The sequence below is a fragment of the Schistocerca serialis genome, unplaced genomic scaffold (assembly GCF_023864345.2).
Source record: "Schistocerca serialis cubense isolate TAMUIC-IGC-003099 unplaced genomic scaffold, iqSchSeri2.2 HiC_scaffold_1251, whole genome shotgun sequence".
Lineage (NCBI taxonomy): Eukaryota > Metazoa > Arthropoda > Insecta > Orthoptera > Acrididae > Schistocerca > Schistocerca serialis.
Window position 1 is genome coordinate 255,093 of NW_026047460.1, and position 288,358 is coordinate 543,450.

The 288,358-nt window shown below is 40.8% G+C and overlaps 2 protein-coding genes and 1 long non-coding RNA gene across 7 annotated transcripts; 2 read left to right on the forward strand and 1 right to left on the reverse strand.

The window, feature by feature from the left end:
• The first annotated feature begins 23,878 nt into the window (after nt 1–23,878).
• LOC126436882 (vacuolar protein sorting-associated protein 26B-like) lies at nt 23,879–156,805 on the forward strand. Its single transcript, XM_050090474.1, is given in 8 exon segments — nt 23,879–24,093; nt 30,201–30,309; nt 99,944–100,087; nt 119,692–119,924; nt 120,179–120,343; nt 132,909–133,015; nt 133,670–133,881; nt 155,427–156,805. Coding segments are annotated over 8 exon segments (1,323 nt in total). The 3' UTR covers nt 155,565–156,805.
• Nucleotides 156,806–176,532: 19,727 nt separating this feature from the next.
• On the forward strand, nt 176,533–204,386 carry LOC126436884 (uncharacterized). 4 transcript variants are annotated; one of them, XR_007580991.1, is made up of 4 exons: nt 176,533–176,666; nt 176,767–176,833; nt 176,919–177,135; nt 203,645–204,386. XR_007580991.1 is itself a non-coding variant. In XM_050090475.1 (2 exons), the coding sequence occupies exon 1, from the start codon at nt 200,780–200,782 to the stop codon at nt 201,506–201,508; it is 729 nt and encodes a 242-aa protein (XP_049946432.1). In that variant the 5' UTR covers nt 200,767–200,779; the 3' UTR covers nt 201,509–201,522; nt 203,645–204,386. The 4 variants fall into 4 exon arrangements, 1 of the variants encoding a protein (XP_049946432.1); XR_007580992.1 differs by lacking the exon at nt 176,919–177,135; XR_007580993.1 differs by lacking the exons at nt 176,767–176,833; nt 176,919–177,135 and having other exon boundaries at nt 176,553–176,666.
• A 6,022-nt stretch (nt 204,387–210,408) lies between these two features.
• Nucleotides 210,409–216,280, reverse strand: LOC126436885 (uncharacterized). 2 transcript variants are annotated; one of them, XR_007580995.1, is made up of 3 exons: nt 214,652–215,910; nt 212,691–212,827; nt 210,409–212,229 (listed from the first exon to the last, which is right to left on the reverse strand). It is a non-coding gene; the product is annotated as an uncharacterized LOC126436885 (long non-coding RNA). The 2 variants fall into 2 exon arrangements; XR_007580994.1 differs by lacking the exon at nt 214,652–215,910 and adding an exon at nt 215,978–216,280 and having other exon boundaries at nt 210,410–212,229.
• Nucleotides 216,281–288,358: the final 72,078 nt, after the last annotated feature.

Consider the following 288,358-nt stretch of genomic DNA (forward strand, 5'->3'; position numbering starts at 1 on the left):
TATGTATGGCTACTCTGTGACCGACGAGTTAATTCCTTGATGGTACAGATCTATCCTGCTAAATTCACTTGATATTATCATGTCATTTCAGTTGAATAATGTGAGTGATTTTCTCTTGAGATATGATAAAAGGACATCAGTTAATGCTTTTGAGTCCACGAACGTTGTTCCATGCGGGAAATACTACTCTCGTGTCTTGTGTTGCGATTTATCTGTCATAGAGACTACTGGGTCAATAAGTAAGACACATATGCCGTACCTTCCTGCTAGGTCCGAGGTAAAGTGCTTGCCTACGAGGTGCAAGTGGCTTTCTTTCGGCTTTCGAGACTCGCTGAAAGCCAGGTTTTTAATTATTTTTGTAGCAGAGCTACAAGCAGGCAGGTAGAAACTCAATAAGGCAATCGTAAGACAACGCTGGAGCAAGGGTCGTCTTCCTACTTTCAGTACCCGTTAGTGTCAGAGCGCAAACCTTATGGTACTGCAAATATTTGTAATGCCACTTTTGTTTTCTACCGACATTTTTGTTGTTGTTGTTGTGAATACGTAATTTTATCTATGAACTGCCACATTTTCATAATACTTGAGTATGATATAGGACATGAAGCAAATACATACCTTATCAGACTCAAAAGTTGGTAATATCCTACCAATGCATATTAAAATAGGCACAGTCGTGTTACAGGCACTTAATGCTTTACTGAGGTAGACTGCCGTCGTGATGTTTCTGTAGTATGTCGAATTTAATTTGTATTAGTATAGTGAAAATTTTAATTGCGAATCCAACAGTTTAGTGAACATAACAGTAATCATCAAAGAGAAATTAATCAGCAACAGTATATTCTTCCACAATATGTAAAACAAGCTCACAATGCTAAAGTAGTTTACCAATTCTATGCCTGTAGAAACCTATTGGATCTAACGATGTCATTAAACCAGTGTAGTTTGAAGAGCATTTTCGTCTAGAAACGAATCGCCTTGACGGTTGATCGATCAAGAGCTGGAAAGGTAAAAGGTTACGAGTAAACGATAAGAGGGACAAGTGCCCGAGAGATGACTTCCCTATCAATACAAGTGCCTGAAAGATGACTTCCCTATCAAGCTCCTGGATAGCTTTGTTTCTCAAATCAACAGACTGCGTTATCATGCAGTAGCACACATGATGTAGTTTTGTTGGTCGATTTTCTTAAATTGCGACCCAAAGGCATCTCAATTGTTGGCAACAATTTCCAGCTGTGATGGACAAACCCTTGGGGAAGAATTCGTAGTGGAAAACACACATATGGAGCTATCAGATGGAAAATTTTGTGTTCACAATACTCTTTGTTCGAGTTTACGTCTTTTGGTAGGGCTCAGCCTTTCATTTCTACTAAGGCATAAAACTCGTCACCAGTTACAGTATTGCGTAAGAATGCTCAACGAGCGACCTGTTTGATGTTCAAGCAAAACTGCAATAATAGTCACGCCGATGTTTTTTGTTGTTTCGAATTAGTGCATGCGGCACACCTACACCAGACTTATGGACCATGTTTGTTGAATGTAAGTGTCGCATGACGGTTAAATGGTAATGCATCACTTATATCAGTAGTCGAGACTTCTTTGATGCGGAAAATCATTCATGCCAGAACGATCTTTGTTGAAACAAGAATATCTTTTTCTGGCCTATTTTTCCGAAAAGCACTCACTCCACACTCAGTTCCAATCTTTCGTGCTGCCTCCTCTGCATTCACCCCTCTATGATACCAAAAGTGAACATTGTGTTGCAGATGTTACACGTTTTTCCACTTGCGACCCAATTTTAAACGCTTAACCGTAGTTCATGGTTTTCAAGTATGCGAAATCCAATGCTTAAATGCAAGATGACACCTAGAACTGTAAATTCGAAAATGGCAGTTGATACACTGGTAGCGTCGCGCCACGTTCACCTGCGCTGCACCCGATTTCAGGCGGCGGGTGGCGTCTGGCCGGTGGCCGGTAGCCGCTGCAGCGCGAGGAAATACATAATTGAGCGTAAGCTGTTGTGATCGCGACGCACCCACGAGCTGTCGTGTGGAATTGTTTCTGGAAGTATTAGTTATTACTGGTGGGTAGGATGTGAAGCCAGTTATCTTCGATTTCAATCAGACTCATAACTTTAGACGAGGGCTGAAAAGTGACCAAAAAAATACAATAAAATACAGTTAGACGCGAACACGCCACTGTAAGTTCGGAATTCGCGACCATTAACACCAGACCATGGGCTCACGGAACGAAACGAGGTCTCGGAAGTAGATCGCACTTCCTCCTGACACTTCCGCATCTAACAGTGTTGCCAGAGTGTGCAGATGGCCGGACTTTGCGTTGTCAGTGGCGGTCGGTTTTATTGGCCACCTTAAGTGAACGACTGACCGGCCGGCGGTCAGTTTTTATGTCTAAGACTGTACATTAATTACCTTGCGTACCAGCTTACTTCAGTTTCTCCCTAGTCAGGTACGCAGCCAATGGTACAAGGCACACAAAGCACTAGCCTTCCAGTGTCCATAAGGAGCGTAATCTACTCCGAAAGCAATATTTATTTTATTTAGTCATGGTAGATCGTAAATACACTTCTATAATCAAGTAAGATGCAAGCGGTGGTGAAAGGTCACGCTCTGCTGCCTGTGTTATTCTTCGCTCGAATAATTATATCTCCTACGGAGATGTCGTTTCCCTGACCTATCAAACAGCAACTACTTTTATCATTCCACACCTATAGATCTCTTGTAGGCCCTACTCACTATTGAGAGCACCTAAAAGAAATGTGACCTACACATACTAGGAAAATATCCCCTCAAAACTTCAAGAATTTACGCAAAGAGCAAGCATGAAAGCACAAAGTAATAAATGAGGGCAGTTGTATTCGTTTTGCGATTACTCCGCCTTTCCTGAGGCGAACTCTCATCTCGTCCAACACTTGAAGGAGTTTTTCCGGCTTGATTCTGTAGCACTTTCACTAGATGGTGTATGTGCCTATGCGTAATGGGACGCCTAGTTCCTCTGAGACTTTCAGTTAGCTGTATATCACGGTGGGACCTCGAGTTCTACTTTCGATAGTTTAATTTAGATCTTGAGAAACCGAATAACGTGCGAGCGTTCACAATAACAACACAACTTAAGTAACAGTCATTGCTTGTGTATCTTTCTAATTTTACTCTCAGCACATTAAGAGATGGGAGTGACTTGACGCTAGTAATAGGCATTTCGTTCACGATAATTCGACGTAATGAAACGCCACATATCCTGTAGGGTTTACTGCAGTAATTCTTCTTGCTGTTCTCTAACTGCTTCCCAAACCTACGCGTGGTACACTACCAATTACATGCCCTGGGTTTCCTCTACGCTTCGATACCGAAGCCATATTTCAACCTCAATGCGTTCCTTAACAAACCAGAAGAGTATGGAGCTCCTGTCTCCTTGGACCTAACCTACCAACAGGATAGCACTTCTTTTGTTCATGGGTAGCGATCCCCTCGTTAATTCATTACTTTACGGGGCGTAAAAACCAGAGCGAAATCATGGGCAGCGACCGAGTAGCCACACGCCGTGTTCCTTATCTACGTACGGAATGCATAATGCGCCAGGCGGTGTTCAGCCGCATACCGGCGCCCTGAATTCATGCACAACACGCGACATATTTACACAAGCTGGAAGTCCTGTCCTCGGGCTTGTCAATTGTTTCTCCGCTACATATGTTTTCCTTTTTACGTTTTTTGCATGTTCTGACACCTATACGAATACGTGATGTGACATACTTTTCACCTTTGGATGATTTTGATACTGCGAATTTTAAAAGGCATACTGCTGTCATACTACCAAGTACACATATGCGAGTTCCTCTGCAAAGCCAATGGCAGTCTGAAGCAGGAATGCCATCTGGATTTGCTCTGATGTGCCCTGTACTGCTGTTCGGTCGCACTTGACAATTATTTGCTGCTCATTTTACTGCACTAACAGGTACACTTTGTAAACACTGCAACACCTTAGAGCACCACCACTGATGGATTCCCATGCTACATCTGATTTCTATTTTGCTGAACTACGTGTATCAGCCTCATGTCTTTCTCCTAGCCACTGACAGGAAATATACACTGTTGCGTAACTGTACACTCAAGTTTGCAGCTGAGTGTGCTCGGATTTTTCTGTTACTTGCCACTTCAGTCAACACTTCTCGACGTGTGACCGATTTTGCTTACCGAATCCATCGGTCATAAGACAAACAACTTCAGGCTTCAGACTACGCCCACTTTCACACGAACCGCAATTCATGTGATTTTTAAGCATTTGGAAGCCCACAACGCCTCATAATTTCCCTCTCTTTTTCACATCTTCATCTAAGTCTACATCCATACCCCGCAAGCCACCTGACGGTATGTGGCGGAGGGTACCTTGAGTACCTCTATCGGTTCTCCCTTCTATTCCAGTCTCGTATTGTTCGTGGAAAGAAAGATTGTCGGTATGCCTCTGTGTGGGCTCTAATCTCTCTGATTTTATCCTCATGGTCTCTTCGCGAGATATACGTAGGAGGGAGCAATATACTGCTTGACTCCTCGGTGAAGGTATGTTCTCGAAACTTCAACAAAAGCCCGTACCGAGCTACTGAGCGTCTCTCCTGCAGAGTCTTCCACTGGAGTTTATCTGTCATCTCCGCAACGCTTTCACGATTACTAAATGATCCTGTAACGAAGCACGCTGCTCTTCATTGGATCTTCTCTATCTCTTCTATCAACCCTATCTGGTACGGATCCCACACTGCTGAGCAGTATTCAAGCAGTGGGCGAACAAGCGTACTGTAACCTACTTCCTTTGTTTTCGGATTGTATTTCCTTAGGATTCTTCCAATGAATCTCAGTCTGGCATCTACTTTACCGACGATCAACTTTATATGATCATTCCATTTTAAATCACTCCTAATGCGTACTCCCAGATAATTTATGGAATTAACTGCTTACAGTTGCTGACCTGCTATATTGTAGCTAAATGATAAAGGATCTTTCTTTCTATGTATTCGCAGCACATTACACTTGTCTACATTGAGATTCAATTGCCATTCCCTGCACCATGAGTCAATTCGCTGCAGATCCTCCTGCATTTTAGTACAATTTTCCTTTGTTACAACCTCTCGATATACCACAGCATCATCCGCAAAAACCCTCAGTGAACTTCCGATGTCATCCACAAGGTCATTTATGTATATTGTGAATAGCAACGGTCCTACGACACTCCCCTGCGGCACACATGAAATCACTCTTACTTCAGAAGACTTCTCTCCATTGAGAATGGCACGCTGCGTTCTGTTATCTAGGAACTCTTCAATCCAATCACACAATTGGACTGATAGTCCATATGCTCTTACTTTGTTCATTAAACGACTGTGGGGAACTGTATCGAACGCTTAGCGGATGTCAAGAAACACGGCATCTACCTGGGAACCCGTGTCTATGGCCCTCTGAGTCTCGTGGACGAATAGCGCGAGCTGGGTTTCACACGATCGTCTTTTTCGAAACCCATGCTGATTCCTACAGAGTAGATTTCTAGTTTCCAGAAAAGTCATTATACTCGAGCATAGTACGTGTTCCAAAATTCTACAACTGATCGACGTTAGGGATATAGGTCTATAGTTCTACACATCTGTTCGACGTCCCTTCTTGAAAACGGGGATGACCTGTGCCCTTTTCCAATCCTTTGGAACTCTACGGTCTTCCAGAAACCTACAGTACACCGCTGCAATAAGGGGGGCAAGTTCCTTCGCGTGTTCTGTGTAAAATCGAACTGGTATCCCATCAGGTCCAGCGGCCTTTTCTCTATTGAGCGATTTTAATTGTTTCTCTATCCCTCTGTCGTCTATTTCGATATCTACCATTTTGCCATCTGTGCGACAATCTAGAGAAGGAACTACAGTGCAGTCTTCCTCTGTGAAACAGCTTTGGAAAAAGACATTTAGTATTTCGGCCTTTAGTCTGTCATCCTCTGTTACAGTACCATGTTGGTCACAGTGTGTCTGGACATTTTGTTTTGATCCACCTACCGCTTTGATATAAGACCAAAATTTCTTAGGATTTTCTGCCAATTCAGTGCATAGAACTTTACTTTCGAATTCATTGAACGCCTCTCGCATGGCACTCCTCACATTACATTTCGCTTCGCGTAATTTTTGTTTGTCTGCAAGGTGTTGGCTATGCTTATGTTTGCTGTGAAGTTCCCTTTGCTTCTGCAGCAGTTTTCTAATTCGGTTGTTGTACCACGGTGGCTCTTTTCCATCTCTTTCGATCTTGCTTGAAACATACTCATCTAACGCATATTGGACGATGGTTTTGAACTTTGTCCACTGATCCTCAACACTATCTGTACTTAAGACAAAACTTTTGTGTTGAGCCGTCGGGTACTCTGAAATCTGCTTTTTGTCACTTTTGCTAAACAGAAAAATCTTCCTACCTTTTTTAATATTTCTATTTACGGCTGAAATCATCGATGTAGTAACCGCTTTATGATCGCTGATTCCCTGTTCTGCGTACTGTTTCAAATAGTTCGATTCTGTTTGTCACCAGAAGGTCTAATATGTTATCGCCACGAGTCGGTTCTCTGTTTAACTGCTCAAGGTAGTTTTCAGATAAAGCACTTAAAAAAATTTCACTGGATTCTTTGTCCCTGCCACCCGTGATGAACGTTTGAGTCTCCTAGTCTATATCAGGCAAATTAAAATCTCCACCCAGAACTATAACATGGTGGGGAAATCCACTCGAAATTATCATTACACACATGAACGCGGCTAGCTCCATCGGCTGTTGTTCAAGTTCGGTGTTTCATGTTGCCACATTCCACACAGCATACTCCACCCGTTCGTCCAACGACAATTTTTTTTAAATAAGTTGGAGCCCCTCCACGCCCACACCGGCGTGACGCCAACACAAAAGGTCTACTACCATCTCTGCAAAGGGGTTAGTGTCCACTAAGCGAGGTCTTCGCAGGACGTGGGCACTCCGATGTTTGCTTACGTCTGCTTATGATTAACCAATAATACGCACTCATCTGGAGACAGGTTGGGTCGAAAATTGAACGACTGACGTACAGGTCCTACGTCTTCCTGCTGCCAGTCATCTTATGTGAAATGTATCTTTTGCATTCGAAGCTGATAAACTAACATAGTGCTAGGACTTATGCGCCCTATTGTAACATGGTGTGTTAAGACATTTTAGCCATCCAGGCTAGTATTAGACAGTGCTGCTACTATCGTTTCATAAACCCATGACAACCTCATTCACCGTAGGATCCTAGTACAATTACACTTTGATCAGCTGCTGCCGATCCTTACAGTGAAGTGTTGAATAAAGTTTCCTCTACTTACTGGTGTTGCGAGTGCTCCACCTTTCCAAGACCATCCATAGTCATCGGGTTTAATGTTCGAGCGGTTGGACAATGCGCTGTAGCCTCCCCCCCCCCCCCCCCCCCCGTAAGTCAATATAGTGGCTGTGTAGAAATTGGCAATTTTAAAAGAAGAAAAAGTAGTAGCTTTACAACAGATTGCCAATTGATTAATTGCTGCGAAGGTCGGGCCAATGCAGAATACATCGTACCTTACGGGACGTTCAAGAGGTGCTTATCACCATCCAGGAACAACTGAAGTATTTCGGACGCCGTGCCGCTGCAACGAACCAAGCGAACTGGGTTCACGCAGGCGGCGCTGTGCTGAAAATAATATTAGGCACCCCCGATCAAACGGATGCTGATTGTTGGGATAAAACCCTTCGACAAGTTAGTTTTTTTACTTCCCAAAACCTTGAAATCCTCGTACGCCGGCATGTGCGACTGGCACATAGCGAACCCTATCTCCTGTCTATCACCAAACAAATGATTAGTGTAGCTACTGAACTAATACAACAATATGACGAACTGAGGAATTCAGTCAACATGAATTAGTTACTATGCATAAGGACTGTCAAACCTAACCGCTACCCTGGAAGTAATTAAGGCACTACAAACTCTATTCTATAACACCTCCAATCCAATTACATGTTACTACGCAGCCTGCTATTATTCAGCTAGGTATACAACAAAACTTCCGCCCTAATCTATTACCCGCTGAACTGTTCTTCCAAACACTTAGTAATATCTCTTTTCATTTACTGTCGTCAATGCAGATTGTTTATCCCACATGGGAATCTGCAGTATTACTATTCCGTTACCGAGGTGTACTTATCGCGATTGGTAGACGTTTTACGGGCACTAATATTGCTGTCTGTCAATTGCGACAGTTGTGAGTTCGAGTATTACCGTCTACACTTTTTTCTAGTTGCCTAGCCAGTCACCCTGAAATTCTTCCTCTGACAAAGTCAGCATGTCCTGATCCTTGGTAAAGATCGTCAAACACATGCGGTGATATCTCTTAATGTTTTTCATTTATGTACATAATTATTACATTTGTTCTAGGCCATCATTTAATACTGGGTTACGGAACTATGAAATCGCATTGTTCTTAGAAGAGATTGAAACCTCTCCCTGCCCTCGTATCATCCTTAAGATACATGAACCTTGGTTCGTCCCTGTCGGAAACAGTTTGCTATACTCTGTGTCACAACCTATCTAAATAATTTTGATCTGCTATCAGTCTACGCCCTTGTCTCAGACTAGTCAGGTCTCGTATGTGGGCTCCTGTTTAACATTTTTTCTTGCGACATAGTTACACCCACTGTTAAGCTCCATTTTCATTCAACCTACTCCCACTATGCTAGTCTTAAGCCCTTTATGCTATACGTTCCTGAAGTACCTATTGCGTTACGACACCCAGACAGTTTTCTGGTGTTAACCAATAATTCTGATTCTACTTTTAGACTTTATTAACAAATTATTAACTAAAGAACATGGACAAATCACTCCTGATCGTGCAGATGTGCGTATCATTGAATGGAACGACAAAGTGATTATTCCCAGTGCTACGTCTATGCCTGTAACTCTAGTCGTCATTTGCTTTATTGTATAGATCTTGCTTGCCCATGGCTTTCGTAAATATTTTAAGCCACGACGCCAAGCAGTACACGAGCAACAGCCTCGGTCGAGTATCGTGTTTAATACCGAGTCATACTTCTGGCATGGCCCTCCTTTATGTTAAGATGTAGAGATTAGTGGTCTGTATTTCGCCTATGATCTGCGAAGCCTGCTCACCGAGCCTGCCCATCACCCGACGACAACACCAGCCCTGTCGGTTTCGACCGCAGGCCTACATCGCGGAGCCCAAGCCCTGCCGCGCACCGATCAGGCGCTGTCTGGCCGACCGCTCCGGCCTTCGTCGTTCTCCTGCCGACGCCCTCACTCCGACGGCTTCGCAGCAGCAAGCCCACATCAACACCCAACTTACGAGGACACTTCCCTGTAATTTTGTTTAATTTTTAAACAAGTTCTATGTGGTCATTCTACACTTGAATTTCACGAATGTCAAAAGTAAATTAATTAATTTAAAAAATTAGTAGGAATGATTTGTAAACCATGCTCCTTTTTAAACGATTTTGTATATTTCAACCCCCTCACCAATATTTCTAAGGTCCCATCCTATCATAAATGTCGGCAGAACTTCCTGCGGGAACCATTTAAATTTGCATTCAGTTTTATAACTTGTAACTCATTTTTCGGATCCGTAAAACGGCTGCCATAGAAGAGGGAGGAAATGTACATGGTGAGCAGTTTTATTGAGAGGAAAACAGTTTTTCCAATTTTTCATTTCGATTGTCTTTCATATGGCATACAGTACTGCGTCTTTGACCAGACAGTGGCTGAGTCTGGACGCTCAGTCCACGTCAACATTGTTCCACGGCAGTACCGCTGGAAAGGGTCGCTATGCTTGAGTACCGCTGATGGAACGACGCTCACTGAAGCACCCTCTGACCATTAATAGTAGGACAGAGGGGCAGTCACATGAGTTCGCGTCGGACGTGTTGATAAGAATGTGCCGGTATTCGGGACGCTCTGCTGCCTGCCAGCACGGTCCGCGACCGTACGTGTCCACTAGTTCCTCTCTTTAGGGTCACAATTCCTCTCAGTTTAACTGTGACAGCCTCCTGTTGCTGTAGGGAGTTTGAGTTAGAGGTACTTCTTAGGTGTAGGCTTTTGTCAAAATAAAACGTTCACTAGTGACTAGTATAACTCTCTTCTTTCAAAGATTTTCTCCCAACATCACTGGACGCCCCGCTTTCCTCTCATTTCCCATCCTGACCAAGTCCAGTACATGCATCAATGACTTAATTTCGTAGAGTTCTATATAGACATTTCTAGCGCAGGCTGTTCAGCTCAGTGTATTCGTTTAGCAGCACGCAGCCGATCGACGTCTTGAAACTGTATCTCGCAGCCCGCATCTCGTGGTCGTGCGGTAGCGTTCTCGCTTCCCACGCCCGGGTTCCCGGGTTCGATTCCCGGCGGGGTCAGGGATTTTCTCTGCCTCGTGATGGCTGGGTGTTGTGTGCTGTCCTTAGGTTAGTTAGGTTTAATTAGTTCTAAGTTCTAGGCGACTGATGACCTCAGCAGTTGAGTCGCATAGTGCTCAGAGTCATTTGAACCATTTGTATCTCGCACTAACTTGTGTGGATGGTTCGGCAGAATTCATATGAAAGTCACGAAGGGTAGACTGTATATTACACTGAGACTGTCTGGGCAAGGGATGAGTCATGTCTTTGTTCAAGAAACCATGCCCGTATTTTTCTGAAATTATTTAGGGTAGACATGGGGACTTGTATCACTGCAGCTTTACAGGAAATTCAAACTTGTTCGTTTCACATGTGGCCAAAAGAGGTGGCACAATAGTTACAAGATAGGTGGGGCGAGGCTCAGGCCCCGTCTGGCGAATCAGACTGAGGTATTCTGAGGTTTCACTAAATCACTTAAGACGAATGCGTAAAGGATTTCTTTGAAAAGGCTGCAGCCGATTTTCTGGTCCAGCCCTGTTTAATTCGAATTTGTCATTCCATCTTCAATATCTTCGTCATTGAGTGGATGCCAAATCATAATTTTTTTAAAATTTTTGAATAAGTGAGAAATGTAGTGAGGACAGAACGAGCACAAAATGTGTCTTTGATTAATCGATGACAGCACCGATCACGTCATCGATGAGTCATGGGTTTTCCCACCCACACGCCTTCTCCTGACTGACAAAGACCAACTGCCCCTTGTATAAAATGGCAGAAATTCAAATTTGAAATTTAAGATTGCGCTAGTGTGTTTTCTATAGAAGCAGGGCTGTTGTCGTGTGTATGAACTGGTGGGAAATTCAGAATTGTCATGCAGGCTGGCCTGGAATATTGGGACAGGTTCTATGACATCACAATCCAGTTCAGACCTGTGGGGCTGTTTCTAACAGTGCAGAACTCAGGTATACTGCCTCACAGCTGGAATACTGGCACTGGCTCTACAACGTCACAACCCATTTCATACCTGTGGGGCTATTTATAACATGAAGAATTCAGCTCTGGGCTTACTGGCACTGATTCTACGACCCGAGTTCTGCAATACTTGCTCTATGACCAGGCCTGCCTGATGACCTACTTGACATGTTTTTCCCTCCAAGCTACTAGTCAGTCAGAAGCGTATGGTCACTGCTAACTATGAGTTTGGATGTCTCCACTTGCCTATTTATTAAAAACATAAAAACAAACACTATGGGAGGGTCAACGCCGTCCCCACCATCCGCGCCGCTCTGTAACGTGCTGGGAGCACCAGGCCACCCCGCCCGGGCTGCCGCCGGACACTGGACTGTTAGTACCACAATGAACCGGGGCACCCGACATATCACCTGTTGCGACGGATTTTTTACGTGCGTTCGTGCGATGCACCAATTGCGACCGATTATACGTTGCTGCTGCAATGCAATTTCTTTTATAATTTTTGTTCACCTACCTCTTTACAGCGGTAGATCTTCGCACGTAAACTCCTGACTGCAGCTACTTACGATATCACAGAAAAGCAGTGTTGAGGAAACTGTAACCTCATAGCTACACACCGGAGGCCGCTACAAGTAAAATGTGCTGAAAATTGTCTATGTACTTTAAAGAAATGATTCGGAAAAGGGATGTCACTCGTACTTTAAACATGAGGTTCAAATTTAAACCTTCAATAGATCTTTATTGCCGTTAAGCAAGATCATCAGCCCACATTTACTAAAGTTTCTGCTCACAGTTATCACCATACCTAAAACAGCCAGAACTTTTACCTTCCCAAATTCCGAAACCAATTACTTGTAACACAGTCAATGATCGGCCAATTACTTCTGCACACGATATTCAGTGGTTGTCTTTAGTTAAAGTTTATGCTCGCCATAAAATACTCAGTAAGAATATATTCAGTACCGCCACGCTATATAATTCAAAGTTCACTCGCGATTTTCGTCGTAACGAATTATCACAACACTCTAAAGTTTTCATAAACAGTTTCTGGTCACTACCAGATACCATTAACACTGGACCATAACGCGGAAGTCATCCCAAGACTTCATCTTACACATAATGCGAAAAGTCACACCCGCATAACCGCCTCCAATCAAAACTAGCTTGCGACCCCCTTCTCACTCTCCCACACTCAAAACTATATCTCCTCGCTAGGCGGCCAACCGTCTCGCTTCTCATTGGCTGTCAGCACTTACGACCAATGACAACTCACTTCTAGGGCGTGGCTCGCGCCAAAATCTAGCAAGCACCAACCACTTCTCTAGGCTCATTGACGTCATCAAATTAAGTAACACAAAACTCTCTAATTAAATAAACAAAACAAAATGAACTATAAGCTTTACTCTATATCTGGAAATTTATTATGTAGTCGCGAATGTTCTGGCTGTCTTATACATATGCATACATACTTGGACATCCGACATTCACCAGTAGGGGAGCCACTAGTGAATTCGTTCCCACGTTACAGAGTTGGAACACTTGCCAGTTCCTGTAGAGAATTACATGAATGATTTTTTATAAAGCCGAACGTCCCACATACTCTCACGCACGCATTCTCATTCACACGCACCCTAACACATAATACACATATTTACTTAGAATTCTTGAAATTATTATTATAGAAAAGTTACAAAGGTTTTCAGAAACTAAAAACTTTCCAAATTTATAACTATTACATCACAGTATTTATTTAATTTCTTGACTGTCGGAAAATTACGTTTTTTTTTTTTTTAATTTACCTAACTTCCAAAATACAACTATTTTTGATCTCAGACTTTGACATATTGTTTGTTTTCACAACATAAGGTTGTACATCAAATATGACGTTCCTCAGGTTATTCCTTTATTAGTTATTAATATTTTTAGTTTCGTATAATGTAAGTGGCCTGCCAGCGCTACTCCACTGCTTTCACACGCGCAGCTGCAACAGATGGTCGTGACGTCAGTCTGCAGGACACAACTCGTCCGTTACTGACCTTATAATACTCTACCGGCTTACATTGCAGCCCACATACATTCTGAAGTAAAGCTTTTAATAGACAAATGGGCGATCGCGCACTAGTTGCGACGCCACGCTGTGACTCGCTCTGCAGAGCTATTGCTAAGTCCACTCCTCTGTCTGACTGACGTTTAGATATAGGTGTTCATATTTTAACAGTTTTGCCGTGCGGGATTAGCCGAGCGGTCTCAGGCGCTGCAGTCATGGACTGTATGGCTGGTCCCGGCGGAGGTATGAGTCCTCCCTCGGGCATGGGAGTGTGTGTTTGTCCTTAGGATAATTTAGGTTAAGTAGTGTGTAAGCTTAGGGACTGATGACCTTAGCAGTTAAGTCCCATAAGATGTAACACACGTTTGAACATTTTTTTAACAGTTTTAATGCATCCCTCCTTATAGAAAGGACACGTGCAATACAGATGTCTCCACCCATTGTAAGAAAATTTGAACACTTGATGCAGTTGCCCTGCTTAAATTGAAGTGTAAATATGCCACTTCTTATAGAAAGAACACGTGCAATGCCGATGCAAAATGGTTCAAATGGCTCTTAGCACTATGGGACTTAACTGCTGTGGTCATCAGTCCCCTAGAACTTAGAACTACTTAAACCTAACTAACCTCAGGACATCACACACATCCATGCCCCAGGCAGGATTCAAACCTGCAACCGTAGCGGTCGCGCGGCTCCAGACTGTAGCGCCTAGAACACCCCGGCCGGCCATAATTGGAATACTCGTGGCTCAGTTCATAGACATCTACATTTTAGCAACACTTTGGTGTGGAATATTTATTTACAGCTCTTCTGGAAGGAAGGAAGACTGAGTGTAACATCCCATTGACATCGAGGTCAGCAGAGACGGAGCACATACTCAGATGGTGTCAAGGATGGGGAAGTAAATCAGCCGCACTGTTTCAAAGCAACCATCCTGGCGTTTGTCTGGAGCGATTTAGGGAAATCACAGAAAACCTACATCTGGATGGTCGGACGTGGGTTTGAACCGTCGTCCTCCCGAATGCGAGTCCAGGGTACTAACCACTGCGCCACTCTGCTCAGTCGGCTCTCTCCTCTGAGGCATGACACTACACTAAATGTGCTCTCTTTTGGTGTAGGCAGCAGTAGTGAAACTTGACCTAATGTATAGTTAATATACACATGGTGTGCAGATTAAATAACTGGGACACAAGGTTTGCAGAAAACAATATACCTCGCACCAGTGGCATACACAGAAAAACCTCAAGGAGGGGGCGCTAAAGATATCTTGAGCTACCTCTACTTTTACCGTAATAAAAAATAACCAAGTTACATGCAAAGTTTGAGAATGTTTTATATAAACTGATTATACACATATACAAGACAATACCGTCTTATGATATAAAAAAGTTACAATTGTGGTTCTCTTCCTTAAATGATGAATTCTATGCGCCTATTCTTCCTGGCAAATCGGTTAATTACATCGTCAATAGAACGCCCCGCGCGCCCCCCATATGTATCCGCCACTGCCTCGCACACACACATACACAGACACTCACAGATCTATACAGGGTGTTCGGAAACTCCAGTTAAGAACTTATAGAACTTGTACAGAGGAGTGAATACATAATGTTCTGAATAGGAACCCATGTCCGTAAACGTCATCCTACGACGCGACACATTATCGAAGTTTAGCCGTCGGTTGCTGTGAATGATTCCGTGATGATATTACAAAATTTCGCGATGATGGAGGAAGATGTATTAACTTGAAGTAAGGGTCCCTGTACCGAAAACAAACGAATCTAAAGCTGTAATCGAAAACCGTTCTGATACCTCTGACGGTGGAATACACATACCGGTACTGTTGTTGCTAAGATTATATTGTAGGCAACTTTCAGAGATGGTAGTAAGGACCAAAACAAGAAAAAATGTCCTGTAAAGCCGGTCGGTGTGGCCGAGCGCTTCTAGGCGCCTCAGTCTGGAACCGCGCGACCGCTACGGTCGCAATTTCGAATCCTGCCTCGGGCATGGATGTGTGTGATGTACTTAGGTTGGTTAGGTTTAAATAGTTCTAAATTCTAGGAGACTGATGACCTCAGATGTTAAGTCCCATAGTGCTCAGAGCCATTTGGACCATTTTTTTGTCCAGTAAACATGGGCTCTAAAATGCAGATCTTAAGAGCTATGAGCTATTGTTCGATACAGGAGACGTGTTTCATTCTAGCGAAGATGAGCAAGTGCTCACACCTCCTCAGATATGCATATTAGAGCCCATGTTTACAAGACATTTTTTCTTGTTTTGGTTCATTCTACCACCTCTGAAAGTTGTATACCTTACATCCTTAGCAAAAACAGTACCAGTACATGTATTCCACTGCCAGAGGTATAAGAACGATTATCGCTTGTAAATTTTCGACTCGTTTCTTCCCGAACCAATGAGTCTTACCTCAAATTGATACATTTATCCGTCTCTTTCATCCTTGAAATTCTGAATCATCATCACGGAATCACCCTATACATATATACATTAACTGGTGCCGGCGCCTATAACTTTGACGCTTTGTAGAGTCATTGGATGACGTTTCTTGACATAGATTCCCATTCAAAATATTTTGTACACACACGCCTCTACATGTCGTACAAGTCTGTAACGGCAATTTCCAAATAGGCTGTATACAGGGTGCTCTAAATTCCCCTTACAAACTTCCAGGACTTGTAGAGGGGACTGAGTAGACAATATTTTGAATTGTGACCCATGTACGGAAACGTACCGTTTCCGTGCTACAGCCCTTTGAAAACAGGTTTGCTAGGTAAGGAGGGAACAGGGTAGTCATGGTGAGGTGAGGGGTGCTTACGTCGGATCGGTTGATATCATTTGACGTCTGATCTGGTTCGAGCCTCATTCACGTGTCTGTGAGTGTTAAAGCAATATGGCTGAGTACACGTTTGCAGAATACACCGCCACGATCCTTCTGTGTGGCGAAGCTCACGGCAATGGAACAACTGCTTGTCGCCTTTATCAAGATCGTTATCCACAATGTCCCACACAATCGGCTTCGAGAAAGGGATACCTTCACCGTCATCAGGAGTGCTTGTGGTACTCCTGGGAAATGCTGCACACCCTTATTGGAAGAGGCCGTACTGCATCACGTTGAAGAGAACATCATTCGTAGGTACAATGTGTGCACAGAATTTGATGATCTCCACATCGAACCTTATTTGGAAGCTGTCTCTTGATTTAATCATAAATAAATGTCTGAGTGACGATAAATGTTATTTTTTTATCTTTACATAAAGAAAAATATTATCTTGTCAATAACCTTCGAATTATATGCTACGCACATGAGTCTTCTACATGAATTAGTGCATTTACTCATGGCACTTTTGTTGCACTATGCATGTAATCACTTTCAGAAGTAAAATTAATAATCACATTAACTAATTTCATAATATTGAACCTTAAATTGTTGATGTATCACCACAAAGGGGCTCAAAGGGCCCCAAGCGCTATGGGACTTAACATCTGAGGTCATCAGTCCCCTAGACTTAGAACTACTTAAAGCTAACTAACCTAAGGACATGACACACATCCATGCCCGAGGCAGAATTCGAACTTGCGATCGTAGCAGCAGCGTGGTTCCAGACTGAAAGGCCTAGAACCGCTCGGCCACAGCGACCGGCATATCACCACAATAAGATGAAAAGAGTGAATAGTAGAGGGAGTATGAACGAGAACAGTGACATATTTAATTTACAACATAATGGAAAGTTTTATTAAACGTTTAGCAACTAAAACTTTGTGGAGAACCTGTTGATAGATCTTGTACAAAAAGACAAACACAAATCAGTTATGGCATGGTGTTTGATGGCAAAGCATACCTTTGTTTACCTGAATCCTCTGTGAGGCTCAACTCTATTCAAATGGAATCAGCTATGATCAAGTATGACACAAACTATTGTTCACTTGAGAACAGGGAGCTGTGAATATCGTTTAACAAACCTGTACCAGTGCAGCAGTACTTTACCCTTTCACCTTGATTCAAGTGGCAGCAGAAAACGGTGCGGTGTGGGCGAGGAGCGGTCGCTGCGGCAGCTGTAATGTTCTGACGTATCCACGAAAATACGAGGGGCGTTCAGAAAGTAAGCTCCGATCGGTCGCGAAATGGAAACGACTATGAAAATCCGATAAAGCTTTGCACAGATGTGTTGGGTAGTGTCTCTAGTATAACCCCAGTTAGCATCACGTCCCTCTTCTCATTTCTGAGCTCGCAGTGAGTGCGTAAAGATGTCTAGAAAATAGTGTCTGCCGCCAAGTACGAGGGCCTGGTGAGAAATTTCGCCTGAAGCTATGCAGCTAACATTACATAACTGTCGTGCTGTTTCGTCTTCACGACAATTCTCAGCCGCATTCTGCAGGGGCAATGAAGATGCTCCTGTATCGTTTCCAAATGGAAATGTTAGATTACCCACAATACAGTCCGCAATTGTCTCCCCCTGAGTTTCATCTCTGGTCACATGAACCGCTGTCTTTGAAGACAACATTTTGACACAGACAACGAGGTGTAGGCCAGCGTGGAGAATTGGCGGAAAGCACTGGCGGCTGCCTTCTATGATGAGGCTATTGAAAAGTTGGTACAACGCTATGACAAAAGTCTAAGTCAGAACGGCGACTACGTAGAGAAGTAGCTGAAAGGTGTAGCTAATTGTTACAAGTAAAACATTTCTGATGTTCACTGTGGTTTCAATTTGGCAATCAATCGGAGCTTACTTTCTGAACAGGCCTCGTATGTAAACTACGCGGTCCGGTGTTCTGATTATCAGAACGCGGGAAACTTCCATCAAAGTCCTGAAATCCCAGTAGATTTCAGTTTGAGCTGCACCCGTTCGCTGGTCTTGCCAAACCAATTTGACTCACAGCACGGCAGTGCATACTGGAATTGTCAAACGTTAGACGGCCGACTAGGACGAATAAGTTCACATTCGTGACACACGATATGTCCGAGATGATATGCTGTTCAACTGAGGGTACAGCTGGAAGCTGCCACAGACTCCTAGTCCACCACAAGAAAAAGACCACAAGTCTCACCCACTAGGGAAAGACGTGAAGTTCTGCGCCAGGGGAGGACCAGAAGACGAAGCCCTCAGAGAATCACAACCACTTTCCATCAAGTCTCAGTATGGGAGCCGAATTATCAAAATGAAACCTTCCCCACATTGCACAAACCAATCAAACTGTATTCTACTCATTAAATTTCCCCTCTTGACTGTTCTCTTGGCCTCGTAGCCAATCCAGACACAGCACCAGGGTTCCCACCTTGGGAGGCAAGGCTCTCCTTTGTATATACTGAGAGGAGCAAATCAGCGCCTCCAAATTTCTCTTGTATGAAAAAAGAAGACTTTAGACCGCGGAAGCGTCGTTCTCAATGTAAGCATAACCATGTATCGGCAAAAAACATCGACCTAGACGGACCACAGTCCCTCGTTTACAGAGTGGTCTAATCAATTTTCAGTTTAATGAAAAAGGGCTGTTAACCTTCCCAAACAGAGGTGCCCTTCAAATATATGTTTTCGAAGCTCACTAAAAGAACCTGGCGTCAAGAGCGGTTGCGGGAGGGGGGGGGGGGGGACTTACAGTCCTACTTCCATGAGACACATATGTCAGCCACTCTGTCTGTATCATCCCAACTTCTCTGCATGGAGTTTTCCTTCCCACTGTTTGCACAAAAGCTCAGTTTACAGTAGTCTCTCTTAAATGGCTTCTCCACCCACTTCCAGCCATCTGCTGGCCATCTTCCGTGATGGACTGGCGCCTGGCCCAGATAAAATGTTTTGTGAAATGACGCCCTTCTGTCCGACCCTAAGTGAAAGGAGGAGAGAGCTTTGGCCAAAAGTCCCTCTGCAGGTAAGAACCGCTGACCACTGATCATTCGCGATGCCAGGCCGCTGCACTTGGCATTTACGGCCCCCAATTCATCTCGCTCCCTGTTCTTGGTCGCCTCCATTATATCCCCCCCTCCGTCCACAGATAAAATCTCTCTACAGATTACACATGTAGTTACAAGAGCATTCTGCCCACAATTTCCTCATGTAGAAAAAGTCATTAACCATACGTAGCAAATGTTGCACTGGGGAACACCGAGATCATGCCCCAAAATATGAGTGTTAATCTGACTGACAACGCTGTGCCGGCCGACGTGGCCGAACGGTTCTAGGCGCTTCAGTCTGGAACCGCGCGACCACTACGGTCGCAGGTTCGAATCCTGCCTCGGGCATGGATGTGTGTGATGTCCTAAGGTTAGTTAGGTTTAAGTAGTTCTAAGTTCTAGGGGACTGATGACCTCAGATATTAAGTCCCATAGTGCTCAGAACCATTTGACCCATTTGACAACGCTGTTAAACTGTGAGGGGTGGCATGCCACCTGCCAACTTGCAGTGGATCAGAATGCTAATCCTCGTTTGAAAAGGACATAAACGGATTAAATTTAACTGTAAACAACAGTGTTTGTGAAAACTGATTAAGTTTCCTTTTTGTTCCTTTGGTTACTAACGAGTGGAATTTTAAAACAAGTGACGTATTGGTTCAAATGGCTCTAAGCACTATGGGACTTAACATCTGAGGTCATCAGTCCCATAGAACGTAGAACTACTTACACTAACAAACTTAAGGACATCACACGCATACATGCCCTAGGCAGGATTCGAACCTGCGACCGTAGCGGTCGCGCGGTTACAGACTGAAGCGCCTGAAGCCACTGCGGCCGGTAAGTGACGTACTGGGCCACTTCTAATAAGTTATCTGTAAAAGTGGTCTCGTTACCAACATGTTTTCAAATGGGTGTAACATGGAGATGGTGCGCCTCGGGCATGGGTGTTTGTGATGTCCTTAGGTTAGTTAGGTTTAAGTAGTTCTGAGTTCTAGGGGACTGATGACCACAGCAGTTAAGTCCCATAGTGCTGGGAGCCATTTGAACCATGGAGATGGTGCGTTTACAGACGTGGGTTCAAATTCAAAATATTATCTACTCGGTTCCTTGTACAAGTCCAAGACGTTTGTAAGGGGAATTTTAGAGCGTCTGCATGCACCTATAAACACTATGACAATTAAATCATACTATTTCACATCCACACAAACATTCCCCCCTTCCCCCATAAGCACACATACTCTATCGTCCAAGTGAATAGTGTGCGCACAGTAAGGTTCCAAGCCCGTCAGCACAAATGACTCGCTGCATACCCTTATTCCATCTTAGGGTTACACCTATGTCTGTATGGTACATGTACTTTTTTGAACGGAGACCTATGAACTCCACAGTTGATGACCCATTCACCTCGTCTTTCATGAGACTGATAATTTTATAGTTGCCAGGTTTTATGCCATAAGGATTCTTGGCCGCATAACCACGTGTCGCTTGCGTCATGGGGGGGGGGGGGGCTTATTACTTCATATGGATCACAACTCTTCATCCAATAGATGAAGCTGTCGGTATTAACATAAACTAACTATGAATTTACGAAGTGGAGTTTGGATAGATACAATATACACATACCCACAAAATCAGGTTTAGAGAAGTCTAACGAAACCTTAGCCACCTCCAGAGCAACGAAATCTTTGGTGAAGATTGTGGCCCATTTAAAATTTGGCATGGCTATATAGTCTGCTGTGCCAAAACGCCCCTTCCAGCAGGTAGCTAAGTTAATTTCTCGATGTTCGCTGATATTTTCCATTGTTCTGCCGAAAACGGCATTGCTCATAAGTTTGTAAAAATCTTTCCACAATGTACACATCACGAGAGTCCTCTTTTCAGTGCTTAAATGCATGTATTCCTTCAACCAGGGACGCTGCCTGACGATAGTAACACGAATGACTCTATTCTGTTTCAAACCCAACTTGAGACGTTGCTGGAGATTACGGTAATGTAGTATGTACCCTGTTCTTCCCATCAGCGTTGTCATCAGCTTGTGGTGGGGATCGATTTTTGGAACTCAGTGCTCTGGACGCAGTGGGAAATCACCATACTCATCATTCAGACTAATGCGGTATGTTAAAGCTACCTCTAAAACCTTTCAGAATCTGAACGTACATATTTGATGTTTTTACCCAATCTGGTGCATTGCTTATAAGACAGTCATCGAAACGTTTCATTAGGTAGAGGTTGTTACATGGCTTGCCAACGTAAGTTGTGGTTGTTTGCCGTTACATGCGTATGGACATACTGACAAAGACCAAAGCAAATCCCTCGTTCGAAAAACAACAGCATGTCCAAATCAGTCAAGAGTTCGATGCTTACACATGTTCTTTTCAACATAGAATCCCACGAAAGCCCCAGTACAGTGTAGTAGTAAGCAGGACCCAGTTTGTATGTTTCTATCAATGCGCTGCAGAATCGTTCGAAAATATCTACATCCATGTCGATATTAAGTTTCACATATTCCTTTAAATTAGGGATGTCGAACTCCGGCCATGCACTTGATGCATGTCTACACTCCGCATCTGGTATGGCAGTGCCTGAAAGCTTGCTGGAGAGTGTGGTTATGTCAGGTAGTGTGGTATTGTTGAGTTTCTCATACGAATCCAGATATTTGTATGGGTAAAACCCCTTCTTCGTTACAAGCTGTAACTTTCAATCATCAGGAACTGCAGCTCGAGTTAGGTGTAAGTCGTCATGATGCATCGTTTCAGCAAGTTTCTGTAGTGGTGCCTGCCTGAATCTAAGTGAGTCGAGAAACTACAGTGCAGCTTTCTTGGAGATTTTCTTCGAAAATGAAATGTATTTCTCAGTGCTGCAGGTAGGACAGTAACCTGGTCTTTGCTCATTCCGTAATCAGCCAAGGGCTCGACTAGGAAGTGAGCATCATACCTGCTTAAATTGTGGATGAAAGTAGGAGTTGGTAATTCAAGTTGCATGCGCTGTGCACAGCACTGTGGAATTTGCTGCCTAGAAGACAATGATCCCTACATCAGTTTCCGCTTGTCTGTGTAAAGCTGCCCCCAAATATAACAGTCAGCTGCGTTCTTGTACAGTAATTTATCCTCCTGCATTTTGGTCATACGAATGATGTTGCCATAAATACCTTCAACTTTCCTTGCAAAGTTTCCAAGCTCAGAGAGCAGCCAATACCACACGTTTATCCCCAATGTACGAATCAAAATGATTAAGTCTTCAATCATACGAGCATACAACTTGACGAACAGCTGCAAAAGATACGTGCCAGACTGTGTGAGTGCTTTGACAGGCAATAGGATTATCCTTACAGCCTGCAACGGGAGCGAGGAGACATTCAGAGTCGGCGTATATGGCATAGTGACTCGCTCATTGTGGAGAAAATTATTAACCTCTAAGGTTTTATCCACCTCAGTAGGCTTTACAATACTACCTTGGTAGAGCATTCTACCCAAAGCTTTGTTAAACTCTCACTCATTTGAAACGAGTTCAGTCACCTAGGGCAGAATTGCTGTTTACCATTATGCTTCGACATTTCAGTGGAGGGAAGATTGGACGTGCTTCTGATCCAATAGTAATGTTGTCTGTCACTCTCAGAGATTAACAATAAATCTACATGTTTCAGTCACTGACCAGCAACTTTCGAAAAGTAAATGGGTCCAACGACCATGTGTAACAACTCCATCATCTGACTTGCATTTCCTCAGAGCATAACATGAATAGATATATGGGGGTTCTGCCACTCAAATTTACCAATGCCCTGAGGACTCATGTGGAATTTAATGCCATTGTCTTTATAACATCCACTAATATCCAAGTGGTATTTTACACATAGCTGGACATATTTCTTATAATTGCTTTTTGAAGCCAAAAGTGACCACAGAAAGAAGTACTGGTCGTTGTTTTGGACGGTAATAATGCCCTGTTTTCTAGCTATATCCTCTGAGAGGTAGATGTGTGGGGATCAAACAAATGTGAGTGACCACCCAAATACAGAACTCTACAGAGAGGTTTAACCGAATCTCTTTGTTGGAAATCAGAGAACTGGTCCTGTATAGGCTTCAGGGTACAATCAACAAACAATTTAGCAATTGACGTGCCCTGCATTATCTCGATACTATTACCTTCGTTAGTTATGACTACATTCCTCTGTAAACGCTCCTTAAGTGGGAGAGTGAACTCGCAGCATATCGTAATCAAGAACTTAATGGCGGGACACAGCGGACACTTTAAGACCTTAGAAACTTTCCTTTTCAGAACAGGCACGCACCCATTCATGAAAAGAATCTGGTCTTGATACCTGACCCTGTTACTGATGCGCAAGGAAGATTCTGTCTCCGAATGAATGTTGAATAACTGAAAATGGTAATTCTGTGTGACACACCAGAACGTCCTCATAATCACTGTCAGAATGGATGGAGGGGTTGCTGCTGGACGATAGCTGATCGCTACTATCACAACCGAGAACCCATCTTGACGGCCCAGGTGTTAGTAATGGTGATGTCGCTCACGACTATGTGACTCTCGGCACAGGTATGGCACCTCACGAAGACCTGGCCACCACTGGCAGAGGTGCTTCTGCCACTACCAGTCGAGGCCACGACGCTGAAGCAGATGGGACTACTTGTCACACTTCAGCTGCTAGTGCTCCTGTTCGTGGCGGTGATGATGCAGGTGTTAATGTTGCCCGTGACAGTGATGGCAGCTCCAATACATTGAGCAGCTCTGAAACACCACAGATCAACAGTCTGTCAGTGTCAGAGATAATTTACACATTTAGACTGTCAAGCAGTTCCATCAATATCCGAAAAATTACACATACGCACACACACACACACACACACACACACACACACACACGCACGCACACACACACACACACGCACACACACAGAGATACTAACTTAGGAATTCTGCCTTGCCCGACTGACTCATGGCTGCATATCGCTCTATCGAGCCTGTCCTCCAGCTCCCTCAACCGCTCATTGTCACTCGGAACTGGAGGTTGCCTCGTTAAGCGGGCACCTCAAGTGCATTGAGCATTTCTATGAAACAACAATAAAAGAACCCATGAGAATCAGAAGGCAATTCTACACACACACACACACACACACACACACACACACACACACACACACAAAACAGATACATACATAAAAATTTATCATCTTCGCCGGCCGGGATGGCCGAGCGGTTCTAGGCGCTACAGTCTGGAACCGCGCGGCCGCTACGGTCGCAGGTTCGAATCCTGCCTCGGCCATGGATGTGTGTGATGTCCTTAGGTTAGTTAGGTTTAAGTAGTTCTAAGTTCTAGGGGACTGATGACCTTAGAAGTTAAGTCCCATAGTGCTCAGAGCCATTTGAACCATTTTTTATCATCTTCCTCATCAACATCATCATCATCATCATCTCGCCTCGCACTTGCTGCACTAGCTCACTAGGACAACAATTTTTTTGTTAATTATAAATTAAAAATGATATCTGACATGTATATGATATATGAATAAAAAGTCAAGAACGATTCATTGATTAAGCAAAAACAGACAAATAAATGATATTTACATGGGGAATCGGTACTGGCATCTTCAAGCTATCACTGTACGGCACTAGCCTTAAGAAGATCTCATTAGAGGCCTGGGATGGCGTGGCCAGCATCTAAACACAAGGGATTATGTTCACACACCACCCTTCAGATGCCGATGATGCTGGAAACCGGCTCGGGCTCCGACCATTAACACAATAATTCTGAAACAGCAAGAACAGACACTGGCTAAGTAAAAAGATATATAGTCACTAAAACACACTCTCTCTCTCTCTCTCTCTCTCTCTCTCTCTCTCTCTCTCTCTCTCTCATACACTCTGACGTGCACACATACTTAAGTAGAAGATATACACTATGTGATCAAAAGTATCCAGACACCCGCAAAACATACGTTTTTCATATCAGGTGCATTGTGCTGCCACCTACTGCCAGGCACGCCATATCAGCGACCTCAGTAGCCAGTAGACATCGTGAGAGAGCAGAATGGGGCGCTCCATGGAACTCACGGACTTCGAACGTGGTCAGATGACAGGGTGTCATTTGTGTCATACGTCTCTACGCGAGATTTACACACTCCTAAAAATCCCTAGGTCCACTGTTTCCGATGTGATAGTGAAGTGGAAACGTGAAGGGACACGTACAGCACAAAAGCGTACAGGCCGACCTCGTCTGTTGACTGACAGAGACCGCCGACAGTTGAAGAGGATCGTAATGTGTAATAGGCAGACATCTATCCAGACCATCACACAGGAATTCCAGATTGCATCAGGATCCACTGTAAGTACTATGACAGTTAGGCGGGAGGTGGGAAAACTTGGATTTCATGATCGAGCGGCTGCTCATAAGCCACACATCACGACAGTAAATGCCAAACGACGCCTCGCTTGGTGTAAGGAGCGTAAACATTGGACGATTGAACAGTGGAAAATGTTGTGTGGAGTTACGAATCACTGTACACAATATGGCGATCCGATGGTAGGGTGTGGGTAGGGCGAATGGCCGGTGAGCGTCATCTGCCAGCGCGTGCAGTGCCAACAGTAAAATTCGGAGGCGGTAGTGTTATGTTGGTAGTGTTTTTGATGGAGGGGGCTTGCACCCCTTGTTGTTTTGCGTGGCACTATCAGAGCATAGGCCTACATTGATGTTTTAAGCACCTTCTTGCTTCCCACTGTTGAACGGCAATTCGGGGATGGCGATTGCATCTTTCAACATGATCGAGTGCATCTCTTCATAATGCACGGCCTGTGGCGGAGTGGTTATACGACAATAACATCCCTGTAATGGACCTTTGGGATGTTTTGGAACGCCGACTTCGTGCCAGGCCTCACCGACCGACATCGATACCTCTCCTCAGTGCAGCACTCCGTGAAGAATGGGCTACCACTCCCCAAGAAACCTTCCAGCACCTTATTGAACGTATGTCTGCGAGAGTGGAACCTGTCGTCAATGGCAAGGCTGGGCCAACACCTTATTGAATTCCAACATTAGCGATGGAGGGCGCCACGAACTTGTACGTATTTTCAGCTAGGTGTCCGGATGCTTTTAATCACATAACGTACTTACGTAATAGTTGAACATCATGTCAAAATCACCCAGTGACAGAGTAATGTTAGCATATCAACAATGAGATGCCGTAAACGGCCTAGGGTTTGGAACATTAATTTGAGTCGCCCTTAAACTAGCGTCACTCATCAGCCTTAGAAGAACAACATAAAAATCCGTAAGTATTGAAAATACAGTCAGACAGACACAAACAAGCACATATACAGAAATGGAACTTACGTTCAAGATTTTCATCTTCCCCAACACAGAAACTAAAGCAGCAAACACCTCATCATTGAAAAGATTCGTTGGGACACTGTCCTTACCGAAAACCTCCATGAAATGAGGACGCTTGCTGCTGGACAGATCAGTTGCACATGTTGATGTTTTGTGGGAGGATATCAGTCCATTTGAAAGAACTGCGAATGTTACTTGCATCAGTATTTGCCCTTTTATTCTTTGGTTCAAACACTCCACAATACATGCTTTGATCTGAGAGACCATCGAGTAGCGATTTATTCCATACCGTTCAATTACCACTTTTAAATATATATTAGAGAAATCACTGCTATGATCTGTTTGTAGACTGTGTTAAGTGCGGTTAGTTCCTGTTTGTAATAGTTGTTCAAACACGCATGCAGCAGCTATCTCCATCTTTGTTTTCACAGGTAGAACCCAAACTAATGTGGAGCATGTATCAGTGGCCAACAATATGCGTTTGAAACCATTATTCGTTGATGAATATTCTGTCAAATGTACAAGATCTACCAGCTCCTTGATGGTGGACGGCAGCTTCAAGTTGTAACATCACGGAACAACAGTCTGTAAGTATCAGAAAAAAATTTAGGCAAATTTAGACACTCACACAGTCAAGCAGTTCTACAAATATCCGAAAATTTGCACACACACACACACACACACACACACACACACACACACACACACACACGCATACATATATATATATATTGAGAGGCACCCACAAGCCTTGCTCATACTGTGGCATCAAGCAGTCAAGCCTGCAAGATGAGTGGTCTGCCAAACGAGTGGATTCATTCTTATTTATCGAGTAATATGAACTCTCGTACTCTCAGTTAAGTTACAAATTATCCTCCTGTATGAATAATACGCAACGGAAACGCACATCTATCAGTAATTTACAGAACTCTGACTGTTCACTACGCACTGGCAATACCACATTTTCTTTTTGTCTTTTATTTAATGGCTTTTATCAACACGTGGCCACCGCACTGAATATGAATGGCGCACTTATTATAAATTCGGGACATCATGACAACATACAATTCGAAGGAAAAGTCCACCAATCTTTTTCTTTTCACTATCTTACTTATTCCGATAAATTCTATAACCTAAACACACAAATTCTATAACCTACAACAATAACACATGAGAAATTCCGCCCAGTGGGCATGGCTTTACATTGGTGATTCTCTACCTTATGGTCTCGTAATTATTTAACGCTACAGTGCACTTTCTGGATAGGATGGTGGATCTTTTATTATATCTCACACTTCGACTCTCACAATCATCATCACGAAACTTTCCTCCAGATCGAGCGGTACAGAAGGAACAAGCATAACCCACTAATCTTTTGAAACTACCTTGCTACTCTCCGATGCAAACCACACATACCCAAATTACATGACATACACCACACTACAACATGGAATACAATACAATAAATAGTCACAACACTATCACTTTCAGCTTTCCCACTTCAAATAGTATTTATCCCAGTTTCACACGACACTGCTCAAAATGGTTCAAATGGCTCTGAGCACTATGGGACTCAACTGCTGAGGTCATTAGTCCCCTAGAACTTAGAACTAGTTAAACCTAACTAACCTAAGGACATCACAAACATCCATGCCCGAGGCAGGATTCGAACCTGCGACCGTAGCGGTCTTGCGGTTCCAGACTGCAGCGCCTTTAACCGCACGGCCACTTCGGCCGGCTCACACGACACTGCCCCACTTTGTAATTCTACTTTCCTACTATGAACTCTGGAGATATATGCACGTCTTCCTGTGCAATGCAAGCCAAGTGGCGTTGCTGGATAGACGGCCGACTCACCTTGCTTCTCTCTCAGAGTTTGAATCTAGCGTCACACGGAATCATATCACGCAAAGTAATATTAAGAACATATTCATCACACACGCGAGTCCTCAACTGATACCATGGACGAGTACTTCTCTTTATCCTTTGTCTCATACACAGATTGAGACTCACACAGTACTCACCACGTGGAAGTACTCGTCTCTAATTTCAAGTCCTGCACACGCCATTTCTTAAATATTTCAACTTATGGTACACACGCTATTTCTTAAATATTTCAACTTATTGTACACACGCTAGTAATTCAGCTTAACTTAAGCACACAGAAGTATTTCAACTTGTTGCTACACGTGGTTTCATTGTGACCGTTGGTCACTTCCGAAGATTACTACGATCCCATTAATATTACCTGCCTGACATTTAATTCTCCCATCAAAAGTTCCTGAAATAGAGAAATTATTATTTCAAACTACTCTTAAATATTCCACATGCATACCATGTCTCCACTCTTTTGCCTTTACGGAGCACACCTAAGACAGGTCTTAACAACACAAGATCCAGCGGCAGAGTGCTGAAACATGGTCGTTCTTCAGGTCATCTCGCACCTCTGTCGAGGTGGGGGAAGATCATGCTACCGTATTGGTCAGCCACATTTCAGGCGCTCAAAGCTCCGGTAAGTTTCATCTCTTTGGTTCCACCGAAGGTGACCAAAGGATCGTCTCAAAGATGATCATATATTCACATTCACTATCTGCGGTTAGCAGACGACCATACATTCATTCATTTCACAGATATCACCAAACTGGAAGTAGAGATTTATTTTGTGGGAGTGCACATGTGATCAATTAAATAAATAAATTGTCTTTCTTTCCCACACTGGTATCCGCCTTCGCTGTATTAATTGAAATTGAGTTATTATTAGAAAAAATATGTTGTTCAGACAAGAATAATGAAGTATGTTGTACCTATTTTCAATGTCGGGCAGTACTGTACCCTTTCAAATATATATATATATATATATATATATATATATATATATATATATATATATATAATGCACACCTAAAACAAATACATAAAAAATTATCATTTTCATCATCCTCATTTTTATCATCATAATCATCAACACCACCACTATCTGACACCTGTCTTGTGGGAATTGTCCTGCCTCACATGTAGCGCATGCCTTGCTGTGTCTGGCACACTAGAACAACAACGATTTTGTTAAGTATGCATAAAAAGTTGTGGTATCCGACATGTATGCACACATATATGGAGAAAGCGACAAGGACAATACACTGGTTAAGTAAAAAATAGACAAATAAGAGATATTGCATCTAGAATCTTTCTGTATGGCAGAGGGCTTGGATGGCGTGAGCAGCATGTGAATACAAGGGATAATGTTCACCTGCCACCCTTGAGATGGCGGTGACGCTGGAAACGGGATGTCAACATCACCCTGTGACGGAGTAATGTTTGCATGCCAACACTCACATGCTGAAAACAGGCTACGGCTTGGAATATTAACTGGCGTCATTCATCAACTATAGAACAACAACATAACAATCTGTAAGTATTGAAAATACAGACAGATAGACATAAACACGCAAATATATATAAGAATGTTACGTAGGTTCAAGATTTTCATCCTCCTCGACAAAGTGCACTAAAGCAGCAAACGTCTCATCATTGAAAAGGTTCATTGGGACACTGTCTTTGCCGAAAATCTCCTCAAAACGAGGATGCCTGCTGCTGCTGCTGCTGCAGGCGATGCTGCTGCTGCTGCTGGATGAGCTCTTCGTGATGGTGAATTCTACTATTAGAGACAAAGAGACACACATGACGCTAGAAGCAGCCTGAGGAGAAACAATGCCTGCTGAGTCATATTCTATGGTATCAGTCGGTGAAGAGGTGGTGTGGAGATGTGGGAGAGATGGTGGGGGTAAAATGAGGACAGTATGCTTTCATCAGGAGTGGTTGCATGTCATCATAGCTCCATAGAGAGAGGGTGTTTGCGAAATAAGAAGACGCAAGAGCTAGTTTCAAAATAATTTACCTATAATTCAATTAAATAGTTCTTCTACAGTATCCATTGTACATCGAGGGTGTCAATTATTGAACGATGTGAAATAAAACCGTCATAACTTCTGAACAGTTTGCATTAGGACGTTCAAACTGCGCGATTGGCCGTGGGGCATGATGCGAATTAATACGCGCATGCGCACGCGCGTTTTTGTTGTCGGCCATTTGCACGTGAAATTGTCACGGTACAGCGTGCCTGAGCATATAGCGTTTGTGAAGGCCTACTACGCGACCAATAACAGCCCAACTGCGGCTCAAAGGAAGTTTGCGAGCTAGCTCAAGCTGAAGACAACTGGTCCAAGTGTGCTAACAATCAAGAATTTGATTCGCAAGTTTGAGAGAACGGATAATGTTCGTGATTACATTGTTGGCCACGTCAGTCGTCCAAAAAGGGTGAAAGCGCCTGTAAACATCTAGAAGATACGCACTGTGTTACAGCCCAGCCCCAGGAAATCGATCAGATGAGCTTCACAACAGGTGGAAATCAACCATGAGGCACTGCGACACATTGTTGTTGAAGACCAGTAGCTCTTTTCATACAAAACTGAAACCCATTCGCCATTAAGCCTCAGGGCCATGGAACACTGGTTGTGTTTCGCCAACACTATTGTCCACAGAGTTGACGAACAGGACTTTGATGAGAATATGGTTTGGTTTAACGACGAAGCCCACTTTCATTGGGATGGCTTCGTCAATAAACAAAATTGGTGCATTTGAGAGACTGAGAATCCGCGTTTGTCGATCAAGAAGTTTCTTTACCCTCAATGGGTGACTGTGTGATGCGCAATGTCCAGTCTCGGAATAATTGGTGCGATATTCCTAGACGGCACGGTGACTACCGAACGGTGACCTAGTGGTTCTACGCGCTACAGTCTGGAACCACGCGATCGCTACGGTCACAGGTTCGAATCCTGCCTCGGGCATGGATGTGTGTGAAGTCCTTAGGTTAGTTAGGTTTAATTAGTTCTAAGTTCTAGGGGACTGATGACCTCAGAAGTTGAGTCCCATAGTGCTCAGAGCCATTTGAACCATTTTTGGTACCCAGAGGCGTCCGGCATCGGCCTCGATTGAGCACCATTTTTCCCGGATCTGAAGACATGCGACTCCTTTCTGTGGGGCTATAATAAAGACAAGGCCTACAGCAATAACTCCAAAACCATTGCTGAATTGAAAACAGCCGTCAGGGGGCAATCGACGCACTGATGTTCCGATACTTCAGCGAGTCATGCAGAATTTCGCTATTTGGCTGCACCACATCACGCCAACGATAGCGGGCATATCGAACATGTCACAACCTAAATCCGAGTATCTGTAGTGACGTTTGCGTGTTGAATAAAGTGTGTGTAGATCGTAGTTTGCAACTAATTTACGTTTTTTTTCATTTAGTTCAATAACTGGCACCCTGTACGTAATAATTCTGCCTCATCTCCAGTCTACGACGATGCAGTGGAGTATATTCATATCTTTGTAGGTCTATAAAAAAGGTGTTTTTGAAAATATCACGTATCCATAGAAACTTCTCACTAACTTTCACGTAAACAATTGAATCTGTATAATCGAAATTTCGAGTAATTTCACTAGATCATCTTCTCAGTATATGCCATGATAACATCGGCTCACCCATGACACACTTTTATGCATTTTGAGGCTCTTGACGTCTTTGAAAGGTTTACGCCGAGCCACAATCGTCGAATATGTTGTTGTAACTCGCTCGTATTTGGTAAATGCGAAAAATGCAACATCTTTATCGTAGAAACACCTATATTCACTGACAAAGCTTTGGACTTCGATTAGAATGTTAGCAGTTTGAGATGGCGATGTGAAATAGTTTAGTTGTTGTGCTACACCTATTATTTATAAAGTCTCTGCACAATTCCGGTAAGTGGGTTGTAATTGATGATCTGATCAGTTAGCATTAATGTGCTTGCTGCTGTGTTTTCTAGGAAATTTTTAGAGGCCTCAAATTCGATAGAACGTCAGTAGGACCGTCCTTCGCTGATTCATTCTGTTTGGAGCAGTCTGTAACGACGACTGGAGCTATTTCCTCGAACTCCTTTGTACCGAGCAGGCAACCTGCATTCTCTTCACTCTCACAGTATGCAGAACGAAACCTAGCAAACGTATCAAAAAATAGGTTGTATGCACTGTTAGATCAATCTTTCTGTGAGTTGTCATACGAGTAAAATTCAGCGTTTAAGTATACTCTAACGTTTGTTAAACCACAATTGTCAAATTCACTTGAATCACATTTGAAGTTCGCTTTCTTGTCGTCTTGAAATGCGAGCATGATAAATCGAGGCCTCTTCGTTTGGGTTGAGGTCTTAACGGTCCATGGCTGACGGCATGAGCTTGTGAGTAGAAGATATTCAAACAGCTTCCATGATCTGTAATTTAAAGGCAGGTGACTCCCAGATCAAAGTAATTTTAAACTGTAATTTAAAGGCAGGTGACTCCCAGATCAAAGTAATTTTAAAAATTTCAATGATACTTCATAGCTTACAGAGGCATGAGGCACCTTCCAAATTAATGTCTCAAGCACAATCTCGTTCTCCTCTCCGTTGGCACCCTCATTATATGCATTACCGTCTGTTTCAATTGTTACTAACATAAGCTGCTGCTTCATATTTACTAGAATCCTCGCCATTTTCTCAAAGTGCCCGATAAGCATTTTGAGTTGTAAGTATGCATTAAATCGCTTTTACACGCTTGCTGATGGGGTTTATCTATAAACCATCCTGCATTTTCTTAACCTTTCATTTCTGATTTTGACGCTGAAATGTATGTTTTTTGCGTTGATGTGACACCTACATTCCTACTGCGATACATTTTACACCAACCAGCTCGTATCTCATCTCCTGAAACAAGAATGCAAATGCGTTAAGCGTTAAGATGCAATGTTGTAGTGGGAGTACCATCCTTCTTCGTGAATTTACCTTCCAAGTATAGGAAACTCCTGCTTGGACTTTTCAAAGCATCCTGGTGTTGGTTCACAATGAGGATTTCGTCATTGTTCTCAGATGTTGCTCATGCAAAAGTTTTGTGGGAGAAGTATTATTAACGAATGATTCGTTAATCATACTGGACTTCAGCGGTTATGTTGAGTGATGACATCATTATTACGTGGTTTTAAGCCTAGTGATTTAAGAAACTGACGATTCTTTGGCGTTAATACATAGTGTTTCTGTTGTAAAGTGATGTGCTGTTGACTGTGTATACCGGTTTTATAACGTATGCCCCTCCAGTTCAAATGAAGACATAAGCGATCTCTTCACCGTGAAAATCGACGAGACGATTGTACTGGTCCACAGTCCCCAACTCAAGATGGTCTAATGTTTGAATAGTCACTCGGAGGTAACTTGCGTTGTTTTTTAATTTTGTACCCAGACCTGCTATAGGGAGAAACCTATAGATGCAATGAATCAGTTTGTCGTTGAGAGATGAATTAGTTGCAATATTTCACTCTACTCGAATTGTGATAACTGGTAGTATATCCACTGAATGAGTTAACTTGTAAATTTTTTTCAGATCTTTTTGCAGGATTTGATACGTTGAGGAACCCAGTAACGATCCTAATGAATTTTCCTCTGTAAAGTCTATTATGTGCATGGTTTTTCTGATTTCGGTTTTAAATGTGTTGACAATCACGCATAACTCGAAACCTAGTACTGCCTCTTTCAAATTTTCGTTTAAATCGCCAGTGCCCTATGCACGATGGGGTACTTGCACAACTTCAGCATTTCCCAAATGTAGATTGCAGTTTGATGCAGTGATGTTTGGAACCTTGTTGTACGTTTATAAGCTTATCAGTGCAATACTCCAAGACCCTTTGCATATTTCGATTGGTGGGAAATAATTTTCACTTAAGACCGACGGTCGACAATTTAAAGTCAAAGTGTACTACATTCCTTCTCAAGCTCTCCTGATGAAATGGTGTGTGTGATTACCGTGTTTATATCTTTCCTGTAGCTGCCAGGGTGAACATGAGACATAGATGTCCGCAGAGGTATGTATTGAACTTTTGGTAGCGTTGAAAATGGTAAAATATATGGTTACCGGCAAAGTAGCGGCGTAATTCCTCTGAAGGACGCAAATCGTCTAATCAGTTGAAATAATAAATACCATTTTGCGTTCCTCTTCTAACATATTCCACCTAGTGAGTTCTACATCCTTCTGCAACGTCTAAGTTTAGAATTCCACATTCATTAGGTTTTCACATATTCTCGAGTAATGTATTCAGTATGAATGGCCGACAAAATCTTGGGATAGAGAACTTTTTGACAAATTTAATCAGACTGATTTTTGTAAGTGGTATGCCAGTAGTATAACTAATATTTTTTTTACTGAACAATCCAGCCCCTTTCCTGTGAGCTTCTAAATAAAATCCTTTCCCAGTAGAAACAGGGTCCATGAATCTGTTATACATTTTGACTTCGTCAAGTTGTTGCTGTGCGTTTTCCGCATTGTTGACTGATCATACGATAACTGCGACACCACCATTCACGGAACCAACCGCTGAAAGGCCCGTCAAGCCTGGAATTAAGAACCGAAGGAATCCACCCAAAGTGTTTGGTGGTGGTAGCACTCTGGGCAAGGCCTGTCAAGCCTGGAATTAAGAACCGAAGGAATCCACCCAATGTGTTTGATGGTGGCAGGACTTTGGGCGTTTTAATGTTTTCCTTTCAAGGCTCGTTTATCTGCAGCCAATAATAACTGAATATTCTTTTTGAACACTCAGACTTGCCGTTTTGCTTCTGCTTTTTCTTCTTATTCTTTGGCTGGTAATGATCTTTGTTCATAACTCGACTGCCTCGCGGAATGGCCGCGCGGTTAGAGGCGCCATGTCACTGATTGCGGGGCCCCTCCCGTCGGAGGTTCGAGTCCTCCCTCGGGCATGGGTGTGTGTGTTGTTCTTAGCATAAATAAGTTTAAGTAGTGTGTAAGTCTAGGGGCCGATGACCTCAGCAGTTTGGTTCCATAGGAAAATGGTTCAAATGGCTCTGAGCACTATGGGACTTAACTTCTGAGGTCATCAGTCCCCTAGAACTTAGAACTCAAAGGCTCTGAGCACTATGGGACTCAACTGCTGAGGTCATTAGTCCCCTAGAACTTAGAACTAGTTAAACCTAACTAACCTAAGGACATGACAAACATCCATGCCCGAGGCAGGATTCGAACCTGCGACCGTAGTGGTCTTGCGGTTCCAGACTGCAGCGCCTTTAACCGCACGGCCACTTGGTCGGCTAATATTCTATCTGCATCGTGACGGTTCTAGGCGCTACAGTCTGGAACCGCGCGACCGCTACGGTCGCAGGTTCGAATCCTGCCTCGGGCATGGATGTGTGTGATGTCCTTAGGTTAGTTAGGTTTAAGTAGTTCTAAGTTCTAGGGGACTGATGTCCTCAGAAGTTAAGTCCCATAGTGCTCATAGCCATTTTTGAACTCTCATCTCAATGTACAGACGAATGTTCTGCATACTCCTCTCAGACTGATTATGGGTGGATGGTTTCATGAACATATCCATGCTATGAAATATAATTACGCAACTACCATATTGTTTCACTATATATACATATACACCTTCATGTTTTAAAATTCTGAAAGTTACGGCAGTATCGCCATACGTCAACTGTTCTGTTTTATCGATTACTACAAAGCTATGCTGTGAATGAACCCAGCAATTACATACATTTATAAATTAATCGAAAGAAATAATTGATTGATAATTAATTGAAAGAAATAATAAGGTTCGCATGATCTTTTATCAGCTGCTTTGGGATCCCTGAACATGTCTGGCTTGGATTAAACATATCAAGACCTCTATGGTGAGAAACAGAAGTATTTGTGTATTTGACCCTGATTTTACACTATGAAATCGTCGAATATGAGTACAGTAATCGATTTTACTTTTTTAGATGATGAGACCCCTTCACTTTGGGTGGAAGTCTTATATGTAATACTACCAGCATCTGAAAGTATTTCCTGAAGTAGCTAGTATTTGGGCTGAAACACTGTATTATATATATATATATATATATATATATATATATATATATATATATATATATATATATATATATAGGGTGTTATATAGGGTGTTATATATATATAGAGGGTGTTACAAAAAGGTACGGCCAAACTTTTAGGAAACATTCCTCACACACAAAGAAAGAAAATATGTTATGTGGACATGTGTCCGGAAACGCTTACTTTCCATGTTAGAGCTCATCTTATTACTTCTCTTCAAATCACATTAGCCATGGAATGGAAACACACAGCAACAGAATGTACCAGCGTGACTTCAAACACTTTCTTACAGGAAATGTTCAAAATGTCCTCCGTTAGCGAGGATACATGCATCCACCCTCCGTCGCATGGAATCCCAGATGCGCTGATGCAGCCCTGGAGAATGGCGTATTGTATCACAGCCGTCCACAATACGAGCACGAAGAGTCTCTACATTCGGTACCGGGGTTGCGTAGACAAGAGCTTTCAAATGCCCCCATAAATGAAAGTCAAGAGGGTTGAGGTAAGGGGAGCGTGGTGGCCATGGAATTGGTCCGCCTCTACCAATCCATCGGTCACCGAATCTGTTGTTGAGAAGCGTACGAACACTTCGACAGAAATGTGCAGGAGCTCCATCGCGCATGAACCACATGTTGTGTCGTACTTGTAAAGGCACATGTTCTAGCAGCACAGGTATAGTATCCCGTATGAAATCATGATAACGTGCTCCATTGAGCGTAGGTGGACGAAACTAAAATGAGCTCTAACATGGAAATTAAGCGTTTCCGGACACATGTCCACATAACATCTTTTCTTTATTTGTGTGTGAGGAATGTTTCCTGAAAGTCTGGCCGTACCTTTTTGTCCTATATATATATATATATATACGTATTGTCGAAGCGAGCACCATCTGGATGCGTTAGCAGGGACGTTAAGACGTTCGGTTTCCCACGAGACGATGGACTGCAATAACCGATCTAATGTTACTGGGCAGTGATGTTTCATTATTCTTATTCTGTTTTTCCGAAGCATTTCCACACCAATTAGTTACAATGAAATCCTTGTGGAGAGGATGCTTTGCCCATGTGTTCATGTTGAATACTATATACCTGCACCATACAAGGGATTTCACAGGATAAAATAAGAAGATAGATATCATACATATGCTTCCTCTATGTCTACAGATAGCTGAGTATATACATATACTCAAATAAGATCGCAATTGTATGCGTACATTAAGTGCTGTGAACTCATACATAGTGACGTACATCGTCCATCGAAATACTGAGCTACATCTTCTTCCGTAAGATTTGGAGTTTGCCACATAAGTTCCTGTTAACTGGCCCATAATGTTTCGTAGAAGCGGTAAACGTAAGGCTGCCACCTCAATCTCTGGCCGAGTGCGTGCTGCATGACAAAACTTCTGTACATTTATTTCTTAAAAGTTTGTTCCTGCATGTAAGTCGATCCCGTTTCATTAAAAAAATTTATTGATCGTGGGAAGTCCCCGGCATTGATCTTGCAGTCACCCAGTGTGACTGTAGATGTTGTTGAGTATTCCAAGTGAACGTGCCTGCAATGGCTATTGAGTTGTCATGCGGCCTGTACCACTCTGTAGGAGTTAATATTACTTTAGTACCATAATATCGATGATTTTCAAAGATCACTGCTAAGTTGATTTCACGATCAGAGAGCATTCCAACACTAACGCGTTTACATCTGCTTGAATTTAGGGTGAAATACGTATTGAAAGTGGATATGTACTCCTGCTGAGACTTTTCGTAAGAGGGTACTCCACAACATTGCCCGGAAATAGCAAAATAAAACGAATTAAACCACAGTGCGCTACATCAATATGTGTATGCAAGAACATTGACGGTGTGTATTGTGTATTGAATCGGGAAACTAGAAACCTAGAAACGACGGAGAGGCTTCGCCCCGCCTTAGCCCTCAGTGGTTCACAGGCCCACAACAGGCCACAGCAGTCCATCCACCACACAGCCGCCCCACACTGAACCCAGGGTTATTGTGCGGTTCGGTCCCCAGTGGACCCCCTTCCCGGGAACCTCTCATACCAGACGAGTGTAACCCATAATGTTTGCGTGGTAGAGTAATTATGGTGTAGGCGTACGTGGAGACAGTGTTTGCACAGCAATCGCCGACATAGCGTAACTGAGGCGGAATAAGGGGAACCAGACCGCAATCGCCGAGGCAGATGGAAAACCGCCTTAAAAAACATCCACAGGCTGGCCAGCACACCGGACCTCGACACTAATCAGCTGGGCGGATTCTTGCCGGAGACCGGCACGCCTTCCCACATTGAAGGTACTTACATGATGTAAGTTTAAGGTGGAGCCTGACGTTTCATGATGGTAATCTTACCTCACCGATTGCACATGGCAAACTGAACTCATTACTTATCGATGGTATATATATTTATTTCTAAACACAGTGTTCGTAGCTTCACGAAAAATGAGAGTGATCGATGTATTGTAGCTGTATGTAAGGCGCAGGGACATAAAGTTAAAATCTTTGCGAGGATAGAACATTGCGCGCGTGTCTTGAATGAACATGTTACCACGATTCTGTGTGGAATCTACGACTAGCCGCGAGGTATTAGCCGAGCGGTCTCAGGCGCTGCAATCATGGACTGTGCGGCTGGTCCCGACGGAGGTTCGAGTTCTCCCTCGGGCATGGGTGTGTGTGTTTGTCCTCAGGATAATTTAGGTTAAGTAGTGTGTAAGCTTAGGGACTGATGACTTTATGAGTTAAGTCCCATAAGATTTCACACATATTTGAAGATTTTTTTTTTTTTAATCTACGACTAAACCAGTTGCGCTACACCGATCACTCGGCTTAAATCGTGCTAATGTGGTGTTCTTCCCATAATTACACGAGAGTCAGAAATTTAAATTGTTTTATCCACCTTCCCATCACTTATTGGTGTGGCGTGATCCCAGTCATTTCAATCATAGACAACCGCTTTTTGTGCACTATTGGTTTAATATTGACAATGAACGATGGAAAATTGGTTCTTAGCATTTGCTTTGCCGCACCATGACTATTTAAAAAAGTAAAGAAACCTGTGAGTACTCAGCTCTCATTGATATATGGTGCTCTGAGGTAGGACACAGCGATTTTTAAAGCCATTGTAATTCTTTAATGCTTCAACTTCTTTTACAGATCACCTGAAGATGCATCTCCACTGATGCGAAGCTGGTTGTGAAGTTAATAAAAGTGTCTTTACACCCAGGGCGGAAGATTTTATTCGTCACGTGCATTATTGGCTGCGGTTGCCCGACCTCTAAAATAATACGGTAAATCGGCCCATTCACAAGCCGGCCAACAACCCTCCCCCCAACCCCTACTGAGCGGGTCACCGATCCGTCTGACCAGCCGGCACGGTAACTCAGCGTGCTCGGTCAGAGGATAACGTGCCCTCTGTAATAAAAAAAAACTGAGTTAACAGATCAACAACAAACTTAAATGGATGTCTTACGACGTCCGCCCAGAGCAGATGCAACGAACTAAAGCGAACAAAATGAAAATTAAAAAACAAAAAATAGAAAGACTTCAAGCGCACACTGCGACTTCGTAGCGGACTCTGCCTTGTCGCCTGACAGTTTTCGCCATGCCAAACCAGAAGGAAAAAGGACTGAATGTGGATCTTCAGGTAGATGTGGTGGCTAGCAGGTAGTAGTGCGCCGGTAGAGGTGATGCACCCAGACCCTAGACTCAAAACGCTATAAAATCGTATACCACAAATGAGACGTGTCGTGGCAGACGAGTTCGGCAGAGGCGGTTGGCCGAGTGGTCGGCCCGTGAATAGACAGCTTAGCGCCACGTGCCACGTCAGTCACGTCGGGCGGCAAGCCCTCAGTGAATGAATGAATGTCGTGTGGCTAGGGCCTCCCGTCGGGTAGACCGTTCGCCTGCAGGCCCTCAGTGAGTGCAGGTTGCGGCTAGCGGCACTGGCTGAGCGACGCTAGTTGTGGCGCTAGCCAGTGTACAAATTCTGCTTCCTGCCTGCCTGCCCCTGTCTCTTCCGCAACCATTTAAGCAGCTCAACCTGCCGCAACGGAGACACATGAATACATGTGTACTGCAGCATAGTGATTAAAGCAGGCCAGCTTGGGTTTCTGTTACCCTGGCAAGCTTCATGGGACCCGTTCAGCCTGCTGCACCTGACAACAGGTTGTGCTGTACGCCCACCGTGACTACAGGGTATCAAGGTATATTTCTGCCTGTTTCACTGCTGCTCATTTACACTGAAGAGCCAAAGAAACTGGTACATCTTCCTAATATCGTGTGGGGCCACCGCGGGCACGCAGAAGTGCTGCAACACGACTTGGCATGTAATCGACTAATGTCTGAAATAGCGCTGGCGGGAACTGACACCGTGAATCCTGCAGGGCTGTTCATAAATCCGTAAGACTACGACGGGATGGAGATCTCTTCTGAACAGCACGTTGCAAAGCATCCCAGATATGCTCAATAATGTTCATGAGTTGGGAGTTTGGTGACCAGTGGAAGTGTTAAACTCAGAAGAGTGTTTCTGGAGCCACTCTGTAGGAATTCTGGACGTGTGGGGTGTCGTATTGTCCTGCTGGAATTGCCAAATCCGTCGGAATGCACAATGGACATGAATGGATGCAGGTGATCAGAGAGGAAACTTACGTATGTGTCACCTGTCAGAGTCGTATCTAAAGGTACCAGGGCTCCCATATCACTCCACTTACTCACGCCTCATACCATTACAGAGCGTCCGCTAGCTAGAACAGTCCCCTGCTGACATGAAGTGTCCACGAATTTATGAGGTTGTGTCCATACCCGTACACGTCCATCCGCTCGATACAATCTGAAACGAGACTCATCCGATCATCGAACATGTTTCCAGTCATTAACAGTCCAATTTCGGTGCTGACAGGCCCAGGAGAGGCGTAAAGCTTTGTGTTGTGCAGCCCGCAAGTGTACACGAGTGGGCCTTCTGGTCCGAAAGCCCATATCGATGATGTTCGTTGAATGGTTCGCTCACTGAGACTTGTTGATGGCCAAGCATTGAAATCTGCAGCAATTTGCGGAAGAGTTGCACTTTTGTCGCGTTGAACGATTCTCCTCAATCGTCGTTGGTTACGTTCTTGCAGAATCTTTTTCCGGCCGCAGTGATGTCGGAGATTTGATGTGTTACCGGATTCCTGATATTCATGGTGCACTTTTTAAATGGTCGAACGGGAAAATCCCCACTTCGTCGCTACCTCGGAGATGCTGTCCCACATGGCTCGTGCGCCGACTATAGCCCAACGTTCAGACTCACTTAAATCTTGATAGCCGCCAGCGTAGCGGCAGTAACCGATCTACCAACTGCGCCAGACAATTGCTGTATTATATAGGTGTTACCGACGGCAGTGCCGTCTTCTGCATGTATTTGAATACGTATGCCTATACTAGTTTCTTTGGCGCTTCCGTGATAATAACGGTGGGAGTAGCAGAATGAACAAACCAAACTTAAAGGAGAACGAGGAGAAGTTACCAGTTCGGGAATATATACCAGTCACGAAACAGCCCAAGTCCAGCATGGTAAATATTTTCGAGTGTTTATGGGGCAGCTTCAAATAAATCAGTAAGCATCTCACAATGAAATTTCTTTAAGAAATTACCAAACACTAATTCGGGAACTTCAAGAATGTTACAACATGTTTTTAAATTTGAGCAGCAGTTTCCTCCCTCCATAAACGTTTTGACCAGGGAAAAAGTGGTTGACAATTGAGTAAAAATGCTTGCTTGCTAAGGCGTTGAAGCCATTTAGTAGTACGTGTATAGGACCTTTAAATTAAAGGTAATCATTGATTGAAATGGGGGAAAAATATGGCTCAATGTATATTAAAAACCACATTCTCGTAGTTTGTAACGTACTGCAGAAAAAGCTTTGTATGAAAGAAAATCTTCTTCTTTCAGACATGTACGTTGTAGATTAATATAGTATGAAAAATAAAATTCGTCTTTGCTACGATGTATTTGGTTAATTTAGAGTCAACTATTCTGGTTAGAATGAATTCAGTGGACCTGCAATAAACATCCTGGAAAAAGTAATTAAAATTGGTATAACTGGAGTCATATTTGGCTGAAACACATTAATGCTACAGAAACTAGACTTCCATGATCTTACTTTAGTCGGTTTTGCAGTATAATAGACATCTTCAGGTTCATAGGTCAAAGGATCTTGACTTTCAGAGATGGTTTTGCTGACTGCAGAAAACGTGTATTAGAAGCGACTTCATGTCGGTTCCAATTGAGAAGAGCCAGATATAATCGAACGAGGGTGAAGTTGGACAGAAAACCGTTCATATCGAAATAAAGAAATAAGTCCGAAATATACCGAAAAATGAAAAAAAGGACAAATAAAATCCACCATTTTCTCGCCTACGATGACTAAAATGAATATGTAGTTCATTGAGTCTCGTCTTGTGATATTCGGGTAAAAATAAGACTTTTCATCAACACCTGAACCGTACTCATAACACTGCAATGTAAGCTTACAAAGTAAATCACTACGTAGCGTAGCGCAGCAGGAAGACGAGGAGACAAGCAAGGCTCCTGTAGCCTGCTTGGGTTGGGCACAGCTTGGCTTGGATAGGAATAGAGCAGCCTGCCCATTCTGCTGATAATGTGTGGCAGCTTGCCTGCCTGGCTAACAGGCAAGCATGGGCAGCTTTGAAGTGGAATGTGTAAACCTCCGGCCGGCCGGGGTGGCCGAGCGGTTCTAGGCGCTACAGTCTGGAACCGCGCGACCGCTACGGTCGCAGGTTCGAATCCTGCCTCGGGCATGGATGTGTGTGATGTCCTTAGGTTAGTTAGGTTTAACGAGTTCTAAGTTCTAGGGGACTAATGACCTCAGCAGTTAAGTCCCATAGTGCTCAGAGCCATTTTTTTTGTAAACCTCCGGCGCTAGCAGCCAAGTATCCGGTCAGAGCGGCCTCGTGGTCCCCGCACGTTACAGAGCGGCGCGGGTAATGGGAGGCGACCTGTACCCTCCCATTTAAATAAAGAAGCAAGTGGAAACATCCAAACATTGAGTTAGCTGTGACCATACACTTCTGACTGACAAGGGGAGGCCACGACGTTTGGAACGCAGATTTACTGCAAACTTCGTACACTCATAGTACTCAATGAGGACAACAAAATGTGTAAGCAGTACCGCATACTTCTCAAGCGTTATTGAGAAAATCGCAAGATAATTTCGGTCGTCAAAATATATATCTAAGCGTGGCCATTTTTACCATGAAGCTGCGGCAGCCGAGTGGTTAGCGTTCAAGTACCGAAATCGCTGTATCGAGTCCCGATCGTCAGTTTTTTTTATTTTCAACAGTCATTTTCTTTACTATTTATATTACAATTGATATAATGGGGAAAATACGTGTAATCGGATGAATTTTTATTAAATTTACAATGTTATTTGGCAGTTTACAAATTTTTATTATCACAAATAATATTATATTCATAACTTTATGTTTTCCATGTTTTGACGAAAAATACCATCCTGTAACTTGTACTCGTAATGTCGAAAGCGACGATTAATTGTACATCTTCCGAAAGCCGTGTGTGCCGCTCAAAACTTTCAGGTAACCGGTAGCTTCGGGCTCCTTCCAGGTATAAGGGATTTCTCAAATCACGGACAAGCATACATTTTCAGTATGACTTTATGCGTTTGGTCGTTTACTAGTCGATAGTTATTAATCTTATTTTATTTGTGATAATAAAACTTTGTAGACAGCCAAATAACATCGTAAATTTAATATAAGTTCATCCGATTACACGTATTTTTCCCATTACATCAATTGCAATATAAAAAGTAAAGAAAATGACTGTGTTGAAAATAAAAAAAAACTGACCAACGGAACTCGATCCATCGATCCAGCGGTTACGGAACTTGAACGCTAACCACACGGATGCCGCCGCTTCCTGGTAAGAATGGCCATGCGCAGGTATATATTTGAAGACCGAAATTATCTTGCGATTTTCTCAATAACGCTTGAGAAGTACGCGCTACTGCTTACACATTTTGTTGTCCTCATGGAGTACTACGAGTGTACGAAGTTTGCAGTAAATCGGCGTTCCAAACGTCGTGGCCTCCCCTTGTGAGTAGTAGCTTGGAAGGAAAAACACCTCAGGTAGGTCAGCAGGCAGGCCTGGACCTACACAAAACATCCTTTACCTCAGGCGTCATAGAGCCAGTGTTGCAGACCTCGGGTCGTAGAACCAGTCCCAGTAAGCCCAGAGCTGAATTCTTCATGTTATAAATAGCCCCACAGGTCTGAGCTGGAGTGTGCCAGTACTCCAGCTGTGAGGCAGTATACCTGGATCCTACACTCTTAAAAATAGCCCAACAGATCTGAACTGAATTGTGGTACCATAGAGCCTGTCCCAGTATTCCAGTTCAGCCAGCATGGCAATGCACCATTTTGAATTTCCCACCAATATACACTTACGACAACCGCTCTGCTTCCAAAGGAGACACACTAGTGCAACTGGGCTATTTTTCTAATTTCCAGCCAATTTTAAATTTTGCTCCAAAATTTGAATCCCCACCCTTTTATACGTAGGGCAATTGGCCTTTGTCAGAGGGGGAGGCGGTGAGAGAAACTCATGACTCATCGGTAACGCCATTGGTGACACATTTTCCGCTCGTTCTCTCCTCTACGCGTCTCTCCTTTTAACGAATCCCCTCGTCAGACTCATATATAGGTTCATCAGTCCTATATTTCGTAAGACACTCCATAATTCCGTCACAAGCGATTCATTTGTGTCGAATTCAATGACTGAGTTCTTTTTCTCCTAGTCAAAAAAAATGTTCAAATGTGTGTGGAATCTTATGGGACTTAACTGCTAAGGTCATCAGCCCCTAAGCTTACACACTACTTAACCTAAATTATCCTAAGGACAAACACACACACCCATACCCAAGGGAGGACTCGAACCTCCGCCGGGATCAGCCGCACAGTCCATGACTGCAACGCCTCACACCGCTCGGCTAATGGAAAAAGTTCAAAGCAATCGTAAAATGCGTTTTAAACAGCCACGTGCCGAGTAAAACTGTGAGGGACGGGAAAAACCCACCGTGGTTCAACAACAAAGTTAGGAAACTACTGCGAAAGCAAAGAGAGCTTCACTGCAGGTTTAAACGCAGCCAAAACCTCTCAGACAAACAGAAGCTAAACAACGTCAAAGTTAGCGTAAGGAGGGCTATGCGTGAAGCGTTCAGTGAATTCGAAAGTAAAATTCTATGTACCGACTTGACAGAAAATCCTAGGAACTTCTGGACTTACGTTAAATGAGTAAGCGGATCGAAACAACATATCCAGACGCTCTAGGATGATGATGGCATTGAAACAGAGGATGACACGCGTAAAGCTGAAATACTAAACACCTTTTTCCAAAGCTGTTTCACAGAGGAAGACCGCACTGCAGTTCCTTCTCTAAATTCTCGCACGAACGAAAAAATGGCTGACATCGAAATAAGTGTCCAAGGAATAGAAAAGCAACTGAAATCACTCAACAGAGGAAAGTCCACTGGACCTGACGGGATACCAATTCGATTCTACACAGAGTACGCGAATGAACTTGCCCCTTCAAGTCTCTAGAGGAACAGAAGGTTCCAAATGATTGGAAAAGAGCACAGGTAGTCCCTGTTTTCATGAAGGGTCGTCGAGCAGATGCGCAAAACTATAGGCCTATATCTCTGACATCTACATCTACATCTACATTTATACTCCGCAAGCCACCCAACGGTGTGTGGCGGAGGGCACTTTGCGTGCCACTGTCATTACCTCCCTTTCCTGTTCCAGTCGCGTATGGTTCGCGGGAAGAACGACTGTCTGAAAGCCTCCGTGCGCGCTCTAATCTCTCTAATTTTACATTCGTGATCTCCTCGGGAGGTGTAAGTAGGGGGAAGCAATATATTCGATACCTCATCCAGAAACGCACCCTCTCGAAACCTGGCGAGCAATCTACACCGCGATGCAAAGCGCCTCTCTTGCAGAGTCTACCACTTGAGTTTATTAAACATCTCCGTAACGCTATCACGGTTACCAAATAACCCTGTGACGAAACGCGCCGCTCTTCTTTGGATCTTCTCTATCTCCTCCGTCAAACCGATCTGGTACGGATCCCACACTGATGAGCAATACGCAAGTATAGGTCGAACGAGTGTTTTGTAAGCCACCTCCTTTGTTGATGGACTACATTTTCTAAGCACTCTCCCAATGAATCTCAACCTGGTACCCGCCTTACCAACAATTAATTTTATATGATCATTCCACTTCAAATCGTTCCGCACGCATACTCCCAGATATTTTACAGAAGTAATTGCTACCAGTGTTTGTTCCGCTATCATATAATCATACAATAAAGGATCCTTGTTTCTATGTGTTCGCAATACATTACATTTGTCTATGTTAAGGGACAGTTGCCACTCCCTGCACCAAGTGCCTATCCGCTGCAGATCTTCCTGCATTTCGCTACAATTTTCTAATGCTGCAACTTCTCTGTATACTACAGCATCATCCGCGAAAAGCCGCATGGAACTTCCGACACTATCTACTAGGTCAGTTATATATATTGTGAAAAGCAATGGTCCCATAACACTCCCCTGCGGCACGCCAGAGGTTACTTTAACGTCTGTAGACGTCTCTCCATTGATAACAATATGCTGTGTTCTGTTTGCTAAAAACTCTTCAATCCAGCCACACAGCTGGTCTGATATTCCGTAGGCTCTTACTTTGTTTATCAGGCGACAGTGCGGAACTGTATCGAACGCCTTTCGGAAGTCAAGAAAAATAGCATCTACCTGCGAGCCTGTATCTAATATTTTCTGGGTCTCATGAACAAATAAAGCGAGTTGGGTCTCACACGATTGCTGTTTCCGGAATCCATGTTGATTCCTACATAGTAGATTCTGGGTTTCCAAAAACGACATGATACTCGAGCAAAAAACATGTTCTAAAATTCTACAACAGATCGACGTCAGAGATATAGGTCTATAGTTTTGCGCATCTGCTCGACGAACCTTCTTGAAGACTGGGACTACCTGTGCACTTTTCCAATCATTTGGAACCCTCCGTTCCTCTAGAGACTTGCGGTACACGGCTGTTAGAAGGGGGGGGGGGGGGGGGGGCAAGTTCTTTCGCGTACTCTGTGTAGAATTGAATTGGTATCCTGTCAGGTCCAGTGGACTTTCCTCCATTGAGTGATTCCAGTTGCTTTTCTATTCCTTGGACACTTATTTCGATGTCAGCCATTTTTTCGTTTGTACGAGGATTTAGAGAAGGAACTGCAGTGCGGTCTTCCTCTGTGAAACAGCTTTGGAAAAAGGTGTTTAGTATTTCAGCTTTACGCGTGTCATCCTCTGTTTCAATGCCATCATCATCCCAGAGTGTCTGGATATGCTGTTTCGAGCCACTTACTGATTTAACGTAAGACGAGAACTTCCTAGGATTTTCTGTCAAGTCGGTACATAGAATTTTACTTTCGAATTCATTGAACGCATCTCGCATAGCCCTCCTTACGCTAACTTTGACATAGTTTAGCTTCTGTTTGTCTGAGAGGTTTTGGCTGCGTTTAAACTTGGAGTGAAGCTCTCTTTGCTTTCGCAGTAGTTTCCTAACTTTGTTGTTGTACCACGGTGGGTTTTTCCCGTCCCTCACAGTTTTACTCGGCACGTACCTGTCTAAAACGCATTTTACGATTGCCTTGAACTTTTTCCATAAACACTCAACATTGTCAGTGTCGGAACAGAAATTTTCGTTTTGATCTGTTAGGTAGTCTGAAATCTGCCTTCTATTACGCTTGCTAAACAGATAAACCTTCCTCCCTTTTTTTATATTCCTATTAACTTCCATATTCAGGGATGCTGCAACGGCCTTATGATCACTGATTCCCTGTTCTACACTTAAAGAGTCGAAAAGTTCGGGTCTGTTTGTTATCAGTAGGTCCAAGATGTTTTCTCCACGAGTCGGTTCTCTGTTCAATTGCTCGAGGTAATTTTCGGATAGTGCACTCAGTATATTGTCACTCGATGCTCTGTCCCTACCACCCGTCCTAAACATCTGAGTGTCCCAGTCTATATCTGGTAAATTGAAATCTCCACCTAAGACTATAACATGCTGAGAAAATTTATGTGAAATGTATTCCAAATTTTCTCTCAGTTGTTCTGCCACTAATGCTGCTGAGTCGGGAGGTCGGTAAAAGGAGCCAATTATTAACCTAGCTCGGTTGTTGAGTGTAACCTCCACCCATAATAATTCACAGGAACTATCCACTTCTACTTCACTACAGGATAAACTACTACTAACAGCGACGAACACTCCACTACCGGTTGCATGCAATCTATCCTTTCTAAACACCGTCTGTACCTTTGTAAAAATTTCGGCAGAATTTATCTCTGGCTTAAGCCAGCTTTCTGTACCTATAACTATTTCAGCTTCGGTGCTTTCTATCAGCGCTTGAAGTTCTGGTACTTTACCAACGCAGCTTCGACAGTTGACAATTACAATACCGATTGCTGCTTGGTCCCCGCATGTCCTGACTTTGCCCTGCACCCGTTGAGGCTGTTGCCCTTCCTGTACTTGCCCAAGGCCATCTAACCTAAAAAACCGCCCAGCCCTCGCCACACAACCCCTGCTACCCGTGTAGCCGCTTGTTGCGTGTAGTGGACTCCTGACCTATCCAGCGGAACCCGAAACCCCACCACCCTATGGCGCAAGTCGAGGAATCTGCAGCCCACACGGTCGCAGAACCATCTCAGCCTCTGATTCAGACCCTCCACTCGGCTCTGTACCAAAGGTCTGCAGTCAGTCCTGTCGACGATGCTGCAGATGGTGAGCTCTGCTTTGATCCCGCTAGCGAGACTGGCAGTCTTCACCAAATCAGATAGCCGCCGGAAGCCAGAGAGGATTTCCTCCGATCCATAGCGACACACATCATTGGTACCGACATGAGCGACCACCTGCAGATGGGTGCACCCTGTACCCTTCATGGCATCCGGAAGGACCCTTTCCACATCTGGAATGACTCCCCCCGGTATGCACACGGAGTGCACATTGGTTTTCTTCCCCTCTCTTGCTGCCATTTCCCTAAGAGGCCCCATTACGCGCCTGACGTTGGAGCTCCCAACTACCAGTAAGCCCACCCTCTGCGACCGCCCAGATCTTGCAGACTGAGGGGCAACCTCTGGAACAGGACAAGCAGCCATGTCAGGCCGAAGATCAGTATCAGCCTGAGACAGAGCCTGAAACCGGTTCGTCAGACAAACTGGAGAGGCCTTCCGTTCAGCCCTCCGGAATGTCTTTCGCCCCCTGCCACACCTTGAGACGACCTCCCACTCTACCACAGGTGACGGATCAGCCTCAATGTGGGCAGTATCCCGGCAAACCACAGTCGTAGTCCGATCAGGGGATACGTGGGACGAGCTGGCCGCCCCCGACAAACCCCCATCCGGACCCCCACAGTGATGCCCATTGGCAACAGACTCAAGCTGTGTGACCGAAGCCAACACTGCCTGAAGCTGGGAGCGATGGGATGCCAACTCAGCCTGCATCCGAACACAGCAGTTGCAGTCCCTATCCATGCTAAAAACTGTTTTGCAAAGAACGTCTGAACTAATCTACAGAGAGCGCAAACAAATCGACAAAAATTAAACGGTTATTAAAATACAAGATTGCCTAGTAAATGCAGTAATGCTGCTACTTGCGCACTGCTGACACTGCTCGGCGGCGGAAGGAGACTACGCGAATTTACGCTATTCAGATACTAAAACGCGATGCTACAACTCTCAAATACTATAATACGCCCGAAATTTATGAATTAAACAATGCAAGTACCAAAAACACGCAAAGAAATTAAGAATTAAACTATGTAACAATTGAGTGAGTTAGGAGTATACATGACATATGGTTCAAATGGCTCTGAGCACTATGGGACTTAACATCTGTGGTCATCAGTCCCCTAGAACTTAGAACTACTTAAACCTAACTAACCTAAGGACATCACACACATCCATGCCCGAGGCAGGATTCGAACCTGCGACCGTAGCAGTCGCGCGGTTCCGGACTGCGCGCCTAGAACCGCTAGACCACCGCGGCCGGCATACATGACATATAACCAGTCCCAGTTTGGCGTGAAATCTGTTGTAGAATTTTAGAACACGTTTTTTGCTCGCGTATCATTTCATTTCTGGAAACCCAGAATCTACTCTGTAGGAATCAACATGGATTCCGGAAACAGCAATCGTGTGAGACCCAACTCGCTTTATTTGCTCATGAGACCCAGAAAATATTAGATACAGGCTCGCAGGTAGATGCTATTTTTCTTGACTTCCGGAAGGCGTTCGGTACAGTTCCGCACTGTCGCCTGATAAACAAAGTAAGAGCCTACGGAATATCAGACCAGCTGTGTGGCTGGATTGAAGAGTTTTTAGCAAACAGAACACAGCATGTTGTTCTCAATGGAGAGACGCCTATAGACATTAAAGTAACCTCTGGCGTACCACAGGGGAGTGTTATGGGACCATTGATTTTCACAATATATATAAATGACCTAGTAGATAGTGTTGGAAGTCCCATGTGGCTTTTCACGGATGATGCTGTAGTATACAGAGAAGTTGCAGCATTAGAAAATTGTAGCGAAATGCAGGAAGATCTGCAGCGGATAGGCACTTGGTGCAGGGAGTGGCAACTGACCCTTAACATAGACAAATGTAATGTATTGCGAATACATAGAAAGAATGATCCTTTATTGTATGATTACATGATAGCGGAACAAACACTGGTAGCAATTACTTCTGTAAAATATCTGGGAGTATGCGTACGGAACGATTTGAAGTGGAATGATCATATAAAATTAATTGTTGGTAAGGCGGGTGCCAGGTTGAGATTCATTGTGAGAGTCCTTACAAAACACTCGTTCGGCCTATACTTGAGTATTGCTCATCAGTGTGGGACCCGTACCAGGTCGGGTTGACAGAGGAGATAGAGAAGATCCAAAGAAGAGCGGCGCGTTTCGTCACAGGGTTATTTGGTAACAGTGATAGCGTTACGGAGATGTTTAGCAAACTCAAGTGGTAGACTCTTCAAGGGAGGCGCTCTGCATCGCGGTGTAGCTTGCTGTCCAGGTTTCGAGAGGGTGCGTTTCTGGATGAGATATCGAATATATTGCTTCCCCCTACTTATACCTCCCGAGGAGATCACGAATGTAAAATTAGAGAGATTCGAGCGCGCACGGAGGCTTTCCGGCAGTCATTGTTCCATACGCGAGTGGAACAGGAAAGGGAGATAATGACAGTGGCACGTAAAGTACCCTCCGCCACACACCATTGGGTGGCTTGCGGAGTATAAATGTAGATGCAGATGTAATCCCGTGCGGCTTTCTCCTAGTCGCCCCAACATATTCGTAATTGTTGCGTCCTGACTATTGAGCTAATATTGTTGCACATTAAAACTGCAACACCATAAACATGACATATAACCAGTCCCAGTTTGGCGTGAAATATACTATCATTAGCATTTCAAAACAACTGGAGAAAGTAGGTAGGAGTGGTGCCATCTACGTTGTGACTATAGGGCAAGAGTACATGGTAGGTTTCTTGCTTAGAAATCACATTTGAATGTTGGTTGTTTTTGAGAAGATAATGTTACACCATGTGGCAGAAGTAGAAACGCCTACCAGCAAATGTCGAAATTCGTCAATTGGACAGGACTGTGATCCATGGAGACTGGGGTTTACTGTTGCGCGATACTACTGATCCCACTTATCGGAATGCCACGACTGTCATGCGAATATGAATCAAGGGGTTTAGGAGGACCATACTCAATACCATGCAGTATAACAGCGGCCCCGTGCAAGGGCTCTCATACAATAGTCTGTAGTGTGACACCTAGTGGGGGAGGGGGGGGAGGAGGGAATGAAGTATTTTTAATATTTTGGATGACGAATGGCAGCTTGTAAGTAGCAGTAAAAAAGTTCCAGTTATGACCCAGCTAAAAATCTGTGAAATACCGTACACTACATCATTTTCTTGAAAGAAAATCACCTGACCACACCGCATTTTTCCTTTCCCTGAGGGCTAGGGGAGGACCAGGGCGACCTTGATCCCACGCAAGCAGTGCCAGAGAGGACAGACATATTGTTTCCTCACCTGTGTGAGGTCGTACAGCCATGTCACTTACTTTAAGTCAGCAAACTGATTTGTCGGTAGCAAACAAGTGTCCTTTCAAACAGTGAGACAACGTATGGAGCACCACGGACTGTCAGAATGGTGACCATAGTTGCGGTTTCCTTTGATGCGGTAACTGAGAGAGGTGGGCCATTAGAGATGTACCTAATGGCAATGGTGGACACAAGAGTATAATGAGAGACAGTTGTTCAGCAAAGGCAAACAAAGTTGTTGCATGCATAAAGAAGGCAAATGTTGACTGGAAAAAGGCAACTTTTAAAGAGATAGCAAGATATTCAATAATGGGAGTAGAAATATGATATAATATTTTGAGTTCTCCCCCCCCCACCTCCCCCCGCCCATGAACCATGGACCTTGCCATTGGTGGGGAGGTTTGCGTGCCTCGGCGATACAGATAGCCATACTGCAGGTGCAACCACAATCGAGAGATATCTGTTGAGAGGTCACCCAAACCTGTGGTTCCTGAATACAGGCAGCAGCCTTTTCAGTAGTTGCAGGGGCAACAGTCTGGATGATTGACTGATCTAGCCTTGTAACATTAACCAAAATGGCCTTGCTGTGATGGTACTGTGAATGGCTGAAAGCAAGTGGAAACTACAGCCGTAACTTTTTCTCGAGGGCATGCAGCATTACTGTATGGTTAAATGATGATGGTGTCCTCTTGGGTAAAATATTCTGGAGGTAAAATAGTCCCCCATTTGTATCTCTGGGCAGGGACTACTCAGGACGACGTCATTATCAGGTGAAAGAAAACTGGCATTCTACGGATCAGAGTGTGGAACGTCAGATCCCTTCATCGGGCAGGTAGCTTAGAAACTTTAAAAAGGAAAATGGAAAGGTTAAAGTTAGATATAGTGGGAATTAAAGACGTTCGGTGGCAGGAGGAACAATACTTCTAGTCAGCTGCATACAGAGTTATAAATACAAAATCAAATAGGGGTAATGCAGGAGTAGGTTTAATAATGAATAAAAAAATATGAATGCAGGTAAGCTACTATGAACAGCATAGTGAATGCATTATTGTAGCCAAGATAGACATGAAGCCCAAGCCTACCACAGCAGTACAAGTTTATAGGCCAACTAGCTCCGCAGATGATGAAGAGATTGAAGAAATGTACTATGAGATAACAGAAATTATTCAGATACTGAAGGGAGACGAAAATTTAATAGTCATGGGGGACTGGAATTGGAGAGTAGGAAAAGGGAGAGAAGGAAAAGTAGTGGGTGAATATGGAATGGGGGTAAGGAATGAAAGAGGAAGCTGCCTGATGGAATTTTGCACAGAGCATAACTTAATGACCGCTAACACTTGCTTTAAGAATCATGAAAGAATGTTATATATGTGGAAGAGGTCTGGAGACACTAGAAGGTTTCAGATAGATTACATAATGGTAAGACAGAGATTTAGGAACCAGGTTTTAAATTGTAAGACATTTCCAGGGGCAGATGTGGACTCTGATCACAATCTGTTGGTTATGAGCTGTAGATTAAAACTGAAGAAACTGCAAAAAGGTAGGAATTTAATGAGATGGGACCTGGATAAACTGAAATAACCAGAGGATGTAGAGAGTTTCAGAGAGAGCATTAGTGAACAACTGACAAATATGGGGGAAAGAAATACAGAAGCAGAAGAATGGGTAGCTTTGAGACATGAAATAGTGAAGGCAGCAGAGAATCAAGTAGGTAAAAAGATGATGGTTAGTAGAAATCCTTGGGTAACAGAGGAGATATTGAATTTAATTGATGAGATGAGAAAATATAAAAATGCGGTACATGAAACAGGCGAAAAGGAGTACAAAGATCCCAAAAATGAGATTGACAAGAAGTGCAAAATGGCTAAGCAGGGATGGCTAGAGGACAAATGTAAGGATGTAGAGGCATATATCACTAGTGGTAAGATAGATACTGCCTACAGGAAAATTAAAGAGAACTTTGGAGAAAAGAGAACCACCTGTATGAATATCAAGAGCTCAGGTGGAAAACCAGTTCTATGCAAAGAAGGGAAAGCAGAAAGGTGGAAGTTGTATATGGAGGGTCTATACAAGGGCAATGTACTTGAGGGCAATATTATGGAAATGGAAGAGGATGTAGATGAAGATGAAATGGGAGATATAATATTGTGTGAAGAGTTTGAGAGAGCACTGAAAGACCTAAGTCAAAACAAGTCCCCAGGAGTAGACATTTCCTTAGAGCTACTGATATCATTGGGAGAGCCAGCCATGACAAAACTCTTCCATCTGGTGAGCAAGATGTATGAGACAGGTGAAACACCTTCAGATTTTAGGAAGAATATAATAATTTCAATCCCAAAGAAAGCAGGTGTTTACAGGTGTCAAAATTACCAAACTATCAGATTAATAAATTATGGCTGCAAAATACTAACGTGAATTCTTTACAGATGAATGGAAAAACTGGTAGAAGCCTACCTCAGGGAAGATCAGTTTGGATTCTGTAGAAATGTAGGAACGTGTGAGGCAATACTGACCCTGTGACTTATCTTAGCAGATAGACTAAGGAAAGGCAAACCTATGTCTCTAGCAATTGTAGACTTACAGAAAGATTTTGAAAATGTTGACTGGAATACTCTCTTTCAAATTCTGAAGGTGGCAGGGGTGAAACACAGTGAGTGAAAGGCTATTTACAATGTGTACAGAAACCCGATGGCAGTTATACGAGTTGAGTGGCATGAAAGGGAAGCAGTGGTTGGGAAGGAAGTGAGACAGGGTTATAGCCTATCCCTAATGTTATTCAATCTGTATATTGAGCAAGCAGTAAAGGAAACAAAAGAAAAATTTGAGGGAGGAATTAAAATCCATGGAGAAGAAATAAAAATTTTGAGGTTTGCCAATGATGTTGTAATTCTGTTAGAGACAGCAAAGGGCCTGCAAGAGCAGTTCAACAGAATGGACAGTGTCTTGAAAGGTGAATATAAGATGAACATCAACAAAACCAAAATGAGGATAATGGAAAGTAATCTAATTAAATCAGGTGATGCTGAGGGAATGAGATTAGGAAATGAGACACTTAAAGTGGTAGATGACTTTTGCTATTTGGGAGTAAAGTAACTGATGATGGTCAAAGTAGAGAGGATATAAAATGTAGACTGGCAATGGCAAGGAAATTGTTTCTGAAGAAGAGAAATTTGTTAACATTGAATGTAGATTTAAATGTCAGGAAGTCTTTTCTGAGAGTATATGTATGGAGTAAGCCTGAATGGAAGTGAAACATGGACGATAAATAGTTTAGACTAGAAGAGAATAAAAACTTTCAAAATGTGGTGCTGCAGAAAAATGCTGAAGATTAGATAGGTAGATCACGTAACTAATGAGGAGGTACTGAATAGAATTGGGGAGAGGAGAAACTTGTGGCACATCTTGACTAGAAGATGAGATTGGTGGATAGGACATGTTCTGAGGCATCAAGGGATCACCAATTTAGTGTTGGAGGGCAGTTTGGAGGGTAAAAATCATAGAGGGAGACCAAGAGATGAATACACTATGCAGATTCAGAAGGATGTAGGTTGCAGTAAGTACTGGGAGATGAAGAAGCTTGCACAGGGTAGAGTAGCATGCAGAGCTGCATAAAACCAGTCTCTGACTGAAGACCACAACAACAACAACATGTTGGATTAAATAAAATTGTTTGTGAAAATCTTTGAGAGAATGTGAGAAATCATAAGGGAACCCTCATTATAAGGAAGATAGAAAACATCTGAAGAATACAGAAGAGAAAGCTGTTTTAGGTGCACATCACATTTTGTCATTTAAGGTGTTAAATGTCACAGGAAGTACAAATAGAGAGAAACCTGCACAAGCATTCAAATATTTCTTTAAAAATTGTGTAGTTCAAGAGAGATTTACTCAGGCACAAAGATAGTTAACAAAGAAAATAATGACATCCAGAAACTAATTCTATATGAGATCTGCAAAGCCATTCTAGGTATGGAGAAAGGAGCTGTGTGAAGAGATGATGGTGTTTCACTAGAAATGGTTATAGCCAGATGAAAAAGAATACAAAATGAACTTGCAAAAGAAGGCAGTTTCAAAACATCAGGACAATGAATTAATTGTTCAACTTCATAAGAAAGGAGACAGTCAAGACATAACAAATTACAGACCCATCAGCCTCATGTCTGTAATGTACTAGATATTCACTAAAAATCTTGCAGAAAAAAATTGAATCAAGCAATGGAAGGAATTGACCTTATAAGTGGATGTGGCACAATGAACAATTTGCAACTCATGGACAAAGTTACCAAGCAGAACAATCATAATGTCTGTAACTCATAATTCTGAAAAAGCTTTAGACTCAGTTTCAACCAAATCTGTAAGACAGAGTAGTGTTGAGTTATGTTAATTTGCTGAAGAATATAGGCATCAGTGCTGCACTTTCCATTACAATCAATTATAACAGTAGAAAATTCAGAACTGAAAGATGACTTGGGAAAGAAGATTCAATAGCACCAAAACTACAAAAACTATTCTCACCATTCTAACTGAAAAAAAAGAAGAATATTTTTTTAACAGAACATGTTTCAACCATTTTGAAAATGAGATTGTACTTTTTGCTTCTAATACAAAGTAGCTTCAGCAATTAATGGAAGAACTAAGTAGAACAAGTTTGAAAGCATGCCTGAAAATAATTTACCATGACACATAAAAAATGTATAATCAGCCAGAAAAAACTCCAAGAGATGAATGAAGATCAAGAAGATGACCTAATGAAAAGTGGATGTAGGACAAGCCTTCATTGTAAAGAGAAGTGTGGACGTGACCTTTAACCATCAAAGAATTTAGAATGACTGCTGCTGATGGTGATCATAATGGCAGTGTACTATTCAATTTTTAATTAAAATATATTGTTTATGTTTTCAAATTCCCCCCTTTTTATTGTCATATGTGGCAATGTTTCTTTTTGTATTAGCTAACATATACTTTTTGAGGGCCACACAGTAAACAGAATCTATTTTAAGTAGTTGGTTTTGTTTTTCAAATAATAATTGTGATTGAAACTTTGCACTGGATGAGAGCACTAGTTGTGGTATTTTTATATTTTTTTAAGAATCATATTCTAACACTGTGCCATTCAAGCACACATTCTCATATAGTGCATGAGCAGAGAGGATTCTAGCTTATCTGTTGCCAGGGTTGGAACACTATCTTCGTGCCTCCAGCTGATAAAGTTATTTTAGCTTGCTGCCATAGTATTAAAAAATTTATTTCAAATTTAAATTACAATTTACACAAAAACACATTTTGTAGAATATTTTTTTATTATCACACATATAATACTGAAACACAGAGTCACAAGTATTTGAAAGCCTCTCACTTACATAAAATGGATCCCCTGCTGTGTTTGTATGTAAAATAAAATTAGTAATATAGTAGCTTTGGCCCTGTGTGATATGCAAAACAAAACAGAAAATTTAAGGAAACTGAAAAACATAAAAATAAGATTTAAACCAGTATTAGATCAATGACAGATGAGGAATGACAAAAAAGACCAGAGCAAAAGAAAAGGTACTGGGCAATTCAGAAAGAGAACTTATTCAATAAGGTGACCAGAAAATGATTGACTGAAGAAGTACAATGAGGCTGTAAAAGCAGCAGAAGAATTAGCTTTGAGAAAAAGTTAATAATTAGCTTAGTAATCATTCATGTACTCAGTCTTTGGCAATGCCTATGGAGCTGGCATCCTCAATGCAGTGAATCTCTTTCAATCCTGGGTAGGGTCACCTAGGTTCATGGCCCTATTTTGGCTTCCCTGTGATGCTGTTGGACTAGCTCCCCTAATTGTAAGCATAAATTGCAAGTAGTGTATACCAAGCAAAAGGATTTTTTCTGAAATAGCCCTTTATCTCTTTGGTAGACTGTTCCCTCATGTTGACCTGCCTTACATAAGACTAATTTCAGTTATGTACTGGACTGAGACTCAAACCAGGATTGTTGAATCTACTCTTCCAATGTTAAGTCTAACTACTTTGTTGTGATATTTCCATTCTGCAACGTTTTGTGAAGTAGTCAGTAATTTTACTTGTGTGTGAGGAGTTACTTAGGTTCTTGTATCTTTTGTTACACAGAACTGTTTGTCTGCTTGTACTGCAAACACTGGATCATGCCTTTGGAACATGTCTGATCTCTTTTAAAAACTTTTACACTCATTATTAGAACAGATAATGTAACTTACATTCATTCATTAACCCATTCATTCATTAACCCATTTATTCATTCATTCATTTATTCATTCATGCACTAATCATGCACAGTGCATAGTGCAGGAGAAACTTTAAAAATGTGGCACAAATAAAGGTATAAACCAATAAAACTGTTAGAAAATGCAGTATTATTAAATATCAGTGAAATACTATGTTATTTGTGGTCACACAGACTAAATTTAGCACATGAAATTGGAGAACAGCTACTACCTTGAGAAAAGCAGGTTCTTTCTCAGATACATTAATATTCATCATAAAAATGTGATTACCTATCAGCCATAAGAACAGAGGCCAGCTTCTAAGAATGTTACTTCTTCTGGTATGCATAAAAAGTCTTACGCATCACAAGAGACCCTCTCATTCTCAGATATCTTACAAGAATGGTTGCTGCTGCTATTTATGGTGCATTAGATCATGAGTTTCTTTGTGATCAAAACACTATTTGTGTCCACTCATTTTCAGTTAAGGAAGATATGCTGGTATGAGTTGCAGCTACTATGGGTATTACTGCAATGGGAAAGGGCACTTTTTGAAGGTTACATGATCCATTGCATGACACTGTGATAACATGTATGCAGTCTGAAGTAAAGTATTACTGCTAAAGTTATTAATATGGAATAATATCTACTTAATGGTTCTTGGTCATTTCACTTATATCTAGTGGGTCAAGGGTGCAGTGACCACTACGAAGGGGTACAAGAGCCATTCTTTTAGTGTTCAGGATTGCAATGGCCCTCCTGCCTGAGCATTGTGGGTTTCATGAGTTGGCAAGGGACACAAGTGTCTGTTAGAGGTGAAGATGGCTTCAACAATATAGATGGTGTACATTTAAACTCTTTATTGCTCCAAGAAGCTACAACAGGTACAGATGCATGCCCTCATCTAGTAGCTCAGGATCAACCCACAACGTCCACACTCCGCGGCCAAGGTCAGTCGTCAATTGTGCTGTCCACAGTGGCAAGATGTGGTCTCATGAGGATGGTGGTAGCTGCAGCCCTAGCAGTAGCAAGTCCTTGTGTGGCTGGCATATTTTAACAATGCTGTGTCAGATCTGATGACCATTACATTGTTGGTACGCTACTGGTGGAGCAGCTGTGCCGTGTCCGGTTGAGCAAGTGTTGGGCACCGACAAATGACTAGAAAGGTATCAGTTTGACACTTGCCACATATGGCAGTGGTTCACAGCAGGAAGAGCATTGACTGCTGCACAGCAGAAGCCAAAACACAGTTGCATCAATATCCCAGCCTGGCGAGATGGCCACTTTTCATATAAGACAAGGCTGTTCTTATTGTAGTTGTGGTTATGCACATGGCATGCCAAGGGCCATTGAAATGTGTCAAACACTGGTTATTACCCCTGGGATGCTGTGCTTGTCACTACCGGCAAGCATTCTGATTTCAGCATTGGGTCCATATTCTGCCTGTGGCACTACACATATGTCTTTTTGCTTCTTTAATATAATACATTCAAGATTCATTTAAAATTCTTTGTTTATTGAGTATGTTAGAAGTATATATGGGAAAGACAAGATGAATCTGCTGTAGGATTTGTTTGGTTTTCAGTCTACACACACTGATAAACATATGAAGTAATGTTAGTAAGAAGGGTCCAAAAGTTTGTTTTGGTTATGTGGACTGTAAAATATCTTTCATAAATATTGTGCAGCTACTTCACATTTGGCAATTTTGCAGTATTGAAGAGAAATTGCAACAAAAATTCCAAAGACAAAATGATCAGCAAATACAATAATGTTACACAATCTGGAACATGAGCTGAGGAAAGCAGCACAAAACATAAAAGTAAAAAGTCTGCAGGCGTATATGAGCTGCCAGATACTGTAGTGGAGGACTGCATGGGTGGCACACAGGCTGTACTAACCACTAACAATTTCACCTCAGGCAACTTTTCAGAGTTTGTAAAATAGATCAGTAAGACCTATACTATAGGAGAATACTCCATAATATCCAGAAAACTACAAGCCTTTTCCCTGCTAGTATGGTTAAAAATTATAACATCAATTGTGAAAAACAGGGTAATGAATTATCTATATAAACATAGCATTCTGACGGAAGCTTAGTTTGGTATTCAAGGTAGTAAAAGTACAAAACTGCCAAATAGCACAGGTTATAAAAGTTGTACTGTATGCACTGGACAGTAACTGTTGTTGGTATCATCTAAGAAGACGCTGCAGATTATGTGATACACTAAAAGATTTTGTGGGGTGAATGCTGACTGTCAGTTGAACAGGGAAGAGCACATAAACTTACTAGCAAAGAAAATATCAACATGTTATGCCATTGTTGTCCTGTCACATGTCTATTACAGCAGGTATCTTGTGATTATATACTATTTCTATGTGTATTCCAACTTACCCCCCTCACACATTGAACCATGAACCTTGCCGCTGATGGGGTGGCTTGTGTGCCTTAATCAGCAATAGCCATGCCTGTAGGTGCTAACACAACAGAAGGGTTTCCATTGAGAGGCCATACAAACTTGTGCTTCCTGATGAGTGGCAGCAGCCTTTTCAAAAGTTGCAGGGGCAACAGTTTGGATAATTTATTGATCTGGCCTTGCAACAATGACCAAGATGGTCTTGCTGTGCTGTTGCTGTGAATGGCTAAAAGTAAGGGGAACCTAAATGATGATGGCATTCTCTTGGGTAAGATATTTCAGGGGTAAAATAGTCCCCCATTCAGATCTCCAGACAGGATCAATTGAGGAGGATGTCACACCATGAGAAAAAAACTGGCATTTTATTGGATTGAAGCATGGAATGATAGATCCTCTAATCGCACAGGCAGGTTAGAAAATTTGGAAAGGAAAATGGCTAGGTTGAATGTAGATATAGTAGGAATTAATTAAGTTCAGTGGCAGGAGGAACAGGATTTCTGGTCAGGTTAATACAGGGTTATAAATACAAAATGAAATAAGAGTAATGAAGGAATAGGATTAATAATGAATAAAAAAATAAGAATGCGGGTAAGCTACTATGAACAGCATAGTGAACACATTAATGCAGCCAAGATATACACAAAGCCTGCGACACTAGTACAAGGTTTTATGCCAACTAACTCTGCAGATGATGAAGAGATTGTAGAAATGTATAAGGAGACAAAAGAAATTATTTAGATAGTTAAGGGAGATGAAAATATAATTGTGATGGGGGCTGAAATTCAACAGTAGGAAAAGGACAAAAAATAGAAGGTGAATATGTACTGGGGGAAAGGAATGGAAAAGGAAGCAGCCTGTGGAATTTTGCACAGAGCATAATTTAACCATTGCAAACACCTTGTTTAAGAATCATGAAAGAAAGTTATATATGTAGAAGAGATCTGGAGACATTGGAAGGTTTCAGGGTAAGACAGACATATTTTGGAACCAGACTTTAAATTGTAAGACATTACCAGTGGCAGATGTGGACTCTGACCACGATGTATTGGTTATGAACTGTAGATTAAAGCTGGAAAATTGCAAGAAGCTTTGAAATTAAAGATACGGGATCAGGCTAAATTGAACGAACAAGAGGTTTTTGAGAATTTCAGAGGGAATATTTGGCAATGGATGACTAGAACTGAAGAAAGGAACATTGTAGAAGATGAATGGGTAGCTTTAAGAGATGAAATAGTGAAGACAGCAGAAGATAAAAAGACATGGGCCAGTAGAAATCATTAGATAATACAGGAGATATTGAATTTGAGTGATGAAAGAAGGATGTATAAAAATGCAGTAAGTCAAGCAGGCAAGCAGGCAAAAGGGAAAACAAGCATCTAAGAAATGAGACTGACAAGAAGAGCAAAATATCAAAGCAGGAATGGCTAGAGGAAAAATGTAAGGATTCAGAAGCATATTTTACTAGGTAAAAGATACCACCTACAGGAAAATTAAAGAGGCCTTTTGAGGAAAGAATAGCAGCTGTACAAATATGATGAGCTTAGATGGAAAACCAGTCATAGCCAAAGAAGGGAAAGCTGAAAGATGGAAGGAGTATATAGAGGGTCTATACAAGAGAGATGAACTTGAAAGTGATATTACAGAAAGGGAAGAGGACATAGATGAGAATGAGATGGGAGATGTGATACTGCGAGGGGAATTTGATAGAGCACTGAGAGACCTTAGTCAAAACAATATCCTGGGAGTAAATGGCATTCTGTCAGAACTACTGATAGGAAGAACTGTCTGAGGGAAGATGAGTTTGGATTCTGGAGAAATGTAGGAAAACATGAGACAATACTGACCCTATGAATTATCTTAGAAGATAGGTTAAGGAAAGGTAAACCCATGTTTATGGCATTTGTAGACTTAGAGAAAGTTTTTAACAGTTTTGACTGGAATACTCTCTTTGAAATTCTGAAAGTAAAGGGATAAAACATTGGGAGTGAAAGCCTATTTACAACTTTTACAGAAACCGGATGGCAGTTATAAGAGTCAAGGGGCATGAAAGGGAAGCAGTGGTTGAGAAGGGAGTGAGACAGGGTTGTAGCGTATCCCTGATGTTATTCAATCTGTGCATTCAGAATGTGATAAAGGAAATCAAAGAAAAATGTGGAATATGAATTATAGCTCTGAGACAAGAAATAAAAACGTTGAGATTTGCCAATGACATTGTAATTCTGTTACAGACAGCTAAGGACTTGGAATAGCAGCTGAACGGAATGGACAGTGTCTTAAAAGGAACATATAACATCAAAAAAAGAATAATAAAGGTAGGGAACGTAGTCGAATTAAACCTTGTGGTGCTGAGGAAATTAGATTAGGAAACAAGACACTTAAAGTAGTAGATGAGTTTTGCTATTTGGTCAGCAAAATAACTGATGTTACCTGAAGTAGAAGAGATATAAAATGTAGACTGGTAATGGCAACAAAAGCATTTCTGAAGACAAGAAATTTGGTAACATCAAATATGGATTTGTTAGGAACTGTTTTTCTATAAGTATTTGTATGTAGTATAGCCATGTGTGGAAGAGTAACATAGCTGATAAACAGTTTAGAGAAGAAGGGAATAGAAGCTTTTCAAATTTGATATACAGAAGAATGCTGAAAATTAGATGGGTAGACCACATAACTAATGAGGAGGTACTCAACAGAACTTGCAAGAATATAAATTTGTTGCACAACCTGCCTAGAAGAAGGGATCGGTTGATAGGACACATTCTGAGACATCAAGGGATCACCAATTTAGTATTGGAGGGGAGTGCAGGTGTAAAAACAGTATATGGGGAGCAAGAGAGAACTACAGTAATCAGATTCAGAAGGATGTAGGTTGCAGCACTTATTCTGAGGTGAAGAGGCTTAATCAGGATAGAGTAGAGGGGAGAGCTGCATCAAATCGGCCTTCAGACTTAAGACCAAAATAACATTCCAACTTTAACTATATAAGAGCTTTTTTAGGACCATATGCACAATATATGAACATAATTTTCAAACTGCAGTGAAGGTCCATAATAAGAATAACAATTAAACGCAGCAGTCAGTTCATCATAATTACCCATTTAAAGAGATGGATATTCTAGCATAACTGTATGAGTACATCTACTAATCAATTGTAAGTATTAGTAAAAATATTACAAACAGTTCCTTAATTAAATAAGAAAAGATAGGCAAGAAATGCAGGTTTATGGTCTACCTGGCAATAAAAGTGTACGATAAAGTGCTCAAGGAAAACACAGTTGTACAACAAACTGTTCAAGAAAATGAAACTGATGACTAAAACATATTTAAAAAGAAAATTAAAGAATAGCTCATAGACAATATATATATGCCTAGCATTGAACACAGATATTATGTCTAGCATCTGTTATGACTTCATTTGTATTCAATAAATTGATATTTCCATAATTTTGCAGGGATGCTGTTTTAGTTTAGTAACTGAAATACAGCGAGAGGTAACGTTGCTCAAGTCCATAGGTTTAACCTTAAAATACCATACACGTGCCTACTGGGTGGTGCTAATTGAGCAACAGTGATTACAGGCAGCCAGACTATCCATAGGATCTCCTGGCAATGACATATCAACTAAATAGCAGAAACAGTTCTTTTCAGAGCCCTTTAACAAGAAACATTCGACCAACTATCAGACTCCTCCAACTGAGTATTGAAAGCATTAGCAGGGCAAAGTGTGATTACCTGTCAAAAGTTTTGCTGGACAACAATATCAATGTCATCACCATTCAGGAAATTTGTGTTTCCAGCGAAGAAATATTCTGAAGCCGAGGTCCATTTCCTGGATATTACGCACTTGGTGTAACTTACCACAATGTGTATGGAATTGCTACGTATGTCCATAACAACATAAACGAAGCTTCACTGATTTCTGTAAGTGTGGAGGCAGATATCCATACAGTTGTCATACAATCACATGGTATTACTATTACCACCCAAAGCAACATGGCCTGATTTTGTCCTACACACAGCAGAACATCCTGCAATTTACATAGGAGACTTCAATAGTCACCACGAACTTTGGGAGTACTCTCAAAATGATGAAAATGGGAGCATGCTTGCAGAATGGGTCGAAGAGAATAATCTTCATCTAGTGTTTGTTGCCAAAGATCAAGGCACTTTCAGGTCAGCTGCTTAGGGCAAGGATTCAAATCCTGACTTATGCTTTGTTAGCTGCAACAAAAGTGGCTTTCCCATCAATGCTACAAGGAAAGTGATAGACACCTTTCCTCATAGCCAACACAGACCTGTAATAATACAAATTGGCTGTGTGGTTCCTGTGATATGATCAACTAGGAATGCTTGATGGAATTACCTGAAAGCTGACTGGATGAAGTTTTCAACGGAACTGGATAAGACCATTCGCTGGATACCTCCATCACATAATAACTATCACCGCTTCATTGGTGCAGTAACAGCAACAGCTAAAAAGTGTATGCCAAGAGGATACTGAAAAGAATATGTTCCAGGATGGAATGATGAAAGTGAAACACTGTACCAACACTTCCAGCAAAGTGGTGACCCAGAGATAGCTACGGAATTATTGTCCACCTTGGACATGTCTGGGAGGCAGAAATGGGCAGAAACAGTCAAAAATATGGACTTTACCCACTCAAGCAGGAAAGCATGGAGTCTTCTGAGAAAACTGGGAGGAAGTGCACCAGCATGCAGAAAAAATTCCGAAGTAACACAAGACCATATTACTTCCCACATCATTACTACCTCAAGAGTGCCTCCTGACAAGAAAAATACAAGACACATCAGACAACAGCTTTGTGACCTGAAAAAGAAGGCATCTCCCTCATCTGAGTATACCCACCCCTTCACAATTTCAGACATTGACTCTGGACTGAAGGACCTCAGACCTCTCAAGGTGCCTGGATTTGATAGTATCCATCCAGAATTCCTGATCCATATGGGAGGAAAAGCTAAGAAACGGCTGGCAGAATTCTTCACTGACATCCTGCTGACTTGTCAACTTCCATTGCAGTTTAAAAAGGCGAAGATAATATCTGTTCTGAAACCTGGCAAACCCAGCAAAATGGTAGAAAGCTATCGCCACATTGCCCTACTTAGCTGCTGCTACAAGCTTTTTGAAAGGCTAGTATATAACAGAATAAGTAGTGCTATCCTAGAGAACATTCCAGTTGATCAGGCAGGCTTCAGACCAGGGCGTAGCTGCTGCAACCAAGTATTGTCTCTCACATCCTTCATAGAGTCAGGATACAAAATGAAGCAGAAAACATCTGTGGTGTTTGTTGATCTAACTGCTGCCTTCGACACTGTGTGGAGGGAAGGCCTTATCTAAAAATTTCTCCACATCATACCCTGCAGAACAATAGCTCAACTGATTAACAGCATGCTAAGCTATTGAAAGTTCCTGGTAATCACTGGAAGCAACATAAGTAAGGAGAGGAAGCTGAACAATGGATTGCCTCAAGGATCAGTTCTCTCACCATTACTGTTCAACCTATATCTATCTGATCTACCTGACACTTCGTCCAGAAAACACTGCTATGCCAATGACCTGGCTCTAGCCATAAAACACCAGGAAATGAAGACAACAGAAGAGATTCTAACCAATGACCTGTCTGCATTAGATAATTACTTCAAAATCTGGAGACTCCAACCCAATGTGTGTAAAACAGAAGTATGTTGCTTCCATCTGAATAATCATTTGGCGAACGTAAAACTGGAAGTAAGTTTCAGAGGCAGAATTCTTCATCATAATTGGAACCCAAAATATCTTGTTGTCATCCTGGATCATACACTATGCTTCAAACAACACCTTCTTAACTTAGCTCAAAAGTTGAGGAATCGAAACAACATTCTCCATAAGCTATGCAGAACTACCTGGGGATCTTCAGCAACCACCCTGTGATCTTCAGCTCTGGGCTTGATGTACTCAAGTGCTGAGTGTTGTGCACCTGTTTGGATGAACAGTCATCATACAAGGCTTGTTGATACCCAGCACATAATATCTGGCACAATCTGATCTGCTCCAGTTTATTGGCTTCCACTGTTAACCGGTATAATGCCTCCTGATCTACGCAGATGTACTGCCGTTATGAGAGAATTCCACAAGATCTCCAGGAATTCTAACCTACCCGTGCATAGCGACCTGCCACTTTTAAATTGTAAGAGACTGAAATCACGCCATCCAACTCTGTGCGATGCTGCTGACATGGTTGCTAAGGATTTCAAACCTCTTAAAGAATGGAAAGGTCGGTGGGAAGCAGTGACAGATGTGCACCTGCATAACATCTTCTCAGGTTATAAACTTCCAAGTGGATTCGACCTACCACGCAAGACCTGGACTACTCTCAACAGAATCCGTACCGGCCATGGCCGATGCAGAGATGCTCTCTTTAGGTGGAAGAAGCTGCCTGATCCAGCCTGTGACTGTGGCACTCCATATCAGACTGTTCACCACATTTCCAGTGAATGCAGGATTCGAGCCTATCACAGCGCCAAAGAAGACTTCCTGCTACCAACTCCAGATGCAGTGTGCTGGATTGAAGGACTGGATATTCAGTTGTAAAGACAAACTTAAGTTTCTTGTGTGTCAATATGTACATATGTATATGTAATTTAATTTCATGATATGTCTGCATTAGCCATGTGCTAAATAAATAATTTGTAATAAGCTCAAATATCTAATACCATTGTAAAAATAATTTATGTACAAATAAACAAAAACTGATTATATTGGCAAATGGCATGAGTAAATAATCAAATAACTGAGTTGATAGATGTTACATGCCCTAGGTATCAGTTATATATACACATTTCTGTTTGAACAATTCATTATACTTTCCACATGGCTACAGAGCCATGAAACTCAATAAAATGAGATGTTGTTTATGGTATAAGCTTTCAATATCTTCTCTACCACTGTTTTCTAATGTTATATTGTCACAAATCTAGTTTGTTCATGATATTCAGACTGAGTTTTCAGATAGGTGCAGGGAGTAGAGGAAATGAGCTCCACCTACCAATGCTCAACACTTGGACTGACAGGGTATGTATGACTGGTGGGATGGGGGAACAAGCTGCACTTTCCTCAAGCAGTGCTACCATTATACTTGTGTGTACTGATTCAGTGTGGTACAGTACAATGATCACTTCATAATGACTATGGTGCACACAGGTTCTAGTAAGTCTGTCAGTGAACCAAAACGTCAATAGTATATTAAATGTATCCACAGTAAAATTCTTAATCTGTTAAAATTTTTTGTAATGTTGCATATTATTATTGTAACATATCAGTTTTGTAATTTTTGAGATGGCATACCCAGCCATGGCTGATGAGAACACAGACTTGATAATGAATGTTGGTAGTAAATGGTAATGATAATTCATTATTACATAAAATTCCCTCAGTGTCCATAATTTTTGAGAAAATTTCTTGTGGAGAACAGCGGTCTGGCCAAAAGTTCTTTAAAATTGGACACAGTGTCAACCACAAAAACATTTATGGTAACCAATTTTGGTCAGTTTTTGACCATCCTCAGGTCCTTATAGCGTGATGGTAGGCAGTGGTGGTGAATGGAGCAGGTGCTGTAATTCTAACACCACTGCCAACTGTTATGATATGGAGATCTGAGGATGGTCAAACTAGTTACCACAAAATAAAGGTTTTTGCATTTGATACTATGTTCATTTTTAAAATTCCTCAATATCTGCTTAACTTCATAATATTCCTTTTGTATATCACTTAATTCATTTATATTGTTTCTCCTTGCATGACTTCTTACTCTATTCATATATCACCATTTCTGGTACTCCATCAGGATACACAGGGTGAAGCAAAATTCATGCACTCAGGCTTTGCAGCGCGATTCCTCACAAGCCAGCGATAAAAAAAATGTCTCTCACAAAATTTCGTCTGGCGAGTACATGCGGCAGAAAAACGATGTTAGTGTGTGGCAATCTGGCAACAATGTATGGTAACTATCTCTATCAGCAGAAATTATTAGTGCTGTACAGTTGGTACAGTAGATAGAGTTTTGCATTAGCATGCAGGAGGTCGATGGTTCGATCCGGGGTTGAGGCGTATGTTTTTTATTTGGTAAATGTAGTAAAGGTGATACGGTATCTGGCATCTTAATCATCAACAGCGATTGCAGCAGGTCCTCTAGAAAACATTTGCACTTACATACTACAATTACAGAAATGGAAGATTGGTCAGCCCTTTTATGTCGTAGGCATGAATTTATTCACACCATTTCATCTACTAGGTTTGAAACCTGTTTTCTTTGTACCCTCCTCCAATGGCCCCATAGGTTAGTACCAACTATTATTCTTGCTTTGTTCAGGTTCATTACATTTCCTTAGGGCCTACATTACCAGTAGAACTAGCAATGTACTGTGCAAATAATGTCCAAACTCGATTACCATTTGTATGTGTTATCACCATGGTCCCAATAATTATGCCTTTAAACACTGAGTTTGGTAACCACATGCTGTTTAATACGTATCTCAATGCATTAATATTATTATTGTTATTATTATTCTATCGATGTGGAAACCTCATGTCTGTTACCGTTAGGGAAACAGTGTAATTCGAAACCCAACATTTCACAATTAGCAGTATTGGGATGAATCATGCAGAACAATATCTGTCAGAGGGGTAGGGCACGTTAGGTGGAACAGCTCGCAGGACTGATGGCATGTTCATGCTGTTTGCACTGTCCAGCAGACAGGGACTGGTTGCCAGCGGAGTAACGCACCTGTGACAGACTCCAATGTACATGCATACACGTACTGAATTTTCTCATTGTAAACCTCTAAACCAGTGTGGCAGACGTATGGAATACACAAATGATGAGTATGTGGATATACTTCTGGTCTTTAGTGCATCTGACACCTGGGCTGGTGTTGCCATTCATGAATTTGCTGGTAGAAATCCTCATCGACACCATCCAGATCAAAATGTGTTTCTTCGTCTGGAGCTACGCCTTCAGGAGTCAAGTTCTCTCCTTCCACCACTATGTGACAGAGGTTGTCCATGGACTCATCATACTCCAAAACTATTCTGGAGGTCATACACCAAGAACTTCAGTGAAGCACGGCAGCTGCGTGTCTTGAGTGCTGCACGAGCATGGACGGCACCCTATCATTATGCTTTCACGGAACACCTGCATCCCACAGATTGCCAACAGCGGATGCAATTCTGTGAGTAGTTCCAACAACAACAGGAAGACTATGAATTTGTGAACACCGTAATATGAAGCAGCATTCACTCATGAGGGTGTCTTCAATTTGCATTGGTGTGAGGTTAACCCACACATCACCCGCAACCTTGGATATCAAGTTTGCTTTGGTATCAACGTCTGGGACGGAATACTGGGCAACAGAGCTTTGGGCTCCTACATGTTGCCTGATCTGTTGGCTGCACGAAGGTATTATGCACTCTTCTTAAACTATCTGCCTGATACGCTGGAAGATGTTCCACTATATGTCTGGCAGAGGATATGGTTCCAACATGATGGTGCACCTCCACACTCTGGAATTAATGTGCAACAGTATTTGGAGAGAACATTTCCAGGGAAATAGCTCAGATGTGGAGGTCCAGTTGTATGGCTACAGCGTTCACCTGACCTAAATCCCCTGGATTAATTCCTTTGGGGACATCTGAAGAGGCACGTGCACTCTACTCCGCCGATGAATGTGGAAGAATTGGTAGCACGTGTTCATGCTGCTCTTGTTAGTGTGGATGCAGCTGTGCTGTGAATGAACCGGAGCTGTATGATACGGCAGGTTGCAAAATATTTGGACTTGCAGGGAGGTCACTTTGAGCATCTGTTATTCTGAGGACAACGTATTCTGTTGTGAAGGTCATGCAGTCATTAATACAGACGTTATTATTGTCACTGGTTGATAATGTGTGACTCTGAGAGCTCATATTATGTGTAGTATAAATTAAATGTAGATGTTGTATTATTGGACAGTGCTACCATCTTTAGAATCTTGAAACTGATATTGCTTTTGTAGTTATTTGTCCAATGACACGTCATTTGTTTCAACTGTCTATTTCTTATTTGTCTAACCATGTACTTGTTATGTTCAGGTTTACAAAATGTTGTAAACTGAGGATACATGTGACCTAATAAATGGTGTATATTGCAGCATGAAATGTCAGAATGAAATTAGCAAATAAAACAAATACGTCCCAACCCAGGATCAAACCATTGACCTCTTGCATGCTAACCCAAAACTCTATCCACTGAACCAACCGTACAGCACTACTAATTCTCCTGACACAGGTATTTACCATACATGTGGTTACAGTGTTGCCAGATTGCCACTCTTAGATGTCCTGTTTCTGCTGGATGTACTTGCCGGAAGAAATTTTGTGACAGAACTTTTTTTATCACTGGGATGTGAGGAGTCACACTGCAAAGGCCGAGTGCATGAATTACACTTTACCCTGTATATTACTGAACCAAGCATTCTCTGCATCCCAGTGTTCCATTTCATTGTCTATATATTCATCAACAATTTCACATCCTGGTATTCCTTAGAAGTGTTGCACTTTTTATAGGCCTTACATATTGCAATTATTGTACCACCTGTTAGCAGCTTTCTTAACTATTTCAAAAGTTCTGTATAACTTCTGTATAAAATTCTTATGACTTTTACAATAAACATACCATATGTTGCTCTCATGTATTACTCTGTTTCTGAGCTATTTAATTTTGAAATCTGGCACTCCTTCACTGAACACCCTGTATTATACAAATTTATAATGGGAAAAATCTCCATAACAAATTCCTACACTCATTTCTTGGGTGGTGGTTCTCTCTTAGGTTCTGTAGCAACAGTGTCTACATACCTACTGCAGCATCATTTATTCACAATATCTTGAATGAAGGCTTCCAACCCTGTATTGGAAGAAGCCAGCAGAAACCAGTTGAGTTCAGGTCATGAGTGTTTTGTGTTCAGGCATTAAGGATGTGATGTAAATTTCTGAAATTACTTAATGTTTTGAAAATTGGCTAGATTAAATTTTGCTATTTTTATGGCCTACGTGACTTTACTATTATCTGGTTTGTGAAAATGTTTATGGTTAATAGATCGTAAAAGTATATGGAATATTATTATGCTCCTGTAATCTTAAATCCCCTACTTATAAGTATGGCATCCATCTTGAACTCAATCTTCTATGATTATAAATTATTCAAAATCATAATTAGTAACTTAATAAATTAATAATTAGCGTTATATGATGTGGAGAAAATACGATAACAAAAACACAGTGCCTAAATCTAGCAGAATTGGTACTAAAGTAATGGGTTCAAATGACTCTGAGAACTATGGGACTTAACATCTATGGTCATCAGTCCCCTAGAATTTAGAACTACTTAAACCTAACTAACCTAAGGACATCACACAACACCCAGTCATCACGAGGCAGAGAAAATCCCTGACCCAGCTGCGAATCAAACCCGGGAACCTGGGCGCGAAAAGCAACAATGCTACCGCACGAGCACGAGCTGCAAACGAAAATAATGGGTGTCCGCACTTTAAGTTCTAATTATCTCAAAGGTTAATTAGTTTCAAGTAATTTTAACTATGTTCTTGTATTTGTATAGATAAAAAGTCTACTCATCAAGTGGCCACAGGAGAAAACACACACACACACACACACACACACACACACACACACACACACACAAGTTTTTACTTATGCAGGCTTTCGGAGATAGTGGCTCCTTCTTCCAGGGTCAAAGGGGAAGAAACAGGGCTCAAAGGAAAGGAACTGGAGAGGTTTAGGAAAAGGAGTAGAGTTTGGGAAAGTCACCCAGAACCTCAGGTCAGGTGAGACTTACCAGACAGAATGGAAAGGAAACACTTCAGAAAAGACTTCCTAACACTTAAATCTATATTTTATGTTAACAAATTTCTCATCTTTGGAAACGCTTTTCTTGGCCTTGCCAGTCTACACTTTTATATCCTCTCTGCTTTGACATCATCATTTATTTTGCTGCCCAAATAGAAAAACTCATATACTGCATTAAGTTTTTTTTCCTAATTTCCATTTCCATTTCCTAATATAATACCTTCAGCATCACCTGATTTAATTTGACTACATTCCATTATCATTGTCTTGCTTTTATTGGTGTTCATCTTATGTCCTCCTTCCAAGACACTATACATTCCATTTAACTGCTGTTATAAATCCACTGCTGTCTCTGACAGGATTACAATGTCATTGGCAAATCTTAAAGTTTTTATTTCTTCTCCCTGTACTTTAATATCTACACCAAATTTCTCTTTACTGCTTGCTCAATGTACACATTGAATAGCACTGGGGATAAGTTATAACCTTGTGTCACTCCGTTCTCAACCATTGCTCACCTTCCACATCTGTTGACTCTTACAGCTGCCATCTGGTTTCTGCACAAGTTGTAAATAGCCAGTGGTGGCTGCTGTGTGAACACCCTAACTTTTGATACCTTATGAATTTATTGGTTATTTTTCTTTGAATGCTGTTAATTGTAACATAGATGCTGCAACCTGAAAGAAACGGCACTTAAATCTACTGCGCTACTGCTCCTATACACTCCATGAAATTTGACACCAGGGTCATGAGCGCACCTTTAGTTGCGCATGTTTTAATGAGCTTTTGTGTGAGTGCACCTCACTTGACATAATTGCCTTACAGGCCAAATGCATACGGATTTGATAAACAATGTGCATGGATCATTGCCACTCAACTAGAAGTTTACTTCAGCACCACCAGGTGGGAGTACACTGCAGCATACTTTTACATAAATCCTGCTACATGATAGCACACTCCTCAGATATGCTAATTCACTACATACTGTAGTAAAATTAGATCGGATGTTGGTATATGTTAAAGTTGTACTGACAGTAACCTATTTTGTGGGTTTCTGAATGAGTTATAGTATATTAAGATATGAATTTTGTCACACAGTAATCCATTTGAGACACTGAGAATCATACAGGCCTAAAGCACATAACCATTGATTGTGAGATTTTAACATTTATTTATTCTGAAATCTGTGTCATTGGTTCCTCTGATATTCACTGAAATGTTGGACTGTTGATGGTGTGCTTGTAGGTCCTCATTGATTACAGTACCTCATTTGCATTCTAGTCAAGTAACCATGTTGACAGACATTACTATTTGAGTTTAATCATTTCCACAAACAGCACTTTGTGTTTGGAGTTGGTTGATTACTGTTAGGGAATCAGCTTTTATGTGCAGTGTACACATGAACTATGTTGAATCTATATTAAAATATAACAGAAAAGTAAAGCTATGAGAATGGGTTGTGATTCATGCTTGGGTAGCTCAGTTGCCCATGAACGGCAAAGGTGCCAAGTTTGAGTCTCAGTCTGGCACATAGCTTTAATCTGCCAGGAAGATTCATATCAGTGCACACTCCATTGCAGAGTGAAAATCTCATTCTGGAACCCAAAAGTAAATTACTAGGAGAAGTTAGTCGCAAAGGAACTAGGGCCACCAAGAACATATCCTTTGATTGACACAGTGATGAAATCAAATAAACATGACTACAATGAACATTTAACAAGGAAGTGTACAACTACCACAAGTTATTGTGTGGGTGAATCATAAGAAAGCTGATTTTCAGCTGAAAATGAATTTGTGAACTAATACATCTGTTAGGCATCTTGTAAATATGTCCAAAAAATGGAGAAGCATGAAAACTCCCACTTGCTCAATAATGCAAAATGGAGAGTTGCAAAAACTTACATATTATTTTGTTATTGCCCTAAACTGTACTTAACTATGTACAAAATAGCAAAATTCCAGAAAAACAATTCTTTCTGTTGTCAGGTAAGTCATGCATCTTATTATTATTATTATCGTTATTATTACTGTGGTTATTGTTATAGGCAGTGGCTGTAGTTGTATAAACTTGTTTATAAGTGTAACTTTATACAGCAGATGCTATGAAGTTCACATTCTCAAATTTATCTGAATCTAAAAATTTTTGAACTCTCAGAATGTATATTCATGAGCTGCCACTGTAAATAGCCTTCCACTCCTGGTATTTTACCACTGCTACCTTCAGAATTTCAAAGAGGGTTTTCCAGTCAGCATTGTCAAAACCTTTCTCTAAGTCTACAAATGCTGTAAACATAGGATTGCCTTTCCTTAACCTTTCCTCCGAAGTGAGTCGTAGGGTCAGTATTGTTTTGAGTGTCGCTGCATTTCTCCAAAACCCAAACTGATTTTCTCTGAGGTTGGCTTCTACCAGTTTTTTTCACTTTTCTGTAAGGAATTCATGCAAGTATTTTCCAATCATCACTTATTAAACTTATAGTTGGTCAATTTTCACATATATCAGCACCTGCTTTCTTTGGAACTGCAATTATTACATTCATCTCAAAGCGTGAGGGTGTGGGTATTCTGGCTATAGCAACTAATCGCACACAGAAAACTCCAACATATTACAATCAGACACTTTTATTAAGGTTCATATAGTTACAAAAAACACAAAGCAAACAAGCCAGAGAGTCCCAACATGAACATCATAAACCAACTCTCCTAGAACAAGCCAAAGAACCACAAGTCTCAGAAACTGCTTTATCTGCACTTTGCAGATGGCAGATACTGATGGTTGATGGTGACCACAGAGTGGCACACCCCCCCACGGGAGTTTGGAGCACTGGGGTAAGGATGTGGGTGTCTTCCTGTGTAGTGGTGTTGTGGGATGCTCGCTGGTTGATAGAGGCATGTGCGAAGAGACCATGCTGTCTGTGTAGGGTGGACTAGTGCTGGTATAGTCTGCCATCCAGTGGGGGGGGGGGGGGGGGGGGTGGACGGACGGACTGGTCTGGTCGACCTGCACGCATGAACTGGATTGGCACGGGAGATGTTGGCATTGCAGTACAAGCAGAGAGGGAGATGCAAATCTTGAGCAAGCCGTCAGTGCTGAATGTTGTAGCCACCCCGTTTGGCATAGGGACTGTGCGCAGGATGGTGATATGTGATGTGAGTGTGGACTCATCCGAAGTGTCTCCTATTTGCAGGATGAAGATGGATCCCTCATGGAGCTGCAAGGAAAGCTCGTTACGTGAACCCTCAGAGGCATTGATTGAGATGCAAATTTCAGGGACAGTGGACATAGAGGGCACTAGGGGGGTGGAGGGAAAAAATAATGTAGTTCAGAAGAAACACTAAAACACTCTGTGGGGGCATTGGGTGCCAACACTTGCGACAGGGTAATGTCACACACAACATTTGGTTGGGCCTGAGGTTGTGGACTGTTACACGCAGTGCCTGAGTGAAATGAGGGTAGTGTATCACCACACGCAACAGCTGAGCTGCCCACAGGTGTAGGCTCGGTGCACATATGATCATGGTGGGGCACAGGGGAGTGGGTGGTCTATTGGAGATCGGGGTCATCTACATCTACATCTACATCTACATCTACATGGATACTCTGCAAATCACATTTAAGTGCCTGGCAGAGGGTTCATCGAACCACCTTCACAGTTCTCCATTATTCCAATCTCGTATAGTGTGCGGAAAGAATGAACACCTATATCTTTCTGTACGAGCTCTGATTTCCCTTATTTTATTTTGGTGATTGTTCCTTCCTATGTAGGTCACTGTCAACAAAATATTTTCACATTCGAAGGAGAAAGTTGGTGATTGGAATTTCGTGAGAAGATTCCGCCGCAACGAAAAACGCCTTTCTTTTAATGATGTCCAGCCCAAATCCTGTATTATTTCTGTGACACTCTCTCCCATATTTCGCGATAATACACAACGTGCTACCTTTCTTTGAACTTTTTCGATGTACTCCATCAGTCCAATCTGGTAAGGATCCCACACCGTGCAGCTGTATTCTAAAAGAGGATGGACAAGCATAGTGTAGATAGTCTCCTTAGTAGGTCTGTTACATTTTCGAAGTGTACTGCCAATAAAACACAGTCTTTGGTTAGCCTTCACCACAACATTTTCTATGTGTTCCTTACAATTGATGTTGTTCGTAATTGTAATACCTAGGTATTTAGTTGAATTTACGGCTTTATAATTAGTCTGATTTATCATGTAACCGAAGTTTAACGAGTTCCTTTTAGCACTCATGTGGATGACCTCACACTTTTCGTAATTTAGGGTCAACTGCCACTTTTCGCACCATTCAGATATCTTTTCTAAATCGTTTTGGAGTTTTTTTTGCTCTTCTGATGACTTTATTAGTTGATAAACGACAGTGTCATCTGCAAACAACCAAAGACGGCTGCTTAGATTGTCTCCAGAATCGTTTATATACACTCCTGGAAATGGAAAAAAGAACACATTGACACTGGTGTGTCAGACCCACCATACTTGCTCCGGACACTGCGAGAGGGCTGTACAAGCAATGATCACACGCACGGCACAGCGGACACACCAGGAACTGCGGTGTTGGCCGTCGAATGGCGCTAGCTGCGCAGCATTTGTGCACCGCCGCCGTCAGTGTCAGCCAGTTTGCCGTGGCATACGGAGCTCCATCGCAGTCTTTAACACTGGTAGCATGCCGCGACAGCGTGGACGTGAACCGTATGTGCAGTTGACGGACTTTGAGCGAGGGCATATAGTGGGCATGCGGGAGGCCGGGTGGACGTACCGCCGAATTGCTCAACACGTGGGGCATGAGGTCTCCACAGTACATCGATGTTGTCGCCAGTGGTCGGCGGAAGGTGCACGTGCCCGTCGACCTGGGACCGGACCGCAGCGACGCACGGAGGCACACCAAGACCGTAGGATCCTACGCAGTGCCGTAGGGGACCGCACCGCCACTTCCCAGCAAATTAGGGACACTGTTGCTCCTGGGGTATCGGCGAGGACCATTCGCAACCGTCTCCATGAAGCTGGGCTACGGTCCCGCACACCATTAGGCCGTCTTCCGCTCACGCCCCAACATCGTGCAGCCCGCCTCCAGTGGTGTCGCGACAGGCGTGAATGGAGGGACGAATGGAGACGTGTCGTCTTCAGCGATGAGAGTCGCTTCTGCCTTGGTGCCAATGATGTTCGTATGCGTGTTTGGCACCGTGCAGGTGAGCGCCACAATCAGGACTGCATACGACCGAGGCACACAGGGCCAACACCCGGCATCATGGTGTGGGGAGCGATCTCCTACACTGGCCGTACACCACTGGTGATCGTCGAGGGGACACTGAATAGTGCACGGTACATCCAAACCGTCATCGAACCCATCGTTCTACCATTCCTAGACCGGCAAGGGAACTTGCTGTTCCAACAGGACAATGCACGTCCGCATGTATCCCGTGCCACCCAACGTGCTCTAGAAGGTGTACGTCAACTACCGTGGCCAGCAAGATCTCCGGATCTGTCCCCCATTGAGCATGTTTGGGACTGGATGAAGCGTCGTCTCACGCGGTCTGCACGTCCAGCACGAACGCTGGTCCAACTGAGGCGCCAGGTGGAAATGGCATGGCAAGCCGTTCCACAGGACTACATCCAGCATCTCTACGATCGTCTCCATGGGAGAATAGCAGCCTGCATTGCTGCGAAAGGTGGATATACACTGTACTAGTGCCGACATTGTGCATGCTCTGTTGCCTGTGTCTATGTGCCTGTGGTTCTGTCAGTGTGATCATGTGATGTATCTGACCCCAGGAATGTGTCAATAAAGTTTCCCCTTCCTGGGACAATGAATTCACGGTGTTCTTATTTCAATTTCCAGGAGTGTAGATAAGGAACAGCAAAGGGCCCATAACACTACATTGGGGAACGCCTGAAATCACTTCTGTTTTACTTGATGACTACGAACTATGACCTCTCTGACTGGAAATCGCAAATCCAGTCACATAACTGAGACGATATTCCATAAGCACGCATATTTTACGATGAGCCACTTGTGTGGTACAGTGTCAAAAGCCTTCCGGAAATCCAGGAATACGGAATCTAACTGAAATCCCTTGTCAATAGCACACAACACTTCATGTGAATAAAGAGCTAGTTGTGTTTCACAGGAACGATGTTTTCTAAACATATGTTGACTGTGTGTCAATAGACCGTTTTCTTCGAGGTAATTCATAATGTTCGAACACAATGTATGTTCTAAAATCAAGCTGCATATCGACGTTAACGATATGGGCGTGTAATTTAGTGGATTACTCCCACTACCTTTCTTGAATATTGGTGTGACCTGTGCAACATTCTAGTATTCGGGTACAGATCTTTAATCGAGTGAACGGTTGTATATGATTAAGTACCGTATGGAGCTAACGCATCAGCATACTCCGAAAGGAACCTAATTGTTATACAGTCTGGACCAGAAGACTTGCTTTTATTAAGTGATTTAAGTTGTTTCACTACTCCGAGGATATTTACTTCTACGTTACTCATGTTGGCAGCTGTTTTCGATTCGAATTATGGAAATAATTACTTTATCTTTTGTGAAGGCATTTCGGAAGGCTGTGTTTAGTAACTCTGCTTTGGCAGCACTGTCTTAGATAGTATCTCCATTGCTATCGTGCAGAGAAGGCATTGATTGTTTCTTGCCGCTAACATACCGGGTGATCAAAAAGTCAGTATAAATTTGAAAACTGAATAGATCACGGAATAATGTAGATAGAGATGTACAAATTGACACACATGCTTGGAATGACATGGGGTTTTATTAGAACCAAAAAAATACAAAAGTTCAAAAAATGTCCGACAGATGGCGCTTCATCTGATCAGAGTGACAATAATTAGCATAACAAAGTAAGACAAAGCAAAGATGATGTTCTTTACAGGAAATGCTCAAAATGTCCACCATCATTCTTCAACAATAGCTGTAGTCGAGGAATAATGTTATGAACAGCATTGTAAAGCATGTCCAGAGTTACGGTGAGGCATTGGCGTCAGATGTTGTCTTTCAGCATCCCTAAAGATGTCGGTCAACCACGATACACTTGCGATTTCAGGTAAACGCAAAGCCAATAATCACATGGACTGAGATCTGGGGACCTGGAAGGCCAAGCATGACAAAAGTGGCGCCTGAGCACACGATCATCACCAAACGACATGCGCAAGAGATCTTTCACGTGTCTAGCAATATGGGGTGGAGCGCTATCCTGCATAAACATCGTACGTTCCAGTAGGTGTTTATCAGCCAGGCTGGGGATGATGCAATGCTGTAAGATATCGGTGTACCTCTCACCCGTCACGGTAGCAGTTACAAAACCAGAATCACGCATTTCCTCGAAGAAAAAAGGCCCGATAACAGTAGATGTGGTAAATCCAACCCATACCATGACTTTATCGTCATGCAATGGAGTTTCTACTACAGTTCTAGGATTTTTGGTAACCCAAATTCTGCAGTTGTGGGCGTTGACAGACCCTCGGAGTGTGAAATAAGCTTCGTCGGTCCACGTCACGTTACTCAACCAATCATCATCTTCTGCCATCTTTTGAAACGCCAACACCGCAAATGCCCTCCGCTTCACTAAATTGCCAGGTAACAGTTCATGATGCCGAAGGATTTTGTACGGATAGCATTGGAGGGTACACCTCTGTGCCAACCAAACAGTAGTGTATGGAATGCCGGTGCGACGTGCGACTGCACGAGTGCTGACTTCCCCATGCATAGACGAACCTGCTACAGTCTCCATTTCTTCCTGAACTGTCTCAGCAGCATTACGCCTTGTGCTCGGTCGGCCACTACAGGGTCTATCGTCTAAACAACCCGTGGCTTCGAACTTCGAAATCATTCTCGCCACAGCTGCATATGTCAACAGACCTTTACCCGTTCTAATCCCCTTCCTATGGTGATAGGATCATAACGCTGAACTAGCACATTTCTCATTCTGATAATACAGCTTCACTAAAAGCGCCTTTTCAGGTAACGTCAACATGCTGTGACTGCTGGTGCATCTGATTTTATCTCTCATTACAGCTCCTTTTATACACGATTGTCATGCGCAGTCACTGACGTTTTGCTGTCCAGCGCCATCTGTCGGAGGTTCTAATAAAACCCCATGTCATTCCAAGCGTGTGTGTCAAATTTTACCTCTCTATCTACATTATTCCATGGTTTATTAAGTTTTCAAATTTATACTGACTTTTTGATTACCCGGTACTTCACATACGACCAGAATTTCTTTGAATTTTCTGCCAGGTTTCGAGACAGTTTCGTTGTGGAAACTGTTATAGGCATTTCACATTGAAGTCCGCTCTAAATTTCGAGCTTCTGTAAAAGATTTCGCGTCTCTTTAAATTTGGCATGTTTGTTTCATTGTTTCTGCAACAGTGTTCTTTCCGTTTTGTGTACCAAGGAGGATCAGCTCCGTCGTTTGTTAATTTATTTGGTAGCCTATAAATCTCTCAATTGCTGCCGATACTATTTCTTTGAATTTAAGCCCTATCTGGTCTACACTTATATTATTAATTTGGAATGAGTGGAGATTCTCTCATGAAGGCGTCAAGTGAATTTTTATCTGCTTTTTTGAATAGGTATATTTGTCGCTTATTTTTCGAGGATTTGGGGATTACAGTGTTCAATCTCGCTACGACAACCCTGTGTTCACTAATCCCTGAATCGGTTTTGATGCTCCTTATTAACTCAGGATTATTTGTTGCTAAGAGGTGAAGTGTGTATTCACAACCGTTTACTATGCGTGTGGGCTCATGAACTATCTGCTAGAAATAATTTTCATAGAATGCGTTTAGCACAATTTCGGATGATATTTTGTGTGTACCTCCGGAATTAAACATGTATTTTCGCCAACATATCGAGGGTAAATTAAAGTCACCACCAACTATTATCGTATGAGTTGGGTACGTGTTTGAAATCAGACTCAAGTTTTCTTTGAACCCTTCAGCAACTGTATCATTTGAATTGGGAGGTCGGTAAAAGGATCCATTATTTTATTCTGGTTGACAACAGTGACCTCTGCCCATACTAACTCACAGGAAGTATCTACTTCAATTTCGCGACAAGTTAAACTACTTCTGACAGTAACAAACACGCCACCGCCAACCATGTTTAGCCTATGCTTTCGGAACACTATTAGGTTCTTTGCAAATATTTCGGCTGAGCTTATACCTGGCTTTAGCCAGCTTTCAGTGCCTATAACGATTTGAGCATCAGTGCTTTCTATTAGCGCTACGACAATTTACAACTTTTATACCAATGGTTCCTGTATCTACGTTCTTCCTGTGTTCAGCCTGCACCCTTTGTGACTGAAGCCATTCTTGTGTTTTCCCAAGACCCTCTAACCTTAAAAAAACTGACCAGTCGATGCTACACAGCCCCTGCTACCCCTGTAGTCGCCTACTGCTTATAGAGGACACCTGACCTATTCTGCGGAACCCGAAACCCAACCACCCTTTGGCGCAAGTCAAGAAATCTACAGCCTACATGGTCGCAGAACTGTCTGAGCCTCTGATTCAGACCCTCCACTTGGCTCTGTACCAGAGGTCCGCAATCAGTCCTGTTGACTATGCTGCAAATAGTCAGCTCTGCTTTCATCTTGGAAGCAAGACTGGCAGCCTTTGCCACTTCTGTTAGCTGCTCGAAACCAGAGAGAATCTCTTCTGATCCAAAGTGACACACATCATTGGTACCGGCGTGAGCAACCACCTGCAGTTGGCTGCACCCTGTGCTCTTCATGGTATCCGGGAGGACCCTTTCCACACCTGGAATGACTCCACCAGGTATACACACGGAGTGAACATTGGTTTTCTTACCATTCTTGTCAGCCAAGTACCTAATGGGCCCCACAACGTGCCCAATGTTGGAACTCCCAACTACCAATAATTCCACCTTCTGCGAGTGCCAGGCACTTGCAGGCTGAGTGGTTTCGTCTGAAACAGGACAGGCGACGGCATCTTGCTCAGTGACAGTGTCAGCCACAGACAGCACCTGGAACCTGTTTGTCAGACAAACCAGAGAGGCCTTACGTGCACCCACCTGGAAGTCTTTCGCCATCTGCTTCGCCCCAGGGTGACCTCCCATTCGACCACAGGTGAGGGGTCAGCCTCAATGTGAGCAGTAACTGGGTTGGCAACCGGTGAGAACCGACCAGAGTACTCGGACGTGGTGGACGTCTGTTGGGTCCCCACGGGCAGCCCACAACAGTGGTGCCCATACACTACAGCCTCAAGCTGTGTAACTGAGGCCATCACAGCCTGAAGCTGAGAGCGAAGTGTCACCAACTCGGCTCGCATCTGCACACAACAATCGCAGTCCCTGTCCATACTAAAGGCCGTGGAAAACTAAACTATGCAGATAAACGGACTATCGGCATGTGCTGCAGAACTCTACTGTAGAGCCTGACGAAAACACATGAACTGTGTCTAGTAATACGCAGATATTCATAAACCTAACTACTAAAGCACTCAGGTGAAACTAAATAATTTGCACCTGATTAGGAACTTGTAATATGTCAGAAAATCGGTTTACTTTCCGACGCAAACGAAAACGCGACAACTGTGGCTATTAGATATTAAATTTACATTCAGAAACACAAGAAACTGAACTATTAAAGCACACAGATGATATAATAAAATTCGCTCCTGGTTAGGAACTCGTAAATGACAAATGTGGTTACTTTCCAGTGCTGAATGCAGAAAGACCTGAGGGTGGGTGTGTGGTCAAGGAGGGGGCATGCGGATTGCAGCTATGTGCATCTGGTCATGCTCAATTAGAGTGGAGAGGTCAGACAGGTTGACATTTGCTTCGTCGTTGATGAACTCTGCGAGGAGAAGTAGGGTCTTGCCATACAGGAGCTCCGCAAGTGAAGCCTGGAGGTCTGTCTTGTAAGCTGTGTGTATTCCTAACATAACCGAGGGAAGGGCATCAGACCACTCACCACTGTGGCACATAAGGGCCGCTTTCAGAGTCCTTTGCTATTGCTTGCCCAGTCCATTGCTCTGTGGGTGGTAAGCCGTTGTGTGTAATCTATCTACCCCACAGAGTACACAGAGTTTGTTAAACAGCAGGGATTCAAACTGCCTTCCCTGGTCAGTCGTGAAGGATGTAGGGCAGCCAAATCAAGTTATTCAGAAGGGTACAAATGCTCATGTTACGGAATCTGCTGTGATGTCCTGCAGCGGTATTGCATCCACCCAATGTGTAACGAGGTCAATGACAGACAGGATCTACGTGAAACCATCAGACATGGGTAATGGTCCTACGAGATCCAGATGCACATGTCAGAAGCAGCCTTTCGCGATGCTGAATTTGCCTAGACGGAGTTATGTGGACCTGCCAACTTTGCTGCGCTGGCACTGCAAACAAACATGAGTCCAGGTATGACAATTCCTCTTCACTCCCGACCACACAAAGCATTCTGTAACAAGGCACGTAGTAGCCTTAGCACCAAGATGTGAAACATGGATACTTGGTGATGCAGCACATGGGAAACAATATGCCGGGTAGTGCCCATGGACGTATCGCACCACAGTGGCCTGACCAAGCCTGGTAGTTTGCAGGAGATGACCTGGAGGGAAGTGTCTGGGTCCTGTCAGAGGTTGTGCAATTTGGTATCATTGTCCTGTAAGCCTGCCAATTTATCAAAATTAATGGGGGATGAAATTGCATTGATGCATGATAGGTAGTCAGCCACCACATTTTCTGAACATCGGATGTAATGGATGTCTGTTGTATATTGGCAAATTAAGTCCATCTGCCAAAACCTACATGGGTTGAGGTCAACAGTGGGGTTACAGATAGCCCCCATGAGGGGGCGATGATCTGTGAAAATTGTTGTTTCTTCCTTTGATGTCTGTGCAGAAATATTTTACAGCTTCATAAACCACAAAATGCTGGCCATTTACGTTGAGCCGCAGATAGTTTTTTGGTTTGGCTGGCGTAATGTCCTAACATCTGCTCCGGTGTTGACAGGAAAATACTGACACAAACCTAAATCCAAGGCATACAGACGTCCTCGTGAGGTGGGGGATCTGACAGAATGCAACGTCTGTGGGCACCCTTCCATTTCAGTGAGCCGTGGTGCCTACTGCGGTCCACGCACGGCGTTTCCGAATGCGCAGGGCAGGCGGCAGTTGCAAGCGGTGTCCATGTAAGTGGAGTGTAACCGGCATATGCGTGAGTTAGCTCTACTCATCCTGCCAGCTGAAGTGACAGGTGAGAGGAAGACAGGGTGGGCAGGTGCTGGCCTGGTTGGGGTGGGGAGAGGCTGGCACTGACCCCCTGGCGATTCCCCGTCTTGGCCACTAGATGGCTGCTGTTCCATGTGCTGCCCACGATATGCATACGCAAAGCATCTACTGCCTGATGTTGGAAGTATAGTCACAGGATTACCAATCTCAGCAGTATTAGGCAGTGTGTTGTGTGAAGGGAAGTGGCGGTGCTGAATAATTGTGTATGTCTGGTCTGCCAGCTGTAGTTTATCCTTTAGTGACGCTGCAATATGTGGAAGCAAATGTAATTGCAGTTCTTGTGGCAGCTTCACCAATCACAATGCCCAGAGCACTAAGTTTGGCAAGATCTCAGTACTGACCTGTGCACCCAAGTGTCGTTACAGCTGTGAGATGGTTCTGTCACCTAAGTCTCGTCATAAATGATATTGTGAGTAATATTGGCTGGCAGAAAAGAAAGGCATTCTATGAGTAGTGCATGTGCAGAGGCATATTTGTTGCTCTTGGGTGGGTTCAGCAACAAGTAACTGATGAGATCAGGGCGGTCATGCAGATGGTTCACTAAACATATAAAACAAGTGCTGTCATCCATAATGTCGTGTATGTCCAACATGTTGTCCACCAAGGTAAACCACGTCACTGGGTTGTCTGGTTGTAACAGAGGCAGCTTTGGAAAACTACCAGGGACCAGCGCTTGCAGGGGTGTAGGAAAGGCACAAATTGTATGGGGATTCTACACAGTGTTTACTGATGCGAACTGTGCCTCCTCTGTGATGGGTGATTTGATGTGTTGAACGTCTGGTAGCTGTGCAGGCAAGACGTGATATCCAGTCCTTGTAGGCAGGAAATCTGTACAGCCACACAAGCATGGTGCAGCAGGCATGGAAGGATCAATAGACGATGCAGGCCAAATTCTGAGCAGAGGTGCGAATACGCAATTGCGTGCCAAGTCACAGGGCGGGACCACAGCTGGTGCATCACCCAAGGTGTGCTTGTGGCGGCAGGACAGATGGGTGTATACATGGCCCAGTGCGGTTGCCATGAGTATCCTTTTTACAGCCGTGGATAGGGACATGTTAAACGATGGACCGATCTGAGGAGGGGGCGGCCATGCATGTGGACCCTGAAACTGGACAGCTGTATGGTCCATGTTAGGGTGCGGTAGAAACTCAGGCAAAGGGTTTCCAGAATCTTGTGCTTGAGGAGCATTCTGTCAACTGTACAATGCCATAGAAGGTGTCCGCACCAATGTGTACAATGCCCAGTGTGGTGTGCTGGCAGAGGTTAGGGTCGCCTGGTTGGTCAAAGCAAACACCGGAGACACAAATATTCCCAGTGTATTAATAGCACACGGGGTAAAGCGTTGCGCTTCACAGTCGAAGGTCCATTTTGTGGTAGTGATCTCCTGTACTGCAGGAAGAACTGGTGGTTGTGACATTGTCTATTGGCGCGAAACCGGTGATGCATAGCGAGCAAATGCAACGTATTTTCGCGTCTCAGGGTCACCAATGTGGGTATTCTGGCTATAGCAACTAACTGTGCACAGAAAACTCCAAACTTATTATGATCAGGCACTTTTATTAAGGTTCGTATAATTACACATAACACAATGAAAACAATACAGAGAATCCCAACATGAACATCATAAACCAACTCACCTAGAACAAGCCAAAGAGCCACGAGTCCCAAATACACTTTACTCTGCACTTTGCAGGTGGCAGTTACTGGTGGTCGATGGTCGCCACAAGGGTATTTCACACATCTCACACATCTTGTGTACAAGATGGAATATGTTTGTCATGGCTGGCTCTCTCAAGGACATCGGTAGTTCTGAAGGAATGTCGTTTACTTCTGGAGCCTTGTTTTGACTTAGGTCTTTCAGTGCTTTTCTTGCAGTATCATACCAGTATCTCCCATCTCATCCTCATCTATGTCCTCTTCCCTCATGTCCCTTGTATAGACCTTCTATATGTATCTTCCACCTTTCAGCTTTCCCTTCTTTGGTTATGACTGGTTTTCATCTGAGCTCTTGACATTAATACAGATGCTTCCCTTTTCTCAAAGCCCTCTTTAATTATCCTGTGGATGGTATCTACCTTTCCTCTAGTGAAATATGCTTCTGAATCCTTACATTCTTTCTCTAGCCATTCCTGCTTAGCCATTTGGAACTTCGTGTCAATTTCATTTCTTAGACATTTGTATTCTTTTTCACCTGCTTCATTTGCTGCATTTTTTAAATTTCCTCCATTCATTAATTAAGGAGACTTGCACATGAATGCCAAAAAATCGATCTTTTAATTTTTGTCCTAAGAAATTCTCTGGAGTTTTCTGAGGAAGAAAAAGTTTACTTTCAGGAAAATGGACCACAGAAAGTACCAAAATTAGAGGAATTTAAAAGTGGCTGTATGCACCACGACGTCCCTATGGCACACAGTCCGGTATGATAAAAATAAAGTTTTGCTCTCATTTGTTTCGTTTTTATGACTTTTTGGTCCCTTAAGTTGGCTAACCTGCGAAAGGTTCACAGTTCCTTATCTTTCGTTTATACAGAGACTTTAGTCAGTAGTCACTGTTTGGTGTTGTTTTGGCGCAAATATTTTGTCTACAGTGAAGTAGGGTGAAATGGGGTAAGTGTAACCACGTTTTGGCATAGTTCAACTTTGACACCAAATTGCCAACTTGTTATTGAAGATATGATTTTGAAATTTCTCATGCTTAAAGTTTGACTTATTGGCTTTTAAACAATCTTCATTTCGTTTTTGAAAAAAGAAATTATATGGTCAATTAATTGTTTTCAAAATTTTGTGTTGTGAGGTTACACTTGCCTCATGGTTCGGGGCAAGTGTAACCCCGCATTGTTGTACCCATACAGAGCACTGTAAAAGAGACTTGGGGTAAGTGACCTGATTACCCAATTTTTACTGAATTTGAGGATTTCTGAATTATTAAAATATCTTAAATTTTACTCAAGATATGAACTTTTTTGCACACGCCTCTTTGTATATTATGAAATACACAGAAAATGTTAGCTAAACTAAAAAATAAGTGTTAGCCTAAACCATAAAACACTGAAACAGAATGCTTCATAGATGATTGATTTTTGTTTTAGGCCAGTAATTTATTAGTTTAAATTCTATCAAAGTAATATTTTTTCTTTGGTAGGCAATTTAACAAAAATACTAAAATATCTAGTATCAAGAGAAAAGAAAAATTCACTTTATAAGTTCACTTTCTATTATTTTTCATGGTAATTGAACTTAAGTTGTTGGCACTTTGTGTTTAACGCTAAACTGCCCTAATTCAACTTATTGTATTCACACTTAGGCCCTAACTATTATTTAGTCACTGAATGTTGTATGAATCAAATGTAACACCAAATGTCAGGTCTCCTCTGCGACTCAAAGTAGGCTCAGGCAGCACTGAAATGACATCAGAGGATGGAACTTCCTTCTCATCTTTTCTATCAGGCCAGTAGAATGTGGTGCCATGCTTTGTCTTATTTTTGCATCTGAGGAAAATCACTTCTGGATCTCCTAAATCACTAATTTTGGTAACTTGGCCAATAAAATGAACTTTCTTACATTTTGTTGCAAAAGCTACCAGAACATAGTTTCCAACTGTAATTTTATCTTTGGCTTCAAACAAGTTTGCCCCTCTTTCTTCTTCACAGTTTATCATTTCTTTCCTGAGATCGTCCAGTGTTATTATGGTCCCATTTCCTTCATCACCACTTATTAAAGATAGGCCTCCTTCAGTTTCACTTTCTTCACTTGTTGATTCAACTTCCAGTCTTTTTTTCTTGTTACCCACATGAGTAATCAGGGATTTTTCTCCACAACATTCCGAAATGCCATTCCGGATAAAGTAAGAGCACTTTGTTTGGAAGATTTACTTTTCATTACCAAGCCCTCTTTTATGTCGATAATGCTTTTTCATTTTGCTTTTGCCTTATTATTCTTGTTTCCTTTGAAATCTTTTTTATTATAGATGGCATCTTGAAAAGTGATAACTTCAGCTCCTGGTGCAATCCTTTTCTTCTTTGTTTTACCAGTGGGACTACACTGTCGGACTGTGTCATATTTTATAAACGGAAACATGGTTTAAAAATATAGTAGACTTAAATAAAAAATAAAATATATCTCACACAAACTCAGTAGGCCTACAAATCCAGCACATCATGTATTCTGGTATCCATATGTACAGGAAGGCCAGTTTAGTTGATCTAGTGTGATAGCAAAAACAAGGTTATGGCTTAAATAAATAAATAAATCTGTTCTGCTAAGTTTGTTTGGGGCAAGTGTAACCCCCTCCCCCCCCCCCCCCCCCCCCCAGGTTACGCTTGCCCCAGCCTGTTGGTTACACTTGCCCCACATGGGAAAAAGTTGGGGTAAGTGTAACCATGCCTGGCATATCAAGAGCTTTATCAGTAGAGTAAAATGAATCTCATATTTGAAATTGTCATGCAAAAGTTAGTTTGTAACCAAAAAATTGTGCAGTTATCTTTAAAACTGCAAAAATGACAGACCACCAAATTCTGAGCATGTCACTCACTCGCAGTTTGAAAATGTAGACGTCAATTCAAGTCCAAAAATGAATTACCAATTTATGTCAGATTTGACAACTTATGATTAAATATAACAAAGAAAAGAGTAAATTAATGTGTGATAGGTCAGAGGTAAAAATACAGCTTCTTTAAGGCACCATAAGCCGTGGTTACACTAACCCCATGGTTACACTTACCCCACTTCACCATAATTAAAAATTTATTTCCTGTATATGTATTTGAAATATAATATGTGATATATCTGTTACAGCTGTGCTAGTGATTTATTTTTCACCAAAATATTAAAGTATTTAATATGAAAAATCTATAGTTTTCATACACACCTTTTTGGAAAATAAGAGTTGGACTAAAATATAAAGTTATGTGACAAATTTTGGATTAACACGCAAGATGATTTGGTTATAATCAGAATTCTCAATACATTAATGGGCAACTATAAAGATGATTTGTTGGCAGCACCAGAAGATATGTATTGTTATGCTGTTGCACTGTGGTGTCAATAGATCTTCAGAACAAAAGTAGATTGTTAATGGTGTACACAACTTGTCTTGCTATTGTTGTCTGAAGATGCAACACAAAACTTGTTGCAAGCTGTCATTATTTTGCTTTCTGGAATGTAATTTTCAATTAAAATGACTAATATAGTTTCAGTTAAAACTTCTATATTAAAACTGTTTCAAAAATTGTCATAAATATATTCACACTTAATTGTAGGGGATAAAATACTACTTTCTTTCTGTATTGAGCAATAAAACTATGTATGACTGCATACAATTTTATGGAGCAGTAAGTATTGTTAATGTAGTTGTGGGATGAGTTAAAATTTCTTATCAAAATTTTACTACAAAAGTAATGTGGTGCATAACAGTATAAATGGTGTAGTAAAATTTTTGTGTGGAAACTGATCGTGGTCCATTAATATTTTAGATGCAATATTGACATGAGGTACCACAGTTATTATAGGTGGTATTTACATTTTTTTACATAATGCATTACCTTTAGTAACTTGCACTAAGTTATTTAAATTTTATGTTTCAGTGACACCTGTCCCCTTAAGTTTTTAATTGAATATAAAGTGCTGAGAGTTTGTCAATTTGCAGTGGGCTAAACATTGACTGTGATGAGATTTTGGTTGGTCATGTGCAAATGGGTACAGCCCAGTAACAGTACAGACATGCACAAGATGAATAGTGTCATGTAAGCTTATGTTCACCCGAACAAAAAAATTCAAATTTATCAGTTGTAAACGCATTAAAAAATAAAACATTAGTGCCCAAATAGGTGTGTTCTTGCTATGATATAATTTCTTTTCCATTCAAGATAGTAAACAGGACTTGTTGAGTTGTTTCTAAAAATAAATAAGATGTAACCATAATTTTGAAACTGCTTCACTGACAAAATTCACCGATAAGTGGTCCAATTATGTTGGATAAAGAGGTTGATTTCCTTTATTTGCTGCTTCAGAGCTGTTGCCCCTTATGTGCTTTTTCTCAGTTAGTGAGAATAAATATTGGGCATGTCTGAGAGCACATTGGGGTAGCAGCAGATACGTATTTTAATGAACTGAGCTTAAAATTGTAAACTGGACATTTATTCCTGTTACATCTGGAATCACCACAAACAATAAAATTCCATGGAGCTTCTGACAATTGAACCAACTGAAAATTTAATATCGCTGATTGTGAATATTGGTTCCTGATAATTTTGCAGATCATCTCACTAAGAAATGTGTAATTTTTAGTTCAAAATTTTTGCTCTATTTTTAGATAATAATAATAACCTAATGTTGTATTCACCAAAGTGGACACAGAAAACTATTGACTTGTGAAGCTTGTTGCTAATGACTGCTTTCAGTTTGTAAACAGTAGCATTAACGTACAGGTAATTTTAGTAATAAAAGAAGTTATTCAGTGAATGTTGTTGTGACCCAGAAAGAGTAAAGTATTCAGCAGAGAAAAAAATTGACCACCATTCATGTCAACTGTAGATGATGATAGTAATAATGTAATTTGTGATCATATATAAGTTGAAAAGATTGACTTTCTAAACTGTTGGTCTATTAGATATATTAATTGGTACACCTAATTTATTTCTTGAGTAAACTTGTACTTTGAGATTTGTTTTTGTTTCAGTCAGCTGGAGCATAATTGTGGTAGTTCCGATGCAAGTCACATTGTTGTGATAATATGTAAAATATTTGGATTAAGATTCATAATGCAAATGATTCATGGGATATGAAACTAACTATGAGACGGGTGCATAGTTCATTGTGTTCCTGGAGAGTAACAGCTGTGTCAGATCATGACATTTTATTGAATATTGTATTTACCTTATGGGAAGATTGTGGTTGTCGCACATCTTGGAATACCAATGCAGCCTCTCATTTGGTATCCAGGGAGCTGTTGTTTGAAATAACTAAAACGTGCTGCAAATATTTCTGTTAGTAGGAAATATAACTGGGGACCAGTGTGAGAAGAACCAGTCCTTGTTTGAAATCTGAGCCACTATAGATATGTATACTGACTGGTTTTTGTTATAAAATTGATGAAACTGTAGGAGAAAAAAGTATTTAAATTCTCCACTTGAATGTGATTATAACATTCCAGTTGTCATCTGAAACCGAATCCATTAAAATAATTGGCATCTGGGTGAATTTTTAAATAGACAGAACTTTAGAGTAGAAATGTTAAACCTGGGTCTGAGGCAAGTGGATTTTAGCTATTTCCCCCAGGACTTATTTATTTAGTGTCCATATTATCGCATTCACAATACTGGACATGTAAAAGTACAAAACAGCATCAAATATTATATATTTACACCATATACAAAATTTTATCATTCTTACCTACACATTTTATAACAAAAACCTTATTCTACTTAATTAGATTATAAAATTATATACGTACTTACAGATAAAATAATGCCTTGGTTGATTTTACTAAAATTTTTAAATACCAGTACTGTAGTTAAACAGGTATAGGAACATATGGTATGAAGGTTGGGTGCATAATTATATATATGTACATTGATGACAGTAGTTTAGTTTTATGTAGGAATACTTAGATAATTATGAGTTTTTGTTTAGAGAGGTTATGAGGCAGACCTACAGATTTGAGCAAAATTCCAGATATTAGTTGATGCTGTAGAAGCTGTTGTTAATTAGTAGATTTTTTAGTTCTTTTTTAAATATTGTAATGTTAGGTATTTTTATGTTATACGGCACTGGACTATAAACAACACTGTCCTGATATATTGATTTTCTGTGCACATCCCTATGATAATCATTCCTGTTCGTTGTTTGATAAATGTGGATCTCACTACTCCAAGCTGAAACTTGGTGGTTTTTAATGGAACAGGTACTTTCAGATCTAAATATTGATGGTAAGGTCATGATTTTTATTTCCTGAAAGATACCTCTACATGATTCTCTGTAAGCAACATCACTTATTAATCTTACAACTTTTTTTTGACATTTAAAAGACTGCTTTGCAAAAGAGGTATTTCCCCAGAGTGTTATACTATACCTCAGTATACTATGCATGGATGCCTTTTTTTTTTTATTTCATCAGTCTACTGACTGGTTTGATGCGGCCCGCCATGAATTCCTTTCCTGTGCTAACCTCTTCATCTCAGAGTAGCACTTGCAACCTACGTCCTCAATTATTTGCTTGACGTATTCCAATCTCTGTCTTCCTCTACAGTTTTTGCCCTCTACAGCTCCCTCTAGTACCATGGAAGTCATTCCCTCATGTCTTAGCAGATGTCCTATCATCCTGTCCCTTCTCCTTATCAGTGTTTTCCACATATTCCTTTCCTCTCCGATTCTGTGTAGAACCTCCTCATTCCTTACCTTATCAGTCCACCTAATTTTCAACATTCGTCTATAGCACCACATCTCAAATGCTTCAATTCTCTTCTGTTCCGGTTTTCCCACAGTCCATGTTTCACTACCATAGAATGCTGTACTCCAGACGTACATCCTCAGAAATTTCTTCCTCAAATTAAGGCCGGTATTTAATATTAGTAGACTTCTCTTGGCCAGAAATGCCTTTTTTGCCATAGCGAGTTGCTTTTGATGTCCTCCTTGCTCCGTCCATCATTGGTTATTTTACTGCCTAGGTAGCAGAATTCCTTAACTTCATTGACTTCGTGACCATCAATCCTGATGTTAAGTTTCTCACTCTTCTCATTACTACTACTTCTCATTACCTTCATCTTTCTCCGATTTACTCTCAAACCATACTGTGTACTCATTAGACTGTTCATTCTTTTCAGCAGATCATTTAATTCTTCTTCACTTTCACTCAGGATAGTAATGTTATCAGCAAATCGTATCATTGATATCCTTTCACCTTGTATTTTAATTCCACTCCTGAACCTTTCTTTTATTTCCATTATTGCTTCCTCGATGTACAGATTGAAGAGTAGGGGTGAAAGGCTACAGCCTTGTCTTAAACCCTTCTTAATACGAGCACTTCATTCTTGATCATCCACTCGTATTATTCTCTCTTGGTTGTTGTACGTATTGTATATCACCCGTCTCTCCCTATAGCTTACCCCTACTTTTTTCAGAATCTCGAACAGCTTGCACCTTTTTATATTGTCGAATGCTTTTTCCAGGTCGACAAATCCTATGAAAGTGTCTTGATTTTTCTTTAGCCTTGCTTCCATTACTAGCCGTAACGTCAGAATTGCCTCTCTCGTCCCTTTACTTTTCCTAAAGCTAAACTGATCGTCACCTAGCGCATTCTCAATTTTCTTTTCCATTCTTCTGTATATTATTCTTGTAAGCAGCTTCGATGCATGAGCTGTTAAGCTGATTGTGCGATAATTCTCGCACTTGTCAGCTCTTGCCGTCTTCGGAATTATGTGGATGATGCTTTTCCGAAAGTCAGATGGTATATCGCCAGACTCATATATTCTACACACCAACGTGAATAGTCTTAATATCTGACAGTACTTGCTTCGTTTTTTGTTAAGCGTTTCTGCATGTTTTTCCCACCTTAGAAGCTCATCCACCCATAATCAAAAAAGTTTTATGTGTTTCCTTTACTGAATTTGACTGTTTGGTAACATGAATTTCATGGTGATCCTGTTTTTGTTCCTTATATGGTTGAAGTTCGTTCATGCAGTTGTCTTGTCATTGACATCTAGACAGTTATCATTTAACAATTTCCAGCCAGTTCTGCTGTTTTGTCAATTTTTTGCTGCATCTCAAAATCATTATTACCTTTTATAAAGCAGCTGGTATCATCAGTAAATTGTACAGTATCGGTGGTTGAAAATTGTTGTGGCAGTTCATTAATAAAACCAAGAATGACAATGGTCCCAATACTGAGCCCTGGGGCACCCCATAATTAATTTTTTTTAATTTTAATTTTTTTTTATTTTATTTATTTATTTTTTTTTTTAATAATTAGAATGACACACATTACCATCCTGAGAAATTTGCTGTCTGTTTCATATCAGTTACATATGGCTTGAACCACTCGTAAGAAACACCATGGACACTGTAATTATGTATTCTGACAGTAGTACATTATGATTTATAAGATCAAACTCTTTGGAATGGTCCGAAAACTACCCACAGGTCAGTTCCTTGTCCTCAGTAGCTTCGTAAAAGTGTTTTAGGAAATTGAAGAGAACCATTTGCATAGATTTGCCTTTTCTGAAACCATTCGGTGCATTTACAAGAATTTTGTTTTTGTTTAGGAAATCGAGCAATCTGCTATACATCATTCTTTCACTTATTTTTGAAAATGCAGATAGTAGTGATGGTGGTCTGAATTTTTTAATGTAAAAACTTGTCACCACTTTTATAAACTGGTATTACTGTTGACGTCTTAAGTTTGCTTGGAAACACACCATTTTCAAACGAGTCATTGATTATGTCCACATGTTGAGAGAGAACATTATTGGTACTATATTTAATAATTTTGTCAAGGGTATCAACAAGTCCACAGGTCATTTTACTCTTTAGTTTGCTGACAGCTCTTTGTACTTCTTCGGGTCTCACAGGATATAGGTACATTGTCCTTTCATTTATTGGAGTTATTTCCTTTGTCTTTGGATTATATTTACTTGTGACAAGGTTTTGTGCTACATTAATACAGTGATCATTAAATATATTAGCTGTTAGAAGTGGATCATCAGCAATTTCCTTTCTGTGTTTTATGGTGATTTTATTACTTGCATTTTCATGCTTGCGTCTATAATTATTAGTAACTTTCCACATTGATTTCATTTTGTTGTCCCTCTTTCTGATATGTGAATCATTGTGCATCTTTTTTGTAGCAACTATAGCTCCCCTGTGCTTTTTTCCTGTAACACTTTAAAATATGAATTTAGTTCTGCAAGTGACTGAGACACTAATTCCATACTTTATGGCATTGAATTGTTCAGTGATTTGCTCCACTCTGGTCCATCACTCTCGATCGTTGATTGCAACATCAGTTTCCCAGTCCGTTTACTCTGTGGTGCCATTAACGTATGTATTTCTTAGGAACTGTCTGATGGACAACTTTCTTCGTGTTTTACTTGGGTGATGGGAACTAGTGTGTTTTTGTCTATGGGTCATTTCTCACTTTAATCGTAGTGATAGGGCAATTTGGAGTATATCTCAGTGAAGCTACTCCCGAGTAACTATAGAACTAATAGTCTAATAATATGGTATTCCTATGATTAGCTGGAGAGGCAAGGCTCCATTTTGTACATAGTAATAATGAATTAGTTGTATTGTTGGAGTGTAAGGTAATGACATTGTGGTCCTGAATGCTGCAGATTGCTGTAGGCCTAAATAAATGTCGATTTTACTGTCTGACAGTATGTACCAGTAACTCAAAAGGCAGTTAACATCTCCAATCATCAGAAAGATGGAGCTGCTTTTGAAGAATACCTGCCTTGCTGACAATGTAGTTAAAGGCCTTATACCAAGAATGTACAGTTTCCCAAAATTATGCAATGGTGGCGTACCACCCACTTCAGTCGTCAGTGTTATTGCACCTTCTACTTAAGGGTTGGCAAAATATGTTACTGAGGTACTGGTGCCTGTGGTCGCCCTCTGTAACCATCATACCATTAATTCAAAAGCATGCAGCTATTTCTAAATGAGACTGTAGTGATCATGAATGCGATATCTTTTATATCGACGCATTGGCTCTTTTAGCAGACCACTTCACATTTGCCATTGTCAAACTTTCCTGACACATTTTGATGCCAATTTATTCTCTTTACAGTGTGAAACATTACCCAAATGATTGATATCACAGTCATAGATTTGAATCACCAGCAATTGACAACTTCTACATTAAAGATTGTGAAGAATGGACTTTAAATTTAGTTTCACCCCATCTAACCAGTTCCTATTAGTTTGTGGATACGTTACACCAGTTCTTGTTCCACATTAATTCCATTCATCCAAACAGCAGGTTAATGATAGAAGTAAACAGAAAAAGGAGTTGCTGATCTTGGACATGTTGGTTGAATGAGAGTCAAATGATCACTGGACTACTGTGTGTACAGAAAGCCAACCTATAGCTTATTTATCTAAATAAATGCTGTTCCCAATATCTGCAAAGAATAATTTTGACCTGATCATTTCGTATTTAGAATTCAGACAATTTTCTATCACATGAACCTGAAATCTGGTTTAAAATATTTGAAGGCTGTGTTTAAAAGAACATATACAAGCAGTACCAAATTATGTCCATTAGCAAAGAAAAAAATGTGTGAACCCATTCATTCCATAGAAAAATAGGCCCACAGCACTCCTTCCATTTTACTGAGCAACTCCAAGTAAGGTAGAATGTTTGTTTAGCAAAAATGACATTATACACTACATGATCAAAATTATCCAGACACCCCAAAATCCACACGTTTTTGATATTATGTGCAAAGTGCTGCCACCTACTACTAGGTACTCCATATCAGCGACCTCAGTAGTCATTAGATATCATGAGAGAGCAGAATGGGCCACTCCATGGAACTCAGACTTCGAATGTGGTCAGGTGTTGAATGTCACTTGTCACACGTCTGTACGCGAGATATTCGCACTCTTAAACATCTCTAGGTCCACTGTTTCTGATGTGATAGTGAAGTGGAAACTTGAAGGGTCACGTACAGCACAAAAACGTACAGGCGATCTCGTCTGTTGACTGACAGAGACTGCTGACAGTTGAAGAGGGTTGTAATGTGTAATAGGCAGACGTCAGTCCAGACCATCATGCAGGAATTCGAAACTGCGTCAGGATCCACTGCAAGTACTCTCACAGTTATTAGGTGTGAGGTGAGAAAACTTGGATTTCATAGTCGAGCGTCTGCTCATAAGCCACCCATCATGTAAACATCGGACAACTGAACAGTGGAAAAATGTTGTGTGGAGTAACAAATCACGCTACACAATGTGGCAATCCGATGGCACGGAGTGAGTACGGCAAATGTCCGGTGAACGTAATCTGCCAGTGTGTGTAGTGCCAACAGTGAAATTCGGAGGCAGTGGTGTTATGGCATGGTCCTGTTTTTCATGTTCTTTAGCATGGCACTATCACAGCACAGGCATACATTGATGTTTTAAGCACCTTCTTCCTTCCCACTGTTTAAGAGCAATTTAGGATTGGCGATTGCATCATCAGACATAATCGAGCTCCTGTTCATAATGAACGGCCTGTGGCAGAGTGGTTACACAACAATAACATCCATGTAATGGACTGACCTGCACAGAGTCCTGACCTGAATCCTATGGAACACCTCTGGGATGTTTTGGAACATTGACTTCGTGCCAGGCCTCACCGATCAACATCGATACCTCTCCCTCGGTGCAGCACTCCATGAAGAATGGGCTGCCATTCCCCAATGAACCTTCCAGCACCTGATTGAACGTGTGCATGTGAGAGTGGAAGCTGTCTTCAAGGCTAAGGATGGGCCAACACCATATTGAATTCCAACATTACCGATGGAGGGCACCACAAATTTTTAAGTCATTTTCAGCCAGGTACCGGATACTTTTGATCACACAGTGCAAAACTTTTGTAGCAAGCATCGAAAATTAAAGAAATGTTGCATTCAGTGAAATACGACCTTGGTTTAAGAGTGTGTGGCATACATGTGCAATGCGACTTATGAATGCACTGAAAGTAATAAAAGTAAAACAATGCATGTGCTGTCAAATTACATAACACAAGTGCCACAGTGTGTTAAGAAAGGTTGTACAGTCAGCCATAGCAGAGCATAGCTTTGTGATAGGGCGTAAGATCAACTTTGAACATATGAAGGTCTTCGGCCATGTTTTGTCTTACTGGTACTTTACAGTAAAAGAAACTGCAAAAATTTGCATGTGGACAAGTATTTATAATAGATGCTGTCGGTAAGTTCTTGGTGCAACCTGTGGATGTGTGCTACAGACTGACCAGTAATGAAGACCAAAAATTAAGCACTTTTTGTCAAATGATGGGGAAGAGGGGAGAGGTGGGCTGTATTCCTTCACTGCTGATTTCCGCAAATCGCAAACAGTGTAACCATATGCTTGAAATTGCCACATGATTTTTTTTTTACCTGTTCTTTACGTGGAACTTCTTCAAAAATTTCTTCTAGTTGATTCATAGAGACAAGAGTTTCGCTGCCCTCACCACTACCTAAAAAGACCCTCCAAGACTCCCACCCCCTCAGGAAGTTGCTAATGACTCCTGCCTCAGTATTGTACAGTGCATTGAAATTTATTGTTTTGAGCTTTAATTCAACCTGTAGTGTTTTCATGATCTATTACAGTTTATTATTGTTATCTTTAATAGTGGATTTATTACTGATTTCAGAGCTTCTTTAGATTTGGGCAGAGTGCTGAGATTGACATTGTTTTAGATGGCACAGAGAACGGTAAAATGGCATATATCAAGTCGGAGGATGGGAAAAAAGAGAGACATTATCTTTTTTACGATGGAGAGACTGTATCTGGGAAGGTAAGTTACACGAGATATCAGCCACATTTGATTAGAAACTAAATTTGGGTTGGATAGCATATCCAATTACACTTGATACTTAAATTAATGAAGGTTATGATATGACAATGGGCTGCGACAGTGACGCCTTATTGAGGCAGAAGAGTTGAAGAGGAAGGAAGAGGGGTGAAGGAAAAGGACTGGAGGTTCAGGAAAAGGAATATATTTCAGGAAAGTCACCCAGAACCATGGGCCAGGGGAGACTTACTGGACAGGATGAGAAGGAAAGACTGATTGTCGGGGAGTGCATCAGACGAGATTTGAAAACCTGAGAGCTTAAAGGTGGAAGACAGAGTAATATGCAAAACAGAGATTACAGATTAAACATTGTGCATCAGTTAATAAGAGGTGGGTGACCAGTGGTGTGCACTGAAGGTGTTTCAGTGTTATCCTGGTCTGGAATGTATCAATCGGCTACTTCGACAAGGCCATGACTTCATAAAATCATGGCCTGAGGTGTGATCCATTCTGTGTGGGATTTTGCATGCCACACCCAGAACAGCTTTTTGTCACCCTCCCAATCTTCATAATATCCTTGTCAGACCGTATGTTCCTTCTGCACCCATCTCCCTACCAAATGGCTCCTACCCCAGTGACTGTCCCCACTGCAAGAGTTGCCTTTGCCCTATGCACCCTCCTATCACTACCTATACCAGCTGGAAAAATATACACTATCAAAGGGAGAGTCACCTGTAAAACGACACATCATATACCAGGTGTTATTTAAACACTGTTCGGCCTTCTACACCGGGATGACTACCACCAAATTATCAATTAGGATGAATGGGCATAGGCATAGGGTGTATACTGGAAACACGCAATATCGTGTTGCAGAGCAAGCTCTACAACACGACAGTCGTGACCTCTGTCCCTGTTTAACCCCACATACCGTATGGATTTTTCCTCCAGCCACCAGTTTCTCAGAACTCCACAGATGGGAACTAGCACTGCAACGTGTCCTTGGCTCTCGCCACCCACCTGGCCTTAATTTACGTTAATTCCTTTCATCTCAGCATTTCTTCACAGTAACTACTCCTTTCTTCACTCCATTTTAGTTTTCTACATCTTTTATTTTCTTGCGCATCTATTTTTCATCGGCCCCCTCCCACCTCTGTTACATACAATGCGCTTAGCTTTTCACTCTTATTAACTCATGCATTATGTTTTAGCAGTAATCTCTGCCTTGAATATTACCCTGTCTTCCACCTTCAAGCTATCAGGTTTTCAAATCTCATCAGATGCAGTCCCCAACAATCAGTCTTTCCTTCTCATCCCGTACGGTAAGTCTCCCCTGACCCACGACTCTAGGTGACTTTCCCGAAATCTACCTATTTTCCTAGACCTCTTCACTTCTTTACCTTCACCCCTCTTCCTTCCCCTTCAACCCTTCTGCCTAAAGAAAAAGCCACTGGCTCCAAAAGCTTGCATCTGATAATATATATAAACACACACTAGTTATGCTACCCATGTTTCTTCAGTAAAGACATTTGTATTAGAGGTGCTCTAGTTTGTTCCCACTGCCAGGATAAATTTCTGCTTAGAAATGATCAATATCGTTGCTAATTTTGCTCCATCTCTTAATGTCCCATTGTGTAAAAGATCTTAAACCCAATCATCCTTAAAATGGTTTAAACGTAATTTTGTCAACAGTGTTTCCATTTATCATAAATTGAGTGTTAATTTATTATTATTAATGCATATAACTTCATAATTACTCTACAACCAACCATAAGATGAGTGGTAAAGAATACATAGTGTACTTGAATAATTTTCCATCTTTTCTGTTATATTTACAGATCGTATGTGAGTAGAAATGTTATTGACACCTCCCTACGTAAGGCTGAATTTCTCGAGTTTTACCATTGTGATCATTACAAGAGATGTATTGAAGGCAGTAATAGGTTTTTGGAACGGGTGTCCTAAAAATTTTGTGAGTGAAGCTTTTCCTTTTCCTGCTATACCTTATTGAGCATATCTGTGGTTTTGTCACAGTGACTGACTAACTGCACCTGTCTTCTTTGATTGTTCTCTCTTCCAGTAATCCAAGTTGGCAAAGTTCACAGACTGTTGAACAGTATTCAAGAACTGGCCAAACAAATCCTCTGCACGTGACCTCTTACATGTGCAGGTTTTACTTAGCAATCTTCCAGTAAATCTAACTCTGGGTTTTGCATTCCTCACAGAATTCAGCCATTTGTAGATCAATTTGCTGTAACAACAGAAGACAGTAAAAGGGAAGCTGAAATTTTAAATCTCATGTTAAAAAAATCATTCGCACAGTAGGATCATACAGATATACCACCGTTTGACAGTTTCACGTGGAGGACATAGAAATATTCATCCCTGGCATTAAGAAGCAACTGGAAAAGTTGAAAACAAATAAATCACCAGTTCCGATGGAATACCAGTTCGGTTTTGCAAAGAATATTCTTCGCCATTGGCACCTTACTTAGCTTGGAAGTATCGCAAATGTCTCACCCAGTGCAAAGTCCTGATTGGCTGAAAAAACTGCAGCATATCCATAAAGCCCTCTATTGTTTCAAAAAAAAAAAAAAAATTGTAACTTGAAAACTATTAGAGACATGGCCATCTTCTGAGACCATCATGACCCATCTGCCTGTCAGGAAATCTGTCATTTGGCACATCCAGTACATTCGAACTCTGACATTTGGGTGCCATCATGTTTGATTATGGATGGCTGCAGCTCTTCAGTTGTGGTCGCAGGAACTGTTAGAGTATTTCCAGCTAAACATTTCCCATTACAATTTGCTCTACAAAGAGAAGAGGGCCAGTTCTGGGCTATCATGGGTGTGCTCACGTGTTTTCAGAGCTCAAAATCATAATGTTATGATGAGTCATATGTCCAGAAGTCAGAGCATTGCTTCATCTGAAAAGGGTACTTTTTCAAGTAGACATTGTCATCATCTACGGAGGCCAGCATATGACACGCAAGTGCATATAGCAGAGGACAATCGTTCAGCTATAATGCTTGTACCATTTGCACTTTGTAATGCTAATGTGACACTACAGTTTCCATTTTATGGACAATTGATCTTGCTTCCTACAATTTGCATGGTGCATGGCAAATTGACTACTGCGGGCTATCTTGAAATTCAGCTTGCTTTTTGTTACCACATGCATGAGACACAGGGATGTCACATTGATGAAAGTCGGACATTGCCTGTCACTTCAAAAATTTGGAACCAGCTCATTAAGCTTGTTTTTGCCAATGGTGCCCTCCCATACTGATATCGATAATTCTACAGTACCATTGTGACAGATATGGATTCTGTGAGGTGACAAATTGTACCTTCTTCTGACCTGTTACCATTCTGATGCATTCCAAGTGAAATCTGCGACAAAAAGCAAAAGAAAAAGTACTTGGAGAGCTACTAAAGTTTCCAACAAATGATGATACCTTAGCAGTTTGCAAGTTAACACTGTCGTCCAGCGAAACCACAGTGGTGTCGTGCGCAAAAAAGCGGTCAACGGCCGGCGACACTACAGTGGTGTCGTGAGCTTAGTATCGCACAGTGGCTGGTGACTGCACTTTAATATCTTTTGCATTCTGTTGGTGTTTTGTTTAGGTAACAATAAGTTACACACGTCAACAAGTTTTTTGTTTTTGTAAGTACTTGTGCCCTTTCATCATGGCGGATGAAGGAGACGATAGGGCAGTTATGACGAATGCGCGGACGTCTTGTCTGATGTTCCGGATGACTTGGCCGATTGGGAAAAAGACATTGGATATCAAAAAAATGAAAGTGAAGCAGAATCATAGGAAGATATTGAAATCCGCCCAAGAAGAATTCGGCGAACACCAACCGTGGTGGAAGGGTCCCAGGCAGGTTCCATTTTCTTAGGTTTCTGGAAAGCATTTGACACAGTGTCTCATTGCAGACTGTTAATGAAGGTCCCAGCATAGGGACTATGTTCTGAGATATGTGAATGGCTTGAAGACTTTTCAGTTAATAGACCACAGTATGTCTGGATGGTGAATGTTCATCAGAGACAAAGGTATTTTCTTGAGTGTTCAGAGCAGTGTAATAGCATCACTCTTGTTCTCTATATACATAAATGGTCTGATGGATAGGGTGAGCAGCAATCTGCAACTGTTTGCTGATGATGCTGTAGTATGTGGGAAATGTCGTCATTGAGTGACTGTAGGAGAATTCGGGATGACTTGGTCAGAGTTTATCTTCAGTGTAATTATTGACAGCTTGCTCTAAATGTAGGAAAATGTAAGCTGATGCACATGACTAGGAAAAACTATCCTGTAATGTTTGAATAGTTTTAGTGGTGTGTTGCTTCACACAGTTACATTGATTAAATATTTAGATGTAACATTGCAAATTACATGAAATGAAATGAGTATGTGTCAGTTGTAAGAAAATGCTAGACTTCATTATATTGGGAGAATTCTAGGAAAGTGGAGCTGATCTGTAAAGGACATTGTATATAGAACATGTTGGGGTGACCCATTCTTGGATGTAGGGGATTTGCACCAAGTGAGATTAAAGAAAGACATCAAAGCAGTTCAGAGGTGTGCTGCTAGATTTGTTATGGATAGGTACATAGGTTTGATTAATGTGCAAATATTATGGAAATGCTCTTGAACTGAAATGGGAATTCGTACAGGGAGGAACACGTGTGTGTGTGTGTGTGTGTGTGTGTGTGTGTGTGTGTGTGTGTGTGTGTGTGTGTGTAATGCTGTTGAAAGTTTAGAGAACCAGCATTTGTCACTGACTGCAGAAGAATCCTACTGCCATTAACAAACATCTTGAGAAGGAATGCAAAGGAAAGGTAAGAGAAATCAAGGCTCTTACTTTTTTTGCCTTGCTCCTTTTCAAGTGGAACATGAAACAGAATGACAATTATACCCTGTACTGAATGGTGTCTTGAGGAGTATACATGTAGATGTGGATCTTTTACCTTAAATCATCCCAGGTGGCTACTGTGGAATATATGCTGGTTTTACAGATGACAGTGACTGATTACTGATCACAAAGTCTAGTAATATTTAGTCTTTCTGTATATTTATACAAATTACATTACATTTCATTATGTATAGGATCAGCTGCATCATTACATCACATTAGATTTCATTATGTATAGGATCAGCTGCATCACACACAGATCATCAGTAATGTTTCCTTATAGTGTACACATCCATGTTATCTCCAAACAGTGTTGTAGAGCCACAGGCGTTGTCTGTCAGGTCATTTGCACAGGTTGAGGCTTCTAAGACAGACTACCCAAAATATATTCTGAAGGAGCAAATGTCAAGGTTCAGTTTTTGTTGAGTCGTAGTGGACAGTGTGCCTAATTTCCTGACATTCACAAGTAATTTTTTACATTTGTAGTTGCCAAATTATGATACTGACCTCTTTTTATAAACTGTGTAATTTTTCCTTTGGCATTGGAAAGAGCCTTCCAATGAGGCCTTCAACGACTTAACTTGTGTGGAACTTTATAAAATAATATCAGGATAAGTGCGGAATGCCACCATCCTGCCACCAGGAGAAGAGGACCCACAAATATCTGCTCTGTTGTACCAAATGGAAGCAAAAAGTTAACTGAAGTACAGTTTGTATGTTTGTTGTTGTGACTGTCATATCAAATGCTTAAAGTATTGACCTTGAGTGTTGATATACATCATAAAGTGATTCCAAGCAGACGATGCTGATTGCTGAATCTTATCTGGGCTTATTGCAGCACAGGCAAGTGTTGTACAGCATTTCATGTGTTGAAGCATCGTCGGTGTAGTCTTATAGAACATGGGTATAAATTTTCCACACATGCAGGTCCAGAAGTGTGAAAAGTAGATGATTTTTTTGTATCCTGAGCAACAAATCCAACAATCTCCAAACGTTTTCATAGAAAAATCAGTAAATATTTGCATGGAATGGGTGGGATGCCTGTCAGGTTGGTACCACATGGATTGTCTTGTGTGTGTCAAGGCAACATATCTGTTTGGAACTATAGCTATTTGTGGCTGTTTAGAGTTCCATCAACAAAACAAGGATCATTGAAGGGATTCTTGGAAAGCCCACACCACGCATTGACAGACTGAGGCTGTTGTTTATCAAGTCCTTTCAGCCAAAGTATATATGGAAGTGACCAGTAGGGCTTTATTATGAAGAACAAGTTGTGCAACATTGGTGAATAATGCATCATCCATGAACAAAACGTTGCATAGAAACACAGCATCACTTCGCAGTTTTCATGGGTATAGTTTGGAGAATTGCCAGCCGGTGGCCTTTGCTGCAGCTGGGTGGCGTCAGGGCAGAAGACATGCGATGAAGCAGTCTCTAAGCATTCACAAGCTCAATTCAACGCACAGAATTACGACCCCAAATCATTCCCCTCCCTGGCCACACCATGGGAGGAACGTCAGGCTAAGAATGGCAGCGTATCTTATTCACCCCGGTACCTTGTATGTACGAGAGCTGATGGGGAATCTTTCATGAAAATGAAGCCTCAGTTTTTTATTGAGCATTTAGAGGACAATTTTGAGGAGGTGGAGGTATTGTCCAAAATGAGATCTGGGTCAATCTTGATCAAAACAGCATCCTCTGCCCACTCATGGACGTTACTCACTTGTGACAAGGTTGGGGGATGTTTCTGTAACCATTACACCCATTAAGAGCTTAAATAAATATGGTCCAGAATATCATATTTCAGAGGGACCTTTTTTTGCAGCATGGTGATGAGCTGTGCGCCAATGTAGATTGGCGAGGTGTACATTTCATCCAGCATGTCCACCGGGGTCTGAGGGATAATCAGGTTGCCACCGGTGCCTTCATCTTGGCCTTCGAGGGTGACGCATTGCCCGAGGTGGTCAAGGTGATCGTCTACCACTGCGATGTAAAGCCCTATCCCTCCCCCAATATTGTGCTTTAAGTGCTGGAAGTTCAGCCATATGTCTTCTTGCTGTACTTCCAGCATCACATGTCGAGATTGCGGACACCCATCACTTCCCAATACTCCATGTGCCCTGCTTCCCATCTGTGTCAACTACGGAGAGCACCATTTGCTTTGCTCACCTGACTGCAGGATTCTCCAGAAAGAAGGGAAAATTGTGGAGTACAAGACCCTGGACCAACTGACCTACACTGAGGCTAAGAGAGAATTTGAACGCCAGCATCATGTACGTATGAAATCCTCTTATGCCGCCGCTACAACAGTTCTGGCACCATCAGCTCCGCCAACCCCAGTCACCTCTCAGAGCCGGGAGACTACACCTGCCCCCTTGATGGTGGGGGGGCATTTCCCTCCCTATTGCTCCTGCTTCTTTCTGGAGAATCCTGCAGTCAGGCGAGCAAAGCAAATGGTGCTCTCCGTAGTTGACACAGATGGGAAGTAGGGCACATGGAGTATTGGGAAGTGATGGGCATCTGCAATCTTGACATGTGATGCTGGAAGTACAGCGAGAAGACATATGGCCGAACTTCCAGCACTTAAAGCACCTACTTTGGGAGCAACAGCCCCCCCTCTCTCCCCACAACCATCGGGGATATCAGTCCACACTTCTGCACTGGAGAAGCATAAGTCTTTTTAGGCTCCTCTCGCTAGGAAGGGGTCCCTTTGGTCACTCCTTTCCCATGTTTCTGCTAGTGGGAAAGACGACACCCGACAGTGGCTGAAGAACCCAAAAGCAGCTGGTCCTAGGGCTTCATGCTCATCCTCAGTCCCGGAGACTGAATCAGTGAAGTCCTCCCAGCTGCAGAAACCCAAGGAGCAGCGAGAGAAACCCAAAAAGCAGTCCCCTAAGACCAAGGAAATTGTGGTGGCACACTCACTACTGCTACCTGCAAGCTCTTCATCTGAGGATAGGGTGGAGATTCTGGTGTCTGCTGAGGACCTAGATCTTGCCAGATCCTCAGACACAATGGATATAGACTGCTCAGGCAATAAGTTGGTGGCAGCAGGTGACTCTGAGGCGTAAACTGCCTCACTGAATATCCATGCCTTCCCAGTCCCACGATGATATCATCCGCCAGTGGAACTGTGGCAGTTTTTTCCACCACCTGGCTGACTTACGGCACCTGTTAAGCTTTACACCTGCTATCTGCATTGCCCCCCAGGAAACCTGGTTCCTGGCAATGTGGACCCCTTCCTTCTGCGGCTATAAGGGATATTACAGGAACCGTAGTGACTATTGTCTAGTGTCAGGTGGAGTTTGCGTTTATGTCCTAAACTCAGTCTGTAGTGACACTGTGCCCCTTCAAACCTCCCTTGAAGCTGTGGCTGTGAGAATAAGGACGACACAGGAAATAACTGTCTGCAATGTATATCTTTCTCCAGCTGGTGCAGTACCCCTGAATGTATTAGCTGCACTGATTGGTCAACTCCCTAAACCTTTCCTACTTTTGGGAGATATTTTAATGCCCATAACCCCTTGTGGGGCGGCACCATGCTTACTGGCAGAGGCAGAGACGTCGAAATTTTTCTGTCTCAGTTCGACCTCTGCCTCTTAAATACTGGGGCCGACACACAAATCAGTGTGGCTCATGGTAGTTACTCGGCCATTGATATATCAATTTGCGGCCCAGGACTTCTCTCATCTATCCACTGAAGAGCATGTGACAACCTGTGTAGTAGTGACCAGTTCCCCATCTTCCTGTCACTGCCCCGGCATCAGGCCCACGGTCGCCTGCCCAGATGGGCTTTAAACAAGGCGGACTGGGAAACTTTCACCTCTGCTGTCACCATTGAATCTCCCCCACACGGTAACATTGATGTGATGGTTGAGCAGGTGACTACAACAATTGTTTCTGTGGTATGAAACGTGATCCCTCGCTCTTTAGGGTGCCCCTGGCGTAAGGCAGTCAGTTGGTGGTCACCGGAAGTCGCTGAAGCAATTAAGGAGCATCGGCGAGCTCTACAGTGGCATAAGCGGCACCCTGCCGTGGAGCACCTCGTAGCTCTTAAACAGCTCCATGCCTGCATTCGCCAACTTATCAAACAACAGAAGCCGGAGTGTTGGGATAGATATGTTTCGACCATTGCATGCCATATGTCATCTTCCAAAGTCTGGGCAATGATCAAACATCTTTTCAGGTACCACACTCAAACAGGTGTTCCCGATGTTAACATAAATGGCGTGTTATCTACTGATGCTAATGTGATTGCCGAGCACTTTGCTTGAGCCTCTACATCGGAGAATTACCCTACAGCCTTTTGCACTCTCAAATGGCGGCTGTAAGGGAAAGTCCTCATTCACTACATGCCACAGTGAATCCTATAACACCCCATTTACAGAGTGGGAGTTCCTCTGTGCCCTTGCACATTGCCTGGACACAGCTCCTGTGCCTAATAGGATCCACAGCCAGATGATTAAAAACATCTCATCTGACTACAAGCGAAATATCCTCGTCATCTTCAACCGGATCTGGTGCGATGGCGTCTTTCCATCGCAGTGGCAGGAGAGCACCATCATTCTGGTGCTCAAACCCGGTAAAAACCCGCTTTATGTTGATAGCTATCAGCCCAGCAGCCTCACCAATGTTCTTTGTAAGCTGCTGGATTGTATGGTTTGTCGACGGTAGGGTTGGGTCCTAGGGTCACATGGCCTACTAGCTCCATGTCAGGGCAGCTTCTGCCAGGGTCACTCTACCACTGGTAATCTTGTGTCTCTCGAGTCTGCCACCCTCATAGCCTTTTCCAGACGCCAACGCGTGGTTGCCATCTTTTTTGACTTGCATAAAGCATACAACCCGACCTGCCAAAATCATATCCTTGCCACATTGTATGAGTGGGGTCTCCGGGGCCCCTCCCGATTTTTATCCAAAACTTCCCTTCGCTCTGTACTTTCCATGTCCAAGTTTGTGCCTATTCTAGTTCCATCCATATCCAGGATAATGGAGTCTTGCAGGGCTCTGTATTGAGTGACTCTCTATTTTTAGTGGCCATTAAGTCTAGCAGCAGCTGTCAGGCCCCTCTGTCTCACCTTCTCTGTATGCAGACGACTTCTCCATTTCATACTGCTGCTCCAGTACTGGAGTTGCTGAGTGTCGCCTGCAGGAAGCCATCCACAAGGCACAGTCATGGGCTCTAGCCCCTGGCTTCCAGTTTTCTGCCATTAAGACGTGTGTCATGCATTTCTGTCAGCATCATAACATTCATCCAGAACCAGCACTTTAATACATTAATGACGATCCACTCACTGTAGTGGAGACACATCGATTCTTAGGTCTGGATTTTGATGCTCATTTGACTTGGCTTCCTCATCTACATCACCTTAAATGGATGTGTTGGAAGCACCTCAATGCCCTCCACTGCCTGAGCAACACCTACTGGGGTGCATATTGCTCCACGCTGCTGCAGCTCTACAGAGCCCTTGTTCAATCCAGCCTTGACTATGGGAGTGTGATTTATGGTTCTGCAGCACCCTCAGCATTGCATTTGCTTGACCCATTGCACCATTGCGGAATTCAACAAGCGACAGGAGCTTTTAGGACGAGTCCAGTGACAAATGTACTGCTGGAGGCCTGAGTCCCTCCATTGAAGATCAGAGACGCACAACTGCTCGCCAGTTACGTTGCACACATTCATAGCTCTCCTGAACATTGTAATTACCAACCATGGCAGTTCACCTCCCACATAGGTGGCTCAATTCATGGCTAACGATTGCAGTTCGCATGCGATCACTTCTGTCTGAACTGGAGTCCTTCCCTTCACCACCTAGCCTCGAGTTCCATTCACGTACACCTCCGTGGTGTAGCTGTAGGCTGAAGCTCCGCCTGGACCTTTCACATGGTCCTAAGTACTCCGTTAACCCTGTGGCTCTCCGCTGTCACTTCCTCTCAATTCTTGAAGTGTTCTGGAGCTCTGAAGTGGCTTGATGGCTGATGGCAATGTTGGCTTCGCCTTTTCCACAGCGGCCATATTGAACAGCATTTCTTGCCCAATGGCTGCAGTGTATTTACTGCAGAGCTGGTGGCCATATCTCACTTCAGTATATCTGTTCATGCCCTGAGAAATCGTTTTTTCTGTGTACTGACACCTTGAGCAGCCTACAAGCTAACGACCAGTGCTACCCTCGCCATCCTTGGGTGGCTTCCATCCAGGAGTCCATCTGTGCCCTGGACTGGTCCCATTGTTCAGTGGTGTTTGTGTGGACCCAGGACACGTCGGCATCCCAGGCAACAAACTTGCCGACAGGCTGGCCAAACAGGCTACATGGAAACCGCTTCTGGGGAGGGTATCTCTGAACCTGACCTGCGTTCTGACTTACGCCGCTTTGTTTTTCAGCTTTGGGAGGCAGACTGGCATAACAGTATGCACAACAAACTGTGTATCATTAAGGAGACTACGAATGTCTTCCATGCGGGCCGCGCACAGGTAATCAGTTATCCTCTGCTGGCTCCGTATTGGCCTCGCTTGGGTGACCCACGGTTACCTCTTGTGCTGTGAAGACCCACCTCAGTGTCGATGCGGCACCCGGTCGACAGTGGCCCATATTCTGGTGCATTGTCCCACTTTGACTGCTCAGCGACGAAATCTTGGGTTACCGGACTCGTTGCTGCTCATTTTATCTGACAGTGCCTCATTGGCTGATTTAGTTTTACATTTTATTCGTGAGAGTGGATTTTATCATTTGATCTTTGTCCCTCTGTCTCCTCCACCCTAGGGCTTTTAGGGTGTAGGTTTCATGTGTTGCAGAGTGGCTGGCTTTTCCTTTTTATTTTCGTGGGCAGCCATTGTAATCTGCTTTCTTGTTTTACTCTCATCTGTTTCTAGCATCTCTCTGTTGTTTTCTTTTCCTCTCTGGTTCCTTTTAGTCTTTGTTGCCTTTCCTTCATTCTTATGATTTTTTCCTTTCTTTCCGTTTTGTGTTATATGTCTCATCTGTTTTATTCTCACACTTGTGGCATTGTTTTATTAGGAACAAGGGACTGATGACCTTGTAATTTGGTCCCTTCTGCCCTCTTTTAAACCAACCTCACTGTCATATAATGACCAACATTTGAATTTCCAAGACATGCACAAAGTGTCAGTCGTGCAAAGATTGTGGCTGAATGTAACTACTTAGCCTTTAGAACTGTATACATTTTTTCCTTCTAAATGTTCAATGTAATTTTGATATTTTTTCCTGTTGAAAGAGGTTTCCATAATTTCAGAACTAGTTACTATTTTAAGTTAGCATAATTATAGTTGTCACGGCAAAGTTTCAAAAATTCGTTAACGACAATGGACATATTGCGTCTCTAGCCAGCCTCGGCTTTGGTTTTCTATGACAATCCATGTTTTGCTTGTGTGCTGGTTCTAAGCATTACTCTCATTTTTACAGTAGTGTGTTATTAGTGATTACTCTCTGTGGAAGAGATTTTAGAAATTCTGTAAAGTGGTGATATCTGATATTGAAGAACTTCAAAATCACATCAGTTTTCCTTCAGTGGCTGACAGCAATGATGAACTCCTCCAGACAGTGGGTTATCTCAAGGAGGAAGATTTAGATGAAATAATCATGTTGATGAGCTGATTTTGAGATACTTACTAGCAATAACATTTTGGAAGAACATATTTCTTTCTGAAGTCTTGGAGCGAATGCCTCTGTTGAACAAGTATATTGCAGTATTGTGGATTATGACATGAATACAGACTATAAAGAAGAGAGGCAAATCTTCAAATGAAGCATACCCATCTGTATGTACGTGCAAAGCATAGAAATGAACTGAAACCAGTGGAGCATACCAGATATTATTCTGTGGACTATTTACCATGTTTTGATCAGCAGTGATTGGCACCTAGAGGCAGAAACCTTGGGTGCTAAGCTAAAACACCAAATTAAAGGTCCAACTTTGAATAGCAAGAGGGCACAATAGCTTTCTGCAATTCTGGACAAAATAAATTTTGCGTGAAATACATGGTCACCAGCATAGTTTTACTTTTGTAAAGCTTTTTCTAATAAATTTTCGTAACCATTTTGCAAGCATATTATTTAAATGTTTCAGTCCATTAAAAGCAGATGTCACAATTTCAGAGATTAAAAGTACACAAAAAAATCCAAAAACTATGAAAAATTATACCTGTAAGTCACAGTGTCCTCTTTAGTGGATGATCCATAACTTGAATAATCCATTTTTGGTGTATGCTATGTGAAGAAGTTTCTAAAAATAAGTTTGGCTTCAATACAAAATTACCATCCTGGAAATGAAAAAGAATAACTGTAACTTGTTGACATTGGCGAGATAAGTCTATATTTTGATACATGTTGCCTTCTAACCTTCTTGTACATAGAAATGACATATAACCTTCTTGTACATAAGAATGACATACACCTTTTTCCAGTCCCCTGACATACTTTGTTCTAGTGATTGATGATCTATGGTGAGCTGTTCCAAGAAGAGTAGTTGGTTCTTCTGCATATTTGATATAAAATTTTGCCCTATCAGGACCAGTGGTCTTTTCACTATCAGTTAAGTTATTTCTATATTGGTCACTTTTTTTCATCTGTGTGATGGCAAAAGTAAGAAATGCATTGTCATCTTTTGTGAGGCAATTGCAGAAGACAGAATTTAGTATTTCAGGCTTCATTTTATCATCTTCCATTTGGATGGTGTCATGGTCAGTGGCCATTTAGACAGATGACTTCGTTTCAGCAATTGATATGTAGAAACTGATCATACTGCTTTTGAATTCATTGAACGCTTCATACGTAGCTGTCTTACGCACTTTTCAATGTAGTTCAGCTGTTCTTCAGCAGCAGAGATTTTGTTTGATTGTGCCATTCAGCTTTCTTTATTTTTGTAGTAACTTTCTAATATTGTTATTGAACTGTGGTGGGTTCTTCTCATCCCTCATCTTTTGTGACACAAACATATTGACCACAAGGCCTGCAGTATGTAGAAATTTTTCTGATTCCTTTTACATTTGTTGAGTATGATCAGTTCTCTCTGCATCAATGCACAGCGAGCACAGATCTTGACATTTTCTATTTTTAAATACAGATGTATATGTAGATATAGCATATTAAACTCGTAGAAAAAGTAGATTCAAAGCTTTTTTGTGTGATGGTTTCTGTCTGTCTTTATTATGTTTTAAGCACTTGCTGTTTCTCTTATGACTTTCCTTTGTTATTAAGTGATGTTCGAATTTCAACATTCGTCATTGTATAAATTTATTTAATAAATGACTGGAACTGTGGCATACTCATGTCCCACTTTGCAAATCTGAAGAAAGTGTAAACTTAAAAAATATCAATATAACACACATCATTAGATCAGTTGTGGTGGCTCACATGTGGATTGATATACAAATGCTCATGAGACCCATTATGTTCATTGTGTTGGAAGATTCAATTGTCGCTTCCATTGGATATGCGAAGTGGGATGTGGTATGTTGAAGTTCACATAATTTTTAACACAAATTTAGTCTGTGCAATGGCACAAATTGATTGTGCTGAAGAATGACAGAAATGTTGAAATTGTGATTTGATTCAACAAATGAATACACCATAAGTGAAACGTGATGCCCTTCAGACAGTATGTACAGACGTGCTCCCATACTTTAGAAGTTAACAATATCAATTATTAAATCTGTGTATTGAGATGCTCTACTAAATACTGTGACTATCTCTTCAGTTGATATTGAGTGTTCTCATCTTTGGAATAATATTTCAAATAACATAATGAAAACTGAGCAAGGTAGTGCAATGATTAACACACTGGACTCTCATTTGGGAGGATGATGGTTGAAATCCGCGTCTGGCCATCCTGATTAAGGTTTTCCTTGATTTCCCTAAATTGCTTCAGGCAAATGTCAGGATGGTTCCTTTGAAAAGGCACTGCCAACTTCCTTCTCCATCCTTCCCTAATCCGATGGGACTGGTGACCTCGCTGTTTGGTCCCATCCCTCAAATCAGCTAACCAACCTAACAGGATGAAATTAAGTGACACATTCGATTTGCATACAAGAGGAGTTTTTCAATTCCGTGTCTCACCATTTTAATCCTCATAAGTTGTCTGGTGCAAATTATCGTTATTGAGAAGAAATGGTACTGGCCTAGCATGACATAACTGAGGTACTACTGTCTGCTTTAATGTTAGGTGCACCAGATAGTTCCTTGTACAGCCTAACTAAATGGGAAATAGAAGTGATGTGCGCTTCTTTCATAACTCATCTAAACTATTAAATGGTATCAGATCTAGGATATTCTGAATGAAGAAATAGAAAGTTTTGAATGAACGTATCTAATCCAAGTATGATAATTGGAAGTCCTGGTGAGAATGTAAGTAATGGAAGTAGTAAAAGCAACAACATATGAGATACCATGTGGCTGGTTTGCACATTAATGAGATGGAAAATGTAGCTAAGGTTTTGGACTTTGTCCTTCAGAGCTAATAGAATACACAAAAACTATCATTTGCTACACTGTTCTGGCCAACTACATCATATTGGCAGTGGAGCTTGAGTGGGTAAGGTGTTGTCAAGTGGTAAGAGCAAAGGAGAAAGGTGAGGTGAGGTGAGGTGGAGGACATAGTGTGGGAGACAAATGTGGCTGACGGCTGGGAGAGTCAGACGGTATGTTAGCTGTTGGCTGGGAAGGGTAGCTGTTAGCTGGGAAGAGGAGGCAGCGAGTGGATAGTATAGAAATGTGACAAAGATGAGCTCGTCCTGGTGCCAGTGAGGGAGCCATGTATGGATGATAATTATGTAGAGGAATGGTTTGGGAGGGGCAGATAGAACAGAGGAAGAAGGAGACTTCGGAGGTGTGTGTGTGTGTGTGTGTGTGTGTGTGTGTGTGTGTGTGTGTGTAGAACAAGTGAAGTGGGGAGTGTAGAGCAGGGGATGGAAGTGGCTGTCGGACAAGGACTAGCTGAAATTAAAGCCAGGAGGATTGTGGAATTGAAGGATGTGTTATGAGGACAAATTCCATCTTCGCAGTTTGGAGAAACTGATATTAGAGGGATTGAGGAAGAGGAGGAGGAGGTGGTATCCAAGTGACGGAGGTTGTGAAGCCACCACTGAAATCGTGGTTAACTCAGCAGTGTGTTCCCCAGCTAGATGGTCAATTTTGCTATTTGCCACAGTTGGCAGTGGCCACTCATTTGGATGAACTGCTATTTGGTAGTGTGCCTACATGAGACTGTGTCGGTACATAGGCCAGGTCTTTGACCTGAGTTTTCCACAGGAGTGTGTCCTGTCTAGTAAGGGGTCATGTTTAAATGTGGCATGTGGGCAAACCGGGATATTTTGTAGATTGGGTAAGTGATGTAATACCATTTTGTGAGAGGTGGGAAGGATTTTGGATAGGAAGTTGCCCATTTCTTGGCAGGAAGGTAGTCCAAACCCCAATAAAGTGTGTGTCGCTGTACATGTGTGCCCCTAATCCTATGATCATCCCTGTAAACTGGATGCAGAGGAGCATCTCCATCATTACCCAGCATCACCCCAGAGTGACATCACGTAACCACATACTTTTATGTGGATTCGACCACCACGAAGCTGTCCACCCAAATGAATGGCCGCCACTAAACTAAGACTGAGAGCAAAATTGGCCACACGGTGGCTGAACATGCTGCTGAGCTCGATGTGGCTAGTTTGCACACAGAAAAAGCAAAACTTAACTCTGGGGCAAACAGATCCAAAAACTCGGAACACAAGGAATCCAATTCATGATAAGGCACTTGATTTGACACCAGATGCACTGCATCTGGAGTAGAAAAGCCAAAAGTAGCAAAGACATCTAGATCAAATAAATTTTTAGTACTCGCATTGTTAACCACTAAGTATGTAATGGGACGGAAAGCTGACTTGTAAACTGTGTTGACCATGAATTGGAATCTGCTGTTTATGCTAGCTTACCGACCAACTCTTGTGCATGCCAATGGTTGGGACCCTTGCCAGGTGTACTACTGTGAATTGAGGGGAGAGGCAGTGGCCCCTGTGTCGACTTGTAGGCTTTATGGCTTATCTGTCACCCATACTTCAATGAAAAGTTTGGTCTGGCCTGCTTACAGCCGTGAACAGAACAGTGAACATAACAATGAAACAGTATGAATATAGACATCCATTGATTTTGGCAATGACTCCTTGGGGTGGGGGAAGAAGAGGAGGATAGACAGTAGAGATGGCCATACCACTGCTATATGACATCTTTTTTTACATTTGTGGCAAGAGGCCCACCACTTGTCAACAATGATGACATCACTCCAAACCTCTAATTGGCAGCTCACCATTCAGGAAACCTTGAACAACTGTTTGGTATTCAAAACAAATGGTAACATAGGGCTCTCAGACTGAAGGGCCACCAACACACCTTGTTATCTGGAGCCGAACAAATAATTGCCTCTATGACTATGGTGTGCACATAAGACTCCTGAGTCTTATCCATGATGAACCAACACTTAAGACTGCGGCTGTGGAGCTTGGACGCCCAAGCTCAATACAGTTGCTGCAGCTGTTTGTGACATTCATAGAATTCAATGGTGCAGCTGCTACAAGCATGTACTTGCAGTGATAGGAGGAGAGCAAACTACAGATATTGTCATAAGAAAGCAATGCTGGTTCTTGCAGAGGAGCTAACTGCCACAGTAAGTGATAAATATGAGGGGGTATCCCTGACAAGAAGAGTCTTATAAACCTTCATATCAACAACCTAGAATGTCACAAAATGTTGGCAAAGCTGCTTTTTGTCAGTGTTCCAGTCTTCCATGGATTCATCACGGGAAATGGGGGGCTGGAGGGGGGGGTGGGGGTGGGGGAGGGGGAGGAGGATGGCCACATGTGAAAAATCCAGCAGCTGAGCCTGGATCAACATAGTCAACAACCATTACAACACAGCCATGTGTGCCTGCTGGTGTTGCACAAGTGACTGGAGTAGAATCTCCATGGAAGAGCCGAACATCGGCAAAACCACCAAACCCATAACACATGAAAATTTGACCCTTGATGTTGCTACTTGTGCTCTAACTAGGAACTCAAGGAAACACATGGCTGTAAAAAAGATAAGATTTATTGGGTCATGGAGTGACATCAACAAGAATACAATTAAAGTAGTTTACATGTCTCGAAAACATTTAACAACTGAGGGTCCGGAGGCCCTTGCAAGCCCATATAGCGATGCTGTCCTCATCAGATATCACTGGTGTAGTGCTGCTTGCACGCAGCAAATCTGGTGATGAGTTGGTGACCATGCTGCCCCTGGTGGCGGCCTCAGGTAGTTGTGGGAACATCATTTGAATATTAGCACACACTGTGCTTGCTGTAGTACCCTGACTTAAGACCACTGTGGGCTGTAGGTGTAGTAACTGGTGGGTTACTACACTTGCTCAACCTTCCAATCCACGGCTGTGTGTCATTGTGGGCCACACACAACTCTCTGTCAGCTTCCAGCTACCCTACCGTCCTATGCTCCCTCCCTCTGCCTGGCTCTTTTGATCCCTCTTCCACTTCATCGGAACAACTTCTTGACCCCACTCAAGTTGGTGTGCATATACAATATAGTCTTTTTTTGTGCTTGATACCTGTGGAGGGCAACACTGAAAGCATAGGTAGGTTTCAGGCTTTTTTTTTTTTTTTTTTTTTTTTTTTTTTTTTTTTTTTTTTTTTTTTTTTTTTTTTTTTTTTTTTTTGTACCTGTTGAGTGCCCAGTCTCACATTGGCACATTGTGTTTTGTTACTTATGCTCTTTCCATTATGCAACTAAAACAAAGATAGTTTCAGGGTCCAGACAAACCACCACTAAAATTGTTAAGGTCCTACTGAGGGTTTTCTTTTGTTTAGTATCACTTCTGAAAGACCCAGAGCTGCTTTTAATGACCTTGACATCATTGCAACATTATACTAACTTCCTCTTCTTCCTCAGTGCCTTGCCCACAAATCTCCCTTTGTCACCACCTATTTTTTTAAGGTGGAAGTAGGTCCTGCAGATTGTTGCTGGTGTCATTACATGACAGGCAGAATGACAGAAAACTTCTTCAGCCTTGTGTTTGATGTGAGAAATTCTGTTTACATAAATGTAGGATCTTTGACTATTTAGGGAGTTTGCAACTACAATAACACATGTGTAAAGACCACAATAATTCTGGAGCTATTTGAAAGGTATTAAGTTGGATATTTTGTTGTCAAAATAATCAGTAGCAGAAGTTAAATCTTTGTGTTGTTGAATGTGGAGTATGTAACCAACAGCAAGTAGCAGCTGTAAAATCTGTTGTGTATTTGTGTTTCTGGAACACTGTATTCCAGTTTCATTTGAAACTGTGAATGACTTGTGAACTATGGTATTCCACAGTAAAAAAGATAACAAGAATTAAAAGTAGAAAGCATAACACAAACATAGAGAGTGGTTGTTGTTACCTTAAAAAAATGTGTGAATACCAATTTATATACATGTATAAGAAATCAGGCACAAAATGGACAGAAGAAAGGAAAAGACAATTTGGGAGAAGCTGGAGCACTGTAAAAATAGGAAACAAAGAAAGAAGACAGATTGAAGTTACATCAATATGAAGATAAAATTTTGCATAAGTTATTGTTTATTTGTAGGTCGTGAATAGTGAGTATAAATGTCCCAGTATATTTAACACATTCTCACAAGATTCTTTTGTTGTTTTTAGGTGAATGTAACCCTGAAAAAGTATGGATCAAAGCTGGAACACCAAGGAATAAAAATAGAATTCATTGGTAAGATTGAACTCTATTATGTCAGAGGCAATCATCATGAATTCACATCTCTAGTCAAAGAACTAGCTCATCCTGGTGAACTTATGCAAAATATGTCCTATGCTTTTGAGTTCCTTAACGTTGAAAAGCCTTTAGAGTCGTACACTGGTTCAAATGTACGACTTCGGTAAGATGATTTTAAGTTATTTCTTGTATTTATTTTCAAAAGAGTTAATGAAATGTCTCAAAATTTCGTGATGTAATACGATCATAAAGTAATAAGATTTTCTACTAAGTGGACAGAATCATGAATACCTTCTATACAAGCTAATAATGTCAATTTTTTATTTGTTTGTACTTTAGTTTTTTGATGTCATGGGGCTAAATTCAGATTTTTTCCTATAGTTCACTGACATAATGTTAATATCATTTCTATTACAGATATTTTTTGAGAGTTACTATTGTGAGAAGGCTTTCTGACATAATTAAGGAAATAGATATTGTTCTTCACACCTTATCTTGCTACCCAGAAATGAACAACAGCATAAAAATGGAAGTTGGCATAGAAGACTGCTTACATATAGAATTTGAGTACAATAAATCAAAGTAAGTTATGTATGAAGGTGTATTTGAGAACCTTGTATCCTCGCATTGCTCATGTATATAAAACTTGAGTTGAGAGACAGCTAAAATAATGTGACGTCTTAGGGTAAAATAATGCTTCTGGAAAGAACAACTAACATTTTGTCTGTTTTTTACCTAATTAAAACAGCATAATTTACAAAGGTTCAAATAACATTTTGTAGCTCTTTTAATAAGCCTATGTGACAAATTGCAATAACTTCACATTATGTCAACAAAGTCTGTGTATTTGTCACTCTTATTACAATAGTATGTTTTACCATGTAGGGTCATCTTTTATTTCCAGGTAGATAAGTTAGTTGGACAGCAACAAAGGAGAGAGAAAGCAAAGTGAATGAGACAGTGGACTGTGAAGGTTAAAAATGACATGGAAGGAGTGCTGATCAACTTAAAGCATCAAATATAAGAACCCATGGCATAGAATTGTGCTTTGGAACATAGAACAGAGTATAAGAAACATAAAGATGAGAAGTATAGAACTTGGAAGAATGACAAACAAGAGAGATGGGATATTTTGAATAAAAAAAGGGAAGATGGGAAATTTAAATAGAATAAGACCATCTCAGTCAGTAACAGTAGTGATACATATGGCATTATATTTCAACTAGCTAGAAATTTATTGTATACCAAAACAATCTGCTCGCTCCTACCGCCGTTTTAGGAGTTTTGTTAATGCATCCATTCTTTCAGAATTGCCTTTCAGGCTTAATGTAGAGCAACTTGCTGAAGTGATGACTAGCTGTGTAGATGAAACATTCACTGATGCACAATCTAACCGGTATTACAACAGTTGGCCTATAATTACTCACAGTTCATTTCATTTTGGCCCCTGAGACAAAAATGAAGCTGTTTTGCGAACATTACTTGCCAATGGCACAGGCTGATTATAAATGATTTACTATTCAAACAAATAAGACAGCTGGTGAGGTCAGACACCATAAAATAATAACCTAATTGGTAAGATACTGCTTTTAAACAAGAGTTTTAACTGTCAACAACATTGATTGAATTCATTAGAGACTATGCAGGAGCTCTGCTGGACAAGTGTTTTGAGGAGAATGAAGAGGCAGTGTCAGTTGTGCCCATATTGAAGGAACTTCCTGTGGTCACTTGAATGGTATTCAGGAAACTACACAAAAAACAATTGATTGTTCAAGATTTGTACCTTTCTTTTCCAGAATAGCAGTCTAACCCTTCTTCATTTGTACCACTTTACTCGCTAATAAATCCGTTGGTAGTAGAGGGCATGTATGGTATCACAGAGCCAGTTTGTTGAGACAAAATGTAGGTGAAGACATTTTCAGATGTTTCTCCATTCTGTGTGAAAGGGTCTCAAGAGGCTTGATAGGATTTTTGAAACACTGAGAAGGTATTTGGTGACAAAGTTCACTGTAAAGTTCCAAAATCATTCACTAGTGTTGAGTGAGCTAAAAATTTGGGATAATTTTGATAACTGCAGAACTACACAAAACACCTGAGTTACAGGAAAGGTGTTGTTACTTAAGCAAAACATGGAAATGCTGAAGAGATTTATACATTTGGCTTACACACATTGTGTTTATAAATGCAAAACTTCACCCACACCATTATGACAAAATTTAGATCAAGGGCTGTTGAGAAACATAGGGTGGGGTGGCAACTGTTGAATGGAAATTAATCTCTCACATTTTGCACTATCCGCTGAGTTTTTGATGCTTCTCTGCACCTTAGTGCTGAATTGACAATGTTTGTTAAACGAATGGTGTATAATGTACCTACCAGGGGTCCCACAGGTATGAGTGTGGTACACATAGGGCCCAAAGCTATTGCAGCCTTTCTTCTCTCTTGGGCTGCATACCCTTCCCAATATCCACCCCTTCCCATCCTAGCTCTTCTCCCACTCCTCCTGCGCCCCCCCCCCCCCTTTCCCGTTGTGTACCCATCTGGTTGAGATGCCTGACAACACAGGGATCACACTTCTGGTACCAGAGCTGTCACCACCTCATGTTTGCCTAGGTGTGATTGCTCATATTTTTGTGGCATCAGAACTCCTGCCAACTACTGCCATGCCAGGCAGCCTTTACTGCAGCTGGGTGGCACCCACCGGGTGAGCCCCCCTGATTGGAGTGGGTCATACCAGTACCAGGGTGGATGCTCAGCCTGTGAAGTGTGCTAAACTCCATACTTGTGGGTGCTCTTCTATGGCCGTATCTTCAGACGGGAATGGTTCTCTCTCTGCTCCTACTTTTGCTTTCATGGCCTTCACCTCTGTGCCCACTCCCTGGGAGGACGCCCAGGCCTGCCAGCTTGGAGCAAAACCCTTTCCCCGTTAACATGGTTTGTGCCAGGACAGATGGGGAGACTTTTGCCACTACCAAACCATTCTTTTTCTTGAACATATCAAAGATAAATTTGGTGAAGTGGGCTCACTTAGTAAGATGCGATCTGGTTCCCTATTGATTAAAACCTCTTCTGCTGGTCATTTGGGTTCCCTTTGTGTTTGCAAGTGCTTAGGAGACATCCCAGTGAGCATTACTCCTCACCACAGCTTAAATATGACCCTGGCCATTGTTTTCCACAGGGACTACCTCCTTCAGTCTGATGGGAAACTCGGGATTAGCCTGAAACAGTGTGGTGTTTGTTTTGTCCAGTGAGTCCAGAGAGGTCCTAAGGACAATCATGTTGATACTGGTTCTTTCATTCTGGCTTTTGTGGGGGGAGGAGTCAAAATTATTTTTTACTGTAGTGATGTGAAGCCCCTATATCCCACATCCCGTGCGCTGTTTCCAGTGTCTCTTCGATCACATCTCCGTGATGTGAGGCAAATCCTATTTGTGAGGACTGTGGCCACTCTCATCATGTGGGGAGTCCTTGCACCCCATCGCCCAAGTACGTGAACTGCTCAGGCCCACATTCTCCTCACTCGCTGGACTGCCCAATCTATATAAAGGAAAGGAAGATTCAGGAATTCAATATTCTCAACTGTCTATCCTGCTCTGAGGCTGGCAGAAACTCAACCATCTCCACCCTGTAACTTTAACGGTTACCTCTGCTTCTGTCATCTCTTTCCCACTTCCTTTTTACCTCTGTCCTGTACCCCTTCCCCTTCCTCCTCCCTGGTGGTGGCCACTCCCTCTCCTCACGGAACCACTCTTTCTCCACAGCTGGAGAAGAAACCTTTTCCTCTGACACCTGCCAGGAATGTGACTCCCTTCCCTATAGGATTACTCCTCCCCAGTGTCTCCAGAACAAGAAGCCTGTTACTTTGAGTCTGACATGGGACACATGCTCTGTGAGGCTCCATGCTGCTCATTCTCTTTTGGGTCCTGATATTACTGTGACTTGCTCTCTTCACGACTACATCTCCTCTCGTCCTGAGGAGGAGGAGGAGGAGATGCATAACCATAAGTCTTGGGATGAGGTCCTCCCCCCCTCCCCCGCCCCCAAAGTCATGGATGTCACTCCATCCTTACCAGTGACGGACATGGACTTGGCACAGTGACCAATTCTGGCCCATTCAGTGTCCATCTGGTATCTTCTACTACTCACTCCCAGTGGAACTGTAATGTTAACAATTGTCACATTCCAGAATTGCGGTCCCTTCTTTCTCTACACTCTGTAGCTTGTGTTGTATTGCAGGAATATTGTTTTGTGGGTACTCATTCGCTGACTCTTCGTGGTTTCCAAGCCTACTGTTGGGACCAAATCAACCCTTTGTGAGCCTCCAGTGGTGTCTGTACCTTGGTCCACACAGAAACTGTCAGTTCCTCTTCGTATTGCACTGGAAGTGGTGGCCGTTTGGATCACTTTGTGGTAACAATACGTAATCCTTATCTTCCCCCACACAAGCCTCCTATGCTTCCTGCTATTCTTGCCCTCTGTAGGCAACTCCTGCCCCCCCCCCCCTCCCCTTTCCTCACCTTGTGATTTTAATGACCATAAAACTCAGTTGGATGGGACTGCGGCCACTGACCAGTGAAAAATTTTTGGAGACCTGCTGGCAGGGCTTGATCTCTGCCTCCTCAACACTGGAGCCATGACACAATTTAGTGTGGTGCACAATACTATCTCAGTCATTGATCTTTCCATCTGTAGCCCTGGATTCCTCCCTGCAGTTCATTAGGGAGTTCATGACAATTTGTGTGACATTTTCCAATTATCTTTCCTTCAGCAACGCTCACCTGGATGCCCTCCCAGTTGGCCTTTTTTAATATGAGTTGGTATTGCTTTTCCTTGGCTGCCATCCCAACCACTCCATGACATGACAGCATTGATGAGTCTGAAGAGACTTTGACCGATGCTATCCTTTCAGCATCTGCTTTGGTGAATCTGTCTTCCCCAGGTTCAACCTGATGGAAGACTGTCCCTTGGTGGATGCCTAAAATTGCTGTGCCTAGTAAAGGCTACCCTCGTGCCATCAATCGAGCGGGGTGGCGCGGTGGTTAGACACTGGGAGGAGGACAACGGTTCAATCCTGCGTCCGGCCATCCTGATTTAGGTTTTCCGTGATTTCCCTAAATCACTCCAGGCAAATGCCGGGGTGGTTCCTCTGAAAGGGCACGGCCGACTTCCTTCCCAATCCTTCCCCAATCCGATGAGACCGATGACCATGCTGTCTGGTCTCCTTCCCCAAACCAACCAACCTCGTGCCATCCAACATTATAAACAGCATCCATCTCTTGACCATCTCATGGCCTTCAAACAGGTTTGTGCCCGGGCCTGTTATCTTTTTTCTTAAATGCCAGAAATGGATTTTTTGGGAACAATATGGCACTTGCCACAGGGACACATACTCCCTCTTCGCAGGGTTGGGTAAAGATCATGTGCATTTCTGGCTGCTGTCCTACAGGTATCCCAGGAATTTCCCTGAATGAGATTATCCTCACCAGCCCAGGCCTCAGCATAAGCCCACTATTCACCCACGTTCCATCTTCTCAAGCACCATCTAAAATGACTCCTTCTATCTTTCGATCCCCGCTGCCTGGAGCCTTATAATGCCCCATTTAACAAGTGGAAATATGCCAGTGTCCTTGCTCTCTGCTGCAACATGACTCCTGGACCAGACCAGGTACACAATCAAATGCTTCAGCATTTATTGGTGGCTAGCCATTGTCATATATTTGTCCTTTTTAAATGTCTCTGGAGCAAGGGGGAATTCCCTTCCTGGTTATGAGAAAGTGTCATTGTTCCAGTTCTGAAATTGTTTAAATCACCTCTTCAGATGGACAGCTATCATCCAATTAGTTTAACCAATATCCTGTGCAAATTACTTGAATGTATAGTGAGTCAAAGGCTGTATTCTATCCTAGAATCCTAGGAATGCAGCCCAGGGTGATTTTTTCCAAAGCCGTTTGACTGCGTGTAATTTAGTCCATCTGGAGTCTGCTCTTTGAACGGATTTTGCCTGGCATCAACACCTTGTTGCAGTCTTTTTCGATCTGCATAAAGCTTACAGTACTACATGGCACCACCACATCCTAACCACCTTACATGAGTGGGACATCTTTGGTACAGTCCCAATTTTCATCTGGAACTTTCTTTCATATCACACTTCTCAGTTATAGATTGGTGCTCCCAGAGAACCTCCCATCTACAGAAGAATGGGGTCCTGCAGGATTCCGTTTTGACGGTCCCTATCTTTTTAGTGGCTATCAATAGTCTGGTGGTAGTTGAGGATCCTTTGTTGTCCCCCCCCCCCCCCCCCTCCTCCTCCTCATCCTCTCTGTATGCTGATCATTTTTGCATTTATTTTTGTTCAACCACAATAGGAGTTGCTGAATGCAGACTGCAGGGAGCAATACATCGAGTGCAACCTTGGGCTCTCACTCATGGTTTCAATTTTTTGGCTGTGAAGACCTGCATAATGCAATTCTGTCATTGCCATACAGTCCATTCCCATGGCCGATTGACATGGTTTTCCCATCTTGTGTCAGTTAAAGTGGAAATGTTGGTCCCACCTCTGTGCTCTTCGATGCCTCAGCGACACCAACTGGGGCACGAATGACTACTCTGATGCAGCTCTACAGTACAGTCCCATCTAGATGGTGGGAGTCTTGCATGTGGTTCACTATGACCTTTGACATTACAGATGGTGGACCTGATATAGCATTGTGGGGTACAACCGGCACCTTTTGGACTAGCCCCGTGTTCAGCTTCCTAGTGGAGGCAGGGGTTCCACCCTTTCAGATTGTGTTTCAACAATAATTGATCACTTATGCATTGTGCGTTCACTGCTCTCCAGAGCACCCAAATTACTGTCCCTGCTTTCTAGATATGGAGATCCACCTCCCACAAAGGCAGCCCAGGTCTTGGGTTACTATTGCTGTCCACATATGGTCACTTTTTTTCTGAACTCCAGCTTTCCCCTCTACTAACACTTCTCAGGGCCAGCTCACATACACCTCTGCGGTGCATCCCCTATCCACAGCTCTGTCTTGACCTATCACAAGGTCTAAAAGACTCGGCTCATCCTGAAGCCCTCTGCAGCCAGTTCTTCTCTGTTCTTGGCATGTTTCAGGATCCAGAAATAGTCTATACTGATGGCTCAATGGGTGCCAGTCATGCTGGCTTTGCTTGCATTCATGCAGGCTGTAATGAACTCTGCTCCTTGCCGGTTGGCTGCAGTGTTTTCACTGCGGAGTTAGTAGCCATCTTTCATGCTCTTGAGCATAACCTTTCCTGCACCGGTGAGCCCTGCCTCACCTGTAGCAACTCTTTGAGTAGTTTTCAAGCTCTTGACCTGTGTTGCCCTCACCATCCCTTGTTCCTGGCTATCCAAGATTCCCTTTTTGCCCTCAAACAGTGTGGACCTTGGTAGTCTTTGTCTGGACCTCGGCTCATTTAGAGATCCTGAGGAATGAACTCACTGACAAGCTGGCCAAATTGGCTACCAGTAAGCCTCCTCGTGAGATTGATATTCTGGAATTGGGCTTTGAGTTGGTATTATGCCATCAAGTTCTAAGGATTTCGAATACAGAACAGCATTTTCTGACAACATCAAAGCAGTGCCAGCAGCAGTGCATGTTACGTTCATGGCATGTCTGAGACAGTAATCTGGCTCATTGAAACCTAAATACCTCCCCCATAAATGGGTGTAGCTCCTTTAGATGTATGATGTTGTGGCATTTTGTTTATAGTTGGGAGATGCGTCGTTTTTGGCCATATACCAATGTTGTCTAGGATATGTCCAAGTATTTGACTTGGAGTTGAAAAAAAATGCGAATTCAAGAGGCTGCACTAAAGCATGGTTTCTTGCTAGATGTGAAAAAAGAGGTTGAAAATGTTCCATGTGGTCTTTGCTTGTGCCCCCTGTAATGCACAACTGAACATATGATGAGTAATCTGTTGTAAGAAACAATGAAAAATTGTTCAGGCACATGAATTCTTGTGGAAGCTGCAGATATTGGTATATCCCAAGAATTGTATTGACAACTACTTATTGTTTGGCATCATTTACTGGCAGTTCTAGATACTCATCTGGTGACTTATCTTTTCTGCCTATAAACTTAATAAACACCCCTTCAAGCTGCAGAACTTAGTACATACCAGTTTAGCATAGCTGTGCACAATTGAAGTAACACTGCTTGGCAAGGACATGTTTCTGTGACCGGCAGTTTATTGACTCATGAGGACATTTATTGGCTCAAAAGAAAAATTAATTCACTGACATGGCATTATTCTGTCAAAAATGCTTATTCTGCTTCTGATGCAATAATGTAAATACTTTCAATTCTGCCTGTGGTAGAAAGAATGCATAATAAAAGTTTTGTTGTGAACTAAAAAATTTTAGGACAGTCATTTAATGTTTTGGCCTATCATCCCTTGCTGGGCAGAATTCTGAAAAGGAAGGCATTTAGGGAAAAGGCATGGTGGTTGCCCTGGAATGAGATTCAGGAGCAGCAGCATACAGTTACCCTCTTTGTCCGTGTTCATAGAGCTGAATGCCAGGTTGTCTTCTTCGAAAAGGACACACTCGGTTTCCTTCCTGATCTGTTTGTCATCTAAGCTTGTGCTCCATTTCTAATGACATTATCGTCAACAGCACACTACACTGTAGTCTTCCTTTTATTTATTCTTTCTTTCTTTGAAAATGCATGTGGCCCTGGTGATATGGTTGGTGCGTTGATGTTCCACTATGATAGCAGTGGCAGTTATTTCTGATAGTGGAGCACTAGTGACTGAAATATCATTATTGCTGCTTTTGCTGTTCTGCCATTTCCTGAAGTGTCTGCTGCTGCTGCTACACCTGCAGCAGTTGTGGGGTGATATAATCCAAGTTTTCGGATTTACGTATTATATTACATGAATCCATAACAGAATTTACAACCATTTTTTCTATTGTACAATCACTGGCAATATTCAGAATAAGAGTTACTTTCACTACGTTGCCCATGGATTGGGAGACCAAGAAAACAGCAAAGCATTATGACTGCCAGACAGTGACCCAATACCCTGTTTAAGAGCACTAATAATTGTGACAAACTACCTTTTCTACTGTAGTTGCAGTGAGTTATGAACAAAAATGGGCCATACTGAGAGGGGCAGTGGCAGTAATTGGGGCGTTACCTATTCCTGATGACAGGTTAATGCTTGTGGACCTACAGATGTCATAACTTTTGTAAAATTTCTGAAGACGTGTGAACTGAAACAATTTTCATGAAATTTCTGAAGACCTTTGAACTGAAATAGAAAGGCTACACTACACAAAGCTGCCTACACTCAACTTCCATATAGTATTAGGCCTGTGTACAGTGAGGTGGGCAAGTAATTACTGCCAATTTGGACACACATGTTAAGTAAACGTCTGACACAGCAGTTTAAGTATCATAAGTAATGTAAATAATTTCATAGTCTTCAGTCCAAAGAGTGATTTGTTTCAGATTGCAGCACAAGTCTGTCCTATGCTAGTCTCTTCATTTCTGAATACCCACTGCACCTATGTCCATTTGAACCTGTTGATTGTATTCATGCCTAGGTCTCCTCCATCTACAATTTTTACCCCTCACACTCTCCTCTGCTACCTCATTGACTATTCCTTGATGTCACAGAATGTGTCCTATCATCCGATCCCTTCCTTTAGTTAAGTTATGTCGTAAATTAATTTTTTTCCCAGTTTGGTTCTGTACCCCACCTCATTAGTTATTCTATCTACTCATATTTTTTCAGCACTCTTCTGTGGCACCACATTTCAAAAGCTTTTATTTTATCTTGTGTGAATTGCTTATCATCCACATTTCACTTTCATACAAAGGGACACTCGAGACAAATGCCTTCCTAAAAGGCGTCTAATCTCCAAATCTATTCTTTGTTAACACACACTTTGTTTTCAGAAATGTTTTTTCTTGCGATAGTGAGTCTACGTTTTAATTTTATATTCCCTCTCCTTTGGCCATAAACTTTTTATTTTGCTACCTGTATAGTAAAACTCTTCCACTTCTTTTACTGTTTCACTTCCTAATCTAATTCCCTCAGCATCACCTGATTTCATTCGGTTGCATTCAGTTACCCTTGTTTTACTTTTATGTTGTTCATCTTATAATCTTTATTCTGCTGTCATTGATTTTATCTGATCTTCGTGGTGATAATCAGATCTAGCAGAGAATAGATTAAAATTTTCTCCTCCATGTCCTCCACTTGTAGCCATTCACCATGCTGAACGCATTCAGCCTATTCTGAAGAACATAAGCCGTCAATTGGTTAATGCAAATATTAGTATGTTGGTAGTTTTAAAACATGTCTCATTGTGCAACTTACCCTGTGATTTGTGCCCATAGAAGTTGTGTTGTGTTGTGTTGAAAATGTAGTAGTTGCAGAACTGTGTGTACTTGTACATTTGCAATACAGTTGATTTCATAACATTTTATGTTTAACTTGAGAATTTCTGTGAGAGTCAGAGGATCCACAGCATGATATTGGCTCTCTTTGCGTTCATTGTCGGGTGTCTCATCACCAACTACTCCTGAAGGATAATGCTCGTTTTCCATGACAACTTCATTTGAGGTGATATGAAATACACAGTTTCAACAACCATATTTTTGATGTCTCAAGATTAATTGTAATTGTCTGAATAGCTCTTTTTGACCTGGAATACTGATTTTCATAACATATCCCAAAGTACGACCAGCTAATATGACAATTTTTCCAGCCCAGTCTGGTATACTTTAAAACGGCCCAAACCATTGCTCTTTGCCTAACTTTTTCCTCATATTCTGGTTTAGCCATGTTTTACACAGCAGATGAGGCATCATATTCCTGGATTATCTTTGTCAGTATCCCTGTATCCATTTAACAACAATGTCATTATGCTCCATTAAAATTTTACTTCCTTTGTTTGTATTTAGGTATTTGAATCATAAACACATAATATTCATTATAGTGTGGCAATACTGCATTTGAAGTTAATAGGTTTTTGATATTTGCAGCATAATTTTTCAGTAGTTGGAAATTCATTTTTGTTGTACGTATTAAGGGACATCTGTGAAATTCATTGAAATTTGACATTTTCTGTTTTCTATTCCATAATGTACTTCGACTTTTCTGAGCATTTTGGTATATAATACATTAAAATCGGACAATTGTGAGATCTTCAAATAATATTTTTAATGTTGACGTGAGACTGTCAAATTTCGTGGCTACGCATATACTGTCACAGTTGAGCAGTCATATCTTAGGAACTACACTGTCTAGAAGGCTGTGAATTGCTTTGTTTTATGCCTACTGCTACATCTTAAAAGTTGGCATTACGAATAAACAAATCAGTCCTTTGTTTCTGATACTAGGTTTCGTTGAAAGTAGTGTGAATATCTGCTATTTTTGCAGTAAGTTAGCTTCTATTGCTTTTTATACATAAATAAAATGACTAAGCATAAAAGTAACTTCATGAAATGCAAATGTGCAGGTAACAGATATGAGAGACCTGCATTTTCTTCTGAAGTGCTTGAAAATACGAATATCAGCTGATGAAAAGCCATGTCATGCTTTGTGTCCACCTCCACCAAACGCTTGGTGTAAATATAGGCAAGCTGAATTTTCTGGCATCCTGCATGAATTTACACATAAACATTCTCTTCCTTTGGCAGTAATGGAGGCAATCAATCATATTTACAGAGATTTTGCAAATCCTGAGCTACTAAAGAAGTGTTAACATGGGAAGACCCAGAATGTGAATGAGTCTTTCAATAATGTTGTGTGGTGCTATGTGCCTAAAAATGTATTTGTTGGCCTTTGACTCTAAAGTTAGCAGTGTCTGATGCTGTAATAACTTGTAATGGTGGGAACTATGAAACACTTAAGATTCTGGAGAAGTTAGGTGTAAGACTTGGACAGAACACAGCTAAAGGACTACGGGAACTGGATGAGTTTCGTGTATGTGAAGCAGAGTTAGCTGTTCAGCAAATGACAAAAGAAGCAAGAAAGAAAAGGAGGAGACAAACACTGGGCTGTTGTGACACTGAAGAAGACACAGACTATGGGCCAGGGCAATTCTAGTGCATAAAAGATGCAGAAATGTAAGTCTGTATAAGAATTTGTAGTAAAAAAAAGTTTTAAACCTCAATATCTCTAAACTACATTTTTTGCAATAAATGACCCGTTTTCTAAAAAAGTATTGATGGTAAAGACACAAAATTTTCACAGCATGCCAAATGTGAGATTCAACACATATGTAACTAGAATAATTAATATATCCTGAGTTGTTTTGTTTTTATATTCATCTATTTACAAAATTGTGCCAAAGATTTAGTGTCTGGAGGAGGAAAAAAAAAAAAAAATGCCCCAGAATACAATTTTAGTAATAATTCTAGTTCAGTGTATCTAGAAACTTGCATTCAGTAATTTAACATTGGCAGCATAGGACATACAATGTCCCCTTAAATTAAAGAATGTTATTAAAGTCTTGCTAATTTGTACATACTCTTCCACATATCCACAGTGCTTAGTGACTGAGTGAATTTGGAATGCTGTGTGAATATGTGTACTTAAATTAAAAAAAGAGCAGTAGCTCAGTTTCCTTCTTGAGGTTTCTGACTATTTTTAGGGACTTCTCACAACTATGACCTTCACCTAGAGATTAAAAAAAATGTATGTTCACAATTCTAGACAGGTAAACTACCTCCTTGGCCAATCTGTTCAATGATTCTCATGCTGATGCCATATGCATTTGAAGTACATTTATAGGACAAGCCAACATCTAAATCAGACCACTGTTTACTGCTTATATCTTCAAGGAAGCTCGAATTTTGTAAATGATGTATCACATTTGTTAATGTAATATTTGTCACCTACAACATCAGAAGCAGTGGCTATTCACAACAAATGCAACAGTTGTTTTGAGAATAATTCACTAAACATTTCTCTATAATCAAATTTAAAGTCTAAATTGACAAAGATCTCAGAGTGTTTGAAAGGCAACTAAATGTCATTGTTTTTACAAGAGTATTCAGTCATAATGAACTTAAATTTGTCAATGTTGGTTTTTGACACTGTCTGCATTACTGAACTATAAATAAATGATTTTATAGTTGGTAATGGTTATTTTGTAATTTTTTTATAGGTATCATTTAAAAGACATTATAGCGGGAAAGATATACTTTTTGCTTGTGCGCATAAAAATCAAACATATGGAGATTGCAATAATCAAAAGGGAAACCACAGGATCTGGTAAGTAAACATTGTCATAAATATCCACTCTTGGCCCTTGTCTCAGATCTGTCAATGTAATATATATTGATATTAAGCAGACTTTTCTGTTATCGTGAGACTGTCAGGAAAAAGCCTGCAAAATAAAAATCTGAAGATCACAAGTACCAGAAGTGCCATAATCTGCAATCTATGTGTAATATAGTGATATTGACATTCAGTGGATTCAATTAAATATTCTTGAAGTGTCAGTAGAAGTATTATATAAATGATTTCAGTAGAAACAACAATTTTGAAGACAGCACAGTGTGAGGACTAGTGACATAAAACCTAAATATGAAATATATGCAGTATTCATGAGACATGCCCATTCCGAGGTAGGTTGATGCGTGCTCTGCATCAACAGTGTGATCCCGAAACCTGTATGCACACAAACTGAAAGTTTTGTTTTCCAGTCTGAGTGGTTAACATTACTGAATGTAGAGCAGCAACATTTTTAATTACCTTTATTTTTTTTAAATTTAGGAATGACATGTACTTGCATATGCACATAATTGAAGGCATATTTGAATATTTGCTTTCATTCTGTGTGGGAATAAGTGGATTAGAGTTAGTAAATTGTTGTTATAAAAAATGTTAATCAGTTATTATGTCCTTTTCTTATTATTGTTGTAGGACCAAACACAGTCACAGAAAATGAAACTATAGCAAAATATGAAATAATGGATGGAGCTCCAGTAAGAGGAGAGAGCATTCCAATAAGAGTATTTCTTGCCGGCTATGATCTTACTCCTACAATGAGATATATTAACAAAAAATTTTCAGTGCGGTATTATTTGAATCTCGTGCTTATGGATGAAGAAGATCGCCATTATTTCAAGCAACAGGTGTGGTTATCTTGAATTAATTTGATAACTTATGCAATTTCTTTAACATTTAGACATAGATTGAGAAATGTAAACACACTTTTGTTAAAATTCCAGGTGAATTTGTTCTGTGTATTATCTGAATTACCGCAATTGGAATACTTTCCTTTTGTTGTATTTTGTTTCTAAAGCTATAGTGCCAGTCAGAAATCTTCCAACTTATGAGAAATCTGTAATAAACAGCAGTGACACGCTTGGTTTGTTTGCTTGCATGATATTTATATTTTATTTCACACATATTTTAGGAAGATAGGTTTCTACTTCACAGAAAAATGGGGACATTTTGTTACATTGCTAATTCATACTTTCAGTTACCAAATTCAGGAGGTTGTCCCCAAGAAACTGGGCCAGAAATAGCAATCCTTGAGACCCTGAATTAGGGACTGGCTGGTCATTACTGCCAGTCACTTATAACTGTAAAGTGACAGCATACTTCAGCAAGCATTTTCCCCGTGTCTGTGGAATGTAATGTGTAGCTGCAATATTGACGTAACCCACCAAATTCTGAGGAAAGTAGCACCACCACCCCCAAAATCAGTTTTAGGTTTTCTTGACTGAAAAATTTGTAGGTGTCATTTTTAACCATTCACACACTGTTTTTAATTTGTTTGGCTTGACCCCTTCTGGGGGCTGAGGGTTCTTTCCTGAGTCCGTGCATTGTGCCCACAGGGCCCAGAGCTATTGCAACCCATTCTTCGTTCCCGAGCTGCATTTCTTTCCCTGTGCCCCTCCCTCCCCAATCCTCGCTCCTTCCCTGCTTATCCCTCCTTCACCTTTCTCAGTGTTCCTACTGATGTTAACCTGGATATTCACCTGGTTTTCTGTATTCCTTGCAGTTTTGTTCCACTTGTCTTTACTCTTTCATCCCTTCTTTTTGGCATTTTTGGTCCACCTTTGGGGTTTGACCTCCACTTCTAAATTTTCTCTCCATAATGTGAGCCATTTGGGGGAGAACTCCCTGGCATCTACAACATGCATTCCCTCCCTCCCTCCCCATGTTCCTTCTTCGCTGTAGGCTGTAGGCCCTCTCCCCCACTGCAAGTTCACCAGCACATGTAGCCAGTCCTTGTGGCGGGGCTGTTATGTCCCAATCTGGCTGAGCCCCCTGACAACACGGGGATTGCACTTCTGGTACTGAGCTGTTACTTCCCCATGTTTGTGTAGGGGTGGTTGCTTGTCGTTCTGGAGCACCGTAACTCCCAGCAATTGTCACCCGCTGTGCAAGGTGGCACTTGCTGTGGCTGGGTGTCGCCCATGGGAAGAGCCCCTAATTAGAGTGGGTGGTATCAGGGCAGATGCTTTGCATGTGAAATGTAGTAATCTCCAAAACATTTGGTGCTGTCCTACAGCCGGCTCTTCGATTGGTAATGGATCATTTAATGCTGCTTCTTCTGACTAAGCAGCCTTACCTCCCTGGCTACACCCTGGGAGCAGGGCCAGGCTTACTGACTTGGGGTGAAATACTTTACCTGCTACATAGTCTGCACTAGCACTGACAAGGAATTGTTCACTGCCACCAAGCCATTATTTTTTGTGAAAAATAACGAAGACAAGATTGGTGAATTGGAGTCTCTCAGTAAGATGCAGTTGAGTTCCCTGTGCAATAAACTTCTTATGCCACCCAGTGTGCGAGTGTTGTTGCATGTGATCACCATGGCAACATCCCGGTGTCCATTACACATTACCAGTCTTTGAATGTGACCCAGTGAGTCATTTTTCATAGGAACTTCATCCTTCAAATTTATGAGGAACTCGTAGTCAATCTGCAATGATGGGGAGTTTATTTTCTTTGGCATGTTCAGAAAGGTTGTAAGCACAATCACACCAATACCGGTACCTTTATTCTGTTTTTTGAGGAAGATACCCTTCCACAGATGGTTGAGGTTATGTGTTAACAGTTTGACATGAATTGATACATCTCGCCACCCATGAACTGCTTTCAGTGACTGAGTTTCGGGTACATGTCTTCCTGATGTGTACGACGAACCCTCTATGCGGTGAATGTACACCCACTCTGAGGGGAGCCCCTGTGATCCACCATGCATGTGTGTTAATTGTCATGACTGTCATTCTCCACCCTCACCAGATTGTTTGGCTTACAAGAAAGAAAAGAAGATAAGAGTATGATTCCCTGGAGAACTGAGGCTCATCAGAAATTTGACGGACTTCATCCTGTGTCGATGACTTCTAATTTTCCCCCTGGTACATCCTTTGCCGCTCCTCCCTCTTCCTTACACCCGTCCCATCCATCTCTCCTCTCCCCTCTCCCCCTCCCCTGCAGTTCCCATGCCTGGGGTGTCCCCCTTCTTCCAGCAACTACCGGTGATTGGGCTCCGTCTGGGGCCCCTCCTCCTGGTGTCTCTCAGGCCGGAGGCCTGCTACCACAACTCGAGGCTGAGCACCCCAAGCTCACTGACTCTTTCAGTTCCAGATCTGGCAAAAGCCTGCTGCCCTAACTGCTCTCCTTCAGAAACTTCCTCCTCCTCAGGGATTTTAATGCTCACAACCCTTTGTGGGACCATGCTTTTTCATTTACACAGTGGCTTTTCATTTTCCAATTTTTTGTAGCGCACAACCTGTGCCTTCTTAATGATGGTTCCCCTACTCATCTTAGTGCCGCATGTGGCACTTTCTATGCCATTGATCTTTCGCTCTCTTCCCCTCCCCTTCTTCCTTCTTTACACTGGTCATCACAGAATGAAGTCTGTGATAGTGACCACTTCCCGTTCATTCTCTCTTTCCCTTCCCACCTCCCAATGGCCTGGTTACCTGCTGGGCTTTCCATTGCGCTAATTGGCCTCTTTATATACCTCTCAGGTCATGTTTCCTCCTCCTTTGTCAGTTTGTGTTCATGAAGTGGTCCGCAATGTATCTGATAAGATAACCAGTGGTGCTGGCATTGCTGCTTCTCGCTTGACAGGCCCCATTCACAGTTGGTCAATTCCATGGTGGGTTACAGCAATTGCCATGGCTATCTTTGATCGTCGTCGTGCCTTGCAACATCGTAAGTGGCACCCATCCTCTATTAGTCTTATTACCTTTAAATGTCTTCCTGCCAAAGCCTATTATGTAATCAAGTAGAGGAACCAGGTGTGTTGGGAACACTTTGTCTACTCCCTAGGTTCTTGTGTCCCTTTGCCACGGATGTGGTCTATGCTCTGCACCCTCCATGGTTGTCTGTGGAATATTTCATTCAGGGCCTTGCCCTTTCTGTTAGCCTTTGTACAGATCCATCAGTTCTTGCAGAACACCTTGTGACCCATTTTGCGATGGCATCAGCCTCCTATGCAGCTGCCTTCTGAGGAGGAAGCAGCAGGCTTGTCGTGTGACAAGCGTGCAAAGTATTTTATATTTCCTGTCATCTGCATGTTGCTCCATTGCTTGCCAATCTTAACATATACACATTAACACCATTGAGTAATTAGGCCCTTTTGGCTACTGCAAAGGCTTACCTTTTGGAAACTGGAGTGGTAGATATTTATATATTATGCCAAGGTTGGAGTAAAAAACGCATCTTATTAATAGGTCCAGAAATGTTTTAGAATTACTTTCAAGAAAGAATGCACTCAAAATATAATTTTTTATGTCTGTTTTTACAATATTTTATATAAGCACTGCAATTTTACAATAGCATATACAAATGACATGAAACAAGAGATATCCTTAAAAAGACAGTCTTCTATGACCGTGTCTTTGGGTTTCTACTTCCCAACCAGCTTACAGTTATTAGTGTTGAACTGTATGTACTCCTGGAGGCATTAGAGTGAGCTGTTTAAGCAGATAAATAAAGAAATAACTAAACAGAATAAATCATCTGCTCTAAGTGCCATAAAGCCCTACAAGCATTGCAACAAATTTACCCAACAGAGGAAATAATCTCATGAATACAGGGAAAACTGCTCTACTTCAACAGCAGGGGAAACAGAAATTGTTGTGCTGGATACCAGGTCATGTAGAAATCTGTGAGCAAGCAGACCAATTAGGCCTGTAGGAAACAGTGTGATACAATGTGCCATTCCCCTGAGGGCTGTCTTGCTGTAGAGTCAGAATGCCGTTCAGCTGTGGGAGAATAATATACATAAGAAACATTTTGAACTTTAAGGAAAATGTTAAGAGTTATTTTAATCTGTTTAGCCATTGTAATGGCAGCTGTTTTGTCTGATTGTGCTATGGGCACTAAAAATCTCTCTTTTGTATATCCAAACAATTCCACCATCATCATGTGCACTCAATAATCAGTTTTCAGTCTGAAGTGTTAGTTTGTATGTGACCTCACTCTCATAACTGGTACTATACTCCGTTCACCATAAGAATAAACCTGATGTAAACATTAAGCCATGTATTCTTCTGCATTTGCTTGAATCTCGTTGGATTTCATGTGGAGTGGAAGCCAAGCTGTGACCAGTACAGTCAAGTACAATCATAAGGATACATTTTATGCCTTGCCACACACACAGACTGAGCGTAATGTGTGGGACAACAGCTTTACTGGTGCATTAAACTTGGACAGCCATGGCCAACCAGCGGTCCACCCAACCTGCAATGATGTGAGCAGTTGCAGTTCAGACGTAAAAAGAGACAGGCAAAGAAACAGTATAGCTTCAAATGTTGTTTAACTTTTAAAGAGAATGAAATAGTATTCGGCAAAACTCCAGCACTACCGCGTGCTTGTTAAATGATCAGACGGAAAGCATAAAATGCTCTTGTTGTCCCCTGACTGGTTACAAACAAGAGTGATGAAAATTCCTAACTTAAGCACAGGGTAATTTTTCTGAATGAGCTATGTGTGATGCAAAAGCATACTGCAGGGATTTCAGTGTGCTGTTGAATACTGAAGGCACTGAAGGTATTAATTAGTCAGTCATCTGCTAATCTCTTAGCTCTTTCCTTATCCAAATCTGAGAAATGCATTTTTCTGGAACTGCCATCTGCTCCATTGATAATGAGTCAATCAGCAACATAATCCATGAAGCCACCCATGCGCCACATTTTCTCCTCCTCTTTTATGACGTGCCTTTCTATAGCCCCCAGCGTTCGACAGCAACGTGTGAAAAAGCTGTGTGCATTAGTTCCAGTATGTCTGGCAGCTTAATGGTCTTGTTGTTTCTCTTGCCAAATCCTTTAACTTGGCTCCAGATCAGTTCTGTTAGGTTCACATTGTAATGGTACAGTGGCAAATGTAAAAATACAACATTGGTACGGAGTGCTCGATGATGTGAAGATGATTGTTTATCATGTTTCTATAACACATATGTACATGTGTGGCATAAAAAATGATGAATTTTACATTTACGATATGTAGGTATTTGAAATTGAACAAGAAAAAAAAATTGACACAGCTGAGGCTTCAACCACCAAACCATAAATTGCAATCAGTTGTCAAGTCACCACGCTACCAATTCTGTTTATAGTGAATATGCGCTTGTCTCAGTTGTGTCTAATACAGTCTCTCAGAAAACTTCAAAGTTGTTTATCTCTGTGAAATTATGACGAACATTAAGAATAACCCATTTCTTGGTACTTTTTAACTGTGTTCCACACGCAGATTTCACTACGGAACAGGGAGCAGCCTCAACCATTTTCATACTGCTATATTAACAGCGCAACAATCAGAGCACAACAATGCAGAGGCTGTGACTGTACACGATTTTTTAAATAAAAACTACATAGCTAAAGCATGATTAAGAAAAACATTGATGGCTGTTAATACATTTGAATATCTTAAAGTTTCATTTAATGCAGCTTAGTAGTAATATATTTAATATGAAAGTATAACCTCCTTTCAAGAGCATAGCACCACCAGTGTAGGTGCACTACAGATTTTGACCAATCATCGCATTTGTGTTTGTTTACATCAGGTTTATTCTTATGATGAACCAAGTATAGATTCTGGATTCTGCTTGAAGTAGTTGGGCCATCATAATGAGGTTCCAGCTGTTCTCAGCTGCCAAAATTGGGAAAGCTGTGTCAGGCTACTCTCTGTCTAGGTGAGGTTGTCACAGATGAAAATTCTCCACGAATGTCAGGTGGCAAGATGTTGGGAAATCGCACATTATTGACAGTCCACCTACGCAAGCAATAGTTAATTCTGGGGTATCATTTTGTGTGATATTGAGGACTTTCATCACCAACTGAAAATACAAAAGCCATCATGCAAATCGAAAATGTCTGACAGTACCCCCCAGGGGCCTCATGGGTCTTTCATGAGTTCGTGCTTGGCGCACATGAGTCCGCAAGGTATTGTGGTCCATTCTTCCTTCTTGGGCTGCATTTTCTTCTCCCTCCCTGCCTCCCTTCCTGTCCTCACTCCTTCCTCTCTGCCCCTTGCTTGCATCTCTCTGTGTTGTTACTTATGTCAGCTCTGCTATCCAACTGATTTCTTGTATTCCTTCCGGTTTTTGTTCCCATTACTTTTTTGTTTTCATCCTTCCTTTTCGGCATTTTGGTCATCATTTGGAGTTTGGCCTTCACTTCTAAAATTTCTCTCCATAGTGTGAGCCATTTGGGGAAGAACTCACTGACATCTACAGTGTTGATACCCCTCTGTAGCCCATGTCACCAGCACATGTAACCAGTCCATGTGGCGGGGCTATTATGTACCCATCTGGCTGAACCCCCTGACAACACAGAGATCACACTTCTGATAATGAGCTGTTCCTTCCCCATGTATACATAGGGGTGGCTGTGTGTTGTACTGAAGCAAGGGAACTCCTGGCAGTATCTGTCATGCAAGACGGCGCTTACTGTGTCTGGGTCAGTGGTATCGGGGCAGATGCTCTGCATATGAACTGACTGCTCTTCTACAGCCATCTCTTTGGTTGGCAATGGATCATTTAATGCTGCTTCTTGTGACCCTGCGGCTTTCCCTTCCCTCGCTACACCCTGGGAGAAGGGGGACAGGCTCACCGGCTTGGGAGGAAATACTTTACCTGCTACTTGGTCTGCACTAGCATTGACAATGCACCATTATTTTTTTTTTGGAAAATATTGAAGACAAGATTGACAAAGTGGAGTCTCTCAGTAAGATGCAGTCGAGTTTCCTGTTGATTAAAACTTCTTATGCCACCAAATCTGCAGCTGTTCTTGCTTGTGGTCATCTTGGTGACATCCCGGTGTCCATTACACCTCACCAGTCTATGAATATGGTCCAGTGCGTCCTTTTTCATGGGGACCTCATCCTTCAAACTGAAGAACAATTCCAGGCCAGTCTATAATGACTGAGTGGTCATTTTGTTCATTATTTTCAGAAAGGTGTATGTACAGTCCCACTGATGCTGGCGCCTTTATTCTGTCTTTTGAGGGAGATACCCTCCCAGAGAAGATCAAGATTATGCGTTACCATTGTGATGCTAAGCCATATGTCCCACCATCCATGAAGTATTTTCGGTGCTTCCATTTTGGGCACGTCTTCCCACTGTATGGCCGACCCTCTATGCAGAGAATATGGACACCCGCTCCATGAGGGGAGCCCCTGTTTTCCATCACGTATGTGTGTAATTGTCATGACTATCATTTTCCACACTCACCAGATTGCCCAGCTTACAAGAAAGAAAAGAAGATAAGAGTATGAGGAGAACTGAGACTCGTCAGAAATTTGACAGACTTACTATCTCTCTCCTGACCTGCTGCCTACATCTGCTGCCTTAACTGCTCTCCTCCCGCAACTTCCCCCTCCCTTCCTCCTCCTTGGGAATTTGAATGCCCATGACCCTTCGTAGGACAGTGCTTTTTCATCTACGCAGTGGCTCCTTGTTGACCAACTTATTGTAGAGCACAACCTGTGCCTTCTTAATGATGGTTCCCCTACTCATTTTAGTGCCATGTGTGGCACTTTTTTTTACCATTGCTCTTTCGATTTCCTCCCCTCCCCTTCTTCCTTCCTTGTACTGGTCACCACAGATGACCTCTGTGATATTGACCACATTCCATTGATTCTCCATTCCAATGGCCAAGTTAGCCCAATAGGCTTTCTATCATGCTGATTGGCCTCTGTGTACTTCCCAGGTCGTGTTCACACCTGCTTTCTTAGGTTGTATTGATGAAGTCATTCATGATCCATCCAGTAAGATAATTTGTGCTGCCAGCATTGCCTTTCCCCACTCGACAGGCATTGTTCACCACTGGCCAGTTCTGCAGTTGAGTACAGCCATTGCTGCCGCCATCTGTGATCTTTGTCATGCCTTGCAACATCTTAGGTGGCACCCATCTGGTCTATTGCCTTTCAACATCTTTGCATCAAAGCCTGTTACTAAAACAGAGCAAGTGGTGGTGTTGGGACTGCATTGTCTCCTCCTTAGGTTCATCTGTCCCTTCGTCATGGGTGTGGGCTCCTCGCTGCACACTCCAGGGTTGTGTGTGGCAGTCTTACATTCCAAGCCTTGCCCTTCCTAGTGGCCTTTGTACGGCTCTGTCAGTTCTCACAGAACACCATGCAACCCATTTTGTGGTGGCATCAGTGTTGGCCTCCTATACAGTCTCCTTCCTCATGAGGAAACAGCAGGCTGGAGCTTCCCACTTATGTTGTACTCCTTGTCACGTGGAATCCTAGAGTGAACTTTTTACTAATGGGAACTTCTTCTGGACATCTCTTCTTCCCACAATTCAGCCCTTGGGCATGATTTCATCCATAACCAATTGCTTCAACACCTCAATCCTCCACAGCAACAATATCTCTTCCAGGTATTCAACTGTATTTGTTGCCAAGGTATTTTCCCTTCTCAGTGGTTCCTGTTTGTCTCCTTTAAGGTGCGGCTTTTGGGAGGGACTGTCTCTGATCAATCATCTGCTTTGATTGGAAACTGTAATTCATCAGATCTCTTCTCAGTGGCGCCATCTTTTTACAGTTCTCTTTGATCTTTGTAAGGCCTATGACACAGCTTGGTACCATCACATCCTCCTTATGCTCCACGAATGGGGTCTTTGGGGACTCCTCCCAATTTTTATTTGCAAACTCGTGTCCCACCAGTCATTCAGAGACCGAGTTGCCTTGTTTTCAGCCTTCTGTAGACCTAGGAGAATGGTGTTCATACCCCGTAGACCTAGGAGAATGGTGTTCATACCCCCGGTTTTCTCTCTCCCCTCTGGAGGAAGATTTGAGGCTTTACATCAAATCCCTTTTCGCTCAATTGTGGGCCAACTCTTGAGTGGCTAGATCCTGTTGGATAAACTTCGTGTAATCAAAGAGATTCCCACCATGTGGCATTCTTCCCTCTGCCTCTCCTGATAGAAGTCTACCATCCTCTGCTGTCTTTGTATTGACCATACTAGGTTGACCCATGGTTTTTACTCCACAAAGAGGCCCACCCATTGTAGTAGTGAGACACCCCCCCCCCCCCCCCCCCCCTCATGGTGATCCATATTTTGCTAGACTGCCCTCGCCTTTTGGCTCTTGGCACTGAATACGCTTTCCTAACTTCTTGTCCCAGATGTGCCAGTGTCGTCGTAACTGCCGACGGCTTCACCTCTGCTGTACAGCGACCTACGTAAATTTAAGTATTAACTGTGTTTCTCTTACTTGTCACTTCTTTTTCCGTGTGTTTTTGCTTTTAGGAAGCTTTAATTTTTGAGTACTGGTAAGTGTTCCATAGATTTCGTGTTTGTTTTGAATACAGTTGAGAGACAGGTAGTGCTTATTTTAATTGTTTCCAACAAAAAGTGTCTAGTAACCACAGTTTAGTCAGCTATCAGCCGCCTTTAGTGAATTAGCAGTCTAGTTAAAAGTTGATTAACTCTCTACAGTAAATTGTTGATTTCTTAGGATGGATAGGATGTGTGACTGCTGTGTACAGACGCAGGAGGAGCTGGCCTCTGTTTGCCAACAGCTGAACGTGTTGATGGCCGTGGTCAGCTGTCTTCAGGCTGCTGCCTCGGAGTGTAGCGGCAGTGGGGAGTCTGGTGCATCACATGATACACCCCAGGTGTTACATGCTTCACCCATGGTCCCTGCTGTCAAGAAATCTTCGTGGGTACCGGTCACGGTTGGGCCACCCTCTCCCCAAGGGGAGTGGCGGGTTCAGCGGCGTTCGCATCACACGAGACGGAGGGTCAGTGTGTGGAGGCTGGCCTCATGGCATGGCCCACTCTGCCTGTGAGTGGACATGTGGCCGCTCCTTCAGGAAGGTCCAAGCAGGCACACCGAGGGGGGGGGGGGTTATTAGTGATTGGGAGCTCCAGTGTTAGGCGGGTGATGGAACCCCTTAGAGAAATAGCAGAAAGTTCGGGGAAGAAGGCCAGTGTTCATTCTGTCTGCTTGCCGGGGGGTCTTATCTGAGATGTGGAGGAGGCCCTGCCGGCAGCGATAGAGAGCACTGGGTGCACCCGACTGCAAATTGTTACTCATGTCGGCACCAATGACTCCTGCCGTCTGGGTTCAGAGGTCATCCTCAGTTCATACAGGCGGTTGGCGGAGTTGGTGAAGGTGGAAAGCCTCGCTTGCGGGGTGGAATCTGAGCTAACTATTTGTAGCATCGTTTCCAGAACCGATTGCGATCCTCTGGTTTGGAGCTGAGTGGAAGGCTTAAACTAGAGGCTCAGATGATTCTGCGGATATCTGGGGTGCAAATTTCTCGACCTCCGCTATCGGGTGGAGAAATGTAGGGTCCCCCTGAATAGGTCTGGCATGCACTACACGCAGGAAGTGGCTACAAGGGTAGCATAGTACATGTGACGTGCACATGTGGGTTTTTTAGGTTAGAGAATTCCCTCCCTAGGCCTGACAAGATGCTTCCTGAGATGCGACAAGGTTGTAGTAGGCAAAATGCAACAGGGAATAACAATATTAATGTGGTAATAGTAAACTGCAGGAGCGTCTATAGAAAGGTCCCAGAACTGCTCTCATTAATAAATGGTCACAATACCCACATAGTACTAGGGACAGAAAGTTGGCTGAAACCAGATGCAAACAGTAATGAAATTCTAAAACTCAGATTGGAATGTATACCGCAGAGACAGGCTGGACAGTGAAGGGGGAGGCATGTTTATAGCGATAGAAAGTGCAATAGTATCGAAGGACATTGATGGAGATTCGAAATGTGAAATAATTTGGGTGAAGGTCGTGATTAAAGCAGGCTCAAACATGGTAATAGGATGTCTCTTTAGGCCCCATGGCTCAGCAGCTGTTGTGGCAGAGCACCTGAAGGAAAATTTGGAAAATATTTAGAGTAGATTTCCCCACCACGTTATAGTTATGGGTGGAGATTTTAATTTACCAGATATAGACTGGGAGACTCAAACGTTTATAACGGATGGCAGGGACAAAGAATCCAGTGAATTTTTTTAAGTGCATTATCTGAAAACTACCTTGAGCAGTTAAACAGAGAACCAACTCGTGGCGATAACATATTAGACCTTCTGGTGACAAACTGACCAGAACTATTTGAAACAGTTAACGCAGAACAGGAATCAGTGATCATAAAGTGGTAACTGCATCAGTGATTTCAGCCATAAATATAAATATTAAAAAAGGTAGGAAGAGTTTTCTGTTTAGCAAAAGTGAGAAAAAGCAGATTTCAGAGTACTTGACGGCTCATCACAAAAGTTTTGTCTCAAGTACAGATAGTGTTGAGGATTAGTGGACAAAGTTCAAAAACATCATACAATATGCATTAGATGAGTATGTGCCAAGCAAGATCGTAAGAGGTGGAAAAGAGCCACCGTTGAACAACCAGTTAGAAAACTGCTGCGGAAGCGAAGGGAACCATACAGCAAACATAAACATAGCCAAAGCCTTGCAGACAAACAAAAATTACACGAAGCGAAATGTGGTGTGAGGAGGGCTATGCGAGAGGCGTTCAATGAATTCGAAAGTAAAGTTCTATTTACGGACTTGGCAGAAAATCCTAAGAAATTTTGGTCTTATGTCAAAGCGGTAGGTGGATCAAAACAAAATGTCCAGACACTCTGTGACCAAAATGGTACTGAAACAGAGGATGACAGACAAAAGGCCGAAATACTAAATGTCTTTTTCCAAAGCTGTTTCACAGAGGAAGACTGCACTGTAGTTTCTTCTCTAGATTGTCGCACAGATGACAAAATGGTAGATATCGAAATAGATGACAGAGGGATAGAAAAACAATTGAAATCGTTCAAAAGAGGAAAGGCCGCTGGACCTGATGGGATACCAGTTCAATTTTACCCAGAGTACGCGAAGGAACTTGCCCCCTTCTTGCAGCGGTGTACCACAGATCTCTAGAAGAGCATAGCGTTCCAAAGGATTGGTAAAGGGCACAGGACATCCCCATTTTCAAGAAGGGACATCGAACAGATGTGCAGCACTATAGACCTATATCTCTAACGTCGATCAGTTGTAGAATTTTGGAACACGTATTATATTCGAGTATAATGACTTTTCTGGAAACTAGAAATCTACTCTGTAGGAATCAGCATGGGTTTCGAAAAAGACGATTGTGTGAAAGCCAGCTCGCGCTATTCATCCACGAGACTCGGAGGGCCATAGGCACGGGTTCCCAGGTAGATGCCGTGTTTCTTAACTTCCGCAAAGCATTTGGTGCAGTTCCCCACAGTCGTTTAATGAACAAAGTAAGCGCATATAGATTATTGGACCAATTGTGTGATTGGATTGAAGAGTTCTTAGATAACAGAACGCAGCATGTCATTCTCAATGGAGAGATGCCTTCCGAAGTAAGAGTGATTTCAGGTGTGCCGCAGGGGAGTGTCGTAGGACCATTGCTATTCACAATATACATAAATGACCTTGTCGATAACATCAGAAGTTCAGTGAGGCTTTTTGCGGATGATCCTGTAGTATATCACGAGGTTGTGACAATGGAAAATTGTACTGAAATGCAGGAGGATCTGCAACGAATTGACGCATGGTGCAGGGAAAGGCAATTGAATCTCAATATAGACAAGTGTAATGTGCTGCAAATACATAGAAAGAAAGATCCTTTATCATTTAGCTACAATATAGCAGGTCAGCATCTGGAAGCAGTTAATTCCATAAATTACCTGGGAGTAGGCATTAGGAGTGATTTAAAATGGAATGACCATATAAAATTAATCGTCGGTAAAGCAGATGCCAGACTGAGATTCATTGGAAGAGCCCTAAGGAAATGCAGTCCGAAAACAAAGGAAGTAGGTTACAGTACACTTGTTTGCCCATTGCTTGAATACTGCTCAGCAGTGTGGGATCCATACCAGATAAGGTTGATAGAAAAGATAGAGAAGATCCAACGGAGAGCAGTGCGCGAAAGCGTTACAGAGATGATAGATAAACTCCAGTGGAAGACTCTGCAAGAGAGACGCTCAGTAGCTCGGTATGGTATTTTGTAGAAGTTTCGAGAACATACCTTCACCGAGGAGTCAAGCAGTATATTGCTCCCTCCTACGTATATCTCGCGAAGAGTCCATGAGGATAAAATAAGAGAGATTAGAGCCCACACAGAGGCATACTGACAATCTTTCTTTCCATGAACAGTAAGAGACTGGAATAGAAGGGAGAACCAATAGAGGTACTCAAAGTACCCTCCGCCACTCTTTGTTTGCCCCCTTTTCCCTTCCCCTTGACAGGACTATGCCATTTGTGTTGTTCCTCCCTTGGTTTCTGCCACCTTATATCATGAGACCGATGACTACGCTGCACTCCCCCCCCCCCCCCTCCCCCTCTTTCCCCTGATCAACCAATCAACCAACCAACAGTAACCTATTTTGCTGGAATAACTATCTGTGATGGGACACAACCCTTAAGATATTTGAGATATTTTCTGTTCTTCCAGAATGCATAGCTGTAATGTTATCCTTTGATGGAACTTCTTGCAGGGATCATAAATGGTATGGACTGTAGAAGACTGCGGCTCCAGATTGTGAAAGCTGCTAGAAAATGTTCGTGTAATGATTATTGTTCTGGCCAGTTGTCTGCCTTTTAAAAGCATACTTATGCCATCATCAATGAAAAGAGTTCTACTTGACAACCTGGATCCACAGTTAAACTGTGAAGCTCTAGTCAGGTGCAGAAAGATATTCAGACTCATAAAAGAAATCTATATGTCAGTGACAGTCATAACCTTCGCCCACGAGAACTTTGGGTCACCATTTGCCATGGACAGCAGCAACTGCTGTGAAGGGTGTGTGTGTAGCAATAGACAAACCAGTCAAGGTAGGTCAACTCGGTGTCGTTTATGGAGAATCATACGACTACTGACTACCCCTAGGTATTTTCTACTATGAGCTGCCAATAGGTCCCAGAATGACTAAGAAACATCAACCATTCTGCACCAATTCAGGTCTGGAGTACAGGCAATACCAAAGAAACAATCTAATGTGAAACACAATTTGCAACACTGGGTATCATATCCCTCTTAAGTCAGTACTTCGGTATGGTGGCTCCAGCTGAATGATGAATAAATCATATGGAAGTGGAGAAAATTCTGCAAGACATTATTCGGCTGTCAGAAGGTTCGTGAAGAAGAAAGATTGCATGTGGCATTTATGTATTGATTACCAAAAATATATACCTATTGTCAGGAATTTGACACTTTGGACTGTCTTTTTTTATCATCTTCATTCCATTGCTGATAGGGATGTTGGGGCCTGTTTTCAAAATAATGTAGTTTGGGCCAGAGAATATTTGGTACATCTGTGGGGACACAATTTATTTTATCTTTTGTGAGGACACCCTTTGTTGGCTGGTGGAAGAAATGGAAGTCTCGGCATTTGCCTCACAGCCAAAGGAAAACCTCTGCTAAAACCTAGGCTCGAACTGGTAGTGCACTTCTGTGCTGTTTCAAAGCCTTCACTGTGGCATGAATTGCCACCTCAATCCTGTTCAAAAATCTCTTCTCAAGCTAGCTGTAGAGTCTCATCACTTCTGCATTGGCAAGTGCTTCGATCCTAACCAGTAGCTCCACTCCAGGTTCTTGGTCTTAGGATTCTGGGCTACCTGCTGTCACTACAGCAGCTTTATCTCCTCCGTGTCTCAGTGCTGTCTGCTCTGACCCCACACTGTGGGGGCTGGCCTCCCCTTCCACTGTCACTCGTGGAGAAAGGGGGGGGGGGGGGGGGGTGCCAGCTGGCTACAAGGTTGATGGGCTGCTTCCAGTGCACTGTCTTCTCTGGAGTTAATGTTGTGCATTTCCTATGCCTTCTTCACTGCCTCTTCTTCTTAGCAATTTCTTCTGAATGTGTTTGTTTCTTTTCACCAGCATTATTGTGGGCTTTGAAGGCTTTGCAGCCACATCAGCTCACAATATGTGACCCCCCACAGTGAATACATGTTGGCTTTTCTTCTCTCTGCGTACAGTTACAACTGTCATGACTGCCAGCACACCTAATGCATTTTGCTTAATTGTAACAATATTTTGCCACATGTCCTTATTTTTGACACTTACAACATTGTGTCTAATGTCAAATCCTGCTGGGAGAGGCTCGATCTTGGTGTCAAATCCCACGAGGTTCTTCACCTTGAAGATTTCCTTTAGCCTTCTTGAAACTCGCTTCTTGTGATGGATCTACAGCCAGAACAAATGATGGTGGTCTGTTCTTGTTTGTTCAGTTGTGTAGTTTCACCATGGCAGCAAATCTGCAGTTCAGCAGTGTGTGACACACTGATTCTACATCGAACCTCCATGGTAGATCATGTAGCAGATCCATAAATGGTGGTGTTTTTTTCTGAAGTGCTGTTCTAATTGGTTCTTCCAATACGGTAGTCCATCATAATCTTCCTCACTGTATCCTGGTCATTCAAAGTGAATGTCCAGGTCTCTAGTATCATTATCCATTGGTGTGACCTTGGGACATTATTGAAGTTAATCAGTCAGTTCATGGTAGGTCTTTATTCTGTTGTTTCCAGTATAACAGATGAACACCAAATACCCCAGCAGATATTACCTCTTCTCCTCCTCCTCCTCCTCCTCCTCACTATTGTCTTCTCTCACCCTGCCTCCTCTGGCCATACTATAGTCTTCTTTGGCTTTTTGCGGTTGGTACCTCCCATGCTGTATACTAATGTAACACTGACAATTTATGGTGTTGTCAGAACAGCAAAAACACAGCAGTTTTCTTCTAAAAGCAACAAGCACGGCGAATTTGCAATTCATTATACAGCACACAGCTTAAGAGAAGCTTCTGCTTCAATCATTAAAGCTCTTGCTGTGAAACAGATCGCCTTGGAGGTATGTGTGTGTGTGTGTAACAGCCTCCCTATGGCTGCTGGGTAGGACTGCACTGATGGCTGCACTGCACTGAAGGGTGCAAAGTACACACCTCAGAAAGTTTTGTATCACATCGATTCCGAGAGTTCCGGAACCTGCAAAGAAAATTGGAATAGAGATCAACATACCACCACATTTCTGCCCTTCTTATTCCTCATGAAAACTACACATTGCATGTTGTACCACCATACAGTGAGTCCTTCAGAATTGGTGGTCCAGATTGCTGTACACACCGGCTGCTCTAGTCGAGCAATGTCATTATCCTGAAGGAAGTCATTCACAAGATGAGCAAAATGGGGGTGCAAATTGTCGTCGATGAAGATGAATGCCTCGCCAATATGCTGCCGATATGGTTGCCCTATCGGTCGGAGGATGGCATTCACATATCATACAGCTGTTACGGCGACTTCCATGGCCACCAGCGGCATACCTTGGCCCCACATAATGCCACACCAAAACAGCATGGAACTTTCACCTTGCTGCACTTGCTGGACAGTGTGTATAAGGCATTCAGCCTGACCGGGTTGCCTCCAAACATGTCTCCAACGATTGTCTGTCTGAAGGCAAGCTCGACAGTCATCGGTGAGAAGAATGTGATGCCAATCCTGAGCGGTCCATTTGGGATGTTGTTGGGTCCATCTGTACCACGCTGCATGACTGCATGGTGTCATGGTTGCAAAGATGGACACCGCCAGGGACATGGGGAGTGAAGTTGTGCATCATGCAGCCTATTGCGCACAGTTTGAGTCATAACACGACTTCCTGTGGCTGCACAAAAAGCATTATTCAACATGGTGGCATTGCTGTCAGGATTCCTCCGAGCCATGACCCATAGGTAGCGGTCATCCACTGCAGTAGTAGCCCTTGGGCGGTCTGAGCGAGGCATGTCATTGACAGTTCCTATCTCCCTGTACCTCCTCCATATTTGAACAACATCGCTTTAGTTCGCTCAGACGTGTGGACACTTACCTTGGTGAGAGCTCTTTGTGGCCCAAAGTAACAATGTGGATGCGATCAAACCACTGTATTGACTGGCTAGGCATGGATGAGCTACCGAGCGAGGTGGCGCAGTGGTTAGCACACTGGACTCGCATTCGGGAGGACGACGGTTCAATCCCGTGTCCGGCCATCCTGATTTAGGTTTTCCGTGATTTCCCTAAATCGCTCCAGGCAAATGCTGGGATGGTTCCTTTGAAAGGGCATGGCCGACTTCCTTCCCCGTCCTTCCCTAAAACCGATGAGACCGATGACCTCGCAGTTTAGTCTCTTTCCCCAAAGCAACCCCCCCCCCCCAATGGATGAGCTACAGACAACATGAGCTGTGTACCTCCTTCCTGCTGGAATGACTGGAAGTGATCGGCTGTCGAACCTCCTTTGTCTAATAGGCGCTGCTCACGCATGATTGTTGGTTACATCTTTGGGCAGGTTTAGTGACATCTTTGGACAGTCAAAGGGACTGCGTCTGTGATACAATATCCACAGTCAATGTCTATCTTCAGGAGTTCTGGGAACCGGGCTGATGCAAAACTTTCTTTTTATGTGTGTATTTCTTCACTATAAATATGGAGATTAGCTACTGGCAAATTGAGGTTGATGTGACTGACCAATAAGTGACTGGTTTCATAGTACCTGACTGACTCTGAGTTCAGAGATGGGCCATTTGGTCTGCGCAACACCCAAGCCATCTTTGAGAGCGTGATGGACAACCCAATCTGGTGTCTAAATGTATTATGTCATTGTTACCAGGATGAAGATGTTGCTTTCTGAAATATTTCAAGGGTATCTAAGCCTCTTGACAACTGTGCTGAAATGTGTAAATGGAACTGCTTCATCTGAATCTGAGAATGTGCCTCTTTGTCACCCAAGAAATAAAAATCTTTGTGCACCTAGTTAATAAAAATGAAATTCCTCTTTATCGAAAAAAGTAAGAGCAGTAACAGATTTTCGAACTCCTCAGAATATTAGTGACTTTAGAGGCTTTCTTCCAATGTGCTTCTACTGTTGCTTCATAAATGATTTCATTTGTATGGCATAGCTACTACAAGAACTGCTACAGATAGAAGGCAAATATTCTTGAAGCAAGGAGCAAGAAAGATTTTCTTTATGGTTGAGGAGATGCTGAAATCTTCCCAAGTCCTGTCCCTTTTTATGTGAATACAGAGATGGAATACACAATGATTTAAGTGATCATGGGAAAGGTACAATTCTAATGCAGTGCTGAAAGAGTACTCTCCAGTTCCAAGAAGAATTACTCTCACAGAGAAATAGTGTCTATCTGTTGTTTGGGCAATCAGTAAGTTCTGCCCCTATTTATGTGGTAGACCATTCAGTGTTCTGACTGAGCACCCTTTTTTATGGTGGCTGACAAGGATGAAGGATCCACAGGACAATTGGCAAGATGTGCACTAAAGCTTCAGGAATACGTAATCACAGTTGTACCGTATTTACTCGAATCTAAGCCACACTCGAATATAAGCCGCACCTGTGAAATGATACTCGAAATCAAGGAAAAAAAATTTTCCCGAATCTAAGCCGCACCTGAAATTCGAGACTCGAAATTCCAAGGGAGAGAAGAGTTTTAGGCCGCACATCCAAATCAAAACATAGTTGGTCCATTGTAATTCAGTTTAGGTCGAATGAATGACGATACAGCTACAGTAGTTTGGTTCGAGTTAAGCTTAGCAGTTAAGCTTTACCATGTAGCAATTGCTATGCGTCAGGTGCTCCATCCGTATTTATACGGGTACCATTCCTTTATCACGTGCTTCGTCTGGTTTGAATTGATTGCTTATTTTTCTTTGATCTGGCAAGAGCCGTTATAGGTGTTCACGTCATTCTAAGCTGAAAATGCATTACTGTACTGTGTCATGCATTGTTTGTCGCATTCTGATAATGAGTGTTTACGACCTGCAGCAGCTTGCTTTTGTGCGCGCAACAGCCGCTTAAAAAAAAAAAAAAAAAAAGAGGAATCGTCTCATTAGCGGAACAATGGCAAGAGACTGCTTGCTATTTGCTATTACTTACACTGATGCTTTCTTTGATAATGATCAACAAGAACCAAATAATAGACTGCGTATGATAGAAGATGTTCTGAACGAGCGTTTAGCGAAAATTTTTCTCCGGTTGAAAATCTTTGCAGACGCCTCTTTAGTACATTACATTCTGTACAGAAATTAGTCATCTTAGATTTAAAAATCTTGTCAATTGCCGTGCTTCATTTCTGACTGTATCACTATTAGGCATAAGAACAATACCAATATAAACATGACATGATATGTATATTATTCCGCATTTGCTGTTGTCTCACTCTAGTTTCGTAGTTTATTAGGCAGACAGGAATTATATGAGATAGCAGCAAACACGAAAGAATACAAGGCAAAATGTTTATATTCATATTATTCTTATGGTGAAGAGAATACTGCATATGATTCACAATTCATAAAAGTTCTTATTAGCAATGATCTCTTGTCCCAGGTAGGAAAAAATTCAGACAAACAATCTTGCCAGTCGGATTTTCGTAGTACGCTGAAATGCTGCTACATTCAAAGATGAACAATATGGAATTTGTATTTACTTTGTTGGATAATGTATGAAAATGCAGTGGTCGAAACTCGGGGCGGTGAAAAAAGCTCGTCTTCCACTTTTTTTTTTTTTTTTTTTTTTTTATTTACTGACGCAGGGGTTTTGTCGCCAGTATTTATCTTTGTGCCTGCAAATCATACCTGTGTAGCGCTACATAATTCGACGGAAGAAGTTAGTTGTGGCGGCACCTACCAACATTTTGCAGAACTGCCGCTTACTTTGCACTCGATTCTAAGCCGCAGGCGGGTTTCTGGATTACAAAAACTGGAAAAAAAGTGCGGCTTGGATTCAAGTAAATACGGTATACAGAAATGGGCATAAACACCTGGATATCGACTGCCCTTCACAGTATCTCCTGGTGCTGATGATAACCCACTCATTATTGCACTGACAAACATTGCAGCCAAACAAAATGAATATCCAGCATTCCTGAAGTCCACAGATGCCTTAATGAAGGAAGAAACTGTCACAGGAGAATTCAGATTCTTAGATGGAACATGGTATAAATGGAATTAGGGTCCATTGGGATGGAAATGTTTGCTTGTCATCAAAACTCCTTTATGGCCCACCATAGTGAAGTATTTTTGTCAATACTCCATCATGTCATCTCAGATTTGCAAATATCCTTGACAGAATCAGAAGTAGGCATCATTGACCAGGTCTCCACCAATCTGTCTGACATTAAGTAAGCCACTTTATTGTCAACAGTGGAAGCATGTATCTCAGTTGCCCCCAGGACATCTGATACCAAATCCTCTTGTAGTTGTTCCCTTTCACTGGAATGAAACTGAATTTTTGGAGTGGTTTTCAAAGTTGACAAATGGGTATAAATGGATAATAGTGTGCGCTGACTACATCAACCACTACTGTCATCAAGAGTGCCAAAGCTCCAGAAATTGCCAGAATCCTTGTAGAAGGGGTATAGAGCATAGAGCACAATGTGTAATGATTGATGTTTGTGGAAAAGTATTTCAAGTTGTTGGCAGATATTCTCTTTATGTATGTTGACATTGAAGATAGATGTTCAGGTATGATGATGCTTGTGATTTTCACAAACTACACAGCAAATCTTAGGACACCACAGGTTTCATGCCATTTTTCCTGATCCATGGTCTTGAGGCTGAAATAGCAATGGATACTTAGTTTCCGTTTCAACCTTATGGTGCTCAGGAGGATTACACCTAACAGTTCATCACCACAATTGATGAAGCAAGGTAGCTGGTATACATATGGAACTTGGCTGCCCAAACTAAGGACTGTAAGGACTGTGAATGTTAAAACTCCAAACACTGACCTATAAGTTATAAACCAAGCACATTAATTTGGATTTTTACACCTGTGCTGGAGGTCAATCTAATAGAAAAATTATTAAAATGCTACTTTAGTCTTTAATGCATCCTCCGTAATGTCCAAAGTCATGGGTGATGATCCTACATCAAGGAGACAAAGGTGCAAAGACATTACCCATGTCCTTCACATGAATCCCTATCATAGACATGAAGTGCAGTTCAACAACAGGAACTTCCAATATGAGGACCACGTAAGACCTGCCCAGTGATTTGATACTTCAATGGAAGTAACTGTATTTGAATTTAGCAGTGATCTTAATTTTGTGTTCTCACAAGAGGTGTGTAAAAACTGGTTTAAATATTTGTCTTTTAGAATGCTTCATACTAGGCATCAGTATATAATGGTATAGTGCGTTACCGAGATAAATATTGGCATCAAAGTTAAAAACTAGTTTTCTCCATTTTATAGGAAATAACGTAATGGTGAAAGGGTGAAAAAACTCGAAAAAATCTTCAAACATCCTCAAGGACATCACCCCAACTGCCTCATGCAATTCCAGGAACTCAGGAACACACCTCCAACCAACCAATTGAAGATATGAAATGAGAAGACGAAGACAAGGGTACAGTGTCAGGTGCTGAGAATGATTTGAGAAGGAAAGCGCCTGTTGATGGTGACAAGGCTGATGACTGACTGTACAAAAGCCAGATTGTGTAAAGTACTATGCAGATAAGTTCACATGCTCCCATTCCTGATGCACATGGTCATGTGAAATATGTAACTGTGCTTAAGAACTTCGAGTATTTACTACTGGGAGTGCTGTTCTCATTACTCAGTGACTCTGTACATAGCACACATTTGTTGTAACTATATTCAGTGTGCAGTATGTATCAATTTTGTCCTACAAATACTGTGTTTTTCTTGTATGATGTATTGCATATATGTGCCATTATCTTCAGGAGATGTGAAATGTCTGTATAGTCTTTTACAAAGCAGCTTTTAGTAAAAGACTGTTGTTCTCTAAATATTTTGTTATGTGAAAAGACAGCAATCAAATCAGTGCTGCTGTTGAAATGTTATAACTCAAAGTGGGATTTATACATTCTGGGTAACATTATGATTCAATATATACATATTGAATGACATCATGATTCAAAAAGGAAAAATTGAGCCTTTTATGAAAGTAGTTTTTTTTGAAGTGTTATTTTATACCAGTGTCTGGCACTACTTTCTTTTTGCAGTGTTTCTGATGTGATGATATGTCCTTTATGTGTGTTTATGTATTTTGGTAGTTTTTCTCTGTTTTATTTGAAAGAGTTCTGTATGTTTTATTGAAAATGTATTGTTTTCAATATTTTGTTACTTTGTCTGACTTTATGCTTATCTCTCTTTCATTCTAAATATGTTATTTATGCCCTGTAATTGGTTGAGAACATAAATAAGATGAAATTGTAAAGTAAATAATGTTTTAGCTTGTCATCATTGCAGTTAATACTCATGGAAGAGTCAAGAATAATTATATTGTGTCTGTTGATTTGCGGAGAATGTTAGAACTTCAAGATGTAAGTGATGAAAGCAACAATATTTTAACATGTTGCAGAATGTTAAACTATGTAGAGAGTTACTCAAAGAGAGCCTCAGAGTTATATTTTCAGTTTCCACTGTCTCAGTAACTGTGAATGTGCATGTTTGAGAAATGATATGTAACATATATGTTGAGGAAGTAACTAAGCTGTACAGTAATATATGTTGCTTATTAAAGCAATTTTCATAGCAGACTAAGTAATTGTAAAATGAAATGCTGTTATAGTCATACCAAGGTACACCACATGTATCTGAGTGGGAATCTATTTGGATGTTAAATAGATCTGTTTGTATTTTTAATGTAGCCTTTATTTTCTTCTTTCTCAAGATTCGTTGACAAATCTAATTTTCAATCTGAGAACATTTTATCACAATTATGAAGTGAGAAGCTAAAAATTGAAGTTTTCTTGTTGTTGTTGTTGTTGTTGTGGTCTTCAGTCCTGAGACTGGTTTGATGCAGCTCTCCATGCTACTCTATCCTGTGCAAGCTTTTTCATCTCCCAGTACCTACTGCAACCTACATCCTTCTGAATCTGCTTAGTGTATTCATCACTTGGTCTCCCTCTACGATTTTTACCCTCCACGCTGCCCTCCAATACTAAATTGGTGATCCCTTGATGCCTCAGAACATGTCCTACCAACCGATCCCTTCTTCTGGTCAAGTTGTGCCACAAACTTCTCTTCTCCCCAATCCTATTCAATACTTCCTCATTAGTTATGTGATCTACCCATCTAATCTTCAGCATTCTTCTGTAGCACCACATTTCGAAAGCTTCTATTCTCTTCTTGTCCAAACTATTTATCGTCCATGTTTCACTTCCATACATAGCTACACTCCATACGAATACTTTCAGAAATGATTTCCTGACACTTAAATCAATACTGGATGTTAACAAATTTCTCTTCTTCAGAAACGCTTTCCTTGCCATTGCCAGTCTACATTTTATATCCTCTCTACTTCGACCATCATCAGTTATTTTGCTCCCCAAATAGCAAAACTCCTTTACTACTTTAAGTGCCTCATTTCCTAATCTAATTCCCTCAGCATCACCCGACTTAATTAGACTACATTCCATTATCCTTGTTTGCTTTTGTTGATGTTCATCTTATATCCTCCTTTCAAGACACTGTTCATTCCATTCAACTGCTCTTCCAAGTCCTTTGCTGTCTCTGACAGAATTACAATGTCATCGGCGAACCTCAAAATTTTTATTTCTTCTCCATGAATTTTAATACCTACTCCGAATTTTTCTTTTGTTTCCTTTACTGCTTGCTCAATATACAGATTGAACAACATCGGGGAGAGGCTACAACCCTGTCTTACTCCCTTCCCAACCACTGCTTCCCTTTCATGTCCCTCGACTCGTATAACTGCCATCTGGTTGCTGTACAAATTGTAAATAGCCTTTCGCTCCCTGTATTTTACCCCTGCCACCTTTAGAATTTGAAAGAGAGTATTCCAGTCAACATTGTCAAAAGCTTTCTCTAAGTCTACAAATGCTAGAAACGTAGGTTTGCCTTTCCTTAATCTTTCTTCTAAGATAAGTCGTAAGTTCAGTATTGCCTCACGTGTTCCAGTGCTTCTACGGAATCCAAAATGATCTTCCCCGAGGTTGGCTTCTACTAGTTTTTCCATTCGTCTGTAAAGAATTCGTTTTAGTATTTTGCAGCTGTGACTTATTAAACTGATAGTTCGGTAATTTTCACATCTGTCAGCACCTACTTTCTTTGGGATTGGAATTATTATATTCTTCTTGAAGTCTGAGGGTATTTCGCCTGTTTCATACATCTTGCTCACCAGATGGTAGAGTTTTGTCAGGACTGGCTCTCCCAAGGCCGTCAGTAGTTCCAATGGAATGTTGTCTACTCCGGGGGCTTTGTTTCGACTCAGGTCTTTCAGTGCTCTGTCAAACTCTTCACGCAGTATCATATCTCCCATTTCATCTTCATCTACATCTTCTTCCATTTCCATAATATTGTCCTCAAGTACATCACCCTTGTATAGACCCTCTATATACTCCTTCCACCTTTCTGCTTTCCCTTCTTTGCTTAGAACTGGGTTTCCATCTGAGCTCTTGATATTCATACAAGTCATTCTCTTATCTCCAAAGGTCTCTTTAATTTTCCTGTAGGCAGTATCTATCTTACCCCTAGTGAGATAGGCCTCTAAATCCTTACATTTGTCCTCTAGCCATCCCTGCTTAGCCATTTTGCACTTCCTGTCGATCTCATTTTTGAGACGTTTGTATTCCTTTTTGCCTGCTTCATTTACTGCGTTTTTGTATTTTCTCCTTTCATCAATTAAATTCAATATTTCTTCTGTTACCCAAGGATTTCTAGTAGCCCTCGTCTTTTTACCTACTTGATCCTCTGCTGCCTTCGCTACTTCGTCCCTCAAAGCTACCCATTCTTCTTCTACTGTATTTCTTTCCCCCATTCCTGTAAATTGTTCCCTTATGATCTCCCTGAAACTCTGTACAACCTCTGGTTCTTTCAGTTTATCCAGGTCCCATCTCCTTAAATTCCCACCTTTTTGCAGTTTCTTCAGTTTTAATCTACAGGTCATAACCAATAGATTGTGGTCAGAGTCCACATCTGCCCCTGGAAATGTCTTACAATTTAAAACCTGGTTCCTAAATCTCTGTCTTACCATTATATAATCTATCTGATACCTTTTAGTATCTCCAGGGTTCTTCCATGTATACAACCTTCTTTCATGATTCTTAAACCAAGTGTTAGTTATGATTATGTTGTGCTCTTTGCAAAATTCTACAAGGCAGCTTCCTCTTTCATTTCTTAGCCCCAATCCATATTCACCTACTATGTTTCCTTCTCTCCCTTTTCCTACACTCGAATTCCAGTCACCCATGACTATTAAATTTTCGTCTCCCTTCACAATCTTAATAATTTCTTTTATTTCATCATACATTTCTTCAATTTCTTCGTCATCTGCAGAGCTAGTTGGCATATAAACTTGTACTACTGTAGTAGGTGTGGGCTTCGTATCTATCTTGGCCACAATAATGCATTCACTATGCTGTTTGTAGTAGCTTACCCGCATTCCTATTTTCCTATTCATTATTAAACCTACTCCTGCATTACCCCTATTTGATTTTGTGTTTATAACCCTGTAGTCACCTGACCAGAAGTCTTGTTCCTCCTGCCACCGAACTTCAGTAATTGCCACTATATCTAACTTCAACCTATCCATTTCCCTTTTTAAATTTTCTAACCTACCTGCCCAATTAAGGGATCAGACATTCCACGCTCCGATCCGTAGAACGCCAGTTTTCTTTCTCCTGATAACGACATCCTCTTGAGTAGTCCCCGCCCGGAGATCCGAATGGGGTACTATTTTACCTCCGGAATATTTTACCCAAGAGGACGCCATCATCATTTAATCATACAGTAAAGCTGCATGCCCTCGGGAAAAATTACGGCTGTAGTTTCCCCTTGCTTTCAGCCGTTCGCAGTACCAGCACAGCAAGGCCGTTTTGGTTATTGTTACAAGGCCAGATCAGTCAATCATCCAGACTGTTGCCCTTGCAACTACTGAAAAGGCTGCTGCCCCTCTTCAGGAACCACACGTTTGTCTGGCCTCTCAACAGATACCCCTCCGTTGTGGTTGCACCTACGGTACGGCTATCTGTATCGCTGAGGCACACAAGCCTCCCCACCAACGGCAAGGTCCATGGTTCATGGGGGGGGGGGGGGAGTTTTCTTATAAAAAAGTAATTAGAATTACACAGAATTACATTTTTAAAAGTGCCAAGGAGGCTGTTGACAACCAAATTAATTGTAATATACTGAAAATTGTAAATTGAAGGGAAATAATTGTATCACAAAGTAAAATAACACCCAACATTTTGAGTGCATGTAAAGCAATTTGTGTCAATAGTTTTCCTGTTAGAACCTGCTCAAGTGCATTGGGTCTCACCCATGCCAATTTCCATCAGTGCAGCTGTAGAGAGACAATTGGTTTAAATTGAGGTTACATCTAGAAAACCACTGTGAATGTGTGCCATGCACTTGGGATACGGAGGATGAGTGGCACAGCTGGGGCACACGTGTTCATGTATGTCCTGTCCCTGACGTACAAATTCGGAGGTTGTCTGAAAATACTCATTCATCGTCATCACAACTACTTCATTTCACTGAAAATATTTTCCAGGTACAACTTTCTATAATGGTGGGATATGTAGAATTGTGTGTGCCAAAATCTAAATAATATGATGGATACACTAAAAATTTGTTCCTCAGTTTTCCCACTACCACTGCACTTTTCTGAGCTGAAGAATTGTGCTAATGAAAGATGATAAAAGTTTATTTTATTTCATCCAGTTGGGCAGGCATATTGGTGTAATATTCACCAGTCATGGTTGTATTATTTGAAAAGGTATCTGATGAGAAGCTGATGACAACTTTTCCAGCTGTTGAACTTAACTCCACATTGTTTTTGTGTGAATCTGCCCACTTCTTCGACTCCAGTTTAATTTCTTCACTCGTGTTCAAAAGAATATATGACGCACTTGATGTAGCAGTTTAAAACCCCCTAGGACTTGATGGCACTGTCACAGCACAAGCTTCATGAGTGTCTGCTTCCTGCATTGCCACCGGGCATTTTTTTATGTGGCATATACAAGAGTGAGATCTGCTATTGCCATATTATTTACTAAAAAGTCTCATAAATCTTGTGAAATTTTCTAGAAGACTTTGAACTCACCATTGTTGATATTGGGATACTCTTTCATCGAAAACATTATGATAACATAAGTTTACTGAACTGAAATTTCAAAACAAAAAGAAAATCTTTGTTCAAAGTGGTCACATCTTAATATTAAATTATATCAATGATTTTTTTCTGTTTATTTTTACTCTAGTGAACCCCTAGATCTGACACTTAGTGACAGAATTTCCAATTGCATCTATCAGAAAGAGGTTATGAATAAGGAAGAATAAAAGCAAGTTTAGCATTTAACATTCCATCACCAACAAAGTGGTTAGAGGTTAGAGATGGAGTGCAAACTAGGATTGGGGAATTAATTGGTGGGTTTGTTCTCTCTCTCTCTCTCTCTCTCTCTCTCTCTCTCTCTCTCTCTCTCTCTCTCTCTCCCCCCCCCCCCTCCCTCTCCCCCTCCCTCCCCCCCCCCCCATTTCAGGTGAACCTTCCCTGCACTGCCTAAATCATCTTAAGGAAAACCACAAAAAATATGGAAACTTGAATAACTGAACAGAAATTTCAGTTACTGCCACCCTGAATACAAATCCTGTATCTTAACCACTGCACCACTTTGTGTGGTAGCTCGTTAATAAAATACCTAACCTATACACACATATCAATAATAAACACTAAGCTGATTTTTACATGGAAGAGTCATACCAATAATTAACAATCAGAATTTCTAATGTTCCAAATTTTAATTTCATATAATACGTAGAAAATGACACACACAGAATTTAATATAGTATTGTTTTACATTTATAGATACTTGTCAAAAAATGACATATCAAGATTGAAATATGCAGAAGACTCATATTTTTCTTATGTGAACAACTTTTTTTAAATTAATTTTTGATGCCTTCTGTACATGGAAGGATTTTATACTTATGTCATTAAAGCTGATAATGGTTTTACATAAATAATTATCAACAGCAACTGGTTGCAAAGTTTTTCTCTAGAATGCCTGTTTTATATATTTTATAAATTTGCTGTATGTGGGTTGAATCAATAAGCTTTTGAATTTTGAGCTCAGTTATACTGATGTGAAATATGTAATCATAAAGTAAAAATGGGCATCCATTGAGCAACTTTTTCTTCATTCTTGAAAGATATGTCAAAATACAGTCATAAAATCAATGAGTAAAATAACCTTTTTGTCTGAGATTTAATGAGACGTCATTATGGAACTATAACAATAACAAAAATTAGTTATGAGAAACTAAAAGTTACATCTTTTTCTAGTCTGAGAGAAAACAATGAAACCTTACTGTCCAGAACTGTTGTAGTTGGAAGACTGTGGAAATAATTACATTATTTTATCAAAAGCTAAGAAGTAATTGTGTATGTGATTAAAATGAAATAAGGCTTTTAGTATAAAATTCATTGTCCAATGTTTTCAAGGGATGGAAGAGACAAGGGAGTTACAAAAATCACCTGATGCTCTCCTACATGGCTGAAATAAGATTGTGAAGGTTAAAGTACAACCCTGTTTCAATACTTAGCCTTGAACCATCACTGCCCATACACGCTTGAATGGATTTACCTCTGGAGACTTTACAGCCAGTTTCAAATGCTAATGCATCTAAGTACCTATTCAGCCTAATTGTTTTTTAGACTATGCATGTTGCTGTCGTGCACAAAGTGATTGGTTAGGCATCTCATATGCTGGCTAAATATTTTGAGCAGTTGGTATCTGAATGTATTCTTTGGAGTCCATTGTGGATGAAGTAATCCAGTTCTCTCACCTCAGATACAATCACCCACTCCCAAACAACCAAACTTATCATTCCTTGGGCGACAATGCACTTTGGACAGCAGTGAGTGTTATCTCTGTGAAGAAAATCTTCCATCCTTGTCCAAAGAAAAAAAATCTTTGTCTTTAGGGCATAAAAAGTCCCACAGGTACTTACTAGCTGGGAGGAACTGGGGACAGAATGCTATGGCCACATTTCAATGATGACATACAGTGTCTCAATTTTGTGCGCATTTATGGTTATATGAGCTGACAGCATATTGCCACTGGCAAACAGTAATCACACTCACTGGCGGATATGGCTTTGATCTACATTTGTGCATGTATTCTTGACACAGGCATCTAAACTCTCTCAATGTAAGTCCCTAGTTGTTGTTTTTGGCCTCCATGCACTTTACAAAGTACAATCACCTTCTTCGCCCTCCTCTCAGCATCTTCCCACCCACATTTTTGCTGTTACCTCTGAGATACCAATTGCTTTCACAGTATGGACAATCAGGTGACCACAGTATCGTGTACTTACAATGCAGCCCCTAGTTACCTCAGTCAAGTAAGGCATGATTTGAAAGGTATTGCTCCCTATTACTCATTTCTTCATTTTTATGTTGCTTTGATGCAACTCATATGTAATACTTAAGAAATTTTCTCACTCCAGTATTGGAAGTAATGAGAGAAATTTGAGCAGGGAGAAGGGTGGTCCACAGTTCCAATTTTAGCTAGCTGACACCAAAAGCTACATTTGATCATTACTGTATATCTAAATCTGTAACCTGTACACCAGTGTACGGTGTGTGATGGTAACTAGAAATTGAAACAGGCGTGTACATGAACCTTCATAATCCATATTCTAGTCATGTTCAAGAGCTTTAGGTGGGTGATACCATAATTTTTGTAACACCCTTGTCTCTTCCATCCCTCCAAGACTCAACAGAACTTCAGACAAAGAGGGACCATGAATTTTTATCATAAAAACATTTCATTTTAAATTTAATCATTTATAGAGTTATTATTCCTATCTTTTGATAATATAATGTAGTGATTTTCTCATCCCTTGAATTCCAACAGTTCTGGACAATGAACATTGACGGTTTTCACAAATAGGAAAAATACTGTATTGTAAGAATGACTGCCACTAGGCCTCTGTATGTGTTCAGACTTCTTTTATTTTTTTGTTGTCATGATCATTTTGTGAAATGCATGTATGTGGAAGTAATATGTTGTCAGTCTCTTCTCAGAATGTATCCGCTCAGAATTTTCGTGGAAACATCTCTGTGATGCATAATTCCTCTCTAATAGTGCATGCCACTGGAAACTGATGAGCTTAAAAATCAAACCCATGACTAAATGTGGTGCTATGCTTTGCACTCTCTCTCTCTCTGCTATTAAATCTCTCATTGAAGGAGTGTAGGCAGATAAGCAATACTCAAGAATCAATCAAACAAGGGTTTCATAAACTGCACCTTTCATGGTATCTACCTTTCCTACAACTAGGTTTTGTGTTCAGTACAGAACATTTTGAATGCTTACTCCTAGGTATTTTACAACTGTTTCTGTTTCCATTTATGCCTCACAAGTCTTGCAATCAAACAGTAAAGGGTCTTTCCACCTGTTTGTGTGTGCTACATTACACTCAACATGTGTCGAAGGTCGACTACCGGTCTGTGCGATGAGCATTGATCTTCAGCAGCTTTTCCTACATTTTTCTACAGTTCTCTGACATAGCAACTTTCTTGTATAAATCATCATCATGCGCAAACAGCCTCACAGAACCTCCACCAAATGCTTATATATGTCATGAACTATAGTGGCCCCAAAAACACGTGTCCCATCAGGTCCGTCTGTTGAGTGATTTCAGTTGATTTTCTGATCCACAATCACTTATCTCAATATCTGTCATTTCAACGTTTGTGCCTGATAATTTCGCCCCATTAAGAGAGAGATGTTCTACATCTACATCTACATTTATACTCCGCAAGCCACCCAACGGTGTGTGGCGGAGGGCACTTTACGTGCCACTGTCATTACCTCCCTTTCCTGTTCCAGTCGCGTATGGTTCGCGGGAAGAACGACTGTCTGAAAGCCTCCGTGCGCGCTCTAATCTCTCTAATTTTACATTTGTGATCTCCTCGGGAGGTATAAGTAGGGGGAAGCAATATATTCGATACCTCATCCAGAAACGCACCCTCTCGAAACCTGGCGAGCAAGCTACACCGCGATGCAGAGCACCTCTCTTGCAGAGTCTGCCACTTGAGTTTGTTAAACATCTCCGTAACGCTATCACAGTTACCAAATAACCCTGTGACGAAACGCGCCGATCTTCTTTGAATCTTCTCTATCTCCTCCGTCAAACCGATCTGGTACGGATCCCACACTGATGAGCAATACTCAAGTATAGGCCGAACGAGTGTTTTGTAAGCCACCTCCTTTGTTGATGGACTACATTTTCTAAGCACTCTCCCAATGAATCTCAACCTGGTACCCGCCTTACCAACAATTAATTTTATATGATCATTCCACTTCAAATCGTTCCGCACGCATACTCCCAGATATTTTACAGAAGTAACTGCTACCAGTGTTTGTTCCGCTATCATATAACCATACAATAAAGGATCCTTCTTTCTATGTATTCGCAATACATTACATTTGTCTATGTTAAGGGTCAGTTGCCACTCCCTGCACCAAGTGCCTATCCGCTGCAGATCTTCCTACATTTCGCTACAATTTTCTAATGCTGCAACTTCTCTGTATACTACAGCATCATCCGCGAAAAGCCGCATGGAACTTCCGACACTATCTACTAGGTCATTTATATATATTGTGAAAAGCAATGGTCCCATAACACTCCCCTGTGGCATGCCAGAGGTTACTTTAACGTCTGTAGACGTCTCTCCATTGATAACAACATGCTGTGTTCTGTTTGCTAAAAACTCTTCAATCCAGCCACACAGCTGGTCTGATATTCCGTAGGCTCTTACTTTGTTTATCAGGCGACAGTGCGGAACTGTATCGAACGCCTTCCGGAAGTCAAGAAAAATAGCATCTACCTGGGAGCCTGTATCTAATATTTTCTGGGTCTCATGAACAAATAAAGTGAGTTGGGTCTCACACGATCGCTGTTTCCGGAATCCATGTTGATTCCTACATAGTAGATTCTGGGTTTCCAAAAACAACATGATACTCGAGCAAAAAACATGTTCTAAAATTCTACAACAGATCGACGTCAGAGATATAGGTCTATAGTTTTGCGCATCTGCTCGACGACCCTTCTTGAAGACTGGGACTATCTGTGCTCTTTTCCAATCATTTGGAACCCTCCGTTCCTCTAGAGACTTGCGGTACATGGCTGTTAGAAGGGGGGCAAGTTCTTTCGCGTACTCTGTGTAGAATCGAATTGGTATCCCCTCAGGTCCAGTGGACTTTCCTCTATTGAGTGATTCCAGTTGCTTTTCTATTCCTTGGACACTTATTTCGATGTTAGCCATTTTTTAGTTTGTGCGAGGATTTAGAGAAGGAACTGCAGTGCGGTCTTCCTCTGTGAAACAGCTTTGGAAAAAGGTGTTTAGTATTTCAGCTTTACGCGTGTCATCCTCTGTTTCAATGCCATCATCATCCCGTAGTGTCTGGATATGCTGTTTCGAGCCACTTACTGATTTAACGTAAGACCAGAACTTCCTAGGATTTTCTGTCAAGTCGGTACATAGAATTTTACTTTCGAATTCACTGAACGCTTCACGCATAGCCCTCCTTACGCTAACTTTGACATCGTTTAGCTTCTGTTTGTCTGAGAGGTTTTGGCTGCGTTTAAACTTGGAGTGGAGCTCTCTTTGCTTTCGCAGTAGTTTCCTAACTTTGTTGTTGTACCATGGTGGGTTTTTCCCGTCCCTCAGAGTTTGACTCGGCACGTACCTGTCTAAAACGCATTTTATGATTGCCTTGAACTTTTTCCATAAACACTCAACATTGTCAGTGTTGGAACAGAAATTTTCGTTTTGATCTGTTAGGTAGTCTGAAATCTGCCTTCTATTACTCTTGCTAAACAGATAAACCTTCCTCCCTTTTTTTATATTCCTATTAACTTCCATATTCAGGGATGCTGCAACGGCCTTATGATCACTGATTCCCTGTTCTGTACATACAGAGTCGAAAAGTTCGGGTCTGTTTGTTATCAGTAGGTCCAAGATGTTATCTCCAGGAGTCGGTTCTCTGTTTAATTGCTCGAGGTAATTTTCGGATAGTGCACTCAGTATAATGTCACTCGATGCTCTGTCCCTACCACCCGTCCTAAACATCTGAGTGTCCCAGTCTATATCTGGTAAATTGAAATCTCCACCTAAGACTATAACATGCTGAGAAAATTTATGTGAAATGTATTCCAAATTTTCTCTCAGTTGTTCTGCCACTAATGCTGCTGAGTCGGGAGGTCGGTAAAAGGAGCCAATTATTAACCTAGTTCGGGCAGGCCTTCCTAAAGTTGAGGTACATAGCATTAACCTGGGTGCCATTATCTACTGTTGTCCAGATCTCATGTACAAAGTGAGCTGCATTTCTCAATATCTCTATTGGAGGAATCCATTTTTTTTTTTTTTTTTTTTTTTTTTTTTTTTTTTTTTACTGAGCGGATTTGGGTCTCCGAAGATGTGATAATGCATGAGTATAATACATTTTATGATTGTATTACAGATAAACATTAGTGAAATACATCTATTACTATAGACAACTGTCTAATGTTCTTTCTTGGAGACTGGAATGATTTGCAACTTTTTCCAGCAACCTTAAATACATTCCTGCTAGAAGAGGAACAAGTTCCTTCACATAATCTATATAGCATCATACAGGTATCTCATCAGGCCCACTTGAGATATTTTCTAATACAAAATCACTTCTTGATATGTGTCATTTTGGTATCTACGGTATGAGTAATAGAAGGGTTGTATTATGATCTTTCACAACAAAAAAGTTTTGGATTCACTATTTAGGTCTTCTCTCGGTCGTCTTGCAGTTCAGTGACATGATGGTCACTGAGTGGCTATAAATGAGTTTGATCCATTTAGTGGATCAGTACATCCTAAGGTTTTACTTTCAAATTCATTGACTGCTTCTCACCTTTCTTCTATTAAACTTATTTTGGATTTGTTCTGATTTTTTGTCAATGAGGCTTTGATTTCATTTTAACCTGTAACAAATCTTTGCTTTTTCAATGAGCTACTGACAAATGGCAGGTCTTTCCCATCCCTCACAATTATGCTCAGTATAGGCACATTTATGTTTATAACATAATGTGGAATATTCTAGAATTTTATCCATTAACACTCCAATTCTTTATCTTCAGAGCTGAATGTTTAATGTTGACTGGTCAGATAATTTACAATCTGATTTCTGTTCCTTCTAATGTGTGTAGTAGATGCTGTAACAGCTTTTGCCTGTAAAATAATGAAGCACTTACATTAGGATACAAAATATGGACATCAAAATGATAAGTAAATTACAATTGTTAGATTACTGTAAGAAGCTTTAGAAAGAGAGTGAAGCAAATGGAAACTTAAAGGAACAAGTTGTAACACCTGATTATTTAGTGACAACACTCCATATTGATAAGCAAATTCAAAAAGTGATTTTTTAATTAAATATAATTGACAAGAGCTATAACTCAACAATCTCTCCCCAAATACCAAAAGTCATAGCTTCTGAATGCTGATACCCGGTTCCAAGAAAAATTGTAGTAAATGACCAGCAGCGGAAGGAATTCAGCTACTTAGGAAATACCATCTCCTTCACAGTTATATTATTGGGAACATATGCAGATTACTGAACAAAAAGGAGAGGAAAGAAGCTCTAATAAAGTTCTATGAATTCATGGCAATATCATCTGTACTTTATGGCAGAGGTGTGCAATAGTTTTGGCTCAGGGGCCACTTTGTATGAACAGAGGTAAGCAGAAGACTGCACCTTTTAAAATGATTACATGCATTAGTTAAATTTGCACTTCAAACATGGTATAAATTGTTACATAAAAATTCTGACTGTCTTGGTGGGCAAAAAAAAAAAAAAAAACTATTAGTGGGCGGCCTGCGGGTCACTATTTGCCCACACCTGCTTAATGGCAATCAGACATGGGCAATAACAGCTGGAAATGAACAAAGGATACAAACTGCAGTAATGAGGTTTAAGTAGGGCAGCTGGCTATAGTGTGTCTGATATGGTAAGGAATACAACAGTTGGACAAGAATTTATATAAACAAGTCAAAGAGTATAAAAAGTGGAAGAAACATGTCTCAAGAATGAATGAAAACAGAATGTGTAAAATCATAGTAAATTATTGCCCAACAGGGAAAATATCAATAGTTAGACCAAGAAATAGCTGGAGAGCTCAAATAAAACTAACCACAGATGAAGAAGGCACTGAACAAGAGGATATAACAAATACCTGACACTTGAAGATAGAAGAAGAAGAAGAACTTTATGAGCAGATTCCTTTTTATTAGTGTGTTTAGTTACCAGGAGATTTGAGGTGTGTGCCCTTCATGAGTCAGTTCTCTAGTCTGCTCAAAGGAATTTTCAGAAATGATACTTGGAACAATCTCACATGAATCCTTGTCTCTGAAACTTGAGCTAGGTGACTGTTGGTCAGTAGCTAACAAGTTGAAATCTCCCCATACTACCAAAACGTAATCAGGAAACTTGTGCACAATATTCTTTGATACCAGTTTAAAGCTATTGGATTTCCAGTGTGGTGATATCACTGAAATGACATGATATTTTGATGTGTGTCAATCCCATTATCTTCTGGGGAAGTGTTGAAACGGTGTGACCAGGAATCAAACCTGGGTCTCTTGTTTAATAGGCAGGTACTAAGCCACTTTGGCACAGCAGTTCACCCAACTGCACGGATTACCCTGGCACACCCCCCTCCTCAATCTAAATTCTCATTGCCACCCCACTATACTTTAAATTGCGCCTTACACACGAACAGTATTGCTGAGGCTCTGCATGTTCTGGAATAGCACCTCCAGAACATGGAGAGCCTCGGCAATTCTGTTCATGTGTAATGGGGAATTTAAAGTATACTGGAGCAGAACTGAGAATCTGGATTGAGGAGGGAGGCATGCCAGGGTAATCTTTGCAGTTGAGGGAACTGCTGTGCCAAGGTGGCTTAGTGACCTGCCTAGTACACAGGAGACCCATGTTCGATTCCCAGCCTTGGTACAAATTTTCACTCACCGGTTCAGTCTGTACACATGAAATCGTACCTGTATGAGACCAGTAATGTCTCTAAAGTTCTGTAATTCCATTTGTACAAGTGTCAGGGTCGTCTTTATATTGAAATTGCCAGGGGACAATCTGTCCCTCCCAAGGCCACAGGATGGCTATGACTGAATTGAGGGGTGGGGGTGGGGAAGGGAGGGATTATTCTGGAGTCCCACTGTGGTCAGTTTGGCTCCTCCTTGCATGACATGTGGATGTGCCTCTGCTAGAGGCACTTGCAACATTTTATAGCCAGTAATAGGTCCCAAGCAGAGCTCAGTGGGCAGATTTTGTGTCTGTTCATGAGACTGTCAATGAGAAGATGGATTTTTATCAAAGAAATGTATGATTTCCCATTTCAGTATTAAATCCAGATTTTTCACTTGTAGCATGATCATTTTGCAGTGTGTTAATAAACATTTCAATAGCCTTCAAATGGTATTTAAAATGCGTATGTAACACAGTGGCTATCAGGATTTAAATTTTTCAGCTTTTGTAGTAACTTTAAATTGTTGTACATCATTTTTGATCAGTCAAGTGAATCTTTCTTGTGACCTCTACTCTTCACACATCCTGGTGTAACTTGTTGAATTTTCTGTCGATCACTCAGAAATTGCTGTACATGTCTCAATACTGTGAGATGCCAATTTAAAGGCACATTTAAATTAGCATCCAAATGAAACCTTCTGTCTTTTACTATCAGGCTTAACATTCATTTGACTCTGTGCCCCAATATAATTCTCAGTCTCAGATATACCTGCAGTTTATGTAAATGTGTCTACACCAGATTGTGCTCTGTGAACTGCAGCAACGTAGTGTATGATTACTTTGATGTCACTGATATAACTGGAGACTGGAACAATTTGATCACAATTGCAATGTAATTAACAATAGTTTAAAACAACACAATGATCAAGGAGTTGCATTAACCAAATACTACCGTTAAATAGAGAACATCAAGCATATAACCTTAAGTCTCAGTCAATTCTTTCATTTTGTTATTTATCATCTACCAAAACACAAGAAGCAATAGCAGTTATTGAAAACGTACAAAAAGGCAAAACCGGAAGCAAATAAGCACATTTTATATGATCAGATTAGAATCACATGGTTATTTATATCTGATGGTATAAATAATATAAACATGGATTTTTTTACTTTTACAGCACAAATATATTATTTTTTCTGCTTTTGACCTCATATAGAATAATCAGGACATATTTTAAGAAACAGCATGAAAATAAACTCTGATGCCAGCTCACATCTAAAGAAAAATGCCCTTATATGTGCCCAGTTGCTCATGTAATTGAGAAGACAGATGGCCAATGTCACAGCTGTCATTGTTGCTGATGGTGACATGGGTTCAGTGGGGCTGTGCAGTTCTGAGTAAATAATCAAGCACAGATGCTCTAGGTGTCCCTTGTAGATCTTCATGGTTCTTGGTGTAAAATACCTAACAAAACAAAACAAACACAGATAATATTATGCTCCTGGGAAATCAATGTTTGCCTATCTATTTGGTTTGCTCACTGAGTAGTGGTCCACCTAGTGATGGGACAACAGACTGTTTTAGCAACTGTTTTGCCAAATGTTTTTTTCCCCCCCATTCAGTCAGTTTTTTCAGTCAAATCAAACAACCAAATGAAACTAACCTCTGTGACCATGTAAGCTGTATGAATGTTTTCACTCTCTTTCTGGGTTTGAGTGGTTTCACTTAGTGTCAGACAGCCAACTGACACAACTCTCTGACAGCTACGTTAGTTGTATGAATATTTTGACTCAGTCTTCAAGTTTGAGTGATATCATTACACAATTTTTCAGTTATACATGAACCATGACATGTTGCTGACTTTTTTTTTAGAGACAGATAACATATTTTATTTTGTGGAGAGGTGAATAAAAAGTATATTTCTAAAAATGAAGTATTTTCAAAATTTGTGTATTTACTTAAATATGACTTTTTAACTTCACATTAGAAACAGAAACTAACACACTACACTTTCTAGATCTCACCATACAAAAAACAAACAACACACACAACTTCACAATATTCAGGAAACCGACAACCACAAGCACCACCATTCACAACCACCCATTGACACATAAGCATGCAAACTTCAGATTCATGCTCCACAGATTAAACAGAACACCCATGAACAAACAGAACTACACACAAGAACTTACTTATTACTTACTTACTTACTCACTGGTCATACCGGACTCGAGAGTCCATTACCACAGCAACGTATTTTTGCCATCTGTCCCTGTCTTGGGCTATTTCCTTCCATTCACCTTCAATACCTAGGCTCCTCAAATCAGCCTTCACATTGTCCTCCCATCTACACCTCGGTCTCCCCACAGGACGTTTTCCTTCTAGCTGCCTTACCAGTACTCTGCGCGCTGCCCTGCCCTCATCCATTCGAGCTACGTGACCAGCCCATCGCGGCCTATGTGATTTAATAATACTGATTATGTCAGGGCTTGAATAGAGTTCGTGAACCTCTTCGTTATGCAGTTTTCGCCACTCTCCGCTAATGTCATCCCTTTTTGCTCCAAAAATTTCCTCAAATTTTGGTTTTCAAATACTCGAAACGGCTTTTCATTTTGCACAGTGAGAGACAGCATAACTGGTAGAATAATAGTTTTGTATATTCTAATCTTTAAATTCCTAGACAATATCTGTGATGAAAGTGATCTATTCAGTGAGAAGTAGCACGCATTTCCTGCCCGTAATCTCTTCTTCAGTTCGGATTCAATCTCATTTCTCGAAGTGATGTCCACGCCTAGATACTTAAATGTGTTCACTTTTTCAAACTGCATGTCTCCAACTCTTAACATTTCCTGATCTACTGCTGTTGGCATTCTAGTAGTAACCAGGTATTTAGTTTTGTCTTTACTTATCCTTAGACCTACATCTTCACTAGCCTTGTTTAACGCATTCGCATTTGCTGTTACAGATTCTTTCCTATCACTAATGATGTTTAGATCATCTGCATACCCTAATATCTTAATATTTCCATTTAACTCCACACCCTCTGAATTATCTGCTGCCATTCGTACAATATATTCTAGGACTAAATTAAAAAGTAGACAGGGCATCTCCCTGCTTAAGTCCGTTCTTTATTACAAATTCTTCTGACTCCAATTTCCCCACATGTACTCTACCTTTTGTGTTTTTCAAGCTCACTTCTATAAGTCTAACATACTTCTTTGGTATTCCAAGTTACAAAAGAATTTGGTACAATTTTGACTGAAATACTGAATCATATGCTTTTGTAAAATCTATGAAAAGATTATGAACTGGTTTATTGTATTCCCATTTCTTTACCAAAATTTGACGCAGGGTGAATATTTGGTCTATAGTTGATTTGTTCCTCCGAAAGCCGGCTTGGTAATCCCCCTCAATTTCATCTGCATATGGTGTAAGGCTGCTTAGTAGAATATTCGAGAAAATTTTGGAACATACTGGTAATAGCGATATCCCTCTATAATTACTACAATCCATTTTGCCACCTTTCTTAAAAATTGGGATCAGAATCGACTCCAGCCACTCTTCAGGTATCATCTCTGAGTTCCATACTTTAGTTAGCACTTTGTGAACTATTTCCACCAATTTCTGTCCCCCATTTTTAACTAGTTCTGCAGTTATGCAATCTGATCCTGGTGCTTTATGGTTTTTCAATTTGTTGATTGCATCTCTTACTTCCTTTAACGTTGGCTCAGGTATCTGGGGTTCTGCTGTATGTATTTCGTATGCCTGCTCATTTCCTGCTTCCTGGTGTACATTTAATAGATGCTCAAAATACGCCCTCCATTTACTGAATATAGCACTGGGGTCTGTCAGTGTTCCCCCAGCATCTCCTCGAAGTGCATTTGTCCTAGCCTTGAAGCCCTTCCTATACCCATTTATGTCCAGGTAAAGTTCCGTAATGTTTTTTGTTTTACTGTTTGTTTCCATTTTTGTAACTTGATTGTTCAAATAACCCCTCTTCTTTGCCCGTAGCCTATGACCAACTTCCCTTCTCAAGTTCAAGAACTCCTTTCGTTTTCTGTCTCCCATTCTATCCCAATCTAATCTCGCTTTTCTCCTTTCCTCTACCAATTTCTTGCATTCCTCATCAAACCATGGTTTCCTCCTGCTCTTCTTAATTGTACCTATTGTGACCTTCGCTGCCTCTTTGATATTATTCCTCACACTGATCCACTGTTTATTTACATCCTCGTCTTGATCTTCATGTGTCCTGAGAGCATCAAACCTATTTGTAATTTCTATCATGTACCTTCTTCTAAAGTTTTCATCATTTAGCTTGTCAGTGTCGAACCTAACAAGTTCTGCATTGTGACACCTTGATGTTGCTGTAGATAGCCGTTGGTGAACTTTGGCAACTACAAGAAAATGATCAGAATCGCAGTCTGCTCCCCTGAAAGTCCTAACATTTTCTATACTAGTGTGCCATCTCCGATCTACAAGAACATGATCAATTTGGTTTCGGGTGTGTCCATCAGGAGAGACCCAAGTTGCTTTATGAATGTCCTTCCTCTTTAAATATGTGCTCTCAACAATCATGTCTTTTGAAACAGCAAAATTAACCACCCTTGTGCCATTATCATTCAAAATGTTATGCAAACTTTCTTTCCCAATTGTAGGCCGGAATGCTTCCTCCTTCCTTATCTTCGCATTAAAATCACCTATGATTAATTTTGTATCATACGAGGAGAACTCATCCCACAGTTGATCTAGTTCTTCATAAAAGCTGTCTTTAACAACCTCTTCAGTGTCCTCCGTTGGTGCGTGTACATTAATTACTACTAGTCTATTCCACCTGCCGGACAACACTGTAACTGATAGTTGGTCACTAATGAACCTTATATCTCTGATTGCGTGAAGCACTTTTCCCTGTATTGCGAAACCTGTTGCAAAACTGTGAGCTTCCGCACCTCTATAGAAAAATGTATAGTTACCCCTCTTTATGCTACCCTCCCCCTGCCACTGAGTTTCTTGAATAGCTGTAATGTCTACATCATATCTATCTAATTCGTCTAATAATGTCTGGAATCTTCCTGGCCTGTTCAAACTTTTAACGTTCCATGTTCCCAACCTGAAAGTTCCTTTCGGCCTGAATCTCTTCGAAGTAGGTTCTGCCCGGAGATCCGAATGGGAACCTAGTTTACCTCCAGAATATTTTACTTCAAAGGGACCCATGGCCATTAATGTTGGTGATTCTTGATGAATAGATTTGCTAGGAAGAGAAGAAGAAACAGGGATGGTTCATCACGCCATCGCCTGCATGAACACAAGAACTAAACACAAAAAAACAAATAGCAGTATAAAATGATTACACTACCCATATGGTAGGCAAGTTAAACCAAAAACATGCAAACAGTACAAAAATGAACCCACCACACACACACACACACACACACACACACACACACACACAAATCCTTACCCAGCACAGAACAACACAAAACACAAACAATGACCACACACAAGCCACAAAAGAGCAACAACACACACACAAAACAAAATGGCACATACTCACCTACAATAACAAGATTGTTCACAGAATAGGCAACATATTAAAGAAACAGGGACTCCAAATAGGATATAGGATGGAGAACACAAGACAGAAAAAGACCAGAACACAAGAAACACCCCTGGATAAATTTAACAGGTCAGGAATATATGAACTCACATGCAACACTTGCCAGTCAGTATACATAGGACAAACATGCAGAAACTTCAAAACAAGATATTCAGAACATCTCAGAGCTTTAAAAAGCAACAGCTCCCATAGCACATTTGCTGACCACCTTATAGCCAACAACCACCACCCAACCACAGTAGAAGCAGACTTAGAATACTAAAACCCAGCCACAGCCTATACAGCAAACTGACCATTGAGGAAAATTTCCATATAAAGAAGGCAATAGTGGAAGGAAAACAGGTCTTAAATGAATACACTACACTCTGCAAGGGCACACTATTTAACACATTAAAAGGAACTTTACAAATGAAAACAGCACAAACAGATAAAGCCTACACACACACACACACACACACACACACACACACACACACACACACACACACACACGAAAAATAAATATACTAAAAAGACGCACCATTTGCACACAAATAGGAATACCATATAAAAGACAACAAGCACAGCTAAGAAACACACACAAAGATAAAATGCAAATAAAATTCAAATTTGGCGCCAAACTCTCTGGTAAACAAATGAACACTGACTGAGCTGGGACACATGACAAATCACAATCACACTGTGTTCTGGTGTAGTGAAAAGCATTTTACTACGTAATTTGTGGGAAATACTTGCTATAGTTACGTATGCATCACAACATCTCAGCATGATGCGGAGAATGGAAGTGCTTGTCACACGAAAACGTAAGTAAATACGAAAATAGGCGCGAAAAACTAAATTACACTCTAGAATATAGGTTAACTCTCAGCAAAAAACTTTCTCATCAACATCGTTTGGTTGCAGATGACAAGCTACCTGTAATAATTAACACAAGAGTGGTCCAGTAAATTCATGCTCACCAAATGTAAAGGTATTTACAAAAAGAAACGATCTGTTGTTTGAACTAAAAATGCACTTAATTTTATAATCATGTAACAAAAATGTTCACATTGCAGAATAAATAAAAACGAAAACCCACAGATGATGGCACAGTGGTGCCGAAACATGTTTGGGTACTGAGAAAAACGGTGCTTTGCGTATCAGGCGGACCTCAAATCCCAAAAATGTTAACTGCAAACACGGCCAATACAAGGAGCTGCAAACCAAACATGGATATGACTTTTTCATTCTACTTTCAATCAATTGGGACTTTTTAAAAGAGCTTAGTAATTGGTACTACATTATAAATCTATGTTTAAATAAATTAACAATTACTTTTCTGTTTAAATTTATTGACGCTCTTCTCCTGTTCCTGTTGATTTACACCCACCACCGATAATTCTGTTTTGGTAATGCTGAGGTGACATGAGGACAAAGCATATAAGATACATTTTTTTAATTGTTTAGTGATTTACTCACTTGCTTTTAAACCATATACTGTAGCTTATTGGAAGTATTTTCTTAGCAAGAAAAATGTGTCATCATTAATTAATTTTCTTTGAATTTTTTTAGTTAATATACACTCCTGGAAATGGAAAAAAGAACACATTGACACCGGTGTGTCAGACCCACCATACTTGCTCCGGACACTGCAAGAGGGCTGTACAAGCAATGATCACACGCACGGCACAGCGGACACACCAGGAACCGCGGTGTTGGCCATCGAATGGCGCTAGCTGCGCAGCATTTGTGCACAGCCGCCATCAGTGTCAGCCAGTTTGCCGTGGCATACGGAGCTCCATCGCAGTCTTTAACACTGGTAGCATGCCGCGACAGCGTGGATGTGAACCGTATGTGCAGTTGACGGACTTTGAGCGAGGGCGTATAGTGGGCATGCGAGAGGCCGAGTGGACGTACCGCCGAATTGCTCAACACGTGGGGCGTGAGGTCTCCACAGTACATCGATGTTGTCGCCAGTGGTCGGCGGAAGGTGCACGTGCCCGTCGACCTGGGACCGGACCGCAGCGACGCACGGAGGCACGCCAAGACCGTAGGATCCTACGCAGTGCCGTAGGGGACCGCACCGCCACTTCCCAGCAAATTAGGGACACTGTTGCTCCTGGGGTATCGGCGAGGACCATTCGCAACCGTCTCCATGAAGCTGGGCTACGGTCCCGCACACCGTTAGGCCGTCTTCCGCTCACGCCCCAACATCGTGCAGCCCACCTCCAGTGGTGTCGCGACAGGCGTGAATGGAGGGACGAATGGAGACGTGTCGTCTTCAGCGATGAGAGTCGCTTCTGCCTTGGTGCCAATGATGGTCGTATGCGTGTTTGGCGCCATGCAGGTGAGCGCCACAATCAGGACTGCATACGACCAAGGCACACAAGGCCAACACCCGGCATCATGGTGTGGGGAGCGATCTCCTACACTGGCCGTACACCACTGGTGATCGTCGAGGGGACACTGAATAGTGCACGGTACATTCAAACCGTCATCGAACCCATCGTTCTACCATTCCTAGACCGGCAAGGGAACTTGCTGTTCCAACAGGACAATGCACGTCCGCATGTATCCCGTGCCACCCAACGTGCTCTAGAAGGTGTAAGTCAACTACCCTGGCCAGCAAGATCTCCGGATCTGTCCCCCATTGAGCATGTTTGGGACTGGATGAAGCGTCGTCTCACGCGGTCTGCACGTCCAGCACGAACGTTGGCTCAACTGAGGTGCCAGGTGGAAATGGCATGGCAAGCCGTTCCACAGGACTACATCCAGCATCTCTACGATCGTCTCCATGGGAGAATAGCAGCCTGCATTGCTGCGAAAGGTGGATATACACTGTACTAGTGCCGACATTGTGCATGCTCTGTTGCCTGTGTCTATGTGCCTGTGGTTCTGTCACTGTGATCATGTGATGTATCTGACCCCAGGAATGTGTCAATAAAGTTTCCCCTTCCTGGTACAATGAATTCACGGTGTTCTTATTTCAATTTCCAGGAGTGTAGTTTCATAATATGAATCATCCTTGCAAATACTGTATGTCACACTTTGGAACACTCCACTTGTCACCCAGTATTATCCTGGTCTTGAATGTATCAATCAGCTTCTTCGCCAGGGCCATGACTTCCTAAAATCATGGACTGAAGTGTGATCCATTCTGTGTGAGGTTTTGGCAGCCACACCTAGAATAGCTTTTCGTCACCTGGTCTCTGCAATATCCTTGTCAGACCCTATGCTCCTTCTGCACCCATCTCCCTACCCTGGGGCTCCTACTCCTGTGACTGCCCCGCTGCAGGATTTGCCCTATGCACCCTCCAACCACCACCTATTCCCACCATGTAACTGGCAAAAATATACTATCACAGGGCGAGCCACATGTGAAACAACACATGTCATATACCAGATGTTGTTTAAACACTCTTCAGCCTTATACAGTGGCATGACTACTACCCAGTTATCAGTCAGGATGAATAGACACAGGCAGAGGGTGTATACAGGCAACAAACAATATCCTGTTGCAGAGTGTGCTGTACATCATGACAGTTGTGATCTCTGTGCCTGTTGCACCACACAGGTACCAGTTTCTCAGAACTCCACAGGTGGGAACTAGCAGTACATGTCCTTGGTTCTCGCAATCCACCTGGTCTTAATTTACATTAATTCCTTCCATCTCAGCATTTCTTTCCTGTAACTTGTCCTTTCCTCACTCCATTTTAGTTTTCTACATGTTCCGTTTTCTGGCTTGTTTATTATTTGCTGTCCTGCCTGCCACCCCTGTTACATACAATGCACTTAGCTTTTCACTTTTGTTAAGGCATGCATGATGTTTTAGTAGTAACCTCTGTCTTGTGTATTACCCTGTCTTCCATCTTTAAGCTCCCAGATTTTCAAATCTTGCCCGTTACAGTCCCCAACAATCAGTCTTTCTTTCTCATCACGTCCTGTAAGTCTACCCTTCCCGAGGTTCTGGGTGACTTTTCTGAACTATACCTGTTTCCCTAAATCTCTGCAGTCCTTTTCCTTCACCTCTCTTCCTTCCTCTTCAACTCTTCTGCCAGAAAATGGAGCCACTGGCCCCGAAAGCTTGTAAAAGTTAAATCCTGTGTGTGTGTGTGTGTGTGTGTGTGTGTGTGTGTGTGTGTGTGTGTGTGTGTGTGTGTGAGGCAATAACAGAGTTCAGTCAACAGTAATAACCGACTCATAGAGGGATGATCAACAAAAATATAATAAGTCGTCTGGGTAAGAATTTTAACAAGGAAAGCCTGGAAACCTAGATGGAGATGTATCGGACTTAATGCTTTCACCAGACAAATATGAGGTCACAAGCATTAAGAAATGAGTAATGACTAAATCATGAAAGGATTCCCAGCAAAAAAGTCATCTTGGTAACAATTTTAACAATTACAGTCTGGAAACCTGGGCAGAGATGTACAGTGCTTGAAACTTTAGCGACATCAGTATGAGGTGACGAGCATTAAGAAACCAATAATTTCAAGCTGGCTGGTTGCAAATTGTGGGTAAAAATGTGACATGATCACGTATCATCTATAAGCAAACAACCACAACACAGTATGAAGATGCCACCAGTTGACGAGCAGGACGGAGTTGATTCAAGAGTTCCTGACAGCAGATGAGTCTTGGGTGACCATCAACTGACAGCAGAGAATTATGCAAGGGAAATATGCGTATTCAATTAAGCTTGTCCCCTAAGAAAGACTTGCATTCTTGCCTGTACATACCTGTGGGTAGTTCGTCTATCATGGCTTACTTGTAGCTATGACTATTGTCATTTAAAGTGTGATGTATACAGGACCTGAGGGTTCAATTTGAGCAATAAGAAACTGGCTCCCTTTCATGATTCTAGTCTACGTGATAGGGCAGGCAGGCTATTTGTTCTAGTAATTTGAGTGTCTAGTAAGCCTCATCTCTGTTCTCCACTCATTAAAATTGTGACCCAGTGACTGTGCTCTTCAGCATGTTCACGTAAGCTCAGGAAGAAGCAATAAAATCAGACCAAGGTACCAAACCAGAAGCTCATTTCTTCATTTGTACCTCCCTAGCCTTATACCCGAGTTTGTATGCTGTCTCCAACCATAGAGACCTGATAAACCTCAGCTAAACCCTGAACCCTGTTGTCAACTTATTCCTTTGCATGAAGCCTCTAGTGTGCCAAAGCATTGGTGGATCTGAAAAATCCCACACCACTTGCTATCTAACTGAGGGATTCATGTATGTATGTTGCAACCTCCATCAGGGTACAACACAACAATAATGCTTTAACAATGGCAAATTGATTGAATGTGTCTGCTCAGAACTGAATATGCTGGTCTGCATTGATGGTTTTCATTTGGTTGCTCCCAAATACTGGTTTCACTCAAAAGACTGAATGTTTAGTCCAATCAGTTCGTAAAGCTACAACCGACTGATTAAATTGTTTTCATTTGTTTGCTCACATAGAGTAGTTTTGCTCAAAATAATGAATGAATAATTCTGCTGACATGTGAAACTACAACCAAATTAGATGACTGTTTTCCAGTAACCAACTGAATCAATTGTTTTTTCATTTGGTTGTTCCTGTCACTAGGTCTTCCAATGCTGCAGTAGTCCAATGTGGTCTGACTACACAAATAAATAAACTTTATAAAATTTCACTTTTGTTTATAAACTACTCTTTACAGCACAGTCACACCAGTATGTAGTCACACTTACTACAAGCATTACTCTGAGACAGCAAGAGTCTCAATTAGTTTTTTGACATTTAGCTGTATGGAATGGTTTGTCCTCTTCTATCTTGTCAGCAAGTGATGCATTCTTACTAATGTGCCATGCTGTCTCATACAATCGGTGCTTTAATTACTATCAAGAAATTTGTAACTCCATGATTCACGATTTACCAGTCTGCGCGAGTCGACCGAAGCGTCCGATCCCACCCGTCGGATTTGACCTGTGACGTAAGGCTGTTGTTGTGTATGACGTCACGATGGCACGGAATTTAGTTAGTGAGAGTGGCGTGTTTGTAGGTGTCGTTTTGATGCGATCGGTGGTGCTCTCTGGTGGTGTGTTAGGTGATGTTTTTGGTTTAGTTTGGGAGTGTGGCGTCGTGTGAATTTTGGTAAATTGCTTTTTTATGTCTTTGGTAGGTATGGATATGACTGACAGGGTCAACAGTTTTTGGTTGTCAGCTATGATGGGGGACAGTGCGTTGTCTCTAATAAAATTTCTTCAACTATTCGGATTTTTGGATGAAGTCGTGAAGTGTTCGGTATGCTGTGAAGAAATGAGGCTTACTTAAAGTTCCGGCGTCTCAGACTAGGGACGGCTGTATGTGGAGACGTTGTAAGGATAACAGGTCAAGGGAAGTGTTCGATCCCAATGTGTGGCTGGGAATGTTGGTTTTGGTATCGGGAGATGTTTATGAGCTAGATAGGTCAAGGGAAGTGTTAGGTCCTAATTTATGAGATCGGGAGCTGCTGTTGAGCTATATAGGTCAAGGGAAATGTCCAATTCCAGATAATATTGTGTTTAGTGGTATTTGGGGAGTTTTGTGCTGTTGGTTTTTTTCCTCGTTTTGCGTGGTTTTGTATGGGGGTGGGTGTCTAAATTTGTTTATATTTAGTTTGTCCCCACCCAAAAACCCCCTATTTCCCGCGCTTGTCCCGTTAGTGTCAGACTTTTTGTGGAACGTGTGTATGTTTGCTTTTTGATGTATTTTCGTCCACATAATGTGTACGTAACTACTTTATATGCGCCATATTGGAATCGTGGTTTATGGTCGTTTCCGTCATATTTGTGACGTCATGGGTCAAAGCAGATGGGCGGGATCGGATGCTTCCATATTTCCATCTGCGCTTCTTCCTTCAGACCTCCTCTCATGTCTACTGAATTGCTTACTTTCTGTTGAACATCCCAGCTGCGTACTTGAGGTTTCCTACATTTTTAAAATGTTTTGCAGATGCATACTGTGTTTTAGACTCTTTGTTGATGTGATTACTGCCATCTGAATTTTTACAGAATTCTTTCTTATATTTTCGTCTTCATACTTTCTGTTTCTTCCCAGACGTTATCCTTCTTTATGGTCATCAATGGGATGTTAAAACCTAATCTTCATTTCTTTTTTCTTATTTATATCATCTCCTTGTTTTGCATTAGCCTTCCTTCTCCTTGAGTGACAGGGAACAATTACTTCTATTTCGATCTCCCATTCATTCTTTTGCATTTTATTCTATTCTGCCTGTAAGCAACCAGTCTTAGTACTTGCACTTTTTCCCTTCATATTAATTTTGTGTGTCATCTGTTTGTGCCTGTTTCTTCTGTGCTTGTATTACGACAAACTGTTCTAGCTCAGTGACCATATTGTCTTGACATGCAGCGTCAAGTAAATATAGTATATTCCTACATAAATGTAGAAGAGAACGTAGCTTACTTGTTTTAATTGTCCAAGTAATTAACAGTGTAAAGTAGAGATAGTGGTTTTAATTGGATAGTTGTTTTATATTGTAAGGCAGAAGATAAAAGAGGTAAAACTTACCCATCAAATATAAAGTGCACATGAAAAGGAATTATAAGGTACAGTCTTCCACATTGAATTCAGCAATACAGAGTATTCTGGATTGAGTAGTAAAATATGTACATGTACTAACAAAAAATGTATCCATTGAAAGAACTGTATCTTCTCCAATAAAATGTTGAGCAAAGTAAAACTGTGCAAATTCCTCCACTATCACATGAATGATATAAAACAGTGTGTTCCCATCTAGAAATAAACAGTCAACTATGAAAGAGCTTAAAATTGTAGAAAGGTACTTCAAAGAGACCAGGGCATAAATTGTCCAATTGCAGAATTGAGGTTTTACCATATGCTGAACACAGTTCAATAAATACAAGTTGAATGGCTTTAGAGGTTTCCCAGAAATCTCTTAAGAGTTCTGCAAATTCCTCCCCCAACTGCAACAGGTTCCTAAGCACAAAGTAAAGGGGAGAATGATACCTAGACTACATTAATAATATTGTTCCAGTGTTACCGTTGAACACGAACAGGATCGAGATCCATATGGAAGGAGCGAGGATACAAATGCAGGTAAAATCTCCTTGCATTTGTCTCAAAGAGATGTATTGCAACACTCCTGTGGAGAGTGTTTACACCATCCACAAAAAAGGATTAACTTACTTACAAGAGAGCTGTTAAAGGGTTAATAGCTTTACTTTTCTTGTTCTTCTTCTTTTCCCTTTTCCCATTTCTTCTACAGGGTCAGTATTTATAAGTGTTTGAGCAATGTTAGTGGTAAGTGTTGGCCAGATGCCCTTCCAAATGCCCCCCCCCCCCCCCCCAAGAATGTTTGCTAAAAGTTTGCATAGCATGTAGCTGAGGCATAATGTGCATACCAGACCAGCATTTACCTCGTTGGATGTGGGAAACAGTCTAAAAACCACATCCTGTCTGGCCAACTCAGCAGCCCTCATCATTAATCCACAAGTCAGATTAAATCTGGATCAAGCTCACCACCTCACATCCCAGAAGGGCTGCTTTAATATGCTCAGCTACCTGGTTAGGTAATACCTTTATTAATAAAGTGATGAACATCATGTCTTACTTGTTCTCCTCATCACAGATTTGCAAACAATTTCACTCATTATATATGTTTATGAGAAGGTAACAGTATGCTCACTGCAGCTTCCTATAAGTTGTTCTGTGGATTGGCCCTATGAAAGTATATGTCCTCTTCCCTTTTTGTCATCAGCAGGTCATATCAGACTTATGTTTATTTTCATACGACAGGGTGATTATAATTAAAGTTCCAGGTTCAAAATGCCATAAAAAAAGAATAGCTACTCAGACCGATGTCAAATTTGAATGGAATATTATCAAAGAAATGGGAAATTGTTGTGACTCACTGATCTTTCAAAGTGCCACCACGCAGTTACGCGCGTCCTTTACATGCGGTGCTGTCTGCCAGCCATGCAGCAGCAGCGCCACCTAAGCAGCCAACCAGCCAGCGACCGCTAGATTTGGACTCAGTTATGATTTGACTGTTAAAGTTTACACACGTCTTACTCTGTTTACTTGATCTGTGACTTTCATGTATTGCGTCTTCCTTGAAATATATTTGTTCAACTTGAAGTTATTACAATTGGTGATGAGGTAGTGATTTTTCTTTTCCATCGTTGATCCACATGTTTCCTTGGCTACTTTAGAGCAACTATTGCAAGGTCTTATAGAACAGCAAATGCTTCTCACAAATGCGATTCGTGATTTCGTCGCGGCATCAAATGCGGGGCGTCTCTCGCCGTTGTCTCTACCTACTTTTCCTCCTTATGACGAGACGGCGGCAGACTGGTCTGATTACGAAAAACGTCTTTGACAGCACTTCTTGGCATTTAATGTCGTGGACGAACAAACTTGTAAGTCTCTGTTCTTTTAATGGATTTCAGCTCAAATGTATCGGTTGTTGTCGCAATTGGCTCCTTGGAAAGATCCTGCGTCTTTGTCCTTTGCTGAAATGTGCTCACTTCTGTCCGCCTATTTTCAAAAGCATACGCATGTGGTAGCCTCTCGTGTTGCCTTTTATCGTTGTCAAAAACAACCAAATCAATCCTATCGCGCTTGGGTTGCTGAACTTCACGGCCTCAGTAGAAAGTGTCAATTTGTTACTGAAGTTCACAAAGAGTCCTACGCCGATTCCATGGTACGGGGTGCTATTATCCGATCGGCGCCCGACATAGAAGTTTGGCAACGTGCCTTCAGTTGGCAAATCCAACTCTAGATGAAGTCCTATCCATCGCTCAGTCTTTTGAAATTCCTCGCATTGCTGGAGCGCAAATAGAGGCCTGGGGTGACGTCGGGGGAATACAACCTCTGTGCACTGTTGACGAAGCGTGTGGCGTGTCCCCGCCGGCCGACGTGGCCGCAGTACGCTCCCAAGCACAGCCTCGGCCTAACCGTAAACAAACCTCTAAGAAACTACAGCAAAACCCACGGCAACTTCCTTCATGTTCGTGGTGTTTTACGAAATATTCACGAGAAGATTGTCCACAACGTTGGGCCGTGTGTCACAAATGCAAAAAAAACGGTCATGTGTCATCCGTTTGCAAATCCGACCGCATATATGATGTTCATGAACATAACACTGATTCTGATTCTGTGTTGTCTGTCAATTGTACTTCTTCCCTTTCAGGGAAGTTATTCCTCACTGTCCAAATACTTGGTCAAGATGTTCGCATGCAGGTGGATACTGGTTCTGCTGCCCCTATCATCATTTCTCAGACGTATCTTCAGTTGGGTTCTCCAATCCTGTCACCTATCACTAGGCAATTACGGACTTACAATAAACAGAAGACTTCTCTCTTGAGACAATTTGATGCTGAGGTATCTTACAAATCTGTCGTTCGCACTGTTCCCATATTTGTGGTCGACCATAGTAACGCAGAGAATCTTTTTGGTTTCGATGCCTTTCGTGTTTTTGGGTTCACCATAGATGACTCTGTCAATATTGTCTCTGATGCTATTCCTTATTCTCAACTGGATACCTTGTTGACGACATTGTCGTCCCTTTTTTGTCCTGGGTTAGGCCACGCAAACGACTTTGAAGCTTATATCACGCTCAAACCCACTGCTCGGCCTAAGTTTTTTCGGGCTTGACCCATTCCTGTGGCCCTTTGTGATCAGGTCAAACGGGAGCTGGATTGTCTCACTGCTTCAGGGGTCTTGCTTCCTGTCACTTCCAGTGAGTGGTCCTCTCCTGTCATTTTCGTTGCTAAGCCAAATGGTGATATTCGTCTCTGTGGCGATTTCAAAGCCACTGTAAATGCTCAATGCCTTATCGACACTTACCCTATGCCTCGACCTGAAGAATTGTTCACTAAACTTGCTGGAGGCCAGTATTTTTCTAAACTTGACCTGTCAGAAGCTTATCATCAACTTCCTCTCGACGCTGCTTCCTGGCAGTTTCTGGTCCTTAACACGCCTTTCGGCCTCTATCAATACCAACGATTGCCATTCGGGGTTGCCAGCGCCCCTGCTTTCTTTCAGCGATTCTTGGAACAATTATTGCTCACTGTCCCTGGGTGTATAAATTACCAGGACGACATTGTTGTCACTGGCTCCACCACTGAAGAACATCTTCAAAATCTCCGCACACTTTTTCATGTCTTACAGACTGCCGGTCTTAAGTGTAATCTTCAGAAATCACAATTTTTTCAGGCATCTATCACGTACTTGGAGTTTCAACTCTCTCGGGATGGTATTCGTCCGCTTCAACAAACTGTCGCTGCGATCGATGCCCTTCCTTACCCTACATCTGTTAAGGAACTGCAGGCCTTCTTGGGGAAAATAGCATACTATCACAGGTTTTCACCATCTGCTGCTTCGGTGGCTCAGCCGTTGCATCGCCTGTTGCATCTTTCAAAGTGCCGCCGCACAGTTACGCACGTCCTCTACATGCGGCGCTGTCTGCCAGCCATGCAGCAGCAGCACCACCTAAGCACCCAACCAGCCAGCGACCGCTAGATTTGGACTCAGTTATGATTTGACTGTTAAAGTGTACGCACGTCTTACTCTGTTTACTTGATCTGTGACTTTCATGTATTGCGTCTTCCTTGAAATATATTTGTTCAACTTGAAGTTATTACAGAAATGTGATGGAAACAATAAAAATTTATGAAAATTTTCCCACTATATGGTGCTGAAAATGTCATAACGTAAATGGATTCAGCTACAAATTACAGAAGAATTGCAATATGAAAGCTATGGTGTGAGTTCCACATTAAACCAACTGTACTGTGCAATGTGTATCACTGCTCAAGTGTGACATTTGACAGTAAAACAGTGGAAGTGGTCAAAAGACATCTGTCATATTTTTTCCTTCATTGTCGTATCTGATTTATTTACTTCATTAACAAAATCAAATGAATTTTCCTAATTTTTTTCTCCTCTTTGCAGTCATGTATTAGGATGCAGAATATTTATATTTTTTTCAACATTTCATTCGATATACCTAGAATGGCGGAAGGGGTCAATTCGAACCCACTGTAATTTCCTTTTTTAATGTATGTAGATCATCCAACAATGGAGTGGCAACAGTCAGCAGTCATGCAGCGCATTTGCTTCTCAGTATTGCAATTTGGCACATGGAAATTCCAGTCAACCATAGTTTATATCTTTTTTGTCCACAAAGCATGTTTTCGAACATGTGTCATCAGCGTAGACTTTCTGATGAAAAAGTGTTACAGCTCTTATTTATTTATTTCTTACTTCATTGATCCAACTGTGACAAACTCATGAGGGTATAGAGTGTGTCAGTAAACAATATATACATAGGTAGTATTAAAGCAGTCAATCATACTAAAGTAATATTCCATGTTTGCATTACACATATGTGATTAGAATGACAGATTACAGCAAACATTAGACACAGTAAGTGGAAAACAAAGAAAATTATGAAGTTGAATTGGAAATTGACTTCACTGACGAAGATGATGATTATGTACATGACACAAGTTTAGATGAAGACACTGTGAATAAGGAGTGATTAGCAGAAGAGGATTCATATGCTGATCTATGTCAATCATCACTTCTTTCATTACAGCAGGCACAGCTGTACATGTCTGCAAAGATAACTGCTAGCAATGGAACCATGTGAGGGGTCGTGTTATAACTTCAAGTTGAACAAATATATTTCAAGGACGACGCAATACATGAAAGTCACAGATCAAGTAAACAGAGTAAGACGTGTGTCACTTTAACAGTCAAATCATAAACTGAGTCCGAGTCTAGTGGCCGCTGGCTGGCTGGCCGCTTAGGTGGCACTGCTGCTGCATGGCTGGCAGACAGCACCGTGTGTAGAGGAGGCGCGTAACTGCACGGTGGCACTTTGAAAGATCGGCGAGTCACAACACTTTCCCCCCCTTTGAAGTTTTTGCACAGGTCTTGATGGAGGTGGCCTGTAGATTGCTAACATACATAGGTGTTGTTTGACCGGCCGTAAATTCTTGAGGAGGAGGCTTCCCGTACGGACGGAAGTGTCCCCGATGATAACGGGTCGAGATGACAGGAGACGTGGGGGTCGAATCTGCTGGGGCCCTGTGCACCAATCTGCCCATTGCGGCAAGTCCGGTTGTTATAACAGGAGACATGGGTGATGTGTCCGCGTCCGTGGAAGGAGGAGGTGAGTAGCGTTGCTCCGACAGATGATGGTCATCTGGTTCCTGCATGGGCATGTCTCCTGTTGGCGTCAGTTCTTGTGCTGGCACCGATATGATGGTGAGAGGACTGCGTTGTGAGCAATGAGAGATTCCAGGATCCCGAGCATCAGGTAGAGCCGAAGGTGGTGTAGTGGCATCCGGAACAGGCGTCGTCGGCACACGAGGCTGAAGCTGGTCCGAATGAGGCACTGCAACACCCGTGTCTGTCTGGATTTCATACAGGCGTCGGCCACGGTGTCGTAAGATGCGGCCAGGACTCCATTTTGGCCGCCTGCCATATCCCCGTACCCATACAAGGTAGCTGGCGGTGAACCGGTCAAGCAAAGGCACCTGCAGATGTGAAGTGGAAGACCGCAGAAGATGAAGTAGTGTGCAGGGCTGTCAGCCGTGTAAGAGCTCAGCCAGGCTGTGGTCGCCCATGGGGGTGAAACGGTAAGAAGCCAGAAATTGGAGAATGGCATCATCAGCAGCAGAAGAAGTCAGGAGTTTCCTCATCTGAGCTTTAAATGTGCGAACAGTCGTTCAGCCTCACTGTTTGACTGTGGATGGAATGGAGGGGCCGTGACATGCATGACGCCATGACGGGCACAAAAATCCGAAAAATCGGAAGAGGCAAATTGTGGACCATTATCAGTGACAAGAGTAGAGGGAAGGCCTTCCAAAGAGAAAATGCGAGCTAGGGCATTGGTGGTTGCTGCGGTGGTAGGCGACGTGCAATGGACAATGAAAGGAAAGTTAGAGTAGGTGTACCTAAAAAAGGTCCCACGAAGTCAGCATGAATACGCTCCCAGGGCTTCTCAGGCGAAGGCCACAGTGACAAAGATGACTTCAGGGTGGCGGCCTGTGACTCACAAGGGCCACTGGCAGCGACCATGTGTGCAATTTCAGAGTCGATGCTGGGCCAGTACACATGATGGCACGCCAGAAATTTTCTGTGAGAGACACCCCAGTGCCCTTGGTGAAGGAGGCGCAAGACCGAAGTACGCAAAGACGCAGGTACCACAACACACGGAGAAGCATTTGCGGTGGAAAGGAGGATAACACCATCCCTAGCCGTGAGGCGGTAACGCAAAGTGTAGTAGTTCCGCAAGATCAGAAGTCTTAGCGGATGGACGATCTGGCCAACCCTTCTGAATACAGCGTAAAACCCGGGAGAGGGTAAGGTCAGAACCCGTAGCAGCCGCCAGCCGGTCCCCAGTGATGGGGAATCCGTCCACAACCCGCTGCTTGGCAACATCCAGGTGGAAACACAAAAGTTTGTCCCTATCAAATGCCAGATAAGGACCCATGGGAAGGCGAGACAGTGCATCAGCATTCGCATGTTGAGCCGTCGACCGGAAATGAATCTCATAATTACAACGAGACAAGTAAAGAGCCTAACGCTGGAGGCGGTGTGCAGCCTTGTCGGGAAGTGATGTTGATGGATGAAACAAGGAGACAAGTGGTTTGTGATCCGTAACAAGATGAAATTTGGATCCATAGAGAAAAACACCAAACTTATGAAGAGCATAAATAATGGCCAAAGCTTCTTTTTCAATTTGAGAATACTTTTGTTGGGCATCCGTGAGCATTTTGGAGGCATAAGCAATGGGTTGTTCAGAACCGTCAGAAAAACAGTGCGCAAGGACTGCACCAACCCCGTATTGAGAGGCGTCCGTGGCAAGAACAAGACGTTGGCCAGGTCGATAAGCAGCCAGGCATGAGGCCTGTTTCAGCATAGTCTTCAATTTCTGGAAAGCCACATCGCATGGCGAGGACCAGTGAAAAGGCATGTTTTTATGCAACAGGCAATGCAATGGCTGAGCCACCGAAGCAGCAGACGGTGAAAACCTGTGATAGTATGCTATTTTTCCTAAGAAGGCCTGCAGTTCCTTAACAGATGTAGGGCGAGGAAGGGCATCGATCGCAGCGACAGTTTGCTGAAGTGGATGAATACCATCCCGAGAGAGTTGAAACGCCAAGTACGTGATAGATGCAGAAAAATTTTGATTTCTGAAGATTACACTTAAGACCGGCTGTCTGTAAGACATGAAAAAGTGTGCGGAGATTTTGAAGATGTTCGTCAGTGGTGGAGCCAGTGACAACAATGTCGTCCTGGTAATTTATTCACCCAAGGACAGTGAGCAATAATTGTTCCAAGAATCGCTGAAAGAAAGCAGGGGCGCTGGCAACCCCGAATGGCAATCATTGGTATTGATAGAGGCCGAAAGGCGTGTTAAGGACCAGAAACTGCCGGGAAGCAGCGTCGAGAGGAAGTTGATGATAAGCTTCTGACAGGTCAAGTTTAGAAAAATACTGGCCTCCAGCAAGTTTAGTGAACAATTCTTCAGGTCGAGGCATAGGGTAAGTGTCGATAAGGCATTGAGCATTTACAGTGGCTTTGAAATTGCCACAGAGACGAAAGTACCAGTTACTGTGAAACTACAATACTTTTTACCAACAGTAGGAAGCGCAGTTTTTTGCTTCATTCAGAAATTGTTCCCTAATGCCACTCTGAGTAAACTTTCCTATGATCAGGTTGTAGATTCTCTAACTATTATGACCAACAAGTCAATGTAGTGGCAGCTAGGTACCATTCTTTCATTACAAGAAAAGGTCAGAAAAAACTTATCGTCAGTGTGTAACAGATTTAATGGGTATGACGAAGAAATGCAAATTCAAATGTGCTTGTGGTGCTTTATTTTTCTGATGTTATGTTATGTGATGCGATCGTGTACAATGTAACTGATGTCAGACTTAGAGAACAGATTTTGAAACAGTCATATCCATCCTTTCAACAGATGCAAATACAAGATGAGTATGATTCAGGTACAGTGTTCGCCGATAAATTTGAGCAGGCAGGTTGAGTCGTCCCTTGCTCGTGACTGGCTCTTTAGGCAGAAACAGTTTATGTGCACCATGCCATGTAAACAGCTCTCTAACCAGGTTAATAGATCCCCTGTGGGTGTGGGGGTTAGAATAGGCCCGAGGTATTTCTACCTGTTGTAAGAAGTGACTAAAAGGAGTCTCACACTTTTCGGCCCTATGAGTTGAGGTCCCTTTCTATAGTTTGACCAGCCACTTTCAAAATTCTACAGAAGTGCAGGCCATATGGGGAATGATGCCTTATGTGGTGCATGAGTTATCCATAGTGCCCTTAGATTCGATCTCCTGAATCTCTTGTCATGGCTTTGCATCTCCACCAGCAATTCAACTATTTGGGTGTGGACACTTTCCGGAGTATGTCATCTTCTTCCATTGTCTCCTGTCCTCTTTCACCCTGTAACAATATTGGATTTCTCTGCACCCAATATCCAGCATGGTAGCCAGTCCATTGTGGTGGGGCTGTCATTTACCCATTTGGTGGTAGCCTTCTGACAACAGAGGGATCACACTGCTGATGCCTGAGCTGTAAACACCCTATGTATGCTGAGGAGTAGATGCCTGCCTTCCTGGGGCATCAGGACTCCCGGCAATGGCCATCATGCCAGTTGGCCTTTGCTGTGGCTGGGTGGTGCCTGTGGGGAGAGCCCCTGATCAGAGTGGGTGGCATCAGGGTGGATGACCCCCAGTGAAGTGGACTAAGTCATTTCTTGCTGGTGACCTTATGGCCCTAGCAGTCTCTGAGAAGGGCAGGATCGAGTACAATGCCAACAGGTCTCACCCTAAACCGTTTCCCTCCCTCACTATACCATGGGAAGAACGTAGGGCAACAGAACGGACAGAGCCATATTCGCCTCAGTTTTTAGTCTGGAGCAGAACTGATGGGGACTCCTTTCTACCTATGAAGCCTCAATTTTTCATTGAACACCTTGAGGATAAGTTTTGAGAAGTGATAGCACTGTCCAAGGTTCAAAATAGTGCAGTTGTGAATCAGACAGCATCCCCACCCCAATCCCAAGTATTACTCGCCTGTGACATGCTGGGTGATATTCCTGTTTCCATCACTTCCCATAAAAGCCTCAACATGGTCCACGGGATCATTTTCCATTGCGATCTCCTCTTGCAGTCTGACAATGAGTCCAAATCAATTTAGAGTGGTGGGGTGTTCATTTCACCTGGCGCATTTACAGGGGACCCAAAGACAACAGGGTTGCTACCGGTGCCTTCATCTTGGCCTTTGAGGGTGATTCATTGCCTGAAAAGGTCAAGTTGATGGTTTACTGCTGTGATGTTAAGCCATATTCCCCTCCCCCTGTGCAGTGCTTTAAGTGCTGGAAGTTCAGGCACATGTCTTCCCGCTGCACTTCCAGTGCCACATGTCGAGACTGCGGATGTCCACCGCACCCACGTACTCCATGTGCGCCTCCTACCACTTTCATCAACTGTGGAGAGCACCACTCTCCCTGCTCGCCAGACTGACCAGTACTGCAAGAGGGCTGGAAAATGATGGAGTACAAGACCCTGGACCAGTTGACTTACACAGAGGCTTAACGTAAATTTGAAAGATTACACCCCATTCAGCTGATGTCAACATATGCTGCAGCTGCATCACCATTGCTATCCAAAGTGCCAGTGGTTCCTCACTCTGTGCCACGAACAGTGGGCCCGCTAAGCCACCAGAATACATCTGCCCCCTTTGTGGTAGGAGGCAAATCTTCCTCCATTGCTCCCAAAGCACCTACTTTGGGATCAAGACCCCCCTGAATGCAGGGGATATCGGTTTCTTCCCCCCTGCCAGAGAAGCGACAGCCTCCTTCGGCTCCTCTTGTGTTGTGCAGAAGGGGTCCCTTAGGGCCCTCTCTCCCAAGGTCTCCAATAGTGCCACGACGGACACTCGCCAGTGGCTCAAGGAGCCAAAAGCTGCTGAATGAAGAGCTTCATGGTCTTCCTCCGTGCCTAAAGCTGCTTTGGAGACAGCTTTCCAGCAAACTCCTAAAGGGAAGCGAGACAGCAACCAAACTAAGAAGAAGTTTGCTAAGAAACAGGACTCACTGGTGGCCGCAGCATCACCACTCCCTACCAATTCTGCATCTGAGGATGCAGTGGAGATCTTACCATCCACTGTGGACCTGGATCTCACTGACGCCTCATCCACCATCACAATGGCTACAAATACACAATTGGTGGCAGTAGGTGACCCTGAGACATAACCTGCCTCCTTGCGCTCTTCATGCCTTCCCAGCCTGACTATAAAATCATCTTTCATTGGAATTGCAGCGGTTTCTTCCACCACCTGGCTGAGCTACAGCAACTCTTAAGCTTTACATCTGCTTTCTGCAATGCCCCCCAGGAAATCTGGTCCCCAGCATTACAAGAACCATAGCGACTATAACAGAGTGTCAGGTGGAGTTTGTGTCTATGTCCTGAACTCAGTATGCAGTGAACCTGTGCCACTTCAAATCCCTCCTGAAGCTGTGGCTGTCAGGATAAGGATGACGCAGGAAATGACTGTCTGAGACGTATATCTTCCTCCACATGGTGCAGTACCCCTGAATGCATTGGCTGCACTGATTCATCAAGTCCCTAAGCCTTTCCTACTTTTGGGAGATTTTAACGCTCATAACCCCTTGTGGGGTGGCACCGTGCTTGCTGGTCAAGGCAGAGATGTCGAAAATTTACTGTCACAACTCGACCTCTGCCTTTTAAATACAGGTGCCCCCACACATTTCAGTGTGGCACATGGCACATATTCGGCCATTGATCTCTCAGTTTGCAGTCCTGGCCTTCTCCCATCTATCCACTGGAGAGCACATGACAAGCTGTGTTGTAGTGACCACTTCCCCATCTTCCTGTCACTGCTCCAACGTCAGGCCCACAGATGCCTGCACAGATGACCTTTAAACAAGGCAGACTGGGATGCTTTCACCTGTGCTGTCACCGCTGAATCTCCCCCACATGGTAACATCAATGTGGTGGTTGAGCAGGTAACTACAATGATCATTTCTGCGGCGGAAAACGTGATCCCTCGTTCTTCAGGGTGCCCCCGGCGAAAGACAGTCCATTGGTGGTCACCGGAAGTTGCTGAGGCAATTAAGGAGCGTCAGAGAGCTCTACAGAGGCATAAGCGACACCATTCCCTGGAGCACATCATAGACTTTAAACGGCTTCGTTCCCACATTTGCCAGCTTATCAAAAGACGGAAACAGGAGTGTCACCTTCCCAAGTCTGGGAAAAGATCAAACGAGTTTTTGGGTACCAGACCCAAACGGTTGTTCCCGGTGTCAACATAAATGGCGTGTTATCTACCAACATAAACGCGATTGCTGAGCACTTTGCTGAGCGCTGTGCTCGTGCCTCTGTGTTGGAGAATGACACCCTCCCCCCTCCGCAGCCTTTTGCACTCTCAAACTATGGATGGAAGGGAAAGTCCTCTTGTTCACTACACGCCACAGTGAACCCAATAATGCCCCATTTACAGAGTGGGAGCTCCTCAGTGCCCTTGCACATTCCCCCGACACAGTTCCTGGGCCAGATCAGATCCACAGTCAGATGATTAAACATCTCTCATCTGACTACAAGCGACATCTTGTAATCTTCAACTGGATCTGGTGCGATGGCATCTTTCCCTTGCACTGACGGGAGAGCACCATAATACCAGTCCCCGAACCCGGCCAAAACCTGCTTGATTTGGACTGCTATCAGCCCATCAGCCTCACCAATGTTCTTTGTAAGCTGTTGGAATGTATGGTGTGTCGATGTTTGGTTTGGGTCCTGGAGTCACGTGGCCTACTGGCTTCGTGCCAGGGCTGTTTCCGCCTGGGTCGCTGTACCACTGATAATCTTGTGTCCCTCAAGTCCGCCATCCGAACAGCCTTCCCCAGACGCCAGTACCTTGTTACCGTCTCTTTTGATTTACGAAAAGCATATGACACCACCTGGCGACATCATATCCTTGCCACATTATGCGAGTGGTGTCTCCGGTGCCTGCTTTCGTTTTTTATCCAGAATTTCCTGTCGCTTCGTACTTCCCGTGTCCAAGTTGGCGCCTCCCATAGTTCCCCCCATATCCTGGAGAATGGGGTCCTGCAGGTCTCTATATTGAGTATATCTCTATTTTTAGTGGCCATTAACAGTCTAGCAGCAGCTGTAGGGCTGTCCGTCTCACCCTCTCTGTATGCAGACGACTTCTGCATTTCGTACTGCTCCATCCGGTACTGGTGTTGCTGAGAGGCGCCTACAGGGACCCATCTACAAGGCACAGTCATGGACTCTAGCCCATGGCTTCCAGTTTTCAGCCACAAAGTCATGTTTTATGCACTTCTGTCGGCGTTGTACCTTTCATCCGGAACCAGAACTCTACCTTACTGATGATCCCTCACTGTAGTGGAGACATATCAATTTTTAGGACTGGTTTTCGACGCCTAATTAACTTGGATTCCTCTCCTTCGCCAGCTTAAGCGGAAGTGCTGGCAGCACCTCCGCTGCCTGAGGAACACCAACTGGGGTGCAGATCACTGTATGCTGCTGCAGCTCTCAGAGCCCTTGTTCAATTCTGCCTTGACTATGGGAGTCTGGTTTATGGTTTGGCGGCGCCCTCAGCATTGTGTATACTCGAGCCAGTGCACCACTGTGGCGTTCGACTAGTGGTGGGAGCTTTTAGGACGAGTCTGGTGACCAGCGTCCTGGCAGAGGCTGGTGTCCCTCTATTGCAGGTCAGGCATGCGCAACTGCTCGCCAGTTACGTTGCACACGTTTGTAGTTCTCCTGCTCAACCAAATTACCATCTCCTTTTCCCACAAATGGTGGTTCATCTCCCACATCGGCAGCCCAGGTTAGGGCTTACAATTGCAGTTCGCGTCCAATCCCTTCTGTCTGAACTGGAGTCCTTGCCTTTACCACCTATACCCAAGGTCCATTCACATACATCTCCATGGTTTACACCCAGGCCGCAGCTTTGCCTGGACCTTTCGCATGGCCCGTAGGACTCAGTTCACCCCGCATATCTCCGCTGTCACTTCCTCTCGATTCTTGACATGTACCGAGGCCATGAAGGGGTTTACACCGATGGCTTGATGGCTGATGGTCACGTCAGCTTTGCATATGTCCATGGAGGACATATTCAACAGCATTCCTTGCCCGATGGCTGCAGTGTTTTCACTACAGAGCTGATGGCTATATCTCGTGTTCCTGAGCACATCTGTTCAGGCCCTGGGGAGTCATTTCTTCTGTGTACTGACCCCTTGAGCAGCCTACAAGCTATCGACCAGTGCTAACCTCATCATCCTCTGGCAGCAACCATGCAGGAGTCCATCTATGCCCTGGAACAGTCCAGTCATTCAGTGGTGTTTGTGTGGACCCCAGGACATGTCGGAATCGCAGGCAATGAACTTGCTAACAGGCTGGCCAAACAGGCTACACGGAAACCACTTATGGAGATTGGCATTCCAATTACTGACCTGCGTTTGTTTTTGTGCCACCAGGTTTTCCGGCTTTGGGAGATGGAATGGCATAGTCTTAGTAACCACATCAAACTGTGTGTCATTAAGGAGACTACGAATGTGTGGCAGTCCTCCATGCGGGCCGCTCACAGGGACTCTGTGGTTCTATGCTGGCTCCACATGGGCCATGCTTGGGCACAACTACCTCCTGCACCGTGAAGACCTGCCTCAGTGTCAGTGCGGCACCCGGTTGACAGTGGCCCATATTCTGGTGCACTGTTCCACTTTGACTGCCCTGTGACGAAATCTTCGGTTACTGGACTCGTTGCCACTTATTTTATCTGACAATGCCTTATCGGGTGATTTAATTATACTTTTTATACCTGAGGGTGGGTTTTATCATTTGATCTAAGTTTTAGCGCATGTCCTTTGTCCCTCCGTGTCCTCCACCCTAGTGCTCTTAGGGTGGAGGTTTTAATGTGCTGCAGAGTGGCTGGCATCTCATAATCTGCTTTGTCGTTTTAATATCTTCTACCTATTTATTGTGTTTCTGTGGTTTTCTTGTCCCCTTTTGTCCATTTAAGTGTTTGTCGCCCTTTGTTCATCCTTGTGATTTTTCCTTTCTCTTCGTTTTGTGTTGTCAGTCTCGCTTGTTTTATTCTCATTCTTGTGGCATTGTTTTATTTGGAACAAGGGATCAATGACCTAGCAGTTTCGTCCTTCCCCTCTCTTTTAAACTAACCAACCAACCTGGCAAATAGAATTAAGTCATACCTTCGGTGCTATTCGTGGCACAAATGCCAAGACTGCCCACCCAGACAAGCACAGTGTTGCACTTGGAGCGAGAAAGGTCACGTACAATCCGTATGTTTGCAATGGAACAAACAAAAGAATTCTGCCCACTCACGTAATCAATGCAGTGTATTCAAAGCCTGCTGCAGTCATTAGCAAAACTAGCAAGCAAACACTTTCTTCAGTGCTGTGCCAGTCCAACAAACTTTTTGTTCAACTGCATATAAGTGGGAAGCACGTGAAATTTCAGTTGGACATGAGTGCCTCTGTCACATTGCTACATTGTGACACATATGAACTGTTAGGCTCCCCACACCTTTCTAAAAGTAGCACACACCTCACAGCTTATAATAGACAAGACATCCCTGTTCTCAGAAAATGTACTTTGCCTGCCATGTATCACTTGTGTACGCGAACTATGACTTTCATGTGCTACAATCATGTGATTGTGAGAACATATTTGGCCTTGATTTATTTTATTTTTTTGGTGTTAACATTCAGGAAACACTGTTGTCAATGACTGCATTCAGTGCCAAAGACAGTGTAGGTAGCTTGCTGAAAAAATTCCCTGAACTTTTTCTGAAGCTTTATTCAAGGCTAACAATTTTGTTATTTTATTGCACATATTACTATGAAAGACAATGCTCAGCCGAAATTTTGGTGGGCAGAACTGTTCCCATTGCATTATGGGACAAAGTGTCCACTGAACTTAAAGAATTGCAAGATAGTGGAGCTATTGCGCCCATACAAGCTAGTCAATGGGCAAGTCCACTGGTTTTGCTCCCCAAACCTTCAGCTCACATTCGCCTCTGTGTTGACTTTAAATCTACAGTCATCCTACAAACTGTGATTGATAATTATACATTGCCACCCCAGAGGATCTCACGAATGGATTAGGCACTGGTCATTACTTTTCAAAAATTGATTTGCGCGATGCCTATCTTCAAATACTAGTAGACGAAGCATCTCAAAACATGTGTCGTGAACATTCATTTGGGCTTGTTTAAATATTTGCATTTGCCTTTTGGCAGTGCTTCTGCACCCACCATTTTCCAACAGTATTTGGAACAGCTGACTGCTCAAGTACCAAACTGTTCAAACTATTTGGATGATACTGTTGTAGCAGGTCATACACCTGAAGAACACACTGAAAATTTGTGTAGTTTGTTTCGTGTGTTATCTGATGCAGGACTAGAGTGTACACTGGACAAGTGTGACAGTTTTAAGGGGAGTTGGAATGCCGGAAAATGGAAAAAATTCACATTTTCAGTTTTTAACCTTATAACTTAATTTGAAATTTTCTGCTTAAAATGGTGCAAAATTTGTTAAGAAATTCCAATTGGAAGTATTTTTATTTAATTTTTCAAAATTACATGTGCGCCCAGCAAAGTTACCCATCTTGTGATTTGTACACATTTAAATCTTCGCATTTCCGAAAACATTACATATAGAAGGCTGTGGATTTCACTCTTCAGTTGTAGAATCTTTGATCCTTCCATAGGTACCATTGTTTTTACGACTAGCTGTGTTTATTGTTCAGTTTTTGATCTGTGAGTGTTTGTTTTGAGCCTCGAGTTTAGTTTGTCGCTCATTTGGAGTTTGTTATCTGTCTTGTTTTGACTTTCAGTGGTGAGTGCGTAGTTTCTACGATGCCTAGGAGTGCATCATTATTTAAAAAGCGAAAGTTTCGCGGTAATAGATTTACAAATAACGTTTGTTCAAGTGATTCTGCTTCAGCACCTGTTGATGCTGGTGAAAGTTCTGACGTTTGTACAGCTGAGATGTGTGAAGGAGACACGCCCACCAGTGCATCAAAAAAGAAGTTATCAAACTGTGCAAGTGAAATTACAGATGAAGCTTCTAATGAACAATATGTTTTAGTCGACTTTCCTGTTTTTACTGAGTTTATGAAGAAATGTTTGTGTTGTAATCTTTGTGGAGGTTCTTTTGATATGAACATAACAAAATCTATAGGACTTTCCTGCAAAATTGCTATAGTTTGTGCCAGTTGTGAAAATGAGACCTGTTTTTGGAGCTCTAAAACATGCAGTAGCAATTTGTTTGAGAGTAATATCAGGCTAATGTATGCAATGAGAGCAATTGGTAAAGGACATACTGCTGCTCAAACATTTTGTGCCATAATGAATCTTCCACCTCCACCTGCTAAAATTGACAATTACACTGAAGTGATAGGAGATGCTGTTCAGTCTGTAGCAGATTTATCAATGAAAGCTGCTGCCAGTGAAGCAAAATATATAAATGAAGGAAACCCAGATATCCCTGTTGCTTTTGATGGAACCTGGCAGAAAAGGGGTCACACATCCAAAAATGCTGTTGCTACTGTTACTAGTGTGGACAGCGGTAAAGTTTTGGACTATGAAGTGCTCACTAAACATTGTTACCATTGTGCATCTGGTAAGATAGAAGCAGCTCACATATGTAGCAAGAATTATGAAGGTACGAGTGGAGGCATGGAGGCTGCCGCTGCTGTGAAAATGTTTAGCAGATCAGAAAAAGAACGGGGAGTATTTTACACAAAATTCCTTGGAGATGGGGACTCCAAGGCATACAAAAGTGTTACAGAATCCATGCCATATGTCAATAAGACAATAACTAAACTAGAATGTGTCGGTCATGTTCAGAAACGAATGGGCACTCGTCTAAGGAAACTGAAACAGAATCTGAAGGACAAAATTTTGTCAGATGGTAAAACCATTAGAGGTCGCCTGTCAGATAAAATTATAAATGAATTACAACAATACTATGGTATGGCAATAAGAAATAATGCAAATAATTTGCAGGAAATGAGACAAGCTGTATGGGCCACATATTTACATCGACCATCAACTGATGATAATCCTCAACATTTTGCTTGTCCAGATGGTCCTCAGTCATGGTGCAATTATAGAAAATCTCAAGCTACTGGGGATCCTTATCACCATAAAAATTATATTCCATTGGCTGTTATGGAAGTAATTAAACCAATATATAGAGACTTGGGGCATCCTGATCTTCTGCGAAAATGTCTTCATGGTTGTACCCAGAATCAAAACGAGTCGTTCAACAACCTCATTTGGACTCGTGTACCTAAGAATGTATTTGTTGGGATAAAAACATTGAAATGGGGAGTCAGTGATGCTGTTATTTCATTCAATGATGGTCATATGGGTAGGCTAAAGGTCATGGCAAGGCTCGGCATTGCTCCTGGTATCAACACCATCAGAGGTCTTCAGCTTCTGGACAGCGTGCGAGTAAGGAAGGCTCAGTATGCAGCTGAATTTAATACAAAAAAAGCAAGGGCAGCAAGGAGAAGAAAGCTTCTAGGTGAAGAAGAAGAACTAGAAGATGACCCTGATTACTCTGCTGGACACTTTTGATAATAGAATAAAAGGTATTTGTGAATTTTCATAATAAATTACTTTAATCGCATTTTCTGGCATTTGACATTTTTAGTGTTACATGTACCTTTATCTCATAAACCACTCAACCAACAACATTCAAATTTTCAGAAATGCTGCAAAACAGTTCAAAGAGGCCACTGAACTAGAATCATGACAAGAACTGGCTTATTCTCTGAACTAGGGAAGTTTATGTTATACTTTTTCCAATAAAAAATGGCTTAATGGTAAAAAATTCATAAATACTATACCAACAAAAAGAAAACATTGGTTCTAGTTCAGTGGGCTCACAATATATGCTGAAAACCTCTGCCAGAATTTCAAAGTTCTGAAGATAATAGTTCCAAAGAAAAAGGTACACAAAGTTAGCAAATTTAACATTGGCGAGATAGGGCATTCCAACTCCCCTTAAACCTGAGTTGCAGTATCTTGGTCATGTCATAAACAGTCAAGGTGTACATCCTCTTTAGTCACATTTGTTAGCCATACAGGACCTGCCAGTTCCTCACAATGTCACAGAATTGCAGTCAGTCTTAGGGAAAATGAACTATTATGTTCAGTCCATATCAAATGCTACGCAAATCGCAGCTCCATTGCATCAATTTCATCGTAAGAACATCCCCTTTGTTTGGATAGATGAGCGCCAAGAAACTTTTAAAAAATATAAAGATGTAATTCTCAGTGATCACTGCTTGGTACACTTTTATCTTGACCTACCTGTTGTGTTGCAAGTTGACACTTCCGCTTATGGAAATGGTGCAGTGCTATGGAAACGGTGCAGTGCTTTTGCACAGATTTGGTGATAAAGACAGGCATATTGCTTTTGCATCAAAAGTGCTGTCCAGATCTCAGTGTAACTATTCACAAATAGAGAAAGATTGGCTATTGTGTATGGTGTCACCAAATTCCACCACTATTTGTATGGCAGAAAATTCTACTTAGTAAATGGATCACAAGCCACTGCAGTCCTCGTTTTATCCTATGAAGCTGGTTCCTGTACAAACTGTCCAAAAATTGTAAAGATGGCCTTTGTTGTTGTCTCAATAACAATATGAGAGAGTGTATCATCCAACAGCTCGACATGGTAATGCAAATGCAATTTCACATCTTCCGATTGACCCTGATACAGACTTTGATGCTTCTGCTGCATCTTGTTGCCACATCAATGCTCACAATTCTGAATTGCTTCAGTCCTTTCCTCTGAATTATAGGAAAATTCCTCAGGCCATGGAAGCTCATTCAAATTTGAACATTTTGCTAAAATATATTCGCACATCTTTGCCTGACTCATTGCAGTAGCGCGCTGATACTTTGCATGTCGGCATAGCCTCGCTATACAGAAAGGAGTGATTCTTGTTCAAAATGACAGTGGACAGTCACATGTGCTGATCCCCAAAGCTTTGCAAAAAGAAGTATTGCAATTACTTCACCAAGGACACTGGGGGATTGTTTGTATGAAACAGTTAGTATGTCAACACTGCACTTGGCTGGGTATGGACACCCAAATAGAACAGATTATGTCACAGTGCCACGCATGTGTGGAAAATCAGTTTGCTCAGCCACAAATGTTTTCTGCTTGGCCTAAGTCACAATCATCATGGCAATGTGTGCACATAGACTTTGCAGGATCTTTTTGGAACACTCGTTGGTTGATTGGGTAGACTTTTATAGCAAGTTTCCTTTCGCTGTGCCAGTGAACTCAACAACGTCACATAGCACTTTTTAGGTGTTGTCCTCAATTGTTTCCTTTGAAGATTTGCCTAAACTCATAGTGTTGGACAATGGTTCTCAGTTCACATCAAATGAATTTGAATCATTCTGTGAACACAATGGCATACAGCACCTAACTTGTGCACCATTCCATCCACAGTCGAACTGTTAAGTGGAACATTTTATCAGAATCAAAAGAAGGCTGGAAGTATCGCTTCGAACTGCATGATTTTGTGTTTTACGGGGTTTTTAGCAGCAGCAGATGGTGGGTGCAAGGCAAGATCCTTTGTCGAATTGGCCTATGCATGTATCTCATTTCAGGCCCAGACGGATTGCAGCACCGACATTACAATAAAATTCACCACTGCCATGTGCATGGTTATCCTTCTGTATCGCTTCCCCCAGATTCACAGATCCCGAGGACAGTGTGGCCACAGCAGCTGCCAGAGGGTGTCATCACAACACCACAGGACAACCCCATCCAGATGGAGCCTTTGCCTCCTCTGCCTGCTCTCGTCCTACCAATGGAGCTGGACCCACAAATGCCGCAGTAACCAACGCCTTCTACATTGTGGTATGGGCCTCAGGAGGTGGACACGTACCCTTCTGGATGTCTTCCGGGGGACATTTCCACCAGTGCACAGGCCAGATAGTGGGGTATGACTGGAAGTCTCACGTCCCCTGCAGCCACAGCTTCCAGTCCATTAGTGTGTCCACCCTGCTGCCTCCCCCACTGTTTTCGTGCTCCATATACAATGACAGTCCATCACCTTGGTGGGAAGCAATGTAACGGCATAAAGTCAAGCACCAGCATGCTATTTGGGAATGATAGAAAAGAGCTGGCTGTGAGAAGACGTCAGCCAGTCGCACGCTGACTGACCCCTCTCCAGGATGACTACACGACAACAGCAGCCCCTATGTCAAGAGGACATAAGTGCCATGACTGACTGGTGATGCTCCAGTTGAATAGCCACTTCACGACCAGCGGCTGGATAAAACCGTACACTCTATGTAACACAGACATGGGAACTGTTATACTAAAGAAATTGCTTATTTTGTATGTCACTCTTTGCTTGTGACACATCTGTGTAATTGTCAGATTTAAGTATTGTCTTTTAATTTTTTGTAATAAAACTCATTAATATGATTTGTTTGAATTGTTTTTCTAGTGAACTGAGTAGGAGTCCTGGACTTCACATATTTGATGACAAACTTAGAGACATAATGAAATTTGCCAGTGATGGTAGAGGTAACAGGACCTCCACAACCCATCTCCTCAGAAAAATACAGTCCTATGTAAACAATGCTGTCAACCTGCACCATACTGTTCACTTTGCAGAATAAAGAGATGACAGCTGATGTGGGAGCAGATTTCCCACTGACCATATTCTGCAGTTCTGTGTACTGACACGTCCTTAGAAGCGGAAATGGGCTTCATCTGTCCACAGAATGTTCCATAGTCATTCATTGTCCACTTCCATGCAAGTAAGAAATTCTAGAACAAACATTTGTCTTACTGCCAGGTCAGTATGAAACAACTCCTGAACATGAGTAATTTTGTATAGCAATGCAGGAAGTATCGAAGAATTTCATGCACCATGCTCAAAGGCATGTCCAGAGTTTGGGCAATTCCCTGTGTACTGCATATTTTCACACCACTTCTCGACCCCTCCTGCAATGTTGTGGCCACACCTTCTACTGATGTTGGATCAATTGTTTTCCTCCCTGTTGCAAACTGCAGTTCAAGCAAACCTATCTTTATGAATTTGGCAATCATATTCTCCACATCCTTGGCAGACATTGGACCTGCACCTTTTTTTCATACCCTTGAGTGCCTGAAGTTTCTGCAGAACTACTGGTGTATGGTCAGTCACAAAAGAGCTTTACCAGCAGCAAACGATCCTGCATTGAGAGTCATGCAGAGCATCTCAGATACGAACTGGGGAACAGCTGTATACCTCCCATCTTTTATTTTGCATATTCTGCTGTTTACTGTGACACATAGTGGTAAAATTTTCGTTCAGATTTTTTTCCGTAACATTTCATCCTCCTTTAATAATATTCTGTTCAAATTTGACATCTTTCCAAGCACTGGTCCTTTTTTTTTTCTACAACTTTTTGTACTTGGAACTTTAATTATAATCACTCTGTATAACAGTCGCCATATTACATTGACAATTTTTCTAATTTTTTCAGCATAATATAAAAGTATAAAAATGTAAATACATTTCTAAAAATACAAAAACATGTTCAAATATAATATACAGAGGATGGTCAGAAACAGTCTGAAAAGCTTGCAGGGTGTCCCAGGATAGGTTGTGCTGAGAAATAATTATTAAGGAAAAAATTCAGTGTGTTGCACTGCTTCCTAGTTAATTAGTATTGAAGTTAGCCAATCAGGCTGTTGCATGTGCAAATTCTAGTGGCCCACCAGAGATGGTGTCACAAAATATGTTCTTCATTTGGTTTCCCCAAACCAAACTAGAGAGCTTTACAAAAATTGGAAATGGGATGGTAGTAAGGATCGAACCCAAACCATAGGTTGAGCAGTCACATTCACTATCAGCTGCACTCTGGGAACAACTGACACTAATTGTAACTGGTGGACTGCTTGAATTTTCATGCATGATGCCTTGATTGGCTAACCTCAGTGCTATTTAACTTTGAAGTGGCACAACATATTGAATTTTTTTCTTAACAATTATTTTTCAGCACAACCTGCACTAAAACACCATTACAAGCTTTTCAGACTGTTTCTAATCACCTTGTACAAGCCTTCATCATCTATGAACTTGAATACTAGTGTCCTGTGGTTTTATGCTGGCCTCAGAAAAACTACAGTCTTGGCACATACTTTGTGGTTCATAACTTGCTTTTCGTTTTTGTTTTATCATCTGTATGATGCATTGTTTTTGTGGAATTTGATAGAATTAAAGTACGATGTCCATGTGAAATGCCACCTCTTCAATTTCCTCATATTTGATGTTCCAGTAATGTAGTATATTTCTGTTGTCTAAAGTTATCATATAAAGAAAACAACAATAAGTTACTAATAATGCTTTTGCTGATGTAGTTCCAACGCTACAGTTAGTTTTAGAAGCACATCTCTCTGCATATGTCCAAGGTGTCCTTTTGCATGATCACTGTGCAACTGTTTGGCCCGCATGTTTGCTGCAAATACAGCAATGGCGCTACTATATAATCTTTTCACTGGAATTGATAGTTCATGTCAATTTCAGTCTGAGCTACCTCATACACAGTTTTGCAAGCTTTCTTAGTTACTTTACTTGGATAATAAAACAATAATTTTCTTGTTAAAGTAAAGACCAAAATATTAACACACATGGCACCAGCAAATTGAAATTCCTCCTACTTTAGTGGTAGGATTTATTGTTTGGGACTAGCTCTCCAGCAGTAGTAAGTAGGTTATATTGTGCACAGCTTCTGTTGAATTGAATTGAATTGAATTTTATTTGATCCTGTAAGATTACATTGTGTACAGTAAGTGTACGTGTAGTATAGGACATGTCAAAGTATTAACATTCTTTATCACTTATTTTTCTACACCTTTAGCTTACATTTTTACATCACTGATAATGAGTAACAATATATACAAATTTAATGGCATAAGTATTCTGCAACACTGTAAAACTCTTTTTCAATGAGATAGCCTTTAAATTTTTTTGGACAGTCATTATGAAGTACACTATCTTGCAGGTCTTTGGGCAGACTTCTTAGTAGTCTGATACCAGAGTACTGGGGTCCTTTTTCTAGCATTGCCAGTCGGTGGGGTATGCTCCGTATGTCATTCTTCCTTCTTGTATTGTGGGTGTGTACACTAGCATTTGTAATCCAGTCCTCACTACCTTTTGTGATGTACATTATTGTTTTGTATATATACAACGATGAAAAAGTTAAGATACCTAAATTCTTGAAACAGTTTCTGCACGTTTCAGAGGTCTTTCTTCTTAAAATGGTCCTAATTGCTTTTTTTTTTGTAATGTGAACACTCGCTTTGTCTCTTGTTTGTTTGAGTTTCCCCACACAGTCACTCCATACTGTAAGTACGGTTCGAAAAGTCCATGATACACTGTACACAGAAGGTTCTTGTCTGAATACTGTGATAGCTGCATCATTAAGAATATTACAGAGCTCAGTTTCTTACAGACATTATTAATATGTTTTTTCCATTTCAGTTCATTATCCACAAGAATACCTAAGAATCTGCATTAATCAGCAAAATAACATTTGTTGTTTTTGCCTCCAACTTTTCTCTTGTGTTTCCTGTGTCCACATCCAGTATGTGTCTTCATATGTGGCAATTGTGTCTACATTACAATTCCTGTCCAGCAATGTCAACAGGGGGATACAGTTCAGTCCCAAGAGGGAAGAGTTTGGTAATGCACCAGCTCACCTATAACTGCCCAGCTTTCTGCTCGGTATCTTGTCCTGTATAGTAACTGTTTTAAATATATTTAGGGATTTTGAGAGCTCTTAAGCAGGTAAACATCAGAAGCCACCAGAGATTGTTGAATGGGCTTATAACGTTTTCCATTATAGAACTACATACAAGGGTTGGAACTTTAATGCTGGCAACTATTTATTTACAGCTCGTACAAAATAGATACGTGTTTCAAAGTTTTACTGGCCTTCAAAGTCGTCAACAGCATTGTGCATAACCCATTGCCAATTATGTGGAAGTTGTAGGATACTCTTAGCAGTGCCAGTTGTGTTGACCGTTCGAGCGGCACGGTCTATTGCCCAACGAATTTGTAGCAGTTCTGAAGCAAATGCTGTGAAGTGTTTTCAGTTTAGAAATTGAGTTGAACTTATGAGGGCAGTAGGTGGTATAGCACTTAGCAGCCCCATCAGTCAAAGAAATCAGTAACAGCTTGAACTGTACGTGCTTGAGCATTGTCCTGCAAAATGATGGTCAGATCCTGCATCAAGTGTCATCACTTCTGTCTCTGTGCTGTTCGTTTTTGGAACACAACCTTTGACCAGCTTACAGACAGAAGTATTGACACTTTCTGCAGGACCTGACCATCATTTTGCAGGACAGTGCTCAAGAATGTACAGTGCAAGTATGGCGAGAGTACTTAGTTGATATGACTATTTTCACATCTTTTGATTCATAACACGTTAAAAGTGCAAAATTATTTGCTATTGGCAGACTAGTGTTGTTATCATTACGATTAGCATGATGGAACTTTTCGGGCATAATGAAGTTATCATTTTGTTCGGTTATGACAATTTCACTACACTTTGAATAGTCTTCTGTTACTTTATGAGACTACAGCATAACTAATATACCATATTTTAATAAGGCAGTCACACTTTCTTCTCGGTATTCCTGTTGCAAACATAGAATATCATGAAAATTGCAGTGCACATTTCCACAGTCACGGATTATGTTTCTCTCTTCTAAGGTATTTAAACATTTGCAATAGATCCATTTTTGGAACCACAAACATAACTTGACATCACATTTCATCTTATTACAATGTTTCACACACACAAGGTTTAAATTAAAAGTCATAGTTTTCTGCAAATCTGGTAATTAGTACGCTTACACACACGGTCATGCAGTAAGGAAAAAAGGATGGGTGCAACACAGGTTGGGCAGTAAGTATTAGAACAAAACACGATAAATTTTTTAGCAGAAAAGTAATGACTGTTATTTTTAAGGATATAGGGAAACAACCACTAACAAACATCCAGTTTATAAGAGAATTTAATGAATGTGCTATTATATCCTCAGTTTTTTTCTCTCGAAAATAGAGAGTCCATAAATGTCTTCTGATTTTGAGTAACTTAGTTTTGCTATTGCACTTTTATTATTGGTTACTTTTACCTCTTATCTTTTAGTGCCAGGAAGTAAATCTTCAATATTTTGTAGGAAAAGAGTTTTCATGTTTTGAGTCATGGATGTTGTCATATTTACGATTGTGTTCAGCTGCAGCAGTGTTATTCATACTGCCAGCATGAACAAAGAACGTGTTGAAATCATCTGGTGTGATACCAGCATCACAGGAATTATTTTTGCTAATATCTTTACTTCTGCCCACATAAGTCCTGACAACAATTCAGGCTACTTTACATTTATTTTGCAACTTATTAATATAAACGTCATTAACATTGCACTTGCTTAATCTGACTGATTTCTGCCTTATATTTGTTCTCTAACTATATGTGGCTTGCTCTTTCTGCTCTGCTATCCCTTGATTTGTCATAGGAAATTATTAACAAAGTTAATAGCTTTCGTAGATAGTGTGTGAACCGGTAATGCACAGATGTGAGACCATACATCCTGCCAGTTCCCTTATTTTTTCTCACTACTTTAGGGCAATTAGTTTTAAATGTATCTGACAGTGCACTGACAGTTAATGTAAATGCATTTTCAATGTGAGTAGGCCTGCTTCCAAGCAGAATGCCATTCCAGTTTGTTGTCTTTAGACAGGTTCTGGACTTAATTTCACTGGAATCAGATATAGACTTTTTAGTATTTAATTTAACTGAACACCTTTATGCACTGATATAATGTGTATTAAACAACCCTACTTGATAACTGATTTGTATCAACATTAGTAATTACATTGTCAAGGCAAGCAGTTTGTCTTGTCAAGTGATCGTTAATACAGAACAGGTCATGTGATCATAGCATACTGAGTAGGTTAATGTGTATGTGTCCTTGGTCTTGTATCAGTACTCAAGCCACCAAAAATTAAAATCGTATATTTAGGCCATTTCTCAAAGTGTACAATCAGTTTCTGTAACCTGCACAGATATACCAATATCACTATCTGTTGTGCAGTTATACACGTACAATTGTAAGATTTTACACTGACAGAACAACACTACTGTTCCAGTAAATTTTCTGTACAGTAATCATACACAGCAAGGGCACTGCAATGCAAGTCTATGCCACTACTAACATACATTGAGCACCCCCCCCCCCCCCCCATTTTCACAGTTTTGTATCCATCTACAGTAAACTATTATTAAGTCAAACACTGGTTGTACATAATTATAACTGCAATTGATATTCGCTTGCCCAGTGTTCATTAATCTGTATTACTGTAAAAAGACAAATCTGGAAATGTACTTGACTGATTTACTTGAAATGTTTGCACAATACCCTAATAAATGTTTAGATGGATATAGGCTACATTTTTTTAATTGTATATGGTAATGGGAAACATTGTTAGCAGAAATCTCAAAAAGGTCTTGACCAATTTATTTCAAATTTTTACATGATACCCTTATAAACATTCAGAGAGACACAGGCCATATATTCTTTTAAAGACTAACTACCAGTTTTCTGTTAAAACTGACTGTGCCAACGAAAATGTTTGCCTTGCTCTGCTGTGAACATGTATAGTTTTGTTTTCTTTCTCACAATCAGTTTCAATTATGATAGCTGGGCACTTAAACTGCTAGACAAATTATTTCTTCCATATATGTTCTACCTCATTATATATTTTTTAAATGCAAACTGTAAACACAAAACTATACTGTTTTGTTTTATTCCTTGCAATCTGTTTTCACAGGAAACAGGAACATTGTATTTATGGTTTATGATTAGAATACTACTATGGAAACTAAAATTGTAATAAGAAGCAAGGCTCAAGCTCAGAGAGAGAAGGGGGAGAGAAGAGATGGCCATTGGCAGGGAGGGAAGAAATGGATATAGAGAGGGCAGAGGAGGAGATGGACAGAGAGAGGGGGAAGGAGATGGTAGGCGACAGGAGGAAACAGAGACGTAGGGGAGAAGGAGATTAGGATGTATGTCCAATTCCCATACATATTTAGCAATTGTGAAGCAAAACAAACATGCAGTAGCTTGTTTGCTTTCACACATTGACTGGATACTTCCTCTTTTTTTTCCGTATACAGCTTGATTATTTTCACACACTGACTGACAACTTACTTTTAGTGTCTTAGCTCGACTCTTTTTTACACACTGACTGGTCACTTGTTTTCAACAATTTCACATGCTCAGGATATGTCAACTTGCCGTTTATATGGATGGGTGGGAATGTTTAGTTTCTTTTCTACAGTCCACCTGTTACAATCTTTTGCACCAGAATATAAAACTCCCTTTTAAAGCAGGAGAAGTAAATTATTTCTACCTGTAGTACTGTGGTTGTGAATTGCCGAGTTCATTAAAGTTTCTGTTGTCCACAAATACCGTTAGGGAATATATGTATTGGCATTTAAGTATAAGAAGCCTGAAGAGGCTTCAGCTAGATCTTCAGTTATCAGCTTTAATCTTGATGACATTGAGTGCAAATAAATGTTTATTTATGGATGAACATAAACAAACATCTTTCCTCCACCGACCATTTGAATTTAGTGGACAAATGATGTAGAGAGTGTGTTGGATCCCATTCTTATATGACATTTGGGGTAAAAACAAACAGGAGAATGTTTACAGAACTTGGCAATGTTAACACAGCAGTAGGCCTATTGCTTTGAAATTTCTACGATTGTGGTGAGATGGCCCCATCTCCATAACCAAGGTTGCTAACAAAGTTCTGTGTGGTGGCTCTCAACTTGGATGCAAGTCATCCTGGTGGTGGAAAATTTTCAATACCAGTATTTGGGTGACAAAGGGATGAGAGGTGATGGCGTAAAGTTCGTGATCACATTTTGCGCTAATGTCCTGGATTACATTTGTACCTTCTTTCACTGTCTCATGATGTGAAGGCATGTGACACTTTCTGTTCTTCAGATTTAGAGTTAAGCTCAGCAGCCGCAACGTACTTTTTGAGAACAGTAGGCCCATGGACCAGCACTGGGTTTCATCCTACCGCAAACCAACTCCATTACAACCTCACCGAATGCAGTGACACTTGATTCCTACATCTGCTCTTCTGTGCTCATTTCCTGAGTGTGTTACAACTTTCATTTTGATGATGAACACAAGATTATCATCTGACATCTATACATCGCTTTGTTTCTGCAGCAGTTCAGTGCGCCAGTCTTACCTGCAAGAAGTTTTACCCAAACTTATTTACCTGCAGTTGCAATGAAATTTATTGCACTAAAGTACTTCCGAGAAAGATATTTTCTTCAATATTCCAACCAATTGTACAGCTAAACTTTTTAAATATATCCTCAAGTATTAGGCCTACACTTCAGCTAACATAATATACAAATTGTCAAATTTTTAACTGGAATATCTGTAAATCCCACTCTCTTCCTTGCACCTAATCAACCTCAACACATCTAGATATACATCTGACTGGATGTAATCAGTCTTAATGCATCTACTACATCTACAACCACATATAAGGAAATCATTACTAATTACTACAAGGCATAAGATTTTGTGGGATTGTATGTGTTTCACAAGACAAATAGAATTTTCATTACCAGAACAAGTAACGCAAAACATTATCTATAATCCGTCTCAGATCACATTGGCAACTCGAGTTCAGATACTCACAATCACTTTGAATACTTATGCTTCAAGTTATCGCTGTTGTAAACAGAGTATGCCTACTCAGGCATTCCCTACAATCTACGTCTGCAGGATGTTCTCTCCCAGGTAATGTAGATACTTAGACACGGAGGGAACTGCATCTGGAAAATCACAAGGATTATTATAGCTTTCCAGTAGAAGTGGGCAAAGCATATAGACCTACGTGTTATCAAATATTTTTCACAACTGTAGGCCTATTTCAGGTAACTTGCATTATTTAATCACTGACTTCCTCTAAAATGTTCCTACATAAAAGGAGAGTAAATGCTTCAACACAATAGCAGATACAACATCAGGATTGAGAGAGAAGTATCACAGATAGTAAATGGGGATAACAGCAATTAATAAAGACAAATATTGACTTCTACATTTTTTGTTTTTGAAGTACACAGCAAAATTGATCTTTGAACTGTCAAACAGCTTTAAACTTGTTCTTCAATTTCTCCTTAACCACATTTATTCTTTTAGTACAGATAGTCTGTTTTCAATTTTTGATGTACATGTATATCAAAATTGGTGCAAATTTACTTAATATATACTGTTCAGAAAAGTGGGCTTTACAAATTGTTATCCCTTCTGGAAATCAAGACAGTGAATAGAATTTGTATTCCAATTTTTCTGGTTGTCCACTAAAAATGCATACAAGTGACTGTGGACATCTGTTAAAAAGGATATCGGGCTGCCACTTCCATACAATAATTTTATGCTTAAGGTATCAGATGCCCAGAAACTTTTAAATACGTGATCCTCTGTGATTGTTGATGAAAACAGTTGTTTTACAGTCATCACAGTTGATTTCAGGTATTCCTCCCATGTTTTGCAAAATGTAATCAGCTACATACGTTAATGCTTGTCTGTCATTGCTTACATCAGCCTCTTCACCATCACTGACACCACTGCTGCATTATCAGCAAGGACACTATATAAAACATTTTCATCAGTTATGAAAACATCTTTTGTGGAGTCAAGAAAGCTGTCATGTAATTGCCTTAAATTGCATAATGGCATACAACTAACATATTCACAATTATGTAATGAATTTATAGGTAAGGATAAGTAATTGTTTGTAACTGTTTTCAGTGTTGCTACGGACTGAAGGCAGGTTGGGTTGGTGTTTGAAACACCGTGTTGCCTCATACTACAGAAAACATTCTCCAGTGGGTCTTGATTAAAGGTCCTCATGCTTAAAAAATTGAAGCCATTAAAAAAAAAATCTGCACTAAATGAACATCAGTGATCATTGTAGTTTGCCACCCACTTATGAAACTGGACATTTTGTCTTGCCTCTCCCTGTTCCTAACTGCAACACTTTCTATTTATCCAATTCCTTTAATACACTGTACCACATTTCAGTATGTGGTGCCCCTGGAGAGAGGGCACGCTTACAAAATTTAATACCTTGTGGATAATAATGGGAGCTGTCTAGTGAATTGAACAGGCAATCTATCTTTTCAACAAATTGTGCAGTGTATATTAACATCTGCAGGTAAAATATTAAATGCTACATAGGTCTCAATAACAGCAGCAATTCTAACTAAGCTGGGTTGCATGTGTCGTAACTTCCATTTTAGTAAAAGAATCCTTAGAGTCAAAATGACTCCTCTGCAATTTTGGCAAGTCTTAAACATTTTATCCTGATGCAGAAGAAAAGTCCTCTGAATAAATTCAAAACTGGCCTCCTTTTTAAACCCAAACTGAATTTTATTTCTAGTTGAGTATTTCTAGTATACTTTAATAGGTGTGGGACATCATAAATGACTGCAATAGGCAAAAAATGAAATGGACTGGATTCACTTGTTTACTGACTGCAGAGTCCCTTCAGTGCTCCCCGGTTGGCTGCACTCTGATGACAAATTGTATTAACTGCCATCAGCTCTATTTGCAGTTGCTTATAACATAGATAATAAGAACTTTTAAAGTAGTACCTGAAACTGAGCTCTGAGTGAAGAGAGATGCGGCTACCTGCCTCCAAATTTTGCATATGACTCTGACCAGACTACCAACACATCATGGTCTGCACATATATTTGCCCTTCTTATATCGTGAAACCCACTGATTTGCTGCTTATTCACATCATAATAAAAAATTGTCTCCAAAGACACTTCATCAAGGAACAAAGCGTCTCCAAAGACACTTCATCAAGGAACAAAGCAAAATATTTAACATTGTTGTGCACTGCTTTGGCTTCTGCTTTTATTACATTCATCACTGCAGGACTCAATCCTGGCTTGGAAGGTGGAACACACAACAGAGGTTTCATATGAGTCACAGAAGGAAGGCAAAAATGAACTAACAAATACCTGTATGGGCAAAGGTTTTGCTTGTATAAGGACAGAGCAAATACCTTGTCTTTGTATGTCCATTACCTAGCTCTTGTTGCTGCTATCGTACAAAGCTTTAAGCGGTTTTCATTCATTTTTCCCATGATGTAGCTTTGTTTTAAGTTCTGGTAGCCCTGTTAAAGCATTCCTATGAATCTTGGACTTTTTCGATTATCTGAGTCTTAAGTCTGCTTTTGAAACTCCACTAGCCAAAACTCCCTCTGCCTTCACAGCTTACAAGGACTACTCCACATCAGATGCAACTCTTTAGTTTGTCTTGGAAATCTGTAGAAATACTTATTGTTAACTTTCTCCATTTAACCTACGTAACATGCAGATGAAAAACCCCGGAATTTATAGTAGTATTCAACGTCAATCTCTTGAGTGGATTATTCTGAAAGACGCAAAATTCCTTACTACATTCACTAGAAACAACTGTTGATGACATAGTCGTATTTAAAGAAACAAAAGGAAACCACACAAGTTGATTCGCGATTTCCATATAGCTATCACCGCTGTGGGGCTGTGTAGATGCTTTATTTGCGAAGGTTTCCACCATGCTCCTAAGATGGGTGGGATAATCAAATGTAAACGATCTCATTATGGTACCGAGTCTTAGAGGATGCCTCTGTTAATTATACGGTTTATTATTTAAAACAGATACCAGCCACACGCATAATTTAAAGAATGTTATTTAAAGCACATGAATGCCGGTTTGGATTTGTCACAATTCCATATTACGATGTTTGTGAAAGATTTTATTACTTTTCTGCTATCGCTTCGTTCTGCAATCGTTATTGCGCACCACTATAAACAAAACGTTTTGTATTTGTGAACTTTCAACAGATTTTTTTTCGTTTTAACCGTAATAGGAACACACAAGACATGACCGTAAACTAAAATAAAACATGAAATATATCGAAAACATACTTGGTGTGCGTAAGTTTTCGCCACACTGCATGCTTTATTTAACTTAATATCATTCCATTTGTTTATATGTAGCTTAAAATGAAAAAAAATCTCTTCCCAGTTAATCGGATTTCGAATGAAGAACTTTTAATTTTAGGGCAGAAAATGTACACTGCGAAACGAGGCCCTAGCAGGAAAGTAAGAAAATCTGTAGGCGCCATCTTACACGGATTTGTGCTATCGCTTCGTTCTGCAATCGTTATTGCGCACCACTATAAAAAAAACGTTTTGTATTTGTGAACTTTCAACAGATTTTTTTCTTTTTAACTGTAATAGGAACACACAAGACATGACCGTAAAGTAAAATAAAACATGAAATATGTCGTAAACATACTTGGTGTGCGTAAGTTTTCGGCACATTGCATGCTTTATTTAACTTAATATCATTCCATTTGTTTATATGTAGCTTAAAATGAAAAAAATCTCTTCCCAATTAATCGGATTTCGAATGAAGAACTTTTAATTTTATGGCAGAAAATGTACACTGCGAAACGAGGCCCTAGCAGGAAAATAAGAAAATCTGTAGGCGCCATCTTACACGGATTTGTAATAAATCCGAAATCGGTGATGGTTTGATTTCAATAAACTTTTTTGAACCATAATTGTGGCTGGCTGCTTATTAAATTCTAAATTTTATAACTATACTGCAGCCATGGTTGCGGCAATGCCTGCTTACAACCTTCCCCTCGCAAAATCAGTCCCTAAACAACTTGAGTCATCCCTTTTACAGCTTTCTTTAATGGCCAACCCTCCTCCTTTATCCGGGCTTGGGACCGGCAACAGCTTCCGCAAATATACTCACCTCACTGTACAGAAGCTGCAGGCGGAGTTAAAGGGGGTTAACAACCATTTATCATTACGCATAACAAAGATAACGCGGCTTTGTATTGTAATTATCGTTCTGTATTTAAATTTCTCTCTCTCAAAGCGCGTGAGGTACAGAGTCGGTTATTTAAAGGAGAAAGAATGCCGAGACAAACGAGTGTGGAACAAATGCAATGAAATTTATAGCTCTTTTATTCCTGTGGGCGTAACGGTAGCAGTTCCTGGCATAAATAATTTATTTTTTGTCTCAAGTTTTCTACAGATATAGTGTGGTACTTCAGTAGTTTAATAAAATTTTACAATGACAGCTCAGCAAGCACTCGTTACTACGTGTTTCGTAACGTCTGCACGAGATGGCAGCACGAGTATCCTCTCTCTGACAACTAGCAGCAGTGAGTAGCAGACGTAATGTACATCTGTGGTACAACTATATTTTCGCGGAGCTCATCGGATTTCAGGATATTTACCACATCTTTTAAATAAATGTTCGTCCAGATGAAACGCAAAGACAAGAACCACTGGACACGTCCAGCAAATTTTTCTATTTGCCTTTTTATTATTTATTTATATGCACGAATAGCCCTCCTTGAGGATACGATAAATGGACTGATTTGATTGATTTATTATTGGTCCTGTAGGTCATACAATTTGTACAACAAAGCACATCATGATATAGGACAAGTCAATTTGAAAAATTATGTTAAGAAGGTATACGACGAGAGATGACAGTAGTGGTACGTAACTCACATAGTAGAATACATATAGGATATATAGACAAAATATAAAAAAGGTGGTGCATACTTCACATAGCAGAATACATATAAGAGATACAGACAGAATATGAGTGACAAACAATAATTAAATTATCTTACTAAGTAGAAATATCTACAAGTGAATATACAGCTTATTACAAGTACCGGTAATTAAAATATTGTGGTACATAGTTCACATAGCAGAATACATATATGAGATACAGACAGAATATAGATAAGATACAATAATTAAATTATCTTACTAAGTAGAAACATCTACAACTGAATAAACAGCTTATTGCAAATAATTAAAATTTTGTTTCAAGAAATTCATGTACGGAATAGAAACTGATTTAGTAGCAATTTCCTTAATTTAATTCTCATTATTTCTGGGTTTTTGATTGTTTTTATGTCTGTTGGGAGGTGGTTGTATATTTTAATGCCCATACATTTAACCCCATTCGCATATAATTTTGTGTTGTGGGCTATAATTTGTAACTGTGTTTTGTTTCTGATGTCATGAGTGTGGCGGTCTGCATTTCTGTCGAGGGCATCCAAGTGCTGTACTGTAAAACAAGCTAGTTCCAATATATAAGGGCATGGCAGTGGCAGGATTTTTAGTTGTTGAGATAGTGGTTTACAGTGTTCAGTTCTTTTTTTACATTTCATTATTCTTACTACTTGTTTTTGTAACTTGAAAACTGTGAGAGACTCAGAGCTCTTTCCCCAGAAGATTAGGCCATAGATCAAGACAGACTCTTACAGGGCATGGTACACCAGCTTCAAGGTATCTACAATGGCTGTGTCTTTTAATGATCATAATAGGTAGCAGGTTTTACTAAGCTTTTGTGACAATGCCTCAATATGTGGTTTCCAATTTAGTGTGTTACTGATGGTAAGTCCAAGAAATTTGGTGTCCTGCCTGTTCATAATGTCATCTTTGCCGATAACTATAACTGCATTGAAGGGGGTTTTATTTTGTCTAGTATGGAAGTTCGTACTTACAGTTTTTTGAGTATTTATGAGTAGTCTATTTGCTTCAAACCACGATTGTAAATGACAAGTAGTTTCATTAACTGCATCTTGCAATGTGTCACCTCTACTGGTTATCAGGATATTTGTGTCGTCCGCATACAGAAAGGAACTGGCATTTGGTATGTGTTCTGGGAGATCACGTATGAACAATATGAAAAGAACAGGGCAAGGACAGATCCCTGAGAGACGCCATTTGTTGTATGTAGTATATCTGACCTGCAGTGCCTGAATGTCTCTGATTTTCTTATTTCTACATATTGCTTTCTTTGACTAAGGTAGCTATGGAGCCAATTGTGGACTACACCTCTAATCCCATACATAAGCAGCAGCTTGTGGTCGACCATGTCAAAGGCCTTGGACTGATCAAGAAATATACAGACAGCAGGTTGTTTATGGTCAACGAAACTTGAGCACTTTTCTAGAAATGCGTACAGAACATGTGTGGTGGACCTATTTTTCCGAAATCTGTGTTGGGAAGATGTGATTATGTTGTTAGAATTTAAACATATTTGTAATCTAGTTAACATACAGTAGTCAAATATTTTTGACAAGGCATATAGTATAGCAATTGGCCTATTGTTTGTCACGTCCGTTTTCTCTCCCTTCTTGTAGAGAGGTATAATTTTAGCAAGTTTTAGCTGGTCTGGAAATGTTCCCTCTAGAAATGAGGTATTTATGATATTTGACAGGGGTCCACTGATGTAATTTGAACACTTATGAAGTAAGAAGCAGGGTATCAAATCATGCCCTGCAAAATAAATCTTTTTGACTCTTTTTTTAATAATATCTTCAATTTCATGCGGTGTTGTAGGAGATAGGAAAAAGGAGTTCAGAGGAGTATTATTTTTGAGACAAGACTGTGCAGTGTTTGGAGAGTTAGTCAGGAGATTTGTGGGAGGAGAGTGAACAGTATGTAAAGAGTTGGTTAGGAGATTTGTGAAACTTTCTGAAAAATAGTAGTTGAATTTATTGGCAATTTTATGTGCATTTTCAGTCTTTTGTCCTTCTATATTTAGTGTGATTTTATCCTCTATCCTTAACTTTCTACCAGTCTGTTCATTTATTATACCCCAGATGCACTAAAAAAGCTCATAATGCTAAAACAATTAGGTGCTCTTCCAACATTTATTGGAAGAGCACCTAATTGTTTTATCATTATGAGCTTTTTTAGCGCATTTTATAAATCTCCTGTATGTGTTTTTGTAATTTTTATAGTATACCTTGAACTCTTTGGATTTGCCACTGTCGAGTTTGCTAAGTCTCTGCAGCAGCCTCATCTTTTCTGATAAAGTTTTAATACCTTTTGTGACCCAAACATTCTGTTTTTTGTTAGTGATAGTCTTTGTTTTCTCTGGGAAATGGCAATTAAAGTAATATTCAAATATCTGCAGAAAATTGTCATATTTTTCATTTGTTGTTGAGGAAGTAAATACACTTTGCCAGTCTTCTTTCTCTAAGCTAAGTACAAAGTTGTTTATGTTGCTATCACTATAACTTCTACATTTAATAACTGTTTCTCCTGATGGGAGTACATTGAATGGTGGATTAAAATATATTTTTAGTGCACTGTGATCTGAAAAACCAACATTTATAATTTTTACTGTGCAATCAGTGTTAGTAGCAACCTGATCAAGACAGCTGTTTAATCTCGTAGGACATATAACTTTCATATTTAAGTTGAATGACATCATTAAATTTACTAATTGGGACTTTCAAGCAGATTCTTCAAGGAAATCAATGTCGACAGCTTCTTTGTGTTAATTTTCGTTACTTCCAGATATCCTTCATCCTTCCAGATTGTTATTCCATTTATTCCTGAGTCCACTTTCTTCCGATTGCAGACCTCATCTTTTTTCCCATGAAATTCTGCCTTTTGGGTTGCTTCCCTAAGAAGTATTCTGTTATCTATTATTGCTTCCCTAAGAAGTATTCTGTTATCTATTACATTCATTCTAACTCCAGTGTATTTCATATCATTGTCAATTTCAGTGAACAGTGTAGGTTTGGATTTGTAGCTGGTTAGTAAGTTGAAGGCCTGCTTCGTTGGTCTCTTAGTATCCATTCGGTATATGTGCCCATAAAATTGTAATCTTCTTTTTCTCATCACATCAATTAGCATTTCCACTTTCAAATAGAGCTATTTATAGTTCTATATATTTTTTGTCATTTGGAATGCCCTTACTATTTTATATGCGATACTCTGCTTTCCATGGTATCTTTCCTTTTGTACTGCTTGTTATCAGTTCTCCTAGGTACTGGTATTTAAAGAAGTTTGTTTTAGATGTTGTGTTGTGATGAATTAAGATGTGGAAGGGTATTATTGATGTTTTTCATGAAGTGTGTTTTTTCATATGATACTTTAGCCCTATTTTGCCTGCTTCTGTCTGTAGTTCTGTGATTTGTTCTTTGGCACTATCTAGTGAGTCAGTAATTAATGCCATGTGATCTGCAAAAGTTAGAAAGTCTGTGGTTATTTTATTTGGGTTTCTCCATCGTTTATTTAGGGAGATACCGCGGTCAATCTTATAAGACATCACACACACCAATAATGTGTACTTAGTACCTATATATTGGTTTTAGTCTGTTATTTGATTAACGTGGGATATGGGGATATACCACACAATATTTATCACCACTTTTTTCAGAATATTTTACGATATCGTATTTACTTATACATCTCAGAATGGAAGTGTGTGTATTTACAAGCAGTGCCATGCCTTGTATTGAATATATTGAAGTCTTCTGCCTTACTTACTAGCAATTCAACCACACACTTTAATGTCAAAGTAGCTTATGTTAATATATTTCACCATTTTGTTGAATATGCTAATTGCACTCGTCAGTATTCCATCGTGCTCAGGTAGTTACTAACACATACTGTGTGGTTATCGAGTGGCCAACAGAAAACAAGATCAACAGCTGTAAATTATCAGTGTTTGTGGATCATGTAAGCAGGGAAGATACAGTCAAGCTAGCAGGAGTTGATGGCATACCCAGCAGAAACTTGCGGTTCTTCCTGCCAAATATTACTGACCCCGTCACTTATTATGCAACTCCTCATTACAGACAGGCATCTTTCCTGATCAGCTAACAACATCCAAAGTGATTCCAATTCTCAAAGTTACTGGCAAACATAAAGTGATAAACTGTCGCCCCATTACATTAACAGCCTGTTTTTCAAAAGTATTAGGAAAATAATGTACATTAAGTTAATACAGTTTATAAACAAAAATGGATTATTAGCCAGTCCTCAGTATGGTTTGCAAAGTAAGAAATCAAGTAAGATGGTAATCGACGAACATATAACCACTGTTTTAAAAGCCATTGATGAAAAACAACAAACAGCAGGTGTATTTTTAGATTTATCTAAAACTGTTGACATGGTAAACCACAGAACACTTATAAATAAGCTTTGAGTACTATGGTAGTATGGGATTAGCAATTCAATTCATTCATTCATTTCTCAGAGACTAGAAAAAAAGTCTGCATTAGAAATGTAGATGGAAAAGTAAGAATACCTGTCAGAAGAACACCCAGTCAACTTTGTGGTACCTCAAGGGTATTTTAAACAATAAATTATGGCTGGATAACTCTGTGGTTCACCTTCTCACTACAGAGCATAGACCAAACAACATTTTATTGATAGGACTTTCATATGGTTGCAAAAAAAGGACAATTTTTGTAGAGGGAAACATTCCACGTGGGAAAAATATATCTAAAAACAAAGATGATGTGACTTACCAAACGAAAGCGCTGGCAGGTCGATAGACACACAAACATACACATGAAATTCAAGCTTTCACAACAAACTGTTGCCTCATCAGGAAAGAGGGAAGGAGAGGGAAAGACAAAAGGATGTGGGTTTTAAGGGAGAGGGTAAGGAGTCATTCCAATCCCGGGAGCGGAAAGACTTACCTTAGGGGGAAAAAAGGACAGGTATACACTCGCACACACACCCATATCCAACCGCACATACACAGACACAAGCAGACATTTGACATTTTACAAATGTCTGCTTGTGTCTGTGTATGTGCGGTTGGATATGGGTGTGTGTGCGAGTGTATACCTGTCCTTTTTTCCCCCTAAGGTAAGTCTTTCCGCTCCCGGGATTGGAATGACTCCTTACCCTCTCCCTTAAAACCCACATCCTTTCGTCTTTCCCTCTCCTTCCCTCTTTCCTGATGAAACAACCGTTGGTTGCGAAAGCTTGAATTTTGTGTGTATGTTTGTGTTTGTTTGTGTGTCTATCGACCTGCCAGCGCTTTCGTTTGGTAAGTCACATCATCTTTATTCTGAAACATTTAGTCAATAATTACTTTCTATATGCCTTAAATTCAGCTTGAATCATATTCAGGCCTGCAGGAGCCACAAAATACATAGGTATTCAGTCAATAAATTCCCCATCTACTGATTTTATAGTTACAGGCTCAACACTTATAACCTTTAACACTGGATAAATCAGGGATTAATACACTGTTCTAGTTTAAATTTCTTTGATGCTGGGCCTATTAAATGGTTGCTTGATCAAAATGGTCTCTCTCCTCTCCTCTCTTCTCTACCACATTAGGCCATGCATTGCACGATAGTGCTGATGAACATCTTGTGAAAACTTTTGGGCTGTCTGTGTCTTCCATGCCGGGTGTAGAATACTCGGTGTTGCAATTGCCTAAATGTAGAAAACACACATCAGCTTTATGTGAGAAGATTGCGCATTCTACATTGTGTGAACTCATGGAAGCTTCAGAGCTGAGAGACCTGGAAGGTACTTAATGCAAAGATATGTGAAGTTAATGTATTATGTGTTGAGGAGTAATTCATCATAAGATATTACAAGATAGCAGTTCTGAACTGAAGAGGGAAGTGTTTAAGCATAACGAGTTGAACATAACACTTGAGCTGTTACGACACTTACACTTCACTGCTACTTCAGGAGACCGGAACCATGTGGCTACCCATACTACTGCCCCCAACATCATGGCAAATGTGGTCGATGACCTTAGCCAACAGCTGCTGCAAGATTTCCCAGTGCTAATGGACCCAGTTATTAGCGAAGAGCAAAAGAAGCCATACAACTCATCACCATATCTTAACAGCACCAGGGCAACTGGACACTGCCAGACCTCGGTGGTTAATCCCAATAAGTTACATGCTGCACAATTTGAGTTCGAGAAGGTGATTTATAATTGATATGTGACACAATCTCACAGATGGTACAGAATAAGGATAGCTCATGAAGAATGTGTGGCAATTATAGCGGCTTAAATGCTTGCACCATTCCAGGCAGATACCTGGTTCCCATGTTGCCAAATGTAACAACAGTGTGGCGGACACTTGTGTTTTTTTTAGCATAACAGATTGTGCAAGGGCTTTCTCACAAATCCCCATGCCTCAAAACGATGAGCATAAAACTGCAGTGACAATCCTCTTTGCTTGGGAGGAGGTACAGTTTCTAGACTGTGCAGCCTTTCTCATGGGCATTTCACCTCTTCCTGAGAAGGTCAACAATAATGTGCAGATGCCTCTTGACTCCAACATTTAAAGGCCATAGATGATTTCTTGGGATTTTGAACTATTATAGGTGACACTTGTTACATTTTGCTGAGGTATATTCATGGTCAGAAAAAAACAGTACACCTTGAACGAGGTAGGACATACATATTCACAAGACCTGTACATTAGTATGTTCTGCAGAAATGATTACCATTTGAAACACATTGGTCCGTGGGTTCGAGGCCAACACCGATATCATGGCGCAACACCATCCACTGGTAGAATGTGCTTGCGCATCTCTTTGTAATTATAAACCAAAGGTAATGGATCAATGTGACTTGAGCAGATGTGCAGGATGCCTCACAGATGTATGCACGAACTGTACCATCAAATCAGTGTGTTTGAAAGAGGGCGAGGGCGCATTATTGGCATGAGAGAATGTGATGCATCCATCTGGGAAATTGCTGCTCATATAGGACCAAGTGTTTAGGCAGTGCAATGGGTGCGTGCAGAATAGTTTATAGAAGGTCACAGAACATGACGAGATGGGTAAGGTCGCACCGCCCAGACCAATGGATTTCAATTTTGCTGACTATGGCAGAGAGGTACAAAAGGTGTCAGTCTCTTTCACCCAGGCCATTACCACAGACAGGAGTAACAATTTGAGAGCCTACTGTTCAGAGAGCTCTGAGAATGTGCAGTTGCAAATATATTCATACCACAAGCTGTCATCCTGCCAGTAACAGGATAGCAGAGCGTATGTACTGCACATTGGAGGTGGTATTGGCTTGCTGTATGGAAGTCTCATTGGACGTACTGCCTTTAGTACTATTAGGGCTACATATTTTCCTGAAAGGGGAATTCAGTCGCTTGGCTGTTCAGCAAATCTATGGCGAGCAGTTATTAGTCCTAAGTGAATTTTCTCCTCCACACCTGACCATGAGCTATTGATTGGGCAGTCCAATGCATTCTTGCATAAACTGCTCTAGCACATGCAACAGCTCTTGTCAAAGAATCCAGGCTGACATTGTGACAGACACATTTTCTTCCATTGAGATTTAGTCAGGTATGATTTTGTGTGACTGAGAGATGACACTGTTAAATCACTACTCTCTCCACAATATCACAATATACTGGCTCCTTTAAGGTAATAGACCACAGTGATAAAACATTTGTGATTGATAAGCGTGGTAAATGGGATACTGTATCTGATGAGCATCTCAAGCCTGCTTACACACAAGACAATCGGTCTACAGCAGTGAGCGACCCATCAGAACTGTAACTCAGTGACAAAATTTACTACATGACACATCACATGTGAGATTATGCATGCCTGTTCCAGATTCTTCAGGAAACGAGGTGGTATTCGCACAGTCTAGCATGTAGGTAAACTGTAGATACCTTCTGGTTAGAGGAGCTCCTGGGTTTTCTAATTCCTTTCAGGTTAGGGAGTTGAACTGTGCTGGTCAAATTTGTGATGTGATGCAGGACCACAAGAGCCACAGCTTTCCAAAAGCAGCTGATGTGGTGACCTTGATAGACAGCCTACCAAGGTTGAATGCAAATATTAAAATAAAATTTCTCCTGTGGTATATATATCACATTTAGTTGTGTTGACAAGGTATTTTGCCCTATGCAGAATGTATTTAATATGTATATAAAATGTTAATCACTTACAAAACATGTACATATTTTAAATGGAATCAACTACTCCCACAATGTCCTCAATTTTCTTGCCTGAATCATCACTGCCCTGCTACTCACACATTTAGAAAAACATGAAAAATTATAGATGTCACTGTATGCTGGCAATTGACATGTTTTTTCTGTATAAATGACTGATTATTTCTATTCAAGAAATATGAGAAATATCTTTAATCTGCATTTGCATGAAAAAAAATCTCCTACACCATACATTTTATTGCTATTGGTAGAGTGCTTAGGATTTTTTAAGCTGCATATTTCACCTCCTTCTTCACCACAGTTATATTCCTTAAAGGGTAATGCAGATCATTTTCCTTTTAAGGTTGCACTTGTGGATATCTTGTTACTCTCAAACACAGATGGACTGTTGATAAAAAATTTTGTAGGTGAATAAATATGCTGGGAGGCTGTGGGTAATATTCCTAGCTGCTGGAACAGACACCTGGAAGATGTATGTTTGTAAACCCTATACATAATTCTAATTAATGTCTTGTGTGCAATGAACACTTTTTGCCTAAGTGAGGGGCTACCCCAGAATATTACCCCATAAGACACCATTGAATAAAAATATGTTAACTTAATAACTTGTGTATCACCAAATTTTGCAATTATTTTTATGGCAAAGGTAGCTGAACTAAACATTTCAGCTGGTGTACTATGTGGTTTTCCCACTTTATGTTTCCATCAATATGTACACCTAACTGTCTACCCTTTTCATTAATTCTTCTTGGTATACTAAATGAGTGATAAAATGTCAGTGGCTACAGGGTAAAAAAAAAAAAAAAAAAAAAAAAAAAAAAAAAAAAAAAAAAAAAAAAAAAGCAGCATTTTAAGGGTAGGGAGGACTGCAAGAAACCAAATTTTAAGAGGGGTTAAGATTGAAACAAAGCTTCAGATTGAGAAAGAAACCAAACAACATACACTGATCAGTCAGAACATTATGACCACCTAACAAAAATCTGGTACGTCCACTTTTGGTATGTATAACAGCAGCAACATGTCATGGTATGGAAGCAGTGAGGGCTTCATAGATCACTGGAAGGAGCTGGCACCACATCTGCAGGCACAAGTCACCTAAATCCTGCAAATTCCTGGAGGGGGGGGGGGGCAATGAGCTCTGATGCTACGTTCAATCACATCCCAGATGTGTTTGACTGGGTCCAGATCTGGTGAGCTGGGAGGCAGCACATTAACTGGAACTCGTCCCTGTGTTCCTTGAACCACTACATCACATTCCTGGCCGTGTGAAATGGCACGTTATTGTGTCGAAAAATGCCACTACTGTTGGGAAACATGGCTGTCATGAAGGGGTCTACATGGGCTGCAACCAGTGTGTGATACTCCTTGGGCATCATGGTGCCTTGTACAAGCTCCGCTAGACCCATGGATGCCCACATGATTGTTCCCCAGAGCACAATGGAGCTGCCGTCAGATTGTCTCTGTCCCATAGTATAGGTGTCAAGGAGCTATTCCCCTAAAAGTTTACAAATTCACACCCTCCCATCAGCATGATGAAGTAGGTATTGGGATTCATCTGACCATGCAACAATCTGTCACTATTCCAATGTTTAGTACCAATGGTCATGTGCCCATTGCAGTCATAGTTACCAATGTTGTGATTAACAATGGCACATGCATGGGTCATTGGCTGCAGAGGCCCATCATTAGAGTGTTTGGTGCACTGTGTGTTCAAACACACTTGTACTCTGCACAGCATTAAAGTATGATGTTAATGCTGCCACAATTCACTGCGTGTCCTGTTTGACCAGTCTCCCCAGCCTATGACTTCTGACATCTGTAATGAGGAGTAGTTACCCAAACCCACAAGTCTGGATGTGGTTTCACCACACATTGAAGACACTCACCACAGCACTCCTCAAACACCTGACAAGTCCTTCAGTTTTTGAAATGCTCATGCCAAGCCTCTGGCCCAAAACAATCTGCCCTCGGACAATCTCAGGAAGATCGCACACCTTCCCCATTCTACACATAGACAGCACAATCACGGATACTACATGCACCGTGCATATTTCTGACGAGCATTCATTCATCAGGTGATGCTGCCTTCACCTGGATGGGTTCATGTCGATGGTAGGTCAATGGTCATAATGTTCTGGCTGATCAGTGTAATTCTGGCATATTGCATCAGCACAAACAGCTGTTGTTTCAAAACTTTTAGCAGTCAGCAGAAATTTTATTACCACCCAATTTCAACTCAGTCAGTGGGGAATATCAGCTATCTTTACGGCATCAAAATATTCGAGCACTAAATAGTAAAATTAATGTACTAATTATCTCCATTCATGAGTCACAGTCATCAAGCCCAGCTGACAAAATCTACCTCTCTGGACATTATATGACCACTGGTATAGATGTGTTAAGTGTTAGGCACTTGATTTTGAATTGATGAGTAATCATGTACATGTAGATGTAAAAACTGACAGCCTGAAAAAAGCCTTCTTTCAAAGTGTAGTTGCACGAGTAGGACTAAAAAACAATGTGTTGATTAACGTTAACAATAATCATGTATAAGTATCCCATAAACTCACTCATTTCACGCCAATCTGATACAAGATTTTAAATTATCTACAGGGTATGTAAATTACTAACTAATACTTTTTTATTTATTATGCATTTTTAAGCAGTAAAAAAAAATGTCTTGTGTACACACACACACACACACACACACACACACACACACACACACACACACACACACACCTACATAAATAACATATGTGGTGTAACAGATATTTTAGATCCTTATTGTCTGTCAAGATACAAAATTGTCCATCATACTACGCATGATATACTCAACATAATATATAAGTTTAGTCTAAGTGAAATTATATCTCCTTTATTGTAAGTGAAATTATAATTAATACTTAAGATCATCTTTAGGGCATATTTTGAGCCCTTTGATTGTACAAAATGCTTTTTCTCTAAGCCATTTCAGTGTGGTGTTTCTAAACATTCTCAGTGACACAGTATGTGCCTGCAACAAGTTAAATATTTTAACCCCCATGTGTCTGTAATCATTCTGAGCTTTCTTAAATCTAGCGACTGATATCAATCTGATCTTTTTGGCTTCCAAGTCTTTTCGAGCTGTAACAAAAGTGCTAGGATATGGATTTACACAACATAATACAAGGCAAGTGATTTACATGTATTATGAAGAGTAAATGTCCAAACACAGTACCTTGTGGCACTCCCTGCTTTATATTCAAGACATTTAACTTCAAATTATTGAACTGCACAATTTGTTTACTGTCACCCAGGAAGGATCTGATCAGGGAGTTCTGAGCCTCTAAAAATGTAACAGTAGTGTTTCTAATGGAATTCTATGACTGATAGAGTCAAATGCCTTACTGAGATCCGCAAGCATAGCATTAAAAAATTCTCTAGATTCTAATGACGGTAGTGTAAATGAAACAATACTGTCAACTGCTTCTACTGTTGACAGGCTGGACTTGGAGCCATATTGTGAGTCACTTAGAATATTTTTTACAGACAGCTTTGACCGATTTGGAGCTTTATGTAATTTTTTTAGTTTTCAGTTTAGTTTATTAGCATACTTTGCATCACTTGTGTGATATGGGAACTGTCACAATTCTTCAAATTAATACAACCAAATATAAAATTATTATTTTACAATGTTTTAAAAATGACACAATGAACTAATGCAGTGGAGTTAAACATCCTCTCTGAACAAGTAAATAAGGATTCGACATACATATAGTACACTTCAAGAACACACATTTATCACATCATTTACAGTCAAAAGAGTAAACAAACGAAATATAAAATTTACAATGAGAACAGCATGATTGTACTGATAATGAAGAAAATACAAGTGTTTGTTGGTGATTTAGGGATACAAAATATCCCTCCATGTTATAAAGACATTTATTTAACAGTTAACTTTCTAATTTCAGACTTAAATTGTCCCTCCTCTACGATTCCCTTGATGCAAATTGGCAGAGCATTATACAGCTTTATTCCATAAAAACTCAAATGTTTTTCAGTTTTTTGTTTTTCTTGCTGTTTCTACTGCAGATTCTTACTGGCACATATATCATCATTTTGGAAATCTGAATTTATATGTAAACTACTCAAGTGTGTTCTTATGCATAGTACTCTTTTGAATACATACAAATATGGTGCTGTATGTGTTTTTAACTGCATGAATGAGGGCCTGCAGTGTGTTTGTGGAGAGCTGTGTGTAATAATTCTAATGGCTCTTTTCTGTAATTTAAAAATGTTTCTCAAATGAGATTTTTTTACACCCCAGAACATTATTCCGTAAGATACAATAGAGCAGATATAAGAAAAATGCACTATCTTGCAAAATATGTGCTACAAGAGGAATTATTTTTAGTGCAAAACGAGCAGAACTGAGTTTTGAGGATATGCATATGACATGCTCTTTCCAGCTCAAGTCATGATCAATATACGTGCCCAAAATTTTTGTAGACTGTACTTTCTGTGTTCCTGGTCACCCAATAATAAATGGTCATCCTTTTCATTTACTTTACTATACTGGCATGCAATTTGTTTTGTTTAAATTAAGTGCTAACTTATTAGCATTAAACCACTGTTGCACATGATTCAGAACTTTTTCAGCTGTAGTGAATAAAGATTTTATGTCATCACTTATAATTTTGTTTGTGTCATCTCCAAATAACATAATTTTGGATGAACTGTTTGGGATTTTAATGTCATTATATAGATCAAGAAAAATAGTGGGCCAAGAACTCTAACCTGCAGGACACCTGCTTCCACTTTCTTAGCATGTGATGCTTTATTTTTACTTATTTTAAGGTGAGTTCCACAACTTAAGTTCTATCTTGGAGACAGGATTCAAACAATTTCCTCCCAATTCCTCCAATGCCTATTGCCTCCAGTTTGTCAAGTATAATTTGATGGTTTACTGTATCAAAGGCCTTGGAAAGCTCTAGGTTGATTCTCACCACACTTTTGCTATTGTGTTAATTCATAACATACTCTTCTGTATAGGCTTGCATAGCTGTTTCTGTGTTGTAACCTGTTTGAAAGATATGCTGGCAATAATTCAGAATACTGAAGGTGTCAAGGTATCTTATAAGTTGGATTTTTATCAGTTTTTCAAATATTTTTGAAAAAGATTGAAGGAAGGATATAGGTCTGTAGTTTCCTACCTTAACCTTACATGCATCTCCATGTTTGAATAGTCGTCTAACCTGAAAGATTTTCAGCCTCTAGGGGAACACACCTTCACTGAATGAGAAACTGGCAATATCTATCAGTGGTTTTAAACTCTGTGAGGCAACTTTTTTTTGTGACACTGGCACTTCATCCATTCCTGCAGACATTTTTGATTTCAGACTATTACTTACTTTCAACATTTCATGTTCATCTGTGGGACTTACTCTCAAACTGCTGACCACTTCATTGTTGTTATTTTCTCTTGTTTGATAAAGTTCTTGCTTAGTTTCTCAGGTACACTTGGAAAGTAATTATTAGTGTAACTTTATATCTTATGGAAAACTGTTTTTACTCAGTATCACAGTATCTTAAAAACTGAATTTGTAAATATACTGTACATCTGATGCCAGGAAGCTCTCTCCTGAAAAATATGTACATACAAGTATTGTAAAAATGAGAGTGCAAAAGTGCCAAATTGCATTATATGTGAAAGATATCCCACTTAACTAAAGAAAATTACGTAAAATGCCTAAGTAAAGAATTTTCTGTTGCAAATTATGCTCAGACAAACATCATAAAAATGACCCTACCAAATAATACTCGATATAACAGTATTGAAATTACTGAAATTTTGTCCAACATCTAGGGTAAAATATATGTACATAAAAGATCTTGGGATGTAAATAAATAAATAAAGACAGACAAGGCTTCCATCTTTATTGTTATGTTATCTTTAGATTTAAGTACAATATCCTGTTGCTTACTGTCTCTTTCATTTCTCTTTGAACAATTTCTCATGGAGTTCTTGATTTATTGGCCGACTTCCTTATTAATCTAGCATTATTTAGTATTTTTGCTAGATTAATTATCCTTCTATACACTTTTTGTAGCTTGTTACTTTTTTTAATTAGAATCAGTACAACCTTTCATTTCAGAGTCTTGGAAGAATTTTTTATATCAGATGTGATCCATGAATTTCTGTGTCTATGCCTATGTGAGTTGATTTTGACTAATCTTTTTGGAAAGAACATTTCAAAATCTGTCATGAAAAGATAAGGGAAAACATTGTATGAAGCAATACTGCACCTCAGGATTGGTTAGACAGTGTGATAGCAAACTGGCTACAGTTTTCAGTGGAGAAAATTGGTTTGTACATATGATGTACTGTTTTTGTATTTATCTGAACTGTGAAAACTTTAATGAGTGCATTGTGATCAGATATGCCTAGGTCAATATTCAAAACTTCTCTTTCTGAGGTTTCTATATTTCAAAATAAATTTGCTATGAGACATTTTGAAGCATTTGTTAGCCTTTTAAGGTTATTTAAATTTGAATACAAATTCAAACTGTGTAAAACATTGTGTATTGTGGAATCGAATTTTAATTGGACTTTTTACCAACACATTGACCAAAAAAAAAAAAAAAAAAAAAAGGACCCTCCTGAACAGGCTATGAAGGCCCAACAGTACTGACTGGCCGCCGTGTAATTCTCAGCTCGTAGGCGTCACTGGACAGGGATATGAAGGGGCATGTGGGCAGCACACCGCTCTCCTGGCCATAGGTCAGTTTCTGAGACCGGAGCTGCTACTTGTCAATCAAATAGCTCCTCAGTTTGCCTCACAAGGGCTGAGTGCACCCCCACTTGCCAACAGTGCTCGGCAGACCGGATGGTCACCAATCCAAGTGCTAGCCCAGCCCGACAGCACTTAACTTCAATGATCTGATGGGAACCGATGTTACCACTGTGATAAGGCCATTGGCACATTATCATTAAAGTCCCCACATATAAATCTTGATGATTTCTCATCATGTGAGATGCTCAGCAGTGCCTCAAGCTTATTAATAAAAAAAATTCGTCACTATGGTGTTCAGTACACTGACATGACCATTATTTTTCTCTTTTTTTCCATTCACTTGCATTGCTCTAGCCTCATTGTTCATATGCCACTGCCGGGAGTACTACATATTGCAGTATGGGTTTTTGCTCTCTCTGCTATTCTGTACCAATGAAAGAGGCGATTTGAAATGTAAACCACTGCTTGTTTACCATTCAGAAACTCCATGAGCCTTCAAGAAGAGCAAAATCCAGAAGAGGTTAAATGTGATGTGGAGATCAAACAACTACAAGTTTTGGGTGTCACGTGATCTTTTTTGTGATTGGATCAATGAAGTATCTGATCCTTCGGTGAAAACATATTTGCTTGAGATGAATCTGCCATTCCCAATTCTTGCATGTTATGGACAATGCTCGTGCCCATTCTCAAGGCCTACGAGTCCAACTCCGTGAAGAATTTGAATTCATCAAGATCCAATTTCTGCCTCCCAACACCACTCTGTTACTCCAGTCTATGGACCTGCAGATTATTTCCAACTTTAAGGAGCTCTGCACCAAAGCACTCTTGGAAATTGCTTTGGGCTGACTGAAGCTATCAATCTCACTCCAGTGAGTTTTGGTAATATCACTTCAACATAATTGCCTGTGTCAAGATGATCTAAAAGTTGTGGGAAGGGGTTACCAAGCGAACTCTCACTTCTGCTTGGAAGAAGCTTTGGCTGGAGTGTATTGTTGAATGTGACAGGCATTTGAGGCAGTACCTGTGAAGCCTGCATTCAACGAGATTGTGGCTTTGGCCAAAAGCATTGTACTAGAAGTGGATAGTAATGATACTGATGAGCTTGTGAAAATCACAGCCAAGAAATGACCACTGAAGAGCTTATGGAGTTGCAACATGTTTCACAGCAGGATGTTGTGGAGAGGAGTTCTTCAGAGGAGGAGGAGGAGGAGGAGGAGGAGGAGGAGGCAGTAACAGCAAAGAAGCAGTCTTCTGATGCAATAAGAGAAATGCTGAAAGCATGGGAATCGGTTGCATTGTACACTGAAAATCAACACACTATTAAAGTAGTGGCTACGTGCACTAGAAATTTATTTGACGATAATGCTGTATCGCAATTTCTCCAAGTGTTGAAGCATTAGCAAAAACGAATGACTATAGATAGCTTCCTAGTAAAAAAGAATTAGTTATGTTTAGTGGATAATAAAGTACATATACTGCCCTGGAACAAATTATGCTCGCTACGCAAGGTTCCACTGTACTACCAAGGAAGAAGTTAACGTTTGTAATTTTCTGTAATGTACTTCTTAGCGCTCTTATGACAAGTGTATCTTCATTTCTATTAACATCATTAGCGCCTCCTATTATTACACAGTTGATTCCAGGAGTCAGAAAATTTTCACAGAACTACCCGTAAGGGATACCTGGTTTCATTACTCCACCAACTTTGAGTGTAGCTTGTATGTTAGACATGGTGTCAGCTAAACCTTTTCCATGATTGCCTGAAAGTATGTAAATATCTTCTTTGTTCTTACTGATAATTGTTATGTTTGCGTGTTCCCAGCATTATCTATTATTTCTTTGCTTGTTATGACAGCGTTTCGTAAGTGAGTGATTTTTAGCCGATACATTTGTGGGAGTACTTCATTTGTTCTAGTATTTTCACATTTTTTGACTCACCACACGTTAAAAGTCCAAAATTATTTGCTACTGGGAGACTAGTGGTGTTCTCTTTACTATTAGCATGATGGAACTTTTTAGGCCTAATGAAGTTATCATTTTGTTTGGTTATGACAGTTTCACTACACACTGAATAGTCTTTGATGACTTTTTCAGGTTTCTATACATACAGTTTAGCTAACATAAGATCATATTTTAATACGGCAGTCACACAGTCCTCTTGGTATTCCTTTTGTAAACATAGAATATCATGAAAATTGCAGTGCACATTTCCACAATCACAAATTACATTTCTCTCTTCTAATGTATTTAAACATTAGCAATAGATCCATTGTTGTAACCACAGACATAACTTGACATCACATTTCACCTTCTTACTATGTTTCACACACACAAGGTTTAAAAAGTCATAGTTTTCTGCAAATCTGGTAATTAGTACGCTAAACACACAGTAATGCAGTAAGAAAAAAAAGGATGGGGACAACACAGGCTGGGTGATAATTATTAGAACAAAACACATTACATTTTTGGGCAGAGAAGTAAAGGCTGTTATTTTTTAAGGATGCAGGGAAACAACCACTAACAAACATTCAGTTTATAAGAGGACATAATGGATGTGCTATTATATCCTCAGTTTTTTTCTCTCAAAAATAGACAATAAATGTCTTCTGATTTTGAGTAAGTTAGTATTGCTATTGCACTTTTATTATTGGTTACTTTTACCTCTTATCATTTAGAGACAGGAACTAGATCTTCAAAGTTTTGGAGGAAAAGAGTTTTCATGTTTTGAGTCATGGATGTTGTGATATTTACGATTGTGTTCAGCTGCAGCAGTGTTATTCATACTGCCAGCATGAACAAAGTATGTGTTGAAATCATCTGGTGTGATACCAGCATCACAGGAATTATTTTTGCTAATATCTTTACTTCTTCCCAGATGAGTCCTGACAACAGTCCAGGCTACTTTACATTTATTTTGCAACTTATTAATATAAACGTCATTAACATTGCACTTGCTTAATCTGACTGATTTCTACCTTATATTTCTTCTTTAATCATATGTGGTTTGCTCTTTCTTCTTCACTATCCCTTGATTTACCATAGGGAATTATTAACAGACTTAAAAGCTCTTGTAGATAGTGTGTGAACCGGCAATGCACAGATGTGAGACCATGTATCCTGGCAGTTCCCTTATTTTTTCTCACTACTTTAGGGCAATTAGTTTTAAATGTATCTGACAGTGCACTGACAATTAATGCAAATGCATTTTCAATGTGAGTAGGCCTACTTTCAAGCTGAATGTCATTCAAGTTTGTCATCTTTAGCCATGTTCTACACTTAATTTCACTGTAATCAGATTTTTAGTATTTAATTTAACGAAACACCTTTATGGACTGATAAAATGTGATTTATAAATTATAGAGCACAGCAATCAATTGTCCTTTTTTTTGCAGCTTTTATTATGCAAAATCAGATTTTGGCTAGTGCCTAGCCATTATTAATGCACTAATTTCTGATCTCGGTGCATGGTAGTTCCCCGTTGTTTGGGCGTCAGTCACAGTTCTTTGAACTGGTAGTATTCAATGAACTGTGACTGATGCCCAAACAACAGGGAACTAACATGCATCGAGATTAGAAAATAGTTCATTGATAATGGCTAGGCACTAGCCAAAATCTGGTTTTGCATAATAAAACCTGCAAAAATTAGGATGACTGATTGCTGCACTGTATAATTTATAAACCACATAACAGTCACTGAGTGAACCCACTTTCTGAATGGAAGGTAACCTGATGATAAAATGTGTTTTGAACAACACCACTTGATAACTGATTTGTCTCAACATTAGTAAATACATTGTCAAGGCAAGTAGTTTGTCTTGTTAAGTGATCATTAATACAGAACAGGTCACATGCTCGTAGCATACTGTGTAGGTTAATTTGTTTGTATCCTTAGTCTTATATCAATACTCGAGTCACCAAAAATTAAAATCCTATATTTATGCCATTTCTCAAAGTGTACAATCACTTTCTGTAAAACCTGCACAGATACTTAAATATCACTATCTGTTGTGCAGTTATATAGGTACAATTATGAGTTTTTACATGGGCAGGACAATGCCACTGTTTCCAGTAAATTTTCTATACGGTTATCACTCACAGTAATGCAAGTCTATGCCACTACTAACATACATTGGTGGATGACAGAGGGGCAGGGGGTGATAGAGTCCCTGTACATATTTAGCAATTGTGAAGCACTGCCGGGTAAATAAGTTTGGGTAAAACATCTTGCAGGTAAGATTAGCTCTCTGAACTGCTGTAGAAAGAGCAATGTATACATTCAACATGATGATCTTGTGTTTGTTGCTTCATTCCATTTCGCCATCAAAGTGAAAGTAGTCCCATACTCAGGAACTGAGCACAGGAGAGCAGATGCAGCAATCCTACATTGCTTCACTTGGTGAGGTTGCACTGGTCATGGTCTGCTTTTGTCTTCCTTTGACCTATAACAAAGTGTCAAGTATGTATCTGTGTTGTGTGAATGACTTTGATGAGTACATGTACAGTGTACTGCTGAGTTTGTGTTTTTATGGACAAAGGGAAGCAAGAGGGTGAAACCTGATGCGGGCACACAGCCAACTCCTCCAAAATTGCACTGAGGGAGCTGCTGAGCTTAAACCCCCATCTGATGAACAGACAGTGTCACGTGCCGTCACATCGATAGACACTATGAGAAGGTATGGAATTTAATCCAGGACACTGGCACAAAATGTGATCAGGAACTTTATGCCACCACCTATCATTCCTTTTCCAGCCGAATACTGGCAGTCAAAATTTTCCATCCGGAATGACTCACATCCAAGTAAAAATTGACCACACAGAAGTGTGTTAGCAACCTTGGGTATGGAGATGGGGTCATTTCACCACAGTTCTAGAAATTTCTACATGTTATGCCTACTGCAGTGTTAATATTGCCAATTCCTGTAAACATTTTCCTGTCAGTATAGTAATTCTGCCCCAAATGTCATGTAATGGCGGAATCAAACATACTTTCTACATAATTTATCCACAAAATTGAAATGCTCAGTGGAGATAAGGTGTTTATTTATGTTCATCCACTGATAAACATTTACATGCTGTCAATTTCATCAGGAGTAAAGCTGACAACTGAACATGTGATTGAAGCCTCTTCAGTGATGTACGGATTATTACACTTAAATTAAGAAAATAGTAACTCACAGCCAAAATGTAAAAAACACGACTGACTCTTCCAGCTTACATGATTAAACTCAGGCAAAATATTGAGGATCTAAGTGTGCTACATAAGTCAACTAAATTGCAAATATTTAAGGATAAGTACAATCAAGTTAAAAAACAATTTTAGCAACAACTCTCAAATTTAAGAAAACAGATCCTAGGTAAGGAAATAGCTCAGTCAACAAATATATGGAAGACTTCATGGAATATAATAAATAGATATTGCAAAGCCACCCCCAAGTTAGAGGCTCAAATTGTCAGAATCCAACATGAAGGAAACCTTATTAATGATCCAGATAAAATCTGCAATATATTTAATGAATATTTTATATCTTCAGCTGTGAATCCAGTTAACAACACAGGTCTGTCTTGGATGGTAAAGCCTTACCCTAGGCTGGCTACTGCTTTTGAATTTAAGGAAGTGAGTATGGAGGAAATAGGAAAAATAATAAATAACTTAAAGAATAAGACCTCATCTGGCTGGGATGGACTGAGTAGTATTATAATTAAAAAATGCAATAAGGAATTAGTCAGAATAATTACCTGTATGATCAACAGTAGTATCAGCGAGCACACATTTCCAAATATATTGAAGAAAAGTGCAGTTCAACCTGTGCATAAAAAAGGATTGATAGAAGAGCCATCAAACTTCAGACCCATATCACTAATACCAACTTTTGGTAAAATATTTGAAATAGTTTTGTTGACACATCTTACTGATTATATCACAAGGAATAATTTACTAGCAGAAACACAGCATGGCTTCAGAAAGCATCACAGTACCATTACGGCAATTACCGACTTTCTCCACAAGGTGTATGATGCCATGGATGAGGAAATGCAGACAGCAGGGATATTTCTAGACCTTACTAAAGCATTTGATTCAGTGAACCATGAGCTACTACTAAGCAAACTGGAAACTTACAATATAAATGCCACATCCATACAACTACTGATCACTTATCTAACCAATCATAAGCAGTGTACAAAGCTGAGTTATCAAATTGATGATCAGATTAAACATTTCCAATCCAGCTATGAAACAGTAAAACAAAGTGTACCTCAGGGCTCAGTAATGGGCCCTTTCCTTTTCCTGGTCTACATTAATGATTTAGGGGCACCTCTGTACCCCTGGTTAGTAAGTTATGCAGATGATACCTCACTTTTGTTCTTTTGCAAACAAATGAATGACTTGACATTAGCTGCAAGTGATGGCTTAAGTCGAATAACTACTTACTTCCATGATCAAGGTCTAAAAGTCAATATTAGCAAATCCCAGCTATTACCATTTAAACTTGGTAATTCATACCAAACCTGTATTGATAATATAAATGGCATCAAAAAAGTAGACAATGACAAATGTAAATTTTTGGGGATATACCTAGACAAAAATCTTAGATGTGTAGACTATATCGATTCTGTATGCAATAAAATCAGCAGTTCACTGCACTTAATTAGCAAATTATCAAAATTTGCCTCTGAACAAACATTAAAATTGCTTATTATGGGACAATATTTTCATATATTAACTATGGAATAGAGGTATGGGGATGTGCTGCTGATAGACACACGAACAGAGTCCTAACACTGCAGAAAAGAGCAATCAGGACCATGCATCGACTAGGAAACAGAGAGTCATGTAGGGAAACCTTTGTACAACATAAATATCTTAACAATATATTCCTTGTATCTATACAAATTAATAACATTCTTTGTGGACCATAAAAATAATGAAACTAAGTGCTCTGATGTGCATACCCATAACACAAGACAAAAAGATTGCTTCTTCAGAAACAGAACTAAACTAAAGACAACAGATCATAGTCCTTGGATTAATGGCCAGATATGGTTTGACAAACTGCCAAGTGCTATAAGATGCCACAGAGGTAAAGTATTCAAAAGGGAATTAAAATAATTCTTAACTCTCAAATGTTTGTACTCATAGAATGAATACTGATATTAAAATGCAGCTATTCTTAAATGTAGGCCTAACTCTTCATTTATACGATGTACTATTCTGAGGTGATTGTAATATATATTATTTTTGTAGCAACATTCTGTAAATTCAAATACCTATACTATGTAACAACTGTAAGTTGCATTATGAAGTACTGTACCATATATTGTCAAGTGCATCACCCATAAAAGGCTTCTTGTACATGTGAATTGCAAATTCCTACTGTTTGTACAAAAATTGTATAAAAATGCTATGACATTTGCAAAAGTCACCAGTTGGTGACTACATGCAAAAAAAGACAAAAAATAAACAAAAAAAGTCAATACATGTATTCCCAAATGGTGTTTGTGGATAATAATAGGTTTAGGATGAATTTAGCAGTTCACGGCCACAGTACTACAAGTGGAAATGATTTCTCCCTCTTGGTTCAAAATGGAGATTTGTATTCAAGTGCAAAAGATTGCAACAGGATGCCAGTGGACTGCAAGAAGAAAACTGAACATTCCCATGTATCCATATAAATGGGAAGTTGACATATCCAGACCACGTAGAGCTTTTAAAAGCAAGTGACCAGTCATTGTGTAAAAATAGTTGAGATAAGGCACTAAAAGTAAGTGGTCAGTCAGTATGTGAAAATAATCAAACAGTGAAAGTGAAAGAAAAAATTACAAGTACCCAGTACATGTGTCAAAGCAAATAAGCTACTGTATATTTGTATTTTAGAACAAGTAAAGTTCCAAGGAGCAGCAGTGATTTTTTTATGGCAGGCACTGGGGAAATCACTTTGTCACTACCATATCTGTCCAGTATGATCAAGAAGCTAGACACAGATGTAAGCATGTAATCTGCTAGTGAAAGAAGAATGTACAAACAAAGTTAGTAAACTGATGTTCTGTTATAGAACAAACGAGACCTACTCCTCTTTGAGGATGACTCATTATTTGTACAGATAAATATCAGCCCTTGAAAAACAAAACTGATGACCTCAGGGTTTTGTTAGGAATAAACTAAATTATGTACTAGTGAACCTGGCAATGTTTTATAATTCCTAAACATGTATGGGAATTGGATATGGATCCTAATCTCCTTCCCCCGCCCCCTCCTCTCTGTTCATCTTCTCCCTACTGACTCCACCCCACCATATCTATCTTCTCTCCCCATTTCTCTCTGACCTCAAGTTTTGTTTGTTACTAAAAATTCAGATTGAATAGTAGTATTCTATTCATAAGCCTAGAAGCCATGAATACAACATTCTTGTTTCCTGTGAAAACCGACTGCAAGGAACAAAACAGTACTTTGCTGTGTATACAATTTGTGTTTAAAAATGAATATAATGAGAAACACAGTATAAGGAAGAAACAATTCATCTAACAGTGAGAAAGAAAACAAAACTGTACATTTTCACAGCAGAACACAGCAAACATTTTCTTTCTCACAGTCCATTTTAACAGAAAACTAGTATGTTGATTTTTAAAAGAATATATGGCCTATGACTGTCTAAATGTTTACTAGGGTACCATGTAAGAATTTGAAATAAACTAAACAAAAGAACTTCATGAGATTTTTGGTAACAATGTTTCCCTATTATATTTGTATGTCATATATATATTAAAAATATTTAGCCTACATACATGAAAATGTTTATTACAGTTCTATGTAAAAGTCTGAAGGAAATCAGTAAAGAACATTTTGAGATTTCTACTAACATTGTTTCCCCTGATGACATGTATTAAAAAAGTTTGTAACCTCTTTCCATCTAAGTGTTTATTAGAGTGTTGTGCAAATATTCAAAGTAAATCGGTCAAGTACATTTCCAGATTTTTGGGAGCAATGTTAAATGATGACTTGTCTTTATACAGCGTGTTCCCATAAGAGCATGCAAAAATTTAGCAGGAAATAGAAGATGCTCCAGTGAACAATTTGAGGTAGGGAACCTGGGGTCAGAAGAGCCAGCTGAAGGAGGTAATAGGAACAAAATTACATTACTGTGTACGTTTTTACTTACATTTGTTAACTGCAGAAGCCATCATTGACACAATGAATGTACCATTTGTAATGTATCTTAGAAAATGTGCTAAAACTGATGGCCATGAACCTCAATGCAAGCATGACAAGACTTTGACACACACTGACAAGTATCTCCGGTGTGTTTCGAATCACATCACAAGCAGTTACAATTCTGGAAACTAATTCCATCTCTGTATTGACTGGGGTCTCATACATAAGTGACTTTAGATATCCCCATAGGAAATGATCAATGGGATTCAGGTGAAGTGCTCTTGCAGGCCACAGAACAGTACCTTCCTTTCCAATCCAGTGACCAGGATATACTGTACCAGTACTGCTCCATCGTATTGTACTGTACATCTCTGTATAACACTGAGAAATGAATGAGTCTGTTGTTGATTCACAGCACGTTCTCTCAAGGGACAATGTAAGTATGATACAACAGAGTCACCTTATGGACAAGTAAAGTAAACTAAACCTGCATCATGACTTCCTGGTAATCAGATTCATCCTCCTCCTTTCCCTGTAAGAAATAATGAATATACATGTAAATAAACAGAACAGTACATGAACGCATGTTAGTTGCAAACTCATAATTGTGTCTGTATACTGCACAACAGATTGTGATATTGAAGTATTTGTGGAAGCTATACAGAAAATGATTACACACCTGAGAAATGTCCTAAATAAAGGACTTAAATTTTTGATGATGTAAATACTGATGTAAGGCTAATGACACTTAAACAACTTAACCTTCTCAGTATGCTAAGATCACATGCCCTGTTCCATATTAATGATAACTAAAGAGGCCAAATGGTTGCCTTCATAATGTAATTACTAATGTTGAGACAAATCAGTATGAAATAGGGTTGTTCAATACACATTTTATCATACCATACAGGTATTCAGTTACAATTAAAAACTAAAACGTCTGACTCCAATGAAATGAAGTACAGTAGGCTTTTGAATATGGATGTAGTGTTGCTAACCTCTTAAGCAAGTACTTTGTTTATGTTACTGACAACTTGGGGTTATCAGGTTCAGTAAACAGTGCAATGGAATATCTGAGGCCAGTCATTGCAAATAACTTCACTAAAATGGAAATGACACTCACTTCTCCTGAAGAAGTAACAGCTATAATAAAATTGTTAAAATCAAAGTACTCTAGTCGTTATGATAACATATCAATGAAGTTAATCAAAGAGTGTTCATCTGAGTTGAGTGCTGTCTTATGTTATTTGTGTACTCAGTCTCTTAACAGTTGAAAATTACGAGACTGGCTAAAATACACTGAAGTTAAGCTTCTTTACAAGATGAGGGATAAAGAGATACGGGCAAACTATTGATCACTTTCACTTTTGCCAGCTTTTTCAAAAATATTTGAAAAGGATGTGTGCAAGCATCTTCTTAATATACTGACAGTAAATAATATATCCCCATCACAGTCTGAGTTCCTTATGGGTTCCAATACAGAGAAGGCTATTTACACATACAGTGAGAATGTACTTAATTCATTAGATAAAAATTCAGAGTCAGCTGGCATTTTCTGCAACCTGTCAAAAGCCTTTTACTGTATGCATCATAGCATTCCCTTAAGTAAATTAGAATATAGGGTGCCCATTAAGTTTCTTTACAACTTCAAAATTTTATTACAACGGCAGTTGTAGAAATATTTTAACAACATTCCTTTTATTGTAATCAGTGTTTATAAAAGTTTTATTCACAGTGTTTAATAGCCCTCTATATGGGCACCTTTAGTTGCACGAAGCACATCAAGACAGTACTCGATTTCTTGCCATGTTTGCTGTAGCATAGTGTCATGAATGGTGGCAATGGCATTACAAATCATGTGCTTCAAGTCAGCAATGTCCCGTATCCGTGTTTGATACATGATATCTTTTGCATACCCCCATAATAAAAAGTCCAAGGGAGTGATATCTGGTGAGTGCAGTGGCCAAGGAATTGGCCCATCCCTCCCAATCCATTTGCCTGGAAATGTTTCATTGAGGAACTGACAAACATGCAGTCCCCAATATGGTGGTGCACCATCTTGCTGGAAAATGGTAGTTGGTTTTAAATCAGTCAGTTGTGGTGCTTCATATTCGGTCAGAAGGTCAAGGTAAATATCTGCAGTAATTGTGGACTTATTGAAGAAAAATGGACCAATTATTCGGTTGCACATGATTCCACACCACACATTCACTTTTGGACTATCCCAGTGAAGCTCCCTAGTCACATAGGGGTGTTCAGATCCCCAGATTTTCACATAGTGTCTGTTTAATGTCCCAGAAACATGAAAAGTTGCCTCATCACTGAAACTAACTTGCTTGAGGAATGCTTCATCCTCTGAAAGGCGTTCCAGCATGTTGAGTGAAAACTCTGTCCATTTTGGCTTTCATTTGGCTCAAGTGTTGTAACAGTTGCTCTTTGTAAGTGTACAACCATAAGTTCTTGTGGAGGACCTTATGCATTGTTGAACGTGGTAGTTGCAGCTGTCTAGCAGCAGTGCAGATAGACTTCGTAGGTGAACGAGTGAAAGTGTTTAAAACGTGATCGATGTTTTTCTCGGATGTTCTTGGTCACCCGCTCCTCCCTTTATCTAACACTGTGCCTGTCTCTATAAATTTTTGTGCCATGCACAGATTGAAGGGCGCAGTGGTGGATCTCTTCCATACTTCGTTCTGAAATTTCATTGAGTCTCAGTTAACCAGGACACACATTGTGCTTTGCCTTGAAGAGTTGCCATTTTGTAGAGGTTCAGTTCCTTCCATCAACAGAGTACCTGAAACACAAAATTTTAGTATATATAAAAACTTTAGTAAACAGTGATTACAATAAAAGAAATTTTGTTAAAATATTTCAACAGCTGCTGTTGCAATAAAATTTTGAAGTTGTAAATAGACTTTATGGGCACCGTGTACTATGGTGTCACTGGCAGTGCTGCAAAATGGTTCGAGACTTACTTAGCTAACAGGAAACAAAGGGCGCCATTGCAAAGTACCTGTCGAGTAAGCAATCAGCCTTCATCTGATACGGAATTAATTACAGTGGTGTTCCTCAAGGTATGTCCACCACTCCCATTTCTGCTACAGATCTGGAGCCAGATCCAGATCCAAAACCACAACAACTAGGAAACAGTGTTCTACACACATTTGTGATGACACACACACACCACACACATACACACACACAAGCTGTCAAGCGAAATGAAATGAAAAATGAAATGTCGTGTGGCTAAGGCCCCCCGTCGGGTAGACCGTTCGCCTGGTGCGGGTCTTTTGATTTGACGCCACTTCGGCGACCTGCGCGTCGATGGGGATGAAATGATGATGATTAGGACAACACAACACCCAGTCCCTGAGCGGAGAAAATCTCCGACCCAGCCGGGAATCGAACCCGGGACCTTAGGCTTGACATTCCGTCACGCTGACCACTCAGCTACCGGGGCCGGACTAAGCAAGCAGTTGACAGCACATGCATACAGCAGCTATGTTACAACTTATCTTATTAAATTGAAGCTACCTTAAAATAATTCAAATAGAATAATCAATAATGAGAGTGATGGGCTATGTATACACAACTCAGAGCCAATATCAATTAAATTAAATAGATCAAATTAAGATGGGAGCTCACCAAAACCACAAGTGTTTCAAATTGTACATAGGACATCCCACATATGCAGCAGCTTTCTTATTGTACAGTCTTCTAGGTGTGAATATGCTGATGATAATTTATCGTCATCCAACAGTCCTCGGGATCCATATGTTAAAGTAAAATCAATAGAGAAGTATGGCATTGGTGTGAACACTGCCCTTTGGGTTGTTAATCAGTCTCCAGAATGAGTATAAGACATTTTCCAAAACTGAACATCTGATTAGCAATAGCGATTTCGACCTTTATTTGTATGTATGAATTTGGTGGTACTTCACACAGAACATTTTACATTTATGCTGTAACTTGGAACTCACAGAACAGGTGTAGTTCTCACATGTCTTAGTACTATCCATTGAATTATCATGTTTAGGGTTCCTCATTTCTACTGCAGACTCTAATCCACCACATCTTGGAAGCTGGACATTCTGTACAAATATATGGTCAGCAGTATAATTTTTGAACTGGTAGACAATTTTTCCTCTTTCTAGAGTGAAATATATTCAGATGAAAACACTTCCTACTGAATCAGATGTATGCACACAAGGTGAGAGCACAAGACATACACAGTGTAAATGTATTGTTGATGATTTATTGCTACCTAAAACTCCTTAAACATACATTCAGCTAGCATGTTTCACACACTATGGTCAAAGACTTTAAGAGGGTGAAATTACTATGTTGTACACCAAATACAACAGCAACTCTGTGATACAAGTCATTTATAGGTTTCTGGAAGCGTGTAAAGAGAATTGTTTATGAAAGTTAGGCAGCAGTAGCCGCCCGAGACACAAGCAGCAACATGGATGTAACCAATTTTGTGACTTTTACGAGTTCCTAACCAGGAGAGAATTTTATAATATTATCTGTGTGCTTTAATAGTTTAGTTTCTTGAGATTCTGCATGTTTATGTAAAATCTAATAGCCACAGTTCTCACGTTTACATTTGCATCGGAAAGTAAAGCAATTTTGTGGCATATTACAAGTTCCTAATCAGGGACGAATTATTTAGTTTCACCTGAGTGCTTCAGTAGTTAGGTTTTTGAATCTCTGCATATTAATCTAATTTGTTGTTGTTGTTGTGGTCTTCAGTCCTGAGACTGGTTTGATGCAGTTCTCCATGCTACTCTATCCTGTGGAAGCTTCTTCATCTCCCAGTACTTACTGCAACCTACATCCTTCTGAATCTGCTTAGTGTATTCATCTCTTGGTCTCCCTCTATGATTTTTACCCTCCACGCTGCCTTTCAATGCTAAATTTGTGATCCATTGATGCCTCAGAACATGTCCTACCAACCGGTCCCTTCTTCTTGTCAAGTTGTGTCACAAACTCCTCTTCTCCCCAATTCTTTTCAATACCTCCTCATTACTTATGTGATCTACCCATCTAATCTTCAGCATTCTTCTGTAGCACCACATTTCAAAAGCTTCTATTCTCTTCTTGTCCAAACTATTTATCATCCATGTTTTAGTTCCATACAGGGCTACACTCCATACAAATACTTTGAGAAATGACTTTCTGACACTTAAATTTATACTCGATGTTAACAAATTTCTGTTATTCGGAAATGCTTTTCTTGCCATTGCCAGTCTATATTTTATATCCTCTCTACTTTGACCATCATCAGTTATTTTGCTCCCCAAATAGCAGAACTCCTTTACTACTTTAAGTGTCTCATTTCGTAATCTAATTCACTCAGTATCACCTGACTTAATTCGACTACATTCAATTATCCTCATTTTGCTTTTGTTGATGTTCATCTTATATTCTCATTTCAAGACACTGTCCATTCCGTTCAACTGCTCTTCCAAGTCCTTTGCTGTCTCTGACAGAATTACAATGTCATCGGCGAACGACAAAGTTTATATTTCTTCTCCATGGATTTTAATACCTATTCTGAATTTCTCTTTTGTTTCCTTTACTGCTTGCTCAATATACAGATTGAATAACATCGGGGAGAGGCTACAACCCTGTCTCACTCCCTTCCCAACCACTGCTACCCTTTCATGCCCCTCGACTCTTTTAACTGCCATCTGGTTTCTGTACAAATTGTAAATAGCCTTTCGCGCCCTGTATTTTACACCTGCCACCTTAAGAATTTGAAAGAGAGTATTCCAGTCAACATTGTCAAAAGCTTTCTCTAAGTCTACAAATGCTAGAAATGTAGGTTTGCCTTTCCTTAATCTTTCTTCTAAGATAAATCGTAAGGTCAGTATTGCCTCACGTGTTGCAACATTTATACGGAATCCAAACTGATCTTCCCCGAGGTCGGCTTCTACCAGTTTTTCCATTTGTCTGTAGAGAATTCACATTAGTATTTTGCAGCTGTTAGTATTTTGCAGCTGTAACTTATTAAATCTAATTTCTTAGGCACAATTCCTGTGTTTTCGTCAGGGTCTGCAGTAGAGTTGCACAGCACATGCCAATAGTCTGTTTATCTGCATGGTTCAGTTTTCCATGATCTTTAATATGGACAGGGACTGCAGTTGTTGAGTGCTGATGCGAGCCAAGTTAATGACATTTCTCTCTCTGCTTCAGGCTGTGATGGCTTTGGTTACACAGCTTGAGGCTGCAGTGGATGGGTACAACTGTTGTGGGCCGGCCGTGGGGATCCAACGGATGTCCAGCACATCTGACTCCTCCAATCAGTTCTTACTGGTGGCCAGCCCAGTTACTACTCGCACTGAGGTTGACCCTTTACCTGTGGTCGAGTGGAAGGTCGCCCTGCGGCATACCAGGCAGTGAAAGACTTCCCAGGTGGCTGCACATAAGGCCTCCCCGATTTGTCTGACAAACAAGTTCCATGTGCTGTCTGTGACTGACACTGTCACTGAGCCAGATGCTATTGCCTGCCCTGTTTCAGAGGAAATCTCTCAGCCTGAAAGATCCACACAATCACAGAGGGTGAGATTATTGATAATTGGGAGCTCCAATGTTAGGCGTGTCATGGGGAACCTTAGGGACATGGCTGCCAAGAAGGGAAATAAAACCAATGTGCACTCTGTGTGCATACCAGATGGTGTCATTCCAGATGTGGAACGGGTCCTCCCAGATGCCATCAAGAGCACAGGGTGCACCCAACTGCAGGTGGTTGCTCACATCGGTACCAACGATGTGTGCCACTTCGGATCAGAAGAGATTTTCTCTGGTTTCAAATGACTAACAGAAGTGGTAAAGGCTGCCAGACTTGCTTGCAAGATGAAAGCAGAGCTGACCATTTGCAGCATAGTCAACAGGAACGATTGCGGACCTCTGGTACAGAGCCAAGTGGAGGGTCTGAATCAGAGGCTCAGACGGTTCTGCGACTGTGTAGGCTGTGGATTCCTCGACTTGCGCCAAAGGGTGGTTGGGTTTCAGGTTTTGCTGAATAGGTCAGGTATTCACTATACGCAGGAGGCAGCTAGATGGATAGCAGGGGCTGTGTAACATGGACTGGGCAGTTTTTTAGGTTAGAGGGTCTTGGGAAAACACATGGGCTCCAGTCACAAAGGGTGCAGGCCGAACACAGGAAGAATATAGATACAGGAACCATTGGCATAACAGTTGTAACTAGTCATAACTGTGCTGGGAAAGTACCAGAGCTCTAAGTGCTAATAGAAAGCACTGATGCTTAAATAATTATAGGCACTGAAAGCTGGCTAAAGTCAGAGATAAGCTCAGCCGAAATTTTTGCGGAGAACCTAAAGGTGTTTCGTAAGGATAGGCTACACACAGTTGGCGGTGGTATGTTTGTTGCTGTTAGAAGTAGTTTATCTTGTTGCAGAATTGAAGTAGATAGTTCCTGTAAGTTAGTACGGACAGAGGTCGTTCTTGGCAACCAGAATAAAATAATAATTGGATCCTTATACTGACCTCCCAATTCACATGATACAGTTGCTGAAAGGTTCAAGGAAAACTTGAGTTTGATTTCAAACATGTACCCAACTCATACGATTATAGGTGATGGTGACTTTAATTTACCCCCGATATGTTGGCGAAAATACATGTTTCATTCCAGAGGTACACACAAAACATCATCCGAAATTGTGCTAAATGCATTCTCTGAAAATTATTTTGAGTAGTTAGTTCATGAGCCCACACGAATAGTAAATGTTTGTGAAAACACACTTGACCTCTTAGCAACAAATAATCGTGGGTTAATAATGAGCACCAAAACGGATACAGGGATTAGTGAACATAGGGTTGTCATAGCAAGATTGAATATTGTAACCCCCAAATCCCCCAAAAATAAACCTATTTAAAAAAGCAGATAAAAATTCACTTGACACCTTCCTGAGAGACAATGTCCACTCATTCCAAATTAACAATATACGTGTAGACCAGGTGTGGCTTGAATTCAAAGAAATAGTATCAGCAGCAATTGAGAGATTTATACCAAATAAATTAACAAACGATGGAGCTGATCCTCCTTGGTACACAAAATGGGTCGGAACACTGTTGCAGAAACAACAAAACAAACATGCCTAATTTAAACAGATGCAAAATCCCCAACATTGGCGATCTACAGAAGCTCAAATGCAAGATACTTATAACAGTTTTCACAATGAAACTTTGCCTCAAAACCTGGCAGAAAATCCAAAGAGATTCTGGTCCCATGTGAAGTATGTTAGCAGCAAGACACAATCAATGCCTTCTCTGCACGATAGCAATGGAGATACTATCGAGGATAGTGCTTCCATAGCAGAGTTACTAAACACAGCCCTCCGGAAATGCATTCACAAGAGAAGATGAAGTAAATATTCCAGAATTCGAATCAAGAACAGCTGCCAACATGAGTAACGCAGAAGTAAATATCCTCGGAGTAGTGAAACAACTTAAATCACTTAATAAAAGCAAGTCTTCTGGTCCAGACTGTATACCAATTAGGTTCCTTTTAGAGTGTGCTGATGCATTAGCTTCATATTTAACAATCATATACAACTGTTTGCTTGACGAAAGATCCAAATCCAAAGACTGGAAATTTTCACAGGTCACACTAATATTCAAGAAAGGTAGTTGGAATAATCCCCTAAATTACAGGTACATATCATTAACATTGATATGCAGCAGGATCCTGGAACATATATTGTGTTCAAACATTATGAACATTTCCTGTAGGCTTTTGACAATGTACCACACAAGCAACTTGTAGTAAAATTGTGTGCTTATGGAATATCATCTCAGTTATGTGACTGGATTTGTGATTTCCTGTCAGAGAGGTCACAGTTTGTAGTAATTAACAGAAAGTCGGTTTGCAGATGATGCTGTTGTTTATCGACTAATAAAGTCATCAGAAGATCAAAACAAATTGCAAAATGATTTACAAAAGATATCTGAATGGTGTGAAAATTGGCAGTTGACTCTAAATAACGAAAAGTGAGAGTTCATCCACATGAGTGGCAAAAGGAACTCAATAAACTTCAGTTACACCATAAATCAGTCAAATCTAAAGTTCGTAAATTCAACTAAATATTTAGGAATTACCATTATGAACAACTTAAATTGGAAGGCACACATAGAAAATGTTGTGGGGAAGGCTAACCAAAGACTGTGTTTTGTTGGCAGGACACTTAGAAAATGTAACAGATCTACTAACTACACTAAGCTTGTCTGTCCTGTTTTAGACTACTGCTGCACGGTGTGGGATCCTTACCAGATAAGATTGACAGAGTACATCGAAAAAGTTAAAAGAATGACAGCACATTTTGTATTACCGTGAACTATGGGAGAGAGTGTCACTGAAATGATACAGGATTTGGGCAGGACATCATTAAAAGAAAGGCGTTTTATGTTGTGATGGAATCTTCTCACGAAATTCCAATCACCAACTTTCTCCTCCTAATGTAAAAATATTTTGCTGACACTGACCTACATAGGGAGAAATGATCACCACCATAAAGTATGGGAAATTAGAGCTTTTACAGAAAGATACAGGTGTTCATTCTTTTCGCACACTATACGAGATTGGAATAATAGAGAATTGTGAAGGTGGTTCGATGAACCCTTTGCCAGGCACTTAAATGTAGATGTAGTTGTAGATGTAGAAATCCACATCCAATTATGACTCGAAAATTATGGTACATTCACATTATTCCTATAAAATGACAGTCAGCAATGGTAAATGTATGTGACGACACGGTGATATCTTACAAGAGTAAGACATTGCAACACAACATTTCAACATCAAAAACAGGCACCAGTGTGCGACACTAGTTCACAGCACACCCTGGATTTAATGCTGAGCAGAAGTCGGGAACACTAATCTTATTTTCCAACAGATAGTTGACAATGTAATCACAAAGCAGGTTAAGAAACGTCCCTCTCATACTGAGAATCTCCATAGGGATCCATATCTCAAGAGTTCAAGTCACACAGGTTCAACACACTTGAATGCTTAAAGTTTCTTGAAAGTGGTCCACATCTGTTCTCCCATTGCTCCTTATGCAAGTGGAATTACAAAAGGGGCCAACTTAGCAGTGATGTAAGACATTCTCCACAATGTCTTATATGCAGGCATGCAGAGTATTCATTGTTGTTACTTTAGGGTTTAGGGATTAGCAGAAACAACATCAAATTATTTAACACCATGCATCAGAAACTGCACATCACACCTCTCCTTTGTGGTGAATTGTAATGGTGCTTGTACAGGAAAATGTGCTGTAATAGTTCATACAGACATATGTGTTGCTTTGACTCAGTTGGTATAGCACCACACTAGTGGCTGTAGAGTAGTAGTAGTAGATCATTCAACAGATTCGAACAGTATACCCCATGGCAAATCGGTATGATAGATTCATACTATGCATTGCAATAGGCTCACAACTAAGTGTAGTGGTAAATTCAGAAGGATTCTCAGCCAGCTGCACCACAGCGACTCTCACTATCTCGATGGTTGACATTATTATTTTTAAGTAACACTGATTTTCATCATAGGATGGCAATGTAAATTTGATATTGGTGGAAACAAAATGTTAAACAACAACTATATATTTAAGTGGTTCCTCACATGAATTATAAGTGTTTTACATTGTAAATAGTACATTTAACATTTCCGGCAGATTTATCTCCATCACTCAGCCATAGCGTCCAGCCCTACTAACTGTCAAGAATATATTGGCCAACTTGACCACCTAGATATAAGACTCAATTGCACTGGTGGAACTCACAGACTGTTATGAATGAATGAATGAAATTTTATTGTCGTTTAGCTATTACAGCAATTGACAAAGTTAAGTTACACATATACAAGTTATACAGCATATATACAAGTGTTCAAGATCAATATGTCACTATTGGTTTTCCAGAAAATACAATATTTAAAATGAAATAATATGAAAACATTGCATCATGAATCACTCATTTAAAGAAATTATGCTGCACTCTCCAAACTGGTACCACTATGATATTTTACAGCAATAAAATTCCTGAAGTGAGTAGCAAGGATTTGCACCTAATCAACTGAATAATTTGTCTTTAAATAAATCAAATTAAGCTTCTACCACATTCTAGTGGCAGTTTGTTAAACATCTTCATACCCACCACTTCGTAGCTGTTCAGTGACTTGGATAATCTGTAGTAAGGTATGTTGAGATGGCTACTATTTCTGGTTCCGTGAGAGTGTACATCTCTTCTATGATGGTACTCTGATAAGTTGCTCTTTATATGCAGTAGAGCAGTGTAAATATACATGTTTATAACATTTAATATTTTTAATAAACGATTTATTGCAGAAAAATAGCCATTATAGTTATACATTAGATGACAATCATTTGAGAGTGAATTACAAGGATGTGTTGAGTGTCTGCATTTATAACAGTTAATATTTTTAAGTTGATAAAGAGTAGTTTGCAGTGGGCCTGTTTATCACTGTTTGTGATAATTCGAATTACTTTCCTCTGAAGTACCAAACTGTCCTGAAGGTGTGAGCTATTGCCCCATATTAAAATCCCATAAGATATAATGCTTTGAAAAAAAGCAAAATAGGCTGATCTTACATAGGCCGCAGGTACATGGTTTTTTTAAATTCCTTAACAAATTCACCACTCTAGACAGCCTTGCACTAATGTATTTAATATGTGGCTCCCAAGTCAATTTACTATCATGACAATACCTAAGAACTTAACACTATCCATGAAGTCTTCTACTGGCAGAACTCTTAAACTAAATACAGTATTTTGAGTTTTACTCTCATTAAGCAGGAACCAATTGGCTCGAAACCAGACTGATGCCTGTGATATTGTGTCATTTGCCACATTTGTCTGAGCTGATATTGAAAAAAGTGGTATCATCTGCATAGAGAATGGAGTGAGTATTTATGTAAGATGGTAGATCATTTGTCATTAGGATAAATAGCAGAGGTCCTAATACTGAGTCTTGTGGCACATCGCACTTAACTTCAGCTAGCTGTGATCTCTGTTTACCAATACAAACAATTTCTTTGCATTTGCTGAGGAAAGATTTGAAAATGATGTCAACTTCACTGTTTGCGATTCTGTAATAAACTAGTTTGTTGAGGAGTGAAATATGCTCCACACAATCGAAGGATTTGCTTGGATCACAAAATGTAGCCTGAGCAAAATTTTTTCGTTCATAAGCATTAAGCACTTTTTAAATCAGGGAGTCAATGGCATGGACTGTGGATTTTCCTTTCCTAAAGCCAAATTGTACCACAGTAATAATGTTAATACATGTCAGATAATCAAACAACTGGGAGTTGATGATGGATTCCAAAACTTTAGATAAAGTAGGTGTCACAGATATTGGGCGATAGCTAGATGGGCAATTTTTGTCTCCTTTTTGTAAATGGGCACCACCCTGGATAATTTTAATACATCTGGGAATACTCCTTCAACTAGACATCTGTTTATACATTTAGTAAGAGGATATACTATGTGCCCAATTATCTTTCTTAACATATTACAAGAAATACGGGAGGATGACGGTTCAATCCTGCATCCGGCCATCCTGATTTAGGTTTTCCGTGATTTCCCTAAATCACTCCAGGCAAATGCTGGGATGGTTCCTTTGATACGGCACAGCCGACTTCCTCCCCCGTCCTTCCATAATCCGATGAGGCCGATGATGTCGCTGTTTGGTCTCTTCTCCCAAACAACCCAACAACCAACTACAAGAAATACCATATATATCTTCACTATCAGAGGTCCTAAAATTATTTACAATAGTTAAAACAACATCTGGTGTGACCTCTGTTAAAAAGAATTTATCTTTCAGGTTGTAGTCTACATTATGATATTTAATTAGATCAGCTACAGTTTCTTGAGGCCTCCCAATGCTTTCCCTAATTTGGTTAACAGATTTTATACAGTAGTTATTAAATTCCTCTACTGTAATTTCTACCCCAGCTTTCTGCTTGCTTTTGGCCACTGAATTTATTATAGTCCATGCTTTTTTGCATTTATTTTTTGATGACTCAATGCTGACTACGTTATGTCATTTTTTGGCCTCATTTAAAGCATACTTATGTTCCTTTTGTGCTCTTGAGTACCTTTGTTTAGCCATATCAGTTTTCTGAAGTCTGTAAGAATCTCTATACAACAACAACCTCCTTTTCATATTGGCCAGTTGAACAGTATACCATGGATTCTTATCCCTGTGCCTACTACTGTTTCTTTTAAGGTTAACTTTACATTTGCATTGAGGGCAGTTGGTCTCCAATATATTTAAGAAAGAATGAAAAAATCTATTGAACAATGTATTGGCAGAGCCCTGAGCATTATTGTTAAACATATGTGACCAGTCATAATTACTGATTGAGACCATCAAATTAGACAATTTTTCTTGTGTTATTGGTCTTGTGATGACTATTTTAGGCTCTTTAAACTCCTTATAGTCCATATTATCTATTTTTACCCATACTGAGTCATGGTCCGAGAAATCGAAGACAACCACATCTGAAGACAGTAACTCTCTATTTACATTTGTAATTATGTTGTCGAGACAGGCATACTGTCTTGTGGGTTTGCAGTTCATAAAATGAAGCTGAATTGTTGTAACAGGTTTTTTAATTCTTTTACAGTGTGCATGTCTTTGTTTACATCAAAATTGGCATTGATGTCACACCAATCACTATACTATATTTCTTCCACTGAGGACTAAGAAAGAAATTTAGTAAAGTCTCAGGTTTTTCTAAAAATATTAATGGAGTTCCATCTGGTGATCTATAAAGAGATACAATAGCAAGTAACTAGCACTGTACACTATGGAATGCCTGTGTGGTACTGAGTGTTGACGGCGATCATGAAAGCTGTAGTTTGGGAAGTATTTTGCTACAGTTGGGGTGTGTTTTTGGATATTTTGGTACAGTTTGAAGATATTTTGATATGCTGTATTTTGATGTAACATATATGGCATGAAGTGTTGTGCAGCCTCCACTGCTCAGTTACCTACTTCAGATAAATTCATCAAAGGCCAAACGTCATCTCAATTTACTTCAGATTTATCAGACCACTTCAGTAGAAGTCTCCGCTATGAAAATTTATCATGTTACTCACATGAGACATTCTAAGAGAGTAAACCACTGAGCTGAGTAATGATATGATGTCACCCTACAGGTACCAACACGAATGGTTCTAAGTTTGGAATCTGTGACATCTTTGATGACATCAGAATGCTTGACCTAAGCATGTGGGCACAGTCCAAAATAATTGTTCCAACTCCCATGGTGCTGTAGTCATATAATGGTCACTGATCCCTCTCTCATCAGTGACACTGTTGAAGAGATTGCACTGCCTCAAACCCACTCATTAGAGATACAGGTGCTAGCCTTTTGGTCACTAGACATGTACAAACTTTCTCAAAAAACAACTCCAACCTGCCAGCCCTGACATGTACAACCATTCTCACAATTTATCTACAGACTGTGGCATGTCGTCCCAGTCACCATCAGATGACTGCATGGTGTCAGACTATGGTTTTATGCTGACCATGTCAGGAAAAAAGTGACTTGCAAACTCTGTGGCTTGTTTGCAACAGGAGCCAGCCCCGTCACTCCATAACTGTCACAATTTGCTGCAGTAATTTTGCTATGAGCTGTGCTGCATGCACAGTGGAGTCATGCAACAACTCACCATTTAAAATCTGATCACCAGCAGGTATTTGTTATTTAGCATTTATCATTCCTAGAAAGTTTTGAAAATTTCTTATGTTTTTAATGTTTGTATTTTCTGGAATATTTCAGATTCTTATATATACCAGAGCCCTGCATTCACGAGGCAGTTCTGTTGTGTCTATATTATATGCTTTCAGTGCTAAGTGTTGTACTTCATTGACGACTGTGCTGTTGGATTTGGACTTGATTGTGGTTACGATGTCACAGTATGAAGCAGGTCAAGAGTGGCCAACATGGTTTCTAGCTGTTCATGAAAATGAGCCTACTCCTTCATTACGATACTGCAGTGGCTACAATCTGTATCCATTTCAGTATATGAACTTAGATCTTTCCAGGACAAAAAGACATAGGGGAATGAAGTGCAAGTGTAGGTTGTTCATATGTAAAAAGTATATTAGCAACAGTGCAAAGACTTAGATGCATCTGTTGAGGGAGTCACTGTGTCTATTGTTGATAACATGGGATCTGAGATTACCTTACTGAAAGCTATTTAATGGTCACCAGTTCAAGCTGAATAATATGACAGTGGCTTATAGTATGAGATCTGAAGCAGTTTTTGTGGGGCACAGCACCTAAGACTTGTTGGTTAAGTGACTACGTGTTGTACCCCGAGTTCCACCAGGTCACTGTCTCTTATGAATAGGGCCTGCAAATCTACCACTGACTTGCCAGTCACACTCAAGTTGACAAGTGGTGATACATCCTGTATTTCATGGAGAGCAGACAGTACCCATGGGAGAAGATATTACTTGAGGTACCTTTAGTATCTCTTGTATACACCTCTCAGTAGCCTGCCCAAGACACTCATTTGCTGCAGGTTTCAGTCAGTTGACAGCAATTAGGGCAATTCACAGCTGCTCACAAACAAAAATTAACTTGTCCATTTCCTGAGAACAACATTTGTAGTGTTATGTTTGTCTTAGTTCAGTTTAGTTTGTGTAGTTTTGTATGGATAATTAGTATAATATGTCATATGAAGTGTAAAAGTCAGTTTACAGGCTGTTTAACATGATTAGTAATTAAATATGGCTGTATGCTTAAGTTTTACAAACAAGTTTATAGAACAGTAAAAAAATCATTTTAATAACAAAAGTAAGTATGCTATTGTTCTGCACTACACACAAAAAAGTTAATTGAGATTACTTTGATGGAATGTGAGTATAGGTCAAGAAGAATATTGTGTTGTACAATGCATGTTATGTTACAGTTTTACTCCAACCACTGTTTGGTGGTTGATTGTACCTGCTAGACTTTATCTGCTGTTGCTGGAGCCTATCAGCAATGGACTCTACAAAAGGCACTCACCTTCTTTACCTGGCAATGCTCAACTAAAACCCTCTACTGATTTTTAGGTACCCACCTTACTATTGCCTAAGATCGGGTTGAAACACATCACCTATGCTCTCCTACCAGAGTTAATAAAAATAAATCTTTTATAGCCTCCTTGCACTTGTGAAAAGAATGGTAGAGAACAATTTTGGAACTTAACAGTGTGTGCATTGGTTAACAATGTATGTATCGGTTTGTACATGATGAGGGCAACCACCTAGCAGACATGGAACCAGCTTAGTAACTCATCAACAGCACCAGAAATTCAATGAAATGAGGATCTGAGAAATTACCATACTATCCCTGTCCTCCCAGTCATATCCAAAGTATTTGAGAAAAATAGCTGCATAACAGATAATAAATTTTATCACAAAACAATGAAATGGCAGGTATGTTCAGTGATCTTACACAAGTATTTGACTGGGTGAATCACCCCATGCTGCTTCATAAACTAGACTGATACGGTATCAGACAAAGTGATCTGCAGTGGCACCAGTCTTACCTGACAAACAGGAAGCGAAGGATAATCAAAAATATAATGCTATAGATCATGCATCTCAATGGAACATAATTTTGCAAGGAGTCCCTCAAGCCTCAGTCTTAGGGCCATCTCTTTTACCTTTTACGAAAATGATTTACGTCTCAGTATCAGTGCTCAGTTAGTCATGGTTACCAATGATACTTCAGTACTTATTGAAAAAGAAAATGCAAGATAAATCATGGATAATGTCATGAACACAATAAACAACCTGAAATCATGGTTCCAACAACATGGTCTTAGCATTCACATTTCTAAGACACTGTTCTCACAGTTTAAAACAAAACAATCAAAAATCAATGCAATACATAAAAATCAAGTTATGAAAGAAGCTCAGTACATCAAATTCTTGGATTAAACTTAGACAAAAATCTAAGCTGGCGAGCACACATACAAATAGATTGTGTGGCTACTAAATTAAACAGCCTTGGTTTTGCAGTGGACATACTACCTGGGGTAACATTCATAAAGAGCAGGAATGTGGTGTGTCACCATTACTTTGATTCCATGATTAGATATGGTTTAATTTTTGAGCGGAATTCAATGTCATGAATATTACTATTTCAAAAACAACTCATTAGAAAATGTGTGGTGCCCATCCAAGAGTGTCCTGTTGTCCATTATTCAAGTACCTAAAATCTTCCATTGTACATACTTCAAATTATTATCTTTTTGCACAGTAATCCTAAACTAAATGAAGAAAATCATTTCAAACAAATGTACAACACTAGGCAAAAATAAAATTTCATGCTTTCAAAACACCTCTTAAAACTCTACCAACAGGAACAACAATACATTGTTGAAAATCTACAAGGGGACATCTGAGTATGGAGATAGGTTCACTGAAGAGAAAAATACATGATCCTCTGGTCGAAAATGCTACTACTCAGTGGAGGGATTTATGAATGATAAGATGATAATCTGAACTCTGCCTGTTTAATATCATAGTGTAGTGTTTAATATTGTATTTATAAATTAATGTGTGGCAAATTTAGATGCCAAGTACTGGTACATCATAAGAGAAACTATTTAATAATATTAGTGTGTTACATACAAAACTGTGCTTGTAAAACCATGGTAGAGAATTAAGTAACTATCAATATCGTAAGACAAAAATTGACATGTGTCCTGTACAGTACAATCAGATTATCTATAAAATGAATGCTATGAGATGAGTACCACACAATCCTCAACAGGTCAGTCATCAGTCAAATTCCGTACACATTAGTTTAATTATGGCCATACTGATGAGCTTGAAACAAATATCATATTCTTCTTTTACTAAATTATAATTTTACTGTGGGTAGTTCTCATGTTTCCTTTCTCACCACCATATTTTCTTCTCTAAAACTGGTCACACATGCTAAATAATTTTCACGTTGCATGACATTGCCGAAGCAAAATATTTATTGATCTTCCAGTGTTTTCCAAACAATTACCTAAATTGAAGTATTCTGTTGTGTAAAGTTTTGTAATTGAATCATATATATCCATGAACACAGTAAGTAAAATGTGGAAATAACATTTGAAAGGAGATTATACTGATGAGCATAAAACATTATTAATTAATTAATTCCTAAGAATTCTTCAAATTAGTAGAATTTGTTGCATTTCAGGTAAGATTCTAATACTTTCTTCCATTTATTTAATTGTGGTGACTGAGCTGACAATTGAAATCAGTGTCAGAACTTATTGCAAAATTTTCTATTTGTCATTATTATGAATGAGGAGTAACCCTGAAGAAGATAAATCCAGCAGGTGACTCTTTGTAGTGTCAGGTATTTGCAAATCCCACATCATGTTATGAGGTGCATTCAAGTTCTAAGGCCTCTGATTTTTTTTCTCCGGACTGGAAAGAGATAGAAACATACGCATTGTTTTAAAATGAGGCCGCATTCATTGTCAATACGTCCCAGAGATGGCAGCACCGTATGGCAGATGGAATTTTACTGCCAGCGGCGAGAATGAGAACTGTTTTAAATACTTAAAATGGCGAAGTTTTCCTTACTTGAACAGCATGCAATCATTCGTTTTCTGAAATTGCGTGGTGTGAAACCAATTGAAATTCATCGACAGTGGAAGCAGACTTGTGGTGATGGAGTTACGGATGTGTTGAAAGTGCATTCGTGGGTGCAACAGTTTAATGAAGGCAGAACATCGTGTGACAACAAACCGAAACAACCTTGGGCTCGCACAAGCCGGTTTGACGACATGATCGAGAAAGTGGGGAGAATTTTTTTGGAGGATCGCCAAATGACTGTTGAACAGATCGCATCCAGAGTTGGCATTTCTATGGGTTCTGTGGACACAATCCTGCATGACGACCTGAAAATGCAAAAAGTGTCATCCAGGTGGGTGCCACGAATGCTGACGGACGACCACATGGCTGCCCGTGTGGCATGTTGCCAAGCAATGTTGACGCGCAACGACAGCATGAATGGGACTTTCTTTTCATCAGTTGTGACAATGGATGAGATGTGGATGCCATTTTTCAATCCAGAAACAAAGCGCCAGTCAGCTCAATGGAAGCACACAGATTCACCACCACCAAAAAATTTCGGGTAACCGCCAGTGCTGAAAAAATGAAGGTGCCCATGTTCTGGGACAGCGAGGGTGTAATCCTTACCCATTGCATTCCAAAGGGCACTACGGTAACATGTTTTGAAGAACAAATTCCTTCCTGCACTGCAACAAAAACGTCCGGGAAGGGCTGCGCGTGTGCTTTTTCACCAAGACAACGCACCCGCACATCGAACTAACGTTACGCAACAGTTTCTTTGTGATAACAACTTTGAAGTGATTCCTAATGCTCCCTACGCACCTGACCTGGCTCCTAGTGACTTTTGGCTTTTTCCAACAATGAAAGACACTCTCCGTGGCCACACATTCACCAGCCGTGCTGCTATTGCCTCAGCGATTTTCCAGTGGTCAAAACAGACTCCTAAAGAAGCCTTCGCCACTGCCATGGAATCATGGTGTCAGTGTTGTGAAAAATGGGTACGTCTGCAGGGCGATTACGTCGAGAAGTAATGCTAGTTTCATCAATTTCGGGTGAGTAGTTAATTAGAAAAAAAATCGGAGGCCTTAGAACTTGAATGCACCTCGTAAATTCCTGGTGTTTAGTATTATAGAGAGAAACCTATTGAACATGAAACCTGCTAAATGGTGCACATCTTTCTGTCCATTGCTTGAGGATGTGTTATTCAAGTGCATATAATTTTTCTGTCTAGCATTCACTGAATGAATGTTGCAATGTTTTCTGAATGAGTCACTATTAGCAACGACAAGTCTCATGATGGAATACATGTACATCGACGCCAGAGTTAGAATTCTGAGACACCAGAACAATAGCTTTTTATTTATTTATCTATTTATTTCTTTAGTCATCTGTAAACATATTAAAGTGTATGGATGTTGTCAGTTTGTGTACATTAACATAGTTATACCATTTTTCGTTACACCCAGTTTACAAATTGATACCTCAGATAAGAGTCTTTTTCTGGGCTAAGAATATTCTTGGTGAGTGCACAGAATCTCCCCAAAATATAATACTGTACAATATAATACAATGAAAATAAGGAAAATATACAAGAATGTCCTGAAGAAGTGTGTTCTGCAGTTTGTAAATATTGGAAGTATATATGGAGAGCATGTGAATTTGAGCCAGTCAGAGTTTCAATTTCTTTCCTCTTTTCTTTTCTTCCAGAAACCTTTCCATTAATTCACTGTTTTCCCCTCTTTTTCTCTGTCTCTTTTTTCTTGTTGTTTCTCTTCTTGGGATTTGTTCAATTTCTGTGTTTCTGAATTTATTTCTGAATTGTTTTCTGTCCTTAATTTTGTCTTCTGAGTGCTCCAATAACTGCAGCTCATCTTGTGTTTCTTTCATTTAACTATCTTTCAATTTACTTCCATTAACGGTGTTAAATTTTTCTTAGTAAGTCTGTTTTCATCCATCATACATAGGTCTCTGTAGAACTGTAGGCATCTTTCCCTTAACTTATCTCAGATGTTGTCTTATTTTTGTAGAGTTCCTTTGTAGGTTGACTTACTCAAATTCTGTCTCTGGGAATAGTGCCATGGATGTTTCTAAGAGTTTTCTGTTCTTGTTCTCAGTGCCATGAATTTTTATCATTCCTCTAATTACTGTGGTTTCTGCCACATGTAAGAGATCTGGTGAAACATTCATGTTGCAGTATCATAATTTTATATTTATGAAATACTGGTCATTTGTTGCATAGATTCCGCGTCAGTTTGTATACCTTTTGCAGTTTGAATACCATTTCTGTATTGGAAATGATGTTCAGTCCTTTGGGTTGGGAGGTTTCTCCTTCCCACTTGTGGTAAGTGACCTTTGAGGCTTCCCATACTGTGTTTTCAGTTATTCATTTGTTGTTGATGTAGTATTAGGCACTTACCCACCAATAGTGGTGTCTGCATTACAGTAAACAAAAGGTCTTTCAAAATACATTTATGGTACCTATAGCATATAGTGTTTTGTAGTACATACTATTTCTACTAGTGAAAAGCATATCCTGCTAAATATTTTGGAAAAAACTGAAATTTTCTCACATTTGATGAAACATCTGAACATAATTTTGATCCCTTCAGATAATGAAGTAGGCCTACTCATTTGCTGCACCCAAATGCACATTATTGAACTGACAGATATATTGTCTTAAAATATTTGCTGCACAAGATGTGTTGATATACAGCAAATATCGCTAAAATGGCACTTAAACCTCATCACCCAGCACACCCAAAAGCTTTAATACAGCCTTTCTTGATGTTCCCATGGGAATGCAATCAAAGATATGGAAGCATTTGCCATATAACACTCTTTGTCAAGTTTTAAACTAGAATACTTACTTCCTAGTTTCTAGTTATACACATTCCTGGAGGGGACTTTGCTCCATCTACAACATTAACTTCAAAATGCTCAGTTAAGTCTTCATAACAGTTTGTTTTTCATCAATGTGTTATCACAAAAGACATAAAAACCATCATGATACAAAGCAACAATTTTAAGATTTTTACCTGACCATTAAATGAATGAACAACTTTTATGAGTATTCACATTAGCTATATCTAAAAGTACACTTTTTGCCTTTTCATTCCACTGTCTAGCTGACCGTTTTAAACCATAGGTGATCTCAGATATTTTATTACCTTTTCATACAAAACCATTTGGTTGTTTGGTGAGAAGAGTTTTAGGATAAAAATGATTAATTTTAAGATCAGGCTTTACAGCTAAACTGCGGGGAGATCTAAGAGTACTTTAGCTTACAAATGATGAAAATGTTTCATCATAATCTATACCAAACATTTGAGTAAATCCCTTTAGCAGCAAGTCTAGCATGATAGCGTGCTGAGCAATCTGCACCCCTTTTCAACTTACTTACACATTTGTTTTCTATACCTCCACTCTTTCATGGATCCACCATTGTTCTGGACTCACTTTATTTCCTCTTCGATGGTCTTTATCCATTCTTTACTGCCACTCCTTAACATGGCATTTCCCAGGTTGAAAGTATCTTCTCCTGAACTAGAAGACTCACTTACCAAAAGGTGAAATAATGAGGGTACTCCTTGAGTTTGCCTATGTGAACTGACCTTCTGATTTGTCCATCATCTTCTGAGCATTGAGGTCCATCAGCACCATCTCAGTCTTCTCTGTGGCTGCCAGTGACTTAGCACCTTGGGTAAGGTCCAGGTCTTGATCAGTGTCTGCAGTATCACTCCCACCACTGATGACTTCCAATACTTCCTCTGACTCACCCCATCCAGCAAGCCATTCACTTGTCCAAAACACACAGTAATCTTTACTTTGAGCTGGTGACCTGGTATTGTCCGGTAAAACAATATTTCTGCCTTTGACTATTTTCTAGGGACTCTGTGGATCAGTTAGTCTGTAACTTTTGGTCATTTCACCATAACCGAAAGAAGTAAGTCTGTTAGTCTTGGTCTCCTACTCTCTTATATTTTGATATAAGGGCTCAACAACTTTTAAATGGTTAAAAAAAAAATATTATTGTCAAGCACACATGAGTTACACTTATCAAAAAGTCAGAAGGACAACATTTCAACTTGATGCCTCCACTCCGTAAACATGACTTAAGTTCTGTGTCAACTCTGACATGACCAAGTGTACTCTATCCTAAGTGTTCCAAGTTACTAATTTTACTAACAGCCAGAGCATGCTCAACTGACACAGGCTGAACATTTTTAGTTAATAGATGCCATTTGACTACTTCTACATCTACATTTATACTCCGCAAGCCACCCAACGGTGTGTGGCGGAGGGCATTTTACGTGCCACTGTCATTACCTCCCTTTCCTGTTCCAGTCGCATATGGTTCGTGGGAAGAACGACTGTCTGAAAGCCTCCGTGCGCGCTCTAATCTCTCTAATTTTACATTCGTGATCTCCTCAGGAGGTATAAGTAGGGGGAAGCAATATATTCGATACCTCATCCAGAAACGCACCCTCTCGAAACCTGGCGAGCAAGCTACACTGCGATGCAGAGCACCTCTCTTGCAGAGTCTGCCACTTGAGTTTGTTAAACATCTCCGTAACCCTATCACGGTTACCAAATAACCCTGTGACGAAATGCGCCGCTCTTCTTTGGATCTTCTCTATCTCCTCCGTCAACCCGATCTGGTATGGATCCCACTCTGATGAGCAATACTCAAGTATAGGTCGAACGAGTGTTTTGTAAGCCACCTCCTTTGTTGATGGACTCCAATCAACTACAAAGTAGCTCACCCCTTTTGAGCATCTTACATGTATTATTGTCAAAAACAATATTTACGCCTCTCTTAACCAAAGGAGACACTGACAAAAATTTCTGGGAAAAGCCAGGGACAAGAATAACATAACTGACAATAGAATTTCCTTTCCCTTCACTTACTAGTTAAACATTATCAGCACACTACAATTTTTTGTTTGCATTTTTCTGGCACAAAATCTCGAAACCACACCTTTCTTGAAGTCAAGTCAGCGATCCACTCTTTCTCATTGAAACCTGACACACAGTGCACAAAACAATGACTTGTTAACTTCCTTGGAATCCTTCTTTGAGTATGCGCCAGCTGGGGTGGCCGAGCAGTTCTAGGCGCTACAGTCTAAAACAGCATGACCGCTACAGTTGCAGGTTTGAGTCCTGTCTCGGGCATGGATGTGTGTGATGTCCTTAGGTTAGTTAGGTTTAAGTAGTTCTACGATCTAGGGGACTGATGACCTCAGAAGTGAAGTCCCATAGTGCTCTGAGCCATTCAATCCATTTTTGAACCTTCTTTGATGATCTGAATTGACCATAATTTAGGTGATTGAAACATTTTATTTTTTTAATTTCTTGTCTTTGGAAAACTGCTGCTCTGATTTCTTACAGTCCTTTGTGAATGAAGCACACTCACCACCATCTTTGTCCAAGTTGAACTATTCTTTCACACTTCCATTTAGCAGCTTTTATTTCGTGTTTTCCAGTGTGAAATTTTCATCTGCTGTACTGGATTCTGTGCCCATCCAATAAGGCAGATAAACTTTTGGTAAACCTCTTGGCAGAATGTGTATAATTAGTCCATTATCAACTGGCTTGCCCATGCTGCATAGTTTTTTTGACTAAATCCAGAATATGGGCAACCTAATTCTGACCATTTCCTTTACAAGTGGATAATAAGGTGTCTCACCTAGCATCCCAGTGATCCATTCACCTGGTTTTATTCTTATCAGCAAACAATTTTTCTAGGGTGTCCTGAGCTAATTTTGCCTTTGTTGTGTTTTCCATATGTGCATACAGAGATTTGTTGATATGCAAAAGAATAAGTGTCCATGTGTTGTTACTGACCATCTCTTTAGCTACAAATGTCTCAACTGCCGAATTATTAGCAGCTCTGGGAAGTGGAACTGTCATAGAGGAGTGGTGCACATGTGCCTCTTTGGATGCACACTTGTCTCAGACCCAGCATCAATTAAGAATAAGTCACTGGATTTCCTGTCCTTTACAAATAGTCGAGATGAGCCTGCAACTGCTGACAGTATTGCATTTCTGCTGCACTTCAGACGTTTTGAGTGGCCTGCATGACTGTGTGTGCCTATTGGCATTCATCAGTTGAGTTTGGGTAGAGACATGGGCTTGTGCATTGTCTTTCTGCCTCACCTAAGCATCAACAGGCCAATAATATTTTAAATTCTGTCATTTACTATTAAAGGCTTAAAAATGGTTGTTATCTTCCTGTCTCTGTAGCCTGGCATTCATCCTAGCTAACTTGTTCATACATGGCTCTTTCCCCAGCACTTCCATTTGTGGCAAAGCAATGCATGAGTCCAGCCTCCTTGCCACTGCAAGTGTCAGAATGTGAAGTTTTGTGCCTCACAGCATAACCTCTTCAACTGCTGCACAAGAATTATTGCCCGTACATGCAATGGCGATAGCATGTGTCTTGTGCACCAGATCATCACTAGGACACTCCGCGAAGATGGATAGAATAGAACTAACATTTTGGGCAATGTTTGTAAACAAAAAATCTTCATTCTCTAGTTAGATAGGAGCTTACAGGTCACCAGCATTTGCAGTAAACAATGTACTTATGAGGAAGAACCACTGGTAAAAGGATCACTTTCAATAATTCTGTGTAGTTGATACTCTGGTGGTAACACAAAATGGTGGAGCACTGCCTCTTTAAAAACAACATATGGCTGTTGGTGGAAAACCTCACCCAAAAGCTCGATAACACTCAAATCCAGCTGTAATAGAACCAATGTAAATTGATTTGTGTTCAACATCAGTCCATGTAAATGAAAGATGCTCTCAGCCAATAGGAACAGAGTTTCCTTCTCTCCCCTTCTTAAAACCCAATTGCCTCTCATTCCAGGTCTGTACATTATAGTTAAAGGATAAAGTGCTATTAGCAGTGTCCAGCCCCTGCCTGTGGCGAGAATAAAAACATAGGTAGACTGTTTCGTTTGAAAGTAAGTATATGTCTGTCAGTTATTAAGAATAATGCTGTTGTTAATATACTTCTTTATACTTATGTTTTGTTATTTTTCCCAGCAACGCAATAAGTAACTGATCTAGAACTAGCAGAAATGCAAGTGTTGCCTACACCACTATATAAACAGGAGTCCATAGTCAGTCTTCCAGATTTATCAGACCTGCTACCACCACCAACACCACCACCACCACCACCACCACACTTGACACTACTGGAACTTCCTCAACTTGCTGAACCTCAGTTAAGTGCCAGCAGAACACTGCTATTTGCCAATACATATAATTTGACTGTCACTGGCTCTAAAATGTGTGAATGTTGACCTAACACCTGACAGTGACTCTGATCTAGTAATTTAAGTAGAAAACATTCAACACATTTTGATTTCAGTGCAGTATTTGTGATATGAATGGGACTATCTATGTGTCTATGTATCTATGTGTCCGCAGCTCATGGTCTCACGGTAGCGTTCTCGCTTCCCGAGCACGGGGTCCCAGGTTCGATTCCCGGCGGGGTCAGGGATTTTTCCTGCCTCAAGATGACTGGGTGTTGTGTCGTCTTCATCATCATCATTCATCTCCATTATGGTCGGAGGAAGGCAATGGCAAACCACTTCCACTAGGACCTTGCCTAGTAAGGCGGCGCGGGTCTCCCGCATCTCTCCCCTATGCTCTGTAAAGAAGTATGGGACTCATCATCATCGTCATCATCTGTGTAGTATGATAGAGCATACAGTGAATAATATGGTGGTGGAGTATGATCCATCCCATATACATATCAACATTCATATGTTTGGGAGTAAATTTTCAGTAGTTGATACATATAGAGAAGCTGTACCTGAATTAACATCAGGGACACATAGATTTACATAAAACATTCTGATGTTGTGAATTTGAATGATCTATGCTGTGTATTAATGATTACTTTGAAGAGACTAAGCCATTGGTGTTGATATGTTGGAGCTGCATTCTATGATTTTGTAGAATATGTATCCAGGCATAGTGTAAATATGGGCCAACCAGAACAGTGTATAAATACCTGTATTCATCCAGTGCCAAACGTGGGATGTGTTGAGCTTTTAACTATAAAATCACTAGAAGGGAATTTAAGGATTAAGTTCCTATGTATTATGTGGCTCCTGTAGGCCTGAATATGATTCAAGCCAAATTTAAGGAGTATAGAAAGTAATATCTAGCTAAATATTTCAGAAGTGAATGATTGTAAGGATGTATATATCTAAATTTTTAAAAATGTCCTACAAAAATTGTTCTTTTTCTCCACTGCATCCCAGTCCTATAAATCAGATGTTTTTTGGTCTCCACACTCTAGTGAGAAGGCAACCAACAGCAGAGTTATCCTGTGATAATTCATTGTGTAGGATACTTTGACAGTATAAATTAATGATGTAATGGCATATTCTGCAAAAAAAGCTGGCAAAGTTGTTGCATGCATGTCATATTGAAGGAGATATGAAGATGGTAAGGTAATGACCACAGTTCTCTCTTCTAATCATCAATATTTTATTACACAACAAATGTACAGGTCGAAGACTAGGTTGGAACTGAGATCCAGGAAGTATACAAAACAAAGCTCAGTTCTGGCCTATCGATCAACGCCACATAGCTCCCCCCTGCAGTATGGAGTATGTATCCAAAGACGAGGGGGGGGGGGGGGGGGTTGGCGAGAGTTTAAGTGGGTTACAGTGAGTTCCTCCGCGTCTAACGGCACGGGCTGTGTGGGAGGAGAGTGTGCAGCAAATCCTGGAATGCTGATGCTGAAGTCTTGAAGCGACGATGGCAGTCGTAGCCGTTGGCTGATGCGGGAGTGCTGGTGTGGAACGGTGTCATCGGCAGGGAACCTAATGATCACCTTTCCACTTGGCCTAATGTAAGCATGTAGGTTGCCACACGTAGCACTTTGAGAGATTTTGAAACATTGCACTACACGTTGTGACATACCACCTAACGAGTTACATGAATCGTCACACGCAAGCAGCACTAATGTGGTATCACCACTAACGACGACAGATAAACCACAAATGTCATTAGGATGAATGTGGGTAGACAGCTTGTAAGTGGCGCCTGCTAATGGAGAGGTATGCTGAGCCGGTGGGGTGGGGAAACCGTAGCTCGGTGAGGGCGGTGCGCGAATAAACAGCTGATGGTGGTAAATCAAAAACATTAACCTGCGCCTGGGAAGTTAGCTGCCCAAGCGAGGAGGGGGATGAATGTGTGCTCGAATTAACACAGTTAGAGCTGGCGGGAGTGCAGACACTGTACAGTTTATGTGGCACAAAGTCACAAATGCACTCGGGCGCGAGAACTCTGTAGTGGCACCAACTAACCTTGTGTATTGCCGAGGCGTCGTCTGCTGTAAGTTGCTGCCGTGCCGAAGATAACTTGTTACTTAAGTTGTTGGGGCGACGGCGTAGCTCAAGTTGTTCCAAGCGTAGGTGTGTAGTATCGACACGCTCCGTGAGCCAGTTATTGGTCCATGACAAGAGCTCGGAGGAGGGGTTATTACCCTTCCTAGCCAAGTGGACCTGTTTAGCAGTACTATTGACACTCGACGAAGCACACGGGATGTGTTCCTGTGTAGGGTGGTAGAACACTGTATTCTTGATGAGGTCAGGCCACAGTTTGTGGTGTCATAGAAAGTCGATGCCCAAAATGGGATCATTGATGTCAGCCACCAGGAAGGACCACTTCAGGTTGCACTCAGGCGAGAGGGACACTGCATATGAAGTAGAACCTAAGCACGACGAACTAGATGAGTTTACAGCACGTAAGACAGTTTTGTGTAGTATGATCTTTTCGACAGCAATTCGAGATGGAAGTAGGGAAACATCTGCACCCTTGTCGATGAGAAAGTTTATGCCAGAGTTGGAGTTGCGGATGTAGACTCGTCCATTCGAAGCATTAGTGTTGGACACAGAATGGAGCGTGATATGGCGCCTGTTGTTTACATCGCAGGAGGTGGCACCGCTGCCTACCTGTGGTTTAAGTTTGGGTAGGAGCACGGCGGTTTACAATTTCGTGCTTGCTCCCCTAATTTTGCATGGAAGAAACAGTATTTATGGGCGGGTGTCTGCTCCTGCGAGTGGTCAGATGGAGGCAGCCCAGAATCTTCCACAGAGTCAGATGTGCTGTTGTTGACAGACTTAGTTTTAGTGGGATGTCCACGTTGGGGCCCTGGTTGTGGTTGAAAACTGGCGTAGCTGCCGGACTGCTGGGCAAAGCGTTCACGTAGTAGAGCGGAGTAAGCTCAGCTGGTGGCATGCAAGCATTCACTATTTGATCTATCTTTATAGGCAGAGATGGCCATTTGAACAGACAGATGCAGCTTTTCCGTCCAAATCTCAGTGAGCATGGCGTCTGGCATGTCACATTCATCGGTGAGAAGTCGAAGGCATCGCCACAGCTGGGACAGAGATCTGTCGCCGAGGCGTTCTTCATAGACAAGCTGTCGAACATTTTCTCTTCTTGTCTTGGAGACACGTTCCAGTATTTCTTGTTTAGCTGTAGCATACTTCTCGTTCGGAGGAGGTGACTTAACCAGGTCATAAATTAAGTCGACACGGTCGTGGAGGTGGTTCGTGAGGCATGTGAAACGGGCATTGTCATCAAGTGCACAGACACTGAAAGTTTGCTCGACCAGGTTGAACCAGAATTCCGGGTGAGCAGGTTCGAATGCCAGAAGTTTTGGTAGATTCGACGAACTGGTGCTCGAAGAATGTGGGCTGCTGCTCACAGACGCTGGAGTGGGCAAGTCAAAGTTAACTCTGCATCGTAAGCCGGTACAGAGGAAGCAGACGTGCCGGCTGTGTTCATGGTAGCTGGAGCAGTACCGGTTGTTGTGACCGAAGGTCAAAGTGGTCACGGCAGTTGCTTGACAGGTTATTATGCAACTGGTGCTCCACATCTGCAGCGAAATTGTCCCTCACGGAATCACTGATGAGCGTGGTGGAACGTGATGCGCTCAGATTACTGCACTGATGAACACTCGGAGTAACAGGCTGGCGAATGTCATTCACATAGTGTGCAACTGGCACAGAGTGATACACACGTGGAGCTTGCACATTCAAAAAGGTGTCCTGTTGTGGCACAATATGAAAACTATGCTCCCCACTATTTACAGTACTTGCATTAAAGTTCGGTATCAGTGTGTAGTGGTTTCTTGTACTGCTGTGCGGCGAAAACTGAAGCACTTCAGGGCTAACAAAGGTGGAGTTGGAGACCGCTGGCGTCATGTTCAAAACCACTGCACCTGACGAGGTCCCTGGGTTCTCAAGGCTATAGGACTGCGGAAATTCACGTTGGGCACTGACTACAGCTAGTGCGCTTGAATTTAGTTGCTGTTGCTGGTGAAAACTGGGCGGCAGCGGCGTGTTGTAGAAGGCCATTGTGTAGTGGACAAAGGTCCATGCAGAACGTGGAAGCCAGTGTGGTAGTCACTTTGTACTCGGTTTGTCGGATTATTCGAACTTCGGGGTCACCACTGAAGGAGATATCAAAGTGGTAAGGTAATGACCACGGTTCTCTCTTCTAATCATCAATACTTTTATTACACAACAAACGTACAGGTCGAAGACTAGGTTGGAACTGAGGTCCCAGAAGTATACAAAACAAAGCTCAACTCGAAGACATAGTACACAAATGATGTTCTGGCCTATCGATCCATGGATCGACGCCACAGCATAATGCGTCCTCGGCTTGCTACTGAAGTACCGCACACACATGCATCAGCAGTGTGCTTACTCCCCAGATAAGATTATGAAAGTCTCAGCTGGTCTCTTGGTGACTACTGCAGTTTTCTTTTTCACACTGTGCAGCAGTGTAGTTATTCAACAATATGCTTCCATTTTAGCAAGATGCAAATCTAAACTGTATATGATCCAAGTGTCCAAACATTAATGTGAGATATGTTTACTGCTGTGTGTAAACCAGTAAGTGAAGAGTATGTCAGCCAGTGCTCTCTGGCAGAGTTAAAAAGATCCTTAAGTACAATTAACCTACCACAATACAATATTTAAACAAATAAACTCCTGCTACATGTCACATCTGCATCACCGCTACATTACTAGTGTGTGTAAAACCAAGCATGTTGTCCTATCAACGGAATTACTCTGTTTTGGATAAAATAATTTTGGGTATTGGGCCACAACATTGTAACTACTAAAACAGCTAACTTGCCGATATTTCAAATGACTTGTGGCAGTCCTCTTCGGGTGGTTCACTGCTGTATACTGGTGAATGTCTTTCTTTACATACTGTTATTTTCAGTTATCTAGTGGCTACCAATGTCTCATATCTGTGATGTCATTGGACAATTTAAAGAGATTGTTATGGCAGTGGCTGTATGGTACACTATTGCCTATGCTGGAAGGCAACTCTAGTAGAGATGACTGTATCAGTTTTCTGTTACCTGTGCCACTCTGGTAATGATTGGTCAGCAACCCTTGTTGGTGGTTGGAATGCAATAGCAAATCGGCAGCTTGTTTCCAGGGAATGGTGTTTTCCTGCAGTGAGGTTTTATGGCTGCATGGCAGTTCTCTCACGGTTGCTGTCTACACTGCCAAACCCCAGCCAAATGGTGCCGCTGGCCAGTGAACACACATGATCCACTGGGCTGGAATCGCTGGCAGCCAGACCCCAGGTAACTTGTAACCATACTCCCTGTTCATGTTGTTAGCGTGTTTAATTATTTCAGTAGCCTCTCTTATTTTCCATTGCTGCAAACACAGCTGGTGAGGAAGCACACAAGGTTCTTGAAACTTGGTAGGATGGCCGCATTGCTAATGATGTTCCACTTCAGCTGACTTGTTAATCTGTCCCAGTCATATCTAACTTTCATGCTAGAAAATGGGAGTGTTAATGGGTCTTCTGGTTTCACCAACATAGATTTTATGGCATTCACACCAAAGTTCATACACATGTCCAATGAGGAGAGCATTCACGGGATCCTTAGTGGGCGTCAACAAATCTTGCGACCACTCTGATATGTAGGTCTCATTCCTGCGTGATACAGAACCTTGCCTACATGGTCGCTGATGCCTCTCACATAGCAATAACTTATATCAGAATCTAATGATGTCTAATGATGTCATGTAATTTTCTGTAAGCATTACAAATCATGACCACAGCCCAGTATTCCAAAACACATACATAAAATAATATACTTTAATGTTTAGGAAATGCTGCTATGCATCATTTAGCAAGAAATGTGTATCATGTCCATATTATCCTCACTTTATTAGTGTGGTGTCACTATAACATTGCCTTAGTATAATAAACAATGGCAAACTGGAGTATTTTCACATAGTACACATTGATATTTACAATATTTTACCTATTTGTTTTCTCCGTACTATTCCAAAGTCACATGCACAAAAAAACAAGGCTCGACAACAAGCATGCTGCAGGACTTAAAACTATTACTATGAATAACAGATAACAGCCTACAGAACATACCTTAACTACCAAATCACAAAATGCAGTTGGTGAATAGCTACACTACAGCAAAGTGATGGTCTACCTGGTATAAAGCTGCTGTTTCTGAATACTGAGCTGCTGTTGTCATCAATGTCAGCATCACATTTGAAACCTCTACAATGGCATATCTTGACTATAAAGGTGAGGTTATTCTGTATAACATAAAATCTAAATGCATATGGTTGTATGTTTATCCTCAGATTATGGCTTCAACACAGCAGAAAAGAATTGAAGATCCTCAATACAACAGTCTGAATGCAATGCTTTCACACTATAAATGGTGTATATTATCTCAGTATTTCTCAAATATATATGTGCAATGTGCAACAGTCAAATGTCTTCTGTGTTTATTTATTTAGTCCTTTGATCATATGTAGTATGATGTGCAAGATCATATTGGACTTACGTCTAGTCATTACAGATAACAGTTTTCAAGATTATATATAGTTCCACATGTTATACATTACAAAAGTTGCAGATCTATACAGTTATTGCAGTTCAAGTATTCAATTACTGAAAAGAAGCAATTGGGCTGTACATATTCTCAAACAGATCTTTCAAAAGCATTAACTTCTAGTATACAGGGTGGTCCATTGATCATGACTGGGCCAAATATCTCATGAAATAAGTGTCAAATGAAAAACTACAAAGAACAAAAATTGTCTAGCTTGAAGGGGGAAACCAGAAGGCACTATGGTTGGCCCGCTAGATGGTGCTGCCATAGGTCAAACGGATATAAACTGCGTTTTTTTTAAAAATAGGAACCCCTATTTTTTATTACATATTCATGTAGTACGTAAAGAAATATGAATGATTTAGTTGGACCACTTTTTTTGCTTTGTGATAGATGGCGCTGTAATAGCCACAAACATATGGCTCACAATTTTAGATGAACAGTTGGTAACAGGAAGGTTTTTTAAATTAAAATACAGAAAGTAGATACGTTTGAACATTTTATTTTGGTTGTGCCATGTGATACATGTAACTTTGTGAACTTATCATTTCTGAGAATGCATCCTGTTACAGCGTGATTACCTGTAAATACCACATTAATGCAATAAATGCTCAAAATGATGTCCATCAACCTCAATGCATTTAGCAATACATCTAATGACATTCCTCTCAACAGCGAGTAGTTCGCCTTCCATAATGTTTGCACATGCATTGACAATGCATTGATGCATGTTGTCAGGGGTTGTCAGTGGTTCACGATAGCAAATATCCTTTAACTTTCCCCACAGAAAGAAATCCAAGGACGTCAGATCCGGTGAACGTATGGTGCTTCGACGACCAATCCACCTGTCATGAAATATGCTATTCAATACCACTTCAACCGCACGTGAGCTTTTTGCCGGACATCCATCATGTTGGAAGTACATCATCATTCTATCATGCAGTGAAACATCTTGTAGTAACATCAGTAGAACATTACATATGAAATCAGCATACATTGCACCATTTAGATTGCCATCGATAAAATGGGGGCCAATTATCCTTCCTTCCATAATGCCGCACCATACATTAACCCACCAAGGTCGCTGATGTTCCACTTGTCACAGCCATCATGGATTTTCCATTGCCTAATAGTGCATATTATGTCGGTTTACATTACCACTGTTGGTGAATGATGCTTCGTTGCTAAATCGAACATCCCGTAATTTCTCTTGTGCCCAGTAGCAGAACTGTACACGACGTTCAAAGTCATCACCATGCAATTCCTGGTGCATAGAAATATGGCACGGGTGCAATCGATGTTGATGTAGCATTCTCAACACCGATGTTTTTGAGATTCCCGATTCTCGAGCACTTCGTCTGCTACTGATGTGCAGATTAGCTGTGACAGCAGCTAAAACACCTACTTGGGTATCATCATTTGTTGCAGGCCACGGTTGACATTTCACATGTGGCTGAACACTTCCTGTTTCCTACAATAATGTAACTATCTGGTGAACGGTCTGGACACTTGGATGATGTCATCTAGGATACCGAGCAGCATACATACATAGCACATGCCCATTGGGCATTTTGATCACAATAGCCATACATCAACACAATATCGACCTTTTTCACAATTGGTAAACAGTCCATTTTAACACGGGTAATGTATCACAAAGCAAATACTGTCCACACTAGTGGAATGTTACATGATACCACATACTCATACATTTGTGACTATTACAGCACCATCTATCACAAATCAAAAAAAGTGGTCCAACTAAAACATTCATATTTCTTTATGTACTACACGAATATGTAATAAAAAATGGGAGTTCCTATTTTAAAAAACGCAGTTAATATCCGTTTGACCTATGGCAGCGCCATCTAGCGAGCCAACCATAGCGCCATCTGGTTTCCCCCTTCAAGCTAGATGAGTTTCGTTCTTGTAGTTTTTTCATTTGATGCTTATTTTATGAGATATTTGGCCCGGTAACTATCAATGGACCACCCTGTATATTTTACAGTGTGTTCAGCTTAAAAGAGGTTACGTGACTTATTTTATTCTATAAGAAATATTTTTATTGGCAGACTTACATATTAAGTTAGTATAAATTGCAGCATGTGTTTGAAATGTTGTCCATCCATTTCCATGCACTTGTTGACACAGTTGACTATGCTCCTGGCTACTCTTGTTAGCCTTACAATGTCAATTTTGTTGATGGCTTTTGTGATATTTGTCTTTAATTCCTGCAGGGTATGTGGATTGCTCCTGTAAACAATATCTTTTAAGTAGCCCATCAGAAAGAAATCTGGACTACTAAGATCATGGTGGGCACAATCGTGTTGAATAGTATCTCCTTAGTAGAGCAAGCTCCATGGCATGTAGTGTTGACAAGTTGCAGCAGCAGTCACACTTATCCTCTTGCACTAAGGATATGAATTGTTGGATAATGTCTTTATGGATGGCAGCATCCACAGATGTTTTAAAAAATTCCTGTTGTTCATCACATTGAAATAACACTTCAGACACCAATTTTTGTGGGTGTAGGGGAGACTCAGTGAAAGTGTAGGGGGTGGCAGTACCCCAGGTCTGGTAGTTCTGGCTATTAAAATACCCAACAAGACGAAACAAAGCTTTGTTTGTTAGAAACTCTTGTTCTAAAATGACGATGTTCCCTCTAATAAGGGTCCTGAACCATTGACAGCAGTGAACAATTCTGACATAATCAGCATTATTAAGCCGATGGAAAACCTCCATGTGGAATGCATAACATTTCAGTATTCTTCTCACTGCAATGTGGGCTGAACCAATTGAAATATTCTTTCCCTGGCTTACTTTACACAAAGATATACAGGGAAATGTTGTAACTGCTGCTTTAATATCCTGAATGACCTGGATCATGAAAACAGACCTTTGTCTAACACCTTTCTTGTTGAACACTGAACTTGTTTCACGAAATTTCTAAATAACACTTTCCACTGGTGCTTCCTTTTCAGATTTCTCCATGAACTTTCACTGACACACACACACACACACACACACACACACATTAATCTTTGTTCCATAGATCATGAATGTGACATTTTGTAATGATGTGGAATATGCCACTTTAACATAAGTTTTCTTTACACAAAATAATTAACAATTTTTTTTCTTTTTTCTTTTTTTATTTTTATTTTTTATTTTTTTGCAGTTACTACATTATATTTACGAATTCATCTATTGAGTAGAAGGAGATGTAATTCAGAAATTATTTTAATTTGCTTTTAAATGTTTGTTGGCTATCTGTCAGACTTTTAATACTATTTGGTAAATGACCAAAGATTTTTGTGGCAGCATAATTCGCTCCTTTCTGTGCCAAAGTGTGATTTAATCCAGAATAGTGAAGATCATCCTTTCTTATAGTGTTGTAGCTATGCACTTTGCTGTTATTTTTGAATTGGGATGGGTTATTAATGACAAATTTCATAAGTGAATATACGTATTGCGAAGGTACTGTAAATATCCCGAGTTCCTTAAATAAATGTCTGGAAGGTGATCTTGGGTAGGCTCCAGCTATTATTCTGATTACACGCTTTTGTGCAATGAGTAATTTCTCTCTTAATGATGAATCACCCCAAAATGATGCCATATGAAAGCAGTGAATGAAAATAGGTACAGTTGGCTAATTTACTGATATGTATATCACCAAAATTTGCAATAACCCTAATAGCATAAATAGCTGAACCTAACCATTTCAGAAGATCATCAATGTGTTTCTTTCAAATCAATTTCTCATCAGTGCACACGCCCAGAAATTTTGGGTATTTTGCATTAGCAACACACTTCTGTTTGTAGCCTAGATTTATCAGTGGTGTTATGCCATTTACTGTACAGAATTGTATGTAATGTGTTTTCTCAAAATTTAATGAGAGTCCATTTGCAGAGAACCACTTAATAATTTTCTGAAAGACATTATTTCAATTTGCTCAGGTGATTCTTCCTTGTTGGGTGTGATTACTATACTTGTATCATCAGTAAAAAGAACTAGTTTTGCATCTTAATGAAAATAGAGTGGCAAGTCGTTAATACATAATAAGAACAATAAGGGACCCAAGACTTAACCCTGTGTGACACCATTCTTGATACTTCCCCAGTTAGAGGACTCTGCTGATTTTTGCAGACTATCTGTACTGTTAATTTCAACCTTCTGCATTTTTCCAGTCAAGTATGAATCAAACCATATGTGCACTGTCCCACTCATACTACAAGTCTTAAGCTTATCTAGAAGAATTTCATTATTCACACAATCAAAAGCTTTTGAGGGATCTCAAAATATCCCAATGGGTGATGTTCAGTTATTCAATGCATTTAATATATGATCAATGAAAGCATGTATAGCATTTTCTGTTGAAAAGTCTTTCTGAAAACCAAATTGACATTTTGTTAGTACTTCATTTTTACAAATATGTGATGCTACTCTTGAATACATTACTTTTTCAAGAATTTTGGATAAAGCTGTCAGAAGTAAGATTGGGCAGTAACTGTTAGCATCTGACCTATCTCCTTTTTTATGCAATGGTTTAACAATAGCGTATTTCAGTCTATCTGGAAAAATTCTCTGTTTCAGTGAGCTACTACTTTTGTGGCTGAGTTGTTGAGAACAAGCTTTTAGCACTCTGTTGGAAATGCCATCAATTCCATGTTAGCTTTTACTTTTGAGTGAATTTATTATTTTCCTAATTTCAGTAGGAGAGGTGGGTTGAATTTCAATTTTATCAAATTGCATAGAAACTGCCTCTTCCGTATACTGCCTTGCATTTTCTAATGAATAGCTGGATCCTATTTTCTCTACAACATTTAAAATGGTTATTAAAATGTTTTCTACTTCTGACTTCTTGTTAACAAACTTTTCATTGTTTTTGATAGAAATACAGTCTTCCTGTGCTCTCGGTTGTCCTGTTTCCCTTTTATTAATTTTCCAAATTGTCTTAATTTTACTATCAGATGTGCTAATCTCAGACATAATGCACATACTTCTGGACTTTTTAATAACTTTTCTTAATACAGTGCAGCAGTTTTTATAATGTTTCACTATTTTGGAGTCATTACTCCTCCTAGCTAAAAGATACATTTCCCTTTTCTGTTTCCAAGATATTATTATCCCTTTAGTAAGCCATGGCTTTTTACATGATTTCTTACAATTATATTTCACTGTTTTCTTAGGGAAACTGTTTTCAAATTTACTCACAAAGGTATCATGATATAGGTTAAATTTTAAATTAGCATCATGTCCCCTGTACACTTTATCCCAGTCTAACTGTTGCAAGCTTTCCCTAAAATTTTGAATTGTTAAATTGTTAATTGAATGCACTATTTTGGAGGATTGTTTTGCATTAATGTATGGAGCTATATCTCATACTGTAACTAGTTGTGCATCATGATCAGACAGACCATTCTTAACAGGAAAAGTTTTAAGTTGATTAAATTTATCTTGGTCTATGAAAGCTTTATCTATCAGTGTGCTGCTTTCCATTACCACCCAAGTAGGAAAATCAATAACTGATGTCAAATTGAAAGAACCAAGTAATACTTCAAAGTCAAGCTTTCCATCAGACTCTTTCAGAAAATCTACATAGAAATCCACACAAACAATAATTTGCTTTCTTCAGTCTGACAGATAGCACAACAAAGAATCTGAGTTTTTCAAAAATAGTTCAAAATTTCCCAATGGGGACCTATACACAGCTAAAATTGCCATTATTTAGTTTAAGCACACATGCACATGCTTCTATATGTTGCTCTATGCAAAATTTTTGAGTTTCCAAATTTCTCACACTATGACAGATTTTAACATATGTAATTCCTCCTCTCTCTATAGTGTCTCTACTTACATGTGCTGAAAGCTTATATCCACCTACATTTACCATTTCCATACCCGTGACTATATGATGTTCAGACAGGCATAGTAGACCTATGCCACCCTTAGTTTCTAAATCTTCTAAACAAACAAGAAGCTCATCTACTTTGTTTTTTAATCCCCCTGATATTCTGATGCAATATACTACCATTATTTTTCACTGTGCTTTTATGTTAATCTTGTGACATACTAACATTATTTTTCACTGTACTGTTATGAGAATCTTGCGATATTTTAACATCTCTAGTACCTGCCCCTCTGAAGTTCTCATTAAGCTTAATTTCAATCAATGTATGATGATTGGACACTGATCTTAGTTTCAGTGCCCCCCTCCCCCTTAAAGATTTTGCTATCATCCCATCCAGTTTAACCTTACCTTTCCTATTGAGATGCAGGCCATGTCTTGTGAAGTCCAACTTATTAATACCATCAACAGGAACCAAACCTATGCCTGACAAAGTAGCCGCCCTAAGCAGCTGATCTAGCTCCATATTGACCCTCCTGACAGAGCTGTTCAATTGGGGCCGATCGTACCGCATGAAAGCAGGAACCAAGCCAACATTTGTATGGTTCATTGCAGATGCTATTTTTACAAGGTCATGCTCAATATTGTAGCCCTGATCCCTATCAATACTGTTTCCCGCTCCACCCACTATCACAACATGATCCAGCTTTGTAAAACCCTTGCACAATGATCCTGCATCCTCAGTCACTTGGCTAAGACATGCACTGGACTTGAAAATACTTGTGTCCTGGTACCTGTCACCTAATTTTTCCTGCAAGATCCAGCCCACACTTCTTCCATGGCTACTACCTAACAACAGAACTTTCCTCCTACTTTCTACTTTTTTGCAACAGTTGGTGTCCTAGTGAAAGTCCCTTGAGTGCTGAATACACTTACATCTACATACTTGAGCCTCTTCCTTAGTTGACTGAGGTAGGAAGGCAAATATATTGTTTGTGCCAATGATGAAACTGTCATATACTGTTCTCTTTCTGTGGCTTCTGTTCCTTGCTACCATTTCCCACCTGTCTTCACCATTCTTCCCCCTTAACCTCATTAGTTCCTCACTAGCACTATCCAGTTCAGCCTGAAGGGCTCTAATCTTCCCTTTCTGTTCCAATATTTTCCTATCCCTTGAACATGCTCAATATTGTAGCCCTGATCCCTATCAATACTGTTTCCCGCTCCACCCACTATCACAACATGATCCAGCTTTGTAAAACCCTTGCACAATGATCCTGCATCCTCAGTCACTTGGCTAAGACATGCACTGGACTTGAAAATACTTGTGTCCTGGTACCTGTCACCTAATTTTTCCTGCAAGATCCAGCCCACACTTCTTCCATGGCTACTACCTAACAACAGAACTTTCCTCCTACTTTCTACTTTTTTGCAACAGTTGGTGTCCTAGTGAAAGTCCCTTGAGTGCTGAATACACTTACATCTACATACTTGAGCCTCTTCCTTAGTTGACTGAGGTAGGAAGGCAAATATATTGTTTGTGCCAATGATGAAACTGTCATATACTGTTCTCTTTCTGTGGCTTCTGTTCCTTGCTACCATTTCCCACCTGTCTTCACCATTCTTCCCCCTTAACCTTATTAGTTCCTCACTAGCACTATCCAGTTCAGCCTGAAGGGCTCTAATCTTCCCTTTCTGTTCCAATATTTTCCTATCCCTTGAACATAATCTGTAGTACCATGGAAGAGACCCATTTACTTCCCCGGTTCCCATGCCACTACATTCACCCCAATGTAACCATCTGCTGCAACAGCTGCACAGAACCCCAGAAATGACTTTCCTATGGCAGCTCAAACACTTCTCATTCATGGTTGTTTACAATATTTTTACAAAATTTATCTAGGCAATAACAATAATATTCTATTAACTACAAATCTCACATAACAAGATTTCATCACAGAAGAAGTTTCAATCACAAGTACACATTCCTTGACAGTTAAGTGCAGTTTAAGAAACATCATACATGATTACACAACCTTGTTCAAAAGCTAGTCCTCAACAATCACTTTTTCAACTTAAGCGTGCAAGCAAAAAATAACCCTTCTGCTCTAGCTTCAATCATACCAACAATATGAACACTATTTCACCCATCTCCAATATATGCATTTCAAAAACAATATTCATTCAATATAAACTAATGAAAGATGGGGCCCCTTTTAAGTCAAACACTCTGTATATCATTTGGCAACTTATTGAATAGTTTTATTCCCATGTAGCATGTAACCTTCTGATACAAACTTGTATGGGCTTTATATAAATGCAAGCTACCTTTTAATCTGGTGTTGTTATTATGAAAATCACATTATTTTCTAGGACAGATATTATTTCCAATTAAATTTATTAATATAAATTAGTGTGTCAAGAATAAACATGATTGATAGTGGTAGCACTTTCAGCGTTTTAAATATCGGTTTACATCTCTCTCTCTCTCTCTCTCTCTCTCTCTATCTCTCTCTCTCTCTTTCTCTCTCTCTCTCACTCTCTCTTTGGGAGGGGGGAGTCTGATCGTCCCCAAAACTGCTGGTCAATTCCTTCAGAATATGAGTCCATATTTTAGATGTGCATTAAAATATGTATAATATGCAGATATTGGAGCCTGTTCATTTATGTATTCTTTCAGAGACCTTAAAAGATGGCAGCCTGTACTCTGCTTGGCATTAATGTGTTCAGTATGTTTGTCCAATTTTAAGTCACTTTGATTTCAAATGCCAAGAAATTTTGTTACTTCTTTATTTATTTCATTCATTTATTAATTGATGATGATATCTGGATAATGCAGGGTGGTGTTTTGAGAGTATTGGAAATTTAATGCTAATGTTTTCCTGTTGTTTATTATAAGCTGGTTCATTGTTGACCATTTACTTTCTTGATTTGTAACAGAGTTTACTTCATGTTGAATATCATCATTGCTGCTGTTTTTACTAATATAATTGTGTCATCAGCAAATTGAATTATTTTGTCTGATTCAACATGGACATTCAGAACAACAATATATTTCAGGTAAAGAACAGTTCCCATTACTAACACTTGAGGTACCACACAGGTGGCTGGATCTTCCTCTGACAGGTATTCTTCCTTTTTCATCTACAGGTCTAATGCTCACTTTTTTCTTGGGGTTACTGAGAAATGAACAAATATACCCATTTCATAATCCTGTAATGCCATAGTAATCGAGCTTATTTAGAAGAGTTCTGTGGCTTAACATGTTGACAGCTTTATTTAAGTCTAACAATATACCTGTTGTTTTCTGTTTTTCATCAAAAGAAAACTGTGGTTATGGATTCATTGATTACTGTCTTCGTTGATTTCTTACTTTGGAAACCATGTTGAGAACCAGTTTTGTTTATATAGTTTATTAACTTATTATACATCATTTTTTCCAATACTTTTAAAAAACAGGATGGTAATGTAATGGAGCGACAGTTAATCACTTCAACTTTGCCACCAGTTTTGAATATTGGAATAACTTTGGATTCTTTTTGCTAATTAGTAAAGATGCCCATCTCTAATGAGCAGTTACATAATGAATGATGGAGTGGGTAATATTTTGGAGGGAGAGCTGTAAGATTCTGGTGGATATGCTAGCAACTCCTGCTGGGAACCACATCTTGTTTTTAGATCTGTAACAGCCTTGACTATATCCTCACTGCTTTCATGATCCACAAACACTGATAACTTACAGCTGTTGATCTTGTTTTCTGTTGGCCACTTGATAACCACACAGTATTCATTGGTGACTACCTAAGCACAACTGAAAGACTGACATTTGCAGTTAGCATATTCTGCAAAATGATGATAAATATTGACATAAGATACTTTAACATTCCAGTATGTGGTTGAGTTGCTAGTAAGTAAGGCACAAGACTACAACATATTCATTACAAAGCATGGCACTGCTTGTAAATACCCACACTTCCATTCTGGAATATATAAATACATAAGATGTCATAACATATTCTGCAAATTGTTCAAAAATGTTAATCCTCTAGGTGAATCATGAGTGACAACATGATATTCCCCAATCATGTAATGTGGATTTAAAAGTAGCAATGTTACATATTATAATTTTAGCATTCATAACCAGAAGTGATGTCATAATCTTGTGATGAACTTGGAATACATATATTGTGGTTTGCAAGGATTGAGAAATAGTTGCTGTCATCTATCTGTAACCTATGCTTATACCACAGTACTCCTTTGCTATGTACAGTATTCTCTGCAAGTATGGATGTGAAGTTCTGGAAAGTGGTGGTAGATATTCCATGGTATACTCTGCAAAAATGAACATAACAAATAGACACCTATCGTATGTTAAACAAGTAACACACTACAACCAGTTATTACCGGTACCAAGTATGCATTATCAGTGTATGTGATGTCATTTAATTTGCCTCTAGTATTATTGTAGATAAATGATGGAGAAACCTGAGTAAAATCACTATAGATGGTCTGGCTTTTGCAGTTGATATGGCATTAGTTACTGACTCATTGGATAGCAGCAAAGAACAAATCACATAACTACAGAAACAAGCAGGCAAAACAAGGTTAAAAATATCATTTGGAAAAACACACTTCATGAGAAATACCAATGACGCCCCTCCAGATCTTAAAATTAATAACAACACAATATCTAAAACAAACTGTTTTAAATACCAGTACCAAGGAAAATGGATAACAAGCAATGAAACAGGAAAGATAGCCATAGAAATCAGAGTACCTTACATAAAATGGAAAGGGAATTTCAAATGACAAAAAACATTATAGCAAAAAAAAAAAAAAAAAAAAAAAAAAAAAACATTTAAACTAACAAGGCTTGGGGAGATAGAAAAACTGGAAATAGTTGAAAGAGGAATTCTAAGGAAAATATTGGGACCTAGAAGTAATAGTTATGTAGAATACAAATTAAGATAAAACACAGAGTTCTATTAGAAAACGGAAACCCGTAATGAGGAAAAGAAGACTAGTTCAATGGGCACATATGTCGAATGGGTAGTGACAGACTAAGCATGCCGGGCTTCAACTTACTGAACAGTTACAAATCTGAACCCACGTGATTCACCGAAAATGACAAAGACATAAAAAAGGCTGAAATAAGAGCATGTTTAATAGATAAAAGAATACTTTTTAGAGAAGTAACACAAAAGGCAGACATTCAGGAAAGAAAGAGGTCTGAAAAAGGAAGAAAGTGGACCGTGGGAGAGAAGGAACGACACTCTCGGAGAATAAAAGAACTCTGAAAGTGACAAAAATTAAACAAAAAGAAGTAAATCCAATGCTGATTTATCATACCCAACAAAAGGTTTATTCTCATCAATAAATAAATAAGTAAATAAAGCGGAAAGTCGAAAACTTGCTTGACATGTGCAGTATGTCTTGATTTTCATTTTATCTCAGCATACATTTATTAAGAGATGTGATAAAAATACCAAAATCCAATAAGCACCATGAAAATCATAGATAACAAATGGTCTATGGAAAAAATATAGTTGCACCAAGGAGGTTGGAATAACTACCTTGAGGTGATGTGGCTCTCGGACCCCGAGGAATCATGATGTCATATCATATCATGACGTCGTCTCACGCTAGCCAATATCTCTGGTAGTTGTTGAACCATGGCTATTCTTTGAGCCAAGCATTTCTGTGGTGATGGCTTGTGTGTTGTGGGTGTATGTATAATGGCGGATTTTGTGTTTTATGTGAGATAAAGCATTTCAGTTACAGAAAACTTTGTATCATGCACTTTTCCTGGTGTGTGCATATAGAGCCAAATACGGAAGGTATGATGAAGTGCCTGCAGGATGAGTGCAGTTTTTCTTTCAACATCTTGGCTAATTTGAGAGCACTTATGCAGCCTTTCCAGTAGTTGCAGGGGCAACGGTCTGGATGATTGACTGATATGGCCTTGTAATATTAACCAAAATGGCCTTACTGTGTTGGTACTGTGATTGGCCAAAAGCAAGCCCTAATTTTTCCTGAGGGCATGGAGCTTTACTGTATGGTTAAATGATGATAGCATCCTCTTGGGTAAAATATTCTGGAAGTAAAATAGTCCCCCATTTGGATCTCCTGATGGGGACTATTCAGGAGGACATCATTATCAGGAGAAAGAAAACTGGCACTCTATGGATCGGAGTGTAGAATATCAGATCCCTTAATTGGGCAGGTAGCTTAGAAAATTTAAAAAGGGAATTGGATAGGTTAAAGCTAGATATAGTGGGAATTAGTGAAGCTCAGTGGCAGGAGGAACAAGACTTCTGGTCAGGTGAATACAGGGTTATAAATATAAAATCAAATAGGGGTAATGCAGGAGCAGGTTTAATAATGAATTAAAAAATAGGAGTGCTGGTAAGCTACTATGAACAGCATAGTGAACACAATATTGTAGCAAAGATAGACATGAAGTCCACAACTACCACAGTAGTACAAGTTTATTTGCCAACTAGCTCCACAGATGACGAAGAGATTGTAGAAGTTTATGATGAGATAAAGGAAATTATTCAGATTTAATAGTCATGGGGGACTGGAACTCGATAGTAGGAAAAGGAAGAGAGGGAAAAGTAGTAGGTGAATATGGAATGGGGGTAAGGAATTAAAGAGGAAGACACCTGGTAGAATTTTGCACAGAGCATAACTTAATCATTGCTTGGTTTAAGAGCCATGGAAGATGGTTGTATATATGGAAGAGGCCTGGAGACACTGGAAGGGTTCAGATAGATTATATTATGGTAAGACAGAGATGTAGGAACCAGGTTTTAAATTGTAAGGCATTTCCAGGGGCAGATGTGGACTCTGACCATAATGTATTGGTTATGAACTGTAGATTAAAACTGAAGAAACTGCAAAAAGGTGGAAATATAAGGGGATGGGACCTGGGTAAACTGAAAGAACCAGAGGTTGTAGAGAGTTTCAGAGAGAGCATTAGGGAACGATTGACATGAATGGGGGAAAGAAATACAATAGAAGAAGAAAGGGTAGCTTTGAGAGATGAAATCAAGTAGGTAAAAAGACAAGATCCTTGGGTAACAGAAGAGATATTGAATTTAATGAATGAAAGGAGAAAATATAAAAATGCAATAAATGAAGCAGGCAAAAAGGAATACAAATGTCTCAAAAATGAGAATAACAGGAAATGCAAAATGACTAAGCAGGAATCGCTACAGGACAAATGTTAGGATGTAGAGGCATATGTCACTAGGAGTAGGATAGATACTGCCAACAGGAAAATTAAAGAGATCTTTGGAGAAGAGAGAACCACTTGTATGAATATCAAGAGCTCAGATGGAAAACCAGTTCTAAGCAAAAAAGGGAAGGCAGAAGGGTGGAAGGAGTATATAGATGGTCTATACAAGGGTGATGTACTCGAGGACAATATTATGGAAATGGAAGAGGAGGTAGATGAAGATGAAATGGGAGATATGATACTACATGAAGAGTTTGACAGAGCACTGAATGACCTAAGTCGAAACAAGGCACTGGGAGTAGATAACATTCCATTGGAACTACTAATGGCCTTGGGAGAGCCAGCCCTAACAAAACTCTACCATCTGGTGAGCAAGATTTATGAGACAGGCAAAATACCCTCAGACTTCAAGAAGAATACAGGAAGTTTGAAAAAGAACTCCCTAGTTTTAATGTGTCCTAGAATCTGTACAAAGTGACATACACTAATCTAGTTTGTGGTATTTGATTCAACAACTCTCCAAATTTGGCTCCCCTGCAGTTGGCAGGTCTGCTTGACCTTGAGATGGCACCAGTGCTGTTTTTTCCTCTGTTCCCTCAGTTCAGTGCAGGCGTGCGGCAACAGAAAGTCCAGTGTGTTATTTGGCTTGTGAAAAGTGAGTCAGTTATAACAGTGCAACATAATTTTAGACACATGGTGGTGAACTGCCTACTGCAAAAACTATCCATTGTTGGATAAAGTCTTTCAAGGAAACCAATAGTGTTTTAAAACAGGGGCGTTTACTGTGACACATTGACAGAATACGTCTTTCCCCAAATGGATGATACTGAGGTGGAAAAGGGGCTTGTGTTTTTCCAACAAGATGGCAGCCCACCTCATTACAGTAACCATGTGTGTGCAGCTCTTGACACTTGCTTTCCAGGAAGGTGGATAGGCAGGGCTGTCCCAATACCTCGGCCACCACGAAGACCAGAC

Excerpts from the sequence above, each read along its gene's own strand:
- LOC126436884 (XM_050090475.1), top strand. The coding sequence starts at position 200,780 with ATGGGCACTCGTCTAAGGAAACTGAAACAGAATCTGAAGGACAAAATT.